At 32.0% G+C, this 288,358-nt stretch overlaps 9 protein-coding genes across 13 annotated transcripts; 5 read left to right on the forward strand and 4 right to left on the reverse strand.

The window, feature by feature from the left end:
* Nucleotides 1–2,346: 2,346 nt before the first annotated feature.
* On the reverse strand, nt 2,347–21,587 carry LOC143043022 (protein zyg-11 homolog B-like). Of its 3 annotated transcripts, XR_012968161.1 has the most exons (15): nt 21,348–21,574; nt 15,643–16,545; nt 15,220–15,319; nt 14,691–14,831; nt 13,609–13,785; nt 12,389–12,442; nt 11,551–11,661; nt 11,166–11,307; nt 10,222–10,292; nt 9,644–9,706; nt 8,950–9,147; nt 8,331–8,383; nt 7,268–7,365; nt 4,820–6,792; nt 2,347–4,213 (listed from the first exon to the last, which is right to left on the reverse strand). XR_012968161.1 is itself a non-coding variant. In XM_076215534.1 (14 exons), exons 2-14 carry the CDS (start codon nt 16,494–16,496, stop codon nt 6,623–6,625), a joined length of 2,232 nt encoding a protein of 743 aa, XP_076071649.1. In that variant the 5' UTR covers nt 16,497–16,545; nt 21,467–21,587; the 3' UTR covers nt 4,220–6,622. The 3 variants fall into 3 exon arrangements, 2 of the variants coding, with proteins under 2 accessions (XP_076071649.1, XP_076071638.1); XM_076215534.1 differs by lacking the exon at nt 2,347–4,213 and having other exon boundaries at nt 4,220–6,792; nt 21,467–21,587; XM_076215523.1 differs by lacking the exon at nt 2,347–4,213 and having other exon boundaries at nt 4,220–6,792.
* Nucleotides 21,588–21,650: 63 nt separating this feature from the next.
* On the forward strand, nt 21,651–37,730 carry LOC143043042 (lysosomal dipeptide transporter MFSD1-like). 2 transcript variants are annotated; one of them, XM_076215542.1, is made up of 14 exons: nt 21,651–22,251; nt 22,755–22,823; nt 25,787–25,887; nt 26,935–27,050; nt 27,288–27,343; nt 27,682–27,825; nt 28,900–29,058; nt 30,147–30,262; nt 31,045–31,145; nt 31,854–31,962; nt 33,711–33,848; nt 34,454–34,593; nt 36,695–36,809; nt 37,567–37,730. In XM_076215542.1, the coding sequence occupies exons 2-14, from the start codon at nt 22,808–22,810 to the stop codon at nt 37,717–37,719; spliced, it is 1,464 nt and encodes a 487-aa protein (XP_076071657.1). In that variant the 5' UTR covers nt 21,651–22,251; nt 22,755–22,807; the 3' UTR covers nt 37,720–37,730. The 2 variants fall into 2 exon arrangements, with proteins under 2 accessions (XP_076071657.1, XP_076071663.1); XM_076215548.1 differs by lacking the exon at nt 21,651–22,251 and having other exon boundaries at nt 22,260–22,823; nt 27,685–27,825.
* A 7,604-nt stretch (nt 37,731–45,334) lies between these two features.
* Nucleotides 45,335–85,026, forward strand: LOC143043137 (lysosomal dipeptide transporter MFSD1-like). The gene is made up of 13 exons (XM_076215584.1): nt 45,335–45,660; nt 46,552–46,652; nt 47,202–47,305; nt 48,381–48,436; nt 73,635–73,778; nt 74,140–74,298; nt 74,725–74,840; nt 76,325–76,425; nt 76,768–76,888; nt 77,512–77,649; nt 79,693–79,832; nt 80,920–81,034; nt 83,726–85,026. The coding sequence occupies exons 1-13, from the start codon at nt 45,645–45,647 to the stop codon at nt 83,849–83,851; spliced, it is 1,437 nt and encodes a 478-aa protein (XP_076071699.1). The 5' UTR covers nt 45,335–45,644; the 3' UTR covers nt 83,852–85,026.
* A 4,762-nt stretch (nt 85,027–89,788) lies between these two features.
* LOC143043116 (delta(24)-sterol reductase-like) lies at nt 89,789–115,772 on the reverse strand. Of its 2 annotated transcripts, XM_076215578.1 has the most exons (9): nt 115,186–115,320; nt 113,487–113,531; nt 110,043–110,304; nt 105,563–105,681; nt 104,243–104,509; nt 103,765–103,905; nt 101,792–101,989; nt 100,544–100,722; nt 89,789–98,905 (listed from the first exon to the last, which is right to left on the reverse strand). In XM_076215578.1, exons 3-9 carry the CDS (start codon nt 110,266–110,268, stop codon nt 98,749–98,751), a joined length of 1,287 nt encoding a protein of 428 aa, XP_076071693.1. In that variant the 5' UTR covers nt 110,269–110,304; nt 113,487–113,531; nt 115,186–115,320; the 3' UTR covers nt 89,789–98,748. The 2 variants fall into 2 exon arrangements, with proteins under 2 accessions (XP_076071693.1, XP_076071689.1); XM_076215574.1 differs by lacking the exon at nt 113,487–113,531 and having other exon boundaries at nt 115,186–115,772.
* LOC143043089 (E3 ubiquitin-protein ligase UHRF1-like) lies at nt 115,526–158,710 on the forward strand. The gene is made up of 17 exons (XM_076215561.1): nt 115,526–115,766; nt 129,041–129,208; nt 131,338–131,400; nt 131,833–132,062; nt 134,062–134,277; nt 139,877–140,004; nt 140,341–140,527; nt 143,698–143,824; nt 148,008–148,115; nt 148,597–148,701; nt 149,515–149,621; nt 150,535–150,697; nt 152,752–152,889; nt 153,557–153,668; nt 154,697–154,842; nt 156,136–156,234; nt 157,492–158,710. Exons 1-17 carry the CDS (start codon nt 115,614–115,616, stop codon nt 157,639–157,641), a joined length of 2,400 nt encoding a protein of 799 aa, XP_076071676.1. The 5' UTR covers nt 115,526–115,613; the 3' UTR covers nt 157,642–158,710.
* An 8,766-nt stretch (nt 158,711–167,476) lies between these two features.
* On the forward strand, nt 167,477–200,494 carry LOC143043101 (neutral amino acid transporter 9-like). The gene is made up of 15 exons (XM_076215568.1): nt 167,477–167,689; nt 172,038–172,094; nt 178,511–178,637; nt 179,089–179,174; nt 181,398–181,461; nt 182,080–182,173; nt 185,805–185,972; nt 187,458–187,517; nt 190,536–190,718; nt 191,451–191,558; nt 192,141–192,247; nt 192,811–192,915; nt 194,466–194,614; nt 195,189–195,278; nt 196,495–200,494. The coding sequence occupies exons 1-15, from the start codon at nt 167,565–167,567 to the stop codon at nt 196,670–196,672; spliced, it is 1,701 nt and encodes a 566-aa protein (XP_076071683.1). The 5' UTR covers nt 167,477–167,564; the 3' UTR covers nt 196,673–200,494.
* Nucleotides 200,495–201,994: 1,500 nt separating this feature from the next.
* LOC143043074 (dynein axonemal intermediate chain 3-like) lies at nt 201,995–232,953 on the reverse strand. Its single transcript, XM_076215557.1, has 23 exons — nt 232,804–232,953; nt 225,627–225,717; nt 224,639–224,828; nt 224,074–224,142; nt 222,769–222,953; nt 222,257–222,361; nt 220,561–220,707; nt 219,654–219,812; nt 219,167–219,436; nt 218,571–218,649; nt 215,745–215,869; nt 214,683–214,856; nt 214,217–214,339; nt 213,336–213,409; nt 212,336–212,480; nt 212,003–212,087; nt 211,510–211,649; nt 207,707–207,770; nt 205,620–205,750; nt 204,846–205,050; nt 204,139–204,230; nt 203,196–203,318; nt 201,995–202,511 (listed from the first exon to the last, which is right to left on the reverse strand). The coding sequence occupies exons 2-23, from the start codon at nt 225,696–225,698 to the stop codon at nt 202,368–202,370; spliced, it is 2,901 nt and encodes a 966-aa protein (XP_076071672.1). The 5' UTR covers nt 225,699–225,717; nt 232,804–232,953; the 3' UTR covers nt 201,995–202,367.
* A 32,886-nt stretch (nt 232,954–265,839) lies between these two features.
* Nucleotides 265,840–268,514, reverse strand: LOC143043164 (uncharacterized). The gene has a single exon (XM_076215596.1). It carries the CDS (start codon nt 268,416–268,418, stop codon nt 267,810–267,812), a length of 609 nt encoding a protein of 202 aa, XP_076071711.1. The 5' UTR covers nt 268,419–268,514; the 3' UTR covers nt 265,840–267,809.
* A 345-nt stretch (nt 268,515–268,859) lies between these two features.
* Nucleotides 268,860–277,618, forward strand: LOC143043150 (histone chaperone asf1b-B-like). The gene is made up of 4 exons (XM_076215592.1): nt 268,860–269,051; nt 271,484–271,599; nt 274,560–274,736; nt 275,384–277,618. Exons 1-4 carry the CDS (start codon nt 268,943–268,945, stop codon nt 275,621–275,623), a joined length of 642 nt encoding a protein of 213 aa, XP_076071707.1. The 5' UTR covers nt 268,860–268,942; the 3' UTR covers nt 275,624–277,618.
* Nucleotides 277,619–288,358: the final 10,740 nt, after the last annotated feature.

Genomic DNA, 288,358 nt, shown 5'->3' on the forward strand with positions numbered 1-288,358 from the left:
TAATCATTGATATTATGTTGATAGTCCTAAGTATAAAGCTAAGCTTTATAACAATTGTCACATAAACTTAACATTAACCAAGATAACTAAACATAGACCAATGAACCTTGAAAATGAGGTCAAGGTCAGATGAACCATGCCAGGCAGACATGTACAGCTAACAATGCTTCTATACAACATATATAGTTGACCGATTACTTATAGTTTAAGAAAAATAGACCAAAACACAAAACCTTAACACTGTGCAATGAACCGTGAAAATGAGGTCATGGTCAAATAAAACCTGTGTGACTTACATAAAGATCATAAAATATTTCCATACACCAAATACAGTTGACCTATGGCATATAGTATTAGATAAAAAGACCAAAACTCAAAAATTCAACTTTGACCACTGAACCATGAAAATGAGGTCAAGGTCACATGACATCTGCCCGTTAGACATGTACACCTTACAATCGTTCAATACAACAAATATAGTAGACCTATTGCATAAAGTATGAGAAAAACAGACCAAAACACAAAAATTCAACTTTGACCACTGAACCATGAAAATGAGGTCAAGGTCACATGACATCTGCCCAATAGACATGTACACCTTACAATCGTTCCATACAACAAATATAGTAGACCTATTGCATATAGTATGAGAAAAACAGACCAAAACGCAAAAATTTAACTATAACCACTGAACCATGAAAATGAGGTCAAGGTCAGATGACACCTGCCAGTTGGAGATGTACACCTTACAGTCCTTACATACACTGAATATACTTGCCCTATTGCTTATAGTATCTGAGATATGGACTTGACCACCAAAACTTAACCTTGTTCACTGATCCATGAAATGAGGTCGAGGTCAAGTGAAAACTGTCTGACAGACATGAGGACCTTGCAAGGTACGCACATATCAAATATAGTTATCCTATTACTTATAATAAGAGAGAATTCAACATTACAAAAAATTTGAACTTTTTTTTCAAGTGGTCACTGAACCATGAAAATGAGGTCAAGGACATTGGACATGTGACTGACGAAAACTTCGTAACATGAGGCATATATATACAAAGTATGAAGCATTCAGGTCTTCCACCTTCTAAAATATAAAGCTTTTAAGAAGTTGGCTAACACCGCCGCCGGATCACTATCCCTATGTCGAGCTTTCTGCAACAAAAGTTGCAGGCTCGACAATAACTATAACCACTGAACCATGAAAATGAGGTCTAGGTTAGATGACACCTGCCAGTTGGACATGTACACCTTACAGTCCTTCCATACGCAGAATTTACTAGACCTGTTGCTTATAGAATCTGAGATATGGACTTTACCACCAAAACTTAACCTTGTTCACTGATCATTGAAATGAGGTCGAGGTCAAGTGAAAACTGTCTGACGGGCATGAGGACCTTGTAAGGTACACACATACCAAATATAGTTATCCTTTTACTTATAATAAGAGAGAAATTAACATTACAAAAACCTTAACTTATTGTTCAAGTAGTCACTGGACCATGAAAAGGAGGTCAAGGACATGGACATGTGACTGACAGAAACTTCGTAACATGGAGCATCTATATACAAAGTATGAAGCATCCAGGTCTTCCACCTTCTTAATTATAAAGCTTTTGAGAAATTAGCTAACGGAGCCGCTGCTGCCACCAGATCCTTTTCCCTATGCAGGCTCGACAAAAACTCTGACCAAGTACCAATTTAAATAGTGTCACTTTTAGTGTTCTTGAGTAATGTTACTTTATAATGTTATACACAAGTTGGGCCACTGAAAACATTCCTCAATTAAGTCTGTTCATCAGATACTGAAAGTATTAAGTCAACTATATTTGGTATATAAAATTATAGGTCATCGAACAATGTGTAATATTGTACGGCTGGATTCTTAAATACTACAAGCAGTGATAAGCAAAAGGTCAACAATATTTGAATTTTGGATTGATTTGGAAGTTTGGCAGGGTTCATCTTTCCATCCCCTCATTTACATTGGTCATAAATATTGACAACTTTATGTGATACTTGTAGGCAAAAGACTTCCTATAAATTCAAATATAAACATAAGTAAACATTTAAAACCCTGCAACTTATTTGTATGTCTGTTCCAAGTCGCTAGCCTGTAATCCATTGATTCTTATTGGTTACTGTCTGAAATGGTTATGGTAGTCTTGTAATGCCATGGCCTATTAAATCTAGAAGTGTAATAAAGATTTTGCTCATTGTTGAAGGCTGTTCAGTGCTCTATAGCACATCCTTCTTTGTTCTCTGGTGAATAGTTGTCTCATTCCATAATGTACTACCAAACAATATTGTATAGATCTGTGTGAAGTATTGAATGCATTATTGTTGAATCCATTTTATTCATGACTATAAGTTAACAACTTCAAAATATATATGACATAAAATTAACACATTTAACAATGGATGTTCATAAGTAACAAAATCACAAGAACATTTCTTGTAAATCACTGCTCTAAGTATTTCATGATATAAACTTTAACAAGATTAACATTCTTAATCCTAGCTGTTACATCATCTAACTTCTCCATACCATCAATGTTCATCTCCAAATTCTAAACTGCTATTTTTAATAAGGTTATTATCTATTACAAATCAATAAGTCCTTTTCACCACTTTTTGCAACTGTAAGATTACTCTGTATATCTTTTATTATTACAGTGACTTGACTGTTAGTGTTGCTATTCAAAATTTTGACCAAATTGCAATTTGTTTTATTAAACCAAATTGTTCAACTGGTCAAAATATTGAACAAATTGTTCAGCCAAAATGTGAAAGTGCAAGGTGATAAAATAAAACATACTTACAATCCTATAAGACTTTAACTCCACTTTAATGATGTTGTGACAAAATGAGTGAATCAGTTTGTATAGGTATATTATAGTCACTTCCATGGTGAAGGAACTGACATTATTTTGAATTGCTATAAAAATGTCCAAACTAAGCTTTCATATAGTTTTTCTTTCTAAAAGTATTCTATATTCATAAGAATCAGATATTATTTTAAATAAATCATCATATATTCAGTAAAATATGTGTGAAATAGCAGTGGCGGATCCAGAGGGGGGGTTCCGGGGGTCCGCACCCCCCCTTTATTTTGGCCGATCAATGCATTTGAATCGGGACATATGTTTGCACCCCCCCTGCACCCCCCCTTTGCCCTGGGCTAGCACCCCCCCTTTCGAAAATTCCTGCATCCGCCACTGAATAGCAATATGCTCTTGATAAGTTTCCATGGGGAGATAACCTAAAATATTATTCTTTTGAATAAAGACTTTTTGAAAGAAAAAATGATTATCTCCCCATGGACACTTCCTACAAACATATTGCAATTTTGTCACAACATCATTAAAGTGGAGTTAAAGTCTTATAGGATCGTAAGTATGTTTTATTTTATCACCTTGCACTTTCATGACTTGGCTGTGGTTTTCTACAGCAGTTAGTTCAAATTTCTGACCAGTTGAACAATTTGATTTTATAAAACAAATTGCAATTTGGTCAGAATTTTGAATAAGTTGCAATTGGTGGATAGCAACACTTACAGTCAAGTCACTGTAGAAGATATACTTTTTACCTTGATTTCATCAAGAACATGCAATTCAATTACAATCAATTTTACTGATAGAACAAATGGCTGAGACCAAAGTCCAGATAGACAACTTTGAATTGTATCTTTTAACTCTTGTGTAAATTGAATACAGCTTCTATTCATGTTTGTTTCAATTTTTTTGCTTATGTCTAATCAATCATACAAAAAAATGGGGTTATTTTGAAAATAGTTCAAATATTAGACATAAATTAAGTGTGACGAGTGACTCATGATATATATCAACTCAATGCTTTTCAATGATATTAAAATTTTACCAGGGACATCTGTCACTGCAAGACTGTCAACTCAACATTAACTTATAAATATTCATACTGATAAAAAAATGACACAAAATAAAAATTAATTTTCATGAAAACCCTTGGAAATCATTTTTTTCTTGTTCTATTTTGTGTTTTCAATTATTGCGAACCCTATCATAGTTTTCCACAGATTCACCTGCAAGTTACCTGTCCATTTAAACATTTGTAAGTTCTATTGTCCCATCTAACAAAAACAATAGCTATTGTTCTCTGTTTAGTTTATTCAATGGGACCTTTAAATTTCTTGCAAGAGAAATCTATCACTCACTGATTAATTTACCTGAAAAAAAAATTGAACTGTCAATGATGGAAATACATGAACAAATAAGTAATCATAAAACTGCATGTGATGTTGTATTCATTCAATCAATAACACATTTTCAAATTGTTTGATTTAAACACTGATTTAAAAATTAAAGTAGATTTTTGATCAAATTTCAACATTTTACCAATTAAAATTTGCCTTTTTTCAGTCTGTTCACAAATAAAAACTTGAAATGACAATGTTTAAATAAAAGTTTTCATAAATGTATTCTTTATAACTGAACAACCACAAAAAAAACATGCAAATTCTTTGACACATAAATGCATGCTGTAGTTAAAAAAAATCAGAAATAAACTTTTTATAATTAAATCAGTGCTTATATTGAACAGATTGAAAATATCTTATTGAAATTGAATAAATACTGTATCACATGCAGTTTATGTGAGTTTATGCATGTATTTCAATCAACAAAGAAGATATTTTTTTGGTCAGGCAAATTAATCAATGAGTGATAGATTTTTCCTAGAAGAAATTTAAATGTCCAAGTGAATAAACTACACAGAGAACAATAGCTATTGTATGGATTCAATGGGACAGGTAAACTTGCAAAAGTTTAAATACCTTGGTCAAGAGCAGACGACTCTGTGGTACACTTTCATTTGGTTCGCTATAAAGCATGCACTACAAAAAATAATAATCTAATTTAGGTAAAACACAAAAATAATTACTTTTACAATTTATCAAAATAACTTCCATCATTTAAATTAAATTTTCTCAATTTATAGAAAATTAAACACTGTCACAATGTTTCTTGTGATCCAAAAGTACAACAGCAAAATTATCTCATAAAAAACACATTGCTTATTTATTACAACAGGAATATATAATTTTTTCCTTACTGAAATGACAAAAATACCCATGATATAACATGGTTACGCTTTAATAACTTATTTTTAACAAAGTACGAAACCATTATTTTAAAAACCAAAAAACTGACATTTCTAAATACATGTCATAGTATTTTCCAATTAATTAAGGTTGAAGAATATTTAGGTAAAAGATGCATATTAGATAGTACTGTCAAGCATATACAGACAACTGAAGATGGTTCACCAACAACTCACTCAAATTTCATTTACAGAAGAATAAACTAAAATATCAATAAATAGATTATTGTTTGGGAATAATGATTGATACAGATGAAACAAGAATGTGTCCTCAGTATACGAATGCCCCACTCGCACTATCATTATCTATGTTCAGTGGACCGTGAAATTGGGGTAAAATCTCTAATTTGGCATTAAAATTAGAAAGATCATATCATAGGGAACATGTGTACCAAGTTTGAAGTTGATTGGACTTCAACTTCATCAAAAAATACCTCGATCAAAAACTGTAACATGAAGCGGGACAGACGCACGAACGAACAGACGGACGAACGGACGCACAGACCAGAAAACATAATGCCCCTCTACTATCGTAGGTGGGGCATAAAAATCCAGATGACCATGAGACTGGTATATAATTGGAGCATTTTTACATATATCAGCAAGCTAACATTATGTATATCATTCTAATGCACAAACTGGAATGAATAAAAACACCAAAAACCAATCGACAATGTAGTATCATGAATTAAAATGGGACAAGGGAATGAAACTTCAAAGATAAATGATAATTTTCATTGATGTTTCCGCATAATGAACAATAAAGATAGTTATAAACACAAATAGCATCCATTTCAAAATAATACCCTTTGGTTTACATACTATGAAATAAACATCATGATTGTTTGAGCATTTTTCTAAATTTTCATACGTAAACATGATTGACAATTTTTATAGTAAAATATTACCTATGATTTTTTTCAGTACTCATTTTTAAACTAAGCTTGCTGATGTAGATATATAAAACATAAAAAAAATCCAGAACTTAATTTCATCATAAACTCAAGACTTGATCAGGTCAATATGAGCACTTCATTTCTTAGCACTTAAATTGTAATAAATGACATTTTGTTAAGACTCAAATTGAGTAAGAAAATCCTGCTATCATTTTCAAAGAACAAAATTTGATATCATGCTTAATAATTTTAGTCAGTACCTAATTGTTTTTCTCTTAACTTAACTTTTTGGTCAAGACTTTAGTATAGAGAACACATTTCATACACTAATTCAAAGTAGACTGTAATTTCTTGTTATTTTCTTCAAAAATATCAAGGGAAACAAACATCATAACTTTAAATGAAACAAAATACATGTTGAAGATAGTATTTTTAAACATTTATTTACAATTTTTTTTTTATCTTCACAAAAAGTTTCTCCCCCTTCTGAGTAATTAGGAGAAAAATGAATGTAGAAGGTAAAACTTTCCAATAATTTAGGAAATTTCAAAGATAAAATTGAAGCTCTAAAAAGGACTATGTTATCTTTTCTTTTCTCTCTTCTTCTGAGCTTGAGCCTTGTTTTCCCTGCTAAGAATGAGTATATCTTTGGAAATCTGAACGACATGGTCATGTGACTCAGGATTGTCAATCATTTGTTTTAAAATATGGGCACCACCTTCCTCTTCTAGCATGGGACAATAACGGTTTCCTGAAAATAATTTACTTGGTATAATTATACTGTTAATTTGTACTTCTAATTCATAAAATATTGCAAGTATTGAACGAAGTACATGTACGGTACAACAAAACTTCAATAACATGTATAAATTATGGGATTCTTCTTTTAACATCATTTTTTTGTTGTTGATTCAATAATTGTAGAATTTTTTTAACTTTAAATTAAATCAAAAGATTTTTATATTTCCTTACCTCAAATTTATCAATGTATATAGATCCATTCATAAGAACTTTGCTTCTAGGAAACAATTTGAAAGTTAAGATATCATATCAATTAGTAAAACAATCCAAAGTAAATATCCAAGGAGTGATGAGACAACTAGATCTCTTGTATAACAGTATAACCATAAATATAAAAAGATTGAAATGAAACAATTTTTTTAATAAATAGAATCTAAAGATTAGCAGTTGTTTCTTCAGACAGCTGCTCATCCCATAAAGCTTACCATTTTTAGTGCATACATGTTGAATAGCCCACACAGCCCACAACTGTACAGTTGGTGCTGTTTTGCATCTCAGTAAAGGAAAGAAGGGTTTGAAAGACCTGAAAAGAATGACAAAAATATACTTTAAAGGTACAAATTTACATACAGACCAGCTTAAAACAAGAGAAATGTAAAGTTGAATTTCCTTAAAGCACAAGATTTCACTGACAGTCTTCTAAAATGAGAATTACAAAATGTACTACATGTACAATAGTATCTTTAAAGCGCTATCTCCTCTCATTACGGAGATTACCCTTTTTAAGTTTTGAAGAAGAATGATTAAATGATTTAATTTTTATCAAGTTAACAAGGTTTTGATCTATATCCTGGACATCAGCTGTTACTTTGACCTCTTTTGGGTCGAGTTCACTTCAGAGTTTGAAGAGTATCACGTAAACTGGAGTTGCTATTCGGAAAAACTCCAAGTAACTCTAAGGTAAGGCCCTGACTAAGCATTAAAAAAAGAGAAATCAGATTGGTTTGATGTCATTCAAGGGTTTCTCAAGTTTAACCCTGGCTCAGTGAGGGTTGGAACCGGGATAAGCAGGGTTAACTCGAGATGTTTGAGTAAACTCGGATTGTTGAAACCCGAGTTAGTAAAGTTGACTCTAGAGTTTCATGTGAACTCGGCCAAATAGACAGTGTTCTCTTTGCATGTAAATGAAATATACCAAGAAGCATTAAAGATGAAATTGTTTTTTTCCCCTTTCAGTCATCAGTGATGTTTTATCTTTTTTTTACAGTAGTTTTTATCTGAACAACAGGGTTTACACAATATTATTTATAAATCTGTATGTTTGATATTAGACAGACAGACAGACAGAGTGCAAACCTAATGTGGCAGTCGGTAGGGGACTAATAAAGATATTATTCTGCACAGTCTTGTTTTTCATGTTTTCATGGTTTGAGGTAAAAAAGTGTCAAATAAATAGAGACTGATAAAATTAAACAATTTGTTTCCCTTACTAGGTAAGTTTTTGAGCACCCCATACACTCAAGATTATTTAGTATCTGTTTATTTTACCTGTATGCAACCATTTCACCACTAGGTTGTTCCCATTTCAGTACAACTTCACCCTACAAATTAAGAGATATATATATACTGTTATGTTCTGACTGCGTAATTATGATATAATAAAGACTTTTGTTTCTATCATTTTATTTTCTTATATTAAGTATACAAATGGGTCAAGCCCTAAATTCACTAAAATTCAAAATCTATGGCATGGTATTCAAATGTTTTTAAAAATGGCAATGTAACTAACATTCAGCAGATTTTACTAATTACTAGAAAATTAGTTGGAGACTGTCAACATGAACTTTTTTTTGCTTTCAATAACATAAATGTTGCCTGGTCACCATGCATAATTAATATTTGTGGTTTTTAAATTTATAGAAATACAGTGTAACCTGAATAATCAGACACTGGCAAACCAGAAAAAAATGTCAGATTAAGCAGGATATCGGAATACTCAGGTTTTTTCTGAAAGCATAGGCATATTTTGGGACCAGGAAAATGTGTCAGTTAAAGCAGGATGTTGGAATACTCAGACTTTGGATTAGGCAGGTTACACTGTAGATTGATAAGATTTCCCTTAAAGTTATAGATTGAAAACAAAATTAAAAATGTTACAACTGCTTACTAATTCATTTAATAACTCCTCTCTTTCTGGAGTTCCTACAAGCCATGACTGAGGACCATCACTAGCTAGGTGTGCTATAATTCCTGCAGCAAAGTATCCAACATCTATCTGATCAGCATGCATTAACCTCCTTCCTAACATCATAAAGTCATCTCTCATTAACGCTTCTCGAAGATTCTTCACTTCAGCAATATTGTTCTGAAACAAAATTAAAATTTACATTCAAGATTACAATCATAAAGAATACATTAATGTATACGAACAAACTTATTTTGTCTCTATAATACTAAAATAGGTTGGATACTTTTTTTTAATTACATTTAACAATCCATGAAAAGAAGGTAATATAAATGTATTGCCATTAACACTAGATCTTCCTAAAACTTGAGCTAGTGACATAAAAATCAAAAATGTTTGTTCACTCATGGGGCATTATCAAAATTAGAAAAAGTGGAATTTACATTTCCAAAGATAACATCTGGAACAAAAATTTGCTTAATAAATGTTCATGAATAGCTGCTGTGACCTGAAACCTATTGACCCTAATATCAATAGAGGTATTTCCAATCTCATGTGGTAACTCAAATTTATGTTTACACCTTTACAATTTTAAATGTTATTATGTAGAAATCAATTAATCAATAAAGCGGAGGATATTATTACTGTCCCAAATTAGTTTTATGAGTATACCTACCAGCAGTCCAAGTATTTTTGTTTCCACTTGTGTTCTTGTGTCTGGTTCCATTTCACTGACAACCTGTAAAATAAAATTTAGTTTGTACATTACTGGTATACAGGTAAACATCCATTTAACAGATGATAGCCGATAAGTTCCTAATGTTGTTATTAATAAGATGTTGGATACTTTGCTGCAGGAATTGTAGCACACCTAGCTAGTGATGGTCCTCAGTCATGGCTTGTAGGAACTCCAGAAAGAGAGGAGTTATTAATCCTGTTGCTTTTTGCTGTATGTGACCTACTAAATTAAACTTATTACCATGTTTGTACTATGTGAGCAACATGACAGGTGCCACATGTGGAGCAGCATCTGCTTACCCTTCTGCAGGACCAGTTTTTGGTGGGGTTTGTGTTACTCAATCTTTTATTTTGTATGTTGTGTTTAGCTTGTCTGTTGGTCTTTATCTTTTTTTAGCCTTGATGTTGTCAGATTATTTTCGACTTATGAGTTTGAATGCCCCTTTAATATTTTATCCGTCTTTCTTTAACGGTTATTTGTAAGATACCAATCATCTATTCTATACTTCAACTGACCTGTAATGTTTCCATAAATAAATCCAAACCTCCCTCCTTCAGAAATACATGACATGTTGGTGGAGATTCATCTAAAACATGGACAAAATGATAAAATAAATTAAACCATAACTTTGAATCCTGTAAGACTTTTATTCCACATTATTAATATTATGAAAATCTTTTTTAAAGAATTTTTATACATATTTTCATTGTAATTGTTATTCAAAAAGCGATAGGTAATAATTTCTGAAATGTCAATTTTTTTTTTAATTATTACTTCTAAAAGGATGTTTTTCTATGAAAGCTACACAGCTTTCTTTAAATTGTTTTGACAATGGACTCGTGCCTAACCTAGAAACTCAAATTAATAACTCTGTGATATCATTACCCTGAAGTTTCTAAATTTCAGGTAATCTCTAAAATACTTGGTGAAATATATTTTAAGCAAAAAATACATTTTATTGAAGTTTTAAAGGGAGATAGATATGATTTTGGATTATCTCCCATGGAAACTTATTTACCACATATTGTATTTCAAACATTTATTTATGTGAATAACATATTTAAATTCAAACTGATGTTTGATTATTATGAATATAAATTATTTTACTACAAATCTATTTTTGAAATTTGTTTTACACATTTGAATGATACCCTCAACATTTTTCATTTAATAAATAACTTCTACATTTGTAATAACATCGCTATGATATCTTGTCATTGAGATTACAACAGAGACACACCCTTTCCAAAAGAGATTATAATTAGCCTATTACAAAATAAATTGATGGGGGCAAAACATGTCATTTGGTGTCAGACTGGGGCTCATTTTTAAAATATCAAAAATATATACATTTGTACAATGCTTAATTTAGGTCATATATGTCAATTTCAACATGTCAAGGTCATCATATTCGCAGCAAAACTTTTGCACTGAAGTTTATAAATTTGTAAATATTGACCTGTTAAGTTCCATAAAGCACTAAGTGTAAACTTCAGAGTTATATCTATCACTTTATTTTCTACTTTCTGTTTCACAAGTTCTAACATCTTTTTCATGTATCTTGCCTTGGCTCCAAGCATTGATGTTTGTTCTGTTGAAATCTGAAACAAAATTCACCTATTAACAATTTATACAATACACATTAGACATATCTCTTAGGTTTACTTTCCTATCTGTGTTGGTTATGCTTTGATCAGTTCTATGTGTGATAGAACTCTAACACTTCTTTAGTTGGCTTATTTAAAATACTGTTGAAGCAATTTTTTCAAATGTCAAGTAATAAAATGAAAGTGAAATTAAATTTCTACATATTAAAAATAATTTTAAAACTGGTAATAACTCACCTTAGCTGCTAGTATTGAGCATATAGCAACAGACATTCTATTCATAGATGTTTCATCAAACTGACACAGACACTCCATTACAAGTCTGGCACATCTATATCTATCAAATGTCTACAAAATATATATCTGTGATATCAATATTGTTAAATCAAACTGACACAGACACTCCATTACAAGCCTGGCACATCTATATCTATCAAATGTCTACAAAAATATATATATCTGTGTGAATCAATATTTTAAATACTAAATACATTTTTACATTTTGTACGTCGATAGACTATAAAAAGTTTGTGTATATCATAATTACCAATTGTATGTTTGTGTACACTATCAAACATGCTCATTGTAAAGGATGTATATCAAGCTGTGATTTTTCATATATTTGTATTTTGATCTTTATGCGGTCTCATTCAAAATCTGACCACTAGTACTTATTTTATGTAGATATCTCCACTGATTTATTTCAACATAGAAACAGAAATACTGTAAATTATGTCTATATGGCTACAATTTTGGTTTAAGTGCATAAACAAATGTGAGAAAATATCAAAATAAATACTTTCTGTCACTTTTTCCAATTATTTTTATCCAGGTCTATATTTGTGAAGAAAGTCAACTTTTTTGTTACATAAAAGACAAACCACTGACCTACATGTAAACACTATCAATCACAATTTAATCTAAAAAGAGCAAGATTTTATGACCGTACAAATAGAAATTGAACAATTCATATCTAGACCACTAGTCCAATGGTGATTTTCCTGTAAATAAATCTTATTGGTCAACCACTGCTGATTTTCAGGTATATAAATCTGATTGGTCACCGTTTACTTACCACATCCTGTAGTATTCTGTCGCTGCACAATGTCAACAAAGCATTCTTCTGTAACTACAAACAATATCAAAAGTATAACACAGGTTCTTATTTTTATTAACGGTTAATCTAGATCTGATGTTTTCAAACTAATATATAATCAAAAAACAATTAATTTTACAATTTTTGTTAGTTATCTGTAGGAATCAAAACCACCGTCTGTGAAATGTTATTCCCCAAGTGTTTTATCAATTTTGCATGCAGTGAGTGAAATAAACTTCAGTTTATTTATGATGAAAAATATAGATTCCTACACTGCAACAAGTGTATTACGATATTTCTCCACTCGAGACAGTTAAATTTAATTATTTAAAGCGCGAGGCTTGCCGAGCTCTTTAAATAAGAAAATTTAACTGTCGAGAGTGGAGAAATATCGTAGTACACGAGTTATTGTGTCGGAATCTGTTTCTCTAATGCTTTTTATCCTTCTTTTTCAAAGTTTTCAGAAACTTGTGTTCTTTATATGCGACTTCATCAGGCATTGTCGCCTTTTTTCATGACGTCACAATAGGAAAATTCAGAAGAAAACAAAACATTTAGACGTCATAATCAAATTTCTACTAATCATTTGCCGAGAACAGATTTTTCACTAGTGAGGAGAAATATTTTTCTCACACCGATCGAGAAATGTGAAAATAGCACAAAAATTAGAGAATGATATTTCTCTAATTTTTTTACTATTTTCACATTTCCTGAACGGTGTGAGAAAAATATTTCTCCTCACTAGTGAAAAATCTGTTCTCGGCAAATGATTAGTCGAAATTTGATTATTTGCAACTTGTGTATTACGATATTTCTCCACTCTCAACAGTTAAATTTTAATTATTTAAAAAGCTCGGCAAGCCTAGCGCTTAAAATATTAAAATTTAACTGTCTCGAGTGGAGCAATATCATAGTACACTTGTTGCAGTTGTGGAATCTATATTTCCCACAGTCTTTTTGGTAAAATTTAGAAAATTATATAAAACCTTGACAGCAGGAGGGTCTGTTTATGCTAATGGTAACACAAAGTTCTTAATGCTTCAGACTTCAGGTTGGAGAGAGATTTATAGAAGCTATCACATTTCTTCTTTATTCTTTTTCTTCGTATGTTTTTTTTACCATTCTTGACTCTTGCTGATGTGTCCAATGTTTTATGTTATCTTTGTTGTATGTGTAGTTAAAAGAAGTACAAAAAATACCTGTTGATGATTGGGAAAGTTTTCCATGGCTGACAGTGTAGAATTGACCACATGTTTCAGACAAGCTGGATGGACTTTCATTCCAACATCTCCTTTAGACAAGTTATATAAACATGCTGTGGCTGCCATTTGTACACCTAATTGTTTAGGATGTCCATTCATTGCTGGTAATACAAGCTGTGAAAAAAAAACACAGTTTACAAAGGTAGTTCAGATTGTTATTACTCTAGTTGTGAACTTTCACATTCACTGCTGGTGAAGGTAGGTGTTTCTGACTCTCTAAAATATCTCCCTGTATATATCACATAAGTAATATTTGACAGTTTATCACTTCAGATCCGGAGCATCTCCATATTTCACATAAAATATTTAAATTGAGTAAGACTAATAACTATAAGTCCCTTTGATTGTACAAAAGTGTGTGAACTGTTTCATGTGTATAATAGTAGTTTGTTATGTATGTGATCTGTTTCATGTGTATAATAGTAGTTTGTTATGTATGTGATCTGTTTCATGTGTATAATAGTAGTTTGTTATGTATGTGATCTGTTTCATGTGTATAATAGTAGTTTGTTATGTATGTGATCTGTTTCATGTGTATAATAGTAGTTTGTTATGTATGTGATCTGTTTCATGTGTATAATAGTAGTTTGTTATGTATGTGATCTGTTTCATGTGTATAATAGTAGTTTGTTATGTATGTGATCTGTTTCATGTGTATAATAGTAGTTTGTTATGTATGTGATCTGTTTACCTGTTCACAGGGAGATGTACACTGTAGTTTATCATGTATGTCATCAATTCAAATGTAAATGAGTTTTACACTGATAAAACCTACAACTTCTCTTTTAGACAACAACTTAAGTGGCCTTTCACATACAGGGATCATGACATTCTTCAAACATCACTCATAATGGTCTGCAGCAAGGCTTTCTATATTCGCTCTTTTGTCAGGTTGATGTCTCTTTGACATATTCCCAATTTACGTTCTCAATTTTAAACTAACTACACATAACAAAACCCACGAAGAAAAGAGCACCCCATATTTGTCACATGTGAATTGCCATACTCTGGACACTTACCCTAATTATATCTTCTCTAGGTTCTACCATGACCTGGGTCAGTCTGAACAGTGTATATAGAGACTTCTGAACATAAACTGCTCTTAACACATATCTCTTTAGAGCTTCTAGTATCTGCTTCTCGTTGGCTTCACCGGTCACCTTAACAAACATATATGACATTATAACATGTTCAAACCAAATCCGGAATAAACAAGAAACCGAACTTTCCTAAATCTTGTACCAAGACGTACATGCATAAATCGATATTAATATATTACAATTTACACCCTGATATACCTGACCCTAATTGACAAATAGAAATGAAAATAAATGAAAGGTGGTGTTGATATATATGTTTACATTAGAAAGTAACTACGAATAAAATAAAGTAATTATAGAAATCCATAATTTTTTTATCAAAATAAATGTAGGGATGAAATTTGATGATTGTTAACCTCGATCAATCATTTTAAATCTGTTATTAAATTATCAAAAATAATTCAAATGAGAACAATCACATATTAGTATATGAAAACAATAAACTTACAACAATATCTGTGTTTATTTCATCTGCTAGCATTTCATATTCACAGTAAGGTGTTAAAGCTGCACCTACAAATCTCATAGTGTGTGTTGTCATAAAATCCCTAAAATAAATATAAACACAGTATAATTACAATCATTTCTCTTTAAAAAACAAATTTTCATTTTTAAAGTTTAAAATTAAATATCACAAATCCAGATGTATTGTCTGTATGAAAATGTTATCATGATTATTAGAGCAAATCAATCTAAAATAAATTAGAAACGCATCATATTCTTTTCTTTATGTCAGTCATGTCAGTATAAGACATGTAAAACAGTTGTTACATGTAACTGGGCAAGTGCAAAACGTTTAAATGGCAGGCCTGATGAAATGTTGTTGGTTAGGATAAATAAATTTCATGGAGTCTGTTTAGCATAATATTACCTGATCATTGTTTCATTGGCCCCTTCCTTTCCTGAAATATCTAAAGATGTCAGACATGGTAAACAAGATGGCACAGCTAATAATGCTTTAATTTTAAATCTTCCATTTTGTAAATTTAGAAGCGGCTGCACTGATGGATCTTCTGAAATATCTAAGTGAACTAGATGCTTCATCTCAAAGAGGATGGGAATAACTTCCTCCTCATTTAGTGGACGTATATTGTAGATGGAAAGTGATTTCAACCTGTCTTTGCACTTTTTAACCGATGATATATCTGTGACACGTGTATTTGAGATGTCCAAATGTTCTAGGCATGGAAGATCTGTTGCAATGATCTCCAGGCCATGATTATTGAATTCTGTGTGACTAACATTCAGACTTTGCAAGTTTTGAAGCTTTGTCAATGAAATCACTACTATGAAGTTAGTACTATTCATAAATGTGCTATGTGTGACATTCAGTGATTTAAGATGTGAAAGTGTCCATTCTCCAAGACAACCAATAACATCATTCACTGTTACTGTTCGCAGACCTTTAATCTCAAGATCTGAAATTCTGTGTGCACGAAGGGTTCTCAATCCTCTTGTAGTTAGCTGTGAATTCTGAATAGATACTCTTTTTAAGCTTGTAGTATTAGGATTAAACAGACTTAATGTATCATCAGTCAACTTTCCTTTGTCACATAACTTTGTCAAAAGCTGTTCTGACAAATCTCCATGGAAATACACATCAGGGTCTTTAAATGTCATTTTGGGAAGTGGGGAATCCACTGGATTGACATCACACAATGCCTCTAGATTCTCACATATAAAGTCTACACAGCAGCCCTGCAGGCTGACTGGAGTATCGTACATTTTGCTACTGTTCTTACGAAATCCAAGACATATCCTTATGTCCTTAGTCCTAAAAAAAATACAATTTATATTTTAAATTTATGAATAACATGTACAGTTATAAATATAAATCAAAGCGCTGTAAGCGCTGAAGGCAGTTAACCAAAAACCAAGGCAAACTGTGGCAATGTTGCCTCAACATTAAACATTCATATATAGTACATTCATGTTTATCTAATGATTTATTTATTAAGGCAAATAATTTTCATGTTATCAAGGTTTCAAAAGCAATGCATATATCAATGTATATTTTTTTATGGTGAGTCTGCAGTGGTACAAGTTCCCAATGATTGCAGTTGTTCTACTTGGTAGTTAACCTTGGTTTTATTTGACTGCTAGAAGTTCAATTTGACTTAGTATGAACATGTAATAGTATGAATGGACTGGTTTTCCCTGGAAAGAAAACTGAGTTTGTGTTCTTTAGTACAAAAGTTATGAGACACGAATCAGACAAATGTTCACTACAACAGGGATCAAAGGTGAGGTCTGACTGACCTGCCCATAGTAAATGTAAATGATTTGTTATTTTGTCCCATACATATGAATATATATAATTTAGGGGTGGGGATCTCAACGGTTTTCAAGTTCTCAAAGTAGGCAGAGGATTTAGGGGGGGCAGGGGGCCCATCCCACCCCCCCCCCTTTTTTGGGAAAAAAATTGGTTGCTTATATAGGGAACCACTGGAACGGGCCCCACTTAGGTCGGTCAGTGGGTCCCACTTATGAAAATTTCTGGATCCGCCACTGGGGGTAGGGTGACCCTAGGGACTTCCCCTACATTTCATTTTATTTGTTATATTGTCCCATACATGAATATATACACTGTATGGTTTAGGGGTTGGGATCTCAGACAGGAGGGGTAGGGTGACCCCAGGGACTCCCCTATATTTCATTTAATTAGTTATATTGGCCCATACATGAATATATATTGTTTTGGTGTGGGGATCTCGACCGTTTCCAAGTTCTCAAACAGGAGGGTTGGGGTGACCACAGGGACTTCCCCTATAGTTCATTTGATTTGTTATATTGTCCCATACATGAGTATATATGGTTTAGGGGTAAGGATCTTGACCATTTCCAATTTCTCAAACAGGAGGGTGAACAGTGACCTCAGGGACTTCCCCTATCTTTCATTTGAATTGTTATATTGTCCCGTACATGAATATATATGGTTAAGGGGTGGCGATCTCAACGGGTTTCAAATTCTCAAACAGGAGGGGGTGGGATGACCCAAGGGACTCCCCCTATATTTTATCTGATTTGTTATATTGTCCCATACATGAATATATATGGTTTAGGAGTGGGGATCTCGACCATTTTTAAATTCTAAAAACAGGAGGGGTGGGGTGACCCCCAGCGACTCTTCCTATATTTCATTTGATTTTTCATATTGTCACAAACATGAATATATATGGTTAAGGGGTGTGGATCTCGACCGTTTTCAAGTTCTCAAACAGGAGGGGGTGGGGTAACTCCAGGGACTCCCCCTATATTTCATTTTTTATTTATTATATTGTCCTATACTTGAATATATGCAGGGGTTGATTCAGACGGGGGGAGGGTTGTGGGCTTGCACACCCCTTAAATTTGCAAAGCATGGGTTGTTCTTAGCTTAATAAAGAATATTCCGATAATTTTACCTCAAATTTTTTTAGCCTCGCTCTGCTCGGCAAAAATTTAAGTTTGCGCCCCTCCTAACCTACAATCCTGGATCTGCCCCTCATATGGTTTAGGGGTGGGGAGCTCAACCGTTTCCAAGTTATCAAACAGGAGGGGGTAGAGTGGCCCAAAGAATGCCACCTATATATCATATGATTTACTTACATTAAGGTATATATAATATAGTTGCATAATTTGTGAAAATTAAGAAAGAAACTTTCAGCTACTTTAATTGACCCTTCAAAATTGAGAAAAACAAATAACCCTTCGAAATTGCAGTAATATGTTTACACTTTAAAAGCATCTCACATGCATTATCATCATTTATCATTTATAAAGAAAATTTCGACTGTGACCATGAACATGTATATTGTTAGATATACTGTTCCCAGCTGTCACTGTGTATTGGATTTTTAAATTAAAAAGGAGTAAGTTCGGTAAGTGCCATATTTGGCCCCAATTATAAAGTTCATGGTTACAAGACAATAATTGTTTTAAGTTGCCTTAAAGACATGTGAAAAAGTTAAACAGAGCTGTTTTTGTCAAAGTTTAATTCTAACAGAACGATTTTTACATTCCAAAACGGTCAAGATAAGGGATTTTGGTGAAATTTGACAAAATCAGCGGGATTTCAACCAAATAAAGGACCAGGAAACATAGAGCGCAGGCGTCGACAAGCTTAATATTCAAAAAAGACATGTTAAATGTCTTCACAAACATTATTTTAAAAGATCTTTGTTGTCGACGTATGCGCTCTATGTTTCCTGTCAAATAATCTTTGGAAATTTCCCCATTTTCATTGATTTTTTCGTGAAAAATCAATATGAGTACAACTTGTGACGTCATAATGAAACACAGAAACGTAAAATTTTAAACAAAATGGCTTATATCCTATCTAGTCAATGTATTAGCTATAATTTATCGTGATATTGGTCAATAAATCCGAGTTTGAAATTTACACTAAAAAAGTGGGCCATTTTAGGACCTTATCGAACATACTCCTTTGTCAAAAAGTAATTTTGAGTTTCTGAATAAAATATTTTTCTGATTTTTCTTTCTTTTACATATATCTTTTGGTTTACAATTCTAGTGTTTATATTCATTAATTTACCATGCATAGATGTGTTGTTTCACCTGCTTGGATTTATTTTGTAAATGATCGCCAAACCCGGAATTACCCTTATCCGCTTCCGGAATCGGATCCGATATTATAAAATTTGGTCTTCACGGCCGCCATTGTTATGTGTTTACAATGTTGTTTGTGTCAATCAGATACGATTTTACTTGAATTTATACAATATTTGTCGGCGATTTTCTGTATAAAGCTAGCGGTTGAACAAAATGAACATCGCTGTCATGACTAATAATGATAAAAATAAGTTTTTAGCTCGTTTAATTGGAGACTTTGGTGAACATGGTGAAAAGGTTTGCAAAGTAATTTCTTATTTTCTTTCAAGTGGAAGGTGACTACGTCGGGCGTAGCTAGAAACCAACTATCCTATTCGAAATTCCGCTTGCAAAAGTGGAAGGTCGCAGACCTCGGACCACCGCTAATTTGCACACTTGCCTCCAAATTGAAAAGCTACGAAAATTTCTTTTTCTAGACTAATTTGAAATTGCCGCCAACAGCATGAACAGTTGAACTTATTATATAATAGACTACTGACGTAGTTGTACTACGTATTGATGACAAACAATATTCCTACGACTTTTGTCATTTGGGAAATCTAAACTACTTGTCTTAAGAGATTTTCGGCGATTAAATATTTCATACAATTGTTCTTTGACATCTTAGCTAAAAGCACAAGTCAAAATGAACTACACAAGGATTCTTAATAAGCACTACTTCCTATATGTAACTTTAAAACTTTTGGATAAATCGACGATCATTTTAGGTTTTTCTGGTCATATTTTTTGTAATCCAGAATAAAAAGTATTAAAAAAGTGTTCAATTAGTTATATATAACATATATAGCGAGCTAGATAATAACAATGGCAAGTATTTCAGTATTTATTGGGTAGAACACAAATCTAGGGTGCTCGCATAATGCAGCTTAACTGCATAAAAATGAAGCAAAATCATTCCAATATAAATAACAAGAGAGTGTGAAGTTGAACACAGTATTCATGGTATTGTGCTTGATTAAGTTAAGTACAAAATGTACAGTACACAATAATCATATACATTTGTCTCTCATTATCTTGAAGTCAGCCAGACCAGTGAAATATTTTCAGATACCTGTAGTTCGACTTCAGGTTCATGTGGACCCAATGGCTAAAATGGCCGTATTTTCACCTCAAAATTTACTCTGAGTACAGACAAACCTGCGCATCTGTAAAAAATTTCAGGCATAGCATGCCCTAGATAAATGTATTTTAAGTATGTTTTATGTTTTAGAAAAATAAAAACTTACCCGGATTTTGCCGTGCACTTTTTTTCATTCCTCCAGAAGGTGCCAAAATAAACTAAGTTGGGAAGAACTTCCCCACAGGTAAAAATTAAAGTGAGCATTTCTAATTGACATGGACATTAGATGGACAATAGATACCCGACAATAATTGATTATTTAAACTGTGTACCTGAGTGGACCATATCAAGGTAAACTCAACTGTTTGTTAATTTTATCATCTTCTGCAGAGACGAAAAAAAGTGTACGGCAAAATCCAGTTAAGTTATGAATTTTCTAAATCATACAATGCATTTGAATTCTATTTATCTAGAGCATGCTATGCCTTAAAACTTTTCCAGATGCACAGGTTTGCCTGTACTCAGAGAAAATTTTGAGGTGAAAATACGGCCATTTTAGCCATAGGGTCCACATGAACCTCAAACAAAAACAAGAAGTTTGACAGACCAACATGACCAACGGACACAATTCTTGCATAACTTGGTAATGTTAAAACAATGGGTAGGCGAACGATTTTCTGGTCTCATATCCACATATCTTTATGAGAGGCTGAGTTAGGGGAGGGCCCAGTATAAACAGAATATGGATGTCACCTTTCCCATGGATAGAAACAAGTGCCTGTGCTACAACTCATGTTTTTCAATAAAATGCAATATATGTACTTGGTAGCAGTTGTTAGTTTCAATAAGACTTTTTGTTCTGTTTTCAATTTCATGTGACGTAACTGAAAGTTAATTTATTTTACATGTAAGTTTGTAACTCTTGCTTGCAACACTGCCAAACAGCCTGTTGCTCTTCTTATGACAGGTCGTCCTGCGCACAATTTTTCAGAGTAAATATCTACGTTCTATAACAGACAACAACCTTATTATTAAACTTGAAAATGTTCAAAAATATGATGTTCTAATGAAAATTAGATCGATCTGACAAGGAATTTGATAATCCATGCACAAAAAGTTGTCTTCCTGCCAAAACCGGATATTTTTCAGGGGAGGTAATTCTAGAGGTGAATGTCCTATAGGTCAAAATCTAGCACGTTCAATGTTTGTGTGTGTGTGTGTTGAGTAAAGTAAAATACAGAGAGATTATGGTGTCAAGCTTACACTCACTAAAAACTTAAGACAACTTATCAAATTCTTTGTTAGAGTTTGGCTTCTTTAAATTCTTTTATCCCCATATGAATGGTTGATGCCTGGCTATCATGGTTACAAATGATATCACAAATAGAATGAATAATAAAGTATCACCTAGAAACTAAGAAATAAAAAAGCCTTATATTATTTAAAATACCTCTTATCATGTGAATGGTAGTCACTTTGTTTACTTGTTGTACTATTTATTTTGGGAAATTGGTTAAAGCTGGGAACAGTATACCTAGTCAATATATATGTTCCTGGTTAAAGTTAGTATTACAAACAACAAACAAACAAATATTACAAATGTATCTGTAGTTCCGTAACTCCCTGAGATTGACCATGTAGATACTCTTGACTGCTTACTTGCTGTTTCTTGCATCTTGACATCCCAGCCGGGCTCATCGTCGTTGGGAACTGTTAAATATGACATCACTCACCAGGTTCTGGGCAGTCTTCAGCTTAGGATTTTAAATGAGCTTACACTTGTACTTTTGCTTGCAGATATGAATATAGGTATAAAATGTCAGATGTTAAACGGTAATTTTTTACTTCCAGAGTCAAATTTGTTAAAATTTAACTGTGATTCGTCAAACATTCTTATCATGATTTGTCATAGGTCTCAAATGGTTCTGATCCCGAAATCCGGGGCTTAAAAACATGAAATCCTGAGGTCCCAAATTTAAAGGAAATTTAAATTCTGACATTCCGAAATTAATTCCTGGATCCCGAAAGGATCAATCCCGATATCCCGAGCTTAAAAACACCCGATCCCAACGTCCCTAAAAAGGTTCTGCTGGTGCCCTATGGAAAGTGCATTATAAATAATTTGGGCTCTTGTAACTTATGGTCCATCTCTAATTTTTTCTTCATATTTATGTAATGGTAAAGTAAACTACATTCCTACTTCAAAAAACAGTTTATAAACATAACAAAAACAGTGACCAATGAAATATAAACGCCCAGATATAAACTGCAATATTCTTATTTTGACCTAATGTGTTTGTTTTTGTTTTTAGACAATTTTGATGCATGTTTATGAGCAAGTCTGTGAATAAAGATCTATATCACAATGAAGGCAACAGATTGTAAGTATACTCTTAATTTCTTTGACCAATAACATCCCTCTTCAATATATTAAGAAATAGACTGGAATCCTCATCAGTGTAGTCATCACATCTCAATTCCAAACATCAATAACTCATTTATGAAAAGAAGAAGATTATGATTCCTTGAACCACCAAAGATGCAATAAGAAATGAACAGATGGACTTGCTACAAAAAATAACATTACAGTCAAGTAAAGAAACCCAATATGGAATTTACTGACCCTGTATATATCGTATTAGGTCACAAACATACGGTAACTAATAATATTTTTCACCTTAATGAAGACCATCTCAAGTGTTTCTCATAAGGTCCGAGTACACAGTTATCGTCCTTTGATTTTCGTTGTCCACGAATATAGTCCCTAATGTGGACAGTGTGTTACTTGCCAATTTTTGTTATACCCCTTCCAAATTTAATTCTCCATGTTTTATGCCTCATATAGCAAGTTGGGGGGTGAAATGACACTGTAAAAAAATTTGGGTCATAAATATTTAGGTAAAGTAGTGATTAGGTCCAGCTGAAAAAGGTCAAAAATTAGCACTTCGGAAGCTGTCAAAAGATTTCAAGACCCCCTTAACACAAAATTGTCCATATTTTGAGTTAGAGCTGATGAAGTTTTCTATAATTTTGATATAATTTGTCCCAAAAGTAGTACAACACACTGTAAAAATATAATTGAGAAAGCGCAGGTGGGATTTTTTTTATTTACATTTATTGTCTAAAAGAAATGCACTACGAAATAACTGTGTACTCGGACCTAAGAGGTGAAATCAGGAAATATAGAATCTGTACTTTGGCAACTTCCCTGAATGATTTGATTGTGTCAATTTGTCAAATAGCATAAAACTAAAGGATTTAAACTTTTATTTGATAGAATTTCTGCAAAATTGACCAATTTTGGCATTATATGGTCAAAATAAGCATTTCATAGCTTTTTCAATTTTGATGCATAAGTGGCATTTTGACTTTCTATCTGACATGTTTTCATTTGTCAATTTTTGTGTTTCTATGCTTTAATCCAGTTGTATTACTCATTTGTGAACTCTGAATCTACAGAAAAGAAGATTATCTCAGACAATATGAGCAAAGTGTGTTGTATAAATGACCCTCATCTAACGCCCTGTTTGGATCAAGTTAAATGTGAGGAGCATGGCACATAAAAGTTGAAGTCCATAATAAAGACCTCACTAAATTTGTATAAAAAGCATTTAACAATGTCTTCTGCACCTGTTGCATTTCACATAATATCTTTCTTTACCTCTGTAGGGTACCATGTGGTTCAAATATAAGCCTGTTGAGACTAAAATTGCATGCAAGTTTTTCACCAAAAAGTGAAAAATCTTTGTATCAGACCATACTGTCTGCTCAAAAAGTTGAATGTAAGAGCCTTTTTGTGCTCAGATTTATTGTATCATGTCACCTGAGTATAGAAATGATAGAAAAGACACAATTTTTTATTTCCTATAGCTTCAATATGCATTTTTAAATGTAAATATGTGCTACGGCCTAAATTGACCCTAAATTATTTTTAGTCATACTTGGCCTAAGACCCTTTTAAACTAATATGATATGTTATTTGTAAGTTTTCTTTCCATTTAAAGTATATTAAGTACATATGTAAGGATTATTTATAATCAAAAAGCTTCACACATTTAAAATTGCTGGAAATATTACATCTTCATGTAAGGCTCCCCTTCATTGGAAAACCTCCATTTTTAGGCACAGGCTCATATAAATTTGACTTTTGAAAAATTATGCTAAGTCTGATATATCAAATGAGTACTCTATTGCTTTAAATACATGATGTATTATATATTAAGGCATTTTAAAAGTATTTTTTTGCAATATTTTAATTTTAAAAGCCCCAAATGTTGATAGTTGAAATTTCTCAATTTTAACGTTCAAATTTAACACGTAAAGTTGAATATAGAATTAATCATAGTGTCTATAATATATATCCTATTGATATGAAACTTTGTAAGCAGTCTTGTAATATGTTGAGCTTTTGTCATACAAAGTTTTATAAAGATTGGTCAACTTTTTCTATCCTATTAGGTCCGAGTACACAGTTATCGTCCTTTGATTTTCGTTGTCCACGAATATAGTCCCTAATGTGGACAGTGTGTTACTTGCCAATTTTTGTTATACCCCTTCCAAATTTAATTCTCCATGTTTTATGCCTCATATAGCAAGTTGGGGGGTGAAATGACACTGTAAAAAAATTTGGGTCATAAATATTTAGGTAAAGTAGTGATTAGGTCCAGCTGAAAAAGGTCAAAAATTAGCACTTCGGAAGCTGTCAAAAGATTTCAAGACCCCCTTAACACAAAATTGTCCATATTTTGAGTTAGAGCTGATGAAGTTTTCTATAATTTTGATATAATTTGTCCCAAAAGTAGTACAACACACTGTAAAAATATAATTGAGAAAGCGCAGGTGGGATTTTTTTTATTTACATTTATTGTCTAAAAGAAATGCACTACGAAATAACTGTGTACTCGGACCATAAGCCATACAATATTTGTGGCTTGTTAATTACCAACAGATATTATTTTCCTTCAACCAACAAAAATAAAATGAGAAATTATAAAAGTTTGTCCTAAAAAAAAAAGAAAAAAGTTTCAGATATTTTCATTTTATAGTGTAAATTCTCTAAAACCAAATCAAGGGACTTGATTTTTGCAATCTATGCAATATTTACATTGCACTTATTTTCAATTGACTGTTTTGCACACGCATTTACAATACCATTTAGTTAATCTGTTACTTACCCAAGGTCCATGATGTACTTTTCCATGGGAACTCTAATAAAACTGTATGAATGTCTAATACAATGTGGCATTAACCCAACAAAGAAACAAACAAAAAAGTACCAATGATCATAATGTGTTGTACTAAAACCTATGTTTATATATAAAATTGACAATGATAGTTTTTTCAGGTACTTACAGATTTGTACTACTATTTTTTGCATGTCTTCTTACTTTTGGAATGTACTTTAGTTTTGATCTACCAGGAGTGTTGCAGCATAGACTAGAAGGAGTAAGTTTTAACTGTTTGCATTAATTAAGAGTTATTCTAATTCAGTATTGGAAACATATATGTACTGACATGAGCGACACCAGGTATGTCATATGTGAAGCAGGATCTGCATTGCCTTCTGGAGAAATTGAGACCACCCCCAGGGGTTTGGGTTTGTGACAACTATGAAAAAAGATAATTAAACTTTAGAGAATAGAATATTCTGCATCTTTGCACCTTATTGTATGTAGCTTTAAATCTTGGGCTTTTATTTCTTGAAAATGTGAAAGATTTGAAAGAAAATAAATTGGGCAATCTCTGTTGAATGTGCTGAAATATATTTAAAGAACAAAAATACATTTTGTTTACTGTTGAGCCAAAGTTGTTAAGGTGGCTCGCGGGTCTAAATCAATTTTTTTCTTAATATAGGATTTCGCTATATTTTTCTATGAATAAACTTTAAATTATACTTAATAGAAAAATAAATTAAAAAAATGGGGTCACCTTTCATTTACGCTCACAATCTGCCTTTGAAAGAAGCATACATTTTTGTAAGGGTACTTTTTTTTTGTTGGATTAATAGGAGAAATAGAGGTAATATCGAAATAAGAAAAGAAATTAATTACAGAAATCGCTCAAATTTTACAATAGTTTAGTTTAAGTAAAGCTTTTTTGAAAATTATAATAAAAAATATAGGTCACCGATGAGTTAAGAAAGATATTTCAATTTTATGGCTAAAAAATGGCATTTTGGCACCAAAGGGAGATAATTTGGAGCTTTTTCAATGATGTATACATTTTAAAAATCATCTGTGGCCAAAACAAATTGATTTTTTTTAATGAATTTTGTACCATATGATAAAGTAACAACTAATAATGTAATTATTTAAATTTGTAATGAAAAAAAAAAAATGTTTAATTTTTTCTGAAATTTTTATATCCGTGAGCCTCCTTTTAATTAATGATAGTTATATCAAAGTATGATATTCAAATTTTTATTTAAAAATTTATATTTAAATAAAAAAAAATGTATTTGGATTCATTTGACAAATTCTTTTTATATTACAGATAACAAACTGTACAGATAATAGCACAAGATACAATGAAACCTGTGTACGGTGTGAGGGATGTCTTGGAATGTCATCCCGACAGTTCAACATACTCTATGCTATATATGCATGGACGTAAGTATAAATGAACATTCTTATTCTGTTATATTACAGGCTAATTTACTGTAAGTGCACTCTAATCCATTCTTGCATTGTAATAAACAATATTTCTTTCAACATTAGTTTTTTGGTATTAGAATTTCTGAATAACTTAAATGATAGGAATTATGATTAACATAGGGCTTTGCTGAAAGTCAGCAGCCTTTAAAAAAATACATGTATTTGGCTTAACAGAAATTTTGTCTGCTTCAGAAATGCTGTGGTTGTGATTGGTGCTGGTGTTTTAGTTGATCGCCTTGGCAACAGAGGTATAATTTTTAATGGAGATATTTTTGTCTAATTCATACATGACCATATATGTGAATAGAATGAAATATTTGGAGCTTTAAAAGAGGAATGAACTGATAATAAATAAAAAGGGAAAATAATAAGAAAACTTATTTTTTATCAATGATTATGATCAGTTTTAACAAAAGTCCTTGTAAAATTAACATGGACTATAAATTTTTAGTATATATATGGTAGTTAAAAAAATTTAAGTAAATGAGTTTTGTTATCTATTTTGATAACTTGTTTGTTTGATATTAATTTTGTATCTATATATATATTTCATGGAATCATTAACCTTAGTTGAATTTGCTTTCAGTAGGACTGTTGTTGTTTTCCTTTTTGTGTTTACTTGGGACGTCTTTATTTGCTATTGGTACCATGCTGAAGGACACATCTGCAATGTTTCCTCTCATGCTGACTGGAAGACTTATCTTTGGATCTGGCGGAGGTGCTTTGACAGGTATACTTATTCTGGTTTACACATATGCTACTTTTCTTTTTGCAAGAGTTATTTCCTCCTGTATTACAAAAATATTCTAGGGCTTCTAGTAATATTATCACAAAATACAATACCAGCCTGAGAATTTACAAAAAAAAGGTTGTATGATGACTGTAGGGGTAATTGTTTGTCCATGGCATACAGAATTTATATATCATGGGAGTTATTGCCCTTAAATGATAATTATGTTTTACTCTTTCTTTCATATATAACATATATATATATGCAGTATTCTAACATGACGTGACGACATCCTTCAAACGCTTTGAGTACACACCCGTGGTAAAATATGAATATTTTTCCTTGGCTGTTCTGATCGTACTCCCATGTCATATGCTTTTTTATGAATGAGCATCCCGACGTCATAGAACGATGATGTAATAATATAAGCAGTTTACGGGAAAATACACACTTGTGAAACTGAAAATCATCACAACAAGGAAACGTAAACAAACGATGCTAAAATGTGATATAAGCCATTTTTTAAAAACATATAAGACACATAAGTAAATTATCATTTACATTCATCCAAAACTATCTTAGTACGCTATTGTAAATAGTTCAAGCATGTCACTAATTCAGTTTGTTCTGTTCTTTTACACCAATTGAAGAGTGCGTTTATTTATGGGAAAGGCAAATATTTGCCTCCAACTAGAGCGCTTCGATCCATGAGAATTGCAGTATTTGTCCAATTAGAATCGAAATAATTCATGGGGGCTTGAATATATCTTGATTTTACCACAGGTTGGCCCTTCATGAAGATCGCTCAGGGTAAAATATTTGTCATTAAGGGCCAACCTGTGGTAAAATCACGATATATTCAAGCCCCCTGAATTATTTCTTATATATTGCATAAGTGATAGAAGTGTTTTTTTGTGTTGTTTTTTTTTCATTCAAAAGATGCACTTCATAGTAAGAAAATAAGAAGCAGTTATTGGTTTGAAGATAATATGTCATACTGGCTATTTTTCTGTCCACATATATTCTTACAATTTACAGTAAAATATCAATGTTTACATTGTTTACCTATTTTAGTTGTTCAGAGTACAGTGACAGCTTACTGGTTCAAGAACAAAGAACTGGCTTTCTCATTTGCCTGTAAAACTGCCATGTCAAGGGTGGCTAGTGTACTAAACTTCTTCTTTACTGAGAGTTTTGCCAGTCACTTTGGTTTGATATTAGCTGTTTGGAATGGTAATTGTTAATATTGACAGTTTCATTTGTATGTTTGTTAAATCTGACTTAGCTTTAATATAGTATCCTTCAACTTTCTATATTACACTTTATATTCAAAGTAGAGACAGTGAATCATTCTCTGATAATGTATATACAGACTGTTTTTCATATTCATTTTTCATACAAAGTATTATAAGTAAAACATGTTGTAGACATAAGATAATTTTCATTTACATCTTTTTGAGCATGTAAGTACACAAGTACTTGTCTCTGATCCTTTGTCCCCCTTCTTATGTACCTTAATATATATTGCATGAATTTCTCACTAATATTGAGTAATAGGTTACCTTTATTTGGTAAATGGGATCCTTGCAAGGTCTTCTTGTCCTTCAAACAGGGTTCTCCTGACACTTACCTCATTTCATGGATCAGTGATCACTTTTAAGTTATTGGGGTCAAGTCCGTATCCTTTATATCTATCTGGCAGAGTTCATTTGACCTTGACTTCATTTTTATGATTCATTGGTCAATGTTAAGTTTTCATTATAAGGCCTGTTTCTCAGATATTAGAAGTGTTATATCAACTGTATTTTGTATGAAATGATTGCTTGGTGTGTATGTCTGTCTGGCAGGTTGTTTGACCTTGACCTCATCATGATGGATCTTAAAGTCAGGTTAATTTTTTCATGGTCAAGTACGTTTTTCAGATTCTATAAGCAATACTGAATACTGGTTAGCTATTTGTGGTGTATGAAATGATTGAATGGTGTACATTCCTGTCTGACAGGGTTCGTCTGACCTTTACCTCAATTATATGAATCATTTAGAATGTCTATGTAATGAAATGTATTTTTGTTTACTATAAGACTTACCACAAAAATAATTATGATAAGTAAGGAAGCAAAATGTCCACTCTTGTGTTTGTTCATGTTTTACAAGAACTGGTATTATATTATGTGTAATTTTTTTTTAAAGACAGAAAAAAATCATGGTTTAGGTTACTCTTAATTTGATTGCATGGAGCAAAGAGTTAATAATCAAAATGTAAATATTGTATAGTTAGGAAAATATTAAATTGTGGAAAATATTAGTGTTTAACTTTGTAGGTGCTATTTTATGTGGAGTTGCATTTATATCAGCCATCATTGTCAGTATAATGGATATTAATGGAGTCAAACAGTTAGGGGATCATCAAGCATTACAAACAGAATCCAAAAAATTTGTAAGTTGCTTGTATTCATTAACTACTGTTTCTGTGTAACAATGATTAAGTTTACTGTCTCATCAGAGTACTGTTTAGGTAAATCTAACAAATATCTTCTGTTTATTGTTCAATTTTTCATTATTTTGATTCACAAAAGCTTACAGATTCAACATATCAAGTCAAAATTTGAGATAAAAGACTGCAGGTTTTAAGAACCGGTATCTTTAAAGCATATGTATATTAAATATCTTAACAAAAAAAGGAGAAAAAAGTTGCATATGTCTGAATAATTCAACAAAGTTATATACATGGTAAAATTAATGGGTGTCCTTATAAAAGCAATTTTGAATATTTTGAATACATTGAGTTGATTCTCCAATTTTGAGGATTATTTATAAAATTGGGAATGGAAATGGGGAATGTGTCAAAGGGACAACAACCCGACCATAGAAAAGACAACAACAGAAGGTCACCAACAGGTCTTCAATGAAGCGAGAAATTCCTGCACCCGGAGGCGTCCCTTAGCTGGCCCCTAAACAAATATATACTAGTTCAGTGATAATGAACGCCATACTAAACTCAAAATTGTACACAAGAAACTAAAATTAAAAATAGTACAAGACTAACAAAGGCCAGAGGCTCCTGACTTGGGACAGGCGCAAAAATGCGGCGGGGTTTAACATGTTTATTAGATCTCAATAGCATGTTTAATGCAGCTACAGACCCTAAGTCACAATGCTTTGCTCATTTTAGTTATATCTATTTTTCTTAGCTTTATTCAGAACATTTTTGTTTTCTAGAAACTTTCTGACATAAAACAATTTACGTTGACTTATTGGTTATTGGTTATGGCAGTCATGTTCTACTATGTCTCACTTCTACCATTCATGGCAGATGCCAGGTCAGATCAGTGTTAGTAACCCGTTTAATTACACTGCTCCTGCAATTTATGACCAAAGCTTATATTCACTTAAAAATTCTTCACCTAAATGTTGCTGCAAGGCTCAAACCCTCTAAAGCAATTGTGTATAAGCTCATTTTGAATGTTAAAAGTTGTAATTATAAGTAATTTTAACAAGGATGTTGTAAATTATAATGAGAAAAAAATGAACATTTTATTGGAATTACATGAATTGATCGAGAAATGATTATTTTCTTGAAAGGTCTGCTACAGATGGTCAAAATTATTTTGTTTTAATAAAGTTAATCATCAGGTAAAGTGCAAAAATAGAAATTATTGAAAATAAAAGATAGATCCACTTACTTGTTTTTGAGACACCTATATGCTTACAATACACAAAATATTAAAAGACTGACAACAATTACCCCAGTAATGTTGAAATATAGCAGTCCCTGAACAAATTCTTTTAGTTTTTTTCTTTCATGATGGAAATGTCTGAGAAGTTGAAAAATATTAATATGAAATGAACATTGAGCAGCAAGCATTCTTAATGAGAAATGATTCAATTATGAAATTAAAGAATATTCTTTATACTAGATATCTTCAAGACTTTTATCTTGTGTAAACTTTAAAAGTTCAGATGTAAGTTTTTGTATGAACAGCAATAACATATATAGTAGTATCTGTATATTTGTATTATTCTTGCAGCTTGTTTGTACACCAGAAATATGGTTACAGTCCTAGAATGTCTTCAATAATTGTAGGAGTTGTATATGACTTGTCTATTGTTCTGGTGCCTATCATTGGTATGATCATAGTAAGTAACAATTTCTATAAAAAAGAAAGAATATGTCATCAAATATGAAGAATTGGGGGTATTGATTTAAATATTTTTAAGCAATTAAATTTAAAAATACTCTTTGGTCAAGTTGTTGTCTCTTTGACATATTCCCCATTTCCATTCTCAATTTTATTTGTCAATTTCAATGTATTGTTTTATCAAATAATTAAATTTGTAATCTGTTATATTCATGTTGAGAAACAAAAATAAGTTGGATATTTTAAAAATGTTTAAAAGCTGCTATTTATTTCACATTTTTCGATTTATTAAAACTAAGAAATACAATTTCATATTTTTCACCTAAATAATTTATTTGGACAGTTTTGGACTCCTTAACCCAACAGAAGCTAAATTTGAAGATTTAGCATGTATTAAAATTAAAGCAGTTAGAAAAAAACTGATCAGCAGGTCAAATTCTATTTCCCATAAGAAATTAAGGACTTCTTGTTGTTTATTATCTTGCATATAACAAATTTTTAACAGAAATTATGATAGATAGACAGAAAACTTATATGGCAAAAATGTTCAGCAAAGTAAGACCTACAAATAAGTCAACATGACAGAAAATTTCAATTAAACTCTTATATGAGTTATTATCATTGAAAGACATTTTTTCATTCTTTTGCAGAAACTATGACAGAAATAGAGAAACTTCAAACAGTAACAATGCTCACCAAATTAAGACCTACACATAAGTCAAACATGACCAAAATCATCAATTGATCCCTTATTGGACTATTGCAATTGAAAGATGATTTTTACCATTTATTTTTTTTAGCTCACCTGGCCCGAAGGGCCAAGTGAGCTTTTCCCATCACTTTGCGTCCGTCGTCCGTCGTCGTTGTTAACTTTTACAAAAATCTTCTCCTCTGAAACTACTGGGCCAAATTAATCCAAACTTGGCCAAAATCATCATTTGGGTATCTAGTTTAAAAAAGGTGTCCAGGGACCCGGCCAACCAACCAAGATGGCCGCCATGGCTAAAAATAGAACATAGGGGTAAAATGCAGTTATAACTCAAAAACAAAGCATTTAGAGCAAATCTGACAGGGTAAAATTGTTCATCAGGTCAAGATCTATCTGCTCTAAAATTTTCAGATGAATCGGACAACCCGTTGTTGGGTTGCTGCCCCTGAATTGGTAATTTTAAGGAAATTTTGCTGTTTTTGGTTATTATCTTGAATATTATTATAGATAGAGATAAACTGGAAACAGCAATAATGTTCAGCAAAGTAAGATTTAGAAATAAGTCAACATGACCGAAATGGTCAATTGACCCCCTGAGGAGTTATTGTCCTTTATAGTCAATTTTTAACAATTTTCATAAAATTTGTAAATTTTTATTTACATTTTCCACTGAAACTACTGGGCCAAGTTCATTATAGATAGAGATTATTGTAAGCAGCAAGACTGTTTAGTAAAGTAAGATGTACAAACACATCACCATCACCAAAACACAATTTTGTCATGAATCCATCTGCTTCCTTTATTTAATATTCACATAGATTAAGGTGAACGACACAGGCTCTTTAGAGCCTCTAGTTTAGTTTTTTACAGAAACTATGAAAGATTAAGAGAATCTTTAAAAGGGAAAAATGTTCAGAAAAGTTAGACCTACAAATAGGTCAAATAACCAAAACGTCAACTAACCCCTTTCATTACAGAACTATTGCCATTTAAATATGATCTGTTCCTTTATAATAATACCAGTTTATTTTTTATAGGATAGAATAGGAAAGAGAGGCATTATGATGTTGATATGTTCCTTTATGATGATACCAGTTTATACAGTGTTAGCCTTTACCCATATCCATCCTGTGATAGTGACTGCATGGTTAGGGATTACATATTCTGTTGCTAGTGTAAGTGTAGTTCAGACTATAAGTATTATGTAGATTAAAAAAATCATCCCACATGTAGATTACTTTCTCCACCAATATAAATGTTTTATAAAAAGCCACAAACACAGATTTCAAGTTCATCTTGTCTTGGTGAAATTTATATTTACCTTCTTGAGTCAAGTGTTGGCCCTTTTTAATCACTTTTTTTCAAGGATTTCTAATATATTAAGTATGTTTTACCTGTCGCCATATCTTTAAATTTCCTTTTACACAATATTATTTACCATATTATGAAAGACAAACCCTGACTTACCAAGTCTGACAGTTATTGTTAAAGAAGAAGTTCCTTTCTTTTGTATGAAAAACCTTGACATTTTTTTATGTTTCTATATAAATATTTGTTTCTTAACCAATTTTTTTATACGTTTGACACAGTTATGCATTCATGAAATACAAGGTATTTTCATTTTGTTTGTGTGCAAAGTTATGGTTCTGATTTTCTGTCAGAAATTTGTGTTTTAAGGTGTTTTTTTTATGAATTTTGGAAAAAGAGTTGAGAATAATGTCAACAATCTATTTTTGTTAATATGGCTATATAACTATTCATTTCCTAGTTATCATTTCAGGCAGTTATATGGCCATCTATACCAATAGTTGTAAAACAGTCTATGTTAGGAACTGCTATGGGTGTTAATAACTCCATACAAATGCTTGGTGTGGGAGGAGCTAATCTGGTTGTAGGAGAAATTCTGGGCAAAAATAACAGGTATAATGTGTACCTTCTTCTGTAAAGAATAAATTATATTACATGTATTCTTTATCTTTATGTTTATATTACTGGCACGAAGAAGAAAGAAAAACCAACAGAGTCATTTTACAAAACTTTCAAAGTAGACCAGAGGAGACGATGTATGCCAAGATTTGATTCAATTGGCCCAATGGTTTCAGAAGAGATTTTTTTTAAAAGTTAACAATGTACAAAAAACAATAGCAATGGGTCTTTATATTTAATTGTCATATCACATCTGAAAGGAGTAGGTCCAATAAGGGCCGATTTTGGCCTCAAATTTCAGGTTCATCTGTCGAAAGATTTTGGACACTTTTTAAAATGTCTATATCAGTTGATTCAATTAGTTTATGTGAAAGATTTTAAATGATTTAATCATTAAAAACGCTCCTATTCAAGCTTAAATAGGAAAATTCTATCAAATATACCAAAAAATGTCACTTTCCATATGGTTTTTGTCAAAAATGAAAGTGGCCGCATCCGTGTTCATCCTCAACCTTTATATATGTTATGTATTATCATTAAATACAACTTACATTTCAATATTAAGAATGATCACAAATGTGGCCACTTTCATTTAAGATGGAAACCGTCTAAAATATAACTTAAATGCTAAAATTGTGAAGATTTCAGTAATTTACATGACTTAATGATGCTAGTTCTCGATATATGTGCATTGTATTGTCAAAAAACAGCCCATATTTATGTAGCAGAAGCATTCTACATCCAATAAATAGTTTACATTTTAACAATTTTGTAAAACTGCTATATTTTGGGACCAAATAGGGGTCTTACTGGACCTAATCCTTTGTTTAGGCAATATAGGAAAGGTGTACTGACATAAGAAGTCCCTAAACACATTAACTCCAAATGGAGCTTTCGTTAGTAGAAGCCATATTAACTATGTGTATCAGTGAGAGAAATGTGAAAGCATAAAAATATAGAATATATACCAATACACATAATTAACAGCACCTGGTGATGTTTCATAGCCTGACCGGTTTCGGTCCAAAAAGGACCTTCATCAGAGGCAGAAGGCAGAATGGTGGATTAATATTTGCACCCTATTTATATAGATATGGTAACCGGCGGTTGAGTTAACAAGCTAAAACGTCAAGACTGCATGACTACCATGAAATACTATTATTAGACTTGATATTTAGGTGTATCATAAGCCAAAGATCAAGACTGCATGACAACCATGAATTACTATTTCAAGACTTGATATTCAGGTGTATCATAAGCCTGAGATCAAGACTGCATGACTACTAGGAAGTACAATTTCAAGACTTGATATTTAGGTGTATCATAAGCCAAATATCAAGATCACATAACTACCATGAAATACTATTCCAAGACTTGATATTTAGGTGTATCATAAGCCAAAGATCAAGACTAAATGATTACCATGTACTTCTTAAATTATTAAAACACCCTTTACCCAATGCTAAAGCCCAAGTATGGTTATATCATTAGGTCACATTACCGTATAATGTCAAAATAAATGTTTACCGTAACATGTCAAAAAGTTTACTGTAACGTGTACATTAGCTAAATATAGATAACTGTAACCAAGGAAACCCCACGAGGATTTTTCACTGAAAGGATAATTTAACCTGTTTAGACATCAACCAGATACATATTTATCCACTGGATAACTTTGATCCCCCGGTTAACTCTGAACCGCTGGTTAAATCTCAACCGCCTGTTAAATCTCAACCGTCGGTTAACTCAACCGCCGGTTACCATATCTATATAAATAGGGTGCAAACATTAATCCACCATTCTGCCTTCTGCCTCTGATGAAGGTCCTTTTTGGACCGAAACCGGTCAGGCTATGAAACATCACCAGGCGCTGTTAATTATGTGTATTGGTATATATTCTATATTTTTATGCTTTCTAATCCTTTGTTTAATTTTATCTTGAATTTGTTAAACAAAATTCTGCCTCATTAAAACATATTTGGGTTATATATACAGTTACAAATTACATGATAAAAAGCCGAAACTGTAAGGTATAAAGGACCAATCAAGTAGATGCCAAAGCTCAATATACTTACTTAATGATTATTGTTGATAGCCTAACAGAAGAAGAGAGACTGGTGAGGTGGAAGTATATGATGATTTTCCTAATGGGTACAGCTATAGCCTGTTTCACAGCTGCAGTATTTGTCAATATTAGTGATGCAAATAGGGTAATATTTGTTTTAATTAGTTCAACAATTAAAATTGATAATAGATGTCTCCAAGAAAATGATATAATACTCTCAAAAATTTACATACAGAACAGCACAAAACGTTATCCACTTTAAAAAAAAACAATCCTTTTTATATCAATGTAGTTACTGCTTATGAAAATGTGATTATGGTTTCAATTGTTACTATTTTTACTAAAAAAAATTGAACGAGCTCTTTTCAAAAACTATTATATCAATGTCCCTTTTTCAATTCATGTATAACTTTACATCTGCGAAATAAGAAATCAAACACTTACCTGAGAATGGGTTGGACATGATCGATATGAGCACTTTTAAATTTTAATTTTGTTTTTTATTCAATCTATAAATTATATAAAATAATGAGGTTTGAAATAGACATCGTAGTATGTGACCACCAAGTCCATTAACCATATTTTCATCTATTTAGGGAATTTTTTTTTTTCATTTAAATTGATCTGTTTTCTTAAATGGGATAGTTTATTGTCCAAAAAAATAAAACAATACAGTTAAAGCTACTCAAACGAGGGAAATACTTTGTCCTTTTGCAATACATCCTTAAGATGTATTATGTTTTACCATAAAAGTAAATATAAAACTTCCATGGTTTTACATACGGTAGGTACATAACATCATGTAATGAATGTATACAAGGTTTAAAGGATGGTTTTGAACAATATAACTGATTATTGGAGACTTAATAGTAATCTAACAGTTATTTTAATTTTCTTTGTAGGGAGGCATTTTGAATCAAAGCAGAAAACAGATGTTGCAAAGTAAATATTTGGAAACTGAGAAGACGATATCAGTGGAACATTCAACTGAAAAGGATAACAATGTATCTGATGAGAATCAGCCATTATTAGGAACAGTGCAAAAAATAAATTAATCACACAGGAATTATTTTATTGTGAATAATTTTATTTCCCATCTCAACAGCTCCTTAGAGCATGTATAACTTTCCTTGATATGTATAGAGTGTATTTAGGTTGTACCTGATGTAATATATAATTCAAATTATTTCTAATAAGATATGATTGTAGAGCACTGTGTTCAGTCATAGACAGTGTTAGTGTTTTATCTAAAACATTTAAGCATGGCACAATGCCCTTTTTTAGCTCACCTGGCCTAAAAGGCCATGTGAGCTTTTCTCATCACTTGGCGTCCGTCGTCGTCGTCGTCGTCGTCGTTAACAATTTTTCAAACATCTTCTCCTCTGAAACTACTGAATGGATTTGAATGAAACTTAAAAGATTGTTCCTTAGATTATCCTGCACAAAGTGTGTGCTTCGATTTTTGATCCGTCAAAAAACATGGCCGCCCTTACTTAAAATAGAACATAGGGGTCAAATGCAGTTTTTGGCTTATATCTCAAAAATGGAGGCATTTAGAGCAAATCTGACAAGGAGTAAAAATGTTCATTAGGTCAAGATCTATCAGCCCAGATATTTCAGCTGAATCAAACTAACCATTGTTGGGTTGCTGCCACTTAATTGGTAATTTTAAGGAAATTTTGCAGTTTTTGGTCATTATCTTGAATATCATTATAGATAAAGATAAACTGTAAACAGCAAAAATGATCAGCAAAGTAAGATCTACAAATAGGTTAATATGACCAAAATTGTCAATTGACCCCTTAAGGGGTAAATGTCCTTTAATGACAATTTTTCACAATTTGTTCATCATATTTGCTGACTTTAAAAAATCTTCTCCTCTGAAACTACTGAATGGATTTGGATGAAACTTTGCATGATAGTTCCTTAGATTATCCTGCACAAAGTGTGTGCTTCGATTTTTGATCCGTAAAAAAACATGGCCGCCCTTACTTTAAATAGAACATAGGGGTCAAATGCAGTTTTTGGCTTATATCTCAAAAACGAAAGCATTTAGAGCAAATCTGACATGGAGTAAAAATGTTCATTAGGTCAAGATCTATCAGCCCTGAAATTTTCAGACGAATCAAACAAACCATTGTTGGGTTGCTGCCACTTAATTGGTAATTTTAAGGAAATTTTGCAGTTTTTGGTCATTATCTTGAATATCATTATAGATAAAGATAAACTGTAAACAGCAAAAATGATCAGCAAAGTAAGATCTACAAATAGGTTAATATGACCAAAATTGTCAATTGACCCCTTAAGGGGTTATGTCCTTTAATGACAATTTTTCACAATTTTGTTCATCATATTTGCTAACTTTAAAAAATCTTCTCCTCTGAAACTACTGAATGGATTTGGATGAAACTTAGCATGATAGTTCCTTAGATTATCCTGCACAAAGTGTGTGCTTCGATTTTTGATCCGTCAAAAAACATGGCCGCCCTTACTTTAAATAGAACATAGGGGTCAAATGCATTTTTTGGCTTATATCTCAAAAACGAAAGCATTTAGAGCAAATCTGACATGGGGTAAAAAAAAGGTACAAGATTTATCAGCCCTGAAATTTTCAGACGAATCAAACAAACCATTGTTGGTTGACCTCATTTTCACAGTCCATTGCTAAGTTTTAAGTGTTTGTGTTTTGGTCTCATTTTCTTTATTTATAAACAGTAAGTCATATATATTTGTAATATTGAAGAATTGTTAGCTGTACATGTTTGCCTGGCATGGTTCAATATGTTCAATAAGGCATTGTTTACCAGGTGAGCGATTCAGGCTCTTGAGAGCCTCTTGTTTCAGACACCAAGCCCTTTTTTTTCGCCATGCTCTTTTTCTTCTGAAAAAATTGACGCCATGTGCCCTTTTGCATTATCTGGATTGAGTTCCAGTTGCGGTATTAGGTTTTTTCGCTGATCGAAAGGCGACAAGCATTGACTATAAAAGTTGGTTACATAATATTTCATGAAGATTCAACTTGAGTTAGATCTTAATGTTATCACCACCGGGTAGTCATTGTTGCCTAACAGACTTAAATTAAAAATACTGCAATTTTTCCACCCAAAAAAATTAGGATGGGTGAAAATTTGTCAATTTAACAATAATCTATAAAATTATGTTTCCAGCTCATACAGGATGCAATTCAGCAACTATAGATTACTGTACATCTTTAACAAGGAGCAAAATTCATACCCAATAGCAAGTTATAAAAGGTCCTGACATGACAAAATGTAAAACAATTCAAACAAAAAACACAATGGCTGATTTATAAACAAAACAACGAACAAAAAATTGTATGCTTTGCAGCAACAAAAGACGAACCAAAGAGTTACAGACTCATGACTTTGGACAGGCTCACACAGAATGTGGTGTGATTAAACATAATTTTGTATGCCCAACATTCCCCCTTACCTGGGACAGTGGTCTCACAATACAATATAAGTACAAACTTGAAAAGAGCTTGACTCAACAGATTGATATGAAGCACATAAACTACTAACAAAACATTAAGACAAAAATGTCACAAAGTGGCCACCTGAGAGTACTCACTGTTACTGAAAACTTGTTTAAAGTCACTAGCAACGAAAAAGAGATGCCAAATATTAAACACTGCTGGTGGAATAAACAACAACAAAAGAGATGCCAAATAACACTGCTGGTGGAATAAACAACAACAAAAGAGATGCCAAATAACACTGCTGGTGGAATAAACAACAACAAAACATTAAAGACAAAAACGTCACAAAGTGACCATCTGAGAGTACCCACTGTTACTGAAAACTTGTCAGTTTAAAGTCATTAAAAGCAACAAAAGATGCTCAATAACACTGTTTGTGGAATAAACAACAACAAAAGAGGTGCTTGATAACACTGCTGATGGAATAAAAAAATATAGATTGGCCCAATAACACTGCTGGTGGAATAAACAATATAGATTGCTCCAATAACACTGCTGGTGGAAAAAACAACAACAAAAGAGATGCTCATTAACACTGCTGGTGGAAAACAACAACAAAAGAGTACGCAATAACCCTGCTTGTGGAATAAACAACAACAAAAGAGATGCTCAATACAACTGCTGGTGGACTAAACAACAACAAAAGAGATTCTCAATATCACTGCAGGTGGAAAAAACAACAACAAAAGAGATGCTCCTGCAGTGATATTGAGCATATATTTTGTTGTTGTTTATTCCACCAGCAGTGTTGTTGGTACAACAATAGATATGCCCAATACTGCGGCTGGTGGAAAAAACAACAACAAAAGAGATGCCCAATAACACTGCTTGCGGAATAAACAACAACAAAAGAGATGCCCAAGAATACTGCTGGTGGAATAAAAAAACAACAAATTATATGCTCCATGCACTGCTGGTAGAATAAACAACAAACGAGATGCCCAATATCACTACTGTAGGAATAAAAAACAACAAAAGAGATTCTAAATAACACTGCTGATGGAATAAATAACAACAAAAGAGATGCCAAATAACACTGCTACAACAATAGATATGCCCAATACTACGGCTGGTGGAATAAACAACAACAAAAGAGATGCTCAATATCACTGCAGGTGGAATAAACAACAACAAAAGATATGCTTAATGCACTGCTGGTAGAATAAACAATATAGATGCCAAATTACACTGCTGGAATAAACAACAACAAAACATATACTCAATACTTCTGCTGGTGGAATAGATAAAACAAAACAGATGATCAATACCACTGCTTGTGGAATAAAGTACAAGAAAGGGGATGCCCAATATCCCTGCTGGTGGAATAAAAAATCCAACAAAATAGATGATCAATACCAATGCTGGTGGAATAATAAAAAAAAGATTATCAATTCTACTGCTGTTGGAATAAAAAACAACAGAAGATTAGCTTAATACCACTGCTGGTGGAATAAACAACAACAAAATATATGCTCAATACCACTGCTGGTGGAATAAAAAAAACAACAAAAGAGATAATCAATACCACTACTGATGGAATACAAAACAACAAAAGAGATGATCAATACCACTGCTGGTGGAATAAAAAACAACAAAAGAGACGATAAATACCACTGCTTGTGAAATAAACAACAAGAAAAGAGATGCACAATAACCCTGTTGGTGGAATAAATAACAACAAAAGAGATGCCCAATAACACTTCTGGTGGAATAAACAACAACAAAATATATGCTCAATGCACTGCTTGTGGAATAAACAACAACAAAAGATATGCTCAATACCACTGCTGGTGGAATAAACAACAACAAAAGAGATGCCAAATAACACTGCTGGTGGAATAAACAACAACAAAACATTAAAGACAAAAACGTCACAAAGTGACCATCTGAGAGTACCCACTGTTACTGAAAACTTGTCAGTTTAAAGTCATTAAAAGCAACAAAAGATGCTCAATAACACTGTTTGTGGAATAAACAACAACAAAAGAGATGCTTGATAACACTGCTGATGGAATAAAAAAATATAGATTGGCCCAATAACACTGCTGGTGGAATAAACAATATAGATTGCTCCAATAACACTGCTGGTGGAAAAAACAACAACAAAAGAGATGCTCATTAACACTGCTGGTGGAAGACAACAACAAAAGAGTACGCAATAACCCTGCTTGTGGAATAAACAACAACAAAAGAGATGCTCAATACAACTGCTGGTGGAATAAACAACAACAAAAGAGATTCTCAATATCACTGCAGGTGGAAAAAACAACAACAAAAGAGATGCTCCTGCAGTGATATTGAGCATATATTTTGTTGTTGTTTATTCCACCAGCAGTGTTGTTGGTACAACAATAGATATGCCCAATACTGCGGCTGGTGGAAAAAACAACAACAAAAGAGATGCCCAATAACACTGCTTGTGGAATAAACAACAACAAAAGAGATGCCCAAGAATACTGCTGGTGGAATAAAAAAAACAACAAATTATATGCTCCATGCACTGCTGGTAGAATAAACAACAAACGAGATGCCCAATATCACTACTGTAGGAATAAAAAACAACAAAAGAGATTCTAAATAACACTGCTGATGGAATAAATAACAACAAAAGAGATGCCAAATAACACTGCTACAACAATAGATATGCCCAATACTACGGCTGGTGGAATAAACAACAACAAAAGAGATGCTCAATATCACTGCAGGTGGAATAAACAACAACAAAAGATATGCTTAATGCACTGCTGGTAGAATAAACAATATAGATGCCAAATTACACTGCTGGAATAAACAACAACAAAACATATACTCAATACTTCTGCTGGTGGAATAGATAAAACAAAACAGATGATCAATACCACTGCTTGTGGAATAAAGTACAAGAAAGGGGATGCCCAATATCCCTGCTGGTGGAATAAAAAATCCAACAAAATAGATGATCAATACCAATGCTGGTGGAATAATAAAAAAAAAGATTATCAATTCTACTGCTGTTGGAATAAAAAACAACAGAAGATTAGCTTAATACCACTGCTGGTGGAATAAACAACAACAAAATATATGCTCAATACCACTGCTGGTGGAATAAAAAAAAAAACAAAAGAGATAATCAATACCACTACTGATGGAATACAAAACAACAAAAGAGATGATCAATACCACTGCTGGTGGAATAAAAAAACAACAAAAGAGACGATAAATACCACTGCTTGTGAAATAAACAACAAGAAAAGAGATGCACAATAACCCTGTTGGTGGAATAAATAACAACAAAAGAGATGCCCAATAACACTTCTGGTGGAATAAACAACAACAAAATATATGCTCAATGCACTGCTTGTGGAATAAACAACAACAAAAGATATGCTCAATACCACTGCTGGTGGAATAAACAAGAAAAGAGATGACCAATAACCCTACTGATGGAATAAACAACAAAATATATGCTCAATGCACTGCTGGTAAATGAAAACAACAAACAAGATTCCCAATTTCACTACTGTAGGAATAAACAACAACAAAAGAGATGCGCAATCACCTTGCTGATGGAAAAAAAAAACAACAAAAGAGATGCCCAATAACACTGCCGGTGGAATAAACAACAACAAAAAAGATGTCCAATAACACTGCTGGTGGAATAAACAACAAGATTTATGCTCAACGCACTGTCGGTAGGATAAACAACAAACGAGATGCCCAATATCACTACTGTAGGAATAATAAAAAAAGAGATGCCAAAAGACACTGCTGGTAGAATAAATAACAACAAAAGAGATGCCAAATAACACTGCTACAACAATAGATATGTCCAATACTACTGCTGGTGGAATAAAAAACAACAAAACATATGCTCAATACTTCTGCTGGTGGAATACAAAAAACAAAAGAGATGATCAATACCACTGCTTGTGGAATAAACAATAAGAAAAGGGATGCCCAATATCCTTGCTGGTGGAATAAAAATCCAACAAAATAGATGATCAATACCAATGCTGGTGAAATAATAAAAAAAAAAAGATGATCAATACCACTGCTGGTGGAATAAAAAGCAACAGAAGATATGCTTAATACCACTGCTGGTGGAATAAACAACAACAAAAGATATGCTCAATACCACTGCTGGTGGAACAAAAAAACAACAAGAGATGATCAATCCCACTGCTGGTGGAATAAAAAAACAACAAAAGAGACGATCAATACCACTGCTTGTGGAATAAACAACAAGAAAAGAGATGCACAATAACCCTGCTTGTGGAATAAATAACAACAAAAGAGATGTCCAATAACACTGCTGGTAGAATAAACAACAACAAAATATATGCTCAATGCACTGCTGGTAGAATAAACAACAAACAAGATGCCCAATATCACTACTGTAGGAATAAAAAACAACAGAAGAGATGCACAATCACCTTGTTGGAGGAAAAACAACAACAAAAGAGATGCTCAATAGCATTGCCGGTGGATTAAACAACAACAAAAGAGATGTCCAATGACACTGGTGGAATAAACAACAACAAAATATATGCTCAATGCACTGCTGGTAGAATAAACAACAAACAAGATGCCTAATATCACTACTGTAGGAATAAAAAAAAACAACAGAAGAGATGCACAATCACCTTGTTGGTGGAAAAAAACAACAAAAGATATGCCCAATAACACTACTGTAGAAATAAAAAAAAAAGAGATGCCAAAAGACACTGCTGGTTGAATAAGGGAGCTACCATTTGATTTTTATGGGGGGGGGGGCTAGGATGAAATTTGGCAGGATGAGACAATTGCCAAAAAAAAAAAGTCAGGACGACAATTTAGGTAAAAAAAAGTCAGGATAAACTAAAAAAAAAAAGCAGGACCAAACAGAAAGAAAAATAAAAAGGCAGGACAGAGATTACAGCTAAAAAATCAAATGGTAGCTCCCTAAATAACAACAAAAGAGATGCCAAATAACACTGCTGATGGAATAATCTTTTTCCTGAGTATTTTACCGAATAATTTCATTTTTTAAATATCTAAGAACTCAGTAAAGACTTCCAGACCCTCAGTTAGATGACAATTTCTAAAAGGGAGTCTATATTGATCTATACTCGAAAAGCTCATTGGAAAATTTTACCGACAGTAAATAATCAGATTTCCCGCGGTTTTTGCCTTTGTCCTTTTCATTCCAGAAGGAAAAGACACGAGAGTACTCGAATGGAAACAAATATAAACAACACAATACTTCACGACTTTCTTACTACTAAACTTTACTAAGTCGCTGCCAATTATTATATATTGAAGTATTTAGAATCATTAACAGATTTTTCTGACAAAAGTCTCATTTGTAACTGTGATTTATACTGACAACCAGTATGACAATATTCTGATTCAAACTAAATTGAGAGCTTCTGAGTGATCATGTGACACTGACTTTTGATCTGTCCCCGACGCTGACAATTGGTAACACAATATAAGCCGTTAATATAGTCGGACAAAATAGATATGGAAGCAACAGATAGTAAGTCTTAAAACTGTTTAATTAACAAAAACTGTCAGTAAAATATATAATCTAAGGGGGCGTTTTGAACAGTCGAAAACCATTCTTTTCCAGACATTATGCTCTACCTTAATACTCAGACCTTATATTATAAAGAGATATCTATATTAAAGGCATACACATATTTAATTGACAAAGATATGAAATATCACTGAAGCATATGTCTACACTTGAGCAGCAATGATCAGCAAAGCCAGTGCAACAGCATGATGCCAATCATTACATATACATATATATCACTGCAAAATACATTAACTAATGATTGCCTCTCATTTAGAAAAACTTTTAAAAGTCTCTCAAATATATTGTCTATAATGATAGTGTCAAGTGGTATCATACACTGTATGACTGTATCAACTTCATATGAATCATATTTGCAACCATACACTTGCCATAATTTTTACTGTTAAGGTCACATATGACCCCTTTCTACAATCATGTTCTCTGATGACCAAAAAAAATATTTTAACTTCACGAAAAATTGAATTCTCCAATCTAAAGCATGCCTTTACTTCATCATCGGGGATGATCCAGTGTGCATATTTGTACACACAGACTGAAGTCTTTTGCTTACATTTAAATACTGATTAGTAATCTGACAAAAGCTAAATGAATAGAAAATAGTTCATGTTACATTCATTGAATAAGAAAAGCAAATATATTATACCTGTATGATAGATAACAAAACACAAGTACAAGCACGACAATAATAATTATTTTGATAATGTAACCAAAGAATACATCTATGAAAACAACCTCAAAGTACCTTTAACGAATGATCTCTTATTTTGAATGATACTATCAGGTAGGTCCAAAATAGATTTGATTAGTAGTACATATATATATTTTCAGGATCATACCGTTTCTTGTTGCTGTTTTTCAACTGTATGCTGACATTTGGATCTTATTTTTGTTTTGATATGCCAAGTGTTTTGCAAGCACAGTTTACTGGGGTAAGTATTGAAATATTATGCCAAATGTTTTACAAGCACAGTGTTTTAATATGCCAAGTGTTTTACAAGCAGTTTACTGGGGGTAAGTGTTTTAATATGCCAAGTGTTTTACAAGCACATTTTACTGGGGTAAGTGTTTTAATATTCAGAATGTTTAACAGACACAGTTTACTGCAGTAAAGTGTTTTGATATGCATGCGATATGCCTAATGTTTTACAAGCAAAGTTCACTTGGGTAAATGTAAGGGTTTTGATATGCCCAATGTTACAACCACAGGCTTTACAAGCACATTTTACTGGGGTAAGTGTTTTGATATGCAGTGTTTTACAAGCATACCGGTAGTTGAAATTACTGGGGTAGGTGTGTTAATACGCCAAGTCTTATGCAAGCACAGTTTACTGAATAGTGTACAAGTTGTTGGATTGATATTCCAATAATTCAGACGTACACCATATTGACAAAAGAAACAATATTTCTTTATAGAATATAGTTTTTTAAATGTCATACTTTTATTATTGCAATTTATCTTTCTATGTGTTTTGTTACAGGTATCAAACTGCACAGAAAATTCCACCATATGCGATGAGTGTAAAGGATGTCTTGGAATGTCTAATGATGATTACAATCTGTTATATGCTATTTATGCATGGACGTAAGATTTTTTCCATTAGCTAAAGGTGTCCATAGGGATAAGGTTTCAGGTCTTAAATGACCATGACCTTCCTTATACCCAAGAATTGCTTACATGAAGTTTTGCTTGAAGTTCCTGATCTAAGGAAAACAACAAATCATAGAGAAATTGTTTTTTGTCAGTTTATACCTTTAATACATGTACTCGTTTTATGATGGTTTTGACTTTGACCTTCATTTTATCCATAAATGAATTTATATCCACTTCATTTGAGGTCTGGTAGACAGTTATCTCATTGGCAATCATATCATAGGGTTAAACACCTTTGCGAGCTCCCAACTCTCCCTAACCTGGAACAGTCGTGTTACAGCACAACATATAAAACTAGGTATTAAATTGAATTGTAAAGGGTAATTCAGTAAGATCAACTTGAACCACAAAAAACAACTAATAAAGTAAAGATCTGTTAGTACTTGCAGTTACTGAAAGGTAGTTCAAAGCCAATAAAGTAAAGATCTGTTAGTACTTGCAGTTACTGAAAGGTAGTTCAAAGCCAATCACAACTCAAATGTATAAGATAAATTGTGTTTACTCAGAACAAAATATCAATCATCTTACATCCAAAACATCTAATGTAAAGATGTCACAGAAAATGTTGCCCCCTTGTGCAATGCTCTTATAAACTAGAGGCATACCTGTCCTCACACTGGCTTTCAGAAAACGCAATTCGTCTTACAAAAAAAAATCCACCATAAATCAGGTGCGTTTTTTATTCTATATTTTAATCATATTATAGTAACCTCTTTGTAATTAAGTTATTTTCTATAGCACTCAATTATTATTTGCCTTGATTTAATGATGAGGGTGGTTTTCAACAACCTTGACTGTCCATGAGGGTCTTGCATGGTCGGCTGTGATTTGAAATGTGTGTCTGATCAATTTTATAGCGCTCTTTATTACACATATGTAACATCAAGTATCATAGGTTATACACTGGTTTGACTATGTTAAACAGTTTTTTTAATAAGTTATTAATTTGAAAAAAATATTCCAAAAATGATTTTGATTTCAAAACCAACTTTTAATTATATTACAGGAATGCTGTTGTAGTAATTGGTGCTGGTTTTCTGATTGATAAACTAGGAAATAGAAGTATGTATTACAGTTACTATAACATTTGTACCGAACATTTTTTTGTGTGTATGTGACTATCTAAATGTTACATTTTTATTCTGTTAATGAAGTATGCTTTGACCTATAATGATTTAGTTTTATAAATTATGACTAGGATGGAGAGTTGTCTCATTGGCACTCATACCACATCTTCTTATATCTATGACAGACAGAAAAGGAGGAAACATTGTTTTAATGTAATTGTAATATAACCAGAAATTAGGAATGTTTATTTAGGAAGAAGAAGCAAACAAAATAAAACACATGATCTTAGAAAAAGTTTGAAACTGAGGGTTATATCTGGGAAACCAAATCTGTTTTTCTGTTTTTTTTTCCTTTTTAGCTCACCTGGCCGAAAGGCCAAGTGAGCTTTTCTCATCACTTGGCGTCTGTCGTCGTCCGTCGTTGTCGTCGTCCTGCGTTAACTTTTACAAAAATCTTCTCCAAACTTGGCCACAATCATCATTGGGGTATCTAGTTTAAAAAATGTGTCCGGTGACCCGGCCAACCAACCAAGATGGCCGCCATGGCTAAAAATAAAACATAGGGGTAAAATGCAGTTTTTGGCTTATAACTCAAAAACCAAAGCATTTAGAGCAAATCTGACGGGGGGGGGGGGGGGGGGGGGGGGAAGGGGGGTAATATTGTTTATCATGTCAAGATCTATCTGCCCTGAAATTTTCAGAAGAATCCGACATTTCGTTGTTGGGTTGCTTCCCCTGAAATGGTAATTTTAAGGAAATTTTGCTGTTTTTGGTTATTATCTTGAATATTATTATAGATAGTGATAAACTGTAAACAGCAATAATGTTCAGCAAAGTAAGATCTACAAATAAGTCAACATGACCAAAATGGTCAGTTGACCACTTTAGGAGTTATTGCCCTTTATAGTCAATTTTTAACCATTTTTCGTAAATCTTAGTAATCTTTTAGAAAAATCTTCTCCTCTGAAACTACTGGGCCAAATTTAACCAAACTTGGCCACAATCATCATTGGGGTATCTAGTTTAAAAAATGTGTCCAGTGACTCGGCCAACCAACCAAGATGGCTGCCATGGCTAAAAATAAAACATGGGGGTAAAATGCAGTTTTTGGCTTATAACTCAAAAACCAAAGCATTTAGAGCTAATCTGACATGTGGTAATATTGTTCATCAGGTCAAGATCTATCTGCCCTGAAATTTTAAGATGAATCGGACATTCCATTGTTGGGTTGCTGCCCCTAAATTGGTAATTTTAAGGAAATTTTGCTGTTTTTTGTTATTATCTTGAATATTATTATAGATAGAGATGAACTATAAACAGCAATAATGTTCAGCAAAGTAAGATCTACAAATAAGTCGACATGACCAAAATGGTCAGTTGACAACTTTAGGAGTTATTGCCCTTTATAGTCAATTTTCAACCATTTTTATGCAGTTAAGCTGCATTATGCGAGCACCCTAGATTTGGGTTCTACCCAATAAATGCTGAAATACTTGCCATTGTTATTATCTAGCTCGCTACTATGTTATATATAACTAATTGAACACTTTTTTAATACTTTTTATTCTGGATTACAAAAAATATGACCAGAAAAACCTTAAATGATCGTCGATTTATCCAAAAGTTTTGAAGTTACACGTAGGAAGTAGTGCTTATTAAGAATCCTTGTGTAGTTCATTATGACTTATGCTTTTGGCCAAGATGTCAAAGAACAATTGTATGAAATATTTAATCGCCGAAAATCTCTTAAGACAAGTAGTTTAGATTTCTTAAATGGCAAAAGTCGTAGGAATATTGTTTGTCATCAATACGTAGTACAACTACGTCAGTAGTCTATTATTAAGTTCAATTGTTCATGCTGTTGGCGGCAATTTCAAATTAGAAAAAGAAATTTTCGTATCTTTTCAATTTGGAGGCAGGTGTGCAAATTAGCGGTGGTCCGAGGTCCGCGACCTTCCACTATTGCAAGCGGAATTTCGACTAGGGTAGTTGGTTTCTAGCTACGCGCGACGTAGTCACCTTCCACTTGAAAGAAAATAAGAATTAACTTTGCAAACCTTTTCACCATGTTCACCAAAGTCTCCAATTTAACGAGCTAAAAACTTATGTTTATCATTTTTATTCATGACAGCGAGGTTCATTTTGTTCAACCGCTAGCTTTAAACAGAAAATCGCCGACAAATATTGTATAAATTCGAGTAAAATCTTATCTGGTTGACAAAAACAACATTGTAAACACCTAACAATGGCGGCCGTGAAGACAAAATTTTACAATATCGGATCCGATTCCGGAAGCGGATAAGGGTAATTCCGGGTTTAGCGATCATTACAAAATAAATCAAAGCAGGTGAAAAAATACATCTATGCATGGTAAATAAATATAAACACTAGACTTGTAAACCAAAAGATAAATGTAAAAGAAATAAAAAGCAGAAAAATATTTTATACAGAAACTCAAAATTTTTTTTGACAAATTTTAATTTAAAAATCCAATACAACGTGACAGCTGGGAACAGTATATCTAACAATATACATGTTCATGGTCACAGTCTAAATTTTCCTTATCAGTGATAAATGATGATAATGCATGTTAGATGCTTTTAAAGTGTAAACATATTACTGCAATTTCGAAGGGTTATTTTTTTATCTCAATTTTGAAGGGTCAATTAAAGTAAATGAAAGTTTCTTTCTCTATTTTCACAAATAATGCAACTATATTATATATACCTGAATGTAAGTAAAGCATATGATATATAGGTGGCATTCTTTGGGCCACTCTACCCCTCCTGTTTATTAACTTGGAAACCGTCGAGCTCCCCACCCTAAACAGTAGGGGGAGAACCAGGATCTTAGGTTAGGAGGGGCGCAAACTTAAATTTTCTCCGAGTAGAGTGAGGCTAAAAAAAAATTGAGGTAAAATTATCGGAATATTCTTTATTAAGCTGAGAACAACCCATGCTTTGCAAATTTAAGGGTTGCACGCCTGCCAACCCCCACCCCCACCCCCCCCCTCGACTGAATCCGCCCCTGCATATATTCAAGTATAGGACAATATACTTTGAAACGGTTGAGATCCACACCCCTTAACCATATATATTCATGTTTGTGACAATATGAAAAATCAAATGAAATATAGGAAGAGTCGCTGGGGGTCACCTCAACCCTCCTGTTTTAGAATTTAAAAATGATCGAGATCCCCACCCCTAAACCATATATATTCATGTATGGGACAATATAACAAATCAGATGAAATATAGGGGAGTCCCTTGGGTCACCCCACTCCCTCCTGTTTGAGAATTTGAAACCTGTTGAGATCCCCACCCCTTAACCATATATATTCATGTACGGGACAATATAACAATTCAAATGAAAGATAGGGGAGTCCCTTGGGACACTGTACACCCTCCTGTTTGAGAACTTGGAAATGGTCAAGATCCTCACCCTAAACCATATATACTCATGTATGGGACAATATAACAAATGAAATGAAATATAGAGGAAGTCCCTGTGGTCACCCCAACCCTCCTGTTTGAGAACTTGGAAACGGTCGAGATCACCACACCAAAACAATATGTATTCATATATGGGCCAATATAACTAATTAAATCAAATATAGGGGGAGTCCCCGGGGTCACCCTACCCCTCCTGTTTGAGAACTTGGAAACCAATGAGATCCCACCCCTAAACAATATATATTTATGTATAGGACAATATAACAAATAAAATGAAATGTAGGGGAAGTCCCTAGGGTCACCCTACCCCCAGTGGCGGATCCAAAAAAATTCATAAGTGGGGGCCCACTGACTGACCTAAGAGGGGGCCCACTCCAGTCATGCTTCAGTGATCATTCTCTATATAAGCAACCAATTTTTTTCTCAAAAAACAGGGGGGGGGGGCAGCCCCCTAAATCCTCTGCCTACCCCTACCTGTTTGAGAACTTTAAAACAGTTGAGATCCCCACCCCTAAATTATATATATTCATATGTATGGGACAAAATAACAAATCATTTACATTTACTATGGGCAAGTCAGTCAGACCTCACCTTTGATCCCTGTTGTAGTAAACATTTGTCTGTTCGTGTCTCATAACTTTTGTACTATAGAACACAAATTCAGTTTTCTTTCCATGGAAACCAGTCCATTCATACTATTACATGTTCATACTAAGTCAACTTGAACTTCAAGCAGTCAAATAAAACCAAGGTTAACTACCAAGTAGAACAACTGCAATCATTGGGAACTTGTACCACTGCAGACTCACCATAAAAAAATATACATTGCTATATGCATTGCTTTTGAAACATTGATAACATATAAATTATTTGCCTTAATAAATAAATCATTAGATAAACATAAATGTACTATATATGAATGTTTAATGTTGAGGCAACTTTGCCAGTTTTCATCATTACGGTTGCCTTGGTTTTTGGTTAACTGCCTTCAGCGCTTACAGCGCTTTGATTCATAAATCTTAGTAATCTTTTAGAAAAATCTTCTCCTCTGAAACTACTGGGCCAAATTTAACCAAACTTAGCCAAATTCATCATTGGGGTATCTAGTTAAAAAAATGTGTCTGGTAACTCGGCCAACAAACCAAGATGGCCGCCATGGCTAAAAATAGAACATGGGGTAAAATGCAGTTTTTGGCTTATAACTCAAAAACCAAAGCATTAAGAGCAAATCTGACAGGAGATAAAATTGTTGATCAGGTCACGATCTATCTGCCCTGGAATTTTCAGATGAATCGGATAATCCGTTGTTAGGTTGCTGCCCCTGAATTGGTAATTTTGAGGAAATTTTGCTGTTTTTTAGCTCACCTGGCCCGAAGGGCCAAGTGAGCTTTTCCCATCACTTGGCGTCTGTCGTCCGTCGTCGTTAACTTTTACAAAAATCTTCTCCTCTGAAACTACTGGGCCAAATTTAACCAAACTTGGCCACAATCATCATTGGGGTATCTAGTTTAAAAAATGTGTGGCGTGACCCGGCCAACCAACCAAGATGGCCGCCATGGCTAAAAATAGAACATACGGGTAAAATGCAGTTTTTGGCTTATAACTCAAAAACCAAAGCATTTAGAGCAAATCTGACATGGGGGTAAAATTGTTTACCAGGCCAAGATCTATCTGCCCTCAAATTTTCAGATGAATCCGACAACATGTTATTGGGTTGCTGCCCCTGAACTGGTAATTTTAGGGAATTTTTGCTGTTTTTGGCTATTATCTTGAATATTATTATAGATAGAGATAAACTGTAAACAGCAATAATGTTCAGCAAAGTAAGATTTACAAATAAGACAACATGACCAAAATGGTCAGTTGACCCCTTTAGGAGTTATTGACCTTTATAGTCAATTTTTAACCATTTTTCGTAAATCTTAGTAATCTTTTACAAAAATCTTCTCCTCTGAAACTACTGGGCCAAATTAATCCAAACTTGGCCACAATCATCTTTGGGATATCTAGTTTAAAAAATGTGTCCAGTGACCTGGCCAACCAACCAAGATGGCCACCATGGCTAAAAATAGAACATAGGGGTAAAATGCAGTTTTTGGCTTATAAGTTATAACTCAAAAACCAAAGCATTTAGAGCAAATCTGACATGCGGTGAAAGTGTTTATCAGGTCAAGATCTATCTGCCCTGAAATTTTCAGATGAATCGGACAACCTGTTGTTGGGTTGCTGCCCCTGAATTGGTAATTTTAAGGAAATTTTGCTGTTTTTGGTTATTATCTTGAATATCATTATAGATAGAGATAAACTGTAAACAGCAATAATGTTCAGCAAAGTAAGATTTACAAATAAGTCAGCATGACCAAAATGGTCAGTTGACCCCTGAAGGAGTTATTGCCCTATATAGTCAATTTTTTAACCATTTTTTCGTAAATCTTAGTAATCTTTTACAAAAATCTTCTTCTCTGAAACTACTGGGCCAAATTCAACTAAACTTGGCCACAATCATCATTGGGGTAATTTGTTTTAAAAATGTGTGGTGTGACCTGGCCAATCAACCAAAATGGCTGCCACGGCTAATAATAGAACATAAGGGTAAAATGCAGTTTTTGGCTTATAATAATTGAAGTTATAACTCAAAAACCGAAGCATTAAGAGAAAATCTGACAGGGTTTAACTATTTATCAGGTCAAGATCTATCTGCCCTGATGTTTTCACATGGATCGGACAACCTGTTGTTAGGTTACTGTCCTGAATTGGTAATTTTAAGGAAATTTTGCCATTTTTAGCTCACCTGGCCCGAAGGGCCAAGTGAGCTTTTCTCATCACTTGGCGTCCGGCGTCCGTCGTCCGTCGTCCGTCGTCCGTCGTCCGTCGTCGTCGTCGTCGTTAACTTTTACAAAAATCTTCTCCTCTGAAACTACTGGGCCAAATCAAACCAAACTTGGCCACAATCATCATTGGGGTATCTAGTTTAAAAAATGTGTGGCGTGACCCGGTCAACCAACCAAGATGGCCGCCACGGCTAAAAATAGAACATAGGGGTAAAATGCAGTTTTTGGCTTATAACTCAAAAACCAAAGCATTTAGAGCAAATCTGACATGGGGTAAAAATGTTTATCAGGTCAAGATCTATCTGCCCTGAAATTTTCATATGAATCGGTCAATCGGTTGTTGGGTTGCTGCCCCTGAATTGGTAATTTTGAGGAAATTTTGCTGTTTTTGGTTATTATCTTGAATATTATTATAGATAGAGATAAACTGTAAACAGCAATAATGTTCAGCAAAGTAAGATCTACAAATAAGTCAACATGACCAAAATGGTCAGTTGACCCGTTTAGGAGTTATTGCCCTTTATAGTCAATTTTTAACCATTTTTCGTAAATTAAAGTAATCTTTTACAAAAATCTTCTCCTCTGAAACCACTGGGCCAAATTAATTCAAACTTGGCCACAATCATCTTTGGGGTATCTAGTTTAAAAAATGTGTGGCGTGACCTGGTCAACCAACCAAGATGGCCGCCACCGCTAAAAATAGAACATAGGGGTAAAATGCAGTTTTTGGCTTATAACTCAAAAACCAAAGCATTTTGAGGAAATCTGACATGGGGATATAAATGTTTATCAGGTCAAGATCTATCTGCCCTGAAATTTTCAGATGAATTGGTCAATCGGTTGTTGGGTTGCTGCCCCTGAATTGGTAATTTTGAGGAAATTTTGCTGTTTTTTGTTATTATCTTGAATATTATTATAGATAGAGATAAACTGTAAACAGTAATAATGTTCAACAAAGTAAGATCTACAAATAAGTCAATTTGACCAAAATGGTCAATTGACCTCTTGAGGAGTTATTGCCCTTTAAAGCCATTTTTTACCAATTTTCGTAAATTTTTGTTATCATATACAAAAATCTTCTCTTCTGAAACTATTGGGTCAAATATACAAACATAGCTACAATCATCATTAGGGTATCTTGTTTAAAAAATGTGTGCTGTGACCAAGCCAACCAATCAAGATGGCCGCCATGGCTTAAATTAGAACATAGGGGTAAAATGTAAATTTTGGCTTATATCTCTGAAACCAAAGCATTATTATAGATAGAGATAAACTGTAAACAGCAATAATGTTCAGCAAAATAAGATCTTAAAATAAAGGCCAAGTTTAGAAAATTGTAAGTATCTTAAATATTATTATAGATAGAGATAAAGTTTAAACAGCAATAATGTAAGTATTTTGGTGTCTTGTTCCACAGATTCTGAAGTTTAAATGTCAATTTCGAATTCCAAAAATTATTTATATAGACTTTGTCTTCTTTCACAGGTAATCATTATATGGGGCGGATGCAGACATTTAAAAAAGGGGTGTGTGTGTGTTCCAACTTTAAGTCCCCATTCAAATGCATTGACCATTAAAAAAAAGGGGGTGTTCCAACCCCTGGAACCCTCCCTTGGAATCACCACTGTGTGTGCCTCATATTATTGTTTAAAGCTTTTATAGAATAACAGAAATTTTGAAAGCTAGATTTTTCAACAACACAGGATCTTAAAATAATTTATATTGTTCAAAATATCAATTTACTATTAAAAGACATTTTTTCTCATAAAAATAAAAGAAAGAATATAGTTCTTCATTTTACATTTTATTGCAAGTTAAGGGAAATATTTCATAAATAAATATAATTGTGTCCATTGTTTTCATTTCATAGGAGAAATCCAATATAAAGTATTGGTATTGATTTGATATTTAAGAAATGATTATACTTAATATAAAAATATAACTTTACAAGAAAATCGTACATGTGATAGACTGTGAAACTCAGATCAGACGATTGGGAAATTTTGGTCAGGAGATTAGGACTCAGATGAGGAGGTTTTTTATCAAGATAATTTTGTTGTAAATGTATACTGTATAATGTAGATATTGTCTTTAATAAAAGTGATTTGTTTTTCAAATTTCCATCAGAATGTAATGTTTATCATGTTTGAAGTACCCTTGTTGCCTTTCTATTTGAATGATATCATTTATCATTATTAAGTAAAACATGTTCTGTTTCTAGAAGTATAAAATATTTTGATTTATTCAGATGCATATTACAATATTTTAACAGGATTTTATTGAAAACATTTGACTTGAAGGTTATGCTCCTTGTAGAATACTGCACTGATACAACAAGTGGACGATTTTTACAACCTTGACTGGCTTATATAGCCCTTGCACGGTCGGTAATGCATAGCACTGATATATATATATGGAAGTTTTTAACGACCTGGACTGGCTTTTCAGCCCTTGCACAGTCATCACTAATAACTGTCATAGTTCAGATTTTGAATAATATTTTCAATTCCTTGAAAGGAAGTCTAGATTCCAAAAATAATTTATAAATTTATGTTTTTTATTTGTCCCAAAACATTTAAATTCATTTAATTACCACCCTTTAATGATTATTTTATTAAAATATAACTAATTTATATGCTTTATACAATTTACATTTTAAGAGAAAAATTACTTAAAAAAGGATACTTCAAAGGGAAGTAATCTTTTTTCAATACACAAATTTTTTTAATACACATGATACACAACGGCAGTTTATAGCCAGAGGTAAACATTATTGACTACCAGTATGTTTGACACCTATGCTGTCAATTAAAGCCATATAATTATACATCTTCTTTGATTTGCAGGTAAAATTAAATACAATAGTAAGAAATTATCAAAAATAGCAGCTGAAAATTTTCATTCATGAAATATTTCATACAGAGCAGATGATTTTTACTCCTTAACAGGAGGAGACCCTTAAACAGGAGATTATTGTACTCTCGTTGGGAGGTTCACATTCTTAGAATAAAGACCCATGTTTAAACTTTTCAGTGTCATTGGTTCCAGTCATCATATTTATTGGACTTTGTTGTTTTAATTTTTTTTTTGTGGTAATAAGATATAGCAAAATGAAATTCTTCAATGAAAAGTCTGAATTTCTCCTTTCCGGTCAAGGTCGGTTGAAGGTATGAGTTTGCCCAAGTTTTAAACTATAATAGGGACACATAAACTGCTTTGTATTTTCAGATATAATATAGATAAATATGAGCAACATAGTCAAATGAAAAATTTGATTAGCTAGCATTGTAAATTTAGAATGAAAGAAGCTAGATAACGATGAACAGGTTGGGAACCAATAATCACAAGTCCTCATACGGTGGTGATGACATTCTGCCCTAATTTGTTATAAATCCAATCTAAACAAAAATACCACTCTATATGGATAATTGTATGCCTCTTTAAAAGGATTATCTCTCTATACAGGAATACTCACCATATAGAGGGTTTGTTCCCAACCTGATGAAAGGGAAGAAATTATACAGATTTATAAATGACAGCAAATGAATTGATATTACCTCATGAAAATAGTTAACACATTATTTTGCTGTTAATATTTATTTTAATGCGTTGTGCAGTTGGAAATATAGTAGCATACAACTAAATGTATCTTAATTTGCAAACCCTTATAAATTTTAATCTCAATATTTTACATGTTCTCAAATTATGATGTTGTCGTGAAAACATATTCTAGTTAAAGACTTAAGGGAGTTCGCTTCTCAGTTTCAAAGTAATTAACTTTTCAAAACACTAGTTTATATTGAAAGGGGATTAATAAAGGAATTCAAAGAGCAAAAAAAATATATAGGTCACCGTGCTTGTTTTCAAAATATTAGCCATTGAAATTTTGGCGGGAAACTATTGTCTCTTGACTTTTCATAGCTTTATCATTGATAAGTTCTCAAAAACTATAAAAAAGTAATTTAAAATTTATAAGACTTTTCCAGATGGCTTATCATTATACATGTAAAAGATTTACAAAAAGAAAAATGGGGGTTACCGGGCATTTTTTTTCAAGGCATTCAAATGGATAAAACCAGAGGATTCCGAAAATCTGACAATATATCCAAAACATGACAAGCCAGCTTCCTTAAAAGAGAAGGATGAAGCTAAAAACCAGTTTTCAATGGAAATATTAAATTCATTAAAAATATTCTAACCATTTGAGTTTTGTTTATTGGAACTTCTGTTATCAGACTCGCCTACTATCATCTTGATTTTCCTCAGATATCAGGATCATAAATCAGGTCAATATCCCAATTATTGGTTTCCATTTTATTTTTTTCTGGTCCATTCAAATGAATGTTTAATTTTACATGGGGACATATAATGACAAGTTTAAGACCCTACCCTAATCAACAGGCACAACAGGTGTCATAATTATACCCCCGCTTTAAAAAAGGGGGGGTATACTGTTTTACCTCTGTCTGTCCGTCCGTCAGTTCGTCTGTCTGTCAGTCAGTCCATCCCATGAAACTTTCGTCACATTTTTCTCAGGAACTACAATACAAGGATTTCTGAAATTTGGTTTCAGGGTTTATCTAAGTCAGCTTTACCGTGTGATGCGTTTTCAGATTGATCACTTGACAACTTCCTGTTTACCGAACACTACACAAGTTCCCCATGATATGATCTTTCTAATTTTAATGCCAAATTATAGTTTTGAGCCCAATTTCATGGTCCACTGAATATAGAAAATGAGAGTGCAAAGTTCAGGTTAAAGTTTTTGGTCAAGGTAGTTTTTGATGAAGTTAAAGTCACATCTACTTAAAACTTAGTACACATGTTCCCTATGATATGATCTTTCTAATTTTAAATCCAAATTAAAAGTTTGACCCCAATTTTATGATCCACTGAACATAGAAAATTATAGTGTGTGTGAGTCATCCATGTAGTATGAACACATTCTTGTTTTCTAAATGCCTTTAGATGTTTGGCTGATTTTTAGTATGTGATATAAAAAAAGAAGATGTGGTATGATTGAGTTAACCATGATGAGTTACAGATTAAGTTTAACTTTTGTTCCGCCCTGCTAATAATTGCAGAAATTATGGGCTTTGGACTTTGATAAGTTGTTGAAATCATGAAATTCTGAAATCATGATTAAAAGGACAACATAATTTTTCCTTAGTTTATCAAAGGCTACATGTTTAGAAACTATAATTGCACTTTGATGTATTATTTATTCAAATACGTGAAGCATAAAGTATTCTAGACACATATATAGATATAGCTATAAATATGTCTGAACAAGTGACAACTCTATGGCAGAAAACACATATTATATTCATGATATATAAAGGTACTATGTCTACCCCAATTATATTAGCTCTCATTATATAATTGTTCATCTAGCCTTTCTTGTATCACACTATGCATTTATAACATTTTGTCCTTGTTATTGTACATTGTTTGCATATGTATTTATAGATTTTTAAAGATGCCAAGAAGAAAAAATTGGAAGGCAGCTGAGGCTAAACGTGGTGTGAAAAACCCAAAGAAACAGAGACTGACAGACTTGACTGGGGATACTGGCCCCATTAACAGTACAGAGTTCGACCTTGACATAGGGGATACTGACACCCTCAGCAACAGTAACTCAAATAACATGGGGGATACTGACCTCCACACAATTATAAACAACAGTAACTCAAATAACATGGGGGATACTGACCTCCACTCAAATATAAACAACAGTAACTCAAATAATATGGGGGATACTGACCTCTACTCAAATATAAACAACAGTAACTTGAAACTACTTGAACAATCTGAATTGAAAACACTTGAAATATCTGAACTGAATATACTTGAAATATCTGAATTGAATAAACTTGAAATATCTGAACTGAATATACTTGAAATATCTGAATTGAATAAACTTGAAATATCTGAACTGAATATACTTGAATTGAATAAATTTGAAATAAATGAACATGAACTATCTGATTTGAATCAAAACAGTAACAATAACTGTGCAAAAAAATTGAATGAAAACAGTAACAATAACTGTGCAAAAGAATTAAATGAAAACAGTAACAATAACTGTGCAAAAGAATTAAATGAAAACAGTAACAATAACTGTGCAAAAGAATTAAATGAAAACAGTAACAATAACTGTGCAAAAGAATTAAATGAAAACAGTAACAATAACTGTGCAAAAGAATTGAATGAAAACAGTAACAATAACTGTGCAAAAGAAACTTGTCAAATACAAACAGATATTCTGTCAAATGAATCAAACAATAGTTATGCAAGAAAAGATTCTCATAGTAATATCCAAACTGATCTGTTGCAAGACCAAAATGAACAATCTAAAAGTAATTTAAAAGAAATATCTGATTATTCCAATTCTTTTAATGCAACATTTCTGAAATTTGGAACTTTTGACCAATATGCCACAAAATTTGCTGATCAAAGCAGGGGAAACCAATGTACTTGTAATTGCATAGTTTTCTTGTCACTTTCTACATCAAATTTTGATTCAAACACACTGAACCTGGATTACATTTTGAATAAAGGTGATGATATTTACAGGAAGCATGTTCAAGAATTAACTACACAGGGATTATTTAAAAATATGCTTTTAAATTTTGATGAAATTCCCATCAAAATAGAAATTCCTGAAGGGACTTTTATAATTAACAAACAAAATATTCTGTTTGGTCTAGCTTTACAGTACCAAGAGTTGACTGGATTTCTAACATTACAAGAAGCAATTCAAAATTGTATAAAGCAGTCTAACAAATTTCTTATAATGATTGGAGCCATATGTTCGGCAGTTTATTATTTTAATCATACATACTATTTTTTTGACACTCATTCTCATTCAGAATGTACACTGAATAATCCATTAGATTCCTCCGGCAAAAGTATTTTGATTGGATTTGCTGATTTGCATGACCTCGTCAGTTACTTGTATGCTTTTTACACAAGTTTACAAATTGATTTAGACTCTCAATTTGAAATTTTACCTGTATGTATCAGTAGTAAAGATACTGACAAAGATGTGACCAAGCAGATGAAAAATTATTTTGATGATCAGAAACTAAGGAACACAAACCAAAAAAAAGATTCCAACCAGTATATAAAAGTGCCCAAATTTGTATATATGAAAAACTACATGCAAAATAGAAGAAAAAATAAAAAATTCAAGGAAAAAGAACTTTCTTCTAAAAGAGAGACTAGAAAGAATGAAGGTTTCAAAAAAACAGAACTGGCTGCTAAAAGAGAGACTAGAAAGAATGAAGATTTCAGAAAAAGAGAACTGGCTGCTAAAAGAGAGACTAGAAAGAATGAAGATTTCAATAAAAGAGAACTTGCTGCCAAGAGAAAAGTTAGAAAGGATGAAAATTATAGAAGGGCTGAAGCGGAACGTAAGAAGTCTCAAAGAGATAATTCTGATATAAGACAGATGGAAAGACAAAGAGAACTTGCTTCTAAAAGAGAGGCTAGAAAGAATGAAAATTATAAAAGGGCTGAAGCAGAAAGTAAGAAGTCTCAAAGAGATAATTCTGATATAAGACAGATGGAAAGACAAAGAGAACTTGCTTCTAAAAGAGAGGCTAGAAAGGATGAAAATTATAAAAGGGCTGAAGCAGAAAGTAAGAAGTCTCAAAGAGATAATTCTGATATAAGACAGATGGAAAGACAAAGAGAACTTGCTTCTAAAAGAGAGGCTAGAAAGGATGAAAATTATAAAAGGGCTGAAGCAGAAAGTAAGAAGTCTCAAAGAGATAATTCTGATATAAGACAGATGGAAAGACAAAGAGAACTTGCTTCTAAAAGACAGGCTAGAAAGAATGAAGATTTCAAAAGAAACGAAACAGAAAAGAAAAAAATTGCCAGACAAGATGAAGACTACAGAAAACATGAGTCTGAACGAGACTTCCACAGAAAAAAAGAATATAGGTCAAATCCAGAAAATTTAGAAAATGAGCGTTTGAAGAAACAAAATTCTAGACAGAAAAACCTAGATATAGACAGATGTTATGAAAAGACAGTCAAAAGTACTAAAAGAAAAAACATTGATTTTACAGATCATGAAAAAGACCTGAAAAAGAAAAAAACTCAGGGTATAACCCTTGATGCTTGCATAAAAAATTTTAAAACAAAAATAAATCAAGGTCCTACATATATATGTACTTCATGTCATCAAACTTGGTTCTGTGATTCTGTAGTAAATTCTAAAACTGTCAAAACTAACACTCCTGCTAACATGACTCATTGCTTTACTAATTTTAAATCTGTACAAGACATAGAATGGATATGTCACACTTGTCTAAATGCAATTAAAAGACGAAAAATACCTCGTTTTGCAATAGCAAATAAAATGGGATTTCCTCAAAAACCAAAAGAATTAAATTTGTATCCTTTAGAAGAGAGACTTTTATCATTAAGAATTCCTTTTATGCAGATTCGACAGTTGCCTAGAGGTGGACAGTTATCAGTTAAAGGCAATGTTGTAAATGTGCCTGTTGAAGTTCAACCTACAATAAATTCTCTTCCACATACAATAGAGAAATCAGGTACAATATCAGTTAAATTGAAGAAAAAGCTTGAATTCAAAAAATGTGATTTTAGTGAAAATGTCAGACCATTTGCTGTCATTTGTGCACTACATTATTTAATGAGAACAAGTGACTTGTACAAGTCTTCTGGGATTGAAATAAATAATGATTGGATTACCGAAATAGCAAAAATAAATGAAGAAGAAACACAAAATGAAAACAATAGTACAGAACAAGAGGATGACCAAGATGAAAATGATTCAGACGATGATTCCGATCATTTCAGTGAAGTAGATGAAAGTGAAACGCATGTTGGAAACACAGATACACTGTTAGATCACATTCCAGACGACAATCCGCTATGTGATGCAGGTTTAACTTTTGCTCCTGGTGAAGGTCAACGACCAATTAGTCTCTACAGTGATCCTGATGCAGAGTACTTATCTTTTCCAACTATATTTTGTGGTCAAAGGAGACCAGATAACAAAGAAAGGTCTGTTTCTGTACACTATACTGATATTGTTAAATGGGAACTAAGGTCCATGGATAGGAGAGTAGCACAGTCTGTACCAAACATTTTTTTTAAGTTAAAGAAAATTCAGTTAAAAAACATAAGTGATAAGGTCAATCTTGCTCTGAGAAGGTGTCAATCAGAAGGAAAACAATGGACAGCAAAAGATGTACTGAATCCTAACACTGTGAATGATCTTGTAAGATTGGATGAAGGTTATTATATCTTTAGAAGTTTAAGAAATTCTCCAGTATATCTTGAAAAGAGGAAAAAAGATTTGTTTGCAATGATTAGACAGTTGGGTCTTCCAACATGGTTTGGCTCTCTTTCATCTGCAGACACTAACTGGAAAGATTTGCTACGAATTCTAGGTAAATTAAATGATGGAAAAGAGTATACTGACAAAGAATTGGAAGAAATGGATTGGAATCAGAAATCTAAACTTGTTCAGAAAGACCCTGTGACATGCTCTAGATATTTTGATTATCGTGTTCAACAGTTTATCAACTTGGTGTTGAAAAGTGATCATGATCCTATTGGAAAATTGACAGATTTTTTTTATAGGGTTGAATTTCAACAGAGAGGTTCACCACATATTCATATCTTAATATGGATTGAAAATGCACCAGTATATGAAAGTGATTCAAATGAAGATGTTGTAGCATTTATTGATAAATATGTCTCCTGTTCACTTTTAGAAAATGACAGTTTAGTCAATTTGCAAGTTCATAAACATTCAAAAACGTGCAGAAAAAAAGGTCACCCAATTTGTCGTTTTGGTTTCCCCCTTCCACCTATGAAAGCAACAGTTATTTTAGAACCTTTGGGAGAAAATGATGACATAGAAAAACACAAGGCTATATATAAAGAAATACAAAACGAAATTAATTCACTTCACAATTCTGAAGATATAGACCAGATGACATATGACATGTTTTTAAATGATGTGTTACAAATGAATGATGAAAATTACATTAAGGCCATTAGAAGCAACTTGAGTGGTCCAAAAGTTTTTCTCAAACGAAAACCATCTGAAGTCCGTGTTAATGGTTACATGAAAACTGTGTTGGTAGCCTGGAAAGCAAATCATGATTTACAGTTTGTTTTAGATGCATTTGCATGTGCAGTGTATATTGTTTCATACATAAGTAAATCACAAAAAGGTATGAGTGCACTACTAGACCAAGCAGCAAAAGAAGCACGACAGGGAAATTTAGACTTGAAGCATCAAGTAAGACACATTGGGAATTACTTTTCAAATTCTGTTGAAACAAGCGCACAAGAAGCAACCTACTTAACACTACAGATGCCTTTAACAAAAGCTACAAGACAAGTTGTATTCATTAACACATCTCCACGTCACAAAAGAACTTTCCTTCTAAAGCAATCATCAGCCCTAGAAAAACTAGGCCCAGACTCTACTGAAATAGAATCAGACAATGATATTAAAAGATACTCGCGTAGACCAAAACAACTGGAGAATTGGTGTCTAGCCGACTATGTATCTGAACTTGAATTTCAGTATCCTAAAACTTCAGAGTCCTCAGATCATGAATCAGAACAGCAGGACAATGGATCTGAAAGTGAAAATGAAGAGGCAAATACAGATGTTATAGAAGAAACCAATAACAAAATTGACTTAACTCTGAAGAATGGTATCAGAATATACCAAAGAAAAACACCTAAGGTTATAAGATATGTTAAATACAATTACAAGACTGACTCTGAAAACTTCTACAGAGAACGCTTAATGTTATTTTATCCATGGAGAAATGAACTTTCAGATTTGCAATGTGGACATGAAACATTTGAAAAAATGTACTTGACTGTTGCAAGACTATTAGAAAAAAAAGCCAAGCAATATGAGGGTAAAGTAATAGATCTAGAAAAAGCTATAGAAGAGGCAGAAAATGAATGTAATGAGAATGATCAAATAGCACCTGCCACACAACAAGTAGAAATGGAAGATGCTGAAATAGGCCCAACAGAATCTGAACAGTATGTTCATTTCAATCCAGATAGACCAACAGAACATAGACTGTATGATATGTCCCGTGAAGTTGGAATAGAAGCAAGAACAGTAGAATTGACAAATCATGCCAACAGAATAAATGAGAGTGATTATTTTGGATTAATAAGATCCTTGAATAAAAAGCAGTGGGAATTTTTCCAACATGTTGTCACATGGGTTAAAACAAAACATGAACCATTTTATACATTTTTGACAGGTGGAGCAGGATGTGGAAAATCTGTAGTTGTCAGAGCAATATTTCAAGCTTTACACAGACACTTATGTTCTATTGAAGGTGAGGACCCTGACGATATAAGAATTCTTCTTTGTGCTCCTACTGGAAAGGCAGCTTACAATATAAATGGTCTGACCATTCACAATGCTTTCCAGATACAACCAAATAAAGGACTTGACCAGTCACTGTCATGTGATGTTCTCAATACACTCAGAATGAAATACAGAAATTTGTCTCTGATTTTGATTGATGAAATCTCAATGGTTGGAAACAAAATGTTCTCTTTACTGGAGAGAAGGCTGAAAAAAATCAAGGGAAGCAACTGTTCATTTGGTGGCGTCAGTATCATAGCTATTGGTGACTTTTTCCAACTTCAGCCTGTATTTGACAGCTGGATTTTCAATGATCTTAGCAAAGGATTAACAGCATTAGCCCCTAATTACTGGAAATTATTATTTTCTTTTCATGAACTTACTGAAATAATGAGACAAAAAGATGATTTAGAATTTGCTCTATTACTAAATAGGTTGAGACAAAATCAGCTGACTGAAAATGATTTTGCAGTTTTAAGTACCAGAACTGTTTCAATCAGTGATCCAACATACAGAACTAATGCTACACATTTGTTTGTTGAAAATGCTTTGGTGGATAATTTTAATTTGCTATACATATCTAAATTAAGCTCTCAAAAGGTTAAAGTTAAAGCAGTTGACACAGTTTGTGGGGATTTGCCAGCATCTGTAAAAACAAAATTACTTAGTTCTTTACCAGAAAAACAGTCTGATACAGCCAATCTTGCAAAAGAAGTAGTACTAGCAATTGGGATGAAATATGATCTTACAGCTAATATTGAAGTCACTGATGGTCTTACAAATGGTTCAACTTGTGAACTTAAATTGATTGAGTGCAAAACTACATCTTTAAGACCAAGTATCATATGGGTTAAGTTTGAAGATGCCAGAATAGGTGCTAACAATAGAAAAAAATATTCACACTTGTACGGAAAAGATATTGAAAAAACCTGGACTCCAATGTTTGACATTAAAAGATCATTTACTTATAGATATAAGACATTTGAAAGAATTCAGTTTCCTCTTCGCCCAGCAGCTGGAAAAACAATTCATAAATCACAAGGAGATACATTACATGAGGTTGTTGTTAGTCTGAAATCAAAACGTAAAGGGAAAATACCACATATTCACTATGTTGCCTTAAGCAGAGTAACATCTTTAACTGGATTACAGATATTAGATCTCAATCAAGAAGCAATAGCTGTAGCAGATTGTGTTCGACAAGAATTACACAGACTAAGGACAGATGCAACTCTACAGTTGTGCTTTAAGCCATTGTATAACTTATCAAGTAACTATTTTAAAGTAGTTTTTCACAACACAAGGTCATTGCATGCTCATTTTAATGATCTTAAATCAGACCCTAACATCTTGGATGCTGATGTTATTGGTATTGCTGAATCAAGACTTATTTCAACAGATGAAAATGATGATTTTCTCATACCTGGTTTTGAACCACCAGTTCGATTAGACCAAAAGCAAACAAACTTTAATACAAGACCACCTCATGGATTGGTATTATATTATCAAAAGGAATGTATTCTTCACAATACAGTAACTTTCTCAACTCCATCTTTAGAGTTTGTAATAGCAGACATAATATCACCCAGCAAAGGTCTTTTTCAGGTTGTCTTTGTTTACAAAGCACCAAACTGCAAATTGCAACAACTAAAAGATACTTTCCTTGCAAACCTTCTTCCTGACGTGTATTTAAAACATCCAAAAATTATCATAATGGGAGACTTTAATATTGATTTAAACACTGGGAACACTTCTTTTTTAAAGTTCATGATAGATTCATTTTGCTGTTCACAAATTGTGTCTAAACCTACTACATCGTATGGTACATTGTTGGACTTAATTTTCCTAAATTTTGATAGTAAGGTAAATTTTGAAACAGATGTTCTTGATTCCTATTGGTCAGATCATAAAGTTATATATGTAGCCATTGAAACACAATGATTCAGTGTTATAATTATTTTATATGCCAAAACAAGCTTTGTTTGAAACCACAAAAATCAAACCCGCTGAAAAACATGACACATTTGCGGTTGCTGAAAATGCAACCTCAAATGTGAACGAGTGGTTTTAAAGGAAAATGGGTTTCCACTCCAACAGATTTGCCTTTTTATAAGTAGGAATAGAAATGAGTTGGCTTCAAGACTCCTGATATCCAGTTTTACCTGTTTAGAAGAAAGCTTCTTTACAAAGCTTTCTTCTTTATAGGTACATTGGATTGACGGTAGCAGAGGTGGAGAAATTTGAAACTGTGTTGCTTTGACTTCCATAAAGCAGAAAGGCCATTGGTGATTGGTCAACCATTTTGCTATGGAAGAAAAGTAGAATTCCATTCATTTCAAATTAGTAATGATTGGAGACATCAAATTTTACTACCTGAATGATCATTGTATCAGTGGAGAGTTGTGTGCACTTCGCCTAAGAACACTCCTGATATTTACTTGTTATAAATGTATATATATATATATAATTCTTGAAATATTTGTTTTTGAATACAATCAAAAGCCATTGCTTTAATTTAGATGTAAAAAGGGAGTTTTGAAGACCACAAGTTCCATGCCTCATTTCTCTTCTTACAAAATGATTAAATTTAATTGGCTGTTTGGTGAACTATGATTAAATAATCAAAATGTTTTAATGTTGAAATCCTTTCTGTTATGTACATATATTCATTGTAATTTTTCATATAGATAACTTGATACAATTTACAATACTTGAGTTCACTGTACATATATGATATACTAAACATTTATCATATTAATTATGTACAGTTTACTTTTTGTAATGCCAAATTAATCTGTATATTTATCTCATCCAATATTCATTGCTTTTCTGTTTAAGAAATGCTCTCAAGTTCATATCAGACATAATAAATCAGTTTCTGTACAAATACCACATATTTTATTATAATATAATTTACTTGAAGTTCTCCAAATTAAGAACCAATCCATAAATCCAATATTTTTGTTTTTTTATGATTTCAGTTATGTCTTATTCTAAGTACAGGTTAATCAAAATGTGTAAATCATTAATTTATGCAAAGGGTTAAATGTTGAGAAAAAAAATCAAATATGGTATTAATTTGTCATTCTACTTAACTATGAGGTTGCATTTTTGCTTATACATTGACTAAATATGTAGAAGTCATTTATAAAACTGAAACTAATGAACAATTCATGTAAACATTTGCTTCATAGAGAAAAAAATTGTGAACATTTGCTTAATAGAGAAGAATTTGTGAACATTTGCTTAATAGAGCAGAAATTTGTGACATTTGCTTAATAGAGCAGAAATTTGTGAACATTTGTCAATACAGCACAAATTTGTGAACATTTCCTTAATAGAGCAGAAATTTGTGAACATTTCCTTAATAGAGCAGAAATTTGTGAATATTTGCTTAATAGAGCAGAAATTTGTGAACATTTCGTTAATAGAGCACAAATTTGTGACATTTGCCATCAGAGAAGAATTTGTTAACATTTGCTTAATAAAGTACAAATTTCTGAATTTGCTTAAAGAGCAGAAATTTATGAACATTTGTTTAATAAAGTGGAAATTTGTGAGCATTTGCTTAATAGACCAGAAATTTGTGACATTTGCCATTAGAGAACAATTTGTGAACATTTGCTTAAATAGAGCAGAAATTTTGAACATATGCTTAACAGAGCAGAAATTTGTGAACATTTGCTTAACAGAGTAGAAATTTGTAAACATTTGCTTAATAGAGCAGAAATTTGTGAACATTTGCTTAATAAAGCAGAAATTTGTGAACATTTGCTTAATAGAGAAGAAATATGAAAACATTTAATGACTGTTTTATAATAAGCCAATGTAAAGTGAATTCAGTAAACTAACTACTGACGTTAATAAGAATTATATAGATTGTTTCAATAACATCATACAACAATTAATAAACGTAAACTCTTGAATCTTGCATTATAGCAAATGCACCAGAACTGATAAAAAGTGAATAAATTTAAAACAGAGATACTATGGTATAACTCAGTATACCATGATAGAAATGAAACACAAATGACAATTACTTTGACAGATAGTTGTTAAAAGCTCAAGAGAAAATAAATTATATATGGAATCTAAACTCTTTAAGTTGGAAAAAAACTGTTGAATATTCTTCTTGAAAAGTTCTTACAAATTAACTTCAAGAAATTTTGAAGGTCAAGTTATGGAAACAATAACTATATCATAATATAATCACTATGTCACTTTTTACTGTCATATTTTGACTTTGAAAATGTTTTGTTATAGAATGTAAATATTGTTCTATAAGTGAACTGTTTTAATTAATTAATGCACATATAAAAAAAATGTATAAGACAATGAATATTATAATGCATTATTTGAAGTATTTTATGTGTTCAAATTTTTCATAATAAACAATTAAATTTGATGTCTTTTATTAATTTTCACCACCCCATTCAGTTTTGAAATTGATAAGAACAAAACTTCCAGTCAACAAGAGAAATAAAAATGAGTCACAACCCAAAAATGACAATCAAATAGCAGCTTCACACATGTAACAAATACTATAAAGGTCGTCTCTATTAAAGCTAGCAAAAACTTAGTTCTCTGTGTCTACCTTGTTCAATTCAACTAATACCTATTCATTTTTAATCTTAATTTAAGCGTCAGGTCACCACTCATATAAGATGATAATCCTGGGTCCAGTAAAAAGATTGATACAGTTGATCTGTTGTCATTCTCCATAATGATCAGTAACTTTGCTGTCATAACCAATTGAACAACTTATATATATTGAACAAAATCAATTAAAGTTTCCTTAATGATCCTTGACCAGCGTCTGGTGTATATACAAAATGTAGTCCTGGTATTGATGATGAGTTTATATAAAACAAACATATAATAAAATTAAGAATGGAAATGGGGAATGTGTCAAAGAGACAACAACCCGACCAAATAAAAAAACAACAGCAGAAGGTCACCAACAGGTCTTCAATGTAGCGAGAAATTCCCGCACCCGATGCCAGCTCCAGACTTCAATTAAACTGACTGAAAGATTATCATTTCATCATATGAACATCGGGCACAATCCTTCCTGTTAGGGGTTTAGTATCATACCATCTAAAACATGTATGTTCATAAGAGTTCAACACAATACTTGGAAAAGTGTGTTTTAAACCTCAAAACTGAAAATAATAAACTTGAAAATGGTTCAATCACAAAAAAGATTAGATTTTGGTTCACAAAGTTAAAATTTCCTTTAACAAAAATTATTATTGTTCTTTCATGCATCAATTGTCAACAAAAATCTAAGGTGAGCGACACAGGGTCCTTGGACCCTCTAGTTTGTTATTATCTTGAATATTATTATAGATAGAGATAAACTGTATACAGCAATAACGTTCAGCAAAATAAGATCTACAAATAAGTTTTCATGACCAAAATAGTCAATTGACCCCTTAAGGAGTTATTGCCCTTTATAGTTAATTTTTAACATTTTTAGCTCACCTGGCCTAAAAGGCCAAGTGAGCTTTTCTCATCACTTGGCGTCCGTTGTCCGTCGTCCGGCGTCGTCGTTAACTTTTACAAAAATCTTCTCCTCTGAAACTACTGGGCCAAATTAAACCAAACTTGGCAACAATCATCATTAGGGTATCTAGTTTAAAAAATGTGTCCGGTGATCCGGCCAACCATCCAAGATGGCCGCCATGGCTAAAAATAGAACATAGGGGTAAAATGCAGTTTTTGGCTTATAACTCAAAAACCAAAGCATTTAGAGCAAATCTGACATGGGGTAGAATTGTTAAACAGGTGAAGATCTATCTGCCCTGAAATTTTCAGATGAATCGGATAACCCGTTGTTGGGTTGCTGCCCCTGAATTAGTAATTTTAAGGAAATTTTGCTCTTTTTGGTTATTATCTTGAATATAATAATAGATAGAGATAAACTATAAACAGCAATAATGTTCACCAAAGTAAGACTTACAAATAAGTCAACATGACCGAAATGGTCAATTGACCCCTTTAGGAGTTATTGCCCTTTATAGTCAATTTTTAACCATTTTTCATAAATCTTAGTAATATTTTACAAAAATCTTCTCCTCTGAAACTACTGGGCCAAATTAATCCAAACTTGGCCACAATGATCTTTTGGGTTAGTAGTTTGAAAAATGTGTCCGGTAACCCGGCCATCCAACCAAGATGGCCGCCATGGCTAAAAATAGAACATGGTGTAAAATGCAGTTTTTGGCTTATAACTCAAAACCCAAAGCATTTAGAGCAAATCTGACATGGGGTAAAATTGTTAATCAGGTCAACATTTATCTGCTCTGAAATTTTTAGATGAATCGGACAACCCGTTGTTGGGTTGCTGGCCCTGAATTAGTAATTTTAAGGAAATTTTGCTCTTTTTGGTTATTATCTTGAATATTATTATAGATAGAGATAAACTGTAAACAGCAATAATGTTCACCAAAGTAAGATTTACAAATAATTTAACATGATCGAAATGGTCAATTGACCCCCTTAGGAGTTATTGTTCTTTATAGTCAATTTTTAACAATTTTCATAAAATTTGTAAATTTTTACTAACATTTTCAACTGAAACTAATGGGCCAAGTTCATTATAGATAGAGATAATTTTAAGCAGCAAGAATGTTCAGTAAAGTAAGATGTAAAAACACATCACCATCACCAAAACACAATTTTGTCATGAATCCATCTGCTTCCTTTAATATTCACATAGACCAAGGTGAGCGACACAGGCTCTTTAGAGCCTCTAGTTCATAAATTTTTGTAAATTTTTAGAAAATATTTTCCACTGTAATTACTGGGCCAAGTTCATTATAGATAGAGATAATTGTAGCAACAAGAATGTTCAGTAAAGTAAGATCTACAAACACATCACTATCACCAAAACACAATTATGTCATGAATTTATCCGTGTCCATTGTTTAATATGCACAAGACCAAGGTGAGCGACACAGGCTCTTTAGAGCCTCTAGTTTGTTATTATCTTGAATATTATTATAGATAGAGATAAACTGTAAACAGCAATAATGTCCAGCAAAGTAAGAACTAAAAATAAGTCAGTATGACCAAAATAGTCAATTGACCCCCTAAGGAATTATTGCCCTTCATAGTCAATTTATAACAATTTTCTTAAAATTTGAAGATTTTCAATAACATTTTTCACAGAAAGTACTGTTATAGATAGAGATAATTGTAAGCAGCAAGAATGTTTAGTAAAGTAAGATCTACAAACACATCACCATCACCAAAACACAATTTTGTCATGAATCCATCTGTGTCCATTGTTTAATATTCACATAGGTGAGCGACACAGGCTCTTTAGAGCCTCTAGTTTAAATTGAATTTATAAGACTGATCTCAGACAGCCTCCACTCATGTGGTCAGTTATGGTACAAATTATTCAGGACCATTTGAACAAAGGATTTTGTTAAAAGTCTGATTTGTTTTGATATAAAAAAAATGTGTTACACGATTCAACTAATATGAATAATTATTTTTTGACAGTTGGATTATTCCTATTTTCATTCCTGTGTGTTCTGGGGTCAGCTACGTTTGCTGCTGGGGTATTCTTTAAAGGAACATCAGCCATGTTACCAGTAATGTTAATTGGTCGTTTGTTATTTGGATCTGGGAATGGTTCTTTGACAAGTAAGTTTCATAGATCATGTAGATTGATAAGTGTTTTACCCTGTCAACAGACTGTTGATGTTACTTACTTTAAAATACTTAAAATTATTTAATGAACTTACTGCTGTAAAATATAAGTTGACAAACACCAATACTAAAATAAAGAGTTCGAAAATAAGAAAATAAAAGGGTAAATATAACTCTAAGTATAAAGTATAATGCATTTGTGATGGCTGGCAGAACATTTAACATTATTTATTTTTCTTTTAACTGAAAGTATATATATACAAATTTATATGTGTTTTGTTATTTAATGTTGGTTAAGTTTAGCTTGGAAGTTTCAAATATTTTGAATACAAATTATGTCTTAATGTCTTCTCAGTTGTTCAGAATAGAATTACAGCATACTGGTTTAGGAACAAGGAACTCGCTATGGCCTTTGGAATAACTCTGGCTTTTTCACGTCTTGGAAGTGTATTGAATTTCTTTATGACACAAATATTTGAGGATGCTTATGGACTGACGTGGACTTTATGGGCAGGTATATGATTATAATCTGTAAATTTTAAAGGCTTTTTTAAACATTTCCATTATACATGAAGTAGTATAGTAAGTTACCATCTATTAATTGTTAAAATGTGATTTAACAAAATTTTCTCACTCAAAAATTATGAAGTTATTTTCAATATCCTGAATGTCTAACTACTAGTCCAATGTGTTCAATGGTAAGATTTTATAGGATAACTGTTAAAACATAAATATTGGGAGATTATAACTGTAAAATTATGTAAATTTCATCAAAATTGAATATCTCATATGAAGATTTGAATTTCGTTTGCACTATATTATGAAAATGTTATTTATTGTAATATTTATAAGTTACCATAGTACATGTATTGTAAAAATGCATATCTGTCTTATTTCTAAATATTATTGTTTCAACAACAGTAATGCATTCTTTTTGTAGGTGCAATCTTATGTGGTTTGGGATTCATTTCATCCTTTATTGTAAGTTTTATGGATATATATGGAGTAAGACAACTTGGAGATGAACAAAACCTTCAAACAGAATCTAAAAAACTAGTAAGTACACATGACATAGCTAATTAACTCATGCAGTCCACATGAAGATGATGTAGATTTAACATCAATTGTCGGCATCCCAATAACACAGGCAAATCAAATAAACTATATTTTAAAAATTTTATACTCTTTATATGACTACACATTTCTGTTGTCATATGTTATGTTTTTGATATCGTTTTCATTTGAATGTTCACATCTGAAGACAAAATGCTATTTAATGAGTTTGGGTCAGTTGACACATACTCTTGAAATTTTGAAACAATACTCTTAAATTCAAAGGAGAGAACTAACAACTTGATTTATTTTCAAAATAATGAAGGAAAAACAAAAATGTTATACAGCAAAAAATTCCAACCAATGAACTATGATCTCTCCCTGTGGGACAGGCACATGCAGAATGTGGCAGGGTTAAACTAGTTTGCTGTCACCAAAGCCTCCCATTAAGTACACATTTTGAAAAATACTTTCATCACCTTTGATTTAGAGCATTTGTCCATTTAGTTTTGAAGTAGTTCTCTTATCTTTTCAAAGTAATAAAAAAAAAAATACGGTATATGTTATTACAACAGATTAGTTAGCTTAAAGTTTTAAAAGTACAAGTCTTTGTAAGAATCAGGCAATTTTGAAGAAAAAAAATCGAAAAAACTTACCCTCAAATCGAGTTAGAAATGGTAGGTCTTTTATCTTTGTGTCTGGTAATTATAATTAGAGAAATACCTAGATAAATTTTGGTTAGATTGGTAGCAATTTACGGAGTTATCTCCCCTTAATTTTTTACTTTTATTGCATTTCAACCAAATTATATCTTGAAGTACCAGAATAGGTAAAGGAAACAAATGTTACATTTAACAGTCTATTATTTGAACTTGGAATTATTTTTAACTATGGAATTTGTTTGATTTCTTGTTATTGAAATTTTTAATAAATTCCATGATTATTTTGTACTGAAATATTCTGTGCTGTGCACAACACTTTCTATTACAAAGAAAATAGTATATTTTCAATAGAATGTACTGTGCCGCGCACAACACTATCTAACCAAAATACATTGTATGGAAAGTGTTATTAACCGCTCAAAAGATCATAATACAAAATAAACATGGAATTTATAAAAAAATTTAAACACAAGAAATTATGCGAATTCCATAATTAAAAATAATTCCAAGTTCAAATAATAGCCTGTTATTTGTGCATTATTAATTTTAAACATAAATTATTGTCAATTTTAGTTGGTTTATGTTTGTAATGTTTTTACCACTGCCTGATTCGTAGGCAGATTGGCACTTAGTAGTTACTGAGTGGTTTATATTTAAAGTTTCAATACTGCAGTTAGACATTTTGTAAAACTCTGGTATTACTTTGGTAAAAGTATATACTTCAGATTGTCAACAAGGGAAGGAAAAATCCTTTCGTGCAATTGTTGTGTTTTACAATTGACTGTAGAGTTATTTACATAATTGATTTGTTGTTCTACATTATAGAAAGTAACAGACATAAAGTATTTCTCCATGTCATACTGGTTGTTGGCATTGACCATTATGTTCTTCTATAATGGAGTTTTCCCTTTTGTTGCAGATGCAAGGTATAGTATATATCTAAATGTTGTAGACGGAATAATTCATGTTAATTGGTTAAAAATAATGTCAACTTTGCTATAGTCTATAGTCTTCCAGATACAAAAATATTTGAAAAACCAAAAAAATAATTATCAAAATAATTATTGTCAGTCAGCAGAAATATTAATAGAGTCCTTTTGCCAACATACTTACACAAGCAATGTTTTTCTCCAATATATTAAAATATGAAAAAACAGTGTTATAATTCCCAATGAAAATGTTCAAGCAATAAAGTGAATCTATTCTTTACCTCATGCTTTTGCATAAATTAATTTAGGATTAAATTAAACATGTAACCTCCTTTTCAGTGATTTTATTTTTGAAAAGTATAAAGATAAATATGACTTCAGTAAGAGAACATCCTCCATATTGGCTGGTGCTGTATATGATGTTTCTATGGTATTGTCACCTTTTCTTGGTGGTTTAATTGTAAGTACACTATGTTTATATCTTTAATGTCATGTTGTAATTTATTTTAATGTAAAAGCTTTTATATATAAATGTTGTCTGGTTAATTATAAATGGTAAAAAGTTGTCTGTGATTCACATTCCCTTCCGGAGCACCTGAGATCACCCCTAGTTTTTGGTGGGGTTCGTGTTGTTTATTCTTTAGTTTTCTATGTTGTGTCATGTTTACTATTGTTTTTCTGTTTGTCTTTTTTCATTTTTAGCCATGGCGTTGTCAGTTTGTTTTAGATTTATGAGTTTGACTGTCCCTTTGGTATCTTTCGTCCCTCTTCTTTTACTCCGTTTTCTTTCAATTTACACACAGTGTTTTGTTGAATTGAGAAAATTTCAGAAATAACACTGTAAATTTATTCACATTTGATGTATTTGGTTCATCAACTTCATATGCTTTGCAAATTATTGATACTTTGATATCAACATTTGCGTTTTATAATCAAAATTACATACAGATAAAACATGTCCCTGTGTCAACTATTGTATATATATGTAATCATTTCATTATATTGTAGAGTATTCACAAAGCTTATTGACTTACCCTGAGAACTGTCAACTGTGTCTGAGTTGTTGAACTTTATATATTGTAGGATGTTATTGGAATGAGAGGAATTCTTGCCTTAACTTGTGCCTTGTTAACTATACCTGTCTTTGGAATACTAGCTTTTACTTATGTATACCCGCTTGTGGCAACTTTATGGCTGGGAATTACCTATTCTTTTGCTGCAGTAAGTTATAGTTAGATTTGTTAACATAAATGAAAATAATTATGAAAGACAGCATCACCTTCAATTAACACCAATAAAATTGAGAAAGGAAATGGTGAATATGTCAAAGCGACAACCACCCGACCATAGAGCAAACAACAGCCGAAGGCAACCAATGGGTCTTCAATGTAGCGAGAATTCCCGCACCCGTAGGTGTCCTTCAGCTGGCCCCTAAAATATGCATAATAGTACAGTGATAATGGACGTCATACTAAACTCCGAATTATACACAAGAAACTAAAATTTAAAATCATACAAGACTAACAAAGGCCAGAGGCTCCTGACTTGGGACAGGCGCAAAATTGTGGCGGGGTTAAACATGTTTATGAGATCTCAACCCTCCCCCTATACCTCTAGCCAATGTAGAAAAGTAAAAGAATAACAATACGCACATTAAAATTCAGTTCAAGAGAAGTCCGAGTCTGATGTCAAAAGATGTAACAAAAGAAAATAAATAAAATGACAATAATACATAAATAACAACAGACTACTAGCAGTTAACTGACATGCCAGCTCCAGACCTCAATTAAACTGATTGAAAGATAATGTCTTTATCATATGAATATCAGGTACAATCCCTCCCGTTAGGGGTTTATTATCATACTATCATAAAATATATGAGAAGAACATAACCCGTGTCATGCCAACAACTGTTTTTTTTAAGAAATAAATGTGTTTAGTTCCGATGCAAAGACCCTATCAGTGAATCAATGTTAAAGCCAAAATATGCAATCTTTAATGACCTGACAACAGTATCGTAACTATATCCCCTTTTAATAAGTCTATTTAAAGGTTTTGTTAGTTTCTGAGGAGAATACTGACATTTTTGTGCTTGATAAAGAATATTTCCATAAAATTTTGGATGTGAAATACCTGAACCAGCTTATTTGTTTAATCTTGTTGACTTGTTTCTCCACTTTAAGGGACATCTTTAGGACATTTACATATTAAAGAAATTATTCTTTTATGTCATGTTATATATGCTAAATTTTACTTGAGTAGTCCTTATTATACCCCACGCAAAGAAGTTGGGAAGGGTATAATGTTTTTGACTTGTCCGTCTGTCCGTCCGTCCGTCTGTCTGTCCATCTGTCTGTATGTCCATCAGTCCGTCAGTCCTGTTTCTTGTCATCACAACTCCTCTTAAACCATACAACAGAATTTCATGAAACCTTTTTAGATAATTAGGACATACTATGTAGATGTGCATATCGACAGGAAATTAGGATTCATTTTTTTTATTTCTCCAGTGACAATGTGGGGACGTGGGGTATGTGAGCCTGCTTACTTAGGTTCTTTAATTTTTGTAAATATCTTGGCACCAGTATAAAAATAAGAAGGTGCGGTATGATTGCCATTGAGACAACTCTCCATCGGATACGTAAATCATGTGTATTTTAAAACAACTGTATGTGACATGGATTAATTCAGTTAATTTTCATTTATTTATAGGAAGAACAAATAACCCTAAAAATTTACACCATCGATGAATAACCCTATTATTCACCGGCAAGTCACTTTTTAAGTTTCTTGATTTGCACATGAGTTATCTCCCATGAAAATAATGCCCTCGGTGAATTAACCTTCTCCTGTTGACAATTTTGTATATTCAACTTTCTTCAGGCTATATTTATATATTGTTGGTATAATGATTTTTTGATTTTGTAAAGAAAGTAAATGTGAAGGTTCATGATAAATGATATGTTACATGATCACTTCCTATATGGATGACACCTAATTGCATTATTGGTCATTTCAAACATTTCATCTTGGTTTAGTCTGAAGGAGGTATGTATCATATTTGGATTTGAAATAAAGTAATATTATATTTGGTTTCTGTACAGCTGATAAAAGTATTCAGTTTTGAAAGCTTGTATCCACATTAGTAACTGGAACACATAACTAGTATGGTTTTAAATGTACCAAGATGGAAAGACCACTCTGTTACTAGTACAAATTCTTCACAGTTAAACTTACTACATGACCAAATTCTGTGATTTGTAGGCTAGTATGTGGCCCTCAATCCCACTTGTTGTGAGTCAGGCTACAGTTGGTACAGCTATGGGACTAACTACCTCAATACAGATGATTGGTATTGGTATATCAAACTTGGTTGTTGGACAAATACTGGGAAAAAGTCAAGAGTAAGTTTGTCTGTTCTAAATTGTTTTTAAATAGTTCCTTTTGACCCTTTCTTGTCTTTATCTACAAATACTTTTATATAGGAAAATTAAAAAAAAAATTAAAAAAAATTATCTTTGATCCATTGCACAAAGGAAAAGTTTTGTGTCTGGCCTATGTTGGAAGGGCATCAGGTTTTCCTGACAGAGTGTTCATTAGTAGGTCTTTTCAGGATCTGGTTAAAACTTTGGCATAAGATATAAATTAGTGAGATTTGGTATGATTGCCAATGAAACAATTATCCAATAGAATCCAAAAATGAAGTGGATTTAAGCAACTATAGGTCACAGTTCAGTCTTCAACAATGAGAAAAGCCCTGCTATAATAAGTATGTGAAACAATTCAAAGGAAAAAAACATGAATATAAAACATATAAGATAATATACGTGATTAATTTTTTGATAATGAATACATATGTGGTTCACCATGAAGTTGTCATCACATCAACTCCTTAAAACCTAGTAAACATGTTCATCAGAAATATTTGAAACATACCAGTATTATAAACTAGAGTTTTGACCTTGATTTCACTGTTCACTCAACATTGAAATGGGATTGCGAGAGTGATCACAATGTCATGTGGAAATAGATTCTTGCTAATTATAATTGCATGGAATTAAAAAAAATAATTTCAAATGGTTCACAGAAATAATTGTTAAAAATAAATATAATTTTGCATCATGAATAAAGAAGTAGAAGCGAATAAAAATGGTTTTTGACACTGTTAAAATTAAAATTTAACAAACGACAAAAAAGGATGTGGTTTTTGACACTGTTAAAATTAAAATTTAACAAACGACAAAATAGGATGTGACTGATAAAGAAATCAGGTTTCATGCTTATAACTACCTGTAAAGTAGCTAGTTTTAAGAAAGGACCTTATATGTTTGGTATTAAAAGTGTATAGTAATACATGAATTTCATGAATGGATGAACATATTGCAATTTATGGATACATGTTTTAGTAGTTTTACTGTATTTCTGTGGAAAAAAATGTATGTTATTATTATTACTTCACAAATAAATCATAAAAATATTGTCTACTTTCAGTTTGTCAAGAGAAGATTCATTATTGAGATGGAAATATGTAATGATATATCTGCTGGCCAATTCTTTGGCCTGTGTTACCACCACTACAATTCTTAATCTAAATGATAAAAGAAGGGTATGTATTCAGCCACTACAATTCTTAATCTAATGTATTCTGCCACTACAATTCTTAATCTAAATGATAAAAGAAGGGTATATATTCAGCCACTACAATTCTTAATCTAATGTATTCAGCCACTACAATTCTTAATCTAAATGATAAAAGAAGGGTATGTATTCACCCACTACAATTCTTAATCTAATGTATTCAGCCACTACAATTCTTAATCTAAATGATAAAAGAAGGGTATGTATTCAGCCACTACAATTCTTAATCTAATGTATTCAGCCACTACAATTCTTAATCTAAATGATAAAAGAAGGGTATGTATTCACCCACTACAATTCTTAATCTAATGTATTCAGCCACTACAATTCTTAATCTAAATGATAAAAGAAGGGTATGTATTCACCCACTACAATTCTTAATCTAATGTATTCAGGTATGTATTCAGCTGCTTTGTTCATGACTAGTTAAATATATTGGAAGTTAATAGGTATAAGTTGTAATTTTACAATTTTAAAATTACACTGTTAAAAAATATGGGTTCAGAATTTTAAAGGAAAGTAGTGATTTGGTCCAGCTGAAAAAGATTAAAAATTAGCACTTCAGAAGCTGTCAAAAGATTTCAAGACGCCCTAAACATAAAATTGTCCATATTTTGAGTTAGAGCCGATGAAGTTTTCTATAATTTTGATATAAATTGTCCCACAAGTAGTACAACACTTTGTAAAAATTTCATTGAGAAAGCGCAGGTGGGATTTTTTTAATTTTCATTTATGTTCTAAAAGAAATGCACTACAAATAAATTGTGGTCTCGGACCTAAGAGGTGAAATCTGTAAATATAGAATCTGTACTTTTGCAACTTCCCTAATTGATTTGATGGTGTCAATTTGTCAAATAGCATTAAACTAAAGGATTTAAACTTTTATTTTATAGAATTTCTGCAAAAATGACCAATTTTGGTATTTTATGGTCAAAATAGGCATTTTATAGCTTTTTCAATGTTGATGCATAAATGGCATCCTGACTTTCTATCTGACAGGTTTTCATGTGTCAATATTTGTGTTTCTATGCCTTTATCCAGTTCTATTACTTATTTATGAACTCTGAATCTACAGAAAAGAAGGTTATCTCAGACTATATGTGCAAAATGTGTTGTATAAATGACCCTTGTCTAACGCCCTGTTTGGATGAAGTCAAAAGTGGGGAGCTTTGTACATACAAGTTGAAGTCCATAATATAGACCTCACTAAATTTGTATAAAAATCACTTTACAATGTCTCATTTCACATAATGTCTTTCTTTTCTTCTGTAGGATAGCAAATGGTTCAAATATAAGCCTGTTGAGACTAAAATTGCATGCAAGTTTTTCACTAAAAAGGCAAAAATCTTGTATCAGACAAGACTGTCTCCAAGAAAAGTTACAGTAAATGCAAGAGTCTTTTTGTGCTCAGATTTGTTGAATCATATCACATGAGTATAGAAATGATAAAATAAGACACAATTTTTTATTTCTTATAGCCTCATTATGCATTTTTTAATGTAAATATGTGGCACGGCCTAAATTGACCCTAAATTATTTCCAGTCTTACTTGGCCTAAGACCCTTTTAAACTAATATGATATGTTATTTGTAACTTTTCTTTCTATTTAAAGTACATTCAATACATATGTAAGGATTATTTATAGCCCAAAAGCTTCACAAATTTCAAATTGCTGGAAAATATTACATCTTCATGTAAGGCCCTCCTTCATTGAAAAACCTCAATTTTTAGGCGGAGGCTCATATAAATTTGACTTTTGAATAATTATGCTAAGTCTAACAAATCAAATGAGTACTCTTTTGCATTTAGTACATGATAATTGATATATTAAGGCATTTAAAAAGTATTTTTTTTGCAATATTTGAATTTTTAATGCCCAAAATGTTGAGAGTTGAAATTTTTCAATTTTAACGTCAAAATTTAACGCGCAAAGTTGAGTATATAATTTAACATACTGTCTATAATATATATCCTATTGTTATGAAACTTTGTAAGCAGTGTTATAATTTATTAAGCTTTAGTCATACCAAGTCTTATTAAGATTGGTCAACTTTTTCTATCCTATTAAGTCCGAGACCACAATTGTCGTCCCTTGATTTTCGTTGTCCACAAATATAGTCCCTAGTGTTGACAGTGGGTTACTTGCCAATATTTTTTATACCCCTTCCAAATTTATTTCTCCATGTTTTATGCCTCAAATTGCAAAAAGAGGGGGGGGGCAGGGGGTGGTGGTAAAATTACACTAAAAAAATTTGGGTTCAGAATTTTAAAGGAAAGTAGTGATTTGGTCCAGCTGAAAAAGGCTAAAAATTAGCACTTCGGAAGCTGTCAAAAGATTTCAAGACGCCCTTAACATAAAATTGTCCATATTTTGAGTTAGAGCCGATGAAGTTTTTTTATAATTTTGATATAATTTGTCCCAAAAGTAGTACAACACACTGTAAAAATTTCATTGAGAAAGCACAGGTGAGATTTTTTTAATTTTCATTTATGTTCTAAAAGAAATGCACTACGAATTAATTGTGGTCTTGGACCAGATATGTTGGGAGACAACTTCTTTACTGGCATTGATACTGCATGAAAAACTTATTACAATGGACAATGAAGTGTAGACTGAAATGAATATATCGGTAATTAGATTTATTTTTTACCTTTTCAGGGTGGTATATTAAATCTTAGCAGAAAACAAAAGTTGGCAATAGCAGAACAAGTAGCAAAAGAAATAGAAGAAGATGATGAGAGACGTCCTCTCTTAAGAGATGCTAGTAAACCCAGTATAAACTAGACATGGAGTTTGCTAAATCAATAATGACTTATTAAGATTGTTTTAATACTCACTATGTGTACATAGGCATAGTAGATGAATGTATTCCACTTGTACAAGGGTCCAAATTTTGCTTTCCTGTTGGCGTAAAGTGCTATTTGTCTGTATATTTATGTAAAATATAACATGTAAATAAAGGTATGTAAAGATTACTAGCACTTGTATATGGAAATTACATTTGTTGGTCAGTACAACGGCTGAAATAGTAATATTCATATGTTGTGGTCCAGTATGTATTACTTTGTATACATTGTATAATATTTATTATGTCGTTATACCCCTCATTTATAAAACAGGCAGTGTTTTATGATGATGGAGTCCGTCCGTTCATTCTTTCGTTCCACTTTTATATCTGTAACTGCTCCTGAACAGAATTTTAACAAATTTTCCTAAAATCTTTCATAAAAAACTCACGTGATGTGCTTTTGGGTTTACTTTGGCATAACATGGACACCGGTATGTAATATCAATGTACTAAAGTACACAATTTTATTAACTTCACCATATGATACCATTGTGCAACTCCTACTTTGTTTTTGGATCAAAATTTATTTTAATGAATCCTTAGGCAATCATCTAGGACTATTTTGTATCCACAACTTCGTCTTAACCCATAATTCAAATTTATTGAAACTTTCTCAGAATCTTAACCATGTATGTACACATATTATTATTTTTATTTCCATATAAGGGTTCTTTGCTAGTTGTAAGCAGCATCATTCATTTAGTTATGTTACTTTGTTAGCAGTGCTTCTAGTCTGATTTTGTAATTAAATTATATTTCTTTATAGTAACTTAATAATCACATTGTAATAATTTTAATGCATTACTTTGTTTAAACAAGCAGTGTTTGTTGGTTATGCCAGTTGAGATTTTGTTGTATTGCATCATTTATTTAAAATAAATTGATATGAAGATGTTGAAACCATTACCGGTATTATTCTATAGTGCTCTGATTAGAGCACTTTTGATTGTTTTGCAATAAATAATACATATTTAAAATTTGTATTATTTTGTGACATATGACAAAATTCATCATTTAAATATCTTTAATGCTCAGATTATGTTGTATAAATCAAATTATATATCTATATTTGTATATTGAGGATGGTTGTATTATTAAATATCTAATCAAACTTGCATATTATTTATTACCTCCCTTTCATACTGAAGAAATGTTTGCATTGTGTGAAATGACAATTAATGGAGAATAGTTTATCCAAAAATCTGATGAGTTAAGCCTTTTAAGCTTGTTAACTTTTACAAAAATCTTATCCTCTGAAACTACTGCGCCAAATTAATCCAAACTTGGCCACAATCATTATTGGGGTATCTAGTTTAAAAAATGTGTCTGGTGACCCGGCCAACCAACCAAGATGGTGGCCATGGCTAAAAATAGAACATAGGGGTGAAATGCAGTTTTTGGCTTATAACTGAAAAACCAAAGCATTTAGAGCAAATCTGACATGTGGTAAAACTGTTTATCATATGTTTAGTAGTAAATACAGTAGTTTTGCATATGTGATAAATAGCCAGCTGTTTAATCCATATCACGCAACTTTGATGCGCACCCTTTATCGCATACCCTTTATCACACCCCTACCCTTTATCGCATACCCTTTATCACACACCTAATTTAAAAAAATTTTTTTTTTTTAACATGAAGTCAATTTTTTATTTATGTAAGCTTAAGAAAAATTTTCCTCAAAACAATAGAACGGTCATTCAGGAGTGACGTAATTTATTGAATGACGTCATTGTTTGGTATGTGACGTCACGAACGTCAAGTTTTCATATTTTTTGGCACACTAAATGGAACTATAAAAAATACAAAACACACAAAAAAATACAATAATAAACAAAATATTTTTAAAACAACAGCACGCAAATTGTAAGGTAACCCAGGTGCTTCGGATAAGTAATTAAAAAGTTCTTTTTAGGCTTTTGAAGCAAGACAAATTAAAGTAGAACTGCAGGTAACCCAGTGCTATGGATCAGAAAACAGTTCATATAATATAATACTTTCCTGTTGAAATATATGATAAAGCGTATAAAACATGGCAAAATCCGTATCGCATGCCGTATCACCCTCGACCAATATCATCCCTCGGCTGATATTGGTGTCTCGGGATGATACGACATATGATACGGATTTTGCCATGTATTATTCTCTATTTATCATGGCAAGATCTATCTGCCCTGAAATTTTCAGATGAATCGGACAACCCGTTGTTGGGTTGCTGCCCCTAAATTGGTAATTTTAAGAAAATTTTGCTGTTTTTGTTATCTTGAATATTTTTATAGATAGAGATAAACTGTAAACAGCAATAATGTACAGCAAAGTAAGACCTTAAATTAAGTCAACTTGACCAAAATGGTCAATTGACCCCCTAAGGAGTTAATGTCCTTTATAATCAATTTTTAACAATTTCATAAAATCTGTAAATTTTTACTAACATTTTCCACTGAAACTACTAAGCCAAGTTCATTATAGATAGAGATAATTGTACGCAGCAAGAATGTTCAGTAAAGTAAGATGAACAAACCCATCACCATCACCAAAACACAATTTTGTCATGAATCCATCTGCTTCCTTTGTTTAATATTCACATAGACCAAGGTGAGCGACACAGGCTCTTTAGAGCCTCTAGTTTAACATGTTGCGGGGGACATGGAAATACCAGGCGTCATTCTTTCGTCATCCAGGTGGTTAGCGCTCTGACAGGTACAATTCCTGCCAGATTTTTATATAACTTATACTATAGGTTTATATCAGCAATATCTAGGACATGTTTTATCACTTTGGACGATCAACTTTTTTTAAAAGAGTTGTGCTCTTTGGAAAAATTAGAATTATTGAAAATGGCCTCAGAAGCACTGTCATAGGTACAATTCTTGTCAGATTTTTATAAAACTTGTACTATAGGTTGATTTCAGCAATTAAGTTATATAAGTGTGGACAATTGATTATTTTTAAAAGAGATATTCCCCTTGGAAATATAAAATATGTACAATGCGGGGGACATTGGAACTCTGTTCTTTTGATATACCGGTGGTTGGTTCTTTTGTTGTACTGTTATACCACTGACCCAGGTTAGTGGAGGGTTGGTGCCTTCAAGTGAGATTAACCCAGCCACATTCTGTATTTGCCTGTTCCAAGTCAGGAGCCTGTAATTCAGTGGTTATCTTTTGTTGCTGGGTAACATATTTGTTTTTAATGCCCCACCTACGATAGTAGAGGGGCATTATGTTTTCTGGTCTGTGCGCCAGTCTGTTCATTCGTCTGTTCGTCCGTCTGTCCGTCTGTCCTGCTTCAGGTTTAAGTTTTGGGTCAAGGTGGTTTTTGATGAAGTTGAAAGCCAATCAACTTAAAACTTAGTACACATGTTCCCTATGGTACGATCTTTCTAATTGTAATGCCAAATTAGATTATTATGCCCCACCTATGATAGTAGAGGGGCATTATGTTTTCTGGTCTGTACGTCTGTTCATCCGTCTGTTCGTTCGTCAGGCCGTCCGTTTGTCCAATCGTCCCGCTTCAGGTTAAAGTTTTTGGTCAAGATAGTTTTTGATGAAGTTGAAGTCCAATCAACTTTCTTGTTTATACAATTTCACGGTCCATTGAATATGGAAAATGATAGTGCGAGTGGGGCATCCGTGTTCTTCGGACACATTCTTGTTTGTTCATCGTTTTTTACATGAATTAGGTCATTTGTTTTCTTGTTTAAATTGTTTTACATTTGTCTAAGTTTTGGGCATTTTACAATTGACTACTGGTATGTGGTATGGGCTTTGCTCATTGTTGAAGGCCATATGAAGTCCTATAGTTGTTAATTTCTGTGTCATTTTGTTTCTTGTGGAGAGTTGTATCATTGGCAATCATACCACATCTTATTTTCAGCTATACAATTTACAACTCATTTGCTGGTAAATAAACTCATCATAGATACCAGGACTAAATTTTGTATATTTTTCATCTACAAAAGACTCATCAGTGATGCTCGAATCCAAAAAAGTTAAAAAGGCCAAATAAAGTACGAAGTTGAAGAGCATTGAGGACCGAAATTCCTGAAGGTTTTGCCAAATTCAGCCACGGTAATGTATTCCTGAGGTAGAAAAGCCTTAGTATTTCAAAAATTCAAAATTTTGTAAACAGTTAATTTAATGTTGGTAAATAAAAGAGTAATAAAGACGCATGTATGTAATTGTATCATCAATAGCATGTACATGTATCATATCCATGGAGATAATTAGATCATACTTCCTCTCTTATGATAATAAATGAAATTGAGGTGTGCAAAATATCATTGACCTACCAAAAGGTAGTGGTTTCCCTTAAACTGACATAATCACAAACTTTAATATGAAAACTAAGGAAAACTTTTAAGTCAATAGACCAAGACTGCAGATGGGTGGAGGCCAAATAATCTACATAGAGATATAATGTACCAATGTTCATACAACTGTGTGTCACATTTCTTTGACCCTCAATAGTGGTTCTCATTAAACTGATCTAATCACACTAATGAATTGTTGACAAGGCTACCAAAAACAACATGACTAAGTCGGGCCTTCTTAACTTCATTGAGCAAGACAGAATGTTGTCATGTTCAGATGATTCCTGTATGATGGATTCAATGGTCAGGTACATCTAACTCTAACAACAATTCCATATAACAAATATGTTTTTAAATAATGATATTTTACTAGTTAAAGTTTATTGCTGTTTATTTAAGTTTTAAAGATAACTGGAAAAAACTAAAACAATTGTTAACAAATGTCACTCAAGGTCAGTTACTCCTATAAGGAGTTCTCTGAAAATTATTTGTACCCTTAGACAGTATGTAGATCTTGTGCTTATGAACATTCATTCCCCTTTCCCAATTTGTCTTCCACAGCAGTCAACAAACTAACAGAAAAACAACATTACAGAAAATAAGCGGCTCTCAAGAGCCTGAATCGCTCACCTGTTATTTTTTGCTTAAAATCTTTCCACAATGATAATTTTGCCTTTCAATATATATTAATGAGAGTCTTAAAAATTACATTTAAATGTTCTTTGTATGTGTCATACTTTCTTTAAAAGCGAAAAAAGGCATTTTACCCCCTATGTTCCATTTTAGTCATAGTGGCTATGTTTCTGACATACAAGGAAATAAAATACAAAATTTAAACAAGATATTCTGAAACTTCTACAGCCTAAGTATTTTGCTGAACTTGATTCAGCAGTTTTAAAGGAAGCAAACTAGATGAAAAAATTCAGAAAAATTGTCTTTCAAAGGGCAGTAACTCCTTAAAGGGGTCGATTGACAATTCTGGTCATATAAGCTTTTTTGTAGATCTTACTTTGCTGAACATTTTTGCTGTTTACAATTTATCTTTATTATTAATAATATTTAAGATAACAACTAAAAGCTTAAAATTACCAATTTAGTGGCAGCAACCCAACAATGGGTTGTTAGATTCATCTGAAAAATTCATGGCTGATAGAACTTGACCTAACAATTTTACTTCAGCCAAGATTAGCTCTAAATGCTTCAGTGTTTGAGATATAAGCCAAAAACTGCATTTTACCATTATACGCTTAGGTTTGGTTGGAATTTGTTCAGTAGTTTCAGATGAGAAGATGTTTGAAATAGTTTACACCAGACGGACGACGACAGACCTTGACGGACGCCAAGTGATGGCAAAAGCTCACCATTCTGAATGTCTTGAAATTATGGAATCAATACTAAGAGCCAAATAATACCATTACCGCTCCTACCCATTTACATAGCTTTGTATAATCTTTGTTATGAGACCTTTAATATCCTCACCTTACAACATATCTTAAAGAAATACAAATGAAAATACAACTTGAAATCCACAATCCTCTCAATAATGAAAAACAAACACATATTATATGTAACTATTTATTACATAAAATACCACAATAAATATTACAAATATAAGTATTAAGTGTAAATAAACCTAGCAAATATCAACAGTTCACTGACAGAAATGTATAAAAATACCTTCATTTAATACTGTTTCATAGAATGAGTATATCATCTTGTAAACTTGTGATTCAAATGCTGATCAATTTATACTTAAAATATCCATCTTATTGGAAAATTGTTGTTAATATTATTATTATGTACATCAAGCTGTAATTAGTGCACACATACACATTTAGATTGTTTAAACCTATTAAAATTTTGAAATAAATGAACTTCTATTTTCTGAGAGAAAAAAAAATGAGTACACTTGGCTATGATACCACAGCAAACATGATCTTTTAAAATATAATTATAAGATAAATATTACAAACAGGATCAGTAGATTACTCTGATTCAGTGTTAATCTAAAATATGATAAAATCTAGTTCCTTAAGTAAAAACATGTCATTTGAGTTGTCATATAAAATTCTGAAAATTGACATATGTAATTAAAATTACCATATTATAATAATTTTTACAACAGCTTTAGCCTTTATCTAAGAAATAATTTTACTCACATCAACATCTTTGTATAAGACATCTCATATTTAAGTACATTATCTTTTTTGGATTGACTGTTGAAAATAAATAATAATGGCAATATCTCAAAGTGAGATTTTTTGTCAGCTTTTGCAGTTTGAAGATCTAAAGAAAAACATATGGCAAAATTAAACAAGAATGTGTCCAAAGTACACGGATGCCCACTCGCACTATCCTTTTCCATGTTCAATGGACCGTGAAATTGGGTAAAAAATCTAATTTGGCATTAAAATTAGAAAGATCATACCATAGGGAACATGTGTACTAAGTTTCAAGTTGATTGGACTTCTATTTCATCAAAAACTACCTTGACCAAAAACTTTAACCTGAAACTCGCACTTTCATTTTCTATGTTCAGTGGACCATGAAATTTGGGTCAAAAGTCTAATTTGGCTTTAAAATTAGAAAGATTATATAAGGAACATGTGTTCTAAGTTTCAAGTTGCTTGGACTTCAGCTTCATCAAAAACTACCTTGACCAAAAACTTTAACCTGAAACTAGCACTTTCATTTTCTATGTTCAGTGGACTGTGAAATTTGGGTCAAAAGTCTAATTTGGCTTTAAAATTAGAAAGATTATATCATAAGGAACATGTGTACTAAGTTTTAAGTTGATTGGACTTCAGCTTCATCAAAAACTACCTTGACCAAAAACTTAAACCTGAAATGGGACAGATGGATGAACGAACAGACGGATGAAGGAACAGACAGACGGAAGAACGAACGAACGGACGCACAGATCAGAAAACATAATGCCCCTCAACTATCATAGGTGGGGCATAAAAATCTAATAACTGATATCTGACAGCCTTAATTCTTGTGAATATTTGAACCTTTTTTTAAATAGATTCAGTATACTTTTTGATTTTCAAATTAAATGGTAGAAAAACAATCTTCATTATGAAATCTACATTTGAGAATAAGAATCATTCATTACTATTGAAAATGTGTGGGGTTTCCATAATTTTTAAGTACAAATGTCATGTCAGCATGATCCATCTTTTTAACATATATAGCAAAGTACTAATGACAATGAGACAAGTACTTATCTATATACCCATCAAAGATTTCATTAATATACTCAGTAACAATATATGAGACACGAGGATAAAATAAATACATATCCAATATATTTAATACATGTTGGTAGTGAAGACAGTTGATTTCTATATATAGCAAATTAAAATCATTAATATCAGTATAATAACACGTATCATTTCAAAACAATTGTAGCAACAATCTATAATCAAAACAACATTATGACACATTTCTGAATAAGGCAAGATTGAACATCAACTTCTTATAGCATACAGACAACATATTTTTTTTTATTGATAATTGATTCATTTAAAAATAATTTGAGACAAATTTTGATCATATTTTCTGTCTATTTCTGAGCATTTGAATAGGTAGTTGAATTGATTGCCTATACCAGTTTTGCAATCTGTACAGGTCTTATCCTCTTTTGGAAGATAATTTGTGCCATTTATTGTTTTAATTGGAATGTTTATAGTACATGTTCTTAATTTTGTTATCCAGATTAGGCTTGCTTCTTGATATTCTAAGCAAATCGGTTTCAAGAGCAAATTGTGTTTTCTAAAAAAACAAACTTTCATCAATACTGAACCATTGCTTTTGGAATAAATCTTTAGGAATCTGGCAAATCATATGTTCATGTGAAGAATAACATTTGTATCGCTGGTTTTAAAGCTATTCTACCTCAAACTTATAAAATATAGAACCAATCTCTTTTTAATGTTCAACATAAGATAACATATACTTCTACTTAATGATTCTATTCTGGAAAGATAACATATACTCCAACTTAATAAGATAACATATACTCCAACTTAATAATTCTATTCCAGAATAACACCCTTTAGTTAGAAACGTAAATCAAGTGGAAGTTTTTTACCATTTAATACAAAATCATGAACTATTATACTGTACCTTCAAATTCTTTTGCAATACTTTAAATTTCCTTGTTCAATGAAATTAACATTTTTAATTGGAGGTCAGTTGGTATACTCAAATTTCTTATTTTACTATAGATAAGCAAAAAGGTTCTTTAGCACCTGGTAAACAATTTGTTAAACTTTTGGCAAAATATGTCGAACATATTTTCTAGGCAAGAAACAATTCTAGTTAGATTGAATACAATATATGATAGTCAACAATTCTAATAAGATTGATTACAATATATGATAGTCAAATGAAACAAATGTTGCAAAATTAATTTTTTGAAATTCCTAAAATCATACTTTTTTTTTAGTTAAAGTTTGTTTTAAACCAGAAGCAATACAGCTAATAGGTACATGTATATCAGAAATATGTATATGTAAATTATAACAGAATAAAATGTAAATACAAAGGGAGGTAAGACTGCAAGGTATAAAATATTTTCAAAGGATTGTCAAGAAAATGTTACATCTTGGGCAAATTTAAAAAATGTCCTAAATAAGACAATTCCTGTACATTCTTTGTTAACAATTACTGATAAATTTAAAAACAGATGGATTTATACAATAATACCTTGTGTGCAATTTTATCATAATACCATGTTTTGGACCTTTAAAAAAAATCATGCTCAAGGCAAAAGTATTTTGAGACTTCATTAAAAGAATGCTAATTCGTAAATTTTCAACAAACAGATGTGTTTCCAATCTAGTCATTACTTTGGCTTAGAATTATTATGATTTGGTAAATAAATCCTTATCTAAAATTAAAGTTAGAAATAGGGGGGTCATATTACGGCCAAGGAATCTACTCCATTAATATTTCACACCAACATAATAAGAAAGGGTTAATAAAAACAGATATTGACTGATATGAAAAGGGAACAATAATCATATCATAATATCATATTATCCAAAATCTTTCTTTCACCCTTTGCTTCAATTTTGATAACTCAATAAAACTTTATTTTTGTCCATTTCTACTGTCTTGCTATAATTATAGATTATGGCTATTTTACGAAAATTTCATTGATCTTGCTGACTGATAATTTCCTTTCTGAGTGGTGTCCAGTGATATGAAAATGGAGTCTAGTGATATGAAAATTATTGCTTTAAACTAAGGGAACATGTGCTGTTGTCAAGGAAATTAACGACATCTTCTTAGGTAAAATAGCGATAAACAGATTATCATTGGTCATCTCAACTCGATTGCTTTTCTCACTTTTGTCATACAGGCTCAAACAAGACGATCAATCTCGTTGAGATAACCAATGATAATGTATAATTATCTTTGAGCCGGTACAGTGAAAGTGAGAAAAGCAATCGAGTTGAGATTGACCTATGATGACGTTGTCAATTTCATGTAAATTTCCTTAGCAACACTATGTGCCCCCTTAGTTTCTAGCAATAATTTTCATATCCCTCGACTCTGGTGAGAAAGAAAATTATCAGTCAGCAAGATCAAATGAAAATTTCGTAAAATAGCGATAATGTTGAATATGGGCTATGTTCTAAATGAATTGACAAATCACAGCTTTTGAATAATATAATATCATAAACAATAGACAATATTTCTTAACAATAAATGAGTAAGGCAATATAATTATAACATCAAAATATTACAATATTCAAAATGAAAGAACTACTAGTGTTACAGTATTATAATAATATATAACAGAATATCACATTACAAAAATACAATATCAAACATAAACAAATTAATAGGCCCAAAAAACAGGTATCCTTAACGTGGTACCAAAGTGTTTTGATCTGATTACTTTTTTGATCATTGGAAGGGATATATGTAAAGTTAAAGTTAACTTTTGTTTCAGAATGATATCAAATTATATTAACAAGTGTGGTTAAAAATATGAAACGTAAAAAACAAAAACAATCTAAAATTATGCTTTATAAAACCTTAAAAATATACATATAAATTGAAATTGTTCCAAGGTAGACAGATGTGTTACACATTGGCTTAGCATAAACATAAGGAGATGTGGTATGATTGCAAATGAGACAACTATCTACCAAAGTTCAAATAAAGTGGATGTTAGCAATTATAGGCAACCATACGGCCTTCAACAATGAGGAAAACCCATACTGTATAGTCAGCTATAAAAGGCCCCACAAGAAAAATATGAAGAAAAAAATTTCAACTGGAAAAACAAAGGGCCTAATAATGAAGTTAAACATATAAAACAAAGTTAGGTTAAATTTTAGAAACCTAAGGCTTGACATCAATATATATTTTATATAGTTTTGGTGATAACAAAATTCCAACACATTCTATAGTTTGAGATTATTATTCAAATATTTAATGATCTTATCCTACTATCCTAATATATGCTGTGTAAAAATGTTTTAGCGGTGGACATTTTAATTTGATCAGCAGATATTAATTTTAAACCATCACCCCAACAGTTCTTAGGTCAGAGTGAAACTGATCTGGGTCCAGCAATCTAAAGAAGGTCACTTTGGAAAAAAATACTGAATTTCATGATTTTTTTTTCTTCGATTTTTGACTTCAACTGGTCTTGAAACCATAAGTAGTTGTTTCCTATGTGTATTTCAATAACAATTAGGATAAGTAGTTATATGCCTGTAAGTTTGCACTATTTTTGAAAGTCTTAGGCCTCTGAACTTCCTGTGTAAGACACTGAAGGAAGCCCACCCCTGCAGAAAAATCAGTCTTATCTGATTTCAATTTTCCAAATTCGTATTTGAATTCAAAATGCAACTTAAACATGAGAAACATGACAATAGATGGCCTCAGATTGAGGGAACATGCATTAATTTTGAAATAAGTACAAATGTGTCATAAATTTGACCTCTACAAGTATTGAGAGCCATTGAAGCCAAATAACCATGGTTTGGGTAAGCCCATCATATGACGGTCACATCATGGGAAGGGTCAATACTAAGGCCACACCAATTTAATTTCTTGTTCTATGGATTTTTGGACTCCAAAATTTGGGGCGAGCGAGCGATTTGAAAATTTTAATAAAAAAATATTTAATTTGCAAATTTTTGAGGCGAAGCTTGAAAAGTAAAGGAGAGCAATTATAATTTTTTTTTGTTAACATAAAATAGTAGGTTTTGACAATATTAAAACTTGATTTATCACTTGTATTTTGACATTTCTTTAATTTCTGAAGTATTTTTTTCCCTGTTCACCAAGAAATAATTAAATCTGGTCTATGTATGTGTGACTGACAATGAGACAATTCTTCATCCAAGTCATAATCAGTTTGGGGGCAACCCCTTAATGTTATAAATATCCCTTTTACATGTTTTATGAGGGATCAATATAAGTTATATATTTGTTTGTACAAAAGGGCTCATATTTTCTCAAAGAACTATATATCTATCTGGTATTAAATGGTCAAAACATGTCCAACAATTTTGTAATATTCCTGGACTTTAACCATGTAAACACATTTACTTTAACAGTTTAATATTATTCAAAATAAGTGGACCCCTCTTTTAGAAAAAGTTGTTTAAAATATGATGCCACTCTCCTCTTTTTGAGTACAAAATTCTAAGTTTTCAAAGGTTTTGTATAGAAGAACTATACAAATCCTTGGTATTTCTATTTTCTTTTCTGCATCAGTAAAATGACCCCTTGTCTGAGGGAGGGTTGTTCTAAACCTGATAATAACAAACACAGGTCAAAGTACGGCCTTTTACACAGGGCTTTGATACAGACCAAACGGCAAACTATAAAGGACCCCAAAATTATTAGCGTACACAATTCGAACAGGAAAACCAACGATCTAATTTATATATCCAGACGGGAAAACTTTTATACCAATGAACAACATCAACAAACGATAACTGCTGAACGACAGGCCCCTGAATCAATCAGGACAGGTGCATAAACATGCAGCGGCTATGGATAGTTTTGTTTCGCCAGCATACATTATATAATTGCAGTTGAAGGCAAATCCTTCAGAAGTTCTTTGTACTTTATTCTAACAACGAACATTTTTTGATAGAGAATATAAGTAAGGGGGAAAGAAACCAATTTTTTGTTCTTTACAGGTATTTCCGCTGTTATAAATTTATATCGGAGCACTCCCACTTTGGATAAATAGGTTTCATGCTGAAACAAATATATTCTCACAGATATTTACAGTGTAGCGGGGTGCTTTTATGTTTAAAATCGTAATATACAGGTTAGACTGTGATTTAAAAACAAATGTTGATATCTTTTTATAATATTTACAACAACAAAAAACGGTGCGGGAAATGGACATGATTACATTTCCGGATGTGGGAAGCGAGATTATAAAAAAAAATAAAAAAATCTGTTTTGAAAAAAATAGGTGCGGGCGGGTCCGTTGAACAAGGAATCAAATTGGTGTGGCCTAAAACATTAATAGATTTTCACTTTGTAATTATAAATAAATGTTGACACAGATATGTCTCACCTTTATGTTATTTTGATCATATAATGAAATTGTTGAAATTAGAATGGAAAACTTGAACAAGTATATGTAAACTATGCAAAACATTAACAAAAAAACAATAAACCATGACTGTAGGTGCAGGGTTAAATAAGTTAAATAAAAATTAGAAAGGAAAATGTTAATACAACTGCATACCAAACACCATCAATTTCGCCCCTTTTTTATTGTAACAGTCAAGTTGAAATGAACCATGATGAGGGAGTGGGGTCATAAAATCTCCATGGAAATAAGATATGCAAATGCTAAAACAACTAACGGCCAACCATTATTGACGTCCAATGAGTGATTGATCTTAAACTAACTTAATCAGCAGTTTTAACATGACAACTATGCAAAAGTCATAAAACAACGGCTGAGGGGGAGGGCCAAATAATCTCTATGCAATTCAGATGTACAAATGTTTATACAAATTCTACCTCATATCATTGACCTTAAACTGACCAAATCAAAAACTAATACATTGTTGAGACTGTCACAGCTGACGTAAAACAGCTGTTCCAGTTTTACTTTTTCCACTGTGTTAAGGTGAGACAAAAAAGCACATGTTTTACTTTTTCAATGTAATTCTATTTAATATTCAATTTTTATTCTGTTTAATATTTAAATTTTCAAATCTAAATTTTTGATATCCTTAGCATGTTTTTGAAGTAATCAAGTGGTTCATTGTGTACTTGCAAAGTGGTATACTTGAACCCATGCATAGTGTGTAACGCAATAACTATTATCTCTATTTTTTGTTCATTCTTCAAAAATCGCAATAATAAATATCTAAATATACAGTACCTTAAATAAAAGCACACATTTTAAGTGAAAAAAAAAAATAAATTCAAGGTTATGTATTATAAATTCCTGATTTAAAGTAAGTAAATTGTTGATACCATTTGTTGATATGTTTTAATAATTCTAAAAGGGATTCATCATGTACATTTAAATGGGTTCAACATGAACACATGTATATTGTGTAGTAAATAAAAGCACATGTTTGAATAGTGAAAAACTCTTTTTTCCACACAATTCTATTTTAAGTTCTTACTTTTAAATCTATATTGTTCCTATCCTATGCTGATATGTTTTAATAATTAAGAGATTAATCATGATAATTTAAAGGGATAATCTTGATCCTTTGAAAGGATCAAATTTGAACACATGCATATTGTGTAGTAAATAAAATCATTTTTAAATGAGGAAAAACTCTTCAATGCAATTCAATTTAAAAGTTATAATTTTCAAATCTAAATTCTTGATATCGATATTTTTACGTTAATAAATAAGGGATTTATCATGTACATTTAAAGAGGACAAACTTCAGCATATTTATATTGTGTAGTAAATAACAGCACATAATTAAAATAAATGGTGAAAAACTTTTTTTTCAACACAATTTAATTCTCCATTTTAATTTGTTGAGATTCTTTTACTGTTGAGTTATCAAATAAAGATGTAAATCGTCTAAACTTGATCAGTAGTCTCATATCAGGTGTGATTATCAATCATTAGTCATATATGACCCAGGGTCATTCAAACTAATTTGGAGGGCTCGGGGAAAATATAATATTTAATCAAATGAAATGCAGTGTTATTACCAGGAAAACTCAGCACTCAGAATTTAGTTATGAAGACCAACACTGTCAATTTCTACATAAAGGGTGTTGAAATTGTCTGATCTTAAAAAAATGTTAATTCTAATCACACTGAATTTTGGTACATATTTCAGTCATTTTTTTTTTCAAAATCAGACCGGACTGGAAGAGATTCATTTGGCAGATACTTGTCATGAATGTCATTATTTTCAAAATACTAAAACATTCAGGGAAGGTTATTGTTATTTTTGGCTGTGTGTAATGAGCTTCATTAATACAAGGTAACTCTTAAACTACAAATAACTACATGTATATCCCTAAAGAGACTATTCATCATGATCTAACTTTCTTGTTTATCTTATCATACACCTCTGGAAAAGCTTGTTTACAGAAAGGCAGTTCCTCCCTCATCTTGTTGTATAACGTGTGGTCAAACATGTCATGGAACTCCTCCCTTGTCATGTAGGTATCAGCATATAACATCTGAAATCTAAATAAAACATCATTTGAACTACTATAAATCCACAAGCAATAATTTTGAAATAATAATATTACATGAATAACAAGAATGTTTTCAAAGTACACCAATATCCCATTCACACTATCATTTTCTATGTTCAGTTGACCATGAAATTGAGGTCAAAACTTTAATTTGGCATTAGAATTAGAAAGATCGTACCATAGGGAACATGTGTACTAAGTTTCAAGTTGATTGGACTTCAACTTCATCAAAAACTACCTTGACCAAAAACTTTAACCTTAAGCAGGACAGACACACAAACAGATGGACGAAAAGACCAAAATTCCAAAAAGTTGTGCCAAATACAACTAAGGCATTTTAAGCCTGGGATAAGAAAATCCTTAGTATTTTGAATAATTCATACTTTTGCAAACAGTAAATTTATAAAAATGACCATATAATTGATATTCATGTCAACACCTAAGTGGAGCATAAAAAGTGACATGATGTATATGTCAATGAGACAGAAACCCAACATTACAAACTGCCAAAAGATATCTAGATATCAACATAAAGTCTTCAACAATAGACAGGGTGTTACAGAATATCGTCAAACTCTAAATCGTCCAGAGTGTAAAAACAAAACAATTCAAAACAGTGGCGGATCCAGAACTTTTTGAAAGGAGGGGCCCCGCTGACTGACATAAGGGGCGCCTGGGTCAGTCACGCTTCAGTGATTCCCTATATAACCAACCAATTTTTTTTCCCACAAAATGAGGGGTCTGGACCCCCAGGGCCCCCCACTGGATCAGCCTATGGAAAATCTTTTAATTTAAATTCACCAAATAATAATTAACACCTTATAAACATCTTAAGAGAAACAAAGGCTTGAGAGCAAATGGAATGCAATTTCAGATGCAATGAATATGTCCAAGGGGTGTAACTATTTAAAAAAATATTTGATCAGCACTGATTTTCAAAAAGTGTCCAAGACATTGCTGATATAAACCTTTAATAACAATTTTCTATATAATTAATAATTCCAAGGGGCATAACTCTTTAAAAAAATAATTGATCAGCACTAATTTTCAAACTTTTCCGAGACATTGCTGATATAAACCTATATCATTCATCAAAATCTGGCATACATTGTACAAATGAGTTTACTCACAAACAATTTTCCATATATCTGATTTTTCCTAGGTGCATAACTCTTTAAAAAATTGTTGATCGCCACTGATTTTTGAACTTGTTCGAGACAATGCTAATATAAACATATGTTATAAGTTTTTTTAAATTCTGGCAAGAAATGTACCCTTGGGAGCTCTTACAAGACCAGACAGACACCTGATATTTCTATGTACCTTGTGTGGGGCAACAAAATGCATTAAGATATGGCTGGCACAAGAACATCAATTTTTTTCTGCCTCCCAAAATAGCATTTGCAAAAATCCAGAAGAACTTGTAAAATTTGAATAACCACCAAGTCATTCATCATTCTAACCTATTAACAATGTTAACATAAGCCTCAAACTACCAAGTTATACAACAGGCAATGAAGGAAAGATGTACTGACATAAGAGGTCTCTAAACACATTAGCTCCAAATTGAGCTTTCATTAGTAGAAGCCATATTAATTATGTGAATCATGTTATAAATCATACTAACCCATTAACCTTGCTAACATAAGCCTCTAACTTTCTTGTCGTTCTTTTGGCTTCATACTGTTTTGTCTTAGGGGCTCCATATGCTCCTATATCAACATACATCTCATCAGAGGCCCCGTGAGGGTGAATCATTCCAGGTAAGTTGTAAAGCTTAAAGGGGCACAGCCAAAGGGGATACATCTGTAAAATTAATTTTAATAAAAAAACTTAATGAAATGTCTGAAAACCTGGATGCACCAATAAATAATGTGAAAATGCTGAGCCATTAAAACATAAAATGTAATTCAACATGATCCAAATATGAAAACAGATATACAGGTTTACACTACTTTTGACAGTTCAAACTATTCCTCAAATACTCATACCTAAACAGTTTTTTTGATAAACTAAATAGTAAACTTTGATCAATAACAATTGTCTCCCTGTATATTTATTTTACGCACCTAGTATACCATGTTAATTATGTCTTTACAGTTTGACCCAAACTGATAAACAAGATGTCACATTGAATGTGCTAATCAATTGTGTAAAGTTTGAATGTTTCAGCGTTAATCAAGTAATCAATATACTGGACAATTGATTACATTCAGTACCATGACATTCATTTCAAAATTCAACATTGTTATCTTTGACTTCCTTACGTTTATATCAAATTCATTATACTTGAAAGCCCTGATAAACTTCAATGTTTTGGTATTCAATATTTTGTCCTTTCAACTAGTAAATCAGTCAGTATACTCATAAATAACCAATAGCACACTTTTTAAAAATAAACTTATCTGCACAACTAACATCAACTTAACAATTCATAAACTATAGTTAGTTTGTTTTTTATAACAAACAATTCATGATTGATTTATTCCTAAGCTGTTTGCTTGAAAATCAATTACTAGTATTGGTTAAATGTGTTTGCTGTTCTTTGTGGTTAAATGTGTTTGCTGTTCTTTGTGGTTAAATGTGTTTGCTATTCTTTGTGGTTAAATGTGTTTGCTGTTCTTTGTGGTTAAATGTGTTTGCTATTCTTTGTGGTTAAATGTGTTTGCTGTTCTTTGTGGTTTTGAGATATTAGAATTGCACAGAATACGTTTTCAAAATTTGAATATTTACCTTAATAAGTACAGAAAAAATGTTTCTCACTGGATGTGCTGAAGAATCTATTTTTATATTTTCATATTATAGTTTTTTATGTGTTTATAAAATCTCTGATTTAAATTTGTGTCAGTACTAAACATATTAATTTTTCACTTACTTCAATTTCATCATGGAAGACTTTTAAAGCATCACCAAGGTCTTTCATAGGAACAAGCATGTCCTGTATAATCTGATATTTCTCATAGAGTTGTTTTGTTGCCTCCCCTTGTGTCAATTTCAATAATGATATCTTTGGAGGAACTGTCCATCCACAGAGATAACGGAAGACTGGATGGTTTCCAAAGGGAATGATATCCTGAAAATACATAAAATAGCATTCAGATATCAGAGATAACAGAAGACTGGATGGTTTCCAAAGGGAATGATATCCTGAAAATACATAAAATAGCATTCAGATATCAGAGATAACGGAAGACTGGATGGTTTCCAAAGGGAATGATATCCTGAAAATACATAAAATAGCATTCAGATATCAGAGATAACAGAAGACTGGATGGTTTCCAAAGGGAATGATATCCTGAAAATACATAAAATAGCATTCAGATATCAGAGATAACGGAAGACTGGATGGTTTCCAAAGGGAATGATACCCTGAAAATACATAAAATAGCATTCAGATATCAGAGATAACAGAAGATTGGATGGTTTCCAAAGGGAATGATATCCTGAAAATACATAAAATAGCATTCAGATATCAGAGATAACGGAAGACTGGATGGTTTCCAAAGGGAATGATATCCTGAAAATACATAAAATAGCATTCAGATATCAGAGATAACGGAAGACTGGATGGTTTCCAAAGGGAATGATATCCTGAAAATACATAAAATAGCATTCAGATATCAGAGATAACAGAAGACTGGATGGTTTCCAAAGGGAATGATATCCTGAAAATACATAAAATAGCATTCAGATATCAGAGATAACAGAAGACTGGATGGTTTCCAAAGGGAATGATACCCTGAAAATACATAAAATAGCATTCAGATATCAGAGATAACAGAAGACTGGATGGTTTCCAAAGGGAATGATATCCTGAAAATACATAAAATAGCATTCAGATATAAGAGATAAGGGAAGAGTGGATGGTTTCCAAAGGGAATGATATCCTGAAAATACATAAAATAGCATTCAGATATCAGAGATAACGGAAGACTGGATGGTTTCCAAAGGGAATGATATCCTGAAAATACATAAAATAGCATTCAGATAGAAGAGATGACAGAAGACTGGATGGTTTCCAATGGGAATGATATCCTGAAAATACATAAAATAGCATTCAGATATCAGAGATAATGGAAGACTGGATGGTTTCCAATGGGAATGATATCCTGAAAATACATGAAAATAGCAGTCAGATATCAGACAATTTTATAAATTTGAACCACATTTCAAATTTATTAACTATAACAGAGGGAAAATATTTCTTTGAGCTAAGGAACAAGCCAAGCTAATGACAATGTTATAAATAGGTTGTACATTGCAGAAAAGGACAGTCAAATAAACAAGTTCAGTGTGATACCAGAAACTTTTCTTCATGTGGGAAATAGATTACAGAAACAAAACTTTTTACAATAAAAAATAAAGTATGGAAACAGGGAATGTGTCAAAGAGACAACGACTCTACCAAAGAGCAAAAAACAGTACAAGACCACCAATGGGTCGTTACAACAACAAGAAAACCCTGCAACCAGAGGGGGGCTTTGGCTAGCCCCTAAACAAAAATGTTTACTAGTTCAGTGTATTTTAATGTGAAAATTAAAATTTATTGCAAGTGAAAAAATCTTCAACAAAGAACTCTTTAATCTTTGAATAACTGACATCAGTGAAAAATTTGATTTTATTAGTTTCAAAATGCTATGCACATTATAGTGTCCATTTATGGTGGAATTTGGTTTTCTTTTACTTGAAATAAGTCCAATCCAATTTTGCCATGTTGGTGGATAAAATATCTACAAATATCCATACTGGCTGAAAAAAAAACATGGATACTTAATCAATCTTGTCCTCTATATGCAGAAGATTCTGAATTAAAGCAATTTTATGTCATTATTGCCATCTGATTATTACCTGAATCTCCCAGAAAATACTACGACTGTGTCTATGGTAGTAATGTCTCAATGGAATGTACTCTACAGCCGGACCAGATTCCAGAAACTCTTCCACATGCTTAAAGAACCAAGGTTTCCAGAAATATCCAATAGGGTTTATCTGAAAATACAGTATTATCTATAATTCACAATTTTCAATCCATTGCTTAAGAAAGGGTATTGCTAATACAAGCAAGAACACTGTAACAAAAATGTTTAAATCGATGAATTCTAAAGATTGAATTTCTGTTTCCCTGAATAGTTTGGAAAGAAAGAAGTTAATTAAAGGCATACAAGTTATTCAACCATAAATAAGTGTCTGTACTATATGTAAAGGATGTAAATCAGACAACTTTTGAAAAAATTCAACAGACTATTAAAGGTCCAACCAGGAAGAACATCTCAGTATTCATTTTATTGACACTTTTTATCTACAAAAAGTTTTTTATTCCCCGTACCTTTTCTGGATCAGCAACATCAGTCATATTTCCTAACATAATCACTGCTGAGTTTTCAGAATACACCAATCCTTCTACAAACATGTTTTCTTTTCCTTTGTTTGTTTCATCGGCAAACGCTTTAACCATATCTTTCTTGGAATGAACAGGAATGTACTCCATCTTCAAATACTTCTTGGCTGGAATTATCTGGATGGTTGCTGAGACTAAAAATCCAAGAGTTCCATAGGACCAGGGTAGAGCATAGAACAAATCTGAATTTTCATCCTAAAGTAAGAATTTGAAGTTATCTTTCAAAGGCGGTGCATTACGTTTGCGCGCATTACCATTACATATGCGCGCAAAAATCATTACGTTTGTGCGCAGCTTTTGATTACATTTGCGCACATTTTTTTGACAGGTAAACTCAGGTAAAATACATGTAATAATACTTATTTATTTATTAATCTGTTTAATTATTTACAAGTATAAGTACCCCTTTCGTAAGTCTAAGTCCTCTGTTCACCAACGAGGAGGTGGAAGTGTGATTTAGAGCAGTCAAACTCTTCTGGTCTTTTTCAATAAGTGTTTCTTCTTTTGAATGAAGTTACATGTATGCCTTAAGCTATAACGAGGACTATCATGATCACTTTATTCTTAGTTTTAGAATTCTATATGAACAACATATTATTTAAATTAACAAATATTTTCAAAATTAATAATTCAAAGTCACATTTATCATGAAAATAAAAAAAGATATAGTCATTTATAATTTAATTTAATTTTTATTTATATTTTTACCTGAGTTTACCTGTAAAATGAATGCACGCAATTGTAATCAAAAGCTGCACGCAAACGTAAAACTTTTTAATCCCAAAATGCGCGCAAACGTAGTGCGCCCTTCAAAGGAACATCAGTTTTTACCTTATTTTGAGCCACCATTAAGTTAGTATATTGTATGGCTTCATATTTCAACTTTCCAAATTTTAAATGGCAACAACTTTCATGAATTTATTCACATATCAAAAATAAGTACATTTTTTTTTATTGTGTGAATAGAAGAATGTGAAACAAATGCATAATATTATCTCTCTTTCTTGTGTACTTTAAAAGATGTGCAAGTCCCAATATTTCTGTGAAATATGGAAAATTATGTTCATATAATAAATATTATAATAGCAATATACTTCTCATAATTTTATGGAGACAGTCTTTTATCATAATGACCCTATATTTTACAACAATAAAAGTCAACGCTTTCACCATTGTTATATCCGACAAATATTCTTAAAACTCCTAAACAAATTCCCAAACTTTGTTACACTTTAGAAAATAAATTACCTTAGAACATGTGACCACACTGCCATCTGCTAGAACAACCTCATATGCCACACAACAATGTTGAAATAGACCAAAGTTATGAGATGATGTCTCTATGCCAACTCCCATAATCAACCCACCTAGAGTTAAAAAACATAAAAATGATACGAATAAAGTTCTATAAAAACAGAGAACTGATGAATATATGATAAAAAAAGTCTAATTTCAATGTTTCAGCCATGTGGTTTCTTATTTATATATGTTAGGCCACTATAAACTTTGAACTCATGTTTTCATATCCATTCCAGACAGGTAAAAACAAGAATGTGTCCCCAGTACACGATTGCCCCACTCGCATTATCATTTTCTATGTTCAGTGGAACATGAAATTGAGTTAAAAACTTTAATTTGGCATTAAATTAGAAAGATCATATCATAGGAAACATCTGTACTTTGTTTGAAGTCGATTGGACTTCAACTTCATCAAAAACTACCTCGACCAAAAACTTTAACCTGAAGTGGGACAAACGAACAGATGGACAGACAAACAAACGGACGAACGAACAGATGCACAGACCAGAAAACATAATGCCCCTCTACTATTGTCGGTGGGGCATAAAAATCCTGTAATGTTTTTATTCCGTCTTAATACAGATCATGCAATGCAGTTTTACAGTAAATTGAAGATGAAAAGAATTTGATTTTTATTTAATTTCTGTAGATATGATTAAATTGAGAAGTCAGCAACATAATTTTTATGCTTTAGTGCAAAATAGTATAATTCCAACATCCTTTAGCAAAAAACATTTATTGGCAATAATAACAGTGTAACCATAGAAACACACATATCAAGTTAAAGTTCACAGAGTTAATCTATGGCATATCTTCATTGCTTACAACTGTACATGTATTTAAAAATAGTGTTAAAGCTGAATTGTCTCGCTTGCTTAACTTTACAGAACCAATGATCCATGAAAATGAGATTAAGTTCAGCTACAAGAAAAAGACAAAACCTTGAAAACTTAACAATGATCAATGAACCATGAAAATGAGGTCAGGTTCAGATGAACCCTGCAAGATAGACATGTACATCTAACCAATTCTTGCATTAAATATAGTTGATCTTAAGGTTTATAATATAAAAGAAACAGACGTAACCATGAAAGATTAACTTTGACATATGAATCATGAAAATAAGGTCAAGGTCATATGAACACTGCCAAACAGACATGTAAACATTACAATTATTAAAACCCTACACCAAATATAGTTGACCTATTGCTTATAGTATCACAAAAGAGGACCTAGCTACTGAAACATACCATTGACCAATGAACCATTAAAATGAGGTCAAGGTCAGATGAAACCTGCCAGACTTACATGCATCCCCTTACAATCATTCCACACACCACCTATGGTTTACCTACTGCTTATATCTTCTGAGAAATTGACCTAATAACATAATTTCAACCTTGATCACTGATCCAAAATTTAAGATAGAGGTCAGGTGAACCTTGTCTGAGGGGGGATAGGACCTTTATCGGGACTCCAGGATTGAGTGTTTTTAAGCTCAGGATTTCGGGATTGACCTTTTCGTGATCCGGGAATTCTTTTTTTCGGTTTTCAGGATTTCGGGATTTAATTTATTTAAGTTCGGGACCTCAGGATTTCGTGTTTTTAAGCCCGGGATTTTGGGATCAGGACTCCTCCTACCCCCTCTCTTGTCTAACAGACATAAAACATCGCAAGGAACCCATACATACCAAATATAAATATTAGGGATGGCAGCAAGTATTCGGGTACTTGCTTAGATGGCAGAGATACTGCTTTGTCTTTTATAAATCTTGAGAAATTTTTCCTTACATTTCCCCTCACTTTACATCCCTTTAAAATATCCTTCAAACTACTAAAAAAAATAATATCTATTCACAACACAAATACGTTTATCCTGATTTATAACTTAGTCTCAGGTTTATCTATAATCACAAATTGTGTTTAGCAATACTAGCATAGAGGATTTTTTCATGTGCAAGCCTTGTAACAAAATTTAGAACCAGACTTTCATCAGGAGTTGTTGTTCAGATTATATTTCTGAAGAATTATGAGACAAGTCGTAATAAAAAAAAAAAACTCCATAGGAACAGATGATACAGATTGTCTATCAAGTCAGACTTTAATAACAAGTTTATGGCTTTATTGGCATGTTTCTGATTTGTTTCATGAAAACACGAACAATAATTGCTATTATGATAGGTTATTTTTTAGAAACAGTGGTCTGTTATTCATTGTTCTATTGATACAAAAAGGACAAGTGAAACACATAACCAAGTATCAAGTTTTATTCTGTTATCACACAGATTGAGTTCTGCAACAATATGTATGTCTTTTGGAGTCATATTAGGTTTATGAAAGGTAATAACCACCCAACAAAAAGCAAAACTTTTCACTAGATGTTTTAAAAATTCATTTGAGTACTCAAGTACTTGCAAGTATCATGACCGATTGCTGGAGTACTATATAACAGATCTTTTGACATACATCCCTAATAAATATTCTTTTACTCATAATAAGTGAGGAATTCACATGACAAAAAACCTTAAAACTGTTTTTCATGCAGTTGCTGAACGATAAAATGAGGTCATGGACAAAGGACATATGACAGAGAGAAACCTCTTAACATAAGGTATTTGCACACATGGTATGAAGCATCCAGGTCTTCTACCTTTTAAATATAAAGCTCTACATAAATAGTTTAAACTGTTGTCACATCTGCATTGTAATCCCTATATCAGCAGGCAAGATCTGCATTGTAATCCCTATGTCAGCAGGCAAGACTTAATTCCAGGAAGGATCTATATTTATCTCATTCTAATTTAATCTCATCATTACGTATAACAGTCTACTTAAAATTACAAACATAAAACAAGTAAATCTAAGATGATTTGAACAAAATAATAAAAAGATTAAATCAACAGCTGAACCATGAGCACATGTTACGCCTGTAGCTTTTTCAAAGAATAAAGTTCAATAACTTCATATCAGAAATTCATGGAAAAACTAAAGGGAGGTTATTTTAATAGTTATCGGACCACAGATGAATTCTCACGTTGTGATTGGTTAAATGCCGTCACATGGTGACCCCCTATGAGACCGAATGGGGTTAGTAAGTTTCATATGGGGTTCATGACGCGTTAATGGCGACGTCATCTATTAATGTTGTTGTGTTTCATTGTTTATTTTTCAACAAAACGCCGCAGAAAAAGTCCAGCGTCCGATAAATTTGTTATACGGTTAACTACTGACCCCCTACGGATCCATAGAGGGTGAATAAAATTCATAGGGGACTCGGCCTCCGGCCTCACCCCCTATGGATTTTACTAACCCTCTATGGATCCGTATGGGGTCAGTAGCGAACCATATAACTTATAATATAAACCATGCAGTCACCAAAGTTTCCTGCAGTTCATTGTCTGAAAACTGGAAAATCCCCCCTTTTTATGGATAAAATCAAGTAACTCTGAAAGTAAAATCTGAAATTCATAAAATCAAAAGGGATCTTACATCAATACATATAAACAATTCTCCAAAGAGAAAACTGCTGAAAGCATTTTTTGAGTCATTGTCAGAAAACTGGAAAATCCTCTTTTTTTTAATGAATAAAACCCTTTGACTCGGAACATAAAATCTAAAATTTATCAAAACTGAAATAAACTGTCAATAGATATAAAAAAAATCACCATTAGTTCTTGCAAATTGGTGAAAGTGTTTTTGATTTTTTGTCCAAAAACTGGAATATCCCCCTTTTTCAATAAAAACTTTTAAAATATCTAAAATTTATAAAAAACGAAAGGGAGCTCATGTCAATAGATATAAACAATTCATCAAAGTTTCATGCAAATTGGTCAAAGTGTTTTTTCAGTTATTGTCCGACATGTTGACAATGGACAGACAGACATAGGAACAAGGGTATACCATAATACGTCCCATAAACAGGCGTATAAAAACCCAAGACATTTACCATCCAATTTTTTTTATCACTGATCCCCTTTCGTCACACATAACCCAATTACCATATTGATGTTCATGCGTAATTGATTTACACAATTTTTCACAATTAGACAAAAAATTATAAAAATAACTTATTGAAAAGATTAAAACTTCCAATATTCTCAAATATAAATCACCTGGAAGTTAGCCACAATGGACTAAACAGAAAAATAAATTGGTTTACAGTTAGTCATTAAAACTGTTATTGAAGTGAAATTGAAAATAAATTAAAAGGAAATACAATATGATATTTCAAAAGCTATACTGATAATATTTAAAGGTCAATAGATTAACAAATTACCAACAAATGCACCCAGATACCTATTTTTATGAAAGCAGGTCACATAGTATCACAAAGAACTAACCTAAGATGTAAAGGCAGATAAAAGTATAATGAGAACATTTTAGTTTATGGTTTTAAAGTTAATAAAGTTGCCATTGAATTGATACAAACCAACGGTTAGGTCATCCAGCTCAGGTAACACAGGAAGAGTCCACCCTAGGGGATTTAGGAAGGCTGTAATTTGTCCCATTGTAGCTAATGGTTCAACTCTTATTGTCTGCTTGGCTTCATTTATGTCCAAAATGTCAATTAAATTCACCTCTATGTTTTGCATCTGTTTTTTGTATAGCGGTTGTCGAAAGCTGACTGTAGCCCATCCTGGGCGTGCTGTACACATTTTTGATTTACAACCATTTTGTTTCCACTGCTTAACCTTTAAGGACCAAACAAGTCCATATTATTAAACAAGCATAAATGTAAAGCAATTGCTTGAAAAATGAATGAATGATACGATAAATTCTGTTATATACCGGGTACTGTAAATATTCTATTTAATACTGTGCATGATGTATAATAACTATGACAGGTACGGTGACCAATAATAAATATCAATCTTTTGGACTTTGGTCAACTAAGTTGTCTTAATGGCGATCATACCACAAACCTCACTATATTTACAAGAACATTAATAAACATGACTGTACTTGTTTAATAAAAGTTCGATATAAAATATTGAATGAATATAATTTTCACCCCATCCATATAAAAGAAGCAGCTAAATTAAGCAAATGAAAGCAAATAATCTGGGTTGGTTTTGTCACAAAACATGCATAATAAGGTTTCTTATGCACTTAGAATGTATAGCTGGGTTGTTAGTATTTGTGAGATGTGGACCAGGAAAATTTGATCTTGCACTGCATGCTGTAGGGATATCAAACATCTTTATTCACACATTATGCTCACTTGCTAAAAAAATACCTGATCATATCTTGACCACTATGACATATGCTAAATCAAATGAAATCAGATACACTCAAATCAAAATGTACAGATCTTATAACGCTATAATAAAAAAATAAATCTAAATAAAAGGCTATTATGACAGGCAATATCATGCATGGCCATCGGCAAACCTTTAACCAAATTGGAAAAAAAATATGAGATATCTCATTACCAAATTTGTATACCATTTTAAAGAATCCTTTATTCTACTGAGGGATCACATGCCCACTGAATTCTAAATTCTATAACAAGACATTGGTTATATGTCACTGTGACAAGGCATTGTCATTTCAGGTTTAGAAATCAACTTTTGATGTCAGTTTTAAATATGATCATGTAACTCGAAGAAGTTTGATAACATGTGGGTAGTACTGCAGGAAAACAAGAAAATTCAGTAACGAAACAAGTTCAGCCTTGGTTGTTTCGACCATATACTAATTTTGCCATATTAAAATACCTTTATCATAGCTTTATTCTGAGATCTAGCACGACTATGTTTCAATTCTCATCCTAATATAAATTTTCATTTTATTACATCGTCATAAGAATGTTCAGTCTCAAAAAGTAAAACTGTTAACATCCATTGTCCATGTTATGATTATGAGGAGTTATGAATTAGGAGGTAGTTACAAATAAAACTTATATATAGAGATTTTTCTTATTATTGTGATAAGTACAAATTTTAAAATGTGTATTAGAGAGTGTCAGAACCAATGCAGTAGGAAGGAAATAAGCAAGATTATGTGATTAAAGATTTGTCTAGTAAGATAAGTACATAATCCTTGATGTTATCCATAATTTATAATATTTTACAATACATATAAACGGTTTATATTTATAATCATAAAAACTCTAATTTCTCAAAATGCTTACAAAAGTTTATATATTTTGAAAGGGGGAAATTATGGTTTGTGAGACAAACGTATTGTAAACAACATTGTGATATTCACTGATTAAAATAAACAAATTGAAAATTACAAGTAGATAAGTTTCATCACTGAGTCGGAGTGTCATTATAAACTCAAATCCAGTTTTACAATTAATTTGTTGGACAGGTAGTTTAATAGAGAAACTTGTTTCTGCTTCTGCTCAGAATTAAGCCAAGCCAATTGAGATAGATGATGGATTGTCATGTAAGCAAAGCAAAGGTTGACAAGATACAAACGACAGCAGTACAAGTAAAGGTAAATTGGTGAATTTAAGGACTAGACTACATAACAACTAAATTGAGACCTCATCAATATAAGAAGACAAATCAGATGTATGTAAGCCGCATCATTGTCAGAGTCATCAGACCTGCCGGATTCTGACTACACAGGCTCTGGATCAGAGTGTGAGTGAATGTAAGCCCCATCATTGTCAGAGTCATCAGACCTCCCTGATTCTGACTACACATGCCAATGAGATTGCAAGCCAATAAAACAAAAGGAAAAAGAAAATGAGGTAGACAAACAACTTGATAGGTAGATAATGATAGACAGACATCTTAACTATATATCAATATATCTAAACCACAATAAGTCTTAAGACAATGTGCTTAACTTAGCAGAGACAGTCACTGTTCTGTTATCAATACAAAATTCCACAGAAAACCTAGATTTTCTCAAATAAGATGACACAAAAATAATTTTTCAAGGAACATCTTTCAATTTTTTTTAGAAAGACCAATTGTTCATTCTCAAAAAATGTAGGAATAACATTTATACTTGATGCAAAGCGTAAATTCATAATAAAAAATTAATAAATAGCATTTTATAGAATATATATCCTATTGTATTGAGAAACCTGAAATATCTTAGCTTTGAACATGCAAGTGAAATATGAGAAAGTTGTGGAATAAAGTTTTTCAAATAAATTAGAAAAGTTACAACTTGTTGCTGCAAGAATGTTAACATGGCCAAAGGGTTCAAAACTATTTTCACACATTCTGAAAATTATGCCTTAACTTAACCTGCTGTGACATTCTCCATTCAATATTCATTATCATTCTAAACAGCTTACATATATGTAGTGACTGTAGTCACCTTTAATTTCCTTACTGTAAATTCAGAAATTATTGCGTGCATTTGTTATTGCGATCTTTGAAAAATGGACAAAAGTGTGAGATTAATTATTTCTATGTCAGGAAGATCTGCATACAGATGTATGTATCAGATATAAGAATGCATCCTTCGCATTAGTTAAAAACTTGCAATAATTTCTGAATCTACAGTATTCATAATTATTGATACAAAAGGGAACTGCTATCATATGATGTTGGACCAACACTACCCAGGCAGAACAGGTACATGTATATGGCAGAAACAACATATGGCCAAAGTGTTAAAGGTCAAAGTATTAATGGTCAAAGTGTTAATTGAATGAACTGTCTAAAAAGTGGCAGTAGAATAAATGATTTGGAAAACTGTTATCAAATTTCATCTTTTAAATTGATGAGACTTTTAGTTTTTGTTTATTAAAACTTAATTTGGAGAACCATGTTCTTTTATTCGTATTTTATACTAGAATTCAAAAAGTGAAGAACTTGCAGCAACCAGCGGCACTTCTTCAGTTTGCCTGAATAGCCAGAAATTAAGTTCAGCAACCTCTAAAATATTTAGGAATAATACTGACCTGTCAGATTTGACAAACACACTGACAGTTGCCAGTTTAATGAATCTGAAAAGTTTGTTTTTAGGTTTTAAACATGTACAACGTACTACATATATTCAAAAGACATTAAAATATATATAATCAAGATTATGTATGGCTTAGAAAAACAACCTATTATTGTTTGAGTAAATCTGATTATTTGTTTCCACCCCAACCAAGGATGGAACCTATAATGGTATCATGTCCTCTCACTTCTATGTCAGTACCTTATCCCTGACTTGGCAAATTTATTTATCCTGATTTAGAGTAACTTCTTGCAATTTGATTGGCTGATATTGTCCTAATAAATTTCAGTACAATTTTTTATCACGTCAATTGGAATTATCTCCCTTATTTATCACGTCAATTGGAATTATCTCCCTTATACATTTGACCTAATAAAAAAAACAAAAACAATTGAGTTACTTTGTACTCATAATACTTTTTTTTATTTTTCACAGTTTTAGATTAAATATCTAAAATATATTTTTTGATATTGTCCTAAAATTGAATTTGAATGTAATAATATGTAATATAACAAAATCAGGATAAATTCGTTACACAGTGTTTAATTGTCCTAATACGGAATTTATCGGGTCATTAAAATTCATATCGGGTTTGGCTTCGCCTCACCCGATATGAATTTTATTGACCCGATAAATTCTCGTATTAGGACAATTGAACACTGTGTAACTAATAGTATCCCTAAATTGCCAAACAGACGAGAAATTTCTAACAAAATTATACTTGATTACTGTTTTCGAATATCCCCTTAATTTTTATTTTTTTTGCCTTGTAATCTAAAAAGAAGTTTCATGAAAATTTGTCAATCAGAATTATATTTTTTTAACAGTAACAAATGAAGATCTTGTTTAGCAGGCCTTCTACAAAGTATCGTTAAAATTAAATGTGTGGATGCAGCAAACAAGAGGATGATATGAAGTTATTGTTGAATTTCCTACAAATTTTATTTCAGTAATTCTTAATAAAAGAAATTCCACTTAAATCTCAATATTTACTCCTTTGTTGATGCATGTATTGTTTCTTACATTTCTCATCATTGTAAGATTGGTGATCAGAGAATTATTGCAACTTAATTACTTGCATATAGATGTAAAATTTTCACATTATATATATTTTCACATTATATATATTATTTATGGACAAAAAAACATGTCTAACCAGTTGAAGTTCATTAACTTGATGACTTTTAAAATCAAGAAAGATTTACCCAGTGGTAATGCACTAGAAATGAGGGTCGTAATGGGAGAACCTTCATGACGAATAACGATAAAACTCTCGCCAAATGACGTTAACAGTAATTTTTGGTGCATTAGGACAAAATGTACACTTTCTTTTAGACAATAAAAAATCTAAAAGAATCACATTAATTTTTTTCCAGAAATAACATTTGCGATAACTATTTGAGACCTCTTAAATTACTAATCCAAATAAGGATATTTTGACAAATGAAATCACAATAAAATATCATCCAATTTGACGCTAACGGTAGCCAATACAGACCAGTTGAATCTGACGGTAAAGGGCATTCCTTAATGCGTTCAAAACGACTCGTTCAGAATATATATACAGGAGAATTTGATGGTAAAATACACCGACCTTATAATTTATAAATTAAGTGAAAATGTACTACTATGCAATATCATATTAAATAACATACCTGATTTTGTACATGTTTAACTTTACTGTCATGCTTCCTTGGTGCAGAATTCAGTTTGAATATGATCCAGTTCCTAACATACATAACAAGATCATACAAAACTGACATTGGCAACAGAAACAGACAGACAAACACCCATCTGTAATTTTTGATAATATATTCAATTCCCCTGTATTTAGCCCATGTGCAAAGTGAGACTATTGCTGAAACTGCAGCAAGCAGAATATACGTCGGTTCGATACCTTCAATCATATTATCATTATGATATAAATTAAATGTCAGGTTATTGGCCGACAAAGGTCAAAGTGAAAGTAGAGATTAGTGTTCCGAAAGAAAAGCCTCGATTTAGAATACACCGGGATATTTTCCCGCCACCGTTTGTTGTTTTGTACCGGGGCTTTTCTGAGAAAATATTTTATTTGTCAATAATGTGGATCCAAGTTCGAAGTTTTGATGGGAAGACGAGTCTTCAAGTTGACGATTTATCTAAATTGACTAAGATCGAAGATCTCAGGTTGCGTCTGGTGGAAAAGTTTGAAGCTCCGCCAGAACGTCAAAGGCTTTTCTACAGGGGAAAACAGGTTACTCCCTCTTAATTTTTCTATATATGTCTTATTATTTTCTTGCTTAAAAAATATATGAGATGCAACAAGCACGATTGAATTGACAAAATTCAAATTTGAGTATTGTATAAATCGATAAAACAGGAGTTCAAAATATTCCAATTCTAAAATTCTTGTTACCTGCAAAGCAAGATAATAAGGGAGCTACCATTTGATTTTTATGGGGGGGCTAGGATGAAAAATTTTGTCCTGCATTTTTTTTTAGCTGTAATCTCTGTCCTGCCTTTTTATTTTTTACTCTGTTCGGTCCTGCCTTTTTTTTTTTAGTTTATCCTGACTTTTTCTTACCTAAATTGTCGTCCTGACTTTTTTTTTTGCAAGTGTCTCATCCTGCCTTTTTTTTTTACTCAAAACTCCTGTCCTGCCTATTTTTTTCAAATTTCATCCTAGCCCCCCCATAAAAATCAAATGGTAGCTCCCTAAGCAGCACAAAATTTGTTTCATTAAGGTTCATCATCATAAACGAACAAATACATGTATGGCTGTATTTACATGCAAAAAAATTACTCTGAGTACAGACTTACCTGTGAAGTTGGAAAAGTGGAAAAGTTTTAAAGCCTGACATCCACTAGATATAAAAAAGTTAAATGCATTTTGTGTTTCAGAAAGATAAAATCTCTTTTGGATTTTGATGGGCATTTTTTTTCCTTCATGGGGGGTGGGTGTTTTTTTCACATGTCGCACCGTATCTCAAAAACGATTCTTGATTATGGCTTCAAACTTTAAAGAGGGTGGTAAAGGGGGGGTACTTGCACGAAAAAAACGTGAAATAAGACATAATTTCACGTTGAACGTGAAATAATTTCTGTAATGAACGTTGCACGAAAAATAAATACTTTTATTTGAACCTTTTGTGACTGAGTCACTGTCTTCTTGTATATATTAACTCTTTGTTTTACTTGATATTCCCGATTTAGTATACACATTTATGATATAATTGGTTTACGGCTTTTAAAAAAGTATTTCTTGACGATCCCTGCCAACTGTTTCAATTTTATTTGAAAAATTACCGAGCACGCAAAATAAGACTTTGAAAACACGATGCACGTAAAATTAGATAAGCAGAACATGTTGAACGAGGCACCCGTCTTGCACGACTGAACGTCAAATAAAAAAGTAAAAACATGTTGAACGTGAAATAAAACACGGCGATCACGTTGCACGAAAATAACCCTTTACCACCCTCTTTAAACACTTCTTAGTTATATTAATCTTAATATCTGTATACTTTTTGGTGATGATTCAAAATTTTATTTTTGAGTTATTGAGTATTTTGTAAAAAAAGAGGGAGGGTTTTTAAAGCAATTGCTTTTATGCCGTCGCGTATGGCCATCTTTGTGACCAAGATCAGAGACTCCGCCCAGATCAAGCCATAGTATTTTGTTAAACAGGCTCCTGGTCAGTCATTCTTTAACACCTATGTATGTTTTCTAATGCAATACATAGCTTGAAACTTTAAAAAAAAGTTAGTGGATTTAAGAAGTTTCAGAATATGTTCATGTAGATGTATTTTTGTATTTAAAGGGTCAACCGTTTGACTATCAAATAACATAGAAGTCCGAGTGAAAAAAGGTACATTTTTATAAATGCGATTCCGTTTTCCGCCGTTCGTACGATGTTTCAACAAAATATGGATTCATTTCAGTTGTTGATTTAGCATTGAAAATTTAACTGAATTATCTCCTAATAAATACGGTTTTTTATGTTTAATTTGTGTTTCTTTAAGAGGTCAGGTGCTCTTGTTCATTCATAAAATTATCTTTCATTCATACATTTATCGTAAAATCAAAATCACTACACAGGTTAATGCGTAGTGTCAAATTATTACCTGTAATCTAAAAATAGACAAACTTTATTTGCGCAAATAATTTAGCGGAACGAAACTCTTGTTGAAAACACATAACAATAAGTTCGTTTTCCTTTTCTGTCAAAACTCCGTAATATTTATCGATCACCTTACTAATGAAATGGACCCGTCCAAACGTAGTAGATGCCAAGTCGGTCCAGATGAAGAGATATTTACAATTTGGAATTTTCTAGTTTATTAATACATAGATTGAAAAAAAGTATGTCTTTTTAAATATCATGATCAAAACTGGGTTTGCATTTGTTTTTGTCAGATGAAACCATTATCCTCGTCTTTTCAGTGAACAAGTCTACTACGTTTGTTGACACTCGACGGTACACCGTGTTAGCAATTTTATTTCACATGTTTTCGAAATATTGAAGATCATTTTTCGCAATGTTTCCTGAAAATTGATAAATATCAAAGCAACGTAGAGCTGTTTGTTCTTGTTCGTATAATAAAATTGTGAATGGAAATGGGGAATTTGTCAAAGAGACAACAACCCGACCATAGAAAAATATACAACAGCAGAATTAAGGTCACCAACAGGTCTTCAATGCAGCGAAAAATTCCCCCACCCGGAGGCGTCCTTCAGCTGGTCCCTATACAATATATATACTAGTTCAGTGATAACGATTGTGATAACGATTTAATGTCATGTTTGTCTGTGATGACCCCCCTTTTCGGGATTGCATGAGAATTGTAGTTATCTCGTACCCACATGCACTTGTTTCTATCCATAGGAAGGTCTTCCTATGGATAGAAACAAGTGCCTGTGCTCGTACCGCATCAGAAGGACACATATCAACTGAGCAATAATGTTTGGAACTTAGTTTTAAAAATGATGACAAAGTAACATTATGAAAATATTTTTATTAAGCTGAAATATACATTTATTCTTTACATGTTTATGTCTTGTAAGATATTTTATTTCTTTCCCGTTTTTTAACATTTGCGTCTGGAAAGTTGAAATGTTTTAACTTAATCATTTGTGTTAATGGTTAAATATAAATTAATAATGAAAATTGTTAAAATTAAATCAATAAAGGAAATTATTGCCAAGGAAGTTACAAACACTACCAGGGGATAATCCATGATGATTTCTTTTTGAGTTATATGTTTCAGCACATGTATATTTGACCCCAACTTTAGCCTGGTAAACGTGTTGTCTCCTTGTGAAATATAAAACATATTAAAAATGACTTTCTGCTAAAGTCTTTTATTTATATAAAGTTAAAACCTTCTTACTTTTAACTAGACAACACTCATGTCAGGTTTAATTCTTGTATATATGTGGATGAAAAATAAAAGTCCCCAAACATTAACATGGCAGCAATTGCTTTTACAGCCTTTAAGGCTTTGATTTTACATGTTGTGCCATATCTCAAAAACAATTTATGATTATTGCTTAAAACTTTACACACTTCTTTGTTATATTAATCTAAAGATCTGTATAATTTTTGGTGATGATTCAAAATTTTATTTTTGAGTTAATGAGTATTTTGTAAAACGGGAGGGTTTTTTTTACATGTTGCGCCGTATCTCAAAAATAATTTATGATTATTGCTTTAAACTTTACACACTTCTTTGTTATATTAATCTTAAGATCTGTGTACTTTTTGGTTTTGATTCAAAATTTTATTTTAGTGATAGTTAGGTTTTTGTTAAAAAAAAAAACAGGGTAGGGGGTTTCACATGTTCCGCTGTGTCTCAAAAACAATATATGGTTATTGCTTAAAACTTTCTCAGAAACTATTTATGATTTTTGCATAAAACTTCCACACAAGACGTCGGGCGTATCATGCGCTCATGGTGCAGCTGTTTATTAAAAATAAATAACTGGCATGATGTTTATTCATCTTTGGCAAGTACATGTAATATTTATTTAATTTGTTCTTTAATACTTTATACTCATCTCCTCCTTCTTCATCTCTAAGGCTTCTTTCCAATCTTGATATATCTTTTCCTCCATAAATGATAAATGCATCCTTTTTATCCGCAGGTTCTGTTATCCTGAAATATCTAGATTCCCTCTCTTTACTTTCCATCTATTCTTCCCAATGTTTTCCTGTAGATATCTGATCATCCGACTGTATAAACGGTTGTGATCGTAAATTTCTAATTTCCGTTATTACCGTTATTTGCTGGGCTCTCCTCGGTCCATAATCTCTATTTTATCAGTATCTTCTTTTAATTCCTTATTTTAGTACTATCTTCTTCAAATTCTGTGTTCTGGTAAATTTTCTCTTTATTTACTCTGCTAAACACTGCTTCCTTCTTTGTTTTTTATCCTTGTCGCCATTGAAAGATCGAAGCAAGACTTGATGGATCAGACAGTAATTTAATAATGGCTACAAATATACAATTGGTATCGCCGTAGTGATGTTACGTAACAAGTAAATGTCCCGAAGGTTTGTGTGTGACGTTCCTAGAATAATCGCAGATATTACAGGTGGCTAGTTTACTTGTCATTGTAACAGTCCCCAAAGTGAGCTTCTGCTCATTTCAAATCCGAAGTGTAGACTGCCCTGTAACTGGTGAGAGACGTCATACTTATAGATCCTGAAGACAACTAGCCAGGCCGGGCTGGATGTCAGGCACCTGCAAGAACAGGAAGTCCTTACAAGAATAATTGCATGGCCAGTCTCGGGAGAAAGAGTTACGGAACTATAAATATTACTATTATTTACCAAATTCCCCAAATAGATAAAATATACAAGTAAATAAAGTGACCACCATATAACACTAGTATATTGAACAGCAGGAACTGATCAATAAATTTTCGAATGCATTTCAAAGGTGCTTCAATTAATCGCTATTTCATATCAGGCAAACAAATTTTAGTTAAATAAAATTTTCTTAAAGTAATATGTTGAAATTGACAAAAGTGAAGAATAAATACCAGTAATGAAAACTATTGCCTCCAGCATAATCTGGTCATTAATTTGATGGTGTCAGACAAATGATTCCTGTTCATGCTGAATCAAAAAAGAACTGCTGTTGGATGCAACATATATCTAAAATTCTTCAAGTGGTTAACCGGAGGTTGAGAGTTCAAGCCGCTTGTGCGGGTGAACTCGACTCCAATCTTAATTAAATAGGCTTGTCAGTTATCCTATCGAAGGTCTGGTTTTCTCCAGGCACTCCGGCTTCCTCCACCGACAAAAACTGGCTGCCATGAAAAAGCCTAAATGCTGTGCTTAAAAGTGGCGTTAAAACACAACAAAATCAAATAAATTAAGTGGTTAACAAAAAAACGATTAGACAACTCTGCCTGAAAAAAGAATTATGTTTGTAAACACCAGTTTTGGGAGGAAAAAACATATTCAGAGATTTAAGTCATTGTAGATTTTAGTTTAGATTGATGGACTGATTGATTGATGTTTTAATAAGGCACTTTCAACACTATTGTTTTATTTCATGGAAGTCATGTTTTATACAGTATACATTTCGCGAAAGGCTTCCCAAACTCCAAACACCAAGTTTTTTCTTTGTGTGACATCAGGAAACTCCGACATCATACCTAAATTCTTGGAGAAATTTTGGCTTATTTCCTTCCGACTTCCGCGTAAATTCGCTACCTTTTGTTTATTGTATTAGAGACATCTCTCCCAGTGCAGTGTGATGCAGGATCACATCAGGTAATTAATTGCCCTAATCCTTCTGATCTATGCAGGTTATATTTCTGATGAAACAAATAAAAGATTTAAAAGCAAAACATTATTTCAATTACACTACATTTAAAAATAGTTTTAATAAAAAAAAACTAGATTTGATTTTTACCTCGTTTTTTGTTTTGGTCAGTAAATTAATATATAATTTACAAAAGAGATATACTTACAAGTGTAAAAATAATAGACTGAATAAATGTGGGCAGTTTAAAGAAAATTACATGTCTCAAAGTTTTGTATACAAGTAAAAAAGAAAATATTATTTACTATTGGTTATGCTAATAAGTCCATGTCATTTTCATTTTACGATTACATAATTGCTTGAAACAAATAAAAGATTTAAAAGCAGAATGTTGCTGTTAATTCTTTCAATTGCATTAAAGTTTAAAAACAAAAACTATACTTGATTTTGACCTTGTTTAAGTTCATCGGTAAATTATTTTATTTATGAAAAGAGACATAATTGCGTAAAAATAAACGGAAACTGACGCTGAATATCAAATGTGAGCAGTTTAAAGAAAATAACGTGTCTCAAAATTTTTATATGCAATTAAAAAAGAAAATACTATTCACCATTCGTTATGCTTAATAAGTCTATTGCATTTTCTTTTTACGATTTGTTGGCATTACTTTAATATAAATAATACATTTCAGCTACAACAGGAATACTTCTATAGCTCCGTCAACTCGTCGTTGCATAATATTCATTTATGCACAATGAATATAATCCTGTGTGTTGTATAAAGGACAGTGATTTTAAAATTTTTTAAAAGAAATTAATTGCAGTGGGAAGACGATACACATCTCAGTGATCAACAGTGTGTGGTTGAACTTGATTTCGCTCTCAATATTGAATGCTTAAAATAGTGACATCAATTTTGTCCACGAGATTTTTATTTGGTGTGAAATATCATCACGTAACAGTAAACTCCGGTGACCTTTCTTGATGACCGTGGGAAAATTCATTCAGGGTTTAAATTTGCTTTGGAATGATTGACATTTGTATGTCTTAACATTGAGGCTCTAGAAGGTCCTTTTACAATTGATTAACCGGAATTTCAAATATAATTCTTTTCTGAATAAACCAACACCAGCCTTTTATTTTTACGTTTCTCAGTCAACAAGGACATAAACCTGGACATTATTTATTCATCCATGGTCAACAGTATACATTAATGCCGGTAGATGAAAACAGGATGCATGTCGTTCATTTCCTGTTGGGCATTGGTAGAGATCCTCTGTGAAAATGTGTAGATCGAAAAAATCTGATTTTAGTTTTTTGCCTCCAACATTTATGTTTAGATTTAAAATAACAATTAAACTGCTTCTTTTTTGTCGAGCCTTCAACTTTAGTCGAAAAAGCAAGACTAAGCGATCCTACATTCCGTCGTCGTCGTCGGCGGCGGCGGCGTCCACAAATATTCACTCTGTGGTTAAAGTTTTTGAAATTTTAATAACTTTCTTAAACTATACTGAATTTCTACCAAACTTGGACAGAAGCTTGAATATGATCATAAGAAAGTATCCAGAAGTAAATTTTGTAAAAATAAAATTCCATTTTTTCCGTATTTTACTTATAAATGGACTTAGTTTTTCTGCGAGGAAACATTACATTCACTCTGTGGTTACAGTTTTTAAAATTTTAATAACTTTCATAAACTATCCTTGATTTGTACCAAACTTGGACAGAAGCTTGTTTAAGATCATAAGATAGTATCAAGAAGAAAATTTTGTAAAAATAAGTTTCCATTTTTCAGTATTTAACTTATAAATGGACTTAGTTTTTTTGCAGAAATAAAACATTCACTCTGTGGTTTAAGTTTTTAAAATTTTTATAATGTTCTTAAACTATCCTGGATTTCTACCAAACTTAGACAAAAGCTTGTTTATGATCATAAGAAAGTATCCAGAAGTAAATTTTGTAAAAATAAAATTCCATTTTTTCCGTATTTTACTTATAAATGGACTTAGTTTTTCTGCGAGGAAACATTACATTCACTCTGTCGTTAAAGTTTTTAAAATTTTAATAACTTTCATAAACTATCCTTGATTTGTACCAAACTTGGACAGAAGCTTGTTTATGATCATAAGATAGTATCAAGAAGAAAATTTTGTAAAAATAAATTTCCACTTTTCCGTATTTTACTTATAAATAAACTTAGTTTTTTTGCCAGAAACAAAACATTCACTCTGTGGTTTAAGTTTTTAAAATTTTTATAATGTTCTTAAACTATCCTGGATTTCTACCAAACTTAGACAAAAGCTTGTTTCTGATCATAAGATATTATTCAGAAGTAAATTTTGTAAAAAAAAAAATTGCTTTTTCCGTATTTTACTTATAAATGGACTTAGTTTTTCTTTCAGTTACTATTACATACAGTCTGCAGTTAAAGTTTATAAAACATTTATTAGATTCATAAACTATCCTGGATTTTTTACCAAACTTGGAAGCTTCTTTCAATCAAAAGACAGTATCGAGAGGGAAATTTTTATTGATGTTTTTCCTCATTTTTGTTGAGTCTGCGATTAACAGCAAAAGTAGGCGAGACACTGGGTTCCGTGGAACCCTTACGAATTTTTTATTTTGCCAATGACTTTTAACGTGCAGTAAAATATGGATTGCACCCATCCAATTTTATTTAGAATAATAAAGGATCAATAACAGATCATAACAGAGATAAACAACACATGATTTTTGTCGAGCCTGCAACTTTTGTTGCAGAAAACTCAACATAGGGATAGTGATCCGGCGGCGGCGTTAGCTTACTTCTTAAAAGCTTTATATTTTAGAAGGTGGAAGACCTGGATGCTTCATACTTTGTATATAGATGCCTCATGATACGAAGTTTCCGTCAGTCACATGTCCAATGTCCTTGACCTCATTTTCATGGTTCAGTGACCACTTGAAAAAAAAGTTCAATTTTTTTGTAATGTTGAATTCTCTCTTATTATAAGTAATAGGATAACTATATTTGATATGTGCGTACCTTGCAAGGTCCTCATGTCTGTCAGACAGTTTTCACTTGACCTCGACCTCATTTCATGGATCAGTGAACAAGGTTAAGTTTTGGTGGTCAAGTCCATATCTCAGATACTATAAGAAATAGGGCTAGTATATTCGGTGTATGGAAGGACTGTAAGGTGTACATGTCCAACTGGCAGGTGTCATCTGACCTTGACCTCATTTTCATGGTTCAGTTGTTATAGTTAAATTATTGTGTTTTGGTCGGTTTTTTATACGACCGCAAAAATTTTAATTTTTCGTCGTATATTGCTATCACGTTGACGTCGTCGTCTTGCATCGTCGTCGTCCGAATACTTTAAATTTTCGCACTCTAACTTTAGTAAAAGTGAATAGAAATCTATGAAATTTTAACACAAGGTTTATAACCACAAAAGGAAGGTTGGGATTGATTTTGGGAGTTTTGGTCCCAAAATTTTAGGAATTAGGGGCCAAAAAAGGGCCCAAATAAGCATTATTCTTGGTTTTCGCACAATAATTTTAGTATAAGTAAATAGAAATCAATGAAATTTAAACACAAGGTTTATGACCACAAAAAGAAGGTTGGGATTGATTTTGGGAGTTGAGGTCTGAACAGTTTAGGAATTAAGGGCCAAAAAGGGGCCCAAGTAAGCATTATTCTTGGTTTTCGCACCATAACTTTAGTACAAGTAAATAGAAATCTTTGAAATTTAAACACAAGGTTTATGACCATAAAAGGAAGGTTGGGTTTGATTTTGGGAGTTTTGGTCCCAACAGGTTTTTAGGAATAAGGGGCCCAAAGGGTCCAACATTGAACTTTGTTTGATTTCATCAAAAATTGAATAATTGGGGTTGTTTGATATGCCGGATCTAACTGTGTATATAGATTCTTAATTTTTATGCCCCACCTACGATAGTAGAGGGGCATTATGTTTTCTGGTCTGTGCGTCCGTCCGTCCGTTTGTTCGTTCGTTTGTTCGTTCGTTCGTCCGTCTGTCCCGCTTCAGGTTAAAGTTTTTGGTCGAGGTAGTTTTTGATGAAGTTGAAGTCCAATCGACTTCAAACTTGGTACACTTGTTCCCTATGATATGATCTTTCTAATTTTAATGCCAAATTAGAGATTTTAGCCCAATTTCACGGTCCACTGAACATAGAAAATGATAGTGCGAGTGGGGCATTCGTGTACTGAGGACACATTCTTGTTGGTCCTGTTTTCCAATTGGTCTACATTAAGGTCCAAAGGGTCCAAAATTAAACTTAGTTTGATTTTAACAAAAATTGAATCCTTGGGGTTCTTTGATATGCTGAATCTAAAAATGTACTTAGATTTTTGTCGAGCCTGCAACTTTTGTTGCAGAAAGCTCGACATAGGGATAGTGATCCGGCGGCGGCGGCGTTAGCTAACTTCTTAAAAGCTTTATATTTTAGAAGGTGGAAGACCTGGATGCTTCATATTTTGTATATAGAGGCCTCATGTTACGAAGTTTCTGTCAGTCACATGTCCAATGTCCTTGACCTCATTTTCATGGTTCAGTGACCACATGAAGAAAAAGTTCAGAATTTTTGTAATGTTGAATCCTCTCTTATTATAAGTAATAGGATAACTATATTTGGTATGTGCATACCTTGCAAGGTCCTCATGCCCGTCAGACAGTTTTCACTTGACCTCGACCTCATTTCATGGATCAGTGAACAAGGTTAAGTTTTGGTGGTCAAGTCCATATCTCAGATACTATAAGCAATAGGGCTAGTATATTCAGTGTATGGAAGGACTGTTAGGTGTACATGTCCAACTGGCAGGTGTCATCTGACCTTGACCTCATTTTCATGGTTCAGTGGTCGAAGTTAAGTTTTTGAGTTTTGGTCTTTTTATCTAATATTATATGCCAAAGGTCAACTATATTTGGCGTAAGAAAATATTTTATGATCTATATGTAAGTCCCGCAGGTTTTATTTGACCATGACCTCAATTTCACGGTTCATTGCACAGTGTTAAGTTTTTGTGTTTTGGTCTCTTTTTCTTAAACTATAAGTAATAGGTCAACTATATTTATTGTATGGAAGCATTGTTAGCTGTACATGTCTGCCTGGCATGGTTCATCTGACCTTGACCTCATTTTCATGGTTCATTTGTCTTTGTTTAGCTATCTTGGTTTATGTTAAGTTTATGGGGCAGTTGTTAAAGCTTTCTACTTAGGACTATCAACATAATATCAATGATTAGTAAAGAAGGCGAGACATTTCAGTGTGTGCACTCTTGTTGATTATTGGCCCAGTTTTCAAGTTGGTCCAAATCGGGGTCCAAAATTAAACTTTGTTTGATTTCATCAAAAATTGAATAATTGGGGTTCTTTGATATGCCAAATCTAACTGTGTATGTAGATTCTTAATTTTTAGTCCCGTTTTCAAATTGGTCTACATTAAATACCAAAGGGTCCAAAATTAAACTAAGTTTGATTTTAATAAAAATTGAATTCTTTGGCATTTTTGATATGCTGAATTTAATCATGTACTTAGATTTTTGATTATGAGCCCAGTTTTCAAGTTGGTTCAAATCAGGATCCAAAATTATTATATTAAGTATTGTGCAATAGCAAGAAATTTTCAATTGCACAGTATTCAGCAATAGCAAGAAATCTTCAATTGCACAGTACTGTGCAATAGCAAGAAATTTTCACTTGCACAGTATTGCGCAATAGCAAGAAATCTTCAATTGCACAGTATTGTGCAATAGCAAATATTTTCAATTGCACAGTATTGCGCAATAGCAAGAAATATCTAATTGCACAATATTGTGCAATAGCAAGAAATTTTCAATTGATTGGAGTTATCTTTCTTTGTCCAGAATAGTAGTTGAATCAACTTAAATCATTGTTTTATACAATACACAATGTATATTCAGTCTTCACGCTGAACTGCTAAATCTACAGTCCCGCAGCTCAATTTTTGAAAAATTTTAGTTAGATTCTGTTGGCCTGTAGGTCTGATTTTTACAGGCCCGAGAGCAATTTTACTAGCCTAGGCTGCCTGGGCTGCCACTCGGCGTGAAGACTGTATATTCACTTTTACTACCAACTGATAAATTAAAACAATCTTTACCATTCAGTGATAACAAGCTCTTTTTTGTTACATTTTAATATTTTATGATGTATTTAAATGAGTAGTTATTGTTGCAAACTCCATTAGAAATTTGAATTGAGATCAGTTTTGAAAAAAGGGAAAGGGGGATGTGAAAAAAAATGGTGGGGGGGGGGGGGGGGGGGGGTTAAATTTTTCTCATTTCAGATTTCATAAAAAGAAAATTTCTTCAAACGTTTTTTTGAGAGGATTAATATTCAACAGCATAGTGATTGCTCAAAGACAAAAAAAAATATTTTAAATTCATTAGACCACATTCATTCTGTGTCCAAAACCTATGCTGTATCAACTATTTAATCACAATCCAAATTTAGAGCTGAATCCAGCTTGAATGTTGTGTCCATACTTGCCCCAACCGTTCAGGGTTCAACCTCTGCGGTCGTATAAAGCTGCGCCCTGTGGAGCATCTGGTCTCATACTATTTTCAATAGGTCTACTATATTTGTTGTATGGAATGATTGTAAGGTGTACATGTCTAGCGGGCAGATGTCATTTGACCTTGACCTCATTTTCATGGTTCAGTGGTCAAAGTTAAGTTTTTGAGTTTTGGTCTTTTTATCTAATACTTTATGCCATAGGTCAACTATATTTGGTGTATGGAAATATTTTATGATCTTCATGTCAGTCGCGTAGGTTTTATTTGACCTTGATCTCATTTTCACGGTTCATTGCACAGTGTTAAGTTTTTGCATTTTGGTCTATTTTTCTTAAACTATAAGTAATGGGTCAACTATATGATATGTTGTATAGAATCATTGTTAGCTGTACATGTCTGCCTGGCGTGGTTCATCTGACCTTGACCTCATTTTCAAGGTTCATTGGTCTTTGTTTAGTTATCTTGGTTAATGTTAAGTTTATGTGACAGTTGTAATAAAGCTTAGCTTTATACTTAGGACTATCAACATAATATCAATGATTAGTTTAGAAGGCGAGACATTTCAGCGTGTGCACTCTTGTTTTTCTTCATATGATTAAATTAGGTTGTGATTATTGTGTTGTGTCTGGGCGGGGAATGTCTCTCAGTGTTGTGTTTTTGTGAAGATAGGGCACATTGCATACAAAACTTTTTCCCTTCATTCAACAGAGTTGTCACTTTACAGTTTCTTTTCTGAATTCAAATATTTCAAGTCAGTAATCTACCGAGTAAGTAAAACATAATATTTTACATTGCAAAATAAATTGAAAGTAACAAAGTTGACTTGTTGATCCGATAAATTAACTGTTGTGTTAAGATTGGACAAATTATCGTAAAAACATAGTTTGTTTTAAGCCAGTGTTTAGAGAGAATCTTTGGAGGAAATTGGGAGTATAATCAGTGATTCACGGTGTGCCACCGCTACACTCCGAAATTCGTGATTAGAGTTTGCGATTACAAACTCTCTGTGCATACTGTAGGTTGAGGAAAGCTGGAGTCCCCAGAGAAAACCACTGTTTCAGTAGGAAAACGGACAACTCTAGTCAATAAAGATTAGAGTCAAGTGCACCTACTGGCTACCTGTTGGGGATTCAAACTCACAACCTCAGTATTTAATATGGTGTTTGAATTTAACTAGTTACTGCTATTTAAAATGACTTAATGTCTTTCTCCTTTCAGCTTGAAGATGGGCACACACTATTTGATTACAGTGTAGGTCTGAATGACTTGGTACAGTTGATGGTAAGGGCAGCCGATGTCAAACCAAAAGAAGATGAAGAGAAGAAAGTTAATGGCTATGCTAGCAGTGACAATGAAAGTTCAAAATCAGATAAAGAAAATCAGAGAGTATGCTTTTTGTATTGTTTTATTAGCTCACCTGGCCCAAAGGGCCAAGTGAACTTTTCCCATCACTTTGCGTCCGTCATCCGTCGTCGTTAACTTTTACAAAAATCTTCTCCTCTGAAACTACTGGGCCAAATTTAACCAAACTTGGCCACAATCATCATTGGGGTATCTAGTTTAAAAATGTGTCCGGTGACCCGGCCAACCAACCAAGATGGCCGCCATGGCTAAAAATAGAACATAGGGGTAAAATGCAGTTTTTGGCTTATAACTCAAAAACCAAAGCATTTAGAGCAAATCTGACATGGGGTAAAATTGTTTATCAGGTCAAGATCTATCTGTCCTGAAATTTTCAGATGAATTGGGCAACCCGTTATTTGGTTGCTACCCCTGAATTGGTAATTTTAAGGAAATTTTGCTGTTTTTGGTTATTATCTTGAATATTATTATAGATAGAGATAAACTGTAAACAGCAATAATGTTCAGCAAAGTAAGATTTACAAATAAGTCAACATGACCAAAATGGTCAGTTGACCCCTTTAGGAGTTATTGCCCTTTATATTCAATTTTTAACCATTTTTCGTAAATCTTGATAATCTTTTAGAAAAATCTTCTCCTCTGAAACTACTGGGCCAAATTAAACCAAACTTGGCCATAATAATCATTGGGGTATCTAGTTTTAAAAATGTGTCCGGTAACTCGGCCAACCAACAAAGATGGCCACCATGGCTATAAATAGAACATAGGGGTAAAATGCAGTTTTTGGCTTATAACTCAAAAACCAAAGCATTTAGAGCAAATCTGAATGGGGTAAAATTGTTTATCAGGTCAAGATCTATCAGCCCTGAAATTTTCAGATGAAACAGACAACCTGTTGTTAGGTTGCTGCCCCTGAATTGGTAATTTTATGGAAATTTTGCTGTTTGGTTATTACCTTGAATACTATAATAGATTGAGATAAACTGTAAACAGCAATAATGTTCAGCGAAGTAAGACCTAAAAATAAGTCAACATGACTGAAATGGTCAATTGACCCCCTAAGGAGTTATTGCCCTTCATAGTCAATTTTTAACAATTTTCATAAAATTTGTAGATTTTCACAAACATTTTCCACTGAAACTACTGAGCCAAGTTCATTATAGATAGAGATAATTGTAAGCAGCAAGAATGTTAAGTAAAGTAAAATCTAAAAACACATCACCATTACCAAAACACAATTTTGTCATGAATCCATCTGTGTCCTTTGTTGACCAAGGTGAGCGACACAGGCTCTTTAGAGCCTCTAGTTAATATTTTCTGCATGCATATATACATGTCTGAATGTACATTTATATTGAAAAATAGCACTTACATGTATGCTCAGAGTGAGAATTTAAAAAAAAAAATTACATATACCTCTTTGATATGCCACACTCCTTTAAACTACAGTAAGTTAGAGATGTAAAAGTAATTGATGTTTTCCTTATATTTTTTTTTTTACCCCAAGGGTGACTGGGGTGTAGAAATATGGTCACTTGGTCTTCTCCCTACCGGCAGTTAAACGCTTGTCGAAATGGGGCGTCTGTTTGGCTGTGCGGGATGTATCAAGTTCGCAGTCACATCCAGTCAGAAGGGGACGTTAAATCCGATGCCTCGTGTAAAGAGAGTGCTCTTTGCAAGTTAAGAACCCTTGCAACAACTCTTTGAGGGGTTCGTAGGTGGCATGTTGCAAGGCAAAATTTCTGCCCCTATCCAATATACCCTCATTTTCCAGTGGCAGTCTAAATTTCCCCGACCATCATCCCAGATGGCCTCTATTGTATCAACCTACCTATTGTATTTATTGTGAACTTATTCTCGTCCTGAAGATGCATGAAATATTTGCCACTGGACGTTAAGCAACCAACAATCAATCAATCAACCCTATATTTTTTTCATAATCAGTTTTAGAAAAACTGTGTTATAATTTTATCATTCTCAACTGTTGAAAACTATGCTTAAAGCTCAAACTTGAATAGACCTGCTGACATTTGTGTCTTTACTAACATTGACATGCTACAGTTGTATCTAATTTGTTTTCTCTACTTTTAAAATGCTTATTTTAGGAAAACAATATAAGAAAAATATGAAACTTGTATGTTTACTCTTTTCAGCCAGAGCCTGTGGATAAAATAACAGAAAATATTGGTGATAACACAGATGCAAGCACATACAAGGTATAGCTTGACCATTTACTTTTTTAACAACTTTCCATTTGGGTAATTGACCATGACATATTATTTGTATGAAATTCTAATATGACCTGCTTCTTTCGCTTTTGTGAAGATTCTATGGTTGAAGTCATTATTATTTTTTGATAAAAAGAGAATTATGAAGACGATGAGGTACTTTTCATTATTTATAACTGTTTACCTGCATGCCTATTGGACACGTACACTTCAACTGTAACCTGCCTGATGATGACTTACTTTTTCTGGGCAATAGGGCAGCTATTATTGTCAAACCATGTCATATGTTGTTTTTTTCCCCCAGCTTTGTAAAGTCCTAAAAAGTACAAATTTCAGCCCAGATCATATACAAGAGAACCATTGATAGTATAGTACTTAAAATTAGATTTTCTTATATTATTATTTTATTTGATTTAATAGGTTGGGGATGTAATTGATGCAAGAGATTTCTCAGTTGGTGCTTGGTTTGAGGCCAAACTTATCAAAGTAGTTAAAGAAGACAATTCAAAGGTCAAGGATGAAAATTCCAATGACAGTTGTGTGGATTCTATGGAAACAGATAGCCAAGACAAAACAAAAGCTATTAAAGAACGCCATAATATAGACAATACTCCATCTGATGGATTTGTGTATCATGTAGTTTTTGAAGGGTAAGAGATATAAGAAAAAGTTAGGGGTGAAAACTTGTAAGTTCCAAGTCCTGGATGTTTAAGAATATTTCTTTGAAATTCTTGTGGACTTTACTGAATTCAACATGCTGATGGTTTTGTTATGTTCAAATAAAAATTGAAAAAGAAACTACAGAACCGGTATTCCTATCCTTGTTTATAACAATAAGAATTAATGCTTAAGAAATTTTTTAAAATGTATAAAATAAAAATAAAATAGAATTCCATGACCGATCTTGGGGCATAAAAGTCATTTCAAAACATGACGCCATACAAATGAAAACTATCAAGCTGAAGATTTTCCCATCACATGTACGCTCTAAATTGGTTTTGTATCACATTAAACTGGAATTTTGAAGTAGGTGTTGTTTCATCTTTTATGCCCCACTTAGGGGCAAAATGTTTTTAGCTCACCTGGCCCAAAGGGCCAAGTGAGCTTTTCTCATCACTTGGCGTCCGTTTAACCAAACTTGGCCACAATCATCATTGGGGTATCTAGTTTAAAAAATGTGTCCGGTGACCCGGTCAACCAACCAAGATGGCCACCAGGGCTAAAAATAGAACATAGGGGTAAAATGCGGTTTTTGGCTTTTAACTCAAAAACCAAAGCATTTACAGCAAATCTGAAAGGGGTTAAATCGTTCATCAGGTCAAGATCTATCTGCCCTGAAATTTTCAGATGAATCGGACAACCCGTTGTTGGGTTGCTGCCCCTGAATTGGTAATTTTATGGAAATTTTACTGTTTATGGTTATTATCTTGAATTTTATTATAGATAGAGATAAACTGTAAACATCAAAAATGTTCAACAAAGTAAGATTTACAAATAAGTCAACATGACCGAAATGGTCAGTTGACCCCTTTAGGAGTTATTGCCCTTTATAGTCAATTTTGAACCATTTTTCTTAAATCTTAGTAATCTTTTACAAAAATCTTCTCCTCTGAAACTACTAGGCCAAATTAATCCAAACTTGTCCACAATCATCATTGGGGTATCTAGTTTGAAAAATGTGTCGGATGACCCAGCCATTTAACCAAGATGGCCGCCACAGCTAAAAATAGAACATAGGGGTAAAATGCAGTTTTTGGCTTATAACTCAAAAACCAAAGCATTTAGAACAAATCTGAAGAGGGTAAAATTGTTTATTAGGTCAAGATCTATCTTGCAGTAAATTTTCAGATGAATCGGACAACCCGTTGTTGGGTTGCTGCCCCTAAATTGGTAATTTTAAGGAAATTTTGCTGTTTTTGGTTATTATCTTGAATACTGTTATAGATAGAGATTACCTGTAAAAAGCAATAATGTTCAGCAAAGTAAGATTTACAAATAAGTCAACATGACTGAAATGGTCAATTGACCCCCTAAGGAGTTAATGTCCTTTATAGTCAATTTTTAACAATTTTCATTGGGCCAAGTTCATTATAGATAGAGATAATTGTAAGCAGCAAGAATGTTCAGTAAAGTAAGATGTACAAACACATCACCATCACCAAAACACAATTTTGTCATGAATCCATCTGTTTCTTTTTTTTAATATTCACATATACCAAGGTGAGCGACACAGTCTCTTTAGAGCCTCTAGTTTGGTCTGTGTGTTCGTTTGTCTGTCCCATTTTAGGCTTTTGTGTTAAGCAGTAAAGATTTGAAGCACTTATCTCTTAGTTTTAACCACTTCATGTCAGATTAAGAAAGAGAAATTACTTCTCCCTATAGCTAATATTCAGAATACTTTAGATTCATTAATTTTCGTTGGATGCCGATTTTCTTGGATTTTGTGGGTACTGGTTAACAAGAAATTAAATGTTCAACGAATTGTAAATTTTCCATTGGCTTATTTGCAGACTTTTGCAAAACAACGAAATTTGATATCCATGATAGTGTCAGTTTTCCTTAATCCACAAAAATTGGAACCCACGAAAATAAATTAATCCGCAGTAATGTGCCCCTAGAAAGAGAAACATAATTTGGTTTACATTTCAGGTATGATGACAATGACCCTGAAAAGCTTATGTGTAAGGACCTCAGACCAAGAGCAAGAACAAATGTTCCTTTTAAAGAAATTAATGAGGGTCAAAAGGTTATGGCTAATTTTAATGTCGATGATCCTGAACAAAGAGGATTTTGGTATGACTGCATTATAACCAAGAAACAAGACACAAGGACAATCAAAGATCTATTTGCCACTGTATTTATTGGGTATGTCAATATTAGCTGTGGTCTGTATATTTATTAGAATGTCAGCATGAGAACTTATAAGAGCTATTCATTAATTGCTTGTTGTAGAATATCTCTAATAAGTACTGATTTTGAATTACCAGGCACTAAGAATCCAATTGTTGGAAGAAATGATTTTCATCAGAGTACAGTTTTACACCATTGACAATAAAACCAGCTATCAGGGTTCACAAGTGTTTGGCATTATTCTGGTCCCCCTCAAATAACAGCTTTCTGGTCATTTTTGGCACAATAAAACAACCCTTCAACTGTAGCAACAGACACTTTGTTTAATATGCTTGGTCTTTGCAAAGACAGTCATTTCAGTTGATGCACAATGACTTATGTGGATTTTGACTTTGAACCAGTCATTGGGGGCTGCCTTAAGACTGCAGTGTCAGTGTGCATGAAGTAACCAGCCTTCTTTTTGGGGAAAGACGGCTTCAAGCCATCAATTCCCTAATGGGGTTGGCCAGAGTATCATTCCCTCGCGTCAATCATTTTGTTTTGATAGTTTGGAAACCCCCTCAAAATGTCATACTGAAATTGATTACAAGGAGAACAGATTGACTTTAAATACATTTTTTACACATTTCCCTTCTGTTTCTCGTGAAATTATCGTATATTGAGCTTTCCCTTACACTATATACGTTTCTTTTACAGTCCGGAAAAATCAGTATTACGAAATATTCTAAATATATCTAACCTAGTGATGTCATTGTTGGAATGCCACACTACACAGGGATATCCCTTATTGTCGAGCCTTCGACTTTAGTCGAAAAAGCGAGACTAAGCGATCCTACATTCCGTCGTCGTCGGCGTCGTCGGCGGCGTCAACAAATATTCACTCTGTGGTTAAAGTTTTTGAAATTTTAATAACTTTCTTAAACTATACTGAATTTCTACCAAACTTGGACAGAAGCTTGTTTATGATCATAAGAAAGTATCCAGAAGTAAATTTTGTAAAAATAAAATTCCATTTTTTCCGTATTTTACTTATAAATGGACTTAGTTTTTCTGCGAGGAAACATTACATTCACTCTGTGGTTAAAGTTTTTTTAAATTTTAATAATTTTCATAAACTATCCTTGATATGTACCAAACTAGGACAGAAGCTTGTTTATGATCATAAGATAGTAACAAGAAGAAAATGTTGTGAAAATAAATTTCCACTTTTCCGTATTTTACTTATAAATGGACTTAGTTTTTCTGCGAGGAAACATTACATTCACTCTGTGGTTTAAGTTTTTAAAATTTTTATAATGTTCTTAAACTATCATGGATTTTTACCAAACTTAGACAAAAGCTTATTTCTGATCATAAGATATTATTCAGAAGTAAATTTTGTAAAAAAAAAAATCACTTTTTCCGTATTTTACTTATAAATGGACTTAGTTTTTCTTCCAGTTAACATTACATACAGTCTGCAGTTAAAGTTTATAAAACATTTATTAGATTCATAAATTATCCTGGATTTTTTTTACCAAACTTGGAAGTTTCTTTCAATCAAAAGACAGTATCGTGAGGGAAATTTTTATTGATGTTTTTCCTCATTTTTGTTGAGTCTGCGATTAACAGAAAAAGTAGGCGAGACACCGGGTTCCGTGGAACCCTTACGAATTTTTCATTATAAAAATCATTCACAGTATTTGTATACTCATTTAAAATCCGTATTTGTTAAATGTAAACCTTATGATGTTTGCTGTAGTGTAGATGATTCACACACCAACATGCAATGCTTTAATCTGAGGCTATAATCAGATAATTTGTAGGTCAACTTTCGCGGTAAACAATGTCAATGGGGATACATGAGATTGGGGAGAGAAACGTCAGTTTTCATTGTTTCTGTAAAGTTCTGTTTTTAGAATCTTCCTCCAATTCAGGAGCACCTCAATTGATGAGTACTTATACACTAAAATCAAAGTAAATGTTTCTGAACACTTAAAATGTGACATTTAGTATATGATAAGTAGTCTTCTATATAAAAAAAAATTTGTGTACCAACATAATTATTGAAATGGTTAAAAAAAAAATTAAAAAAATAAAATGTTGCTTTTTGTAGTTTATACCTATTGAGATTGGGGAGAGCAACTGCAGTTTTCATTCTTTCTGTAAAGTTCTGTTTTTAGAATCTTTCTCCAATTAAGGAGCACCTCAATTGATGAGTAATTACCCACTAAAATGAAAGTTAATGTATCTAAACACTAAAAATGTCACATTAAGTATATATATGATAAGTAGTCATCGATAAAAAAATAATTTTGCGTACCAACATTGTAGTGGTCATTTTTAGCTCACCTGGCCCACAGGGCCAAGTGAGCTTTTCTCATCACTTGGCGTCCGGCGTCCGTCGTCGTCCGTCGTCGTCGTCCTGCGTTAACTTTTACAAAAATCTTCTCCTCTGAAACTACTTGGCCAAATTTAACCAAACTTGGCCACAATCATCATTGGGGTATCTAGTTTAAAAAATGTGTCCGGTGACCCGGCCAACCAACCAAGATGGCCGCCATGGCTAAAAATAGAACATAGGGGTAAAATGCAGTTTTTGGCTTATAACTCAAAAACCAAAGCATTTAGAGCAAATCTGACATGGGTAATATTGTTCAACAGGTCAAGATCTATCTGCCCTTAAATTTTCAGTTGAATCGGACATTTCGTTGTTGGGTTGCTGCCCCTGAAATGGTAATTTTAAGGAAATTTTGCTGTTTTTGGTTATTATCTTGAATATTATTATAGATAGAGATAAACTGTAAACAGCAATAATGTTCAGCAAAGTAAGATCTAAAAATAAGTCAACATGATCAAAATGGTCAGTTGACCACTTTAGGAGTTATTGCCCTTTATAGTCAATTTTTAACCATTTTTCGTAAATCTTAGTAATCTTTTAGAAAAATCTTCTCCTCTGAAACTACTGGGTCAAATTTAACCAAACTTGGCCATAATCATCATTGGGGTATCTAGTTTAAAAAATGTGTCCGGTGCCCCGCCCAACCAACCAAGATGGCCGCCATGGCTAAAAATAGAACATAGGGGTAAAATGCAGTTTTTGGCTTATAACTCAAAAACCAAAGCATTTAGAGCAAATCTGACAGGGTAAAATTGTTTATCAGGTCAAGATCTATATGCCCTCAAATTTTCAGATGAATCCGACAACCCGTTATTGGGTTACTGCCCCTGAATTGGTAATTTTAGGGAATTTTTGCTGTTTTTGGCTATTATCTTGAATACTATTATAGATAGAGATAAACTGTAAACAGCAATAATGTTCAGCAAAGTAAGATTTACAAATAAGTCAACATGACCAAAATGGTCAGTTGACCCCTGAAGGAGTTATTGCCCTTTATAGTCAATTTTTAACCATTTTTCGTAAATCTTAGTAATCTTTTACAAAAATCTTCTTCTCTGAAACTACTGTGCCAAATTAAACTAAACTTGGCCACAATCATCATTGGGGTAACTTGTTCAAAAAATGTGTGGCGTGACCTGGCCAATCAACCAAAATGGCTGCCACGGCTAATAATAGAACATAGGGGTAAAATGCAGTTTTTGGCTTATAACTCAAAAACCGAAGCATAAAGAGAAAATCTGACAGGGTTTAATTGTTTATCAGGTCAAGATCTATCTGCCCTGATGTTTTCACATGGATCGGACAACCAGTTGTTAGGTTACTGTCCTGAATTGGCAATTTTAAGGAAATTTGGCCGTTTTTTGTTATTATCTTGAATATTATTATAGATAGAGATAAACTGTATACAGCAATAACGTTCAGCAAAATAAGATCTACAAATAAGTTTACATGACCAAAATAGTCAATTGACCCCTTAAGGAGTTATTGCCCTTTATAGTTAATTTTTAACATTTTTCATAAATTTTTGTAAATTTTTAGAAAATATTTTCCACTGTAATTACTGGGCCAAGTTCATTATAGATAGATATAATTGTAGCAACAAGAATGTTTAGTAAAATAAGATCTACAAACACATCACTATCACCAAAACACAATTTTGTCATGAATTTATCCGTGTTCATTGTTTAATATGCACAAGACCAAGGTGAGCGACACAGACTCTTTAGAGCCTCTAGTTTTTAGGGCCCCGCCAAAGGCGGGTCGCCCTATAGTGATCAGTCTGTCCGTCTGTCCGTAACACTTTGTGTCCGCTCCATATCTAGAGAACCATTATGATTTCATACTTTATACTTTACATGTTTATTAACCACCACCAGAGGGCGTGTCATGATGTATGTACAACTTCCTAGGTCAAAGGTCAAGGTAAAAAAACTTTGGTTTCAGTTGACAACCCTGTGTCCTGTGGTGAAGATCGTGTCCGCTCTATATCTTGAGAACCGTTATGATTTCAAAGTTTATACTTGACATGTATATGAACCAACACCAGAGGGTGTGTCATAATTTATGAACGACTGCCTAGGGCAAAGTTCAAGGTCAAAAACTTTGGTTTCAGTTGACAACCCCATGTCCTATGGTAAAGATTGTGTCCGCTCTATATCTTGAGAACCGTTCTCATTTCAAAGTTTATACTTGACATGTTTATAAACCAACACCAAAGGGTGTGTCATAATTTATTTACAACTTCCTAGGTCAAAGGTCAAGGTCAAAAACTTTGATTTCAGTTGACAAACCCATGTCTTATGGTAAAGATACAATTTTTTAATGCACATTATTCACAGCGGGGCCCACAGAGATGGCTCCCATCTCAATGATATCTAGTTGACATTTTTTTTTTTAAATATTGCTTTTTGTAGTTTAAAGCTATTTATTCATGAATTTTACAGATATATCAAAATGTGGGATCTGGAAACAAACTTCACACAGCTTATATCAATCATATTTGATTTTATAAGTACTAGTACATGTATCCCTGTGATGAGAGTTGTAACTGGGAACTTTATCAATGGAAAATTAAAACTGAATAGATTTTTCAGTCCTGACTTTCTTGAGAATACTGTCACAAAAAGTTGAGAAAGGTCTTAGCCTGCCCTTCAGTTGTACATAATTAAAATTCTAAAATATATTGTAGTAGTTGTTAAATTCAATTGAATTTTAGATAATTAACTCCCAACTTTAATCAAATGTTTTGATTTAGAAGGTGCAGATCTCATTGGTCCAAATTGTCTCTATGATGAATTCTTGACTAAGGAAATAAAATAACATTAAGCAACAATTAGTTTCATTATTGTCAGCCTTTCTATATGTTCTAGCTGTTCTTTTGTTCATTCTTTGTATGTAGACTATCAAAAGATATCCCCCTAAAAATTGAAACAATGGCCATCTTTTCCCTCAGAGCTCTTCAGCTCTTTGATTACAGTGTTTTATTCACTGATTTGTAATGAAAGTTATTGAGTAAAAATGTGTTTACATGTTGAATTCTATTTTGTAAAGTATATTATATTATTTTATAATTGATAGAAAATGTTTTGGTATGTTATTTTAAACATACTGCAAGTGAAATAATTATACTCAAAAGATACAGATTTTTACTCTGTTGAATATTAATTTTTTTTTTTTTTTTTATTATAAAAAACAAATTAGAATTGAGATTAAATAGATAACTTTTCTTTTTAGTCCAGATTTGATGCCATTAGATGACTGCAAGTTGTTATTTGTCAATGAAATATTTGACGTTGAAATGCCTGGTACCCAGTTAAATGAATATGATACACCAGTTGAGCAGTCAGCTTCTCCTGTTAAACGTAAGTGAAGATGTGCAATTCATTCAGATTTGCTGCATGGTAACGGAATTTTGCCATATTTCTACAACAGTTGTATGAATGCCAATGAGACAACTATAGCGTGTAGGAAGAATAAATATTTAAGCTTTAAAGTAAAAAAAAATGATTGAACGAGGTCGCCTGTATATTCAAAACTTAGTCAATTAAATGATATAAAAACTTGTACACTCTTTTTGCAAAAAAAGTAGGAGATTTAACCTATGGTTCTGTCAAATTTTAGCCAGAATATTTTGTACACATACCATAGTTTCAATAAACCAAGTGAAGCTTATGTTGTAATTACTTATATTTTATCAGGAAAAAACAAGCCAGACTGTGATCATTGTTTAGACAATCCCCGTAAGAAATGTAAACATTGTGCATGCTGTGAATGTGGAGGTAAAGAAGATCCAGATAAACAGATACTCTGTGATGAATGTGATCAGGCCTATCATCTTGCATGTCTAAAGCCACCTCTGACAAGTATACCAGAAGATGATGAATGGTAATGATATGTGTTTAGTATTAATAGCTTATTATTACCCGGCTTTGAAAAAGTGTGGATATACTGTGAAAGTACTTTAATTCGTGGATTTAAGTTTTCTTAACAAAAAATGAAAAATTGAAGCCATTAGAAATGAAGGATATAATTGTCTGGATTGAAGGAAATTGCAAAGTAAACATTGACCTGTACGTAGTGATCACACTTATTAACTGAGATTATTAGAGTGATCAATAGATTAAAGACCATCAAAGGTGTTAATTAGGCCATAAGCATGTCACCTAAACAGTTACATAAATCAAATACTATAAACTGTTAAAACATGATCAACATATCTTGAATTGTAAAATAATTATTATCAAAAGCAAGCCCAGCATGAAGTTATTATTTCAAATACGTACATAAACTATGACAAATGTATGAGGACATGAAATAAACACTTTATCATAGAATATCAATGCTGGGAATCTGACTCATTGCAGGGCTTCCAAAATGGTCATATATTCCGGACATTTGTATAATGTCCGGTAAAAGTCCGGCTGGGTAAAGCATGGAACGGTCATATACATTTTAGTTTTCAAGGCTTTTTCGGTCATTTTAACATAATTCACGATCTTTTTGACCCAACCTTTTGCCTTTAACATCCACACATTTCCGGTCATAAAAGTGACATGATGATTAATTACTATCAAAACAACCCCTACTTCAATACTTTCTAATTTTAATCAAGGCTAATTAGTTGTTGGACAGCATCTACCTGTTCAGGTGACAGGTAAACTATGTTTAGTACCGGACATCGTATAAATTGATCGGTCTATTCACAATTATTTTCTTACATTTCAGCGGTTTGTAACTCATTGATTTAGTCCAAAAGATTAAAATTATAAGAAATTAGTTTATTTACATGATTTGATGAAAAATTTTAAAAGGTTGAAATGAAAAATGGTCAGAACTACGTTGAACGAACTAGAACACGTGTGCGCATGTGCAAAGGTGGGAAATTTAATTATGCATCCTTTATTTCTTCAAAATGCTAAAATTGTCATTGATACCTGTATCTAAACGTTCATTTCAAGTATTTTGTTACAGAAATAACGTGGAAAGAGCTTCTTCTCTCAGTCATGCTTTGTAAATGTACACGGATTTTATGTATCCGTTTATGGTCCATGTTTTACCATTGTCAAGTCAACATCCGGTTTTAGAAAAACGTGATTTTAAAAACGAAAATAAAGTTTTTGACATGTCATTTTGCACAAATAAAGTCTATGGCAGATATGAGCACGCTGGTGAGCACACTTTGAATGATACACTGCCAATTTAACAGTTTACATCCAATTCATATCAAAGTAAAGTTTAAAATCGTTTTTTAATCTAATGTCATTATCATTGGAATGGCCATCTGATTACCATAATTGCCTTTTTGTGACTAAGTCTTAAGGGATTAAAATCGGGATCAGATATAAAATGTCCGGCTGGCTCAAATGTTTTTTGGAAGCCCTGACTCATTGATCAAAAATATTTTGTTATGAGAATTAAAAGATAAAAAATTGGACAGTTTACATTTTTAAAGATTTAATGGGTACAATCCTGCCCTGCAGTTGTAGTTTATAGTGCATTTGCTCTGTGACTACTCTGTGTATTGCAGTATTCTCAGACAGTTGGCAATGTAGCGCCGAGCGTTTATTAAATTTACCAATTTCAAAGCAATGAATGAAAACTGGTGTAAAATATATTCCGTTTATTATAACAGAAATAAATGTGAAATGTATTGCAATTTACAATAAATAGTAGTTAAATATTCTCTATGTGTTCATTTACCTATAAAATAACTAATCTGTGAAGTTATATATATTTTGAAGTTCATTTTTAAAAACAGCTGATTGTTGGCAATCCAAATTTGAAACTTGCCATCGTTGACCTAGTTTACAAAGTGAATATACAAAAATAGATATTCCCTACTTCCGGTTAACGGTTACAATGTAAACATGGACGCTGTGTAGCAAAAGACCATCAAAAAAGTCATTACATTGATAAGTTTATCAAAATCATTGTTTCTCTTAATTATTGGCCATTACACACTGATACTGATAAAACTTGTTTGGAACATTTGAGTTGTATTTCTAAGTCTGAATTGTAAAAATAGTGAGTTTTTGTCGAGCCTTCGACTTTAGTCGAAAAAGCGAGTTTTTGTCGAGCCTTCGACTTAAGTCGAAAAAGCGAGACTAAGCGATCCTACATTCCGGCGTCGTCGGCGGCGTCCACAAATATTCACTCTGTGGTTAAAGTTTTTGAAATTTTAATAACTTTCCTAAACTATCCTTGATTTGTACCAAACTTGGACAGAAGCTTGTTTATGATCATAAGAAAGTATCCAGAAGTAAATTTTGTAAAAATAAATTTCCACTTTTCCGTATTTTACTTATAAATGGACTTAGTTTTTTTGCCAGAAACAAAACATTCACTCTGTGGTTTAAGTTTTTAAAATTTTTACAATGTTCTTAAACTATCCTGGATTTCTACCAAACTTAGACAAAAGCTTGTTTCTGATCATAAGATATTATTCAGAAGTCAATTTTGTAAAAAAAAAAATCTCTTTTTCCGTATTTTACTTATAAATGGACTTAGTTTTTCTTCCAGTTAACATTACATACAGTCTGCAGTTAAAGTTTATAAAACATTTATTAGATTCATAAACTATCCTGGATTTTTTTACCAAACTTGGAAGCTTCTTTCAATCAAAAGACAGTATCGAGAGGGAAATTTTTATTGATGTTTTTCCTCATTTTTGTTGAGTCTGCGATTAACAGCAAAAGTAGGCGAGACACTGGGTTCCGTGGAACCCTTACGAATTTTTCATATGAATTTTCTTCTGGGCTATTCCAGAATATGTATTGGGGGGGGGGGGTGTTGAAAGGCACATTATATTAATAATACTAGGGTGATGGGTATCAGAGCAACGTTTCACACTATAATGCACTATAATTCTCAAATACAATTGTCTGGGTGGCGGGTGCTGACAAAAACTGCCTTCCAACCCCCATACATTTTTTTCTGGAATAGAGCAAGAAGGTTCTTACATGTAGCTTCAGAAGAAAACCATGGCTGATTGACAAAATGTTTATATTTAATGTTCTGTACATTTAATTGAAAGTATTTTTTTATATCTGTTGAAGGTATTGTCCAGATTGCAAAACAGATACCAATGCTATTGTTAAAGCTGGAGAAAAGTTGAAAGAAAGTAAAAAGAAATCAAAGATGGCATCACAACAGAACAAAAATACTACAAGGGACTGGGGCAAAGTAAGATAATCAACAAAATAGAACAAGGATTTGAGCAAACTTATTACAGTCAACTAAATTCAGAACCAGCGAGTGGGGCAAAATTACAAGGGTTTTAGTCAAAGTATGATGATTATGAACAAATATGAAATCAAGGGATTGGAATAAAGTAAGACTTTCAACAATATTGTTCATAAGGGATAACAGCAACAATATTATTCATAAGGGATAACAGCAACAATATTACTCATAAGGGATAACAGCAACAATATTATTCATAAGGGATAACAGCAACAATATTATTCATAAGGGATAACAACAACAATATTATTCATAAGGGATAACAGCAACAATGCTATTCATAAATGATAACATCAAAAAGATTATTCATAAATGATAACATCAAAAATATTATTCATAAATGATAACATCAAAAATATTATTCATAAGGGATAACAGCAACAATATTATTCATAAGGGATAACAACAACAATATTATTCACAAGGGATAACAGCAACAATATTATTCATAAATGATAACATCAACAATATTATTCACAAGGGATAACAGCAACAATATTATTCATAAATGATAACATCAACAATATTATTCATAAGGGATAACAACAACAATATTATTCACAAGGGATAACAGCAACAATATTATTCATAAATGATAACATCAACATTCATAAGGGATATCAGGAACAATATTATTCATAAGGGATAACATCAACAATATTATTCATAAGGGATAACAACAACAATATTATGCATAAGGGATAACAACAACAATATTATACATAAGGGATAACATCAACAATATTATTCACAAGGGATAACAACAACAATATTATTCACAAGGGATAACAACAACAATATTATTCACAAGGGATAACAACAACAATATTATTCATAAATGATAACATCAACAATATTATTCATAAGGGATAACAGCAACAATATTATTCATAAGGGATAACAGCAAAGTATCAACAAAAGTATTTCAAGGAATTTGGACTAAGTAAGATTATTAACATACTTTCAACAAGGGATATATAAATAGGGCAAAGTAAGATCTATGATTAAAGAAAATATTGCAAATACTGGCAAATGTAGATTTGGTGAGGGGGAGGCTTGTATGTTGAGTGGTCTCAGTAGTTCATATACTATATCATAAGCCTGCCAACACTAAAGGTTTTATGTTTGAACCCTGTATGTGGCAGGTTTTAATGCACCACCTATGATAGTAGAGGGACATTATGTTTTCTGGTCTGTGGCTCCGTCCGTTCGTTCTTTCGTCTGCAGGTTAAAGTTTTTGGTCAAGGTAGTTTTTGAAGTAGCTGAAGTCTAATCAACTTGAAACTTAGTACACTTGTTGCTTATGATATGATCTTTCTAATTTTAAAGCCAAATTTGACTTTTGACCCCAATTTCACAGTCAACTGAACATAGAAAATGCAAGTGGGAGTTTCAGGTTAAAGTTTTTGGTCAAGGTAGTTTTTGCTGAAGCTGAAGTCCAATCAACTTGAAACTTAGTACACTTGTTGCTTATGATATGATCTTTCTAATTTTAAAGCCAAATTAGACTTTTGACCCCAATTTCACGGTCAACTGAACATAGAAAATGAAAGTGGGAGTTTCAGGTTAAAGTTTTTGGTCAAGGTAGTTTTTGATGAAGCTGAAGTCCAATCAACTTGAAACTTAGTACACTTGTTGCTTATGAGATGATCTTTCTAATTTTTAAGCCAAATTAGACTTTTGACCCCAATTTCACGGTCCACTGAACATAGAAAATGAAAGTTGGAGTTTCAGGTTTAAGTTTTTGGTCAAGGTAGTTTTTGATGAAACTGAAGTCCAATCAACTTGAAACTTAGTACACTTGTTGCTTATGATATGATCTTTCTAATTTTAATGCCAAATTAGATAATTACCCAATTTCACGGTCCATGGAACATGGAAAAGGATAGTGCGAGTGGGGCATCCGTGTACTTTGGACACATTCTTGTTTTTTAATACTTTATAATTGACTAGGATTGACTTATTTTCCTGCCAAAGGTCATGATTCTTTCTGGGCATCTGGCTTGCACTTGTAATAAAAGCTGGCCCCTACAATAGAGCCAACAGTGCTGAAATTGGCATTAAACACCAACAACCCAAAACTTGTGTAAAGTTAGAAATGTAAACAAAAATAATGTAAGTGATCAGGGCAACAGAATAATATTTTTATTTTTGCAAACATGTAAACTTGATTTATTCTATGTTATTATATGACCGCAAAAATTTTTTGGGGATCATATAACGGTATGATGTGGTCGTCATCCAAAGACACATTTGGTTTTCGGACAATAACTTTAGTTTAAGTTAATGGATATCTATGAAATTTTTTAAGAAGGTTTAATACCACAATAGGAGGCTTGGGATCAAGGGTCCGGAAACAGTCATATATGCCAGTCTTGACCTAAACTGAAAGTATTTTGTCCTAAAAGAGTAATTGGGATTTAGGACAAATTTTATTTTTTTACAGAAATAATTTCGGTCATTCAATGTCATTTCATTGAGATCGAGTTTCTAACATTGTCTAAGTCGCCATTTTGAACTTATTTTTTGCTTGTTATCATTTTCCTGTAATAATACTGCCACTCCAGTAAAGTGTTATAATCCTGAGGGCCCTCCTAATAACTATAGTAATGCCTCGGGGAAATATTGGCTAATGATCGCTAATCTCTTTACCTGTGTTTTTAATTAAATTTTTTATTGATCACGAGCTCAGAACTAATATTTTAAAGAAATTTAAAGTTCATAACAACTGTCTGCATTATTTAATTACTTTTCTCAGCTTAGACAATTGTCAATTCTGATTTAAAATTAAATTAAAATTAAATTAATTTACGTAGAACAAAATATTGTTTCACTACAAACACATGTGCTTTGTTTACTAATACGCATGCTTGAAATTCTCTTCCGCAACTAGACACTAAATCGTAAATTCAAAATGATTTCATGCTAAATAAAACAAGTCCAACTATTATAATTAATATTCAAACACTATTAAAGGTAAAACAGTTAAAAAGCCGACGATTTCCTGTGAATTTGATAAACAAAACTAATCCCGGAAATGAGTCCGAAATTGGTCGTTTTACTATTGTCGTAAAACATCCGGTTATAATTTTTTCTTCAAAATCGAAAGAAACGTAAGCGAAGTTTGAGAAATTTATCGTTTTGAGTCATTAAAATCATTTCATTTTTAAACTGTTGCCTTCCTTTTATTGCTCAAGATCGATTTTAAGGAAAATGGTAGGGAAATTTCTGAAGTAAATGCAATGCAACAGTTAAACAAGTTTGTTGATGCTACGAGTATGACTGTATGAGCATACACGCAATCTTTGTTTGAAAAAGGGCACCAACTTTTAAGTTATCCCAAAATGACCGAAATTAGGTGAAAAAATTTCCGGATCCTTGCTTGGGATTGATTTTGGGGATGATGGTCCTAACCATTTAGGAATTGGTTTCAGGATAATTTGTTCTGTACAAGTATTTAGATTGCTCTGAAATTGTAACACAATGTTAAGTACCACAGGTAGAAGTTTAAGATTTATTTTGGGGGGTTATGATGCCAACAGTTTTGGAATAAAGGGTCTAAAAGGGGCCAAAAACATGCATTTTTGTAGTTTCTGGTCAATAACTTGTGTGTGAGTGTATGGATCTCTCTGACATTGTACCACAAGGTTCCATATCAGAAAGGAAAAAGCCCTAAACATGCAGGAAATTGTACTACAAGGTTCCATACTACAAAGGCTTGGATTGAGTTTGGGGATAATTGTTCCAAGGAGGGATTCAAAAAGCTTTTTATTTAGGGGGGGGGGGCAATTTTTTGAAAAGTTTCAAGAAGAAAGAAGACACCTTCAATGGCACAGTATTGCGCAATAGATTTGTAAGATCTTTGACTACATTTTTATGTCAGAAACCTGTATCATGTCCAAAATTTGATCACAATCCAAATTCAGATAGTATCAAGCTTCAATATTGTGTCCAAATTTGCCCAAACTGTTCAGGGTAAAACTATAAAATAAGAAAATATCAAATTAGTGTGCATCTGTATTTGAAAATTTGAAATTTAAATTCAAAAATACTTACTTATAAGTTACTGCTAATGAATACATGAGTATCTCTCTGTGACACACTTGATTGATTTTTATTTTAGGGTATGGCATGTGTAGGAAGGCAGAAAGTATGTTCTGTTGTACCACCAAATCATTTTGGGCCTATTCCTGGTATAGAAGTAGGAACATTATGGAAATTCAGAGTACAGGTATTTTATTTATTTGGTATAATCCTTCAAATGTTAACTATTGTATATTTAAAAAATAGATGAAAGTATAAAGATATTTCTATGTTTAGCCATTGGCAATTTGCTAAATGTTAAGTAATTAAACATCAATTTTAATACAAAAAAGATTTACATAAGGTAGTTTTCTTCTTATTTTTCTGCAAATTTACATATACATTTATTACAGGCTCATAAAAATGTGTTGGTTAAACATCTTGACTGTGCCATCATTTTCATAGATCATTGTTAATGTTTTATGTTTTATCTTGAAATTAATTCAACATATTTTGAATCAAGATCAATAAAGTGGAGAAGACATTTCCGCATGTGCTCTACTGATTTATTGATGTTAAAATAAGCATCTTTATTTAATTTATTTGAACAAATTAACCATATCCTCCAATTGCCACTCATCCTCTATTGGAATGTCTATACATATTGTTAAAGAATGTTTCATTTATAGGTGAGTGAAGCTGGAGTACACAGACCACATGTTGCTGGTATACATGGAAGAGAAGATGAAGGATCATACTCTATTGTATTGTCAGGTGGTTATGAAGATGACAAGGTATATAAAGTACAAGGTGGGATAAAGACTTTATCTGCATCTATTTTTCACTGAAATCTAAAACTTGATTAACCATTTTTGACTTTTTGAAAAGTTAATTAAAATTAACTTCACAATAAATGAATTGTTTATAACATAAAAATACCCCTTATGTGCATTTTTAGGGGGAAAACACAGATGTTGGTCAACTTTAAGATCGATTTTATACCCCTAAATAATTACATTAGAAGTATGTTTCATTATAATACGTTATTCTGATTGGCTAACTGCACATCACGTGTTATTCCTTAAGCAATTGCATTACTCAATAAAACTTTTCATTCATGATAACACGAGGTCCTACAATAAAGTGCACTGGTGAATTAAAAACATTATAAAATCCATGTTTTCATGACCCTAGCTAAAAAATGTAATTATAAGTATTGAATGCTTGTTTTTGTAACTTTATAGGGGTGTAAAAGCGTTGACTGCGCACATTTTTAGAATACAAAATGTACTTCGGTCAACGCTTTTACACCCCAATGAAGTTACAAAAAGAAGCATTCAATTCTTAAATATAAACCACATGAAAGTATCAACTGTATTACTTTCCAACACATTTCAACTATGTCTATGATCATGGTATTTGTACCTAATCAATATTACCCACTTTGCAAATATGAATGAAAATATGAAACTTTTGCCTTATTTTTATAAATTGAATTTATACTATCCATAAAATATAAATGTCTCCTCATATTCATTGTATTAAAATGTTAAAAGTGAGTATTTTCTTTAACATGTATGCATTAAAACAGGAATGTTTTTTTATAGGATGATGGTGATGAATTTACGTATACAGGAAGTGGAGGCAGAGACTTGTCTGGTAATAAAAGAACAGCAGAACAGTCATGTGATCAACAATTAACTAGAATGAACAAGTACGAACACATTTTAAAATTTTGCATAATTTAAAAAATGCTCTGAATATTGTTATATCCAGGAGTAGATTAGATGGCTTTTTCATTCACATTTTATGAAACTCAAAAACAATGCTAAGAATTACAACTTGCAGACATGAGCACAACATGGAACATTGCAAAGCTTGAGCAGGGGCATTAATATCTTCCAACATATTATTCTTTAGTTAATTTCAGAATTGTGTTTCTAATTGATAAAGGCTGGTAAAAAGGCAACACTATTGTTGAAGATATTTACTTTCATATTCTCAATGTTAACTGCATAGGGTCTTTTGTACATGAAAAAACAATTTGTCTTGTCTTGACATAGTCAAAAACTCAGACTGAGGTATGTTGTTTCCAGCAACATCAATAATTAGTTATGGTTGGGGATTATGTAGTGATTAACTGACTGAATGTTAAGTAAAGTTTTGTCTACGGTGAGATGCATTGCCAGGGACATAAAAATTCCATGTGTTTGTGCATCCTTCCTTCCAGTCTTGCTACCCCACCCACGTGTACAAGAATTGTCAGATTTTTAAATAAATTATATCATTGGTTTATATTAGCATTGTCTTGAACCAGTTGAAAAATCAGTGTAAAAGAGCTATGTCCCTTTGAAAAATTAATTATATACACCTTTTGACTGGTTATGAGAATCAAAATTACATATAAGCAAGACATACATGTATTTCTGTGTCAACAGTTTACTTTATTTACAGACTATATTTATGGCCTTGAAGATTTGAGGAATTTATTTCATCAATCTTCATGACTAAACATTCAATACTCTTCATGACTAAACATTCAATACTCTTCATGGCTAAACATTCAATACTCTTAATGACCAAACATTCAGAACCTGTACATTAGATTTCTTGCATGTCAATTTTAGAGCTCTTGCTAAGAATGTGAATGCCCCTATCGATGCTAAGAATGGATCATGTGCAGAGAATTGGAAGGGTGGTAAACCTGTACGAGTTGTTAGAAACTGTAAAGGCAGGAAACATTCTAAGTATGCTCCAGAAGAAGGAAACCGATATGATGGTATTTATAAGGTAAGTCATTAGATTTTGTTCTAGTGTTTCTTCAGGCCAGTGTTTGAAAAATGTGGCATATGGTCTGTGGCTTTCAATATTGTTTTGTTGAATTGAGGAAATTATTACATTAGACTGAATTCTGATTTTGTAGAATAGTGGCTTGCTGGAGAAGTTGAAGTTTCCAACATTTTATAAATTAGCAATCAGCTTGCATTTGTTTTGCCAAAGATTATAAAATCAATTGTAGAATGTAAGAAGATATCATGGACCCACCCTTGTATTTGAAAGAGTCAAAACTAGATCAAAATATCAGCATTGATTGTAGTCTAACAACTTGTACTATGTTAAAGGAAATCACGTTTGAACTATTGTTAAATACAGACATATTTTGGTCTATTTTAACTCTGTAGTTTCGTGTATGTACATGTAAAGAGCTTAGAGTAATTGTAGTGTTTTATACTGCAATCAGCTATTTTACTATACAGATAAAGCTATATGTATAAATGTTAGCTTTGTACGTCAATGACCTCAACTAACCTATTATTCCCGCCTACTTACCAAAACTAAAGTGTTTCATCAATAATGTCATGTCACAACCATGACAACGTGCAGTATAAATTTTTATACATTTAAACTAATTATGTCTTCAAATTGTTAATTTATATACCATGTTTATCAAATGTTATCAATTATGTTCATTTTCCCTTTATAATTCCTTAAAATGTCAATGTCTTGCTACCTGGACTACACTTATATGGAAATACCCCAAAATGGTACCCCAAGAGGGAATTTCATTTTTAGCTCACCTGACCTGAAAGGTCAAGTGAGCTTTTCTCATCACTTGGCGTCCGTCGTCCGTAAACTTTTACAAAAATCTTCTCCTCTGAAACTACTGGGCCAAATTTAACCAAACTTGGCCACAATCATCCTTGGGGTATCTAGTTTAAAAAATGTGTCTGATGACCTGGCCATCAAACCAAGATGGCCGCCATGGCTAAAAATAGAACACGGGGGTAAAATGCAGTTTTTGGCTTATAACTAAAAAACCAAAGCATTTAGAGCAAATCTGACAGGGTTAAATTGATTATCAGGTCAAGATCTATCTGCCCTCAAATTTTCAGATGATTCGGACAACCCGTTGTTGGGTTACTGCCCTTGAATTGGTAATTTTAAGGAAATTTTGCTGTTTTTGGTTATTATCTTGAATGCTATTATAGATAAAGGTAAACAGCAATAATGTTCAGCAAAGTAAGATCTACAAATAAGTCAACATGACCAAAATTGTCAGAGAACTCCTTAACGAGTTATTATCCTTTATAGTCAATATTGAACAACTTTTCGTCATTTTTGTAACTTGTACAAAAATCTTCTTTTCTAAAACTATGTTCCAAATTTAACCAAACTAGGCCACAATCATTACTAGGGTATCTATTTTAAAAAACTGTTTAATTACCCTGCCTGCCAACCAAGAAGGCCGACATCAGTAAATACAGTAACAGGTGAGCGACACAGGCTCTTGAGAGCCTCTAGGTTTTTTTTAACAATATTTGTTACATTTAAAAAAAAATTTTTTTTTTATCAATAAAGTCAGTTTAAAAAAAATATACGTATAGTGTCTTGAAATATGAAATTTATTTGTATTTGGAAAGTCGCCGCGATATAGCCTTTTTGTGCTAATGCGGCGTAAAGCAACCAACAATCAATGTATTTGGCAAGAAACGGCAGGGAAATGCTCGGTAGAACCTGGCATTTCCCCCCCTTTCTAAGCCTCTCACAAATAAATTTCATATTTCAAGACTCTATACGTATATTGTCTAAATATAATGCGCTATAAAATACCTTGTAATAATAATAATAATGATAATATCAAAATACAGCTAATTTTCTACTGTGTTGTTTTGGAGTACAGTATATAATGCATTCATGGTAGAACTTTTTGTTTAGAATGATATTTTGAAATGAAATATCAAAATTGACTATAACAGAAAGAAAATAATTTTCTTGTAAGTCAATTAGAGATATCTTTGAGAGACCAACATGGGATTAATCTCTTTAATTTTTTATATCTGTAGATAGTGAAGTATTGGCCAGAGAAAGGAAAGTCTGGTTTTCTAGTGTGGCGATACCTTCTACGAAGGGATGATCCCAATCCAGCACCTTGGACCAAAGCAGGAAAGAAAAAGATTGACCAACTTGGTCTTGCTATGCAGGTTTGAATATGATTAATAGAAATTAAAATGGGCAATATTTTATTTCATCTCTTCTTGGATTGAAATATGTTTGAAAATTACTGACACACAAATGGAGGGTATTATACAGACTTGTGTTTTCAAGTTCATTTTGAAATGTATTCATATAAAAAAGAAGATTTGGTATGATTGCCAATGAGACATGCACAGATATAATTCTAGTTTAATTTCCAGTGGTTTATTGCAAATTCAGAGGCAGAAATGTTCCATGATTGTATCTTGCTTAATGTCAGTTATTAAATTGTAGATGTCAAACATTTAAAACTGTTCACAAAAACTTATTTGTGACTAGAATTGGAATGTCAGTATTCAATCTTTCGTTTCATTTGACTTCCCTTTTGACTGTCTTGTATCTGCTGTACTGCTCTGCACAGTCGTCTTTGAGATATCCATTTATCTAATCATTCATTAAACAGGCTGAATTTAGCAATTGCATTTAAATATGTTTAGTCATTATGTTTGTTAATACTATCTGATTTCAATCACAGATTGAACTGTCATGAATATCCCGAACTCAATTCACAATCATAATATCAACAATTGATGGCCACAAGTATGGACATGCAATATAGCTATTCTATTTTATGATGTGTCCATCATACTGAGTATAAAAGATTTGTGTTTGTAGTATCCAGATGGTTACTTGGAGGCTCAAGCAAAGAAGGAAGAGGAAGCAGAGAATAATACAAAGAATGGAACAAAGAGTACAAAGAAAGGGAAAAGAAAGAGAGATGAGAATGGTTAGTCATCACTAGGTTTTGTGCTCTCATTGTCCATTGCTACTATTTTTTTCATAATTTTAAAAAACCCTATTTAAGGAAGTGGGAGTTATATTATGATCCGTTTATGTATTTGTATATGTCAACTTGACACCTGAATTTCATATAAATACATCTTTTAAAAGAACTTGACATCACATTTGTATAAATGTCTACAAATTGGATAGGAATCTACAAGTGTAATCAATTCCATTCTGTCATAAGTATTCTATTACTATTCCTTCCCTCCGTACTGTAGACTTTTAAATGGTACTGACAAGTAAATAGTAATAGAATAGTTATCACAGAATGGAATTGATTACACTTGTAGATTCCTATCCAATTTGTAGACATTTATACAAATGTGATGTCAAGTTCTTTTAAAAGATGTATTTATATGCTGAAATGGTACAGACAAGTGGTCTCGCCAAGTGTATCTCCAAGAAAGAAGAAGAAAATTGTGGGATATAAAATAGACTCTGAACAACTTCAATTGATAAAAAGAGGATGTTGACAACAAAAATGTATGGGAGGAAGCTCAGAAGTTCACCAAAGAAGGTGGACACCTGAATTTCAATGATCACTTAAAAATGCCTTTTTTACCTGGATGGAATATTGTAGGTTGCCAATAGTAATGTTAAGAATAAAAATATCTTAAAGTCTTGTATATCTATGAATTACAATATCAGTACCATTTAAAAGTCTACAGTACTGAGGGAAGGAATAGTAATAGAATAGTTATCACAGAATGGAATTGATTACACTTGTAGATTCCTATCCAATTTGTAGACATTTATACAAATGTGATGTCAAGTTCTTTTAAAAGATGTATTTATATGCTGAAATGGTACAGACAAGTAAAACTGAGTTCACTGCTGAAAATGTACTATTTAATCAAAACACTGTGTAAGATCAGAGCTAAAATAGTACATGGCAACTAAATTATCTTTGTATATTCAAACAACTTTTAAAGTCTAGGTTGATGTATATCAATGTTCAACTCTTTCTAGATTCCTCGCCAAGTGTATCTCCGGAGAAGAAAAAGAAAATTGTGGGATATAAAATAGACTCTGAACAACTTCAATTGATAAAAGAGGATGTTGACAACAAAAATGTATGGGAGGAAGCTCAGAAGTTCACCAAAGAAGGTGGACAGGTAAATATTAGCTTAGAAACAAAAAGTATAAGAATAATTGTGTTCCATAAAAAAAGAGGAAGGATACTTAGTTATTGCCTTGGATAGATTGAGGAAACCTATTGGAATACACTGTAACTTCTACTTATTTATGATATGTATAACATCCAAGAGCAGATCTAAGAAATTTTTGTCTTCTTTAGCCATGCTATATTGTCAGTTAGAATCTACTATTTTCACAGGAGTAACAGGACCTTGTGAATTACTTTTAGTATTTTGCCCTCAACAACTCTGCTACCATTTGACAGAAAGCTATCATAGGTATAAAAAAATGTGGTATGCGGGTTAATCTCTCACAATCCAAGTCGCAATGTGTAAAAAGTAAACAATTATAGGTCAAAGTACGGTCCTCCAAACTGAGCCTGGGGTCACATAGATCAGCAATTTATATAGGGCCCAAAATGACAATTGTAAAACAATTCAAACAGGAAAACCTAGGGTCTTATCTATTTGTTAAAGAAACACTTATGAACCACATCAACAAACAACATCCATCAACCACTGACATAATTAATAGAAAGACAAAGGATATGGGGTATTCATCCATGACACACAATCAGTACATACACAACATCAAAAAAACGCACAAAAAGCAAATGAACAGCTCTTTTATTGCTGTTCTTCATCTGAAAGTCAACTTTCAGTGATGCCTTCAATACAAATAACCTCACTGCTAGGTTAAGAAGTTTAGTAGACCATTGTGCCATCATTTTGATATGGTCAGATACACTTTTTACTCGGGTAGATTAATCAATGAGTGATAGATTTCTCTTACAAGAAATTTAAAGGTCTGAGTGAATAAACTACACAGAAAACAATACCTGTTGTATTTGTTAGATGGGACAATAGAACTGCCTAAAGTTTAAATGGACAGGTAACTATCAGGTGAATCTATGGAAAGGTACAATTGGGCTCTCAATAAGAAATTTTCAGCATTTTAAAGGTTGGGGATTGGAAGTAAAAAAATCTTTGTATTGTGCTACCTTAACTGAAGCATAGTTATCTTGTAATTTTTGCCTTTAATCATATAAGCTACTGAAAAGAACAAAGCTCTCTCCTTCAAAAGCATTCAACCAAACAAGATTTCTTGTTGCATTGTATCATTTTAATGTGAAAATGTCTGATGAGGGATACATGCATCTTGTAGCCTCATGGCAGCATTTTCATCAATTTATTATAAGATGGTAATTTAAATAGTTTTAGATTTCGAATTTATTGAAGCTTTTTGTAAGTCATATTTAATTTGTTTTTCAGAAATTTCTACAGAAAGTTGAAGAATTGTTTACATGCATTTGCTGCCAAGAAATAGTTTTTAAACCTGTTACAACAGAATGTAAACACAATATCTGTAAGGTAAGAGAATGTCACTACACAGATTTCTCCTCTTTAAAACTTTTCCTTGTGAACAATTACTTGTTGATGTCTTGAAATTTGTTTTCAATCATCCTGAACAATGAAGTATTCTTCACTTGCTCATACCTTGTTTTATCTTTTTTTCAAGAGTGGAAGGTAGTGATATATTCTTCTTTCACACCAAGCACTGGGCATCATCTCCTTTTTTCATATTGCATCAATATGTTTTAAGCACTTATTCAATTCAATTTGAGTTAAATCAGTTATTTGATTTATAGTACAAAACCTATTTTTTATATCAGTCCACCACAAAGTGTATACCTCTCCTTACTTTCAAACCCCTTGGAGTTCTATTATAACACTTGACATGGTCATTCAACACTACTAAAAGTTCTGTCTTACATTGAGTCAATATGAGTGATGGTAATAAATACTGTTCATTTTAGCCATCCTTTTACATGTGGTCAAAAATAGTTTCAGCTTTCCAACTATGGTTGTAAGGGATGTAAGTGTGGTGCAACTGTATAATTTCTTTTTATGCCCCACCTACGATAGTAGAGGGGCATTATGTTTTCTGGTCTGTGCCTCCGTTCGTCCGTCCGTCCGGTTAAAGTTTTTGGTCGAGGTAGTTTTTGATGAAGCTGAAGTCCAATCAAATTGAAACTTAATACTCATGTTCCCCATGATATGATCTTTCTAATTTTAATGCCAAATTATAGTTTTGACCCCAATTTCATGGTCCACTGAACATAGAAAATGATAGTGCAAAGTTCAGGTTAAAGTTTTTGGTCAAGGTAGTTTTTGATAAAGTTAAAGTTACATCAAATTGAAACTTAGTACACATGTTCCCTATGATATGATCTTTCTAATTTTAATTCCAAATTAAAGTTTTGACCCCAATTTTACGGTCCACTGAACATAGAAAATGATAGTGGGAGTGGGGCATCCGTGTACTATGGACACATTCTTGTTTCCGTAGGTGTTGGCTATGTTTAAATGGAATGAACCAAACTACTTCTAATTAGCATTAAAATTTACTAGTTCACTAAAACAGGGCGCTCTGTGATGGCTCCATTAATTTATTTTTAACATTTTAGTAAAGAAGAAATTTTGGTGAATCGAAAAAATTGTCTTACTCCTGCAGCAACCATATTTTTGGAACAATGAGGTAAACGAATAACATTGCTTAAACTGTGTTGTATTGATTTTAATGCTTAGGAATTTGTCCATTTTAAAATGTGATTTCTTTAATTTCAGCCCTGTTTAGTAAGATCGTTTAAAGCAGAGGTGTTCAACTGTCCAATGTGCCGAGCAGATCTGGGAAAAAACAGTAATCCAGCTATGAACAAAACATTATCACAAATATTGCTCAAATTTTATCCAGGATATGACAATGGCAGGTCATGAAAAGAAAAATATATTTGTCAGATTTTAAAATGTAATTTCAGTCTCAGGAAATCTACTGTAAGCTGCAACAATAAATATTTTTGGGAAGAAATAGTGCTTAGAAAATCTCAAATGTGTAATGGGTGTGTCCCCTGGGAAAAAAATCTGTAACATTTCATACATATCGTATAAAACCCTGCATGCTACAAATAACAATTGAATATATCCACCCAAAGTATATTGATGGAGAATTGGATCAATTCAATCATGATCTGAAAAGGGTAATATGTCAAAGTTAATAGACGGAGAGAAATCAGTTCATACGTCTGTGTATTGAAACAAATAGAATGAAATTTACAATGTAATTTGTTAACAAAATTCAGTGAAACTTATTTTTTGTGTAATGACTGAATCAGTTAGCATGGTTACAAATTTATGTCTGACTGTGGTGCACTCTTTTAAAGAAAAAACAGGTTGATAAACTTTCAGAACATGTGATGTAGGGTTATTAAAGTTTGGTCTGTAAGATGTGTACATCATTCCAATCAATCTTTCCAAATGATATTTTTCAAAGTAACAAAAATCTTATGATTTTTTATTGCATAACCACACATCATTTTCTGAAAAGATTTAGAGCACTTTATCAGACGGACGATTTAGTTTTGTTTTGGTTGGTAAACAATGAAATTGTCTATTTTTCTGAACATCTAAACATGTCTAAAATGAAAAACCAGTAAGCATTTACATGTATGTATTTTCAGAATGTTTCTTACATAATATTGTGTTTTGTTCCAAAACTCAGTATCATTAGTTCAAATTGAAAACATAATGTAACTCCATCCCTGTCTAATGATGTAATATGGATAACAGAATATTTATGTAAAACTTACCTCTCTGAATGATTTTGTTCACAATATGAAATGTAATAACTGGGTGTGATTTAAATGATTGTTAAATTTTTATTGTCATTTTTTAACACAAACTGATTTAAACATATTAAATTTTTAGATATATATGATATATAATTTTAATTAAGATGTAAATATTGATAAAATTTATTACCATGTATTGAATAAAAATGATATTGCAATAGTTGTTGTTAATTTAGGTCTGAAACCAAATGTCTTTTTAGCTCACCTGACCCATAGGCTCAAATGAGCTACTATAATCACATCACCTTTGTCGTACTTTATGAAATTTTCTGAAACTTATCTGAAACTTGCGGGCACATTAGAACCAAAATTGGCCACAATAGATATCTAGATTAAAATTGTGTTCAATTATCCAACCTGCCTTTATGACATGGCTAAAAGTTTAACAAAGGGGTGAGATGCTGTTATGGTCTATTATCTTGAAAGTCTAGGGATAGAGAAAAGCTGACAGGGGCAGAAATGTTCATCTTACAGAGCTCCAGATAAGAATTTACAAATTGGGGTTTTTACCCCTCCATTTTTTAGGTAAAAGATCGATGAAATGCAATCAAAACCTTATGGAACTGACTTGATATCTTAATGTTCCAAGGCTTACCACTACCTTTTTGATACACAAAATATAGTGCATTGATCATACCTTTCTATACATCCTATCTATGAACATTTCCAAAAATTTATCAATGTAATATAAGCTCAGATATTCAATGCACAAAATGATGTACCACTTGTCAAGAAAATTACATAACTTTTGCAAGGTGCAGGAATCTAATAGCTGTTCTAAAAATAGAATGATGTCATTTTTAAAATCATCTGGAAAATTTGGAGTTATCTTCCTTTGGCTAGAATTGCTGTTAAATCAACTACAACTAATGCAATAGTCAGTTTACTTCCCACTGATAAATTGATGCAATCTTTACCTTTCAGTGCTTTCAAGCACTTTGATTATTTAATTGAGTGAAAGTTTTTCAATTGCATTATTAGGGCCCCGCCGACTAAGGCGGGTCGCCCTATAGTGATCAGTCTGTCCGTCCGTCCGTCCGTCCGTCCGTAACACTTTAACTTTGTGTCCGCTCTATATCTTAAAAACCGTTATGATTTCAAAGTTTATACTTGACATCCATTTTAACCAACACCAGAGGGTGTGTCATGATGTATGTAAAACTTCCTAGGTCAAAGGTCAAGGTCAAAAACTTTGGTTTCAGTTGACAATCCTGTGTCCTGTGGTGAAGATCGTGTCCGCTCTATATCTTGAGAACCGTAATGATTTCAAAGTTTAAACTTGACATCCATTTTAACCAACACCAGAGGGTGTGTCATGATGTATGTAAAACTTCCTAGGTCAAAGGTCAAGGTCAAAAACTTTAATTTCAGTTGACAACCATGTGTCCTGTGGTGAAGATCTTGTCCGCTCTATATCTTGAGAACCGTTATGATTTCAAAGTTTATACTTGACATGTATATGAACCAACACCAGAGGGTGTGTCATAATTTATGAACGACTGCCTAGGGCAAAGTTCAAGGTCAAAAACTTTGGTTTCAGTTGACAACCCCATGTCCTATGGTAAAGATTGTGTCCGCTCTATATCTTGAGAACCGTTATCATTTCAAAGTTTATACTTGACATGTATATAAACCAACACCAAAGGGTGTGTCATAATTTATGTGCAACTTCCTAGGTCAAAGGTCAAGGTCAAAAACTTTGGTTTCAGTTGACAACCCCATGTCCTATGGTAAAGATCGTGTCCGCTCTATATCTTGAGAACCGTTATCATTTCAAAGTTTATACTTGACATGTTTATAAACCAACACCAAAGAGTGTGTCATAATTTATTTACAACTTCCTATGTCAAAGGTCAAGGTCAAAAACTTTGATTTCAGTTGACAAACCCATGTCCTATGGTAAAGATACAATTTTTTAATGCACATTATTCACAGCGGGGCCCACAGAGATGGCTCCCATCTCAATGATATCTAGTTAATTCCAGTTCCAGCTCAAGCAAATATCAAATTGTTTTTTTTCACCACCAAGCTCCTTAATGTAATGTTTGTTTATTAAAACTATATTGAATGTGTGTGTTCAGACATCAACTAAAATGAAATATATATTCTTCAACTATAACAATGTTTTTGTATAATTTTATTTACATAAATCTTGATTTACTTGTCCCTTATTAGAACTTTTGGTTTCCGATGTAGACTTCATATAAGAAATTTGGTCTTTCATGTTCCAACTGATTAAGTACCGACGAGTTATCTTTTTAAGGGATGCAAACACACCTAGACCCTGTGCGTTCAAGCGATGCTTCCTCGCAACACTAGCTGAGTCTTGTTATCATCATAATCCTCTCAAAAAGAAACTCAAACATGCTTCTATTCAATATTTTTACCTGAAATTTACTTTCGTTTTAATTTATTGCTAAGTGTTATGTTAAATTCTGGGACGTATGTAAAGAATAATGATGATATGGCTAACGCTAATTCGACAGAGAATATCCCAATTTTTTCATCACCACGTGTACCTTATGCAATCGAAAGTTTCAATCAATTGAACGCTTTATTTTAAGAACAAAATGCCATTTTCGATTTTCAATATTACAAAAATAGATTTATGTGATGACATTATAGATAAGGGAAAATAACGCACACGATAGCAACTAAAAGTGTTAAAAATTCATGGTTTTGACAAATTATTGGGTTTTCCTTTGCATGAATTGGGTTTCAGCAATGGGCACTTGAATTAGTTTTCAATTATTTTTATTGCATGATTACGCAAATACGCAGCTTATCTGGAGCTCTGATTTTATCTACTTGTAGTAGTGATAAACAGAGTCAAAAAGCGAGTCATAGGTATGCTGTTACCGGCTTTGTCAACAATTTATTAGTTTGTGATTATGTCTAGTTTATGGTGAACCACAAGTGGTAGGTCAATAATATTTTGTATTCAGTTGTATAAACATTGGCACATCTCATTCCATGGAGATTTTTTGGCCCTGCTCCCTCAGTCATGGTATATTGACTTTGAATCTTGCTTAGTTTACATGTACAACATGCATAAGTTTGTGATTAGGTCAGTTTATTGGGAACCATTAGTGGTAGGTCAATTTGTATCGTTCATTGCTAAATGTTAAGGATTTGTTTATTGGTCTGTTTTTCTAATACTATGCAATACTGTTGTCCAACAACTAATTAGCCTTGATAAAAATTAGAAAGTATTGAAGAAGGGGTTGTTTTGATAGCAATTAATCATCATGTCACTTTTATGACCGGAAATGTGTGGCAGTTAAAGGCAAAATATTGGGTCAAAAAGATCGTGAATTATGTAAAAATGACCGAAAAAGCCTTGATCTAAAAAGTAAAAGACCGTTTCATGCTTTTCCCAGCCAGACTTTTACCGGACATTATACAATTGTCCGGAATATATGACCGTTTTGGAAGCCTTGCTGCAATAGGTCAACTATATTTGGTGTTTGGAATTATTGTAAGGTGTACAGGTCTGTTTGGCAGGGCTCATCTGACCTTGACCTCATATTTATAGTTTAATTGATTAATGTAAAGTTTTCTTGGTTAAGTTTGTTTATTAGATGCTAATAGCAGTATGTCCACTTCATTTGGTGCATGGAATGAACAAAGGTGTACATGTTTCATCTAACATTGACCTCATTTTCATGGTTCATTGGACAATAAAAACTTCATGGTTAAGTGACTTTGGTCTGAGTTTTTTATGTACAAAAAGTAATAGGTCAACTATATTTTGTGTATGTAAATGTCTGTCTGGCTTGGTTTATGTGATACTTTTAAATAATTTTTCTTCATGTCTTATCATAAAATCAAATCAATCAAGGTCAGTAAAGCAGTGCAAATGAATATTAAAATGTTAGACCTTTTAGATAAATTTAATAAAAATCTGGCAAGTAGTGTACAAGTGAGATGGATAGTTAGACTACCGGTAGTTTCCCTGTAGACAATGAAATAGTTTTCTTGTCAAGTATGGGGATACCAACTCGCATTATGTAAATTGAATATCTGAGTGTACCTTTTTATAAACAATGCTGACTGATTGTTTAACTCACTGCACTGTTTATATACTTGCAACACTAGGCAGAGAAGATGGCTAAAATATAGCTAACTTGCCTGTGGATAGTACTTCAAGAAATCTTTATTCCAAAATTCCACCATGAGCAGAACCTTCAACTCTACAGAGCACCCGACTTCACCCACCATTTTTTGAGGATTGGACAGTTTTCACTTGACCTTGACATGGATCAGTGAACAAGGTTATGTTTTGGTGGTTAAGTCCATACCTCAGATACTATAAGCAATAGGTCTAGTATATTTGGTGTATGGAAGGATTGTAAGGTGTTCAACTGGCAGGTGTCATCTGACCTTGACCTCATATATTTCTTGTTTGGTTTAAAATTATATGACCATGACCTCATTTTCTTGGATAATGTTTATGTGAAAGTTGAAGTAAAGCTTTGTATTTGGGACTTTCAACACAATATCAATGGTTAGTAAAGAAGGCTAGACATTCCAGCGTGTGCACTGTTGTTAGTGTTGTTTTAATTTTGTAAACCTTGTATTTATATTTCACTTATTTTGTACTTTATCGGGAATGGGTATTCCAGTACAGCTTTGTTTTTTTTATGTTACAAACTGTCAACTACAAAATCTTTTTGTTGGTGTTTTTTCAGATTTATTTGCATGGTTATTTTTATTGTCAGTTGTGTTGTATGTTTGTGAAGAGTGTTTACAGAGTTTTGGTTGCTAGATCCTAATTATTCCCACATTAATCATAATGTCTGTTTGGGTTGCTCCCCTCATTTGGTTGATATAAGGAAACTATAAACTACTGTCATACAAGTGGAACGTTTAGCTAGCTATTAAACCAGGTTTAATCCACAATATTCTTCAAGTCAAGAATAACTGAATATTAAAGTTGCTTATTATTTGTTGCATGAGTTATATAGTCGATGTTTGATTTTGTCTAATTTAACCTGTATTTTTTTTTCTTTGTGCCATGGTGTTGTTTGTATGTCTTTCATTGGACTTGTAGTACTATATTTGCACCCTTAATATCTCCTCCACATTTTTTTTTTTTACAAAATGAAGTGCATTTTACTGCCTATTCATTTTTTAGTGTAAAACTGCACATATAAGTAACCTTTTACCAGCATATTTACAAGTGTACTGTTTAGTAACCTTGGTGATTGTTCAACTCCCTCTGACTCCAATTCATACTAACTCTAAACGTAACCTTGGTGAATATTTAACCTCCTCTGATTCTACTGTTACTTTAGGTACTAAGGTGTAAATTAAACTAATCCAATGCTGATGGCAGATACAAACAAGTTTTTGCTTCATAAATATATTTTCATGAACAATATAATAAAAACAAACATTAAATAAAAAAAGCTCAAGCACTCTGCTAAACATACAAAATTAATTATGCTTATTAAAAAAATTCAAACAATATACAGCTTTTAAGTCTTCTCTTCACCATATAAATTAAATAGTACAACATAAATGTAAACAACAGAAATCATCACTTGAATTATTTAAATATTACAAAACATAATAAAAAGCACTAAAACCCATAATAAAATACATAAAATTATTCATATATTTGTGATAATTACATCTACTGAACATATGTTTAAAGAGATAAGACCATTAAAATAAAAAATGATTTTATCTTGTTTGTGAATTTGTAAAAAGGAAATGTTTTACATTAGAAAGCATTCCAGTAGTTTTTGAAGAGTACTCTTCAAAAAAATCTTTTTCAAGGCATCAATGAGTATAAATAAAAATAAAGCAATGCTATTTATAGATATGCATGTACAAATGAAAAAAAATACCCTGCCTAACCTAACTACATGTAATTAGTGGGGTTATTTCTCATGCAGTTAACTGGAAAAGTTTAACTGTTGTCCTTTGTCTTGGAAACCAATCTTCTGCACAATAGGAATTGTCTCTGAAAAGACATACTGAAATATGACACAATGCTAGTTGTTTTTATGAGAGACAAGTACATGTACCTGTGTTCTGCACCTTTAATTTTTCATTAACTTGCATATTTTATGAAAACTGTCTGTTGTGTACAGATTGGTGAATATTTCTAATTTCTGAGTTTTTAACAAATTAAAAGTTGCAGAAACACTATTTGTTCTCATAAACCAAATATTCTGTGCAGAGGCTAAAGAGGTTTATGTTTCATTCTTCATCGTAAAATACATTTTGTAACTTGTAACATATTTAAAGTCATTGTTTTATAGTTGAAGCAGTGAGGCTGGTATGATAAAAGAGCAATGGTTTTAAGATTGCAACATTTGATACATATGTATGTGAATTAATTTTAAAACACTTAAAACAAGCTTAAAGTCAGATAATGTAATTAAAACTATATCATATTCTTAACAGTTATTACAAAAGCAAACAAAAACTACAATAAATAAATAAAAACTCTAACAACTATTGTTTTCTTGTAAAATGTTGTCATAGTCCATGCAAAAATATAAAACATTAAAAACCATTATGACTAGAATAACAGCTGTCATTAGACTGTTAGACATCTGACTTATAGTAAAGAACATGTTACATCTGAAAAGGTTTAAAATCTATAGAGTATTTCAATATCAAAACATTCTCAGTCGGAGTGTGCTACTTTAACTGAACCAAAGTTTTAACAAATAATTATAATTAAATATTTATAGAGAATACCAATTGCTTTACAGTTGCATTTGACAAATGAGTATTAGAAATTTATACAAAAAATGTAGTATACATGTACATGTACATGTATATTGATACTTATTCAATTCACTTTCTAATTAACTTTGACCTGATGTATTTCTATATTTTGTACATAAAGGTTGTGCATATATAATTATGTAATAAATTTTAGTATGCTGTACACTTCAGCTGATAATATTTTTTCTAATAATTTTTAATGTTAGGGACGACATCAAAAGATCGATGTAGGATAAAAAACTAAAATCAAATAGTTTGGGGGTGGGGGGGTCAACATTGCTGCAAGTTTGGTTAATCTAAAATCGATTTTACATATATCCATATAGGTAAATCAATTTTTTCCAAATTAAGTTAAGAAGGGGGGTAGGGGGGTCAGCGAAAAAACTATGTGAATTAAGTTTTTTTATCCTACATTGAACTTTTGATGTCGTCCCTTAGTTCTACTTCAATTTAATTTTTGTCTTGCACTTCTTGCAATTTATATACATTTTGTAAGTTACCTTTTTGTTAACATGGTTGATGCACATTTTATCGTTTAAGAAGAAATGAGTCCTTAATTTTACCAGTTTTACATGTACATGTTGCAATAGAACCAACATGCTACATTGTAACACCATAAATGAAAAAAATAAAACGGAAAATTGTGTGTATAAAACTTATGAAATGTGGTATGGTTGCTAATAAGACAACTATGCATTTGCATACATTGTACATATTTGTACATTTGAACTTTGAAATATAAAGACATTAATGTATTGTTATAATGTACATATATTTAATACATGTGTTATTTAATTTATTCTAAATTACTTGTTAATTTGATAAATGTTATGTACAATGAGTCTACAAAATGTACATTTGTAGTTTCCATAGCAAGGCATCTATTTGATGCATTATCTATTTTAACCTGAATTTTCTTGGATCTTTTGTCATGCTTAAGAAAAAATATCTACTTGTACATGTATATTAAGCATGATATAGATATGATATATATGTAGATCATGTAGATAACCACAATCATATTAAAAATTTATTTCAAACCAAAAAAAATATTTATTTTTAAATGTATGTATACATACATTGAGCTAATTTAAGCAATGTTTTTAAAGTATTTCATACTAAATTTTGTTAGACATTGTTAGATATACTGTTCCCAGTTTTAAGTAATTTTGGAATAATATATTTATGCAATATCGCACATTCTCTCGAGCGTTCACTATACAGTGACGGATCCAGAGGGGGGGTTCCGGGGGTTGGAACCCTCCCTTTTTTTTCGCCGATCAATGCATTTGAATGGGGACATATAGTTGGAACCCCCCTTTATCCTGGGTTGGGACCCCCCCTTTTTAAAATGGCTGGATCCGCCCCTGCTATACTATTGTCATTTACTAGGATCTACAAACATGACTGTCTAATATAAGTGACCATCGGTGAATGATAGTCTTTTTTAAAACATTAACACAGTTACAATACTTAATGTCAAAACAAAGGTTATAACAATATGAAATCTAAAACTTTCAGGATTACATGATCAGTTTAATGTGCATATTTTTTAGTCCATTCTTCTGCATGTTTCCTGTACTTTTCTTTGTTTGTCTTGTACACATTTGCAATTTCTGGCACCAATGGATCATCAGGATTTGGATCTGTGAGTAATGAACAAATTGATAATAGAACTTTAGAAATAGTTAGTGCTGGTGACCACTGTGATCTAAGTATATCCAAACAAATGCTGCCATTACTGTTTATATTAGGATGGTAAATTTTTGTTGTAAAGCTCAACTTAGGTGGCTTAAACGGATAGTCAGTTGGAAAGTGAATTGTCAGAAAGAATATTCCATCTTGATAAGGACTGTCCGGAGGCCCCATTATTGTAGCTTGCCAATGAAACAAATCATCTCCTACTGGACCTGCTGAACATTGTGCAGGAGGGTCCTTTCTTAGATCCTGAAGTTCTTTATTTATTCTTTTCAATGCCATTCCTGAATGTACACTTTTTGTCAATTCAATTCAGTTATAAAAGATCTAATGTTTAAGCAGTGTTTCTATGCCACGTTGTTTGAATAAACAGCAGAAATGTTGACTAAGTAAAGGATTGCTGAAATCGAAAATGAAATTAATCACGAGCGGATGTGACGTCTGTTACTCGGCACTCCTCTAATGTTTATATTTTTCGATAATATTTGACGTTTTCGTTGACACCGATATGTCATCAAGATGACAAAGTTATCAAAGTTCACAAACTGACTTTTACTTCGTTTTAAAATGGATAGAAATCGTCACATGTCCGTGAACAGCCCAGACGACGAAATACGAACTTTACTTTCATCATCAAATTCTGAGAATTTGCAGCACAAAGAAGAAGGACCCTCTGCCTCAAGTCAGACAAGGCAAATATGTTCCTCACAAATTATTTGTTTACACCCCTACTCAAGATTTTCCTTTGTCAGCTTTCTTAAAAGAACACCAAATTTTTATTAGCCATTTTGAAAATTGATGAAAATAGTAAACAATAAACATAGGTAGGGGCGGTTCCAGCCATTTTAAAGGGGGAAAGGGGGTTCCAATCCAGGATAAAGCATTAAAGGGATAAAGGGGTTCCAACTTCATGTCCCCTTTCAAATGCATTGATCCTCAAAAAAAGGGGGGTTCAAACCTTGGAACTCAATTCAATATTTACATCTACATCATACGACGATCCATCAGCACATTGATGACTATACGTCGGCAATATTATGGTCAGATCATATGTTTTTTAAGTCATATAAAATTGAGAATGGAAATGGGGAATGTGTCAAAGAGACAACAACCCTACCATAGAACAGACAACAGCAGAAGGTCACCAACAGGTCTTTAATGTAGTAAGAAATTCCTGCACCTTGAGGCGTCCTTCTGCTAGCCCCTCAACAAATACATATACTAGTTCAGTGATAATGAACGCCATACTAAACTCCAAATTGTACACAAGAAACTAAAATTAAAAATGATACAAGACTAACAAAGACTACATGTAGATTTGTATTATGCATGCTTTTTCAATGGAAATTGTGATGCCATAATGCGTTCTAATAGCACTAAAAGCCATGAGAAGAGGATATATAAAAAAGAAGATGTGGTATGATTGCCAATGTCGTCAGTGAGACAACTCTTCACAAGAGACCAAATGAAACAGAAATTAACAGCTATAGGTTAGCTCAAGGCCTTCAACAATGAACAAAACCCATATTGCATAGTCAGCTATAAAAGGCCCTGAAATTACAAATTTAAAAGAGAAAACTAACAACCTAATTGATAAAGGGCTTAATGCATCAGATGGATACAAATAGAATTACATGAAACAAAAACACAGAGTGGATGTGGCCAGGTACTTTACATTCCAACAACAAAAAGACACTAATAAATTTGAGAATGGAAATGGGGAATGTGCCAAAGAGACAACAACCCGACCATAGAGCAGACAACAGCAGAAGGTCACCAACAGGTCTTCAATGCAACGAGAAATTCTCGCTCCCAGAGGCGTCCTTCAGCTGGCCCCTAAACAAATATATACTGGTTCAGTGATAATGAACCCCGTACTAAACTCCAAATTGTACACAAGAAACTAAAAGTTAAAATGATACAAGACTAACAAAGGCCAGAGGCTCCTGATTTGGGACAGGCGCAAAAGTGCGGCGGGGTTAAACATGTTTGTGAGATCTCAACCCTCCCCCTATACCTCTAGCCAATGCAGAAAAGTAAACGCATAACAATACGCACATTAAAATTCAGTTCAAGAGAAGTCCAAGTCTGATGTCAGATACATTGTATGAGATTACTTGCACTTTACCAACAGCTAGTTCAAAGCACAAAACAACTAATAAAAAAATGTTTATCAAGGACTAAATTATCAATGAGTTCACATCCAACATCCAATGGATTTAAGGTAAAGATTTCTGTTTCTAACTTTATTTTGCCATAACCAAATGTTATGAAACTTATACACAATGCTTATTACCTCAACATACAGATCAAATTTAAATTTGGGTAGCGTCACATTTACCTTTCTTAGCTTTAAGGGGGAAAATGAGTTGAAAGATGAAAATAATTTTTAACGCGTGATTGACAATGCCTGAAAGCATTGTTCGGCATGGCTATGGGGATGCCTCAACGCATTGTTCAGCCTGGCTACGGGGATGCCTAAAGGCATTGTTAATCTTGAAAGGGTTTTAATTAAGACCCTTTATAAACATAGAAATTGCTGCATTTTGCATTTCAGTTCTCTAACTTAAATTATCCTAAACCCAAGTTACTAGACTTATACACATGTACTTATTACCACAAAACTCATATCAAGTACAAATTTGGGTAGTGTCACTTTTATCATTTTTCTTATGTCCCTTTATAACTTCATATGATACACAAGCTGGGGGCACCATCTGTGTCCCATGAAGACATTCCCCAAAAAATAAATAACAAATCAGTGCACCTTTTTAAATTGAAAATAAAAAGAATTTGCATCGATATTGAGAACTGATTCCATATTTGTGCAATAGAATTAACTTTTGTAATAAAAATATGAAAATGAAATGCCTCCGCCACACTACAACCATTCATCTTTTTATTAAATAAAAAGAGTATAATAATTAATACCGGTTAGTAACAACATATGTTGAACATAGAAATACTCCAAAAGCAACCATGTACAAGTGAATTTGGTGGACAAAGAATTTAATCTTAAATATCTTAATCTGTTGGTCAAAGGTTGTATTCTGTGTAATTTTATTGATAATATTTCTTAGTTGAATCTTTATTTGAAAATTTCTTTTGTTTCAAAAACTCTCAAATTAAAACTTGAAATTGTTATGAAAATTTAGTGACCTCTTTCTTTCACATATGCTTAACACATTTTATTAACTGGAAAAAAGGATTATCTTTTTAAACTTATAATAAATATAATGGTGCATATTAAGTTTTTTGTGTCTCACAAACCTTTTTAATAGAAGAGTAAAGGAATATGATTTTAAATTATTCTCATATGATAATTCCTCCAATTTTTCTATGAGTAAGTTCAATCTATTTGATTGTTGGAAGTACCTCAGACGACCTACACATCATTTTTAGAATTTTAAAATTGAAAATATCTCTGTGATAATTATGTTTTAACGGAAGCAAGTTCATACAGTTTAAGATCTTAGTTCTTGTGCCATTTAGAATTTGTTGGACTGAGAATGTTTGATTGGTCCATTAGTATCTTCTCCCTCTCTTAATAGTCATCGTGTTCAATCCTCAGTTGACACTTCAGGCAAAACTTTTGATGATTTTCTTGAAATGTTTTACAAGAGATTCTTTCAAGAAAAATTCTTGAAATGAGATCAGAAAAATGTCCATCTAAAGAACATTAAAATTATTAAAGAATAGTTATAAAACAAGAAGCGCAGTTGAAATTTCAATGAAGCAAAAACATCACTTGGTGTCCGTCATCTGTCGTCGTCGTCCTTAACTTTTACAAAAATCTTCTCCTTTGAAACTACCATACCAAATTTAACTAAACTTGGCCATAATCATCATTAGGGTATCTAGTTTAAAAAATGTGTCCGGTGACCTGGCCAACCAACCAAAATGGCTGCCATGGCTAAAAGTAGAACAGAGGGGTAAAATGTAGATTTTGGCTTATATAACTCTGAAACCAAAGCATTTAGAGCAAATCTGACAGTGAGTTAAATTGTTTATCAAGTCAATATCTATCTGCCCTGAAATTTTCAGATGAATTGAACAACTGGTTGTTGGGTTGCTGCCCCACAATTGGTAATTTTTAAAGAAATTTTGCCCTTTTTTGGTTATTACCTTAGCTTGAATACTATTATAGATAGAGATAAACTGTAAATAGCAATGATGTTCAGCAAAGTAAGATCTACAAATAAGTCAACATGACCAAAATGGTCATTTGACCCCTTAAGGAGTTATTGCTCTTTATAGTCAATTTTTAACAATTTTCATTAATTTGGTAAATTTTTGTTAATTTTTAGAAAATATTTTCCTCTGTAACTAAAGGGCCAAGTTTATTATAGATAGAGAAAATTGTAAGTAGCAAGAATGTTCTGTAAAGTAAGATCTACAAACGCATCACCTTAATAATATGCACATAGACCAAGGTGAGCGACACAGGCTCTTTTTAGAGCCTCTAGTTTTTTTGTATCCAAAGTTCTTTTCAGGTTTACCTTCATCAGGAATGTCTCAAACCTGAAACCTGAAGTCAGGAATTGTTAATATGCTTTTGGTTTGTTTTTGTGAAGGCCTAAAACTATAGTTGTAAAATTCTATTTTATTTGTTCTCTGTTGGAGAGTTGTCTTATTGGAAATCATACTACATCATCTTTTTTTTATAAATTTAAATACCTTAAAAAGTGAGGGCTACATCACCTAAAGGGACATAAAAGTATAAGCAGTTTCGTCTACAGTATACTTGTCTATTACAGGTGAAATTTTCTATTACATAACATGATTCATTTAATACATCTTCAAATTTTATTAAAATGCAGCTGATTGACATTGTTTTTTACTTATGTTCATCATGCTCTTAAATATTTTTCTCAGATTGAAATTTATTGCAAAAAAAAAAAGAACTTTGTGGTTGCATGGTTTTCATTAATGAGCTCATAGATATTCTAGGATTCAATTTAAGATTGCTGACTTTTTAGTGAACATTTTTCACTGTTTATCTGTAACTTAAATATTTGATTAATTTTGTTTATATTTCAGATCAAAACCAATACCCAAAAAGAGTGCTGAAAAAGAAGCATCACAACAAAGAACAAGGTATATTTCTGAAATACATAAAGATTTTTGCATGCATTCCCTGCTAAGCTTTATCCTTCACTACTTTCAGGTCTGTAGTAACACACAAATAAGAGGCTTTTAAAATGAATGGTCAAGATCATGTGTTATCTCCCCTTGGTATCAGTCTCTGATAACCCATTAGTTAGTATCAATACACAATATATAGATCATGTCAGTGTATTATATGTCATCAGATTAGTATTTTTGACATAATGCAAATAATTTTCAAAGATAAAATTATAAACAAAATTTTGAACTTGCATGATAATCAATTTTCTATATATATATTAGATAGTGAGAAATTGTAAAAAAAATGTTATCATAATCTAATTAATGTTGCAAGGACAATATGTTACTAAATATAAAAAGCTGATTAACAACAAAAATGGTGGATTATTTCATAGAGAGAAAATGAAACTGATATGTTATACAATGTGAAACATTACAAATATTTTTAACAAAGCAGAAATATGAGTGACAGGAGTGGTGAAGTTTGTTGGTAACTACTTGTAATACTGTTTAATATCACACATAGATAATGAAGTTTGTCGGTAACTACTTGTAACACTGTTTGATATCACACATAGATAATGAAGTCTGTCGGTAACTACTTGTAATACTGTTTGATATCACACATAGATAATGAAGTTAGTCGGTAACTACTTGTAATACTGTTTGATATCACACATAGATAATGAAGTTTGTCGGTTACTACTTGTAATACTGTTTGATATCACACATAGATAATGAAGTTTGTCGGTTACTACTTGTAATACTGTTTGATATCACACATAGATAATGAAGTCTGTCGGTAACTACTTGTAATACTGTTTGATATCACACATAGATAATGAAGTTAGTCGGTAACTACTTGTAATACTGTTTGATATCACACATAGATAATGAAGTTTGTCGGTTACTACTTGTAATACTGTTTGATATCACACATAGATAATGAAGTCTGTCGGTAACTACTTGTAATACTGTTTGATATCACACATAGATAATGAAGTTAGTCGGTAACTACTTGTAATACTGTTTGATATCACACAAAGATAATGAAGTCTGTCGGTAACTACTTGTAATACTGTTTGATATCACACATAGATAATGAAGTCTGTCGGTAACTACTTGTAATACTGTTTGATATCACACATAGATAATGAAGTTAGTCGGTAACTACTTGTAACACTGTTTGATATCACACATAGATAATGAAGTCTGTCGGTAACTACTTGTAATACTGTTTGATATCACACATAGATAATGAAGTTAGTCGGTTACTACTTGTAATACTGTTTGATATCACACATAGATAATGAAGTTAGTCGGTTACTACTTGTAATACTGTTTGATATCACACATAGATAATGAAGTTAGTCGGTTACTACTTGTAATACTGTTTGATATCACACATAGATAATGAAGTTAGTCGGTAACTACTTGTAACACTGTTTGATATCACACATAGATAATGAAGTTAGTCGGTAACTACTTGTAACACTGTTTGATATCACACATAGATAATGAAGTTAGTCGGTAACTACTTGTAATACTGTTTGATATCACACATAGATAATGAAGTTAGTCGGTAACTACTTGTAACACTGTTTGATATCACACATAGATAATGAAGTTAGTCGGTAACTACTTGTAACACTGTTTGATATCACACATAGATAATGAAGTTAGTCGGTAACTACTTGTAACACTGTTTGATATCACACATAGATAATGAAGTTAGTCGGTAACTACTTGTAATACTGTTTGATATCACACATAGATAATGAAGTTAGTCGGTAACTACTTGTAATACTGTTTGATATCACACATAGATAATGAAGTTTGTCGGTTACTACTTGTAACACTGTTTGATATCACACATAGATAATGAAGTCAGTCGGTAACTACTTGTAACACTGTTTGATATCACACAAAGATAATGAAGTTAGTCGGTAACTACTTGTAACACTGTTTGATATCACACATAGATAATGAAGTTTGTCGGTTACTACTTGTAATACTGTTTGATATCACACATAGATAATGAAGTTAGTCGGTAACAACTTGTAATACTGTTTGATATCACACATAGATAATGAAGTCTGTCGGTAACTACTTGTAATACTGTTTGATATCACACATAGATAATGAAGTTTGTCGGTTACTACTTGTAATACTGTTTGATATCACACATAGATAATGAAGTTAGTCGGTAACTACTTGTAATACTGTTTGATATCACACATAGATAATGAAGTTAGTCGGTAACTACTTGTAATACTGTTTGATATCACACATAGATAATGAAGTTAGTCGGTTACTACTTGTAATACTGTTTGATATCACACATAGATAATGAAGTTAGTTGGTAACTACTTGTAATACTGTTTGATATCACACATAGATAATGAAGTCTGTCGGTAACTACTTGTAATACTGTTTGATATCACACATAGATAATGAAGTTAGTCGGTAACTTGTAATACTGTTTGATATCACACATAGATAATGAAGTCTGTCGGTAACTACTTGTAATACTGTTTGATATCACACATAGATAATGAAGTTAGTCGGTAACTACTTGTAATACTGTTTGATATCACACAAAGATAATGAAGTCTGTCGGTAACTACTTGTAATACTGTTTGATATCACACATAGATAATGAAGTCTGTCGGTAACTACTTGTAATACTGTTTGATATCACACATAGATAATGAAGTTAGTCGGTAACTACTTGTAACACTGTTTGATATCACACATAGATAATGAAGTCTGTCGGTAACTACTTGTAATACTGTTTGATATCACACATAGATAATGAAGTTAGTCGGTTACTACTTGTAATACTGTTTGATATCACACATAGATAATGAAGTTAGTCGGTTACTACTTGTAATACTGTTTGATATCACACATAGATAATGAAGTTAGTCGGTTACTACTTGTAATACTGTTTGATATCACACATAGATAATGAAGTTAGTCGGTAACTACTTGTAACACTGTTTGATATCACACATAGATAATGAAGTTAGTCGGTAACTACTTGTAACACTGTTTGATATCACACATAGATAATGAAGTTAGTCGGTAACTACTTGTAACACTGTTTGATATCACACATAGATAATGAAGTCTGTCGGTAACTACTTGTAATACTGTTTGATATCACACATAGATAATGAAGTTAGTCGGTAACTACTTGTAATACTGTTTGATATCACACATAGATAATGAAGTTAGTCGGTTACTACTTGTAATACTGTTTGATATCACACATAGATAATGAAGTTTGTCGGTTACTACTTGTAATACTGTTTGATATCACACATAGATAATGAAGTCTGTCGGTAACTACTTGTAATACTGTTTGATATCACACATAGATAATGAAGTTAGTCGGTAACTACTTGTAATACTGTTTGATATCACACATAGATAATGAAGTTTGTCGGTTACTACTTGTAATACTGTTTGATATCACACATAGATAATGAAGTCTGTCGGTAACTACTTGTAATACTGTTTGATATCACACATAGATAATGAAGTTAGTCGGTAACTACTTGTAATACTGTTTGATATCACACAAAGATAATGAAGTCTGTCGGTAACTACTTGTAATACTGTTTGATATCACACATAGATAATGAAGTCTGTCGGTAACTACTTGTAATACTGTTTGATATCACACATAGATAATGAAGTTAGTCGGTAACTACTTGTAACACTGTTTGATATCACACATAGATAATGAAGTCTGTCGGTAACTACTTGTAATACTGTTTGATATCACACATAGATAATGAAGTTAGTCGGTTACTACTTGTAATACTGTTTGATATCACACATAGATAATGAAGTTAGTCGGTTACTACTTGTAATACTGTTTGATATCACACATAGATAATGAAGTTAGTCGGTTACTACTTGTAATACTGTTTGATATCACACATAGATAATGAAGTTAGTCGGTAACTACTTGTAACACTGTTTGATATCACACATAGATAATGAAGTTAGTCGGTAACTACTTGTAACACTGTTTGATATCACACATAGATAATGAAGTTAGTCGGTAACTACTTGTAATACTGTTTGATATCACACATAGATAATGAAGTTAGTCGGTAACTACTTGTAACACTGTTTGATATCACACATAGATAATGAAGTTAGTCGGTAACTACTTGTAACACTGTTTGATATCACACATAGATAATGAAGTTAGTCGGTAACTACTTGTAACACTGTTTGATATCACACATAGATAATGAAGTTAGTCGGTAACTACTTGTAATACTGTTTGATATCACACATAGATAATGAAGTTAGTCGGTAACTACTTGTAATACTGTTTGATATCACACATAGATAATGAAGTTTGTCGGTTACTACTTGTAACACTGTTTGATATCACACATAGATAATGAAGTCAGTCGGTAACTACTTGTAACACTGTTTGATATCACACAAAGATAATGAAGTTAGTCGGTAACTACTTGTAACACTGTTTGATATCACACATAGATAATGAAGTTTGTCGGTTACTACTTGTAATACTGTTTGATATCACACATAGATAATGAAGTTAGTCGGTAACTACTTGTAATACTGTTTGATATCACACATAGATAATGAAGTTTGTCGGTTACTACTTGTAATACTGTTTGATATCACACATAGATAATGAAGTTTGTCGGTTACTACTTGTAATACTGTTTGATATCACACATAGATAATGAAGTTAGTCGGTAACTACTTGTAATACTGTTTGATATCACACATAGATAATGAAGTTAGTCGGTTACTACTTGTAATACTGTTTGATATCACACATAGATAATGAAGTTAGTTGGTAACTACTTGTAATACTGTTTGATATCACACATAGATAATGAAGTCTGTCGGTAACTACTTGTAATACTGTTTGATATCACACATAGATAATGAAGTTAGTCGGTAACTTGTAATACTGTTTGATATCACACATAGATAATGAAGTCTGTCGGTAACTACTTGTAATACTGTTTGATATCACACATAGATAATGAAGTTAGTCGGTAACTACTTGTAATACTGTTTGATATCACACAAAGATAATGAAGTCTGTCGGTAACTACTTGTAATACTGTTTGATATCACACATAGATAATGAAGTCTGTCGGTAACTACTTGTAATACTGTTTGATATCACACATAGATAATGAAGTTAGTCGGTAACTACTTGTAACACTGTTTGATATCACACATAGATAATGAAGTCTGTCGGTAACTACTTGTAATACTGTTTGATATCACACATAGATAATGAAGTTAGTCGGTTACTACTTGTAATACTGTTTGATATCACACATAGATAATGAAGTTAGTCGGTTACTACTTGTAATACTGTTTGATATCACACATAGATAATGAAGTTAGTCGGTTACTACTTGTAATACTGTTTGATATCACACATAGATAATGAAGTTAGTCGGTAACTACTTGTAACACTGTTTGATATCACACATAGATAATGAAGTTAGTCGGTAACTACTTGTAACACTGTTTGATATCACACATAGATAATGAAGTTAGTCGGTAACTACTTGTAACACTGTTTGATATCACACATAGATAATGAAGTTAGTCGGTAACTACTTGTAATACTGTTTGATATCACACATAGATAATGAAGTTAGTCGGTAACTACTTGTAACACTGTTTGATATCACACATAGATAATGAAGTTAGTCGGTAACTACTTGTAACACTGTTTGATATCACACATAGATAATGAAGTTAGTCGGTAACTACTTGTAATACTGTTTGATATCACACATAGATAATGAAGTTAGTCGGTAACTACTTGTAATACTGTTTGATATCACACATAGATAATGAAGTTAGTCGGTAACTACTTGTAATACTGTTTGATATCACACAAAGATAATGAAGTTAGTCGGTAACTACTTGTAATACTGTTTGATATCACACATAGATAATGAAGTCTGTCGGTAACTACTTGTAATACTGTTTGATATCACACATAGATAATGAAGTTAGTCGGTAACTTGTAATACTGTTTGATATCACACATAGATAATGAAGTCTGTCGGTAACTACTTGTAATACTGTTTGATATCATACATAGATAATTTATCTGTTGATTTATTTACTTTTATAGAAGTGAGTTTTCACAAATTTTGCATTAAGTTTATTGAAATTTTCAATGCTGCGATAAAAGCACTAACAATTAAATTGTGGTAGGAATTATCTGTGTTTTGAATTAGAACAAAATGATAAATTGATTTAGATATTGATACCAGTATGTGTAAGCGTAGATATAAACAGTTTAGCATTTATATAATGTGAATTATAAATATGAAAAACTTATTTACTTCCAGACAACCAGTGAATTATGCATCTATCAATAATCCCAATTCAGGAAGCCATGAAGATGAAAGAGCGTCTGCTGTTATCAGTAGATATAAATACTATAACAGACTGGCACCTCATGGCAGTAGCAACTTTGTATGTATACATATATGTTTTTGTTATTCTTTATAGAGCTGTAAATATATGAAGCCTTTTAATATTTCTATTTAGTTGCCATAATTTATTATTGTATATATTTGGGAGTGTTTATTTTGAGGCAGCCCTTTATTTTCATATTGAATGTTAATTTTGTAAACAGATGATCTGACACCTGTCTATCAATCAGTTATTTAGCCAGCCCATGTTATTTCCAACATTTACAAAACAATTTCTAAATCTTTAAAATTATTTATAGTATATAGAAATGACATATTGTCACACACGGCAACATATAAAAAATCAAGGAGCAAGTGAGGTGAACTTATTTTAATAAGGTTGACTTTTAAGTGACTTTACAGATTCGATTTAGCATTGTTTGATTGTATAGGACATACTTCTAAGTTATCATATGCTTAATAACCTTCTGTTTATTTGTATTATTTTTTAGCTTATGCCAGACCATGTTGTTCCACAAGTATTTATCAATTATGTTTTCAAACCAATTCCTGGAGAGCAAAGTAGTATTGTTACAATGTAAGTTTTTAATATTCGATTACCTTGGTTTAATCATATTAGCCCTTTATGCCTCTGCCGAAGGCAGCAGGGGCATTAAGTGTTACCCTTATCTGTCCATCAATCTGTCCATCTGTCCAATTTTTGTTTCCGGAAATTTTAAGAAACTCATTCACAATTCTAAGAATCAAAACTTGCAGACAGAGTTCAAATTTGGTTAGTGAAACACTTAAGGAATAACAGTACTGTAGTTGAAGAGTTGCCACCGTCAATTACGCGTAGCGGAGACAGTAAAACGGAGATTTGCGACCGTCAAATCAAAATTGATGGTGGCAACTCTTCAACTACAGTACTGTTATTCCGATTCTAATGCATTTCAACAAGAAATAATACGATAAAACTTGGAAAAATATCTAAATTTGACAAATAAAAAAAAATCCGCGAAACTTTATGAATGATTTTGGCGCAAAGACGTCATGGGTAAACGTGACGTCAGACAAATGAAAACTTACAAACTGGAGGTTATTACGTTACCTGTACGCTTCAAATTCGGATAAAATAACTTTTAAAACAGCGAATTCGAGGTAGGTGTTGTTTTATTTTGGATTATATAGTAGTAATCGAACATTTGTTGATTCAATCATTTCAAAATGGTTGGCCCTCCTTAGTTACGCCTGGTCAACTGTGGATTTGACGGCAACTTTTAGCCAATGAAAAAAATTGTTACATACAAATTGCATTAGAATTACCATTCTATTCCCCTTTATTACCACGAAAAATTGCAAACTTATTTGTTTTCAACAATTTAACTTAAGTTTGTCTCATTCAAATTTTATGAAACTCATACACATTGCTGAGAAACACCCAGACAGAGTCTAAACTTGGGTGGTTAGTCAGTTACTGTTCTAGAGTTATGCCCCTTTAACAAAAAATTACAAAGCTTGAGCTGAGAGCATTTGTGTCCTCATACACATTCTTCCTTTTTTATTCATTATTTAGTTCTATGTATAATCAATTCAGAACATTTTTGGACATGTCTAAAGCTGAATTGTTAGTATGAATCATCTACAGGTTTGCAATGCTGTCATTAGTTACATTGTATCGATCATTATTAACTTAGAACACTTGAATACAAAAAATAATTTTCACTAAGACGGGTTAGTGTTTTTAAACCACAGTATTGTTGAATGATGGCATAAAGACACATTGTAACAAGACATTTTGTATAAAGGGACATTGTAGACAAGTCAAACATATTCTGCCTTCTTTTCTTTAATCTTTGCTGAATTATTATAGTTAGTGTTAGTTTAAACGTATTTATTTTCAGTGGATTGGAAAACAAGTTATTACAACTTATATTAATCCCTTTCCACTTTGTTGGTGCAAGTGCTGCTTTATAACGACATTAGTCTGCTCTTTTTCGAAATCTACAAGGGTGTCTTTTACATGCAAGAGATATTGCTCTCTCTTAACACGGGTCTGCCATTTAAGAAATAATTGATGCAAGCTATACTTTATTGTAGTTTTAACATGGGTAGGCATTATATTCGTGATTATTTTTGGCCAAGCGCTAGTGAACATCCTTTTTTTTGTTTGTAAAAAACAAACAGCTGGCACTGTGATTTTCAGAGGGAGGAGTTTTTGAACAGGCAACATGAATGGTTGTCGTATCTAGGTCAAATATTTCAATTTCGGAATGCAACACATTACAGTCATAATAAATGAATTAGTAACAACATGTGCATCATTTAAGAGTTTGGAAGTGTTTTAAGTTAATAAAATATATTAAATGCATGCCAATTTGATAAAATTCATTATTCTGCAGAAGTAAATATGTGCATGTGCAAAAAAAATTTATTGGATTTAGAGCATGAGTTTATTCATAAAGCGAAAGAAGCACGTCATATTAGAATTATCTATTTGTCATCATTTCTCAAAACCATATTTGCAAGATTAGTTGACAGTTACTGTTAGATTTTTTGGCCAGGGTGTTATATGCTTAGGAATCGGTTAGGGTTAGGATTAAAAAAAAGAAGATGTGGTATGATGTCTAATGAGACATCTCATCACCAGACATCAAATGGTGATGCCGTTAGCATATAATGAAAACAGGTTGTTAATTGAGTATATTTCTATATGAGTTGGGACCTCCAAAGGAAAATATGGCCACTTATTCTATATATAAGAATAAAAAAAGCTTAATAAAATAGTATTGATTATTAGATGAGTGATATGTTTTGACAGATTTTCTCTATGGAACACAATGATGGGAACCTCACTGCTAAGTATGCCTTGGGCTATAAGACAGGTAAGATATAAGAGGAATTGGATGAAGGCACTTAATTAAGCATGCTAAATCGGGAAATATCCAATTGCCCCAAAATTGAATATGTTTTTGCCACAAGTCATTTACTCAAATAATACAATCTTGCCACATTTTTTGCAACTATTTATTATTCACATTGAATGTTTCATGTTTAATTATTGCTTCTTTTATTTTAACTTTTATATTGTACCATCAAAATTGCAAATAGAGAACCATATTTCTGTGACAACAGTTAATGTTTTTAATAGTTTGAGTTTGCTTTAGTTAAACATTGGCAACCTTGAAATTAGCCCTCAGATGATATGGGAAGGTTTCTTTTTGTTTTAGAATGGCAGAAAAGGCAAAATAGGAATAAGTTCTTTGAATTTACCAAAAGAGTCTTTCTTAAATGTCTCATGTTTGTATTTAACAATTTACAAATGATATCTTATGGAAATTAGTGAAAAAATGCCTTTATTTATGTTACATACATTTTTGTGTTTATTGCATTATTTTCTCTAATATTTTGATATGCAATTACTAAAGCAATGTAATATTCATAAATTAAAAAATTAGTTCACACTTTTTTTCTGTTATGTAAGATAACTTCTTGATTTTCAGGCTGGGTTTGCCACAGGTATTCCATTGTTAGTATTCATGGCAGGGATTAACCTTTACACTAGTTACAGAATACTCAAAACTTCACAAGAATATTGTAAGTAAAACTATATAAAAAAAAAAAAAATCAGTTCTCAGTAAATTTTTTCACACTTTTTTTATCACATTGTTAGTCAATGATTGGAGAGTTCCTCTAAAGTCTAAGCTTTGTTTTGATATTGCTATACAATTAAGTTCTTTAACATACTTTTGAAGACTGTAGATCTGCTATCAAGATCAGCAATAAGATAAGGGTCCAAAAATGGATATTCATGACATGATTATGAGCTTCATATATATCCTCAATTAATACCTTTTTACTCAGTAAAGTGTTCTATCTGCAGAGTTGTAATAGAACAATTCAGAAATGGTGTTAAATTATTGCAATGTCACTGTTAAGAATTATCTGATTGGTCCAGACATATTTTTATACGACCGCAAAAATTGAAAATTTTTTGGTCGTATATTGGTATCACGTTGGCGTCGTCTTCAGAATACTTTTAGTTTTCGCACTCTTAACTTTAGTTAAAGTGAATAGAAATCTATGAAATTTTAACACTAGGTTTATGACCACAAAAGGAAGGTTGGGATTGATTTTGGGAGTTTTGGTCCCAACATTTTAGGAATTAGGGGCCAAAAAGGGCCCAAATAAGCATATTCTTGGTTTTCGCACTATAACTTTAGTTTAAGTAAATAGAAATCTATGAAATTTTGACACAGGTTTATGACCACAAAAGGAAGGTTGGGATTGATTTTGGGAGTTTTGGTTTCAACAGTTTAGGAATTAGGGGCCAAAAAAGGGCCCAAATAAGCATTATTCTTGGTTTTTGCACAATAACTTTAGTATAAGTATATAGAAATCAATGAAATTTGAACACAAGGTTTGTGACCACAAAAGGAAGGTTAGGATTGATTTTGGGAGTTGAGGTCCCAACAGTTTAGGAATTAGGGGCCAAAATGGGGCCCAAATAAGCATTATTCTTGGTTTTCGCACCATAACTTTAGTATAAGTAAATAGAAATCTATGAAATTTAAACACAAGGTTTATGACTATGAAAGGAAGGTTGGGTTTGATTTTGGGAGGTTTGGTCCCAACAGTTTAGGAATAAGGGGCCCAAAGGGTCCAAAATTGAACTTTGTTTGATTTCATCAAAAATTGAATAATTGGGGTTCTTTGATATGCCGAATCTAACTGTGTATGTAGATTCTTAATTTTTGGTCCCATTTTCAAATTGGTCTACATTAAGGTCCAAAGGGTCCAAAATTAAACTTAGTTTGATCTTTACAAAAATTGAATCCTTGGGGTTCTTTGATATGCTGAATCTAAAAATGTACTTAGATTTTTGATTATTGGCCCAGTTTTCAAGTTGGTCCAAATCGGGGTCAAAATTAAACTTTGTTTGATTTCATCAAAAATTGAATAATTGGGGTTCTTTGATATGCCAAATCTAACTGTATGGAAGTTCTTAATTTTTGGTCCCGTTTTCAAATTGGTCTACATTAAAGTCCAAAGGGTCCAAAATTAAACTAAGTTTGATTTTAACAAAAATTGAATTCTTGGGCTTTTTTGATAAGCTGAATCTAAACATGTACTTGAGATTTTTGATTATGGACCCAGTTTTCAAGTTGGTTCAAATCAGGATCCAAAATTATTATATTAAGTATTGTGCAATAGCAAGAAATTTTCAATTGCACAGTATTCAGCAATAGCAAGAAATCTTCAATTGCACAGTATTGTGCAATAGCAAGAAATTTTTAATTGCACAGTATTGCGCAATAGCAAGAAATCTTCAATTGCACAGTATTGTGCAATAGCAAATATTTTCAATTGCACAGTATTGCACAGTATTGCACAATAGCAAGAAATATCTATTTGCACAATATTGAAATTTTCAATTGGAGTTATCTTTCTTTGTCCAGAATAGTAGTTGAATCAACTTAAATCATTGTTTTATACAATATACAATGTATATTCACTTTTACTACCAACTAAAACAATCTTTACCATTCAGTGATAACAAATTTTTCTCATTTCAAATTTCATAAATAAAAAGAAAATTTCTTCAAACATTTTTTTGAAAGGATTAATATTCAACAGCATAGTGAATTGCTCAAAGGCAAAAAAAATATTTTAAGGTTCATTAGACCACATTCATTCTGTGTCAGAAACCTATGCTGTGTCAACTATTTAATCACAATTCAAATTTAGAGCTGAATCCAGCTTGAATGTTGTGTCCATACTTGCCCCAACCGTTCAGCGTTCAACCTCTGCGGTCGTATAAAGCTGCGCCTGGGGAGCATCTGGTTTAATGATGCCAATACTGTATACATTCATTTATTAGGACGGAAGACATCAGAATTTGAATACATTAATTTGTCCATTATTTAATATGAAGGAGATGAAATGATAAAAGATTACTGGATTTATGCATTACAAAAATGCTGCAGCAACCAAGCAAGAAAAAAACCAAACAAAAAACCAAACAAACAAATAATAATAAAATTGTGTAGTTTGGTAAATAGAAATAGTGCTTTAAGGTGCATTTTATGTAGTACATGTACTGAATTAAAAACATAATGAAAATGTTCTTTGGTAGACTTACAAAGCAAGAACAAAATATGTTCCTATAACTTCCTACTCTAGGAAGGGTAGCAAAGGTGTAGTTAGTCAGTCATTGGCTTAGATGCTTGATCTCAGCAAAAAATTAATTTAAGATGTTTTTTTATGTATATATATTTTTTTCAGTAAACAAAATTGGTAATACATGTACAAAATATAAACTAACACAAAACATGGCAGCACAGTTTTATCCTTTGCATTCCCACCACTCATCCCTGTTCCTTGTTAAATGCTTCTGAAATCAATTTCTGCAATAGGGGTGCATTTAAGGCATTGTTTGCCCCATATATATTTGCCTATAAGAAGTCATGAACTTTATGAATAAAAATCATTTGTAGGTATATAAGAAATTTAAACTGCTAGGTTTTCAAATTTTAAGACTGCTCCCAGACATTTAATGGAAAAAGAATGGCATAAATTTATACATTTGTATTCTCTTTTCCATGAAGAAAAGCATATTTTTATGCCCCAGTTATGGGCATTATGTTTTCTGGTCTGTGCGTCCATCCATTCGTTAGGTCGTTCGTCCGTCTGTCCTGCTTCAGGTTAAAGTTTTTGGTAAAGTTGAAGTTGAATCAACTTGACACTTAGTACACATACATGCATGTTCCCTATGATGTGATCTTTCTAATTTTAATGCCAAAATAGAGTTTTAACCCCAATTTCACGGTCTACTGAACATAGAAAATGATAATGCGATTGGGGCAACCGTGTACTATGGACACATTCTTGTTACTCATATTTTTAATTAGGAGATATTGAGCTCATTCTAGAACCTTGAGCCCTTTTATACCCATCATATTTCAACATTCCCGCAGATAAATGAAATTGATTCTTGCCATTGAATTAAAAGATTTAAAATGATATGCAATATATTAGACTCTTTATGTCAATTTTGATGCATGAATTCAAGTTATTTCTTTTTCATACAATTTCAAAGATTTTAAAAGTGTCTTTCATTCTAAAGTCATGAATCTTCTAATATGTAGAAATCTTAATTTCAGTACTATTTAATATTGTAAGGAATTTTTAACTGTAATTAGCATTCATCTTTTTTTCTATTTTTCAGCTGTAGATGGACAGTTGGTAGAATTTTCTGATGTATGTAAACATTATTTAGGGAAGTGGGCACAGTATCTAGCTGTGGGTTCCTCACTTCTAACCCTACTTGGAGGTTCTATTGTTTATTGGATACTCATGTCAAACTTTCTCTACAATGTTGTGTTATTTATTTGGCGTAAGTATAACTAGCAAGATTTGATATACAATTTGCAAAAGTGTTTATTGTAGAATAGACATTCATGAGACTGCAACTTGTTTAAAAAATGTATTAGGCCTAATACACCAAGTTATCAAAATTAAAAGTTCATTAATAATTCTGGAGGGGTGTTAATATGGTGATGAGACAGCAAGCCTACAACACAAAAATAGAAAAGATGTCTAGAAATCATCTTTATAGTTTTAAACAATAGACAAGTGTCTTTATCAAAATACAGTAATATATACAGAAAACAATTGCTCCACTGGGGTATAGGAAAATCATAGCAAAGGGCAAAATGAAGTAAAAGAAAAAACTAAAACAGCAGATAGATTTTGTTGAGTGATCAGAAACAAATTCCTGTTTGCTTTCTTAAATTTCCTTTAAATTTAGAAACCATAAGCATTATGACTTGATAATTCAATTATTTGAGTAATTGCATAAGATAACTAAGTCTTTTTTAGCTCACCTGGCCCAAAAGGCCAAGTGAGCTTTTCTCATCACCTGGCGTCTGTCGTCGTCGCCCGGCGTCGTCTGTTAACTTTTACAAAAATCTTCTCCTCTGAAACTACTGGGCCAAATTTAACCAAACTTTGCCACAATCATCATTGGGGTATCTAGTTCAAAAAAGTGTCCGATGACTTGGCCAGCCAACCAAGATGGCCGCCATGGCTAAAAATAGAACATAGGGGTAAAATGTAGATTTTGGCTTATAACTCTGACATGGGTCAAATTGTTTATCAAGTCAAGCCCTATCTGGCCTGAAATTTTCAGATGAATAGGACAACCGGTTGTTGGGTTGCCGCCCCTGAATTGGTAATTTTAAGGAAATTTTGCTGTTTTTACTTATTATCTTGAATATTCTTATAGATAGAGATAAACTTAACACAGCAATAATGTTCAGCAAAGTAAGATCTACAAATAAGTGAACATGAGCAAAATGGTCAATTGACCCCTTAAGGAGTTATTGCCCTTTATAGTCAATTTTAACAATTTTCATAGATTTGTTAAATTTTGGTAGATTTTTACAAAATGTTTTTCTCTCCAACTACTGGACAAAGTGCATTATAGATAGATATATTGTTAACAGCAAAAGTGTTCTGTAAAGTTATATCTACAAACACATCACCATCACCAAAACACAATTTTGTCATGAATCCATCTGTGTCCTTTGTTTAACATGCACATAGACTAAGGTGAGTGACACTGGCTCTTTAGAGCCTCTAGTTTAGTTTAATTTTGGTTTATCTTATATTATTTTGGATGGGTGCATTTTGTTGGATTCACAATTTATATAGCTCTAAATATTCAAACAAATTTTAAAATTTATATATTTTTTCCATGTCTATTTTAAGTACTGGTAGTGTTTAAAATTAGAATTCTCTGAATTTATAATGATGCCCATATATCTTGTCCTTTATCATGAAAAGAAATTTATAAGTATATCAAAATGAATAATTTCAGATAAAGCTGAACATGATTCTTCAAATGTTGGCAGCATGAATAATACAAATACAGATATAGGTGAGGTATTCAATAAAACATATTCACTATGTTTGAGGACATAAGTTGTTTAGTTTTACCAAAAGAACATGTTGTGAGTGTGAAGGCTAAATAAAACTGTTCTTTAAATCTCATTGATTAGCTCAGCTGTCCCAAAGGGTCAAGTGAGCTTTTCTTTTGTTTTTTTTATACGACCTCAAAAATATTTTGCGGTCATATATTGGTATGACGTTGGTGTCGTCGTCCAAAGACACAATGGTTTTCGCACTATAACTTTAGTTTAAGTGAATTGAAATCTGTGAAATTTCAACACAAGGTTTATGACCACAATTAAACTTTGTTTGATTTCATCAAAAATTGAATAATTGGGGTTCTTTGATATGCAGAATCTCACGGTGTATGTAGATTCTTAATTTTTGGTCCCGTTTTCAAATTGGTCTACGTTAAGGTCCAAAGGGTCCAAAATTAAACTTAGTTTGATTTTAACAAAAATTGAATTCTTTGAGTTCTTTGATATGCTGAATCTAAGCATGTACTTAGATTTTTGATTATGGGCCCAGTTTTCAAGTTGGTCCAAATTGGGTCCAAAATTAAACTTTTTTTAATTTCAACAAAAATTGAATTCTTGGGGTTCTTTGATATGCTGAATCTAAACATGTACTTAGATTTTTAATTATGGGCCCAGTTTTCAAGTTTGTCCAAATCGGGGTCCAAAATTAAACTTTGATTTCAACAAAAATTGAATTCTTGGGGTTCTTTGATATGCTGAATCTAAACATGTATTAAGGTTTTTGCTTATGGGGCCAGTTTTCAAGTTGGTCCAAAATTAAACTTTGTTTAATATCAACAAAAATTGAATCCTTGGGGTTCTTTGATATGCTGAATCTAAACATGTATTTAGATTTTTTATTATAGGCCCAGTTTTCAAGTTGGTCCAAATCGTGGTCCAAAATTAAACTTTGTTCGATTTCAACAAAAATTGAATATATGGGGTTCTTAGATATATGCTGAATCTAACCATGTATTTAGATTTTTGATATTTGGCCCAGGTTATCAAATTGGTCCACATTGAGGTCTAAAGGGTCCAAAATTGAACTTTATTTGATTTCATCAAAAATTGAATTCTTGGGGTTCTTTGATATGCTGAATCTAACCATGTATTTAGATTTTGGATATTGGACCATAATAGGTAAATGTCCAATTTAAAATTTTTAAGTTTTTAAGTTTAAGTTCTTAGACCACATTCATTCTGTGTCAGAAACCTATGTTGTGTCAACTATTTAATCACAATCCAAATTCAGAGCTGTATCAAGCTTGAATATTGTGTCCATACTTGCCCCAACTGTTCAGGGTTCGAACTCTGTAGTCATATAAAGCTGCGCCCTGCGGAGCATCTTGTATGTTTTTAAGATAATGAAAATTTGTTAACAGAAAAAAAAATATCAGCAGTACAAGATCAACAAAAAGAAATTTTTGTTATGAATTCTATTCTAGTCCACAATGTTTGAGAGTGTCCTTTGTTGAAGATGCACATTGATTTAGGTGAGCAACACATGCTCTAAAGAGCCTTTTGTTTAATATTAAAGTAGACTCAATGTGACTCAGAATTTGGTTAAATTCTACTTTATCCAGCAGACTTACAAACTACAACAGGAAATGAATCTTTATCTCCTGGAGACAAAAATGAAATTCTTTAGCACTATGTACTTACTAAACTTTTATGACTTGAAGAAGACATAAACTTTCTAATGATATTTTCTGTATTTAACTTTTACAGTCCTTTATTCTAGACATAACAGCTGACTTTAAAACGGAAATAGAAATTACTGTATTCTACAATGTGAAATATATATAAGATGTGGTATGAGTGCCAATGAAATAACTCTCCATCCAAGTCACATTTTGTAAAAAGTCAATCATTATAGGTCAAAGTAAAACCTTTAATACAGAGCCTTTGCTCGCAGCAAGCTATAAAGTGCCCCAATATGACTTGTGTATTATGGCTTTGCACATTGTTGAAGGCTGTACAGTGACCTATAGTTGAAGGCCGTACAGTGACCTATGTTTGAAGGCTGTGCGGTGACCTATAGTTGTTAATTTCTGTGTCATTTGGTCTCTTGTGAAGAGTTGTCTCATTGGCAATTAAACCACATCTTCTTTTTTATATAAATCAAATCAAACAGAAAAATCAACTAATGAGAACACTCATGAACCACAAGTGTCTGTCTGTGTCCATCTGTCAGTCAAGCAAATCAGTTTTCCAGACTTTTTATGCCCCACCTACGATAGTAGAGGGGCATTATGTTTTCTGTGGTCTGATCTTTCTAATTTAAATGCCAAATTATAGTTTTGACCCCAATTTTACGGTTCACTGAACATAGAAAATGATAGTGCAAATTTCAGGTTAAAGTTTTTGGTCAAGGTAGTTTTTGATAAAGTAGAAGTCCAATCAACTTGAAACTTAGTATACATGTTCCCTTTGATAAGATCATACTAATTTTAATGCCAAATTAGAGAATTTATTCCAATTTCACGGTCCACTAAGCATAGAAAATGATAGTGCGAGTGGGGCATCCGTGTACTGTGGACACATTCTTGTTTCTTCATGCTTGAGATATTTATTTGATATTTGGTGTATTGTTTTATCATTGCAAGTTACAGGTCAAGTTTGATTTGCACGATTTTAGCTTTTCTTCTTGTTCAGTTAAAGTCCTTTTCCTAAAATTAAATTTTTGGTTAAATACTTTTTAATTACAATGTACTAGATTTCTGTTCAAAAGGAAATTGCTCATTTTTTAAAAGGTTTGTAAAAGACATTGTATTAAGATAAATGACATTTTGGATTTTTTTCCTTTTCTTTATTAAACTGCTTGAAGAATTTAGTGGTAGGACAAGCTATAGATTAAGTTAGAACGTTCCATTACAACAAATTTTTAACCCGTAGGGTACTATGTATTGCCATGCAATACTCACATAATGCTTGTTTACATATATATTTATACAAATCATTTCAGTTTAGGTATTGTCTTTTTATTTCAGTGTGCAATGTCCATCATCCAGATACGAATCATACATCATATCCATCTGGATCTCATACACATGAAGACAGTTTTGATAAAATATGGAATGTTTCTTATACTGTACCTTTTTTCTTAATACTCATCTTAGGACCTCTAGTCAACTTTAAATCTCCTACATTCTTCACAAAGTTCAATGCTTTAGGTAAGTTAACATATTTTAACAAGTTTTATACCCCCCTCAAAAATGGTGATTATTGGGAGGGTGGTATATAGGTCTTACAATGTTCGTCTTATATCCATGTGCCTTATTAGGACTAATTCTTCCTAAATGACAAGACAAATATTGATTAAATTGTACACAATAATAAAAAAAATTGTGGAATACTACATGAAGATGTGCCAAAAATGAAATGTGATATCCTGTCCAACTTGTTGAAGGGAAGATAATCAAATTTATATACAGTACTTCAGTATTGCAATATGTGGTAATAGTCTCTTTCAAAAACAAATCCTCCTAGATAGCTATGTGTGTATCGATGAAATTTTATACATTTGTAAAATGCTATCCGAGGATGTGCCTAAAGTGATATGATCATCTGGTAAAAATGTTTAAGGAAAGAATTGAATTTCCTTTTTTTTTCAATATTGTAATATGTTTTTATTGTTTTTCTTGAGCATAACTCCTCCTAAACAGCTTGAATTAATATTGATGAAACTTCACACAGTTGTAGAAAACTACTTGAAGATGTTCTTACTGGAATATAATTCCTGTCCATTTTCAAGGGGAGATAATCAAATTTAGTATTGCTATACATATTTTAAGTGGTTGTAAGTTCAAGATGATATTACAATGACTTAGCTGTAATTGATGCTCTCCTTCCTTTGCAATTAATACATTTATTTTTAGCTTTGTATTAAAATATTTACATTTTAGCTACCTTATCTGTGACATATTTGATAATCTTTGTCATTATAAATGCTGCAAAATGGGGTATAAATGTAGAATTTACTGGAGATGAGCAGCAGATGTTTTATGTCCCAGGTAAGAAAGTTCTATTTATAGTACTTTTTATTGTTCTTCTCACCTCTCAAAGATCAGATTCATAGAATGTCATTTACATTGAGTATATTTCATCCTAAATCAAAACAAAAAGCAAAGAAATGATGAATTAAACCTCTTTATGTAATTTGATGTTCAGTATGTGAGGAGATGGCCACTTTATATATCTATAACTTAAAAATGAAATGAAGATTTTATCCAAATATCTCCAATCTGACAGAAATTTGTATTTAAGGGATATTTACTTTTACTAAAATCATACATATTAAACATGAATACCAATGAAATTGATAACTGACTGAAAATGAAATAAAAAATACTTGATGTATGATTAAAATTCAACACTGTTATTGCATTTAAAAGAGTAAAGCAGACTGTAAATTCAAAAATCATTACATGCATTTAGTATTGCTATCTATGAAGATTTGGGAAATACTGCTTAAAAAAATGTATCATTCTTGTTTTATATCTGATTAAATTTTGAGTGTGCCATTGGTATCATTCTTGTTTTTTATCTGATTAAATTTTGAGTTTGCCATTGGAAAATAATTATCTTTTTTTCAGATTTTAAGGGAAGTTTTCCTGCGTTGACTGGTATAGCAGCTTTAGCTTATTTTGTACAGAACTCTTGTGTGTCAATAGTTAGAAATCAGAAATACCCTGAAAATAACGTAAGTATGGTGTATCGTCCCCATCACAATTGTAAAGAAAGGCAATAAATATAGTGAGAGTTTTTTCATCCATCCATTTGCTTTTCTGTGCCATTGTCCTATTCATTCATCAATCTTCTCCCTTCAATGAGATCACAATTCAGCAAGACTTATAAATGATCATAAAATTAAGTCATCTTGGATCAACATTGTTTGTGCGCTATGTTCCTGCAGTTTACATTGGATTTATTTCATCAGAGTGAAATATGGTAGAATCGCTATTAAATTAGTCAATGATAATAACATGTTATAGTGTTATGTGTCCAAAGAGCTTTTCTGGGTTAAACTATATCAGAAACACAAAGGAAAAAAATTGAAAGTCAAGGATGTACAAAACATGTAAAGAGCATAATCTTCAAAAGGGACCTAAGATAATAGCAAAATCGTTTTACCAACATTGCATGAGGGAGTTGTAACCTTAGTGTCAAAATAATATAAATTTATCAACAGAGAATTTAACAAAGAAATTTTATATGTTAGTATCTGTCATGACTGCATTACATCTTTTACTCTGTATTTTGTAGATAAGAGATTTGATTATAGCCTATATATTAGTGGCCTTTACCTATATATTTGTTGGTGTTATGTTTTATATAAGTTTTCCAATGGAAAAGGACTGTATAGAAGATGTAAGTAAAGAGATTTATACTATAGCAATGAAACATTGTGGGATATATAATTGCTTATGCTATCATTAAATTTTAATGTTATTGCGAACCAAATGAAAGTTTACCACAGAGTCGTCTGCTCTTGACCAAGGTATTTAAACTTTTGCAAGTTTACCTGTCACATTGAATCAATACAATAGCTACTTTTCTCTGTGTAAGTTTATTCAATGAGACCTTTAAATTTCTTCTAGGAGAAATCTATCACTCATTGATTAATTTGCCTGACCAAAAAAAATATCTTCTTTGTTGATTGAAATACATGTATAAACTCACATAAACTGCATGTGATACAGTATTTATTCAATATCAATGATTATTTCCAATCTGTTAAATATAAGCACTGATTCAATTATAAAAAGTTTATTTCTGATTTGTTTTAACTACTGCATGCATATATGTTCCAAAGAATTTGCATGTTTTTTTGTGGTTGTTCAGTTATAAAGAATACATTTATGAAGACCTTAATTTAATCATTATCATTTCAAGTTTTTATTTGTGAACACACTAAAAAAGCAAATTTTAATAGGTAAAATATTGAAATTTGATCAGAAATCAACTTTTAATTTTTAAATCAGTGTTTATTTTAAACAAATTGAAAATGCTTTATTGATATTGAATAAATACAACATCACATGCAGTTTTATAATTCCTTATTTGTACATGTATTTCCATCATTGACAGTTCAATTTTTTGTTCAGGTAAATTAATCAGTGAGTGATAGATTTCTCTTGCATGAAATTTAAAGGTCCCATTGCATAAACTAAACAGAGAACAATAGCTATTGTATTTGTTAGATGGGACAAAAGAACTTACAAAAGTTTAAATCGACAGGTAACTTGCAGGTGAATCTGTGGAAAACTAAGATAGGGTTCGCAATAAAAAGAACAACATGAAATCATATGGCCATATTAGTGACAAGAAATAAACTAGAGTTTGACATATTACTTGACAATTTCTTAATTAGAGTTTGTTTATGTTGCTGTTAAAGTCATTATCTTTATGTATACATGTACACTTCATCTGGAATAATACTAAAATGGATTGATGGTTGGGTGGATGACTGTTTTATTCCTATTGGCAAATTAAATGCATATTCAGGACGTGAACAGGATCATGTGATATGAATATTGACCCTGCTTTTCACTGGACTGAAATGCCGAGCTGGAGGTTAAATGTTCTAGGTTGCATGGTAACAGTCTTCAGGAAGATATGTCACTCTATCCAGACACATTATTGTGACTTCGAGCTGACCCCTCTTTGCTCTTACTTCTAAATGCAACATGCTTAAATGAGAAGCAATAAATACCAATTTCCAGGTGATATTTGACAACAGTATGACACAAATATAGAATTAAATAGAATATAAGAAATACTGCAACAGTTTCTGTCCTAAATTAACTACAGAGTCAATTCTTGTGACGTTGTGTCCATAACACTACCAATAAAAATTAAAATAGATATTCAAATGATTTTTTGTAGTTAACATTTAGTTTTTCCTCTTTTATTTACAGAATTTATTGAACAATATGTCTGACACATATGTCCTGGCATTTGTGGCAAGAATTAGCTTATTCTTCCAGATGATGTGTGTTTTCCCATTGCTTTTGTATATATTTAGAGTACAACTTTTGTATACCATATACAACACTGTTTGGCCAGGGTAAGCTATTGTATACATTTGAATAAAATAAATAATAATTAAAAGTTGATGTTAATTAACAGAATAACATGGGTTTTTTTTTAATATAAAAGTAAAAGAATTCAAGCAGTAGAATAGATGTTTAATAGAGTTTTTGAAGTAGAAACATCTTTTAATTCAAAGCACAATGAAAGTAGTCAACATAAATTTGATTTTATACACACAATTTGTTTACAAATTTAATGCACACACTTACAGTGAGATCTGTACTAATTACTATAAATAACCCACAGCTATTGAATTGAATCTTCTTTAAAAAAAAAGATATAGTAAAATAGTAATGTGGTTTATACATATTATCAGTGTTAAATGTTGACATCACAAAAAAACACATTTAAATCTATTAAAAATATTTTTTTTATTTGATATCAATAGTTTAAGTGTGACAGAATCTTGAAGTCAAATTTCACAGATTAAAAAGTGATGAGATCTGCTGTCATTTGCAGCATAGCCATATCTGTATATTACAATTGTGTCTATCCATCTAGCTCTTTCAGTTTTTTAATTTTTATTCTATTATTCTTTCATTTTGTAGTTTGCGCCATGTTTTGGTATTGAACGTGTGTATCATCGCAGTATGTGTGGTATTTGCAGTATTTCTACCTCATATAGGAAAAATTATAGGGTAAATTGATTCATATCTCTAAATTTTGATTTGCAAAGATGTATTGGAGAATAATCTAGTAAATCACAAGTTTTCTGGAATCATTCATTATGAATTATGAATCTCTTTGTCTCATTTATGGGATTTCAAAGTTGGGTTACTTTTTTCAACAAAATCAAGAAAGGCATTACAGAGTGTAACATTTGCACAACTCTGAGCAGTCTTGCAGATCACATAATTCATTTAGTCTCAATGATTAATGAACAAATTTTCAAAATCAACTTGCTTATTACTGAAAAACACAAATCCAATTTGAATTTGGGTGGGGTCACTTTTACCTTTCTAGAGTTATTCCCTTTACAACTGGAGAAATTGCTGAATTTTTATTTCTGTTCTATAATTTAAATTTGCCTCAACTAAATTTAATGAATCTTATACATAATGCTTATTACCACAAAACACAGATTAAGTTAAAATTCGGATGGTGTCACTCTTCCTTTTCTTAAGTTATTATGCCACTTGAGGGGGCTCGCAGGTGTAAATCAATTTTTTTTTAAATATAGGATTTCACTATTTTTTTCTTTGTATGAACTTCATCATATACTTAATAGAAAAATAAAATAAAAAAATGGGGTCCCCGCTCATTTAAGCTCACAATCTGCCTTCGAAAGAAGCATGCATTTTTGTGTAGGTACTTTTTCTGTTGAACTAATTGGAGAAATAGAGGTAATATTGAAATAAATTACAGAAATCTCTTAAATTTTAGTATCTTTTAGTTTAAATACAGCTTATTTGAAAAAAATAATAAAAAATATAGGTCACAGATGAGTTAAAAAAGATATTTCAATTTTAAAGCAAAAACATGGCAATTTTGCACCAAAGGGAGATAATTTGGAGCTTTTTCAAGAATATAAACATTTTAAAAGTCATCTGGGGCTTAAACAAATCGATTTTTTTGGTTGATTTTTTTTACCATATCATGAAGTCACAACTAATTGTGTAATAAATAAAATTTGTAATGTAAATGTTTAAAATTTTGCTAAAATTTTTATACCCTCTAGCCTCCTCAACAATTGGAAAAAAATCTCTAACTTAATATTGCCTCAACCAAAGTTTATGAATCTTATACAGAATGATCATCCTCAGGTGTATATATAATTTGTGATCATAGGTATGATTAATCCAAACGACTGTGTTTGTAAACTTGTCATTAAAATTATGTTGATTTATTTTTCAGATTTTTTGGAGCATTCTGTGGTTTTGCCTATGCCATAATGTTGCCATGTCTAGTACATTTGACTATACAACACAGAAATGGAGAACAGTCTATATTAAGTACTGTTTTACATTCCTGTCTCATTGTCTTAGGATTAGCTAATTTTGTTGGACAGTTTTTAGTTCTCAATGTAAAATGAAGTGTGTGTTTCAAAGGACCTCAAGAAATCAAGAGAATGTTTCTTGGTCTTGGAGACGGTAAAGTGGATTGTTATAGTAGTGATGAGTTATAAGATTGTATATGAATTGTCAATTTGAATTGTTGGATGATCATCACTTTACATGCTTTATCAGCATTCTGCAAAATGTATTGGATTTTTTTAAAGTAGTTAAATATTGAACGGCATTATGACAGGGCATTAAGTCAAGTAGTTGTCATATTGCTATATATAATTTGTATACATCTAACAGAAAACAACCTTTCAAATTTTTTTTTATTTTAGATCTTCGACCATATTTTTTGTTATACTTTAAGACATATTTTGTTAAATAATATATTAAGTATGTTATGAATGTTATATTGTTGTACTAACTTTTGAGTGTGAGAGAGAAACCATATTTTAAGAAACGCAGTTGATTGTGTTAATCTCAAATAAATTCAGGTCAAAATTTTAGATCCACAATCAACTATGCATGTTTCCTTCCATTTAATTTAACTGTATTTTATTTAGTTTTGAATACTGTGAACTTCAAAATATTCCAAAGATTTGTAATTTAGATTCATAAATATTTGTGTGCATTTTATATTGTTATTGTTGAAATTTAGACATAAAGGAGTGATCAGTTATTACTGGTTAAGAAATTGCTGGATTCAAATAATACTATACAAATCCAAATTGCTATTATTATTTTTGCAAAACCTATCCCACTGCAATTTTTCAATAATCAAATCATATCACAAAACCTTCTAAAGTATTTTTATTTTATTCATGACAAATTAGCAACAAAAATATGCTGAAAAACGAAATATTAAACTATTTTTTTTTATATTTTTATATTAGTTTTTGATTCACTATCACATTCTGTAAGTCCCTAGTCAGGAGCTTTTAGTTCAGTGGTTGTTGTTTGGTTCATGTCTGTCATATTTATTTTGCGTTTATTGTTTGATATATATGAGATTGTTGGTTTTTCTGTTTTGAATTGTTATACATTTTTCATGTCAGGGCCTTTTATTGCCTCTTATATATAATGAGTTTTTCACATTGTTGAAGGCAGTATGGTTGTCTATAATTCCATACATCCACTTCATTTGAACTCTGGTAGATAGTTATCTTATTGGCAATGATAAAAAAATCTCCATATTTATATACTTGGCAAATTTTTTTATATTTTAGAATATCCCAGTATATACTTTGAATACTGTAAAAGTATTAAAACATGAGATTTAAATTAATGGCCAGTAGTATTGGAATTTTGTATTAAATGGGGTTGTATATGTTTTAGTCTGTATCTTAACTCAAGAGATCAAGTCTTTTAGGACACACACCCATCAGCATACCTCATTTAGTTGTCAGAATAAATTTTTCAGTTGTATTTTGTAGCTTGTCAGGTTACACTGCCATCATATTGTTTGTTGTTTTAAACTTCTTTAATGGTCTTTCCAATTGAATCTAATATGATTAGAGTCCCCCTTGTGTAGCATAGCTTCAAAATTGCCAAGTACTTTTCTTTTCTGATAAAGTAGGAAAAGCATTATTTCTGTTACTTCCAGGACATTTGTTTGTTTCTTTTAAAATGTTATCTATAGTAACTGCTAATAAAATGAGAATGATTTTAAATAAATTTCCTGATAGATTATGTACATGTATAGTCCCCTTTTAAAATTATGCGAGACTCCCATCTCATAACTCCCATGTAAGATACTGTGAATTCAGAAATTATTGCAAGGTTTTTAATTTATGCAAATGATGTAACCAAATGAGTATTTAAATAATAAATATCATTTTGAATTTGATACATGTATCTGTATAGAGTTTCCTGAAATCACAATAACTTATTTCCCATTGTTGTACATTCTAAACAAATTGCAATAATAAATGCGTGCAATAATTTCTACATTTACAGTAACTTGAAAAATGGAATGTTTTCTAGATAAAGACCTCAACTTATTGAAATATCACAAATTTTACAGGTACTATATATACCATGGTTTTTACGAGTTAACATATTTAAACAAACGAATCCGAAGGATGAGTTTGTTTAAATATGTTAATGAGTAAGACACATGGTATATAAAATTTGTAATATAAATAAAATGATTGACAGCTTCAAGACCTTCAACTAATATTGGAATTGATCACGTTACAGTTTTATCCAATGAAATGGAAGCGCGCACAAGTCACTTTTGCGCTTCGTGTATGATCGTCTGTATATTTCATGTAATAGAACCCCTGAATTTGCAGAAAGTAAAGAAAATGTCGGATTTAGTTTTGCGCCCCGTGTATGATTGTAGGCGCAGGTAATTTCATAATGTCATCAGACTGAGGTAAACAAAAATGTCGGATTCCACGACAAGGATTAAATAGTTATTATAATGACGGTAAGAATTGTTTTTTTTTTGTTTTCAATGTATCATACAAATTAATCATATTTTACAGAATTTTCATCTAATTGAAAAATGCTTTTCTTCCGTTATTTTATTAGATTATTTATTAAAACACAATTTTAATGATAAAACAATATTTTAACAGTGGCGGATCCAGGGGCGTAGATAGTGTACGTCCCCTTATCATGTTTTTTCACAGATATTTGTAGCCGATATTTATTCCTTTTTGTATAGATACCCCCCTTTTTAAATCGAAATTTAATTGCATTTTCGCAAAGGGAATGATAGTTATACATTTTATTTTTTTCAAAACTGAAAGAAGAAACATTTAGTAATTGTTTCCAAAATTAAGGAAATTCGTAACAATCCTATATAGTTTGAAAAGGGTTTCTTGAAATGTGGTACACATAATTTATTGCTTTTTCTTATAAAATGAAAACAAATGAAGATCTTGACCTTTTAGTATGTTTTACAGCTTCCTAAATATTTTAGAGGCGGATACATTTAAAAAAAAAAATGGTGGAGCTTCAGCCATGGAATAACATGAAAATGAATATGTTATACCATGGCTGAAGCTCCTCCTTTTTTCCTTTGGATTCTAGTCGAGTTGCATATTTAATTAGCAAAGTATGGTACAACATAAATTTGCATATAATATACCATGGTTTTCTCTCACCACACTTTTTAAGCAAATTATTTCATAAAAACATCAAAGGAAAAAAATCCAATTTATGTTACAATAAAAAATAAAGTATAAAGGGATTTTTAAAATACATTATAAGATCTTTATGAAAATGTAGTAATAAAACTTTGACTGCCAAATCTAAACTAGTTTAGAAAACACTTTGAAATTAACATGTTAACCTTTTAGTTTCAAAAGGAAAATTAATTTTACATAGTTTGTATAATGAAACAAGTATAATTAAAAATCAAGTAAAATCCTTGTAATTTGTCTATTGAAACTGATGTAAGACCACCATGTATTTTTGTAGCAGTATCCTCTTTAAACTTCTAACTTTAATTGAATTCTCTCAGTAAACCATTTCATCTTCCAAAGCATGGCTCAGATTGAACTTAAATTTACTTGTTGTGAATTGAAGTACATATGTCGAAATGGTTTTACTAATTTAATGTAGGATTCTGTTTTGAAAATTCTACATTTGTATAAATTGTGGTGTAAAAATTGGTACCATGAGTCCAATACAGGATACTTGGTACAAGCACTTTGTTATTATGCTTTCAACTTTTTTTCATAGGTGACAAAATTTTATCCAAACAATTTGTTGTCACATTGATATGTTATATCTACATTCCATTAGCTTAACATATATTTTCATGCCAATGTGATTACTATATTACAGTTTACCAGAACAGGAAATGTTCAGTGAACTTACAAATAAACTATAATATCATAAAAGTCTTTTTTAGTTCAGTTTGATTGTCCTCTGACAATATGTGCCTTGACATATAAGTACACCAAGAAGTAATAAATATCATCAGGCAGTTGGGAAGGGATTCAAATTGTAATTCATGAATTGAAGACAAGACCTTTGCAAAAAAAATTAACCATAGAAACCTCAAAACATTTCAAGTTGTATATAAATATTTTTTGAATGCCGCTTAATAAAACAATACTTGTTGTACATGGTTTCGGCTGTTATCTGCTCTATGGTCAATTGTTGTCTCTTTGAAATATTTCCCCTTTTCCATTCTCAGTTTCAATATTTTATGTAAGAGTTTGATTTTTCTGTCCACCTGCTAAAATCTTCTATTTGTTTTCCAAACAGCTCTGGATCAAGCTGGGCAAAATTCATATAAGCATACATATATATATGTTCCAGACCATATGAGTATTTGGACCATACGCGTATGGTCATGACCGTATGGGTATATACTCATATGGTCCAACCATACACATATTAGTTTAACATAGGACCCAATGGGAAATACATACAAATGTTTTCTTCTAGAGAACCACTGAATGGAAGGAATTCAAACATAGCATGAATGTTCCTTATGAGATGCTGACCAAGTGTTGTTACTTTGTCATCGATCTAACATCCAAGATGGCCACCAGCGGGGACTTGGTTTAACATTGGACCCTATAGGAAATATACAAATGTCCTCTTTTAGAGAACCACTGAATGGAATGAAACCAAACATAGCATGAATGTTCCTGATGAGATGCTAACCAAGTGTTGTTACTTTGTAGCTGATCCATCATCCAAGATGGCGCCAGTGGGGGGAAGGGGGGCTTAGTTTAACATAGGACCCTATGGGAAATATATACAAATTTCATCTTTTAGAGAACTACTGAATTGAATGAAACCAAACATAGCATAAATGTTCTTTTCCTAATGAGGTGCTGGCCAAGTGTTTTTACTTTGTAGCCAATTTTTTTTTTTTTTTTTATATGATTTCAAAAACCCAGGTAGAGTCAGGTGAGAGACACAGGCTCTTGAGAGCCTCTAGTTTTAAAACTTTTTATAAAAGTTGTATTTTATCAAAGTTTAATTGTTTCTACATAAAATCAGAGAAGATAGACATGTTGGCATAATTCTGATCTTTGTTTATAAAAATCTCCATTATTTATCTGGCCTCTATAAGACAACAAACTAACCCTTGCAAAAGCACCACAACTTGCAGAGAATTCAGTACTCTTAACACTTTACTACAGATTTAATGTATGCAATCCAAGTTAAATCAATTCAATTCTTGTAAAAGTAAACATATGATTTCCTAAAAATTAATCATGGACATAAAATCTATTAAAGAAAGAAATAGTATAAATACAAACTCAATTCCTGAATAAACCAAGAACAGTATACAATGCCCAACTTAATAAGAAGTAAAAGACTTAGAAAAAGACAAAGTCCTAACTTGTTAAAGGTTTTTTTTTAAAAGAAACAGTTATAGATAAATATTTAACAGATTTTATTTCAACTTTTTTTCATATTAATGCATCAATAAAAAAATTATTATTCAATCTATTTTCTGTCAATAAATATAAAAATAGTGTATACATTTAGTTAAATATAACAGATCACAGTCTTAATAAACACAAAATATTCACAATATCTTAAATATAAAAATGCAACAATATAATGTCTAAACAAATAAGCAGAATTAGATATTTTAAAATGGACGGAATATTATAAAAGTTTTTTCACAAGCTTTTATAACAAGTTTCGTATAATCTAGTTAAATACAAAGGTACCCAATTTCAGATCCAGGAAAAATGATGAAACACAAAATATCTTAACTATTGTCAGTGATAGTAATATGATATCCTATGTTTCTGGTAAAGGTTCATCTTCCTCCTTTAATAATCCTAATTCTCTAAGGAACGATTGTTCTTCTTCTTTATACTGGTGGTATTCTTGCTTCATTCTGTATTCTACTTCTTCGTCAGTTAGTGTCACATTTGGTGCAATCTAAAATAATTTACAATATTATATATTATATGTGCGAAATGTTGCTCAACTATGAATATAGAACAATATCAAATATATATTAAGTTACTTCTAAAGGTGCAAGTTATAATTTGTCTCCTAACTGGACAATGAGACATTTGTTATATTGACACTTGTATACAATTAATTAATACAAGAATTTAGTGTTATCTAGCAATGAAATCCACTTAAATCATAATTTACCAATCAATTATGAGTAATCATCAGACTAGCTGTCCAACAAAACAGGTTTAACTCGAAGTAGCCAGATTTTTTCTTCCAAGTTTTGTTTATTTCATTGACTAGCAAAACCTGTTTGAAACTAAGTTAAGACTTCAATAAGTAGATGCATTTTTTTCAGTCAAATTGCTTATGCATTTGTTGATTCCCTTGCATTGCTTTAAACCTTAAGGCAAATTACACAAATATGAAAAGAAATCATACTGATACAGTCTCTGGTACATGAAGGTGCAGAAAGGGCCTCTTCCCTGTCTTTAAAATAAACAAGAAGTCTCATGCATTGTCTTACTAAGCATACCACTCACAAGTAATTCTATTCAGTAGTTCCATAGAAAAGTTATGGAATCAGCATGCATGAATACAGATGGACATAAAGTTATGTTCCCACAGACTTCATGGATAGGGTATAAAAAAAAGTCAACTTACTCCTGCTTTCTTCTTTAGTTCATTTTCAATTTCTCTCTTCTCATGTTCTCTGAAATCCCATCTCTGTACCACAAATGATCGTCTCTTCACTTCACGCTCTACATAATTTGATACAGTTGCAAGCTGAAAAAATAAAATTCTCGGGTTTGTTTTTTCCTTGATAAATTGTTTTGCAGAAATAAACTAAATTTATGATATTTAATGTTCTTTCTCACTAAATATAAAATAACATCTTCCCCAAGAAACTTGAAAATTTTTGCCAGACTTTGCTCGCATATTCCTTATTCAAGTAATAAAAGAGCAGCTTGCCTATGTCCCCTGTGGAAACATATGTTTTGATCTGTCCAAGAACAACAGCTTCAAAAACATTCTGACTTTTTTTTCTCTCATAAATGTCCTACAAGAAATGTATACATCAGTTTCTTATAAAGTAATTTTCCATACGATTTCTATTTCCAAGGGGAACATAATTGGTCAGCAGTGTTGGGGAACTTTTATGATAAATCTTTGATGTAAAATTCAAAGTTTTCCAACAAGAAATGAATGTGTGAGAGTACTTGTAATGCAACTTTACATATAGCTCCTTTAAAAATAGTTGTTTTAACATTTTTGACAATATCAGAGATAGTGCTGAGATATACTTATGAATGAATTTCATACAAATTTGGTTATAATTGTACCTGTGAGAGTGCTTACAAGGCTGGATGCCTGGTATTACTTGGGCAGGACAATAAATTTCAGTAATTAATATATATTTCAACAAGGTTGTGTTTTGCGATTTGCTTATTAATATTAGTACCTTATTAAAAACTCTTTTCAATCTACTGCCTTAAGTTTCTTTGGTACACAAATTATTCCCAAGACTTTCGTACTTTTAAGTAGAGTAACGCATTCAATGCAGTACAATATTCATCCAGCAAACTTAATAAAGAAATTATCATACCTCATTTGGTGTAGGTTGTCTTAAACTCCAAGGTATCTCTAATATATGTAGAGTTCCAGCATTATCCCCTACTGCTAAAAGATGCTGCTTCTCTACAATGCAAAATCAGGATGTTTAAAAAAATAAAGTATGGTATCAAAAGGTGGCTACGATTATAACAAAGGAGATTTTTTTTATACATTATGTAAATAAATCAACTTATTTTGCAATTTACAATAGCAGCCAAAATATGAGGTGAGTGTAAGGTGAGCGCAGAACATGTCATCTAGTTAAATAACAAATCTTTTATACTCCTTGTATTTTAACGAGATTTTTGATTTACTTATGTACCTTGATGGGCAGGTGGGCTTGCCAAACAGTGCATGTGCATTAACTTAAAAATGCTTTGATGAAATCTTTTCAATTTAATTATGTTATTTCCTATAACTAAATGAAGGTAAAGTTTTATTTTCACAATTTTAGCTTATATGCATGGTTGTTGAATGCTAGACCTTTCGAAAAGTGGTTCTTAGATTGATTTCAGTTTCAAAATCTTATACTGAGAAAGAGGTATAGTTCATTCAAGTGAGGCTACAAACATTCCATGAAAACTTGAATTCTTTATGAAAATTTTTAATTTGAGTTTAAAATATCACATATATGGGTACAAAAAAATGAAAAAAAGTGTGGCTATAGCAGCCATATGCAGATTATTAATCACCACTTACGTGATACAGGGAATGGAAAAATGGTAGTGATCTGAACAGGAGAAACACTCTGTGTCAATGAAGGCTCATGGGTTTTATCTAGGATATCCCAAACATCCACACTTCCATCCACTTTGGCAATAAAGAACACTGCTGGTCTTGATGGGGACCAGTAGCCTGCTGTATATCTCACAGGACTAGCACAAGATTGTAAGATTGGTCCACTCTATACAGAACATCAATATCAAAATAAATCAATGTTCCAAATTCAACTGTTTGTTTTATTTTTGAAGAGCTGACTTTCAGGAAAAAAACAGAAATTTGATGGAACCAATTTTTGTTTTCTTGCTATTTCACAAAATTCACAAAAATGTAAAATGTAGTTGTAAATCGTGTTTCTAATAAAATGATCTCCCCTTATTGAATATTTTTTGTAATAGTTACGTCCCCTGGCCAATTCAGCTTCATTGACTCGTGACTTTAATTTTACATTGTGCAACATTTCCAAAGGGACAACCTCTATAATTTTATAGATGTAGTCTCAGATTAATAGAATCTATCTACTTAAATACAGGATGTTTCAGAATACCTTTTTTGGACATTGTATATGTAAGTGAAAAAGTTCTCCAAATTTGTATAAATATGTGATAAAAGACATTTTCGTAAATAAGTAATCCTTCAACATTTTGATTTTTTTTTACAGCTTATGGACAAAAAACTATGTGTCATAGACTTATAGTGTCTTTGTCTTTCATAAAATGGTGGCCCACTAAACCACACATATTAGCTACCTACATTAATTCCTTCCTTCCAGATAGTAAATGTCCATCCTCCAACACATAGTACAACATCATTAAAGAATGGAGATCTTTGTAATGACATTACAGGTCCATCATGTACAGCATGGTAATAATCTGGCTTGGGTGCTGTACAAATAATATAAAATCAAAAGCTTTATGATACTTTCTCTTTCCTTTTTTTTATTATAAGAACCAGTGTTTTTTCCTACACATTTAGTGCAATTGTATCTATACGCATATATCTTTATTTGTCCCACGAGGAAAAAAATCATTCTGGAACTATAAATGAATATAGAAAACATAAACTGAAAATACGGTTATCATGGTTTTAGTTTCATTTTATTCTCAGTTATGAATTCAACAATATAGATACAAAGAATAGGGTTGAATAGAATATTTTATTCACCAAAAAAGGGCCTATAGCATACAAACAATATAATACATTTTGTAATAAACAATAACGTATATAACATAAAGGAAATAGAGCATTACCACGACGCGACAAATTACATTGAAAAAAATACAATTTATTTTTTACGCCAAATGTGATGCTATCCAAAATTTCTGGGGAGAACACTGATCTATATCATTGCAATATCTATTATCAGCCTTAAAGACCCAAAGACTGATATCTAATCTAATATAAAAATGAAGAGTAAATGTTTTGTTATCATTTCTGTATGCTTCAACTTGAGTTGAAAATTGGATGGAGTTAAAATTATAATATAGTATTTAAACATCTACTTTGGTTGACTAAACTTGTGTCGCACAATAATCATATATGTTATCTGTACTTTTCTTTGCAAGTAGTTTTAAACAAATGTTTAACATTTCACTAATTAATAATTCTAATATTAAAATATTGATAAATGTTAATATACATTCATATTTACTTGTGAAAATACCTCTGTTTCTAATTATCGTACCAATAAATTTACATATTCCTACATGTACAAATATTGTCTATGGCATTAGTGTTGGTCACATATATCTATAATACTAAAATAACGAGGTCCAATTTGTCAGCTGTCATGGGGTAAAAACGACAAATCAAAGATTTCAACTTTATATATAGCTAATATAGGACAATGGTTTAGATTAAAAATTACACCACTCCAGACCCTTTTGTTTTTTCCACATAATTAATATTGCCAATAATTAACAAGTTCCGGGTCGAATCCGATACCGATACCAATAGTATATTCACCTGTTACCTATTACCTTATCTGTACTTTCTGCAACTGACAGACGCACCACCAAACGGTGTATTTAGGATTTTGCTATATACACGGGTCATAATCACAGGGTTGACACTACTAAATTCAATCATTGACAAATTGTTCCCTATTGTATTTCAATCAGTAAGACTTTCTAAGATAACAATACAAATACTAAAAATGTGGACTTAAAATAAGGCGTATAGGTACAGTTTTCAATTTATTAGCGGGCATGACGTAAAACAGCGAATAAAAGAATTCAACTTTATTTAAAACTAATATAGGACAATAATTTAATTTTGGATGCAACGCGTCTTTTGATTGGCTGATGTTATTTTGTTATTAGCCCAGACATAATTTAGTCATGTGACAATGACGTCATCAACGTTTTTTCATGGTTTTCTACGGTTTAAAATGGAATTTAGAATTAAATTATAAGAAATAACTGTAATATTTTTTCTGTCTATTCGAAATAACATAAAAAATTCGGAGCACACTGTTAAATAACCCGCTACGCACGTTATTCAGTGTGCACCAAATTTTTTGTTATTTCTTCATAGACAGAAAAAATATTAGTCATTCCTTAAATGCTGTTGATCAAAAAATACTCCATTCCAGGACCTTTTGTTTTCCAAATAATTAATATTACCAATAATTGATAAGTTCAAGGTCAACGGGTTCAAACAGAAAGATTTTGAAAGCAGAGAAAACTGTGTATCTTATAATTGGCATGACTTTATCTGATGACAATACCAATACTAAAATAAGGCTTACGTATAGTTATATACTTTAATTCAGTCTCGGACCCGCGATATCATTGGTGTGTTCTAGTAACATGTAATAGATGTAACATGTATATTCTTACTTTGTATTTTTCCTGTATCTTGATCTTTTTGTGGCATCCAGTCAACAAATACTACTTCACCATCCTAAACAATATTGCATTATTAATATGAGTAAAAAATGTCAGAACTCCACAATATCTCATATGATATACAAGTCAAATTTTTAAAAAATTAAAAAATCTCATAGTTTGTTTTATAAACAGTGAAAACTATGTTTCCATCTTTGGGAGTAGGTTTGAATTCTAGGAAGAATTTAGTAAAAAAAAATAATGACCACAATTCTTTTTGTGAAGTAGTACTAGGTACTTTTTTTAATTAAAGTGTATTTACAGTGACTTGACTGTTAGTGTTGCCATTCAGCAATTGCAACTCATTCAAAATTTTGACCAAATTGCAATTTGTTTTATTAAAACAAATTGTTCAACTGGTCAATATTTGAACAAATTGTTCAGCAAAATGTGAAAGTGCAAGGTGATAAAATTAAACATACTTACAATCCTATAAGACTTTAACTTCATTTTAATGATGTTGTGACAAAATGAGTCTATCAGTTTGTATAGGTATATTATAGTCATTTCCATGGTGAAGGAACTGTCATTATTTTGAAATGCTATAAAAATGTCCAAACTAAGCTTTCATATAGTTTTTCTTTCTAAAAGTATTCTATATTCATAAGAATCAGATATCATTTTAAATAAAACATCATATATTCAGTAAAATAAGTGTGAAATAACAATATGCTCTTGATAAGTTTTCATGGGGAGATAACCTAAAATATTATTCTTTTGAATAAAGACATTTTGAAAGAAAAAATTATTATCTCCCCATGAACACTTCCTACAAACATATTGCAATTTTACACATGTTTTACTGAATATGAAATGTTAGAATTCACATACTGTCTGATTCTTATGAATATAGAATACTTGTAGAAAGAAAAACTATATGAAAGCTTAGTTTGGACATTTTTATAGCAATTCAAAATAATGACAGTTCCTTCAGCATGGAAATGACTATAATATACCTATACAAACTGATAAACTGATTTTGTCACAACATCATTAAAGTGGAGTTAAAGTCTTATAGGATTGTAAGTATGTTTTATTTTATCACCTTGCACTTTCACTACTTGACTGTGGTTTTCTACAGCAGTTAGTTCAAATTTCTGACCAGTTGAACAATTTGATTTTATAAAACAAATTACAATTTGGTCAGAATTTTGAACAAGTTGCAATTGGTGGATAGCAACACTTACAGTCAAGTCACTGTAAGAGGTGTTTCTTACTGCGATTTTTTTTAACTTTCACTGTAAAAGTAATTTAAGATAATAAATTTGTTCATGATAAATTGCAAATTGTGAGACAAAGTCCATTTATATTTCCCCTTTGTTGTTTTTCCTAACAAATGTAGAGTTAATGTTCTTTCCATATCTAAGAGTATGTATACTCTAAACATTCTACTTACACTAACCACTTAAATTCAAGCCAAACAAATGGTAGGGAAAAGCTGTGCTGAACATTTTTAACAGGATTGCAGTGTTGTGAAATGAGCAAATGAGCGCTAAAAGCAAGCATGTGCAATTACAATTATTGAGTTCATTTGATTGAAAGAAACATAAATGATGAATAACAGTACACATGGAATAATGATACTAAATATATAACCTTCACCTGAATTCACCATCTTGTGAAACACTCACGTAGCTGTTAAATGTATTCCACAGAACAAAAACTGTTGGTAAACAGAGCAGTCAAGTCATCCTTATTTAACTGGCATTACAATAATGGGAATCTTAATATTGTACTTAAATCTTACATCTCATTCTCAGAAAAACTTTAATGGTTAATACTTGTATCAAAATATCAAATCTCTTTCTTGAAGAAACTTATATGGTTAATACCAAAATCTTACATCTCATTCTAAGGGAACAATGGTTAATACCAAAATCATAATGCTATTTTTTGGAAAACTGAAATGGTTAATACAACAATCTTAAATCTCATTCTTGGGGAAACTTAAATGGTTCACATCAAATCTTACATTTTATTCTTAGAGAAACTTAATTGTTTAATACAACAACCTTACATCTTATTCTTGGGGATATTTAAATGGTTAATACCAAAATCTTTAATATTATTCTTGGGGAAACCTAAATGGTTAATATAAAAATCTTACATCTCATTCCTGGAAAACTTAAATGGTTAGTACCAAAATATTACATCTCATTCTTTGGGGAACTTAAATGGTTATTACCAGAATCTTATATATCATTCTTAGAGGAACTTAAATGGTTCATACCAAAATCTTAAATCTCATTCTTGGAAAACTTAAATGGTTAATACCAAAATCTTACATATCCTTCTTAGGGGAACTTAAATGGTTAATACTAAAGTCTTACATATCATTCTTCTTGGAACCTAAATGGTTAATACAAAAATCTTCCATCTCATTCTAGGGGAAACCTAAATGGTTAATACAAAAATCTTCCATCTCATTCTAGGGGAAACCTAAATGGTTAATACAAAAATCTTCCATCTCATTCTAGGGGAAACCTAAATGGTTAATACAAAAATCTTCCATCTCATTCTAGGGGAAACCTAAATGGTTAATATCAAAATCTTACATATCATTCTTGGGGAAACCTAAATGGTTAATATCAAAATCATACATATCATTCTTGGAAAACTTAAATGTATAATACAACTATCTAATATCTCATTCTTGGGGAAACTTGAAAAGTTACTACCAAAATATTACATCTCATGCTTGGGAAAACTAAAATGGTTAATTCTAAATATAATATCTTCTTCCAAGTGAAAATTAAATGGTTAATAAATAAATATTACATGTCATCCTTAGAGAAACTATTCTAATTCAGAAATAAATTAGTCAAAATCAGTCAAAATTTACATTACTTGTATTGTTATTAGATATCCTGAACTTTTTTAATTTTTTTTGGTCAATTTTATATAAACATTTCAAATTTGAATGTTATGTATTTAAGCCTAATATTTACCCTGGTGGTGTAGTAAAAATGCACACAATTTATCCTTGCTAAATACATCCAAGCAGACAAAACATATCAAAGTTTCTATTTATGTTTATATATCAATTGAAAAACCATAGTGTGCTTCCTAATTCTTAATCCCCTCCCAATTTTTCTATCAATAAGCAATTACTGTGTTGGTACCATATATAAATGTTTGTCATTTAAAAAGTACCATATAAATGTTTATTATTTAAAAAGAAATTTCTGAATTTCTTTACTATTCATGCCTATTATAGACTTGTATCATGCTATATTGAGATGTAAAGATCTGTCATGCATATCATGTTCAGGTACATACTAGTATATCATCAGTATATATACAGTGTCACGTATCTAACAGTTAGAATAAAAGCATGCATTACACTTATTCATATCTACAAATAAAAATATATGTGAAAAATGGTTAATTTCACTGTTACAAACTTTGTAAAAAAGTAAGAAAATAATATTAAATGTAATTGTGAAGAAAAAGGTTATGTGCAAAAGTAGGTTGGAATGAAGAAGGAAGGTTTATGCTTGCTCTGTTATTACAGTAGGTGAAATAGATAGAACAGCTATGTGCAGGGTGTGACTAAACAGGACATTACAGGGAGTCAGACCCATTCAAATTCACTCCCTTCTATTACTGGTGGCTGCATGATATTCTTCAGTATCCAAATCTCTAAAACCCTAAAATTTTTGGTTAAACAGAATAAAGTTGAACCCATTTCTTCTGTCATGCAATCACCATTTTTATGAAGAGAGTAAATTTTAAATGTAAAATTTTGAGTCTACCTCTGACCCAACATAGAAATGAGTCTTGACACTCTGCAGTGTCCTCTTTTCCTTGCCAGACCCGGGTTTCATGGATGAATAATATCCTCCACCCATTGCATCTGACTTAGATGTATCTAATCCATCTGTTGCTTTATTTACTGAAATAACAACAAAATGTCTACATTTAATATTTATTTGAACACTATGTTGTAACATTTTAAATGAAGAAGCAATTTTATTGTGTATTATCTTTTAACTGAAGAATAATGAAATTAACTTATGCACTGTTTAAAATGGTAATATTTAAATATATTATAAAAGTTGTCACAGTACACATTGAATTGTTGTTTACATTAAAAACAGAGTAATTATCCAATATATGAATATATATTTTATATTAAACAAGGTGACTCCTTAAATACTAGCACTATGAACAAACTTAGGTTCTGTATAACTTTGTCACAGAGAATTATTTCATAAATAAACTTTTGTTCTTTTAAATTATACATACGTGATCCCCTGTCTCCTTGTTTTTCTGATATAGAAAACTTAGTAGGACTATGATCACCACCTGGTTCAGACTTGTGTAGATGAACCTAAAATTCAGGTCATACCATATTACTCAGTGGAAAAAAAACATGGTATTTTTTATTTAGATGAGTCCTCATTCAACAAATTATACTTTAAAACACAAATGGTATTGAATCTTTATGAAATCATAATTCATGACAAGCATATTTTGTTCCAAATTTTCTACAGATAATATTTCATTATATCAGAACTTTCTGAATTATTAAATACTGATTGGAATTATAAATTTTCTTCCAAAATGACAAAATCTTACCCTTAAAAATGGTTTCCATGACAAATCTAAGTGTTTAAATGTATTAGGCACTCCCATTGGATTCTTTGGGCCTTTGTCATCTGTTTTCTTTGTTAAAAGCTGACTTGGACCTTTTGGTGGTCGAGTATCCCAAAACAGAACACAACTAAAAAATAAATAAATTTCCTTGTATAAAAGATATGCAGTTATAAACTTATCCATGTTCACCTCGTTACATCAACTCTTACAAAGTCTTCTGGATATTACTCAAAACTAAAGTTACATTACATACTCATATGCTGCTAATATTTGGCATCAAGTTTATTTAAATCGAATAGAACACTTTTACAATAATTATAGATTATCATTGATCATCTCAACGAGATTGATTTTCTCGCTTGAGCCAGGATGGCGAAAGCGAGAAGTGCAATCAAGTTGCAATGACCAATGATAATCTGTTTATCGCTATTTTACCTATGATCAAGATGTCAATTTCATGTCAATTTCCTTAACAACACCATGTGCCTCCTTAGTTTCTAGCGATAATTTGCCATCTCAAGCGAGTAGAATGATATGTAATTATCACAAAAAAAGATCAAAGGAAAAATGCACAAAATAGCAATAATCGTTATTATTCAATACTAGTTACTCATTTTATGGAATTAAAAATGTTCAATGCATCAAAACAATGGAAATATAAGACTTATTGTTTGATAGCTCAAATGTATACTGTAAGTTCTGAAATTTATTATTGGGATTTTGTCTTTTGAGAAATCTATGAATGCTAATTAAGTTATCTGACAAGACCAATAAATTTTGAGTAGGTTGCTTTTTTTTTTTTTGGCAAATTCTGTGTAATAAATATAGATTCATATATGCAGTCAATTTCCGACAGAACATATTTGTTAACCTGTGTTATTTCATCTTTCCTCGAAATGTTTTTTTATTAATTATATTAACATTACATATATGCTGATCCTTGTAGAGTTGGATCAAATAAATACACTAAATATCTACTTACTAATCTGTAGCACATGTCATCAACTGACAATTCTGTAATGATTTGTTTTCTTGTGGTACACCCATTCTGTTTACCTAAATAAATACAAGAAAATTAATTCTACATGCATCTGAAAATCTTACCAATTCTAATATACATTGTTTTATAGCATCTATTACTTCAATTTTTAATTTACATTATAAATTCTACCTTTTTTTTTTCAAATTATATTTATGTTCTTGTCATTGTGGTTAGTTTTCTATTTCTCACATGAAGATACATTTATTGTATCAAAATGAACACAGTGTGATATGTGAAGTGATAACACAGTTGTGTTTATTCATTTGGCTTATCCTGCAATTAAATAACACAAGTTTACGTCACAAGATTTTCAATTCACACACTACAATTTCTGCTTTATCTAATTTATACTCATTGAGAAGGAATAATGGTTCTTTATTTTTTAAATAAACCATTTGCCACTTTTTTCCCCAGTAAATGATGATTGTTTTATGAAAACCTGCATGATTGAAAAATGTAAAGAAAATATTGAAATCATATAAATTCAGTAATCTTTATGAGTACATGTTGAAAGTCTGTATTTTGACGATTCACCTTTACAATGCTTGATCACAAAACACTTAGTAATAAAAACTCAATGTAATATTTCCTGCATTCTTCCCTGCTTACCTCCATATGATCTGATACCCATAATAAATCTGTTATTGTAGCTTTGTGCTTACCTCCATATGATCTTGTACCCATAATAAATCTGTTATTGTAGCTTTGTGCTTACCTCCATATGATCTTGTACCCATAATAAATCTGTTATTGTAGCTTTGTGCTTACCTCCATATGATCTGGTACTCATAATAAATCTGTTATTGTAGCTTTGTACTTACCTCCATATGATCTGGTACCCATAATAAATCTGTTATTGTAGCTTTGTGACTATTTTCTATACTAGATACAGCACAATATCTCACTATTGGTGTTTTTAATGCATTAGGATCTTCAAAACCAGGCTGAAAAGATTCAAAGTGAATAATTTTTAAAGCACTTTTAATCCTTTGTGAAGTTTTTCAAACTGAATGTTTCTTGCATTCTTCATAAGCCTTTCTCAATCAAGAAAACTGTTTTCCTTTTCCTGTGACTGTTTTAATTGCTATTGTGACTTCTTCAACAAATAAGACTGTTTGTTATCTCATCAGAATGGTCTTATTATTTGTTTAAGGGGCTTTCATAGCATTTTCTTTTTGATTTGACATTTTTATATGTAACAACAAATTGTAGGAAAAAACATTATTTGTCTAAATTAAGTCAAGCACTATTTATCTTATTCATAGTAAACACTGTAGAAACTCTTACCAAAACGTTTGTTTTTTTATTCCTATTTCCTCCTCGTTGTTGTTTAAGTCTATCAGCATGTGCAGATATATCCCATAGTACAACTTGCCCATTGTAACAGCCACCAGCTATTATGTTAGGATCTGATGGATTAAACTGGAAACTGTAAATATCATCGGGGGCTTCTAAAAGTAACTGAAAAACAAACATAAAATATAATAAATTCATTCACTTCAAAATATATAGAAATAAAAGGACAACATCAGATCAATAGAAATTTGAGAGAATGATACTGAGGGTAGTTGATGCTTTATTCCAATACTTTTTATAGTAAAAAAGAAAGCTAGATTTTGTCTTTGATTTGAAATGGGAACAATAACCTTCATTCCAATCAAAACAAGTGAAACTGCGAGCTACTGCTCACTGATGATACCCCTGCCGCAAATGGAAAATATTAATTGTGTAAAAATGTGTAGGTTTTAAGGAAACAGGAAGTTGTCAAGCGATGAATCTGAAAATGCATCAAACGTTAACACTGAAACAAAATTTCAGTAATCAATGCACTGTATTTCCTGTCAGAGAAAAATGCAAAGAAAATTTTCAACTTGGCTTTCATGTGTAAAATGATACAAGTGTTCGGTAAATAGGAAGTTGTTGAGTGATGAATCTGAAAATGCATCACATATGATATAGCTGTCTAATATCAACCCTGAAACCAAATTTCAGAAATCCTTGTATTGTGGTTCCTGAGAAAATTGCGATGAAAATTTTCAACTTGGCTACCATGTGTAAAATGATACAAGTGTTCGGTAAATAGGAAGTTGTGGAGTGATGAATCTGAAAACACATCACACTGTATAACTGACTTATCTTAAATCTGAAATTAATTTTCAGAAATCCTTGTATTGTATTTCCTGAGGAAGATGGAACAAATTATTCATGGGACGGATGGACTAACTTATGGACAGACAGACAGAGGTAAAACAGGATAACATCATTCTTTTTAAGACCTAAATAGACTAAAACAGCAAAATGCATGATTATCATAAATTTTTCATGACAAGATAAGTAATGTAATCATACCTGTGGATGTATGGGATCTGTAAAACTCCATATAAGTATCAAAGATGGTGTCATGATCACCTTTGCAGCTGAATCAATTCGATCATCAAATGTCATTTTTTCTGCGACCGACACAGCAACCACACCTGAAACCAAGTATCATGTTTTAAAATATATAAAATATACTATCCACTTGTAAATCGTTATATATGCTCATCAAGAATTTAAATTTGCTATTTAGTTATTATCCATAATCCAAATAATGAAATCAAATATATCACAGTTTGGTTTATATTAGCAGAAGATGTACATCACTTGTGATTCAAATAATATTACTGTGGATTAATTATTATTCGTTGGATACCAATTTTCGTTGATTTCGTGGGTACAGGTAAACCACGAAATTCAATGTCCAACGAATGACTAATGATCTAAAGGCAGGGCTCACACTACTTCAGAATTATAGGGAGAAGTGACTTCTCTTTTTGAAACTGATAGGGAGAAGTGGTGAGATTTGAAAGAGAAGTGCTCATTCGCGCAGTGTGCTACAATGTTTGGATTTTACTATAGTATAAAGGGTCATATGTAAATAATGTTCTTTTTATATTATTCAATTCATATCTGAGTATACAATTAAAGTAACATTTCAAATTAAAAGTTGTTTAAGTTTAACTAAGGTTTTGAGAAACTACAAACTAAATATTTATATCTAGCACTAAAAAAAATTTTTTTATTTTAAAAAATGTAAAGAAATTATAATATATCAATTACAATTTAATTCAAATCTATCTTGTGTATGAAATTCAGTGTTTCTCATAAAAAATATAAAAGTTATTAAGCTGGGCCATAATATAATTAATTGTCTCAGAGTTAAGCAATTTTGAAACAATCCATAAAAAATATAGGGAATTATATACACCAATCAATTAGATGTAACCAAAAGTCTCTTAATGCGTGTGGAATACGTAATTTTTCCCTTTGGGATCAATATTCTTCTGTCAGCTGTTCCATCCATGCGTCCGAAATTTAGGTTGATGTACGTTTTCGAGTAACAACCACCGGAACTTGCGGAAATGCAAGAAGTGATAAAAAGTTGTATTTTTATCAAATAACCTGCTACACACTGCAAAGACAATCCTTCAACCTCTTTTCTTAAGATAATCAATCGCTTAGGTCTAAATTTCTTTAATTATCAAAAAAAAATTGATGTTTCATCAACTTGGTAAAAATTGAAAATGTCCGATGACGGAAGCGACTGAAAGCGAGTATTGTCAAGAACAGGGCGACTTGTTTTCGCTTTTGGGGGTCAGGGAAAGCGAAGTGACGGTCGGGAAAGCGACTTCTTCGCCCAAGTCGCCTGGTAGCGTGAGCCCTGTAAAGGTTTATATGCCGACTTCAGCAAAACCACGAAATTAAATATCCACGAATAAGCAAGTTTTCCTTAATCCACGAACATTGGTACCCACGAAAATAAATGAATCCACAGTAGTTTGTAATAGGATTATATTTCAACACAATTTTGATATTGATTCTATCACATTAGTCACAGACTACTATAAATACCAGAACTGCATTACATAAAAAAAAAATCTTGAACAAAAAAATCTGCTCCCTTTTTGGCAGATTATCACCTGTTTAGATAAGTGCAGCTCTTTTTATCATATCAGTTCAAAATCCAGCAATTTCTAATCACGACATGTAAATGAATGAGATAAACAAAACATATTTCTTGAGCATATCTCTTGCAAATGCATTCTGATATGGCAAAAAAAACTTCTTTTTTTTATAATTCCCATTCTTCCCCAAGATTTTAAATTTCAAATCCTATTCCCATTTAATTTTTATAAATCTTAGAATTTATTTACCCACAAGAGTACACATGCTGAAATGTCTCGCCTTCTTTAGTAATCATTTATATTATGTTGATAGTCCCAAATGTAAAGCTTTATTACACTGTCATGTAAACTTAACCAAGAAAACTAAACATTGACCAATGAACCATGACAATGAGGTCAAAGACAGATGAACCATGCCAGGCAGGCATGTACACCTAACAATTCTTCCATACAACAAATATAGTTGACCTATTGCTTATAGTTTAAGAAAAACAGACCAAAACACAAAAACTTAACACTGAGCAATGAACCGTGAAAATGAGGTCAAGGTAAAAAAAAACTGCCCCACTGACAAATAGACAATAAAATATTTCCATACACCAAATAAAGTTGACCTATTGCAATTAGTATTAGAAAAAAAAGACCAAAACTCAAAAACTTAACTTTGACCATTGAACCATGAAAATGAGGTCAAGGTCAGATGACACCTGTACACCTTACAGTCCTTCCATACACCAAACATACTAGACCTATTGCTAATAGTATCTAAGATATGGACTTGACCACCAAAACTCAACATTGTTCACTGATCCATGAAATGAGGTCGAGGTCAAGTGAAAACTGTCTGATGGGCATGAGGGCCTTGCAAGGTACCCAAATATAGTTATCCTATTACTTATAATAAGAGAGAATTTAACATTACAAAAAATCTTAACTTTTTTTTCAAGTAGTCACTGAACCATGAAAATGAGGTCAAGGACATTGGACATTGGACATGTGACTGATGGAAACTTCGTTACATGAGGCATCCATATACAAAGTATGAAGCATCCAGGTTTAACCTTCTTAAATTTAAAGCTTTTAAGAAGTTAGCTAATGCTGCTGCCACTGGATCACTATCCCTATGTCGAGCTTTCTGCAACAAAAGTTGCAGGCTTGACAATAAACCAAAATTCAAGCTTATTCTTTTCTACCTTTTTTCAGAAAATATTTTAAATTCCGCCTATCTTACCTTTTATTGTAGGATGCCACTGTATACATGTAATTCTCTTCTCTTTGCTAAACTGTAGATCTGTGAATGATTGATACTCCTACAAAATTAATTTGGTTTAGTATTATAAAATTGATTTACAAAAGCATCATTTTAGGAACATTCTTACATTATACAAAATGGTATCAATTATACAATGAAGACATAACATGTGAACCTTGTCGTTTGTTTATGTGTTACATATTTATTTTTCGTTCATTCTTTGTACATAAATTAGGCCGTTAGTTTTCCCGTTTGCATTTGAATTGTTTTACATTGTCATTTCGGGGCATTTATAGCTGACTATGTGGTATGAGTTTTGCTCATTGTTGAAGGCCGTACAGTGACCTAAAGTTGTTAATTTCTGTGCCATTTTGGTCTCTTGTGGACAGTTGTCTCATTGGCAATCATACCACATCTTCTTTTTTTATACTTATTATGAAAACGCATCTGGGTGTTAGATATTGCACTATTTAAGTATCATTAGTTTACAACAGTCGGTGTATGCTACATGTTTAAATTTTAACACTGATACTATACAAATTTGAACCCATAATTAAACTTGTAAAGTAACTCACTTTGAGATGATTGTCTGCTTTACTACCAAAGCTTTGGTCCCCATCACCCAGATGTAACCAATCAATAAAGAATACATCCATGATCTCATTCTGTTGTAATGCAGCTTTAAATCGTGGAGTCACATCACTAATAAAGTTTGGTAAATTTTTGGAACTAAGAATGGCATCTTTTTCTTGATTTGAAAACTCTCTTGGATAATATTGTGTGTTAGCATTCCTTGGATATTTCCAATCAGTCTGTGTGCCCTCTTCTTGTAATGTTGGAATAGCCTACAAAATATGATAATGCTACATCATTATGTATCAATTTATTTATTATCTTTTATAAATATGGCCTACATTCAACTTTAACATCATCAAAGGATTAGTAAATTTACTGTGATTCCAAAAAAAACAAGATCTATTCTTTTAGATGAACTAAATGAATAAGCTGATAAATGATAAATCTATTTGATGAGAGAATAAATGAACAACAACAAAAACCTACTTGTGTGCTCTTGTCAAGTTCTAATTTCTTCAGATCAAAGGTTCTGTCATCATATCCTTTACATTCTATATAACCATCTTTGGCATCAGCCACATTTCTGTCAGAGAACTTAGCAGGTGCTCCAAATTCTTTTCTGATTCTTCTAACGGAGACCTTAATCTACAATACAGAAAATATGTCTAATGATTCCTGAGAAAAAGGGAAACTCTTTTCCTGAAGCTAGGCTAATTGCAGTATATCTATTGACATATTGTATTAAAGGGCTGTTATTATATGAAAAGGAAATCATGTTAATATTCTCAAACTGTGGAAATGCAAACAAACCTATCGACACTTTAGCTAACATTAACTTTCCTTACCTAACTGAGAAATTGTAAAATCGTCAAAACAAATTTAAGAATCAATATGTGATACTGGATTAATACTAATTCCATCAAAGGTACAAAATTAGTTGTGACCAAAATACAGTTTAGATGAATATTTTCAAATTATCATATCAACTCAACCTTTGTATTCATATTCTCCCTTTAGTTTCTGAGTCACTTGTGTTTAAATATTAAGCGTGTTTGCAATAAAAGAACTTGTTTGGAAATAAAAGACATTTTGGAACACTTGTACACAACCAATGCTTTGTTTCACATTTTATAATGCCATTTTCACAACCCTGTAAGGGACGACATCAAAAGTTCAATGTAGGATAAAAAACTTAATTCACATAGTTTTTTCGCTGACCCCCCTACCCCCCCTTCTTAACTTAATTTGGGAAAAATTGATTTACCTATATGGATATGTGTAAAATCGATTTTAGATTAATAAAACTTATAGCTATGTTGACCCCCCCACCCCCTAACTATTCGATTTAAGTTTTTTATCCTACATCGATCTTTTGATGTCGTCCCTAACATACCCTTCGTCTATTTTCCACCACATTTTCCTCTTTAATTTCCTTCTCACTACCAAGTGAGACCCATTCTTTAGATTCTGGAGGTGTATATGTGTATATAATCTCTTCCTCTGCCTCTGCTCCTTCACCCTCAGCATCTTCTACACCAGCCTACAATAGCAAAATATGTATAGAGAGGAATTAGGTATTCACATTTAACATGTGTTTTAAAAAAAAAACCCATCTTGTTTCATATTTCACATGGTCAAGTATTAATTAATGGTATATTTCTTTCAAAAATAAAATATGTATATAAGAGATGTTCTTCTTATGTTAACGCAATAACAAAATAAAATATCTAATAGATTTTTTGGGGGGATTTTTTTTAGAATTCAGCTTAGCTAAAAAGGCATTTCTGAGAAAAATAATATGGTAAAAAAAACCTAGACATGGTAAGTGAAAAGAATGAACAAACTTAAACCAGGGAAGTGGTGACAAGAGGCTGTCACAACGACAGCAAACCGGATTTATTTACATTTATTTGTGTCCTGGCAATATCACAAGAACCATTACTGATGAATGGTGAAAGTGAAAATCGTCAATATCAAATTTGACCTCCATTTTGTCATCAGTATCAACATATTAAAATTTGAAAAGCTTAGATTGAATGGTTCATGAGTAAATGCAACAACGTAAATTGAAACGCCATTTTACAATCTTTCAAGAACCATAACTCCTGAAAGGTAAAAGTCAAAATCGTCATTATTGAACTTGACCTCTATTTTGTCATCAGTAACAACATATAAAAATTTCAAAAGCTTTGGTTGAATGGTTCATGAGAAAATGCACGGACACGACTGGAAACACCATTTTTCAATCTTTCAAGAACCATAACTCCTGAACGGTAAAAGTAAAAATCGTCATTATTGAACTTGACCTCCATTTTGTCATCAGTAACAACATATTAAAATTTGGGAAGCTTTGGTAGAACAGTTCATGCGTAAATGCACGGACACGACTGGAAACACCATTTTTCAATCTTTCAAGAACCATAACTCCTGAACGGTAAAAGTAAAAATCGTCATTATTGCACTTGACCTCCATTTTGTCATCAGTAACAACATATTAAAATTTGGGAAGCTTTGGTAGAACAGTTCATGCGTAAATGCACGGACACGACTGGAAACTCCATTTTTCAATCTTTCAAGAACCATAACTCCTGAACGGTAAAAGTCAAAATCGCCATTATTGAACTTGACCTTCATTTAGTTGTCAGTAACAACATATTAAAATTTCAAAAGCTTTGGTAGAACGGTTCATGAGTTAATGCACGGACAACATTTGATTGCCGCCCGCCAGACCGACCGACCGCCAGACCGGCCGCCCGACGTACATCCCCAAATCAATAACCGACATTTTTGTCACAAATATCCGGTTAAAAATGAAAATTTGAGATTTGTTTTAACTTGCATCAATGATTACCCGAGGCACGTTAACCTTGCAGACAAAATAAAAACAATTATATGCCATAATGTTTTTAGCTTTCCATTATGCGACTGATGTGTCCATAAGAATCAGGAAAGAAAATTATTTTTAAAAATCCACTCCACATTCATCATCATCTTAATTACTTATAACACAATGTATATTAAAGTGTAAATAATGACATTTATTCACACCATGACATGTAAGTCAAATTCATCAACTATTCATGACTTACACTTAATATCTTCTCTTTAGCTTCTTCTGTTAGCGCAACATAGAAATTCTGACCAAATTTAAACTCTGAATCGTATACTACCAGAATTTCATCTGTTGGGTAATTCTGAAATGTTAAAAATACTCAAGTTACAATGTATCTGAAGCAATTGTCTAACTACTTTTGCAATATTTTTTGTATACACCAATCATTAGGCAAGAACCTGTATTTCAAGGGCTGTCATTTTTAACTTATTCAGTGCCTGTCTTTCAAAAATAAGACTGTTGTTTGCTCTTTGGAATTATTTTCACATATTTTGAGATGCTTTTAAAAGTGTGATGTTCTTTTTGTTAAAGCCAAGGCTATTACTTTCAGATGCTAATGTGCTTTCCTTAAAGCCTCTGATATGCACTTTGTTCAATGATATTAATAATGTATGTTCTCAACTTTATATACATACTAAGATATATAATTACAACAAAACTTTGGAAAACAAACAAAAAAATTACTCTAAAAATGGTATTTAAACATACAATAATATCCTGTTTGAGTGGAGCAAAATCACAGACACCAGCCCTCATCCTCAAGTCTTCCATTATTTCATCTTTTGTAATAATTTTGATGGGATTTTCTACTGTGACATCTTCGTCCATTCTGCAATGGAAGATCTCCTGTGTTTTTGATGACAAAAACAATGGAACAACTCCCTCAGGAAGACCTTTATCAATAGATGAAAAAAATGTAAGTATTATGCTAGCTTCAATTATAAAAGAATAAACAACTTACTGTAAAAATAAGCATATCCTGTGGATTCAGTATTTTGTTTACTATTGTTTTTGGATTGAGGGAAAAGGGTATTTTCATGGACATTAGATTTCATAGTGTTGCAAAAATGCACAGGGTTTCCGCTTGCGAAAAAATAATAATTGTGCCAATTAAAATTCGTCATTGGCGAAAGAATTTGACGAAAGAAATATATATAACGATTTATTTTCAACCATCTTGTTTGATTACTTTTTTGGATTTCTTGGTCTTTACCTGGTCAGACAATACTCAAAATTCACCTTGAAATCGTTAAGATTTTGACAGAAAATCAATAATCAGCTGATTGCATTTTATGCCTATCAACATCAAAGGACTAATTAATAAAGATTTTGATTGTAATGACAAAATGATATGGTTGAATGGCGTTCGTTACATGTCACTTTAAGGATCAATTAACCACTTTGCGAAGCACGTGTTTGAAGCCAATTTTGACGACTTCTCTCCTTCTTTTAATGATAGTCCAGAAAAGAAAACTTGCTATGAAGAAAAATGTTCAAAAGCAAGAAAGGTCTCTAATTTAAAACTTAATCATTAAACTTTGATATCGATAATTGATTTGAGTGGGTACTTTAAAGTCGTTTCAGTGACACATGTGTTTCAAACATAGTTTTACTTACACATGTATTTACGATGGTCTAGAAAAGAAAACTGTTATGAAGAAATTTATTCAAAAGATTGGGAACAACCCCTCGAATGAAAATAACCCTCCAATGTTATGACTACACCTTACATGAGGGATCAATGTCAGGTGATAAAAAAACTTTTTGTTTTGTTGTAAAAAAAACACTTCTTAGTACAAAAGGACACATGTTATTATTTTTGAAAAAACTTTCACAAAGAACTGTGACATCTTTCAGGTAACCAAGATTTTTTTTTATATTCCAGGATTTATATCTTCTTTAATTTCAAAAGTAAGTGGCCCCTTATAAGCAGGACAGACGGACTAACAGACGAACGCACAGACCAGAAAACATAATTCCCATAAATGGGGCATAAAAACAATGTGTGTATACCTTCCTCCTCGGTAGCCTCAGCATCTGTTGGTGTTTCTGTCTTTGGTTCTTCTTTTTTCTTTTTGTCACCTACAAAAAGTAATGTCAGTTTGTGATAAAGTAGGATTTCAGGTTCACTAAAATATTTTATAATTCATTACTTGTCTAACAGCATTGCTGTCAAGCATTTGTCATAACATATTCATTTATTTAATGAAAAAGACATTTTTTAAATTTGTTTTAATATGAAACCCTTGAATTTGAACCAATAAAAAGCGAAGCATATTATAGAAGTTACAATATTTAAACAATTGAAACCAGCATTTCATGTTTTTCAATGACCAACTGCCTTATAATCTTTATTAATGCATTTTATGATACAGTTGTACAGTGTGGTAAAATAGTTTGAGTCACAGTGTTTTAACTCTTCCCTTTTTTGGAAAAAACATTGAAAACTATTTATTCTATTCTCATTTGTATGTACGAAAGAGAACTTTTTAGTTTCAAGTTAGTTCTTTTTACTTTATCTTACTATGAATATGTAATGCAAATACTTTTCAGTGTTTTTCAAATATCAAATATTTACCTTTTCCTCCAGCTTTTGCAGGTGCTTTGCCAGGAGTAGGACTTTTTGCTGGAGCAGACTTTCCTTTTGCACTATCAGGTTTGCCTTTAGCACTACCAGGTTTGCCCTTGGCACTGTCAGGTTTACCTTTAGCACTGTCCGGTTTACTCTTCGCACTTCCTTTAGGAGACTTTTTGCCAGCAGTTGTATCCTTTTAATAGAAATCAATTTATCTCAATATCTTAAAATATCAAAAATCAGCTTTCTTTTAGAGAAAACTTTAAGTTAAAACTATGACAGTATTTATCATGACATACTTAATGTAACAGTTTTGAAACAAGTGCTAATTTTGTATGAAATGCCTACTGATGAGTCCCATTCACACATATTTTCTGATTAATACTTTTCCTTGGAACCCTTTTAATTTGCCTATTATCTCCTTGGCTTCAAACCTTATTTTACATGTAAGCCCTGCTAATGGCATCATCAGAGTACCTCATTTTCCAAATGGATATAGTTAACATGTTCTCTTATTCATGATTAAACATGTCCAAATTTGCCTCACTGACAATAATTGTCTGTCCAAATTTGCCTCACTGACATAACGCGTCTGTGTCATTGTCAGTGTTAAGTGAGGGCATTACTTGCATTAAAAAAGAAAAACCAAGAATGTGTCCATACATTGTAGTACATGCACTTCCACTATCATCTTCTATGTCCACTGGATTGTGAAATTGGGATAAAAACTCTAAATTGGCATTTAGTTTCAAAAGATTATATCATAGGGAACATTTGTACTACATTTTTTAGGTTACAATTTAATGGGACTTCAACTTCACCAAATCTACCTTGAAGCCTTGACCAAATTTTTTAACCTGAAGCGGTACAGACAAACAGAAACAGACTGAAAAAACATTATGATAATATATAATTAGGAGTGTCATAATAACAGAGATTATAAAGTATAATGTATATTGCACAATAACTAACCATAGAAACAAACTATTACCTTATCTTTCTCATCCTGCTTGGCATTTTCTTTCTCTTTGTCTGATGAATCTTTAGTCTCTGCTTCAGGCATTTTGCTTCTGTTCTATGCTCTAAAATTGACATCAAAAATTACATAGTTTGTAACATCAGAATATAAATACATATACACAATGTATATATATCACAAATGTGTAATGATCAACCATGCATTTTATAAATAATTACATACAGTGTTCTCCCCAGGATTTTTGGATAGCACCAGGGTAACGCGTGACGAAATGAATTTTACAATATTTTGTGTCGCGTTGCGTCGCTTATTTTTTTCTTGTTGGTTTTTGTCATTACCTTTTTGCCTTTGTTTTGTTTACTGTGGTACTGTGTTGTATGGACTTTGGGTCAGAACATTATTGGTAGAAAAAGTAAATCAATATAACAGTTTTTATACTTTAATATCTTACTTCTTATATTTGGATCAAGCCATTTTGTCCCAATACTTGAAGTTACACTACACATTCCCCATGTTAGATTTGACCATAACAATGAACTTTGAACAAGATTAATTTTTGTTACAGAACCATCAGTAAATTGAAACCTACTTTCCATTCTTTTTAACAACAGTTTTTTTTATTTTTTTTATGCATCTTAGTTATTATTTTAAAAGTTTAAGTTTATAAATACTTAATTTCAATTGTATTAGTAATTTTAAACTTACATTCCTGTGAAGTTTAGGCACAAGTTTTTTTTTATGAATGACCCATGTGGAGTAAAAGTCTATTTAATATAAAATTACAAAATGTCTGTGTATCAATAAAGGTATCATTCTCTAAAATAATTTGCAAAACATTTTCGTTGGTATCTTCTAAGATTTTTTTTATCCTTAATGTAACATTCTAATATAATTTTGCATTTAATTTGTGCTTTATTTTAATTTTCAATGAGAAATTATATGTGAGGAGCATTTATTTGTAATAAGCAAAATCAGGGGAAATAACTCCACAATTAATTTCTATAACAGTCAAATTATTTTGACTAAAGACCAGTGGCGGATCCAGAGGGGGGGTTCCGGGGGTGCGCACCCCCCCTTTATTTTGGCCGATCAATGCATTTGAATCGGGACAATCGGGACATATGTTTTGCACCCCCCCTTTGCCCTGGGCTAGCACCCCCCCTTTCGAAAATTCCTGCATCCGCCACTGAAGACTGGCGTAAAAGAGTTCATTCACAAATGTCTGCTTGTCCCCTATTACAAGTCTGTTATTAAAATTATGATCTCTTAATTAATTAAAACACAAGAGAATCATGTACATCGATTAAATCCAATCATCAATGTTAACCTCAACAGGTAAATCGATCACGTGGTGTAAACAATCTACCTGTCAATACTGGATTAAACTGGTTAGAACTGGTCAATTTTCATGTAAAATTTTAACCCTCACTTAAAGTTGAAGTCATTTGAAACTTTACCGATTTTAATACGAATTTTTTACCGAAAACTTTAGCACCACGGAGAAAATTTATACATCGCGGCAAGAACGATACCACCGCGGTAGAAAATTATACATCGCGGGCCCGTGGTCCTTTAAGGGCCTGGGGAGAACACTGACATATTTTGAGTCTTCAAGTACATTGCATCTCAAGTTCTAAAGCAGGGAGGGTAAAGGATTTTTAAAAGGGGCACAATTATGGGATCCTGCTTGTTGGTTAGTGAGAATCCTGTATCCCGCTTCTCGTTGCCATAATAACACATGTAATTTCCCTCGTCACCCTGGACTTTGTTTTCATGCTTAATTATCCGACATTCACTTGTCACCCTATAAAAAAAATCATCCAATCCCACATCACGCTGAGACCCTTATGAGACCCAAGGTAAAGGGAATTAATTACTACCCTCATACTTTAAAGTCAGTGTGCATTCTTGGGTATGGTAAGGTATGGGGATGTTCTTGGTTAGCTAGTACGGTATTAGGTTTAGAATGGGTTGGGGTGAGGTTTATGGTTAAGGCTTTAAGGATAGTTTAGTATCTAGCACAAATTGATAAAAATAATTATTGTCGTGTCATTTGTTTTTGAATCAACCACATTTCGTCGGTTTAGACTGTACATGTACATGCATACATTGTGGTGTGTTCTTTGGTTTCTATAATTGAAACAACAACAACACTACAACGTGAAAAATGTATGACACATTCAATTTCCCTTTTAGAGACGTAAGAACTACATTTATGTAATTAAATTAAACCTACCTGTTAAGCCATTTTTATTTAATGTCAAAAACATGCATAACTAGAATAGTTGTTGAGAAAAATTCTTACAGGTTACATGAAGTATAGCTATGAAGTATAGCTATATTTTCTGCCTGTCAGACACTGGATCTTCAAGACATGTGACTGTCATGTGTTTTTTGGTCGTTTTTATTACTAACCAGCCAGTTCAAATTATCATGCTTCTAATTACATAAAATGGTTGTTCAAAATCCATTTATTCAATATCTAATTGACAATTCTTTTAATAATTGTATACATCCCTCATACATAGAGATGAAAACAAGCTTAATTTTTTACATTAAATCCAAATTTTGAAAACTGCATTTTATTTTCAAAAAAAATATGTCTTTTGTAAAAAGTTTGAAATAAATCACAATGTTATAATTTCAGGACATGAAAATACACCAACATACAACAATTTACTAGCCCCACCGGTCACGATTACGACTGGACACAAGTACGAACGATTTCAAATGTTTGTCCTCTGAAATCATATTTGTTTATGATTATCAATAAGTGTTTCTATAAATAAAAACCTTATATAGTGCACTTGGTGAATGTTGATGATGATGACAAAATCGTTCTAAAATTATTGTACGAATGACAATCTCCCCTGGAAATTATATAAAAATAAAGGGCTGCGCTTTAGCGCATGATACGCCCGTTGCTCTTTTAACTTGTCTTTTATGCTTTAAATGAATTTATATGATCAACTAGAAATATATATACAAATCAAAAGGGATGTTACATTTATTCACCAAAGTTTCATAAAATCCCCCTTTTTTAAGTATAAAAATTCATTACTTAAGAAAACGTAAAATCTAAAATTTATAAAAATAAAAAGGGAGCTTATGTCAATAGATATAAACAATAGTGTTGGATAATCGGTTGAAAATACCAACCGATTATCTATTACAATCGGATGACAGCAACCAACCGACTATCGGTTATAATCGCTTCATAATACCTTGCCCTTTTGTTTTTTAAATGAAATCATGCATTTAGTCTCATTGTACATGTCTAATGTGTATATTCCATATCATTGCAGAGTTTATATATTCATATTTATGATCTTTTATTTCCCTTTCATATTCTGGCGTACTAAATTATAATCCTGGTACCTTTGATAATTATTTATTTAGCAGTTAAAACAATGAATTAATAAGAATCAAGATTCATATTAAAGATATTTTATCTCATAATTACAACATTAATTACCAACAGTGACACTAACATTTCTAAATTTCAATGGTGTCAATAAAATTTCAATAACATAGCTGTATAAACATTTGAATGCTTCTAATTAGGAAAAGATATATTAAGTTTTTAACTTTAAAAAATTTAAAATTAACAGAAAAAAATAAAACAATGCATTTGCATTATAATATTTACAGTAAACAAAAGGGATTAAGCCAAAGTCTGTTAATTCGTGTACAATGCTTTTTTTTTCATTTTTGTGATCATTATTTTCTGTCAATTGTGTCATTTGTGCGTCTGAACTTATAATTGCAAGAATGCGGAATTAAAACATAGTTAAACCGTATCCGATTCGTGATTCTTATATTTATTAATGGCGGACAAATTTCGGAAAATTTACAAAAATAAACGATGTTTGGCAAGCAATTTGGAAAGGAATATGACGTTTTTTATGCTACAAATGGATAAAACATTAATAAAAGGCAATTTGCAATACGTTTTAATGAAGCAAAGAAATTATTTTGTCTAAAATCAGAATGATTTGTACGCTCTCAAGTAACAAGAACCAGTATTGAAAGAAAGTATTTCATTCAAAGTTATTAATCTTAAATAACATTCCTTCAATCTGCAAATATGTATAGTCAATGCTTTTGTCACGTTTATAGAGAAGGAAATTGGTTATTGGTAATTATAGGATGTTTGACATTGTTATTGTCATCGACTGGTATTTTTGTTATTATTTGTTTGACTGCGCATGTAAAATGCAAACCGTAAACGGACCGGAAGTTGACAAGCTAAAAGTCCGGAAACTTTAACGACAATCGATTGAACAAAATCCCAATCGATTATCTACATCGCCAGGCCCAACCAACTGATTTCCGACTTATTCCGATCATCGGAACAACACTAATAAACAATTTATCAAAGTTGCATAAAATTTTATGAAAGTGTTAGTTATTGTCCCAAAATTGGAAAATCCCCCCTTTTTTAAGCATAAAAATTCATAACACGGAAATGTTAAATCTGAAATTTATAAAAATTGAAAGGGAGCTTACATCAATAGATATAAACAATTCACCAAAGTTTCATGGACATTGGTGAAAGCCTTTTTGAGTTATTGTCCGAAGTGTTGAAAATCCCCCTTTTTTTATGAATAAAGCCCCATAAATCCAAAACTTAAAATCTGAAATTTATAAAAATTGAAAGGGAGCTAACATCAATAGATATAAACAATTCACCAAAGTTTCATGGACATTGGTGAAAGCCTTTTTGAGTTATTGTCCGAAGTGTTGAAAATCCCCCCTTTTTTATGAATAAAGCCCCATAAATCCAAAACTTAAAATCTGAAATTAAAAAAAAATGAAAGGGAGCTTAAGTCAATAGATATAAACAATTCACTTAAGTTTCATGGAAATTGGTGAAAGTCTTTTTGAGTTATTGTCCGAAGTGTGGACAACGGACGGACGGACAGACAGACGGACAACAGTATACCATAATATGTCCCGTCTAAAAGACGACGGGCGTATAAAAACCACATAAAGGTAAGAGCATATTGACTTCTTTTGTTAATATATAGAGAAAAAAATATTTCCCGATTCTGTTCATATGTGGGATGCCTTTTATCTTGCCAAAATAAACCCACAATTGACGTTTTTTAGACTCTTGTGACCATATTTATGCTTCAAATATGGTGAAAGGAAAATACATGCATGTTAACTTTATTGAAAAGTACAGAGAACTCCGAAAGAAATGTTAAAAAAAAATCATAGATGAATTAATGAAAGGATCACCACCGAAATGAAGAAACTTGAATTTAGTGCTCCTTAAAAGGAGGAACTTACATAAAAACAAAACAAATACGAAATATTTCCTTTAACATGGCAGACATTTCGTCTGCAATCACTTCTTAATTGAAGTAAAATACAAACTTGTGCATCTTATTTTACACTGGAAATGAGTTTGAAATTAAAAAAATGTATGTTTTATCAATCTAGACTGTTGTCATTGATTTCTTCTGCAAGACATATTAATATAGTGCTGTTCGGAATTGCGTCCATACGTGGCTAACTTGACCCGTAAAACGAGGTCACGCAAATCTTACTAAAGTATCCTAACGTGAAAAGATAATTATGTGGGATATGATGCAAAATGGAAAGCCTTCATACATCTTAAATTCTATGGTATAAACAACTAAAGAAAAGTAGTCTACATAAATGAAATATTAATCACATTTCAAAAATCGGTCGTAATTGTGTCCGGTGAGGCTAGTTATTTTGAGTACTGAAAAGTATTTTGTAAGATAAGATAAGATAACTTTATTAGCACTAACGCATTGACAATAAATGGTTATGGCAACAAATTAAAGACAAACTACAATAACATATATACAATGAAGGAGCGACAGTGGATATTTATGAGAGAAATATATAAAAATATTTAATAAAACGAGAAGCATACACATTATTTAATACAGAAATCAATTACCTTTTAATAATGAGTTTCTCACCAACAAGCATTCATTCAAATAGTTGACAACAATTTTTAATATTGTTGGGGAATTACTAGAATTGATATACATTGTAAGCAAGTTATATGATAAAGAAGTTAATTTATTGTTCAATAGAACATTATTTAATTTTTTAATGAGGTTATCTCTCACATAGTTATAGGAAGAGCATTTCAAAACAAAGTGTAGTTCATCTTCAATGTCTCCATTGTTGCAGCAAAGGCATACCCTACTCTGCTTTAGTATTTTTAGATATCGCCCTCTTTCAATAGATAAAGTATGAGCACTTAACCTTGAAATCTACATAATGTTGATCTATCACATTTGGATTTGCATTGATCAACATACGAGGGTCTACTATTTGGTTTATATAGTATATTAAAAAAGTTTAATTTTTTATTTTGATTGATGTCAGTCTCTTGCTTCTGGAAGGCTATATCGTTGATTCTCTCTTGAATGGGTTTTAAATACATTTTAATATCAATAGAATCATGTACGTATAATTTAAGCGATCACAACGACTTTTAAAAATACTCATTTCCAGATTTTATAGTCATTTCCTGTCCTATACTGAACAAGTTTTTAATTTATAAGAAAACATATGACTTTTTTTTTTTTACATATGAAAATCGCAAAGTAATGGGAAACATTAAAAAATTGTTTTTAGTCTATAAAGCCCTTGACATAAAATCTAGATTCCTATAAACATTCAACAGAACATGCTTTTAAAATTTTAGTAAACACCTGAATAAAAACTCAACAGTGAAAAATGTAAGCAGTGAAAATACACCTTATCGCTAATCCAGGCTGACCCGGCCGCTTGAACGTTTGACGCATACAACAATCACTTTTCCATTGTGGATTAAGATATTTTGTTTTATGACGTCAAAATATTAAGGGAACCTGTGTGATATCCAGTAATGGCGGACAAATAGCGATAAGGTGTATTGTTATTACTATTAGTACAAAAACACATCACAGGAGGATATATTATATACTGAAATTTCGATCGCCCCAAGTTTGAATCGAACCTAAGACCTTTTATCAATGTAGCGATCGGTCTTAAGCGCTAGATTACCAACCCCCAAATTATTTTTTGCACAAACATGACTATTGTCAGCATTGAGGAAAGTCCATGTCAACAAAATAGTTCATGTGCGTTTTAGTGGGTATAACGGCATTATTTGTATGTTTGTACTTTTTGTAATATTGTTTCAACCTGTGCTTACAATAATTTATTATAAACGGAATGTCCTGGTCAAATAATAAGCCTTCGGAGCAAAACTTGTGACTGTGTGTTGCTTTGGACTTTTCAAATCGGATTTGTTTGAGTGTTGGCGTCCATTATTAAAGTTCCCGGATGTAAGCAATGTCTGTTTCCAAGAGCAACAGATTAAATTTATATTCATTTTATGCATATATATATATATATATATATGATCCAAACTGAAATTCAGTGCTGATATAATTAATTTAAGAAGTAGTTATGGTGTTTATTTAAATGAACAAGCATTAGTTTGGGCTTCGTGAAATGGAAAGTTTAAATGGCGGGAATTTTTTAAAACAGGTGCTCGTTTTCCCATTCCCATTCTCGTTCGCTCCTTTTAAAGATTTTGTGTTGAATAGATTTTAATTTTGAATAGTGCTTTAGCCAGTGCATTACTATGAAATAAAGAAATTTTTAATTATTTTTTTTTTAAATGAAATTTTAAAAAAATGTCGAATTGTCCGTCAGTACACAGTCACGGGGGGGGGGGGGGGGGGGTCTCAACATGGGATTTTGGGTACAGGTGTGCAGCTGGATTTTAAAAACACCCCCCATTCATATATTGAATAATTGTGAAATCCCTACCTATACATATATTTCACAGCGAAATCATAACCCATTCATATATTTATCAGCTCAATTGTACCTATATGCATATACAATCTTATTATACATCAAAAACACTTTTCAATTATACAATACACTTTAATTTATCGGTCAATTACATCCTATTGATATATTTCCTCGGTAAAATTGCACCCCATTGATATATTTGACGGATCAAAAAAGGGACCCATTCCAGCGGCACATATGTATATACCTTTATATAGGAAGAGACCCCCCCCCCCCCCGTGTACACAGTACTAAAGTATAGAAAGTCCCTGTTACATCCTAGTCCAAATAATTATGACGTCTGGCAAGGCTATTTTTTTTCTGGGACGCCTTCTAGAAAAATAATAAAATAGCCTTGACAGACGTCATAATTATTTGGACTGAGTACACCAATGCTATTTTTTTTTTTTTTTCTATATTTGTGATGGAAAATTCAGTTGTAAGTGTTTAAAAAGAAAGTTTGTAGGATTTGTGAGTCTTTTTGAAATTTATTTTCTTATTGCCAAAAATAAGACTTTCAGATATTGACTCATTTAAGTTCGATTTTTTCCCCGAATTTATGACGTACAGTGTCAGAGTCACACATTTCAAATTATTTTTTTCCTTTTTTCTGATTGCCTTAATTGATATCTGCAAAATTTGCTTTTAAAAAATGTTAATAATAACTCTAATGAAATATTGCAGCTTCTTTATTAATGTAATTTTTTTTCTACAAACTAAATTCAATCAGCGTACATGAAGTTTATGTCCATCCTGTTACCGCTACGGGCGTATTGCATTTGCGCCAATTTAAAAAAAAAATCCAATCTTTCATTTGGGACACAAGGTTATATTTCATTTGCGCCAGAAAGTAAAAATTTTATTTGCACAATTTTAACGGAAAAGTTGATATCCATATTATATGGAAAAGAACAAATTCAATAATTGTTGCAGGGATCAAAGATTGATTTTTGTAGATTTCATCTAGGACAAAATTGTTCTAGTCCCTATGAATATTGGTCTTGTAAGTGTTGATAATTATTTCAAAATCCCAAAGTAACCTTGACATTTAAAACAGCAAGTTTCTTGTATAACAGTGTACTCGGAGAAAAGAAATTTAAAGAAATTTAGAGGAAAAAAATTGTGGGTACTTTTTTGTCATGTCTATGCTGTTACCAACATATTGATTAATTACACCAATAGTATAGTTGTTAAAAGTGCAATAACATGTAGGAAACCAAAATCAGAACAAAAACATTATTACTTCACCAAAGTGAGTTGTTATTTCACAACAGCATTCAAAAATGAAGATATTTGTCTATCCTGTTACTATGGTTGCTATGGTTATTGAAACAGGATAGACAATAGTAGACAGATAACATTTAGTAGCACACATAATGAAATGTTTCGTTGTTTGCACTCATCTACAGGTTATAACCTCTTAATCTTTAAAATTTAGCATTTTCATATGTAATACTGCTTACAGTAACAGGGTAGACAAAAAGGCAACAGAATAGAACTTTATATTATGATATATCATAAATGCACGTTCCTGTAACCAATAAAATAAAGACAAAAGTAAACCATTATGCGAGGGATTTACTTGATGTTGGGTTTATTTGAAAGAGAGAAAAAATGCTGAACAATATACATTGACATCTTTGACTTGCATTGCTGGTGGTAATTTTTATTACCTTCGAAAACCAACTTTTAGAGTCATTTTTCACGTTGCATTACGTTTGCGCACATTTCCATTACATTTGCGCGCAAAAATCATTACCGTTTGCGCGCAGCTTTTGATTACATTTGCGGGCATTTTTTTGACAGGTAAACTCAGGTACACTCAGGTAAAATACAGATAATTATACTCACAGTGTGGTAACGGAACTGTACTGTTTTCTAATATTTTGGTCATTCGGGAGACTGTCAAGCGGGGCTCCGACATTTGCAAAATAACAAGTTACTTTGTGGAAACTTTGATGGACTCTAATTCTACTATATGACGTTTCTGCTTCAAGTTTTTGGTAATCTAAACATTTTATATGTATATTTGAACCAATAAAATAATAAAAATCACATATGCATCCAAACGTTTTCCCAAGAATGGTGGGGCTCCTAGTAAATCGACCAAATCTGTCACAGAGCAGCGATCAAAGGGTTAAAAAAAAACATCGAAAAACCAATCGTTACTACCAGAATTTTCACATGTACCTTTTCTGATATAGTCTTACCTGTCTGAAAGTTTAAAAGTCATTGTACCAGTAGAAACCCAAATATATTCATTTTCTCAATATCGGATATTTTAATTGACTGTACAATCACTTGCACGTTTACTGTACAATCACTTGGAGCTTTCCTGTACAATCGCTTGGGCAACTTTCATTAAATACATTGCATATGTGTTTCATTGTTTGTTCCTTGTGTGCCCTATAATGTTCATCTATGGTTTTTGAAATAAAAATTAGCATGAATTCAGTCATTTTGCCGATTAAGATTCTATCAAGGAAACCTTTTAAGGTGTCTGTATCAGAGAGAAAATCAACATTCGAACAATAAGTATACGAGACAAAATAAAAGGACAGAACAAATGTAAATAATGCTCTTACAAAAATAAATAACCGAAAAGGTGCCCCGGAAGGGTAATCATATTTTGAAGTTTATTTGATTTATAATTCCCAACATTTAATAATAATTAATACATACGTATACAACGAAGAATGTTTCATCAGAGGCCCAGGATATTCTAACCGGTTTCTAAAGACATTTGAATGTGGAATGGTTGTAGCTTTTCGTGGAACCAAAAAAATATATGTATATGTCAATAAACATGATAAACAAAAATAACAAGATTTGGTATAATTGCCAATAAGATATATCTGTTCATTGCCAAAAAGTTACTGAAAAGTAAATTCACAAAATACTGATATCCGAAGAAAATTCAACGGAAAGTTCCTAACAAAACGAGTCAGAAGCTCAAACATGTCAAACGAATGGAAACAACTCAGTGTCATATTCCTGACTAGGTACAGGCATTTTCCTATGTAGAAAATGGTGGATTAAAAGTACCTTTGCTTCAAGTGGTAAAAAGCTCTGTTAATAATAATATGTATCAAGGATAAGGGGGTGAGTTCAGGCGGAAACCCGGTTGATATAGAACAAAAGAATCGAAGCTCTTTGTTAGAGAAGGCGATACATGCTTACTGTAATGTTTACTATAGTGACAAAATTTTTAAAAGTTAATAGAAACAAATAAAATGACAATTTTTTCTTCTCAATTACGAAGTGTTTTATTCTAAAAACACCATTTGCACAAGTTTTCAATTTATCTAGTACATAGTTAAGCAAAACAATTAGATATCAAGTCGACGACATAGGTATCTTTCAAGTTGGATGAAGAAAATGCATAACCTCCGATTAAAAAAAAAAATACCACGCATGGAAAACATATCAATCTATTAGTTCAGTAATTTTCGTGTCTGCCCTTCCATTATGTTACTCAAGAAAAAATTCCAAAAATGGGTAATAATTGTATCAAAAGAGAAAATCGAGTGCACCTTTTTATGTTAGGGCGTGTTTGAGTTGAATGTTTGGCTTGATATCGCACAAAGCAAGAATATTTCATACATCGTCTCGCTTCAGATTCTATCATTTTTATATATCAAAGCTACAAGTTGACTTTATAACATAAAAACATCACAGTACTAAAAGATGAAATATATGGGTATAGTGAAATACCTATCTAATGAATCACAAAAACAGAGTAGGTGTGTTCGAATAGCTATTTTTTTTACTAAAAGTACTTGACGACAGTCTTTTAGGTTGGATGATAAAAATGCATATCTTCGAAAAATTACATTTTTTTTTTTGTGTGTGAAAACTAGGGTCTATAGTCTTCAACCACTAAAAAAATCTAGTCTGCCCTTCAACGAAATATTTAATTAGAATTTTTTTAAATGTTTATGAACTTTTGAAAATTCCACCTGACAACCGATCAGACTATAGTTTTTTTAACATAAAATGATTTAATCCCCAAATGCGCGCAAACGTAGTGCGCCCATTTTTCAGTACAACATGAAAAGTTAGCAAACGATCTTTTATTTCACAGAATGAATATTTATATAAGTTTTTACTCTTGAAAACAATCTTATTGGCTATGAAAAACAAGCTTAAAATTCATCGAAACCTTTTCTAAATAACTCGAAATTTCTTTTGAACATGATAACAGAAGAGACAAACATTGGCAATTTGCACCACATATAACAAAAATGCTCTAATATATTTTTGTATGACATTATTAAGATTGCATCTTTTTATATGCTGTTCTTTAAGTACTGTTTGTGATGGTTGCTTCAAAAAGTAATTTTAAATCATTTTAGCAATTTCAAAATTCGACATTTTTTAAATGACCATTTATAATGAATGATGTATATAATTATGATGATCAAAGACTAAGTCATTTGACTTTAATTTAATTCAATTCTTTATTAACCTGAGGTACATGTATAATTAATATATACGAAATTTAGATTACAAAAATGGACGATCATGACAAAACAGAGAGAAGTAAAAATACACAGAAAATAAATACATATAAATATAATTCCAAGTTGTAAATATTTGTAACAAATGAATTACAAATCATCTTACTGAAAAAGTCATTTCTGAGCTTCAGTGCTCAAAATATATATTTTCCTAAGTTGCACAAGTCTTTTACAGTAGTAAATAGACGTAAGGAAAGATAGTCGTGATTCCAAACGGCTATCAAACTCGTCACAACTTGACTATTTAATTTCTTTTCATTCTTTTCATGAAAAATGGTCATCATAGTTTTAACACCAAGTTAAGTTGTATTTGACTTTGTATTATAAAATTATACTGACCGACTTTAGAAACGCAACACTAGATTATTCTTTTTAAATTTTTGAAAGTGAATTTATGGCATGAATCTGTGCTCATTTGGTGTAATGCCAAAGAAAGAATTGAAGAAAAAGATGCAGTCATCAAGGACTTACAAGATAGAATACAGTCCTTTTTATATGACTGTGAAGGTAACCCCATTCAGCCATGGATTAAAAAACAAAACGCAAGGCAAAATCAACAAAGTGAAACAACAAGAAATGCAGTAAATCAACAAAACAATACAAATGTTTCAAATATTCTACTGCGAGAGAGTACACAAAATCTTATTAGTCCTACAGAAAAAGTTGCTCAACCTCACTCAAACTCTCACATGGCAAATAAGAAAACTAATGACATCATCATTGAACCAATCAACACAGATGTCATCTTCATGCATGACTCTATTTGTCGTTTTGTGGATATTGATAGGATTCTTTTAAGATCAGGAAAAGAAGGTATGAGATTTACAACCTACACAATTGGAGATGCTTTAGGGCAAGTAGACATGGTCTCCTGTGCAGAGACAATCATTATACATGTAGGAATCAATAACCTGAAAAATGAATCAGCAGAAGAAGCATTTTGTAAATATACTGATTTAATAGAAAAGGCCTTAGAAAAATCAGAATTAGTAGTTATTTCACTGGTGTTGCCTTCACAAATAGAAAGGCTTAACGTAAAAATAAGAGAGTTTAATGAGAGAATTTTGTACAAATATGACACAGCTGATAAAATAAAAGTTTGTAGAAATAACAACTTCATTTCAAATGGTAATGTGGTGAAAAGGTTCTATTGGGATTCATTTAGACTCAATAAATTTGAAGGAGTTCGTGTTTTAGCTGGGAACATAAGAAACACTTTATTCCCACGAACCAGGAACCAGGTTCCACATTCACAAAACAATCTATATGTGAATTCATACAGAGAATCTCAAAAAGACACAATCAGCAGTAGAAATGATTACAAGTATCCGTACAATATACCTAATAGAAAGAGCAGTAATCGAAGTGATCAAGGACGAAACTCTGAGACTCCAGCAGGAAACACCTATCAAGGGCCACCCAACACGTACTATGACAGAAAGTTAGCGGATAGTATTGCAACAGCAGTAGCCAGTGTTTTTCACCAGTATCATGAATTTGGGTCTTAGAAAAATAAACATAATGTACAAAATGTAGACTATAACAGAATTTATTACTTGTTTTCCTAATTAAAATATGTATTTTGGTATATATATATATTAAGAATTCATTATTGGTTCTAATTATTATTATTATTTTCATAAGATTCTGCAGAAGTTATATTTCTCAGTATTTACTATTAGTATGTAGATTAGGGATAATTTTAGCCAAGGATGGCAAAAAAAAAAAAAAAAAAAAATAAAACAGTTTTGTAATACTTACACTATATCATAGTTTTAAAAATACATGTATTTAAAGTAACTTTCCAGCTTATATGCTAGTAGAGGGCAAGCACTTTTATTTAATTTCACATATTATAGTCAAAGCTGGATAAAAAGGCAAAAAATTTAAGCAAGTAAGGTTTTCTTGAAAATAATTAAACAGTGATAGTAATTTTCTATTTTATTTTTCACTTTAATTTCTCTCTCTATCTGTTTTACAGTTCACCGACCCCTGTGCATTTTGAATGGTTAATTCAAATTTAGATTTTTATCATGTGTATAAAAGTTTCAAAGCAATTATCTATCAGCACTTGGAATGTTAATGGATTATTTAAAAGAATAAGTGGTAACAGAGTTTGTAAACTAGATGATGATAATATTTGTCAAATTATGACTGCAGACATTGTTGGTCTTTCAGAAACGCATATCCCCACCAATGAGATTTTAAACTATGATGGTTATAAATGTTTTGTAAACTGTAGATCATCTGATTCAAATAAAGTTAGAGGTGGTTTAGCTACATTTTTTAAGAAGGAAATATTATCAGGTGTAAAGTTGATGGATAAAACAATGGATGATATAATGTGGTTTAAACTAGACAAGACATTTTTCAGTTTTGATAGAAATGTATTTTTATGTTTTTTATATATTCCTCCTTCAAACTCATCTTACACATTAAGAACAAATTTTGATAAACAAATTTTTGAGAAACTTGAAGCAGATATTGCGAAATATAGTATATCAGGGGATGTAATCCTTATGGGAGATCTAAATGCACATATAAACTGTAAAGAGTTAGATTTCATAACAAATGAAGTAGATGACAGTTTGGACAACTTTCTTCCCACTAATTATGTTGCAGATAGTGTATGCAAATTTAGAAATACTCAAGTACACCAAAAAACTAACAACTATGGAAAATTAATACTTGACTTATGCACAGAATCTCAATTAAGAATCCTTAATGGAAGAACTCTCGGTGATTCAAAAGGTAAAATCACTTTCTATAATCATAATGGTGTGTCAATTGATGACTATTGTTTATGTTCATCTGAATTTTTACCAAATATTGTCAATTTTAGTGTAGGACAATTTGAACCAACAATATCTGATCACGTCTGTCCAATTTCAATAACTATACATTCTCAATTAGTAAATAAGTCATGTGATAATTATGTTAAGCCAACTCTTAGAAAAGTTAAATGGACTACTAAACGAGAAGAAATTTTTAAGTCCAATATGTTGAAAGTGAACTTTGGAACTATTAATTCTGATGTAGATAATTTAACCCAAAAAATAGATGCGAATAATACATGTAATTCCAATGTAACTCAAAGTGTTAATGATACAGTCTCTAGTATATCATCAATATTATACAATGCTGCTTTTTTAAGTAATACTAATAAGACCCCTGGTAAAACCAAGAGAAGTAAACGAAGAAAAATAAAAAAGCCATATTATGATAATGAATGTGAATCTAAATATAGGTCCCTAAAGAGTCTGACTAGAAAATTATGTACTGAGCCCTGGAATGACAGTCTTAGACACAAAGTATTATATAATAAAAAGGAACTGAATAAACTTATAAGGAAAAAATTTAGACAATTTAGACATAAAATGATAAAACAGATTATAGATTCAAATAATAGCTGTCCAAATGAATTTTGGAAAACAATTAAGAAACTAAAAAAGGAGAACTTCAAGGATCCTAGTTCTAACATACAACCTAAAAAATGGTTTAAATATTTTAATAAATTAATGAATATTGATTATGATAAAAATGTTTGTAATGATAAGAAAGAGTATACTACTTTTAAAGATTGTAACACATGTACCAAGATGTTAAACAGTTCTATTACAACTGAGGAGGTGGTTATTGCAGCAAAATCTTTAAAGAATAATAAAGCAAGTGGTTCAGATTGTATTACAAATGAAATGTTACAAATATCTTGTTATATGAATATTGATGTTTATGTAAAATTGTTTAATCTTATTCTTAAGTCTGGTATCTACCCAACTTTTTGGAGAAAAAATTTTATTAAGCCAATTTTCAAGGGTGGGTGTTTTAATGATCCATCTAATTACCGAGGTATAGCCCTTTCAAGTTGTTTAGGAAAATTTTTTCTAAAAGTTTTATATAACAGATTAGAAAAGTATCTTGAAGGAAATGAACTTATTTGTCGTGAGCAAATTGGATTCAGAAAGGGAAGTCGAACAAGTGATCATATTTTAACTCTAAAAACTATAATTGATAAAGCATTTAAATCATCAAAAAAGATATATGCCTGTTTCATTGATTTCAGGAAGGCATTTGATACTATTAACAGAGATGCCCCTTTTACAAATTGTCTTATTACAAAATAGATGGTCCCTTTTTTAGTATAATGAAAGATATGTATAAAGAGGTTTTGTACTCGGTAAAGATCTCGGAAGGTATCACTGATTTTTTTAATTCTTCAGTTGGGGTAAAACAAGGGTGTATTTTAAGCCCTACATTATTTTCTTTATATATTAATGATTTACCATCTATTTTTGACTCAACATGTGAACCACCCAAGTTAAATGATAATGATATATCATGTCTGTTATACGCTGATGATTTAGTCCTTATTTCTGAATCGGCTAAAGGCTTACAAAAATGCCTTGACAAGCTTAGTTTATATTGCACTAGTTGGGATTTAACAGTAAATCTTGATAAAACCAAAGTAATGATTTTTAACAAATCAGGTAAAAAACTTACAAAAGACAAGTTTGTTTTTAGTGATAATATTTTGGAACACTGTACAGAATATAAATATTTGGGTATACTGTTTAAACCATCTGGTAGTTTACAGAAGCAGTGAGACTTCTTTGTAAAAAAGCCTCAAAAGCTATATTTTGTATTAGAAAACTATTATTTTCTGAAGATATCAATGTATTACCTCACTTAAAGCTTTTTGATGCTTGTGTTAAACCTATACACATTGGCTACCATCAAAGTCCAAATTAAATTTGCAAAAACTTTAATTGGAGTAAATAAATCAGCTGTCAATTTAGCAGTACTAGCTGAACTTGGTATGTACCCAGTTTTTATAGAAGCTTTAAAACTGTCAATTGGCTTCTGGTTGCATGTAATCAAATCTGATAACAATTGTTTACTAAAAGATGTATATTTTTCCAACCTGCAATTAACCAATGGATTTGCTAAAAAGATTGAACAGTTGCTACATTAAATTTTTCACATGTTTGGAAAAATCATGATACTATTTCAAAAAGGCGTTTATTATATGCAATTCATACCAAACTTAATAATAGATATCTTAATTATTGGAAAGAAAATATATTTTGTGATAATAAATCAGTACATGGTAATAAGCTGAGAACATAAAGACAGCTTAAACATTTAAAGAAAATTATAAATTGGAAACCTATTTATTGTTAAATATAGACAGAAAAGTAATAGGGCATTTTGCTAAAATTCGTATTAGTAATAGTGTTCTTAGAATTGAACAAGGGCGTCACACTAAAACCCCTGTAGAAGAAAGAATTTGTCCTTTGTGCCTCTTAGAAGTAGAAGATGAATTTCATTTTACTTTAAAATGTACAAAACTAAATATAATTAGAGACCAACTGTTTTCCAAAATTAGTGAAATAGTTCCCTCTTTTTTAAATATGACTAATGAAGCAAGATTTAAATTTTTGTATACGTGTGTTGAGACTGATATAATTAGAATTATTGTTAAATTTATAAGCGACATGTACATTTCTAGAAATGCTTTATTAAGCACTAAATAACTTTGTGGTACCACCTCCTCATATAATGTTTATGAAATTGGTATGATATATATATGTTTGTATGTTTGTGTATAACAAATTTGTATTGTCTTGGTATCAATCCTGTAATTTTGGATTTTAAACCAATAAAAATTACTTACTTACTTACTTTGGCATTAGGCAATTTGATTAACAGTTGACGTTGCGGTCGTTAACATCAGTGTCTCGCCAATGACGTTGTGTTATCAAATTCTATTGACGTTACATTGTTACTACATGTTGATCTGGGGCTACGTAGCTGCTAACAATATTTATGTTACAACTAGTCTATAGCTATACGTTCAATAGTCAAAATCTACGTAGCACTACGTAGCTGCTACGATATTGAACGCAGCCCTGGTCATTGATGGTCAGCAAAAAATCCCGTCTACCTGTATCGTTGTCGGAAGGACAATAAGACGAGTTTCAAGTCTGAAGTCAATCTGTAGGTTTGCCGCACGTTCACGTTTTCCTGTTTAGTATTCTTATTAAGTTTTTTTATTCCTCGGTCTTGGCTGGGAACAGTATATCTAACATATATATGTTCCTGGTCTTGGCAATATGGGGATGCAGCATTTTTAACTGATTTAACTATGCATCATGAGATTATTGATTTTCAAAACAAACTTATATTTTTTTTTTATAAAATGACTATTTTGAAGGCATGTGCAGATATTCATAAAATATCTGAAAACAAGATATTATTCAAAACTAAATTTCCATGTAGAATAATTTGATTGATGTAAACAGAGACATATATTGCATGTACCAAGTGGTGACATCCCATTAGTCCGACAACCATTAGGGAGCTACCATTTGATTTTTATGGGGGGGCTAGGATGAAAAATGTTGTCCTGCTTTTTTTTTTAGTTGTAATCTCTGTCCTGCCTTTTTATTTTTTACTCTATTCGGTCCTGCCTTTTTTTTTTACTAGTTATCCTGACTTTTTTTACACAAATTATCATCCTGCCTTTTTTTTTTACCAAGTTGCTCATCCTGCCTTTTTTTTTTACTCAAAACTCCTGTCCTGCCTATTTTTTTCAAATTTCATCCTAGCCCCCCCATAAAAATCAAATGGTAGCTCCCTTATTCCGACAGCCCATTACTCCGACAGCCCATTATTCCGACAGCCCATTACTCCGACAGCCCACTATTCCGACAGCCCATTACTCCGACAGCCCATTATTCCGACAGCCCATTATTCCGACAATGCATCAGTCTTGTGTGTTTGGGAAAATTTTCTCTAAAAAGACCAACTCTGTTCTCTTTAATATTTGGGGTTGTCCGTTTTGATTCCAATCATTCTTTCCATGCGGGATATTTGTCTCATAATATTGGAGTTGAAACACATGCTTGTTTCAACTTCTCAGTTCTTACCCTCGACGCAGACGACACAGACGACGACATAATACTATTATACGATATCTAAAAAAAGTTTTGCGGTCGTATTAAGACAAATATGACGGACAAGAACATTTCGGCAACTTCTACTTAAAATAGTCATGAGGAAAAGTGATATCGGCCGGGTCAGTGACTGTATATGACATAGAAATATACAGTCAACGCAAAGTTGACTGGTAAGAAATCTAAGACAATGTGCGACATTCTTGTCCTGCTTGTGTCTTTGTCAAATTGTCTAATTGTGAAAACTTAGTACATTATGTGTTTTATGGCAAACTTGACACTTATTTTACATTTAAAGATTGTGTTCAAGAAGAAAAATATTTAGATATCGATTTTAAGACAGGTACTTCATATGTTAATTAAGAATCGGTGCTCACCCATTACATTAAGAATTGAAAATGTCATATACTCAAAAAATCGTATTGTACAGCTGAAAAGTTGAGGATGAGCGTCATTTTTCAATCGAATGCTCACTTTATAATAATTTGAGGGAGGAACTCTTTTAGTACATATCTAGCACATGTCAGAACTTTAAAAAGTTAAATAAATCATCGATGTTTAATAACACAAGAAAACTTTACTATTAAGGGGGAAAATGATTATTATATTGTTAGTTCTTTTGAATTATGTAGTGCATGCCTTGATAAGGACTGTTATTTGATATCAATGTGTTAGTTGAGGTTTTTTTCTATTTTGTTTTGGCTCCGATTCTGACTGAGGCGTATGGTGCTATAAATATAATATTATCATACTAGTATTGTAAAGTCTTAATGTTGACCCAATCATTATACCGCCGCTTCGAAAAAGCGGGGGTATACTGTTTTGCCTCTGTCTGTCCGCCCGTCCAACCGTCCATCCGTCAGTCAGTCAGTCAGTTCATCCATCCGTTCCATGAATATTTTCGTTGCATTTTTTTTATGAACTATAATTCAAGGATTTCTGAAAGGTTTATTGAAGTTGGCTATATCGTGTGATGCGTTTTCAGATTCATTGTCAACAACTTCCTGTTTACCGAACACCTTTCACATGACAGCCAAGTTAAAAATGTTCGTCACATTGTTCTCAGGAACTACAATACAATGATTTCTGAAATTTGGTTTCAATGTTTATACAAGTCAGCTATACTGTGTGATGCTTTTTCAGATTCAACAACGAAATTTTTGAGCGGGGGAATCATCAGTAGTTTGCACTATCACTCGTTGTTCTTGATTTATATGCTCTTTATAGACCCTTTAATTTGGAAAATGAAATATTCTTTTCTGTTCTATTCTATATACAGATTTCGAAATGAGTATATAGAAAGTATTCGAAGTACCTAAGCCTTATTTTATATATACGGAGTTATTTTTTAAGATATGTTATTACATATTTAAAAGTAATAATACAGACACACAAATTTTATTTGACCCTAACACCCTGATACTTGTCTTGATAAGTGTCGGACTTATGGGTTGTCGGAGTATTGGGCTGTCGGAGCAATGGGTTGTCGGAGCAATGGGTTGTCGGACTATTGGGTTGTCGGACTAATGGGTTGTCGGACTAATGGGCTGTCGGACTAATGGGCTGTCGGAATAATGGCGTGTAACCGCATGTACCAAGTTAGGAATATGAAAGTTGTTGTCCATTCGTTTGATGTGTTTGGGCTTCTGATTTTGAAACGCGCGTCTAAATTATAATCCTGGTACTTTTGATAACTATTTGCCATTGTATAAGGGACTTTACGTTTTGAATTTTACTCAGAGTTTAGTATTTTTGTGATTTTACTTTTTCAGAGTACTCATCAATGCAAATATGGTATTCAGATGAATTTTTACCTGACACTCTATGAGAAAATTCACTCAACGAAACATCAATAATAGTAATAAGAACATTTTCGAACTTTAAAATGCAACACGCAACAACGTCCATAATTGAAACTAATTATCAATTACAGACAATTAATAAGAACAAATGCACAGAATACGTAAATTTAAGATAATATATGACGAAGACATCAGGACACAAAAATCTGTTGATATAGTTTATATTTAGGCGTAGAAAAGTGGTCCTGTTAATGTTACGTGTTAGTCCTTACTTGCTTTAAATATTTTTTGTATGAATAGACATATTAAAATGATTCATTCAATTTACGTTCTGCCTAGACACCATTATTCTGCAGAATACACCGATATACGAAAAGATTACAAACAGAAAGAACCAAAATCACAGAAAACGTCCGATATGTCATCGTTATGATAAAATAAAATTCTTTATTTAAGGTGGTACCTAACACTTTAACTAAAATTAATTTGGCTCGTTTAATTTTCTTTAAAATTTGATAAAGTATTTACTTTGACCCTTTAAGACGAAGTGTTCGTAATTAAACTACACAATGGATTTTTTTAAAAAATTTACATGTAGATTCTGCTTGTAAAAATAAATCGGAAAATAAAATAAAAAAAGGGGGTAACCGTTTTCGTTTTTGAGATACGAGCTGTTGAAGTTAACAGCATCATACACCAAAATTACAAAGGATGTATAGGGAAAATCGTGAAATTCGGCAAGAATTGTTACCATACACAAGAATTGCGGACAGCTCAGCTGGATGGCCTTATCAACTATCCCACAGAGAGCAGTTATCATTGATTTTTTTTTAACGTTATTGTCTACGGGGAATTATGACCACTAGTTAAATAAACGAATACTATGCCTATACTATAGATATCATATAAAATTAACAAATTATAAAGATTGCACCATTTTTCTAGCTTTAAAATGGTGTTATAAAATTCACTTTATCTTGAAATTTACTGGTGTCCTCATCGTGTTGAACGTTGGGTCATCTTCTGGTTGAATATATAGCAAATACGAGGTATACATGTCTACTAAAAAAATCATATTTAATTCATTTTTTATTGTAAATTAAATTAATACGTTATACAATATTGGCAAAACGTTTTCCTATCAAATGGTATAAAAAATATCATTTTAAAATAATGTTTACTGGTGTCCCTATGCTTTTAAAAGTGGAACTTCATATTTTTTTGTTATACAACGTATATTCAGACAACTAGGATTGACCGTATTCAAAGACGAATTGTGGTTGGTGTTATAAGTTGAATTCTCCATTTTATGATGTGAATTTCCTTTTTTTGACATCCATTATTTGAAATATCTAGTTAGGTTTTAAGCAATACATTAATTTCTTTTATACCAAAGATGTCTTTAAAGTAACATCAAAGTTAAGTAGTGTGGTTCTGTCGACATCTTTGAGAAAAGTACAGAAAAAGGATTTTTTTTCTAAAAAAGGCTTTGTCTTAATAAACTTATTTAGTTTCAAGTAACAATAGCATTAATTTGTTATCAATTAATTGAATACACAATGATTGTATTGATGAAAAAAAATGTTTACATAATCTGAAAAATTAAATTGAAATAGAATATAGATGCCAACGTGAAATTTTAATGTTATTCAAAACATAAACAATGAATGAAAATGACAAAATACATCGGAAATCGTTTTTAAGAAAAGCTTCATAATAATCGATCTAAATATGGAAGTATTATATAATACATTTTGTACTTCCATGATCTTAACTGCCATATAAACACAAATGTGTCAATATTTACATAGTATATAAGCGTCCCATGGGGCCACGACAAATCCTTTCCAATGCTGTATCCCAAATTAATACCATATGTTGCTATTTTATCTTATCATGGAAGTATTATATTGAAAATAAAGTATTTCACACACAGGCTCTTATTGAGTGCCCCCCTTTTTTTTCATTTTATTTTGGTTAAGTTTTATTTGAAAATATTCTTTTCATATTTCATTTTTTTTTCTTTCTTGTATAACTCTTATTCTGGCGATATAACCATACTTATTTATATTTGTTGTTTTCTATTCTTTTGTATAAGGGCATTCTTATTTCTACACATAAGAATATACAGAGGGTTATACATAAAAAAAAAACGTATTTTATTAAGTGAAAATAAATTTAGAAACGTTGAAATATGAACGAATATTTTCAAAAATTGATTAAACAAACAATAAAAAAGGAGTGAACTAAACGAGCATCTGACTTTCGGATGTCATGACATTCCTTACTGACAAATGTTTTGCGCTATTAGATATTTTGTTTCTGTTTTGAATTATTTCCGTGTATTTGCTTACTGACAGCGGTTGTTGGAAATACTTGACCAATAAACCCACAGGAGGGTTACAATCTTTCCTAAATCACAACAATTTTGTGTCAGGATTTCTGTTTATTTGCGTTCAATACTGGTTCTCCGTTCATAAAATGTATTAAATTTCTGTTCCGTGTATATTTGGTATAATATGCCTATGGATTCAGAGGCGGATTTATAGTGGGCAGCCCCCCCCCCCCCCATTTTGGGAAAAAAATTGGTTGCTTATATAGGGAATCACTGAAGCGTGACTGGAGCGGGACCCCTCTAAGGTCAGTCAGTGGGCCCCCACTTATGAAAATTCCTGGATCCGCCACTGGGATTCTCTCTATTAAACTTGCGAAATAAGAAAAATTCCTACTCTGTGTTTATCACTGTTGAATTAGGCCGTGTTCACATTGACCCAAACTCGGTGTTGTGTTAGTGTAACTCACACATAAACTAAACATAATTACGTTCCAATTGATAAAATTCAATGTTTACGTTACATGTAGTTTAAATCATGTTTTGTCTACACATAGTCAATGTAGGCCTTGTGTAGGTTCAGTGTACACAAAACTAGACATTCCGAACTGTAATTTTTCCATTTATATGTAAAAAAGAAACGATTTTTATATAAAATTGATACTTATAACACTTATTAATAAAGTTCTTTACAGAAATATTTGTCTAAACTTGATATATTTATTTGTTATAAAACACTTTACATAGCCTTATTAACCCATTATCAAGACTCATCCATCATCATTGCCGAACACATAACTCATTAGAAAAGGTCTTCCCGAATCGACTGGACGTACGCACTGACAGAAATATTTGCCACTGGTCTTTACTCAAACAACGATTCACTCATAAATGCATTACTGAAAAAGGGTGGGGTTAATTGTTTGTTTGTGTAGAATCTCAGATCCGTTAAAATACAATTTTAGATAAAAAAAAATATATCACCCTCTCCTTTTGCCAAAAAAAACAAAACTTGTAGAAGCAATACTATTTGAAACAAACAGAAAAGATAGAAATGTAATAATCCAGAATGACTTTCTTAAAGGAGCAACCACTTTACTTTAAAAAAAAAGGGGGGGGGGGGGACTCGGAGTCCGATTTTTTTCTCGCGCGAAAGTTAATATTCAATTTTTTTCGATGGTACCAATTCAATATTTAACACTATAATGCATGGGGAAACTTTGGATTCAGACTAATCATCTGTATGACCCGATTTGTTTTAATCAAATTGTAGGAAAATCCATTCCCCCTTTTTTTTTTAAAGTCAAATGGTCGTTCCCTTACTGCTAGAAAAGTTGTTCGGAAATTTGAGTTCGGTTCTACGTAATGAACATTGAAATGACATTTAGTTTACAAGTGTGAACAAATCTTATGTACAGGTAACTAAACAAGGTGTATAGATGTGGACAAATCTTATGTGAAACTAGTGTAGATTACATTAAACCAAATGTAAACATGTTTACTGTACAAGGCATTTGGTGTGAACACGGCCTTAGTTAGGTCTAGTTTAACCCGAATAATCCAGTCGTTATATTACGATCACTTCGATCACACCCTCGAGAAAAGTAGTAGATAGAGGGCACTGAATAATTCGAGTTGGGTCTAGTTGAGTTTCGAATGTTTGTGAATGAACTAATGAAAATCGACGTCATACTAAACTCCAAAAATTAAACACATAAATGAACTATACAAATCCTTGAATTAACTAAAATTAAAAACAACCCACAAGAATAAAAAAAGACAGACAAGGAGCTCCCGACTTGGGACAGGCGTAAAAATGCGGCAGGGTGAAACATGTTTTGTGAGCCGTGAATTCAACCCTCTCGCTATACATAATTGTACCTCTGGCAAATGTAGAATAAACGAATCAAAACTTGTTGATACATTTGTCTTAAATAAAGTATATATATATAGAATTAACAATAAACAATAAATACATAGTTAAGCAAATAATTTTATAAATTTCAATGACAAAATCAGACTTTACAGCTTCAAGTTCTCTATTCCACAACTTTGTTTTACACCGTTACTTTTCAAATACAATTTAATAGAATGGTCTGTATCATATAACCTCCTTGTTTATATTTACAAAATCAACAGATAATTTATAATGGATATCTGCTTCGGATATTTCTTCTTAAATCAAGGATCATTAACCTTTATTTGGCTGACCTAGAGTTTTTAAAGTCATAGTGGGGATCCCTTCTAAAATCTATTGCTTCTGGAATTATCGTGTAATTGCTAATAACATTAATTACGCAATATGCCTAACGGCAAATCGATATCTATTGGTGGGGTGTTTGTTTAGGGGAGTTATCTTTTCTTATCTACTGGTCACCAGACGATCAGAACAAATTGGGAACCAGAATAGAAAATTAACACGAGTTATCTCGCCTTGAAATGTCCATAATTCTTGTACATGATTTCCAAGATTTTCTATTATATTAGACAACAGGGGCGGATGCAGGAATTTTCGAAAGGGGGGGTGCTAACCCAGGGCACCCAGGGCAAAGGGGGGGGGGTGCAAAACATATGTCCCGATACAAATGCATTGATCGGCAAAAATAAAGGGGGGGTGCGCACCCCCGGAACCCCCCCCCCCCCCCTGGATCCGCCACTGGAATTTGACCAAAAACGTGTGACGTTATGGTGTACGGAATATAACGTTATTCCTTCTCAGAGAAATTGAGACAAAAATATGTGTCGGGGGATCTGAATGAGTATATTTTATTTTCATTTCCCCTGTCGACTGTCGTAAAGTTCCTAGTAATGCAATATAAAATTCTACTGAATCAGATATAATTTTATTTCGTCCTGCACATGGAATTTCACTCATATGATCTCATATGAATTAATATCAATATCGTCCGATTTTCACATCAAACGAGCATATCATGACTTGAAACTTGCGTGAACAGGTTCCATGTGAATCTTATGATAATAGTTCATGCATAAATCACCGGAATTTTGTACACGTTAAAGTCACGTAAATATTTGAAATAAATTTTTTTAAATAATATCTTTGTTCTAAAATTTGATTAAAACCATAAAAAATACCTTCAGATTTTTGTTAAGTTTACGTGAAAATTAAATGAAACATTTCACGTGAGATTCGTCCGAATTACTGATTTTTAACTCCATCATATTAGACAATGGTGGTATCATCACTGCATCCCGTGATGCAGAAATATAGTATTTTAAAAAAAATTGATTCATTTAACAGTTTTTTAATTGCTCGGTTTGATGGTTGTTTAACGTTCAGTGGCAAATAGTTCATGCATGTTCGGGACGATACAATACAATTTTGAAAACAGTTGTTTATAAAAGACACATTTGATGCACCAGTCAAAAAAGATTTTGTGAAAATTATGAGGAAAAATAATGATCATGATAAAATACACATTCCAAAAAATAAAATAACAAAACTCCAAGAAAAAATCAAAATGAAAAAATCCCTTATCAAAGGACGAAATCAAAAGCTGAAAAACATCAAAAGAATGATAAACAGCTGTCATATTCTTGACTTGGTGCATACAATACATGTAGTATAGTGTACTCTGCGTTGTGTAAATGTGTTACTTGTTTGCTCAGCAAGTCGGACAAACTTTGCAAACTGTTAACCCGAATAATTCAGTCGTTATATTCCGCTTACTACATTAAGTAAGTAGGAGAGATCGATTACGGGGAGGGACTGAATTATTCGGGTTAGCAAACTGTATGCAAAATTTCACAAATTTCAACATTCTGTCATTTGTGAAAAATTATTTACATAACAAATCTTGAGATCATATATGCATTCTTTATATAAGTAAAACAACTGCGAAATTTAAAGGTTCCAGCTTGAAATTCAACCTGTATCAGATGTAAGCCTGAGTCTGTACTCTGTGTGCCTTTGTATTTTTATCAAAATGCCTAATCCAGCAGCCTGTCATGAAACAAAAAAGAAACTCTAGACGATATGCGCACCTATAATATGAGTATTAACACCAGATACATAGTTTTAAAGCTGAAGCAAAACTACTGTAGTTCTAAATAATTAGCCGAATTAACTCTATATATACTAAATGCGGGATTAACGGTCGAACGGACAAATGTAAAACAATATGATGATACGTGCTCTATAAGTAATTTGGTGACAATGCATATTTTTTATGCAGTTCATATAATGGAATGGTAATTTGGAGATCTGAAATGTAGTAGCAATGTAAGAAGGATAGCATTTCCGTCATTTCGTCTTTGGTGGAAACTTGACTAATTGGAAATTTTACCGCATCTCCTTATATTTCATAATGGTTTGAATTTTCTAGAGAAGAGCAAAAGTTTTAAGACTTAAACTAATATTTACCAAGAGACTGAAATGTTACTGTGACAATTATACTACACATACTCAAAATTTTCCAACGTTTAGTAAAACTACAAATAAAGTTACAAGTGACGGGGGTAAATTGTAGGATTGATTGCTTTGATTATTGGTTGGTTAACGTCCAGTGGGAAATAGTTCATGCATGTTCAGGACGAGAACAAGTTAACAATAAATACAATAGGTAGGTTTTGCAATAGAGGCAGGGCATCCGCGATGATGGTCGGGAAAATTTAAACTGACGCTATACATGTATATATATACTTGTATACTTGTTCTAAAAACTAATTTTAAGTAAGAAACTTTCCGGGCCTTTTCCGACACCTATTATGCGAGCAATATGGCCCTCAGAGCCCTAAAAGGTAACTTTGTTAAATTTTTTTCAGTCGTTTTGTCTCCCAACTTGTACATGTACATTATTTCCAACTCAAAACTAAAAAAACACCGAATACCCGTGCAAGCGTAAATTAACACGAATATAAAATCTAAATGATTTCAAGATCTAGCTTTTTTACAGTCTCTTGCCGTTTGAATAATAAAAAGTCAGCCGTTTGCATGTAAATTTCGAGAAAAAAATTATAACGGAATCAGGGAACACGGAACCGGTCTGACTACAGCCAGCCCCAACTATCAACTTGCGTTTGTAGACGCAAGTGGATACTCGGGGCTGGCTTAATTCAGACTGTAACGGAACCAGAATTTTGTTATTTTATTTCTGCCGAATCAAGTGCCCATGTATTTCTCAGCCTTCGTTAACTTTCTAATGCTTCATTCCGATGTTGCTGTCCGTCCTGAGTAGACGTGGTTTATACGATTACAAAGCTGGCACTGTATTTTAAAATATTTCCAAAACTATATCGAATTTACTCTGTACAGACCAATGAATTTCAGAGACTGTTTACACATGGAACACAGGAAAAGTTATTCGGCTAAATAACCACTTTTTTACATTCCATACAAACAAACTATTGTCTGTATGATTTTCAACGTCTGCTTGTATTGTGCTTTTCCCCCTAATTATATCCGTATTCTCATCCAAATAAATTTCAATTTTGTCCGAGCGGTGTTTTTGATGACCATGTTAAAACGAATTAATAGTTGTAAAATTCCCCGTTTTTTTCACACATTATCCTAAGCTTCTATGAATTAGATTTCTACTTTCAAAACAAAATTTCATGGAGATACGGCGTGAATCATGAAAAAGTACTTATTGCAAAAATAAACCAAGGTTTACTTTTATAAATTGTTATTTGGATGGAGAGTTGTCTCATTGGCACTCACACCACATCTTCCTATATCTATACCAAGAATAAAAATAAATTGACAAAACTGTGCCTGTTATGCATAAGAACATATATAGATAAAGCGTGCAGATGCTTAAATATCAAAGAAACAGAATATTTAAAAAGTAAAGTAATACTTTTTAATGATTAACAATGAGCAGAATGATTGCCGGAAAACGATAAAACAATCTATGTCAAATAACCGCTACGTATTGCATCAAAACTCTCGTCACTCTGCATCTAGGGAAAGTTACCGTTAAAAATGCTACACAATACCCGCTGCATTGGCTTATATGTGTGAACGTTATTCGATAACGTCAGAAACGATAACTCATGGCGTAACGTCATTCGGTATCGTGTTACCTTAAGGATGTACTTAGGTGAGGTTTTGAAATTTGTGTCAAATGTTTGGACTCCTTGGTGTTTTTCCATACAATACAATGTAAAATATTTTGCCCCATAACACCCATTTATTTTTTCCTATAAGACTAAATAGCTCATGAAAGGTTATTTACCAAAATTTTAGAAGATTCTTAATTTTTTTTCTTTTCAACGGTTTTGAGACCCAAATAATACCAATGCAAATATAAGGTAAAAGTCCGAGTCAGTCTTTTCCCGCCATATTTTAAATCTCAAATATCTCGAAAAGGAGGTCCATGACCTATCAATATTTTTAGTTTTATCTTTATCCTTAATTGATGCTCTACCAGCTTATAGTATCATTTTTAATTTCTTAATTTCTTAATTTTTACCTAACCTCACCTAAGTACATCCTTAACAAAAATATAAAAAAATCAAAAGATTTGAACCAACCGTTTAATCAGAAAAATTACACTGATTATATAACCCAATAATTCAGTCGTTATATTCCGCTGATCTACGAAGGCTACATTAACTCCTCGTTTGGGAGAAAATCGGACACGGAAAGGGCTTGAATTATTTGAGTTACTGGTTATATAGCAGTTTGACAAACACTTATTTTGATCATTGAGAAGCTTAATATTCCCTAATGAACACAACGTCATTCTGCTGACTTTACAGAGTTATCTCCCTGTAGTGTTAGGTACCACCTAAACACGGGGGGGGGGGGGGGGGGGAAGGGGGGGTAACTTCCTAGTATTGGGTATACGGGGATGTGCCAAAAATATGGGTCATAATTTTGTGAGATTTTATATAAAAATGACCCTCCTTTTTAATGACATCCTATATTAAAATGCATTCACGTTTGATAACTGTATATTGATTTGGGGTATGATCTACATATCATATATAAATTCAATCTATTCTTCTGCAAATCTGATTAAATTTGCACCTTTCTGCATGGAAGTATTTGACATTTAAAAATATCATATATATTTTAAATATTGTATATAAGTATAGGTCATTCTTTCTTAAATATCTATATAACTATAGGTACTGAATTTCAGTGAATGTTATATTAAAATGGGTACGTTTTTTGAGGCAAAAATGGCACACCCCTACCAAAAAAATATCGAAGTTACCCCGCGTGCACCTTAAAGAGGGTAACTCAATTAGAACTTGTCTAATTTTCATCGAGGCCCTCAAACAAAATACATGCATACATCAGTGGCGGATTCAAAGGGGGCGTAGAGGGCGTACGCCCCTCCTTTGCTCGGACTTTTTTTTTGTAAAATGAATAATCAGACTAGACTTCGTGAACTTTGACATTTCTCGTGTACTCTTTATTTTATTTTTATGCGAAAATTCTTCAATTATAAAGATATTTTTAGCTAGAATCTACTGATTGTCAAATTCATGTGTCTGTGATTCGCTAGGGGACGACCATTTGATATTCTGGTGGGGGGGGGGGAGGAGGATTTGTTTTTGATCGGTTATTTATTTTTGTAAACTAAGAGGACTGATTATTCATTTTCACAACTATATTTTTGATATTCGAAAACATACAATTTTTAAATGATTTGTTTATTATAAATAATACATATAAATTTTTTTTTGCCTCGCTATAGTATAGTCAAGTCATTATGTACCATTTAATTACATAAAATTAAATGGTTCTGAAAAGATTAACCACCCCCCTCTGCAGAAATGAATCTTTTAAATTCCCAACTACATATACATGTATTGTATTGCATACATACATAGTATTAAAGTTTAGTTATAACTATACGCACTTTTAAATGTATTGGCAAACATACTACGCTGAGCGGAGCGAGGCAAAATTTTTTTTGAAGGGTTTTGGAGCCGCTGAAGGCCCAAGAAGCTATAGAACAAATGATGCAAAATCATGCTTTCTGGGTGCTCCGAAGACCCTTTCATAATCTGAAAATGAAGTTTTGTTTTAATAATTTTTTGACAATATTTTGATCTCAAAACAAAATTTATAAATTCAGTGTAAGACTGAAGTTTCTAGGGACAACATCAAAAGACCAATGTGCATGATGAAGCAAAAATGGAATTCACATAGTTAAGTCTGGGGCTGCTGTTTTTTATTTAAATTCATGATCAACTTTATAACAAAATTACTAGATTACAAAAAGAATGCAACACTAACAGAATACAGAAGGGCAATTAATGAACAAAAGACAAATAAATAAGAAACATTGATCCTGAAAAATCAGGGCTATAAGTCTGAGGGAAAACAGAACTTTCTTCTTGTAAGGCCGTGAACACAATTTGATATGGAGACAAGCATTTGGTTTTGGAATTTCCTACATGTAGTTATGGCCCTGTTAAAATAAGTGAGGTAAGGTTTCCTGAGACAATATACCTCAAGTAAAATGAAACCAATTTTCAGACATTTCAAGTATATTTTAATAATATTTATACTTATTTTAATAAAAAAATTGGGAAGTGTTTCCCGATTTTTTGGGGGAAAAATGATGAATTTATGAAGAATCTGGTGCCATCTCATACTTTCGATAAGACCTGCTGAGTTATTTATTTTCTATACATTGCAAGTCAGGTAATTTATTTTCAAACTACCACATTAGACATTAGACATTATTTTATTTTTCCAATCATGGGCCCTTGTCAGGCAAGATACAAAAACATCATAATACAATGATTATATAAACATTAGTGAAATACACAATAAGTAATACACAAATAATAAATTGATAATATGAGTAATGTAGGATATAATTATAGTAAGAGACATTGAGTGCAATGAGGCCGATTTAATATTAAAAGGATATGATATTAAGTTTATTTCAAAATACGGAAACTAAAAAATAGCAAAAATAGAACCGGGAATATAGTATCTCAATCTGCAGTAGACAGAACAAACCATTTATTTTTGTGATTATCAAGGCTGAGTTATTTATTTTCAAAATCCTCCTGCCCCATGTCTTATGTACGAACAATATCATTTGTGGAGACAGTCTTAGATATTGGAGAGAAAAAAATTGACTGAATTTTGCCTTAAACAAAAATTCTGGTCGTATCTGGATTGAAAACAATAATCTGGTCCACATTTTTGCTATTAGAAACGAAAATTCCAACAGAATTATTAAGCATTCAATGAACATGATGAATAAAAACGGGCATATTTTATTTTATGGCAAGAGTTTGAATGTCTGGCCGGCATATCTGTTTCGCCGAACTGATATATTGAATACTTTTTTCCAAGACCAGACTGCAACCTGCCTGCTGGGTGTGGCCTTTATGTCTCAATTTATCGGCCGTCAATCATAACTTCGTTGTCATTTCAGACTCATTATTAGCGATTGGTTTATTTGAAAACCCTCATTTCCTTTAATTTTGTTGGGTGAAATATATCAACCAAACATTTGGATAAAAATTGCTTTTTTTGTCTTTTTTTAACTCGTGACTGTCGTATTTTAAATTTAATCAAATAGCCCGGCGTAGATCTTGTTTACATGTAACACGAAATTTGTGAGGTTAATTTATGATGAACTTATTACTTGCAACAAACCAGTGAGAATTTTCCATGTTTATTTTTTACTGATAAGTCCCATGCACATCAAATTTATTAGAGCATAGATTTGGATCCATACTACTGGTATCATTTAATGATAGACAATAATAGGGAGAATACAGCATCGAAAATATCCAACCCTTACACTTTACAGCCACTACAAAATATACATGCCCCACACCAGGACCCGTTTAAAAAGTGCATATTACACTTTATATTTATGTTTTCAGCCCCAAAAAGGTCCCAAAAATTTAAAAACTTCGCCCCCCTTTCCAAAATCCTGGATCCGCCCCTGTACAGTTAACACTCATACATTGAAATACAATGTGTATGATTCACAGGAGTTTGAAATCCTATCTCCTGTGGTGTATTACAATATATATTACCCCTCATTATCACTATGATTCTTGAATAAGGCCACATTGCGACATTTTTTTATTTTGAGTGGTAAATTATTCCATACCTTGGTTGCAGAATAATGAAAATTTTGTATTTGGTCTTGGAACAAAATTTGAAATAGATCATTATTAGAGACAGATCGTAAGTTGTGGTGTTGGACATCATCAATATTTAGCATTGCTAAGTAATCAGGTAATCAGGTGTTAGTCCATTAATGTATATCTTTATTATGACAAACCATCGTCAATACAATGGTCTACAGAAGTTACATGTAACATGTGTAATAAATAACACAGTAATCAGAGGCGGATTTACAGGGGGGCCCAGGGGGCCCGGGCCCCCCCTTTTTGGGAAAAAATTTGGTTGCTTATATAGGGAATCACTGAAGTGTGACTTAAGTGGGCCCCCTCTTAGGTCAGTCAGTGGGCCGCCACTTATGAAAATTTCTGGATCCGCCACTGGTAATAAATTAGAGAAAACATAATATGTACACTATTTACAAATATAAGTTGAATTTAGCTAGGAGAACACACACATGAATCAATATGTCTTATAAATGTACATAGCTTTTTTTAAAGATGATTGCTTGTTCATATTTATTACTTCCTTAAATTTGATTATGTTTGGACAAGGCAGCAACCATTTGATTTTCTGGGGGGGGGGGGGGGGGGGGTATGGTTTATTTTGGGAAAAAAAGTTTGTTTCCAGGTTTTGGTGAAAAAAAATAATTTGTTTTGGACCCTGAGAAAAAAAATTTGTTTGTTTCACCCTCAGCTGCCACTATATGTAATGCTAAAATTGAAAGAAAAAAATTGTTTTTGGTTTGTCGCTAAAAAAATAGATTGTTCAGAAAGTTTGCACAGAAAAAAAAAAAAACATAGCCCCCCCCCCCCCCCAGAAAATCAAATGGTTGCTGCCTAATCAATATACTTTTTAGCAATATACTTTTGTCTTTCTATAGCCATAGATTTACACTTCATTACATAGTGGAAAATTCATCTCCAAGATCTTTTAAGTCACATAGTTCGCATATTCTTTTATCTCTCTGATTTTTTTTCCATCTTCCACTTTCTATAGGTAATCTGTGGTTAATGAGTCTAAATTGACATAAAGTATAAATATCACGGGGTTCCAAAATGTCTAAATACTTTTCGAATTCGAAAAGTTCCTTAAAAAGGCGATAATTTAATGTTTTTGAGTTCGTTTGAATATCTGAGTACCATGTTTGTTACATTGATCTTGGAAAGATGTTCTTACAAAATTAGTTCTCCGTTTTACAGTTGGAATTTGAGTAGATGGTATAATTTTGTTTAGTAACGAAGCTGATGAAAGAACTGCTTGTATTGGCAGCTTTACAACATAAGTATTTCCTTCGACCACATTGTTTGTAGCGACCAGGAGGTGGAGTAGGCTGCTTTGCTAATACAGATTCACCAATTTGTCACGGATACAAGCAGTTCTTTCATCAGCTCCGTTACTAAACAAAATTATGTCATCTACTCAAATTACAACTGTAAACCGCCGATGGAATATAGGATGGGTATGTCTAGTTTTTGCGACTTTTGTAGCAAGCTGGATAAAAACCCAACCAAACCACAACAACTTAACACTGATAAATGAACCTTTATCCACAAAAATGAGGTAAAGGTCAACGAAAACCTGAGGGACGGACATGTTCATCATAAAATATTTCCATACACCAAATATAGTTGATCTATTGCATATAGTATTAGAAAATAAATGGGAAATGATTATGTGTCCATGGGACACAGATGATGTCCCCGCTTGCACTGACACATATGCAATGCATATCATGTAAAGTTATAAAGGGACAAAACTGCAGAAAATTAATCAAAGTGTTTGAAAGCACCGAAAGGTAATTATAATTTATTTTTTTTAGTGAACATTGCATTGTATAAAGCATTGGTTGTAGTTGATTCAACTACAATTATGGACAAAGGAAGATAACTCAAATTTTAACAATTACTTTTAATAATTATATCATTTATATTTTTAGAACAGATATAAGATTCCTGCACCTTGAACAAGTTGTGTAATTTTCTTGACAAGTTTTGTGACTTGAAAAACTTGATCTGTGGTTTTGTTGTAATAAACAATGTGTACAATTTTCACAACATTTGGTTGAGGCTAACTTAAGTTAAAGATCAGAAACTAAAAATTCAGCTATTTTTCCATTTGCAAAGGAGCATTTCTCTAGAACAGTTAAAGTGACACCACCGAAATTCAAGTTTGGTCCATAATTTGTTATAATAATCATTGTGTGTAAGTTTCATAAAATTTGGTGGAGGCAAACTAAAGTTAGAGAATGGAAATTGAAAATTCAGCATTTTTTCCATTTGTAAAGGGGCACAACTCTGGAACCCTTAAAGTGACCAAAATTCAATCTTAATCTGTGCTTTGTGGTAATTAACATTATATATAAATTTCAGTTATTTTTGAGTAGTTGAGGGTAACTTTAGAAAGAGAACAGGAACGAAAAATTCTTCTATTTTTGTTTTCTTCATTTGTTAAGGGGCATAACTCTAGAACAGTTTAAATGACGCCACCAAAATTCAAACTTGATCTGTATTTTGTGGTAATAAACATTGTGTATCAGCTTCATATCACATGGTTGAGGCAAACTAAAGTTAGAGATTAAACCAACTTTGGGAAGTACAGACAGACAAGGGTAAAACTTAATGCCCCCTCTGCTATGGCGGGACATAAAAAGACCAAAACTAAAAAACTTAACTTTGACCTCTGAACAATGAAAATAGGTCAAGGTTAGATGGCACCTGCCAGTAGGACATGTTCACCTCACAATCATTCCATACGCCAAATATAATTGAGGAAATTGACCTATTGCTTATAGTATCTGAAATATGGACTTGACCACCAAAACTTGACCTTGTTCACTGATCCATGAAATGAGGTCAAGGTTAAATGAAAACTGTCTGACTGGCATGAGGACCATGCAATGTATGCAGATACTAAATATAGTTATCCTATTACTAATAATGAAATAAACATTACATAAAAGTCTTTACTTTTTTTTCAAGTACTAGTAGTCACTGAACCATGAAATGAGGTCAAGGACAATGCACTGTATATATGACAGACAGAAACCTTGTAGCATAAGGCATCTTTATACAAAGTATGAAGCATCCAGGTATTTCATCGTGAGCTGACAAAAAAATGATTTTTTTCCCTTAAAATGACCAACTCAGAGATAGCAAGCCAACAACAGGATGTCTAATTTGTCTGAAAATTTCAGGGCAAATAGATCTTGACCTGATGAACAATTTCACCTATGTCAGATTTGCTCTAAATGGTTTGGTTTCATTGGACACATTTTTTCAACTAGATACCACAATGAGGATTGTGGCCAAGTTTGGTTAACCTTGGCCCAGTAGTTTCAGAGGAAAAGATTTATGACAGACAATGAAGATGAATAACCCTGGATCATATGCAAAGTGATTAGAAAAGCTCACTTGGCCCTGTGGCTCACTTGGCCCTGTGGGCCAGGTGACCTAAAAAACAGAATACCTGAATATGCTAATATTTTAATAAATAATTATCAAAAGGTAAGTATATAATAACCAATACAAGATGAAATTTAGATGTAAATTGTTGTATATCATATTATTAATAAATTCACCTACAATTTGTCTGGTAAAAAATGGTATATCAATACCCGATGAAATAAATATGTAACAACCCATTTTATAATGTGTAAACAACCTTTCTTCTGTATAAAAATGTTAATGTTAACAATTAACAAGAATAAATTCAATAAACTTTAAATAAATTCAAAATCTCTAATTTCTCAAAAGCATAAAATATAAATGCATAATAAACAAGATTAAACAGCATATAATAAAAAAAAAGAAGGATGAAGTATCAATCCAACACAAAATCAGTACATTTTACAGAAAAAAAAACCCACAAAAAGCAATCATTGATGTTCAACATCTTAATCACCTCATCTCAGTGTAAGTTGAAGACAGCCCTTAGCACCTGTTTGAGTGGACTTCATAGTATGAAAGGAGTGTATGAATATTTATACAAGTACTGAAAATTCAGAAATTATTGTGTGCATTTATTATTACAATTCATAGACTAAAATGCAATTTTAATTTTTGCAATATTGAGAAAAATCTTGTTAAATTCATATAAAAAATTTCTTTTAAGTTATTGTGATTATTACCCTGGCACATTTTTTGCAATGATTCGATGTGGTTCAATAAGCTATTCAATTTTGTTGAAATTCTATTAAAAAAAGGTAAATAATTCTTCTGATAGTTTATAAACCATCCAGATTTATTAATCACTTATGAGTTAAAATTACAAAAAATCAGATTGAAATATAGAGGCTATGTTCATGCTTTGCATACACAGGCGCTTGTCTCAGAATTTTTTCCATCTATATACCTTAATATAACATGTATAACATTATATTAAGGTATATAGGGGAAAATATTATGAGACAAGTGCCTGTGTTTGCATACAAGGATCTGACAACGCTCTTACTGGATGCACTAATTACTATGTCAATAATTGAACCAGATGCTTCACAGGGCACAGCTTTATACAACTGCAGAGGTCAAACCCTGAAGAGTTGGGGCAAGTATGGACAAAACATTCAAGCTTGATACAGCTCTGAATTTGGATTGTCATTAAATAGCTGACACAGCAAAGATTTCTGACACAGAATAAATGTGGTCTAATAAACTAAAAATATTTTTCTTTACCTATTATGGTCCATTATCCAAAATCTAAATACAGGGCCATGGATTAATTCAGAATATTAAAGAATCCCAAGAATTAAATTTTTGATGAAATCAAACAAAGTTTAATTTTGGACCCTTTTGACCTCAATGTGGACCAATTTGATAACAGGGTCAAAAATCAACAAGAGGCTGTCACAACGACAGCAAACCGGATTTATTAATATTTATTTGTGTCCTGGCAATATCACAAGAACCATTACTGATGAATGGTGAAAGTGAAAATCGTCAATATCAAATTTGAGCTCCATTTTGTCATCAGTATCAACATCTTAAAATTTGAAAAGCTTAGATTGAATGGTTCATGATTAAATGCAACTGAACTGTAAAAGTCAAAATCGTCATTATTGAACTTGACCCCTATTTTGTCCTCAGTAACAACATATTAAAATTTGGGAAGCTTTGGTAAAACAGTTCATGCATAAATGCACGGACACGACTGGAAACACCATTTTTCAATCTTTCAAGAACCACAACTCCTGAACGGTAAAAGTCAAAATCGTCATTATTGAACTTGACCTCCATTTTGTCATCAGTAACAACATATTAAAATTTGGGAAGCTTAGGTAGAACAGTTCATACGTAAATGCACGGACACGACTGGAAACTCCATTTTTCAATCTTTCAAGAACCATAACTCCTGAACGGTAAAAGTCAAAATCGCCATTATTGAACTTGACCTTCATTTAGTTGTCAGTAACAACATATTAAAATTTTAAAAGCTTTGGTTGAACGGTTCATGAGTTAATGCACGGACAACATTTGATTGCACACCCGCCCGACCGACCGCCCGCCCGCCGTACATCCCCAAATCAATAACCGACATTTTTGTCACAAAAATCCGGTTAAAAATCTAAATACATGGTTAGATTTAACATATCAAAGAACCCCATACATTCAAATTTTGTTGAAATCAAACAAAGATAAATTTTGGACCCCAATTTGGACTAACTTGAAAACTGGGCCCATAATCAAAAATCTACATACATGTTAAAGTCATATGAAACCTCAAATAAGAAAAAAAATATGCATATGTTTTTTAAAACTAAATGGATAGTTTTCATTATACAACTTATGTACATATACTTTAATATGAGGAAAATTCTTTAATTCGTCCACATTTAGAAGAAGTTTACTTATTTTTAATTGCTTGCTGCCAGGAAGCAATTCGCCGACATATTTTCCGCATGCATAGTGACCTAAGCGTGACCCTCTTCGTAAAAATCCGGTGATAGCAATACGCATGAATCTGTCATTAAAATAAACAATTACCTGATTGTATATGTTAAACACGTGCTAAATACTCATGCTTTTTGTTGATTATTTATATAAGGTGACAATCGGTAAACTTCGGCTTCAAAACACGGCATTTAATGAGTAGCCATATTTATTAAATCATAACAGACAGAGAGAAAAAAAATTGACGATTATACGATATATTTGCGTAAAAAATGATAAAATCGTGCACAGAGGTCTAAGTTTATGATATATACATGCATTGGTTCAAGAATTGGATAAACATTATTTTTCACCCGTCACTCGTTTCTTATGACTTTAAGATTCGGCATATCAAACCCTAAGAATTAAATTTTTGTCAAAATCAAACAAAAGTAAATTTTGGACCCTTTGGACCTTTAATAATGTAGACCAATTAGAAAACAGGACCAAAAACTTAAAATGTAACACAGTTAGATTCAGCATATTTAAGAACCCCAATAACTTTAGTTTAAGTAAATAGAAATCAATGATATTTTGACACAAAGTTTATGACCACCACAAAAGGAAGGTTGGGATTGATTTTGGGTGTTTTGGTTCCAACTGTTTAGGAATTAGGGGCCAAAAAAGGGCCCAAATAAGCATTATTCTTAGTTTTCGCACAATAACTTTAGCATAAGTAAATAGAAATCATTGAAATTTAAACACAAGGTTTATCAACACAAAAGGAAGGTTGGGATTGATTTTGGGAGTTGAGATCCCAACAGTTTGGGAATTAGGGGCCAAAAAGGGGCCCAAATAAGCATATATTTTTTTTTTTCGCACCATAACTTTAGTATAAGTAAATAGAAATTTATGAAATGTAAACACAAGGTTTATGACCATAAAAGGAAGGTTGGGATTGATTTTGGGAGTTTTGGTCCCAACAGTTTAGGAATAAGGGGCCCAAAGGGTCTAAAAGTAAACTTTGTTTGATTTCATCAAAAATTGAATAATTGGGGTTCTTTGATATGCGAAATCTAATTGTGTATGAAGATTCTTAATTTTTGGTCCCGTTTTCAAATTGGTCTACATTAAAGTCCAAAGGGTCCAAAATTAAACTAAGTTTGATTTTAACAAAAATTGAATTCTTGGGCTTCTTTTTGTAAAAGTTAACGACGGACGACGACGCCGGACGCCGGACGCCAAGTGATGAGAAAAGCTCACTTGGCCCTTTGGGCCAGGTGAGCTAAAAAGAAAATTTCTTCAAACATTTTTTTTAGAGGATTAATATTCAACAGCATAGTGAATTGCTTAAAGGCAAAAAAAATATTTAAGTTCATAAGACCACATTCATTCTGTGTCAGAAACCTATGCTGTGTCAACTATTTAATCACAATCCAAATTTAGAGCTGAATCCAGCTTGAATGTTGTGTCCATACTTGCCCTAACCGTTCAGGAATCAACCACTGTGGTATAAAGCTGCGCCCTGCGGAGCATCTGGTTGTTAAAATCAAGTTTTTTTGGGACCCTTTGGACCTCATGGAGACCAATTTAAAAATGTGGACCAAATTAAAAAAACTAAATACAGGGTAAGATTCAGCATATTTAAAAGAACCTCAAGAATTCAAGAATAAACCCCCATTGAAAATGGTCAAGAAATAAGCAATTTATACAAACTATTAGAAAAGTATTGTTTTTGGCCCCTCATTCCTAAACAGTTTGGGCCATAACCACCAAAATCAATCACAATCTTCCTTTTTTTGTATGGAACCTTGTGGTACAATTTCAGAAAGATCCATACACTTAAACACAAGTAATTGTCTGGAAACTAGAAAAATACTTATTTTTACCCCTTTTGGGCCCCTTGTTCCTCAACTGTTGGAACCATAACCCCCAACAAAATAAAATCAATCCCAACCTTCCTATTGTGGTTTCAAACCTTGTGTTTAAATTTCATAGAGACCTATCCACTTTAACAAGTTATTGTCCGGAAACTAAATGTGTCTTTGGGTGACAACGCAGACGAAGACAACATGATCAATATGTATAAAAACTTTTTAAATTTGTTAAGATATATAATTACTATAAAGCTAAAGGTCAAACTATAAGCACAAATAGTCCTTTCACCTAGACACTGAATATAGATAAATTAATGTTTCTTAAGTTTAAGTCTCAAAAAAGTTAACATTATTAAAGATATTACTTTTATTAAATTCAAATGTTGAACTACAGTGCATATCTAATCAAATTCATTAATTGATATTTGTGCTCAAGCAATGGAACCTTTTAGAAAGAGAAATCATTTTTATGTTATGTTTTACTGGTTTCACTTGTGGCATCATTGTAAGTGATTTACATTGTAATTGTATTTCTATTTAACATAATACAAACTTATAAATATTCATTTTTTTAAGGTTTACATTGTTAAATAATTTCATGCAATACTTTTACTTTCATTACTATTTTCAATATGCTGTATAAATCTTACATGTTATTGTATGAACACTTATTTAAACTTTGGAAAAAAATGTAATACACATGTACACTGATTATTATGCAAAAAAGTCAAACATCAGAAAAAATATCAAAAGTATAACTTATGAGATTATAGTTTAACAAAATATATGATAATAATGAATTCCAGTTTAACCAATAAACAAAAGCGAGGCAAATTAAATCAAGAATTATAATATAAATTCATCATGTTCATGGACATGTATAATTGTATAAATGAACATGCAGCAAAACAAGAGTGGACAATTTTATAAATACACTTCCGAAGTTTTGAAATCGTTTAACCTGTTGTCTTTGACAGATTTCACGGTCATGTCTGGATTTGCATTTGTCTCTGTGTTTATTCCTGTAATTTCTTCATCATCAGAATCTTCTGATATTGACAAGTTTCTCAATTTGCCATTTGGAATGTTATGTTTAGCTATTGATGGTACCTGCTTATTCATTGCTTTTATTGAAATGTCATTTGGAATAAATTCATTATCAGCACCATCCTCTTTAACTAGCTGTCTAGCATTTTCAATTACACCAAGAAAACTCCTCAAACCTGGCAAAAACTGAAAGATTTGTTTAACTACTGATAAACGTCCTTTTAAAAGTTTAACTTCATTTTCTTTTTCTTTAAATTTTTCTTCAAGTTTATGTTTTTCTAGTTCTGTGTTTTTCATTTTAATTGTCAGTTCACTGATTTTTTCATCCTTTTCTTTACGAAGCTTTTGTATTTGGGAACAGTATCTCTCTTCATTATTTTGCATAATTTCCTTGCATTCTTGAAGACTGTTTTCTAAATAGGTAGAATGCAGGTGCATAGCATGCAAGTGTTTGTTAGCCTCTTGAATAGTTAGTTTACTGACCATTTTACAGATTTAGTGTAGACTGATTAAACGAAAAGTAGAGATAACCCCATATTGAGTTCTGTTGTACAGTTGGCAGATAGTAAAGTGAAACTAGACCTAGTAAAGGGTTGAATTAAAGAAAATGTTTACCTCCAAAGCCTTGATAACATTTGCTTTTACTATGAAAATATTTTTCTAATCTTCCTGTCAACAAAATTAAGATATTTTCTGTGTCCAATTACGTTAATTTATAAGGATAATATATTTCTACAATTGGATTGTTTTGTTTAAATTGTTGTTATGTGAACGAGGTTTCGTTTCATTGACGCTGATGAACACTCTACAACAGATGAAAACGAAACTAGAAACGGAAACAGGTGCTCTAATTTTAAACCAATGAAATGTCATATTGCACAACCAGTAAAAAATGGTGATCCAATCATTTTGTTCTTTACATTTGTGGTTAGGTTATGGCTTTGGCGCCATTAGGGAAAAGAAACTAAAGGGATCAGTTGAGTGGAGATTGTCCTGCAATTTATAGAACAATGGCCAAAGTTAACATTTGCAATGTTAGGGTACTTGACAATCCATCACCATTTTTCAACCCTTTTCAGTTTGAAATTACATTTGAATGTCTTGAAGATCTCCCAGAGGGTAAGAAATATTAAATTTAAATAAAGGTATAATAAAAAATTTATAAGGAATTTCATATAAGTTTATTATTATATATTGAATATATTTCACCAAAATTTTTGCACGAGGTCACTGAGGCGAAGAAAACACATTCAAAACAGTCAAACCAAAAATCAGGTTGCTTTTGTCAACGTTGGAGACTTCGTGTTCCATGAATCGCTATAAAAAGAAACCCACAGTGGTATCCAATTTGACCGCCAATACTGTGAATTACATATTAATTTCGTCACACCCGCAATGTAACATTAGTAATGCTGGTCTTGTTGTCTAGTCTTAACAAATCACGGTACAATTTGGCAAGTGTTGAAACATAAAGAGTATTAAATTGCAGGCAGTACACCTGAGCATGTGTGAAAGCATATGAGATACAGATAGAAACGGTCTCCAAATTTGTTTAAAAATTAGGGTTTTCTGTGGTTAAAGATTGTATTAAAAACAAATTTAGGAAGTATACAACACTTTATATGTCATATCACAAATTTTTCTGACTTAGTATGGTTTCAGAGGAGATGCGCTTTCAGGTCGATCCGGCCCATATGTAAAGTCGATCCGGCCCCAATAAAAAATATATTTAGAAGGAATAAAAATAAAGATATATATTAATTGTAATTCATAAATGTTTATGATTTTTATTATAATGTAAAAGGTGTACGGTAAATAAATAAAAAAGGCCTTTGAAAAATATTTTCTTTAGTGAGTATAAAACAACTAGGTTGATTATGTTTTTAGTACAAGTTTTCAAGATTATTGGGTATAATTATATTAAAACGTATATAAAGAATTCAAACATCAACATTAATCAGCAGTATAATGTTTTTCTTTAAAGTTCTTAAAATTTCTCAAATTGAGAAATGTTGTTTGATTTGCCGATTTTATAAATACAATTAATTATTATTATATACACCAAACAAAAGATCAAACTATAAAGAACTTGTTGATTAATACGTAACTTTAATTAATCAGGATTTGATTGAATTAAGTGATTACGAGTGGCATTACCTTAGTTCACAATCATCAGACAATTGTTGAATAAACAAACCAATTCTAGACTAATGATTTGGTTACACAAGACATTATGATGAGTAAAACATGGAAAATATCTTCACTTTTTAAAATATGTTAGAGCTGAGGGGGGAGGGGGTGTAGGAGGGGTCCTGATCCCGAAATCACGGGCTTAAAAACACAAAATCCCGAGGTCCCGAAATTCGAAAAAAAGAATTCCCGGATCCCGAAAGAGACACAATAACACTCAGTTTCGTATCGATTAAAAATAGTTCTTTAACTAGTATACTCCAATACTTCACTTACCTGTTGTCATCCATCATCGACACTTTTCGCAAATTCCGTTTATACTGTTCAAATTTGTCACGAATTCCTCCATACAGTGAATATAGTTTATTCATATTTTATTATGGGGCCGGATCGACTTGGGGACGGATCGACGTGGGCCGGATCGACTTGGGCCGGATCGACTTTGGGCCGGATTGACTTGGGGCCGGATCGGTTTGGGGCCGGAACGACCGGATACCGGAGATGCTAGGCCATTCATTAGGAGGCGGTACCCGGTACTTTTACCCTCCTATGCTATTGACAAGTACCGCCTAAATGTAGAAATTTTTATATAAGATATTCATGGAATAAATTGAAAAGTACCACCTAGAAACGTGGAAAGTACCAGTCAACAAGAAAGATAATGAAACCCCTGAGATGCGTCTTAATGAAATCTGTCTCCTCCTTCAGTAGTATTGATATTCATATGTCAAATTCTGCTTTAGTCCAAGAGTCTAAAATACAGTTGCATAAGAGCTAATTTCCAAATGCTTGTAGATAAGACTAATTAGTGTGAAAAATATTTATTTTGTTTGGTTGGCTTGCTTGGTTTGATGGAATAAACATTTGCTTGAGCATTGAAATTAATCTGCAAAGAATATAGACTGGGCATTCAGAGTTAAACCGTACTAACATTGTCTGGTAATGATTACATATATATACAATTGGGTGTTCCTACAGGATAACATCCAGTCAAATTTAATTTTAAATATTATAATGTACATTTATACAGATTTTACTGTGCTTGAGCAAACATTAATTGAAACAAAGCAAGCAAGCCAACCAAAGTCTTAATTTACAAGCATTTGGAAATTAGCTGTGAATAAACATTACAAGTACACCAAGTCCAACATGGTGAAATGAATTAAAGCTTTAATTTTAGAGGATGTTTGTTGCATATATTAAAAGACGTAAACCAAATCATGGCTTTTGGTCTTTTCAGGTATTTCAAAAGCCAGTTCAAGATCAGGGAAAAAAACATGTTCATTTAACTTTAAATTCTCAGGCAAATTAGTTATTTTGAAGTGACTTTTGTTTATGTATTCCTTTACATTATTTTTCAGACTTGGAATGGAAAATAATTTATGTTGGCTCAGCAGAAAGTGTAGATCATGATCAAACATTAGATTCAGTATTGGTTGGACCTGTGCCTGGTGGAAAACATATGTTTGTTTTTCAGGTATGGATATAAATGAAATGTTACCCTGAAATACCACAACATTAAAAATCATATAAGGCCATAAAAAAAGAATAGGTTTGTTTGCCCAAACACTACCTACCCAGAAAAAAGCTGCCTACTCAAATTCTTTTATTGTCCTGATTTGAAGAAGTTTTTTTAATCAGATAGGCATGAAGACTAATAAACACCTGATACTTCAATTTCTCTTTAAAAAAAAGAAAAAGAAAATGCCTACCTACCTACCCACTGTCTCAACCATTGGGTAGGGTTTGGGCAAACCAAAATATTTTGAATTGTGGCCTAAATGTCATCAAATTTTGTAATAGTTATCATTGGTTAATATGTCACTTCCGGATGTTGTGATCTTTTAGTTGTTTGTCAGATTTCATTTTTGCAGCAGCCATGGATAAAATGACCCAATTTTAGTTTTAAAAAACAATGATTGTCGGTATATACATGTATATTGTATGTTATGCATTATGAAATGATATGGATTGGAAACTTATCTTCATATCATTGTCGTATAAAAAAATTGTGTACCATAACATCTATATACATGTACATGTATGTACATAACCTGAATACAAACTATTAATTACATTATCAAGGCTGATCAAGAGGTTGGCCTGGAGTCTGATAGATCTTAATAATTGCCATTGAGCTGTTTAAATCCCAGTGTCACTGTGGTGAAAGGAATGTAATCAAAATAAAATTTTATTCCTCAGCCCTTGTCTGTGAAACACTATGAGATTTTGATGAACACAATATTAAATCTTTCACCTATTGGTGGCCATTGGCTGTTGTCTGCTCTTTGGTTGGGTTGTTGTTGCCTTGACACATTCCCTATTTCCATTCTCAATTTTACCTACATGCACTTGATTTTCAAAGATAACATGATTAAAACTTGTCGTGAATCCTGGATTTTGATTGGTGCCCTGTCAAAGAGGTTTGTAATCAACAATATTATCAGCTAGATTTTATTAAAATAGTAATCCTGAGCTAATATTGCATATGATAAATTGATGATTTTTCATTTGTCTATGCATTCAGGCGTAACTGAAGTATTGTAGATCAGTGAAATATAACTTGAATTATTCAGGTTACTGCAAAAAGATTTTTTTATTTGCATGTCACATTAATGAAGTCTTTAAGAAGAATCAGATGCAAATCCTGTGAACTTGTGGGTTAAAATTGTTGATCTTTATCTATAAAAAAAAAAGGACCCTATATTTTAATTGACAAGCAGTGAGGTCAATGAGTCATGTAGTCAGGTAGTTCTCCAATCTTAAAAAGCATTTTTTTTAGCCGTAGTCTTCAGACTTAAACTCCCTTTTATTTAGTAAGATTGAGGATTTTTTGTACATGCACATTTCTGTTTTACAAGTGCGGTCCAACACTTGAGTTTTGCATGGCATTGACGAAATGATACAAGTGTCCAAATTTGTTTTTTCCTGATCGGCCACGAAACAGTATTTTTTGTGTGTTTTGAGTATTGATAATTTGGAAGAAGTTGTTATAATATTTCTGTATGGTAATAAAAGCGGCAGTTCAGAAAAGATATAAGCAGCGAGCTAGTCAACAAACGGTTTATGTTCTTATATATTTTATGGACTATGCTTAGATATTCATATGATGAAGACTTAATCTTTCACCTATAAGTGGGCATAGGCTGTTTTCTGCTCTTTAATCAGGCTATTGTTGCCTTGACACATTCCCTATTTCCATTCTCAATTTTACGTACATACATGTTCATTGGGCTTAAATTAAAATATTTTTTGTTTGCCCTTTACCAACCGACTCTATAAATTTGTTCCGCCTGAAAATCTGTTATTTGTATTTACCAGCAAGATTTTATTTTATTTTTCCGTTCCTACAAAAATTCATATATTTGTATTTCCTGCTCAAAACTTTTTTACCGGAATCCTCAGGTTTTATCTTTCCCGTATAAGGTCTAGTCCGTTTGGTATCATGTGAGCGTTTGACATGAACACTTGCATTTAGATTTCAAAGCATTTGTTTGAAATCGATGTTGAAAGCTTTGAAATTATGATATGACGAATGTTACTCTGTGTCTTTATACTTGAAGAGTAGGGTTCTTCAAAAAAAAAAAAGTTTGTCCAATACAAAATTATCAATGTGTGTACAAAATATTTTGTAAACGGACGTTGTATCCTATGTAGGACTGGCCTTTGGTGATCTGTAGATCAGGATGATTATGTTAACGATGCCTTCGATAAGCATTGATATATTATTTATATCTGACATGAACCAAAGGTCTGTAAAGTGGCAGTAAAATCGCCAAGTTTTTCCATACAGATCATTTATGAATGCAATGTAAAATACGTGACAATTGAGTTTCAAGTCTTGTATCATTTTTACTGGAAACCCAGTCACACACGAAAATTTAAACACTCTTGGGACTTTTTCTTCTAGTAATGTATGTCTGCCCAGACATATTTTATCAGGACAAAGTTATCTCTTAGTTACAGAAAACCTTAAGGTTGAGGTAAGCGTACAAGGTACAAATAGTACAGAATATTAGTGTAAGTTAAAACTCTTAAAAGTTCCAGGCATATAAACGTTGAAAATATGCCGCACAGCATTATTTGAAAACAAAATAGTAGTGCATATGAATTAATTTCACATTCTACATGATAATTTTTTTTCAAAACTTCCTGGGACTTTATACTTATAGTCACAGAAACTTATTAGCAAAAGCAATACAGACAAAAATGACATCATGCAGATTTGTATCTATAAAATAAAATAGTATACCTACCTGTCTACCAATTACAAAAAATGTACCAAGCTAAGTTATTTTTTGGGATAGAAAAAGAAAATATTTTACCTACCTACCTACCCTGTTTCAAAATATAGGGTCGGAAAAGGGCAAACAAACAATATTTTAATTTAGACCTTATATTATATGATTTTATTATTAATTATTTTCTACATTGAAGGCAGGACCACCAGATATATCAAAAATACCATATAAAGATGCTGTAGGTGTAACGGTAGTATTGTTGACATGCTCCTATAGAAACAAAGAATTTATTAGAGTAGGATATTATGTAAACAATGAATATACAGATCCAGAACTGAGAGAAAATCCACCAGAAAATATACAGTTTGAAAAAGTATGTGCAAGTATTAACAAAACTAAATTAAACTTGAAAGCTTCTAACAGAAAATAGACATTTTGAACTTAAGATAAAAACCAATGCATGCTTTGTAGATAAAAACAGCCATGATTAACATTTAAATGGTCATAATCTACTAGACCTAATAACCCTTTTGTGTAATAGCTTAAGTTGTCTCTGGTGATGATTTAAGTAATGACAGACACATTTGCATGTTTAAATACGCCTATTGCTTTCATTTGGATGGATGATAAATTGGGATTCCCCTCTGACAATGATGGCGTTTTGATTATAATGATTACACAAACATATTGAGAATCCAAAGTACCTGAAATGTTACGAATGCTTTCACGCTGTGTATCATCAGTTAGTACAGCAGATATAGGTACTAACCAAGTGGGCGTGATCGATTTTGACCTCACACAGTAACGAAAATTTGTTTTGTTCACATAATATCAATATGTACCTCTGTACCTCAATCTAATGTACCTCAATCTAAACATAGTTGTTGTTTTAAGAAATGATTTGGTCGTAGGTTGATGATTAGAGATGTCTCATTATTTTCCAAATGATACCTGTACGATGATACACAGTGTTTCATATATTTCTTTACATTTAGACTTGTGTATTTTTGTTGTTTTCAGTTAGAAAGAAGTATTTTAGCAACATCACCTAGGGTAACAAGATTTAAAATTGACTGGGATGACAATGCAGCAGAAAATGGAGAAAATGTTCCTCCAGTACAGAATATAGACAGTGAATCAAATCAATTTCAGTCTCCGGCAGGGTTAATGAAGGATGTTCTGTCAAGTAAACCATCCCCTTCAGCATTTAATACTGACAGTATAAGTAACACTATGGGTACTGATATACCAATGGAATGAAGAATGTATTATATCAACTTGTACTACTTCAAATATCAACTTTTGCAGGGAACGTGGAATTTTGATTTGAAAACACGAAAGATGAGGTGGACTTGCAAATGTGCAGCTATTTATTTAGATTGTCTTGAGAGACACTGGATTATAATGTTATTGTATAGTGCATGTATGTATCAATGGTAGGAAATAATCTGTTTCATAGAAACAAGGAAGGTTACATGTAACCTAGCTTACAAGTTACATGTACATATAGTTAATTAACATTCTATTTATTCAAATATTTTGGTAAGGCTTATATCAATTTTCTCTTTGAGCCTTTATCACCATCTTTTTTTTCATATTCTCTTATAAAACCACTTATCCTATTAAGTTGTCAAATTTTAAAATTTAATCTCTTCTGAAGCTACAAGTTGGCCTTTTTTGTTATTGAAAATAATGGTTGTTTGATGCTTGGAAGATCAAAAGAAGCTTAAGGATTCTCATTTGTGGCACCATAAAATGTTATACAGAAAATTCCCATTGTACATGTTGTAATATTTGTCTGAAACTACTCGGCCAACTTATAGAAAAGGGATTCATGGTCCTAGGAGCCTCGTGTTAATCTTCTATTCTGTAATTTTTGTTTTAAAAGTATACGGTTTTTGCAACCATTGCATATATATATATACCTTCACAGGAGGGGCTATTCATAGTAAGTTTTGAAGTACTAACCTGCCTGGTATTCTTGAGGACCCTGAAGACATTATCATCTAAAAAACTTTTATTCTAAGCTCATCATTAGTTAATTATACATGTACAAACCAAACTGATTTTTGTTATATATCATGATGTAATTCACTAATTGTTTGAGCAAGCTAGGCAGCAATCATGCATAATAATGAGAATATAGATAACTTTCCATTATAAAGATTTACATTTAAGATATGTATATCAATAAGAAGCATGTCTTCTAGTGCTTTTTGTATATATGTCAATCTTACAGAATTAGTGCTTTCTTAATTATTATGTTGTATTAAAATATAATACCCAAACTCATTCAAGTGTACTAAACTTTCTTGCAATTTGTTGTTCCTTTAGAATTAAAACATTTGTTGTAAACTTATAAATGTTCATGTATTAATACTACAGGTAGTCTGTTAAAACAACTTGTACTTCACACGACTTTTTGGGGGAAGCATAAGTGTCCCATGAACAATCTTTGTCTTAACATATGACAGTTTTTAAAACAGATTCAAAATGAAGTAGAATAGTCTATTTGCTAATAAAAAGATGCTGAATGTGGTTTGAAAGCCATTACATCAGATAACACTGCAATAACTGTACATCTCCTTTGAGAACACTAGTTTTACTATCAGAACCTGTACAGTACAACATTTGTAGGGGCACTGATAATTGATTTATATGAGAGAAAGAAAAATGTGATTATTGTGAAATGAACATTTCATTTTTTTTCATGATAGGGCCTTTTATAGCCAACTAAACAATATGGATTTTTCTGATTGTCAAATGCCATTCTATTGCCTATAATATAACTTCATGATGTTATCTTACTTTTAATGTTTTACTGACATTCCAATTTAAAAGAACATATCCCATTGAATAAATTTAATCATGTGGGTAGAAAATTAATTAAAAAAAAATATTATATAGGGCAAGGTTAACAGATATTTTAGGTACGTTATTACATAATAATAGAAGTGATTATATTCAATCGTATCATATTTGTTTAATTTCCATGTAAATGTTAGTTTTCATCCATGTTTACTCTTATAATAGGTACTGTTCCTAAGAAAGTATTCATAACTTATTTTTGACACATATTCATCTTTGACAGTTCTGAAACCTATATGAATGTATTTGTATCCCACCTTCACTTCATTGTAATGAGTTACTCTTGTTTTATGTTTACATTTAGACACAGATGTATAACTAGCAAACATCTATATTATAATTTATATGTTTTGACATCCTGAAAGATAAATAAAAAATTACAATTAAGTCTGTTGTAGGTTTATTTATTGTCAATTATTTACATTCAGTATACAAGTCACACAAAGTCTAATCTTTTATTTAATGCACGTCACACTGATTCTGATATTTATCTCCAATCAAAATGACATCAGGGGTATTTATAAACAAAATTCATGGCCATTTATTTCTCTGAAATTATGTTTAGTGTTTGTCAATATTTTGCTACAGTAAGGCATGTGCTTCTTTAACAGGTTTCTTCAATGGTTTGCAAAGGTTGTTATTGTGACCACTTGAAGCATTGAATATTCAACATTGTCTACACAAGGTATTCATTTCACCACATTAAAATAACCTTTTAAGGGATGACAATGTTGAATATTAACTTGAAGAAAAGAAAACCTATTTTTTTGGGGTTCTGACCCCGGATCCCGCTTACTGTTTTGTCCGATTCCTGTATCCCGCTTACACTATGTACGTATTAATTCTCATTTTTTTGGACATTTCCTGGGTCCCGCTAGACCTCATTTCCCGTTTTCCCGACACAATAATTTGACTTTCACGTGTCACGCTTACAAAAAATCGGCAATCCGGCGTCATGCTTATACCCCAATGAGACCCACTTTTTTATTTCAACCAAATTAGACTTGAATTATCCTTATGGTATGAAGTATTAATTTTGTTTTAATTCCAGTCAGTCAACAAACATAGGTGCTATATAACCCAGTTTTGGCTAATATCTCAAAAAATAAAGCAGAGACTGACTTCAGTAACTTCAATTTTTCTTTGCCAGAAGATAATACCTACCTTCTCTATGTCTCTTCCTTTGAGTAGAAATTTGGCAAACCAGATGTTTTTAAGTGTGGCCTTAAATAGCAAAAATGATCAGCAATTCATATCTATAGTTCTTCTAAAAAGCATGCAAAACAAAACATTGATCAACTTGCTTGCTATGTTTGCGAACAATATGTAGGCGGAGTTTCTGTCTGTTTCTGTATATACTGGTATTTGATTGGACAATAAGAATTGACATGAAATGAATTTAATGATTATTGTCCAATCATATTACAGTAAATAGTAAACACTGAAATCGACTACATACATGTCGTTTACAAACATCAAAACAAATATAGCAAGCAAGTTAATCAATTGTTTGTTTTGCATGCTTTAATAGAAGAGCTGTAGGTCAAAAGACAAAATTTGTTAATGGATCCCTTATAGGAGTTTTGTTTTTGGAAAGATAAGAACTTGTTCTAAATCTTTACTTAGGCACTGGCCTCCCTTACAACACGACAGTTTAGCGACTATTAATAAATGTATTCACACTGAAATATAGTTCCCTATAGTTCTCATGTATGTGCACATAATACACATAAAAACTGAAAAAATGGGTATATTTTTGAGCAGTTTATTTAAGACTGTATGTCAATTAAGGTGTGTAGATGTGCAGGTTTTTTTTTTAAACATTTTTGATTAGGTAATCGAGTATTGATACAATACTAGTATGATTGACAACTGTCTTTATCAACAAACAATCAGAGACGAGGTAGACCTTTAATAACAATGCCCCACCTCCTAAACTGTCAATCAAATTGACCACATTACCTTTTAACCTCTGAGTTACATAATTATACAGATCCTTCAATATACAAATATTTGACCTCATAATTGAATACACAAATGTATATATTAGATGTTTGATATATATAAGGATAATAGATTTATTTATTGCCTATTTCTTGTGATCTACATGACATAAAGAGATTCTGTAAATTATGTCTGAAAGATAACTGATTAATGGATTAACAAGTTCTTTTAAAAAAATGAAATATGAATAATAATATGAATATATAAAAGGTAATCAAGTAAGGCCTATAATTTACTTAATAAATTTCCAATAATCATCTGTAATTAATAACAATTTAGATTAGTTCACTTGGTTTTTTGTCGAGCCTGCAACTTTTGTTGCAGAAAGCTCGACATAGGGAAAGTGATCCGGCGGCGGCGTTAGTTCACTTCTTAAAAGCTTTATATTTTAGAAGGTTGAAGACCTGGATGCTTCATACTTTGTATATAGATGCTTCATGTTACAAAGTTTCCGTCAGTCACATGTCCAATGTCCTTGACCTCATTTTCATGGTTCAGTGACCACTTGAAAAAAAAGTTCAATTTTTTTGTAATGTTGAATTCTCTCTTATTATAAGTAATAGGATGACTATATTTGATACATGCGTACCTTGCAATGTCCTCATGTCTGTCAGACAGTTTTCACTTGACCTCGACCTCATTTCATGGATCAATGAACAAGGTTAAGTTTTGGTGGTCAAGTCCATATCTCAGATACTATAAGCAATAGGGCTAGTATATTCAGTGTATGGAAGGACTGTAAGGTGTACATGTCCAACTGGCAGGTGTCATCTGACCTTGACCTCATTTTCATGGTTCAGTGGTTATAGTTAAATTTTTGTGTTTTGGTCTGTTTTTCTCATACTATATACAATAGGTCTACTATATTTGTTATATGGAATGATTGTAAGGTGTACATGTCTAGCGGGCAGATTTCATGTGACCTTGACCTCATTTTCATGGTTCAGTGGTCAAAGTTAAATTTTTGTGTTTTGGTCTGTTTTTCTCGTACTATATGCAATAGGTCTACTATATTTGTTGTATGGAACGATTGTAAGGTGTACATGTCTTGCGGGGAGATGCCATGTGACCTTGACCTCATTTTCATGGTTCAGTGGTCAAAGTTAAGTTTTTGAGTTTTGGTCTTTTTATCTAATACTATATGCCATAGGTCAACTATATTTGGTGTATGGAAATATTTTATGATCTTTATGTCAGTCGCATAGGTTTTATTTGACCGTGACCTCATTTTCACGGTTCATTGCAGTGTTAAGTTTTTGTGTTTTGGTCTATTTTTCTTAAACTATAAGTAATAGGTCAACTATATATGTTGTATAGAAGCATTGTTAGCTGTACATGTCTGCCTGGCATGGTTCATCTGACCTTGACCTCATTTTCAAGGTTCATTGGTCTATGTTTAGTTATCTTGGTTAATGTTAAGTTTATGTGATAGTTGATACTAAGGACTATCAACATAATATCAATGATTAGTATAGAAGGCGAGACATTTCAGCGTGTGCACTCTTGTTCTAAACATCAAGGAACATCTCAGATTCTTGAGATTGTCTTGCTTTAAATGGTATGAAAAAAAGGATTGAATTTAATCAACTGTCCTATAATTTTCTTCTCATAATCTTCATGTTTCATTATTTCCCTGGACTTGTATGCGTGTTTTTTTACAACACGGAAAATCAGAATTAAGAAGTATTTATATTTAGTGTTTTTTATAAATTTAGAAACACGTTAGAGGGAATTCCCCAGTTTTGTTGATAACATGCAAGAGTTCTCTGAATCTCCGATCGATAAATCTATTTATGTCATATAAGAACTGAAGTGGAGTTTTCTTATATGTCACCGTTATGAAACTGATATTTGATATTGTACCTCCATAAAGAAATGGAGGTTGTTTAATTAACATTTAATATACGTCCTTGCTACAAATCACAAGTCTATGGTTTGTTTAGGTAATTATGCGTATAGTTTTCTTGACTTGAAGGGGTATCAGATGGAATGGTTGCTCTGGATTCCCCACTCCATTGCTTAATTTGAAACTCACGAGATCCTTTCTATGTCTGTCTGTTATTGAGGGTTATTGTTGTTGCATAATTTTAAATCATACAATGCATCATTTAAATTAAAATAAATTTAGTCCATAAATGTAAAGGTGTTACTAGAACACCCCTTCAGCCAAAATGGAGTCTTCCAATTTATCGATTCGAGTTGTCTCCCTTCCGTAAGTAACTTTCGTCAAACGACGATACATCGAGAAACATTAACTCGATCTGTCGATACATATCATATTAAAACCGATCGCAATTTAAACAAAGGAATGTGTACGGAAAGGAGTCATGCCCATTGACCCATAGGAAATTAAATATTTAAAGAGTTAGGAATGGGGTTCTACCTAGAATTCACGTATGAAAATTGGTGATAAGGTACGAAGTGAAATACATCCTCTCACTCTCAGTGACTGCTGTGGAAAGTCAATTTGGAATTGATAGTACAAAAATAAAACACAACAAGTACATCACTTGTATCAAGGATTTGCTATTTTAAAAGTTGAATAACTATTCAGATTACGTAAATTACATTTTACGAGTATTTTACACTTGCAGTTGAATTATTTTTGAAAATAATACTAATACAGGTATCAATGAAAACAATGGCAATTGTATCCCTCAGAGCAATCTGCTCTTTGATTCTAGTTTAGAGACAATACCTTGTGTTTAAGTGTGTGGATCTCTTTTAAATTATACTACAAGGTTTCTTACTACAAAGGAAAGACTGGAATTGAGTTTTGGGGTTCTTGCTCCAAGGGGGGTTTCAATAAGTTGGGGCCAAAAAAGGGGCTTAAATAAACATTTTTGTAGGTTCTAGTCAATAACTTGTGATTAAGCGTATAAATCTCTTAAATTATACCACAAGTTTCCATACTACAAAGGGATGGTTATTTATGCAAACTCCATTAGAAATTTGAATTGAGATTATATTTGGAATAAGGGAAAGGGGAAGAGAAAACAAATTGGGAAAGGGGGGGGGGGGTAAAATTTTTCTCATTTCAGATGTTAGAAATTAAAAAGAAAATTTCTTCAAATTTTTTTTTTGAGGGAATTAATATTCAAAAGCGTAGTGAACTGCTCAAAAGCGGTCGTATAAAGCTGTGCCCTGTGGTTTAGTCAGTTTTAAAGTCATATGAAACGAGTGAGTGGTGAAAAATAATGTTTATCCAATTCTTGAACCAATTTATGTATATATCATAAACGTAGTCCTCTGTGCACGATTTTATCATTTTTTACGCAAATATATCGTATAATCGTCAATTTTGTTTTCTCTCTGTCTGTTATGATTTAACAAATATGGCTGCTCATTAAATGCCGTGTTTTGAAGCCGAAGTTTACCGATTGTCACCTTATAGTAAACAAATAGAAAAAAAGCATGGGTATTGAGCACGTGCTTAACATGTACAATCAGATAATTGTTTATTTTAATGACAGATCCATGCGTATTGCGATCACCGGATTTTTACGAGGAGGGTTACGCTCAGGTCACTATGCATACGGAAAATATGTCGGCGAATTGCTTCCTGGAAGCAAGCAATTAAAAATAAGTAAACTTCTTCTAAATGTGGACACATTAAAGAATGTTCCTCAGAAAAAAGTATATGTACATAAGTTGTATAATGAAAACTATCATTTAGTTATAAAAAAAATATATGCATATTTTCTTTTTAATTTGAGGTTTCTTATGACTTTAATAGTAAGTTAAAACGATCAAAATCGTAAATTCAACCCTATGATATGAATTACACTATATATCCCAGTTGCTATGTTATTCCAGAGCTCGTATTTCCAATCATGGTTTTATCCTTAATATAGATATTGCTCACAAGAAAGGTATTCCAAAGATTCCAAGTCGTGAAATAGTAAGTTTTATGGATGCCATCAGAATTTGGTTGACCGTGATGAAAGATCTGTTAATAGAAAATTTTATCATCAATAATTATTTTTTAAATCTTTGGTTTTGCCCATTTCTATAGTATCCACATAAGCCTAATTGGAAACATACTCTGAAAGGAAGCGTCCACTGAACACCGATAATAATATCGGAAAGGAATCGTTAGAAATATACACCGTGAGCTTGTTTGCCCTTAAAAGATGATTTTTACCTAATTTAAAAGTTTCATGCAGAAACTATTGTATATGTAGGTAAACAGAACCATTGATGTATGTTTAAACGTGCGTTGATGTATGTTGAACAACAAACATTTAAACATGCAATTTAATGGTTCTGTCTATCTACATGTATCATAGAAACTAATCGTTGATACACAAAAATCCTGGTTAGTGATTCAAGAACATATTGGCATCTTTTTTATACGACTGCAAAATTATTGGTATCACGCCGTCGTCAGCGTCGTCCGTAGACGGATGGTTTCCGGATGATAAATAAAAATAAATAAATAAATAATCTTTATTTCAAGAGAATGATCCCATTAGTTAAAACTAATGTTCTTGAGAGTCCTCAAAATAAAAATAACATATTTATAAGTACATAGAGTATTATAAAGTTATATTATACACAATATACAATAGTATTTAGATAATAATGAAAAAGCATATTAATTTGCACAATTGATGAAAAATTTTAACATTTTGTTTTAAAAGATACATTGTTATTTCATTTGGTAAACTGTTCCATATTTGAGAACCTGAATATGTAAATGTTTTCTTTAAAAAAATTGTTTTTGGTTTTGGAAGATTTAATAGTTTTTCATCAGCTGAACATAAGTTATAATTTTGATTATCAGTAAAATGAAATTTTCCTGTAAATAGTCAGGAACCATTCCATTTAATGATTTAAATACAAGTATTGCCTTTTGGTATTGAATGCGTTTTTCCACATTTAACCAAGTAAACTATTAAACAATAAACTGGATGATGTCATTATGTCAGCTTCTACTATAACCCTAGCAGATTTCTTCAATAACTTATTAAGTTTATTTATTCCACTTTCACAACAGCTTCCCCATATGTTGCAACAATAATCAAATAATGGCAGAATATATGCATTAAAATAGATAATACGTATATGCATAGGTATATATTTTCTGATCTTTTGTAATAAATTGATTCTGTTTGATATAGTACATGGCATTTTATCTATCTGCTGATTCCAATTTAAGTTAATAGAAATCAATAAGATTTAAACACAATGTTTATAACCACAAAATGAAGCTTGGGATTGATTTTGGCGGTTATGGTCCCTAAGGTTTAGGTATTAGGGGCCAAAAACAAGCACTTATCTAGTGTCAGGGCAACTTTAGTATAAGTAAATAGAAATCAATAAAATTTTAACACAATGTTTATAACCACAAAAGGAAGCTTGGGATTGAATTTGGGGATTATAGTCCCTAAAGTTTAGGAATTAAAGGCACAAAGGGACCCAAAACAAGCATTTATCTAGTGTCAGGACAATAAGTTGTGTATAAGTATTTCAATTGTTCTGAAATTGTACCACAATGTTTAATATCATAAGTAGAAGGTTGGGATATATTTTAAGGGTTATGGGGCAAACAGTCTAGGAATAAAGGGCAAAAGGGGCCAAAAACTAGCATTTTTGTAGTTTCAAGACAATAAATTGGAGTTATCTTTCTTTGTCCAGAACGGTTGTTGAATCACCTAAAACCAATACTTTATGAAATCTTCTTTGAAAATTGGAGTTATCTTTCTTTGTCCAGAATAGTAGTTGAATCAACTTAAGTCAATGCTATATTCAATATACTATCAGATTATTACATGGCATTTTTCATATCGCATGTATTATCAGCCCAAGAGCCGCATGGCTCGAGGGCTGATATTGACCGAGGGCTGATAATACATGCGATATGAAAAATGACATGTTATGATCTTTTTATCATATGCTTCAACAGTAGAGAAAAATAACAGATTCATATATTGATCCTTTTACATGGTTCCCGAAAAGAAGTTGAAAGAGTAAAAAGTTCACGGACGTCGGACCCAAAATTTGATACATTCAATATGAAATCTTTCTTTAATATGCCTTGTAAAGATTGTTGCCAATCTTTAATTTAAAACAATATCTTTGGTTTCTGGATATTTTAATAATGACTAAACAACTTTTAAAAGTATCAGAGATTATTATTATCAATAATAATAAATACAGGTAAATGAAATACAATATGTTAAAACGTTTGAATGTGTTTTTCGTGTATGCGTTATTACCTCTTGGATTCTTTTAAGCTTGGTTCAAATTCGTTTCGTTATCAGAAAAATCCGGTTTTTATAAGACTTAGCACGCCTTATCCTTGCGTGTAAGAATATAGTCCGTTGCCGGTCAAGGTTAAATCATGTAAATAACTGTCAGTACGTACATACATATGAATTATAAAGAAAGCAAGCATAATTTCGTACGTCTCGACACCGATTCAACGATATAAAGCATGTAAATACAAGTAACTAAAGAAATGTAGGATTCATAACAAGCTAGAAAACAAAGATGTTATTCGAACGCCACATGTTGGCGGAATTTCGTAACGTTAAATCGGCAACTGTCAAATTTGCCGGGAACGACGTTACGTTTACAAAAAGGTACTGCCGCGATATTTAACGTTCACAACACTGCCCTCCGTCAAAAATAGAATTTCGTCTCGAAATTTAAATAACTACGAAAGATTAAATCATATACAATCGAACAAAATTTAAACAAGCACCTGCTGTCTCAATAGAATATTAAAATTAAGAAAATTTGTTTTTGTTTAAATCACGAATAACCTAATATCACGATTCATGACATGAATAATGGTAAAATTGTACCAACGGCATACAAAACAATATACATATAAATAATGTCAACACATTTCTGAATTTGTGTCTTTTCAGTATAATAAAATGTTTTTAAAATTTTCAACGTCTTCTTTTTCCAATAGCTTCACTGTATTATTGGTTCATCTCTTTTGGTCTGTCTGTGTATCTTGTGTTCTTTCTCCTTCTGTATCCTCTACTGCTATTTTCTTCCTTTTTCTCCAATCTTTTTGTGTGTCTTGAGTTACATGTTTTTCCTTCTCAAGTTCTTTCTTAGTTTGGTTTAAATCTGTGTTACGGAAACTATCTTTCAGTTGACTTATTTTTTCCTTCTGACAAAACTGGTTTCCGTCTTCTTCTGTAACAGGAACATTTTCATCTGTAACACTTAAATTATCTTCTGTAACATGTTGCAAAAGTTCAGGCAACATTTGGACATCGACCTTGTCCGTCTGATTACCCTTATAACTTGCACTTGTAATATTTCATATATATTCACACATGTCTGCATGCGTACTTGCTACCATAATTTTTCTACTATCTTCAACAACTGGTTCAAGTATAGAATACCGGCTGGACAATCCTTCTGTGTCATAACCCTCTCCAGCAATAATTATCTCAGAATTGGCTGGTATGGTAATTGCTTCTTTTATCCTAACTCTAGCTATACCATCTATTTGTCTTGTGGTTTGGCATTCTATCCACTCACCATTTAATTGGAGTCCCCTCTTGCAGTTGATAGTTATGTCCTTTTCATCAATCAGGTCACATCCTAACAATACGCTGTCTCCAATGGGGGCTACATACATGGGCCATGTGAAAATCTCATTTCCTAGTTTCATCTCTATCTTTGCTATTCCCCTTGATGTCATATGCTTCCCAGCCTCTGCAACCACTAAATTCCTTGTTGCCTTCTTCAGTTCTGGTCGCATGTCTTTTGGAATTTTAGAATACAGTTCCTCACTCAAAACTGTCACCTCCGCTCCAGTGTCAATAACTGCCTTGGTTTCAACCTTGTTAATGACCAAAGGAACAGTAATGGTAGCTGCCCTCACCCGATCAATGACAATATTTTTCTCTATTGCCTGACTCGGTTCAGCACTGCCAATTACATCACTAGGTGTACTCTTCTGTAATTCATCAAATCCCTCAAACAACAAATTCAAGCTCAGATCATGATTCAATGCATCTAATTCATCTCCACATGGTCCATTCCTGGTAGTTATATCTTTAACTTCAATAATTTTATCAATGGCTGATACTTGGTCGACAGTCTCAGCCCTTATTAGTTTAAAGAATCATCTTGTGTCTCATTGCTGTTGGAAAAATCTCTGTTTTATGTACTGCTTTTATTTTTCTTTGGTTTTTTACAGTCTTTGATGTAATGCCCTTCTTCGTTGCAATTAAAACATCTTGTGGTTCTTGTTTTTGTTCTATTGTCTTTGTTATACGGCTGGTTTTGCCTATAACCTTGGTTAACATTTGGTTTGTTAAATTTTGTCATTTCCTTCTGAATTATCTCCCCTAATGACTGAGTGATCCCTCTTTCAAATTGTGTAAGCCTCTCCTCAGTTACATATCTTTTCCCGCCAACTTTCCTTATTTCGATATCATCTTCACCTTCATCAAAATCAACAGTTTCCTGCATACTCAGCTGACGGATGTTTCTATCTTTATTTCCTCTTTTATATGTTTCATACAGAGTCACCTGGTGGATAGCTTCAGTCATACTGGTAATTCTCTTTGTCAGTAATTCTATAGCAATGCTCTGGTCGGGTAATCCCCTTAGCATGTACTCTACACTCAATGTTCTGTGAGTGGCTACGTCAATAGTTGGAAATGACCGTCTGACTAGCATTTCTACTCTGGAAGCATATTCATGGATGTTTTCTTTGCCCTGTTTCCTTAATGTATGCAATTCTTGTCTATACGTCTCTGGATAACCATGGTCACCAAATCTATTAGACATAGCTGCACATAGCCCAAAGAAAGATCTTTTAGTCTCTGGTGAGAGGTAGGAAGCATAAACCATTGCCTCATCTTTAAGTGCTGTTACTAATTCAATGGCTTTAGTATCAGTATCCCATCTGTTTATCTCTGCAATGAGCTCGAATTGCATAAAGTAGGCACTCCATGGATCTCTGCCGTTGTAAAATGGCACTCTGTTTCTTCTCCCATTGTCTATCTTGGAGTTTTCAATATTATGGTACTGTTGCTGTGGTCTGCCATATTGTTGCTGGGGTCTGCCATACTGTTGCCTAGGTAACCAGTTTGATACTGAGGAATTGTTTGGATACTGCTGGTAGTCTGGATGTTGCTGGAT

The sequence above is a fragment of the Mytilus galloprovincialis genome, chromosome 1 (assembly GCF_965363235.1).
Source record: "Mytilus galloprovincialis chromosome 1, xbMytGall1.hap1.1, whole genome shotgun sequence".
Lineage (NCBI taxonomy): Eukaryota > Metazoa > Mollusca > Bivalvia > Mytilida > Mytilidae > Mytilus > Mytilus galloprovincialis.

Coding starts and splice junctions, on each gene's coding strand:
- LOC143043022 (XM_076215523.1), bottom strand. Junction 15,320..15,642: donor GCCAATGAAACAATGATCAG/GTAATATTATGC, acceptor TATTTATTTTAG/GGATTTTATGACAACACACA. Junction 12,443..13,608: donor ACTTTCCCAATCATCAACAG/GTATTTTTTGTA, acceptor TATTGTTTGTAG/TTACAGAAGAATGCTTTGTT.
- LOC143043042 (XM_076215542.1), top strand. Junction 25,888..26,934: donor TGCAGCATAGACTAGAAGGA/GTAAGTTTTAAC, acceptor TTTATATTACAG/ATAACAAACTGTACAGATAA. Junction 27,344..27,681: donor TGATCGCCTTGGCAACAGAG/GTATAATTTTTA, acceptor ATTTGCTTTCAG/TAGGACTGTTGTTGTTTTCC.
- LOC143043137 (XM_076215584.1), top strand. Junction 77,650..79,692: donor TTACCTATTCTTTTGCTGCA/GTAAGTTATAGT, acceptor TGTGATTTGTAG/GCTAGTATGTGGCCCTCAAT. Junction 79,833..80,919: donor ATACTGGGAAAAAGTCAAGA/GTAAGTTTGTCT, acceptor GTCTACTTTCAG/TTTGTCAAGAGAAGATTCAT.
- LOC143043116 (XM_076215574.1), bottom strand. CDS start 115,437: ATGATTGAAGGTATCGAACCGACGTATATTCTGCTTGCTGCAGTTTCA. Junction 103,906..104,242: donor ATGTTGCTGATCCAGAAAAG/GTACGGGGAATA, acceptor CTGTATTTTCAG/ATAAACCCTATTGGATATTT. Junction 100,723..101,791: donor TCTTCCATGATGAAATTGAA/GTAAGTGAAAAA, acceptor TTAATTTTACAG/ATGTATCCCCTTTGGCTGTG.
- LOC143043089 (XM_076215561.1), top strand. CDS start 115,614: ATGTGGATCCAAGTTCGAAGTTTTGATGGGAAGACGAGTCTTCAAGTT. Junction 148,702..149,514: donor GTGGTTATGAAGATGACAAG/GTATATAAAGTA, acceptor GTTTTTTTATAG/GATGATGGTGATGAATTTAC. Junction 153,669..154,696: donor AAGAAAGAGAGATGAGAATG/GTTAGTCATCAC, acceptor AACTCTTTCTAG/ATTCCTCGCCAAGTGTATCT.
- LOC143043101 (XM_076215568.1), top strand. CDS start 167,565: ATGGATAGAAATCGTCACATGTCCGTGAACAGCCCAGACGACGAAATA. Junction 181,462..182,079: donor TGCCTTGGGCTATAAGACAG/GTAAGATATAAG, acceptor CTTGATTTTCAG/GCTGGGTTTGCCACAGGTAT. Junction 191,559..192,140: donor GCAGATGTTTTATGTCCCAG/GTAAGAAAGTTC, acceptor TCTTTTTTTCAG/ATTTTAAGGGAAGTTTTCCT.
- LOC143043074 (XM_076215557.1), bottom strand. CDS start 225,698: ATGCCTGAAGCAGAGACTAAAGATTCATCAGACAAAGAGAAAGAAAAT. Junction 218,650..219,166: donor AAGCAGACAATCATCTCAAA/GTGAGTTACTTT, acceptor TTAATTTTGTAG/GAGTATCAATCATTCACAGA. Junction 214,340..214,682: donor ATAAAAAAACAAACGTTTTG/GTAAGAGTTTCT, acceptor GAATCTTTTCAG/CCTGGTTTTGAAGATCCTAA.
- LOC143043164 (XM_076215596.1), bottom strand. CDS start 268,418: ATGGTCAGTAAACTAACTATTCAAGAGGCTAACAAACACTTGCATGCT.
- LOC143043150 (XM_076215592.1), top strand. CDS start 268,943: ATGGCCAAAGTTAACATTTGCAATGTTAGGGTACTTGACAATCCATCA. Junction 271,600..274,559: donor AACATATGTTTGTTTTTCAG/GTATGGATATAA, acceptor TCTACATTGAAG/GCAGGACCACCAGATATATC. Junction 274,737..275,383: donor AAAATATACAGTTTGAAAAA/GTATGTGCAAGT, acceptor TGTTGTTTTCAG/TTAGAAAGAAGTATTTTAGC.